The sequence below is a fragment of the Sebastes fasciatus genome, chromosome 15, assembly GCF_043250625.1.
Source record: "Sebastes fasciatus isolate fSebFas1 chromosome 15, fSebFas1.pri, whole genome shotgun sequence".
Lineage (NCBI taxonomy): Eukaryota > Metazoa > Chordata > Actinopteri > Perciformes > Sebastidae > Sebastes > Sebastes fasciatus.
In genome coordinates, this window is record NC_133809.1 from 15,976,431 (window position 1) to 16,229,100 (window position 252,670).

Consider the following 252,670-nt stretch of genomic DNA (forward strand, 5'->3'; position numbering starts at 1 on the left):
CAGATGATCGTTTTGAGACACAAACAGTCCTCGCCCTCTTGGAGAAGTACCCACTGGCGTTGCTTTTGTATCTTGAGTTCTTAATCCATGATCTAAACAGCGAGGTGGGTACAGCAGCAGCTACCTAATCTAATATCCCTGACTCCTTTATTAAATACACCGAGACATGATTGGTGTAATCTGCCCCCAGGAGGAGAGACATCACAACCGTCTGGCCCTGGCATATGTTACTGAGACGCTGCGAGAGGAAGAGGAAGCAGATTTGAGGAAGACCAGAGTGAAGCTGCAGCAGCTGCTATGGGAATCCAAATTCTATGACGCCTCCACTGTATATGGTGTGTGGATGCCTTATGAGGAAAATAAATCATGACTGAGTTGTTACTAAATTATATTCTCATCGCAGAGAGAGTCAAGTCAGCAACCCTGCACGTAGAGAAAGCCATTCTCCTCGGTAGGACCGGTGAACACTCTCAGGCTCTGCAAGTGCTGGTTCACCAGGAGGGAGACCTCCAAGCTGCAGAGGCCTACTGCAGCAGGGCCGCCCAGGGCCGGGACCCTCAGTTCAGGCAGACCCTGTTGCTCACCTTGCTCCAAATCTACCTGAGCTCCGAAGATCTCACCAGCGCTGCCGTGGATCTGCTCAACAACAACCCTCTGGTGTTTGCAGCAGAGAATATCATCCAGCTCCTTCCTGATTCCTGGTCTGTTCAACTGGTCTCCCAGTTCTTAGTCGGCTCCCTCAGAGAGACCTTCCACCAGAGGCGGATGGCGAGGGTGCAAAAGGCTTTGGGCCAGGCAGAGCTCATGCGGCACAAAGTCATTTGGGTGAGTTTAACGACATAGTTAACATTTTTTTTCGCTCCATGAACATTGAGTGTATTGTTGTTGTTATTCTGAATCTCTCTCTTTCTCTCTGCAGATGCAGGCCTCAAAAACAAAGTTCAGACTGGACAAGGAGCAGAAGTGTAACGTTTGTCAGAGAGACCTTGCAGATCCCCAGTTTGCCTGTAACCTCCACGGTGATCTGATGCACACAAGCTGTACTGGCTTTTCCTCATCGTAAAGACACCAAATACAGCAATCTGTTGTCTGTTTATGCAAATGTGTGCATCCCTGCACTCACAGAGAATCACATTCATTTCAAACTGGATAAATGTCTACTTCCAACCCGATATTTTCCTAGATTACACTGTGTCCTCTAGACAAACTCTGCACAAGGATTTGATTCATGGGCCAGACACTTTCCCTAATTAGAAAAAAAGAAAATACATTGTGTAAATAACTGGTTTCAAAAAGCAAAAGAGCAAGCAGTGCTCTTTTTCAGGGCGGCATGTCTGAGCCATTTCCTAGAGACATTGTAGACAGCAATAGCTATAAAGTGGAGGACACTCAGGGATATACATATATTCACTGATCAGACAGTGGTGTTTAACATGGAAACCACCTGTGGTCAACCTGATGACCAGAGGGAATCTGACCATCCTCCACAGCTGTATATATGCATCCCCGCCGTCATGGTTTCCACTGACTGTGTATATTTGTCTGCTTAGAGCTGGAAATAGAAAGTCAACAACTGAGAGGCTGCACGTGAGAGACAGATTTTTTTTTTTCATTCAGCTCGTGTGCATTAATATACATTTATGACCCCCTAAAAAAAAATCACAATTACAGGCTTAAAAATGAAAAGCAAACAGGTTGAGGAAGTGCAGAGTTTGGGGTCATTTCTGTTAATTTAACAAGCAACCAAATGACATGTCTGTGCTGTGTATGGAACATGAAATCAGAATCATTTTTACCAACATCTTCCCTGTCATTAAGGGAACATGACAGACGTGTACTCCAAATAATAACACACAAACTCCAGTGTGTCCACATGTACAGTAAGGACATGTATATAAACTTAAACACATAACACACCTCTTAAGATCAAGCCCTATGGAAAAAAAAACATTTAAAAGAACAGACCCAAAACATACCTGAACTTGGTCATTTTGCTGGACTGCTTGCATGTTTTTGGTATACGTTTTTGGCCTGGGGTGAGTGACTAATTGCAGTGTACATAAATAGTGAATTATGAGCATGTTGGAAGAGATTATGTCTTTATGCCCTTGCCAATATTTCTTAATTTTTTCTCTACTAAGGAGGTTTTTTGTGGGACTTTTTCATTGTTCTCACTGAGGTCTGATAGTGGTGATTGTGGTGCAGCCCTTTGAGAGTGTGAGTATAGGATCAGTGTAACAGAGAGAAATTAACTCTTTAATTTTGAGTGTAATGTGTCTTTATCATTGATGGAGTGAGTTCATCTAATGAACTCTATAAGGGAGACTCCTGTGTCCAATCACTGTGTTGCATTTGCTGGTGTTACAACAAAATCTGTGACCGCAGAGGAGCCAGCAACATGAGGTCACCATTTCTGAAAATGTGACCCCCACTGTAGCTATCTTGTGCTTTTCTTTTGTGTGTGTGTGTGTGTGTGTGAATTCATCTTTAAAGTAAAAATATTAAAATACATGTATGTTTTCTAGATTTTGTGTGTTTTCTGTCACGTATTCTGTCACATTTTCTGACAACAGCCGTCAGAAATGCTTCTCTGCGCTCACAGATTTCGGTGTAACACCGGGAAGCAGCAAGAATCTCCCGCTGCCCTCAGTAGGTCCAGAACTATTCTCACGGACTCCTCCCACCCAGCTCATCACCTGTTTGACCTGCTGTCCTCTGGCAGGCGCTACAGGTCAATGAAAGCCTGCACCTCCAGATTCGCGAACAGTTTCTTTCCCGGGGCCATACGGACACTGAACAAACAATAAATCTGCGCAATATTAATTCACTAACTGTGAAATACATTTGACTGTGCAATATATACCTCAAGTGCAACTACCTTTGTTTACATTTTATTGATAACATCCACCCTACCTATTTTACAAGTACAATTACCTTACATCTATTTTACCTATTTTATTCCTCTAGTGTTATACCTATGTTTATATTTATTTATTACATCTACTCTACCTGTTTTATTTGCATTATATAACTGTGTGTGTTTTACCTGTTATGTGTTTTATCTGCCTCGTTTAGTCTTGTCAAGTATTTGTTTTAAAGCACATGACCAGAAGTGGCAACTGTGAATCTCGTTGTATTTAATACAATGACGATAAAGCTTTCTATTCTATTCTATTCTAATCTCGCGAGAGTGGATGGGCGAGAGAGCGCGTCTACCTGAAAGAAATCTCGCGAGAGTAGAATGAGCGAGAGAGCGGTGAAAAAGAAATAAACGGAGGAGCTCTCGTACCTGTTAAAACAGAGATCGATATTAGTGAAAGGGAGTAAATTCCAGTTACTTTTCGAGGTCAGTTTAGCTGCAAAAAATGGCGACTGTCATTGAAGACAAGAAGAGGACAATTTGTGAGTTAAACACGGACGTTAAAACGGTTAACGGGTTGTGCCGCCGCATAGTGCTAATGACAGCTAGCCTAGCAACGTTAGCCGTTGCTACGTGATGTGTGTTTCTATGGAGACAGAGGGGAGACTGAGTTGTGTGTTTCTATGGAGACAGAGGGGATACGTTCAGTCAGTGGATGGTTCAACTGGGTCGCCTGTCATCACTAGTCAAGTTATAGGGTGAGAGAAACTGCATCGAGCTGCCGAGAAAATGCGTAGAGACAGGACGTGGAGACAGCGTGGTGTGTTATCGGCGGTTCTTCCAAGGTCAGTGGTTATCTTCTCCAGCCAGTGATGCTTCTCCATCCACCCGGTCCCCTGATGGAGGTGATGCTCAAGGAATAAGGTACCAATTTCCTGTTTATGTTTGCAAAGACAGATGTTTGTCTATGTCTAGTTAAAAGGACAAATGGACATTTTATTTTAAAGTTAAATCTGCCAAAATCTCAAAGTTGAGATAAGAGTCATGGTTTTACTTTACATCAGAACTGTGGTGAGGTTAAGAGTATTAAAGAGGCACTTTAAAGGGACTGTTTATAAGAATTAGAAATGCTTGTTAACAGCTACACCTGTGGCCTTTGCGCTTGTGCTCGCTACATAGACATGAAAGAGCATCGCTCAAAACAGTGAGGCGACACACGTCAGCTAAAACCACAATATCACTATATTTCACCTGCTTGGTAGTAATGTTAGCTGACCAGACGAAGGTCTCTCCATGAATCACTGCTGATCCTAGTGTTGGCTTTTCCTGCTACAGCCTCCCGACAGCGGACGGAGGGAACTGGGGGGAAACCGGAGTTTTGGTCGGAGACGATAACGTTTCTCGTTGCGGAGCCCCGTCACTTCATAAGACACGGGAAACCTCTGTTGGTCTGGAGGAGCTGCAGCAGTTATTTCTGCACAAACGTCCACTAGATATTCTCAGAGCTAAACTAACTCTTCTGCAGTGTGTAGTGTGCGCACATGCACGTGAGAGTGGAGTGAAATAGCGAGAACGAGCGCGGTGTGTGAGTGAAGGCAAGCAGGCAGCGGAGCAGAGTACATCAGAGACTCCCCCTGGAGACCAAAGCTACGGTCTCCCCCGCGTCCTCCGACAGCAGCCAACACTGTTTAACAGACGGGCTTCACTAGATATAACTTTGCGGTTTTGGTGCTTCTGTGTAGTTTGTGTTGGAGTCTTGTCTGAACAGCGTAGCCACACGCGAGAGCACATGGCACACTGACCCGGACTGATTTATACGTGTAAGAAGTTACAAACAGTCCCTTTAAGAGTGTTAAAGAGGCACTTTAATATTTTAAACTGTTTCAAATGAAGGTAGTTTATTGTAGGGCTGCAGATTATGCCCAAAATGATAATCATGATTTTTTTATGTCAATATTGAGATCCCGATTATCTATTGATTTTAGGAACAAAATATTTTTATGGAACTTTCACATTTTATATAAACAGAGCACTGCTTTCACTTCTGTGCTACATCCCTGCTAATGTACAAATCATTGCATGAAAATCAGACTGGTCCTTATTCATAGTGCGTCCCCAGCTTCTTCTATACGCTGATCCAAGTTCTCCAGTGTGATGGAGTTCTTTGCATCCTCCTGCAGCTTCAAAATTACCTTCTCTTTTTCTTTGATGAATTCTAGCTGCTCTTGTTCTCGCTGAATGGCAGCTTCTACCCGCTCTTTTTGAAGAGAACTATTTGGGTTAAAGTCGTTTTAAAGTCAAGATTAGATACAAAACAGGCAGACAGGAAGGGAAAGAAATCATTCACTGTTACTTTAACTTGCATACTGTATCATTTTGGCATTCTAATCATGGCCAGTCATACTGTAAGCCACAGAACAGTGCATCACCCTTTGCAAATAAATAGAAACATATTCCAATGATGTAATCCACCAAATCACACTTTCTGGTATTCTCTTACAAATGATTTAATCCAGAGTGACAAAAAACAGATTTATTAAAAACAGCGTATGCAAAAGTAGCCGACTAGGCTGCTGCAGAAGTAAAGAAGATATCGGCCAATTAATCAACTTAATCAGCTTTTTCCTGATTTTTCCAAACTATCGTTTTTGTATCGGCCTTTAAAAATCCATAGTCAAGTCTCTCTAGTCAAGATGAAATTAAAAATTCCTTTTAACCCTTTTAGATCACCTCCCCGGTCATATTGTGGTTTAGATCCCTTGGATAGGAGATGTCATGAAATAATGAACAGAAGTATATTTTATTTGTGTTTGAGGAGAAGTCATTTAATAAATGATTTAAATGATTATATGGTAAACCTGATTCTCTGGTGAATAATTGTTTCTTGAGAGTTGAGGTTGAGCTAGCTTCTCTGGGGTAGGGGCGTCTCACTTACCAGAGTAAGGCTGCATAGGAAGGGTACATACAAGGTAGGTCACACCACCTCACCTGGGCGTTTAACCCTCAGGCAGTGGGCAACCCCGGGGTCTGAGAAATGAAGCCAATGTGGAAGTGCCTCAAACTTGCATTCTTTCTAATAGTCAGCAGGAGGCGATTCCTCTGGCTGCAATAAGAAGTCAATCGTTAGTTTCAAATCTTCTTCAATACAGCATGATGTTCATTAAGTAAATGATGGTCCCATTTAGAGTCAAATAGATGATAAAGCAGGGTATGCTTTAGGGTGGGGCTACCTTGTGATTGACAGGTCGCTACCACAGCGTTGTCCGGTCCGGGTGTTGTCCATGTTTTCATTTTACAACTTTAACACTTTCACAGTGTTTTCAGTTCATGAATGTTAATTATAACCTTTTTGGTCGCCTATAAATGTCAGTTATACTTGCTCCACCCTTTTGTGTCACTTCTGATTGCAAATAATAAAGATGGCGACTGCCAAAATGCCGAACTCAAGGCTTCCAAACGTCAGTCTTCAAAGCAATGGGTACTCTAAGGGCGTCGCTGTGTTTCACATAAAATCCTAGGGCCCATCTCATGCCACTCATTAACTAGTACAGTTGTGGGCCGGGACTAGGACCCTCCTGTATTCTCGGCCGTCCATAGTTGATTAGACTTGCACTGCTTGCTTTCGGTCCGCTATAGCCTAAAGCTTACAAAAATACACTTGATTCAAGCTACGACTTCAAATGTCCCACTTGGAGTGTATAAACGTAACCTATGACTCATATAGGCTAAATAAACTGACTCATATCCCAGAAAACCCAAGAAAACCACTTTCCTAACCTTGCTCTATTATGAGGTTGCAGGAGAGATTACCATGTCCACTCCTCCACATCGTCTCCTTGTAATTTTGATAATATATATGCATTTAGTTTTAATCTACTGTTAAGTCATTGTAAGCACTCCTGGATATACAGCTGAAGGGTATCAGTGCAGAGAAAATCACAAAGCATCAGCTTCTTTCTGACTTGCTCTGCGATGTGAAGGAGCCTCTCGTAGTTTATATAGGCTGACCGTGAGGGCTGCTGCTCTTTGACTGGCTGATCTTTGGGCCGTGCCTGATGACCAGTGACCACTGGGTGGACCCGAGGCCGGGACTATGTCCTCTGATTCCCTCTCACGGATGTCCTTAGGGAGTATTAATGTTGTTTTGTACACTTGCGGTTATGCTGTGCCTCAAATAAAGTTTTTCTCATCTTTGATGTTGACCGACAGCCATAATCAAATAAAAGGTAAAAATATACAGATACAAGGACAAGTACACCTTCTTCTACCTTAAGACTCCAGTAAACCTATTTGGTGCATTTACATTTTTATTTTTTTTTACTTTTCATACCTGCAGCACTTACATCCCCCTCTCATTGTATATACGAAGTTAATATCAGTAGCTTATATTGATGTGGATGTACAGCTGTTGAAATCTGGAGTTCAGTGCATGAGTAGGCGTGGGCTCTTGGTCATTGCATGGTGCTCTGGGCTGCCGGCCAGATGGACATTTTACACATGAGGGGAATGGATTGGATGCAAAAATGAACAGTTATAGAGGAAAATATGGTGGGGTACCCAGACGTTGGTCTCCCATTATAAATATCCATGCCGCCACAGAGGGAAAACAAGAACAGTTTCTTCTTGTGCTTTTCTAAATTTAAGACCAAATGTCGTCTGCCTGGACCGTAGGATGTAATTGTTTACATTTAAACATAGTTTTGTTTTATATGGACTAGGAGGAAAGTAGTTATAAGACGCATATAACTTCTTTTGCCCATAAGTTATAGAAAATGGTTTACTATAATGCTCTGTTTGTCCCCAAACAACTTTTTAAAAAAAAATCACATTAACATTGTTTTATCAGTTTTGTAGTTCATGACTTTTCCTTATTTTCAAAGATACATATTCCACACGTTGGCACCAAGTTTAAAAAAGACAAAAGTGAAATAAGTGCTGCCTCAGGGTTATGAAAATCTCAGCAGGTATCTCACTAAATAAAGCCTATGGGGGAAATAAATACACAATGCTTCTCTGTGTATCATGCATCATATTTATAGTCAAAGCCACAAATTACTGTATCATGTCCCCTATGACGCATTTTTCAGTCTCTTAGTGGTTGCAGAGAGACAAGGAGAATCTTTATTTGGTAGCAATAATGGTAAGGTAGCAGAAAACCTAAATGATTGAACTTTAATTTCCACTTTCCCAGCAAAAACTAATTCTATAGATATAGCAGAATAAGTATGGGAATAAATAGCTGAAGAGGATGATCAAAACACATCTTTTTTTAACTCCCAAGGCAACGCTCTCATTTTCATGGCTTGCTACCTTGGGGTTTGGCTGAATGCCACTGGGAGAAATGGCCCACTGGAGACACAGAGGGCAGAGACGGCGACCACAGAGACACCCACCCTGCTCTGCTGCATGGAGGCATGGTTTATATACATCATACTGCATGGTATAGAGAGCAGTTTCACCATGTCTACAGGGCTGATATTGTTCACTGCTTGTTTCTTTCAGTGCTCAAAACTGTTTGGGCATTTTGAGGAAGATATGATGTATTTTAATTTTGTACATAACTGCCTTACTTTCAGAGTAATTATCCTTACTGCAAAAATATAATTTTCAGATAATTGGTTTCCCTAAGAGGTAAATTATACTATTACAAATATGGGAAAGTGCTTGGGGACTGAACAGAAATTGTTAGGGGAAAGGGGTGGTCAGAAAAGTATTCTAATTTTTAACACAGCCTTATTAGCTTTCTTGCCAAGAGTTAGATGAGAAGGTCGATACCGCTCATGTCTGAACAGTAAACATGAAGCCACCGCCGTCAGCCGGCTAACTTAAGGCCCTGTCACATCAAACCGACAGTCGTCCATCGGCCAGTTTCGGGCTGTCGGTGAGCGTCCGTCGGCCAAGCAAGCAAACGAGTGAAGTAAAGAGGGCACACACAGAAGGCTCTTCTCATTTTTCTTCTTCATCTCGTCTGATCATTCCAATACACGGATATTTTCACAACGACATGGCTATCTGGTATGAAGCTAAACGGTGGGTGAGAGTGGTCTAAAAATGGTCGGCAAATACACTTTGTTTAACGTACGTATCATAACAACGGCTTGTATATCCGCCGTCCTCGGCCTCCCAGTTTCTGAATGACGAATATGAACTACCGCGATCTGCTGTGTTCAAGTTGTCGGCCAAGACACAGGCGATGTGAGGCAATGCAACAGATGGCCTTCGTCGCCGCTAGTCCTCTGATGCCGGTTTGGTGTGTCTGGGCCTTTAGTTTAACATAAAGTCTGGATCACAGCCAGCCTGGCTCTGTCCAAATGTAACAAAATCCACCTTCCTGCACCTCTAAAGCCAAATAAAAATATAAATATAAAGAAATGTGAAACACAAGGTTCAGCCCCATCCCACTCCCCAATCATTTACGTACAATCCCTTATGATTCCAAAAGCTTCAATTTTTGCAATGAACTTGCCAGAAATCTCACAGAAATATTGCTTCAGATGTACATGGAAAGACTTATTTGTCCAACCTGAAGTCAACCATAAATAGATATATTCCTAAACAACTTAAGTTGCATTAGTATAATTATCTCTAGGCACTGCGTACGGCTAATGACTCAATTTTGGATGAAGAAGGAGAGTTCAGTTTTGGAACATTTTTTTGGCAACCTTGTGTGTTTACACTGCCCTTTTCTAATGAGGAGTGAATTTCAGGTGGAGAGTTAAGTTCTCGGCCCAAGGGGTGTAGTTGTGGTCGTCCGCCTGGGTTTTTTTTAATCTGGAAGCTTGTCTCATTTCCAGGTCTAGCACCTTTCATCTCTGGACCATTTGGATTTCTGGGAACAGAAACAAACGGACCTGCTGACTAATTTAAAAGTTGGGGCAGAAACTGCAATCTGGCAGTGTAATTGCTTCGTTGTTCCACACCCATTCATACAAATAAACTTCATTATCAATATGAACAGTTTTTAGTAGCACAACATGCCAGAAAACAATTAAGATCATATCAACTTTCATTAAGAATTAATTTCATACCACTCAGTGAAGATACAAGTCAATAAATCTTACTTACAAGTGGGCCTAATTTAGATTTCTACTCTTGTACAACTTAATTCAGAGCATCCTGTTACTGACATTCAAAAAGGGCTATTTAGCAAGCTACATTTGATGAATATAGCACCACAAAATATGGCTTCATGGTCTGTTCCGTGTAAAACTAACATAATTAAAGCTCTGACGACAGGATGGACGTGTGTTCTGCACCGCAGGGTCCCCGATTTCTGAGCTTCGTCTGCGAGACTGTGCCTCATGTGATGTTTGACATCGCTGATTACAGAGCATGTGCCACATTACGTTACTGTTACTGTACCCTGGGAAAGTTGAGAACGTGGGATCACGCATAATTAGACATTTAGCGCCAATCCTCCCCACAGATGAACACACCCTTCACCACAACAGAGGAGGGCCAGAGAGTTAAAAATGTCCCAGCACCCCCTGATATCAACCGCACGAGTCAAAAACGCCCTCCCTCTGCTATCTCGGACTGAATTTGCTGTAATCTACACAATAAAGGCACAGCGGGGGCATGAAATCCAATACAAACCCCAAAAGGCCTCATGCAATCTTTGAACTGAAGCTACTGCAGCAGGAATCTCAAGTGATCTGTATTTTAGAGCAGAAAAAGTCCCATGAGCTATCATAAACTTATATATAGCAATCAAAGCTCCAATCGGAGCTCAGTCAAATTAGAGGTATGTCGTGTTTCAGCATAGAATTACAATTCTATTTCCACAGATCGAATATCTCTGGAACCATCGAACGAAAGGATATTTCAAGGCTTTCATTAAGTCTTTCATGAACCCTAAACTACCACGGAGGGCAGAAGAATAGAACGATTCTCAGCTGACGTGAAGCTGCACGACATCTCGGCACTTTGTGGTTTCATGCACCAACACATACCCATACTTGAGGGTATTTCAGGAGCTCCCGAGCATCACTTTGCATCCCAAAAATGCAAGCAACAATTTCAAAAGAGTTGCAAGATGTTCTCTGACCAAAAAGGTCACAAGAAAAGCAAATATTTGTTCTTAAAATTAAATGATTTTGTGTCACATTTTCCCTAATTTCTACTCATTTTAGCTGTTAACTTGGTCCCAGTTGTGGATGTTTACAGGTCTTGGAGAGTACTATGGCATATGTGAAAAAAGTTGTATAAAGCTTTTTATGGCTCCAGAGGAAGCTGCGCAAAGTTTGATTAATTGCCTCAAGTGATGTCACCTGAGTCTAGGGCTGGTATTTGAAAGAATCTGGCGATAAGATATGTATCATGATACAGGGGTTACGATTCAATATATTGCGATGCTGTAAGCAAGGCGATATTGCGATTTTAAGGATCTGCATTTATCACAGTCTCTGTAACATCCAACATCATAGCACTACGTTTTGTGCAATCTGAGCGAGTCTGCCAAGAATCATTGCATGTAAACTATTAATTAAAAATCCATAGCATTTTTGAGAATCGATACAGTATCACAAAACATAATATTGCGATACTTAAGTGTATCGATATTTTCGTACACCCTTACTTTAATAGTAACAGTTGGGGCTGAAGATTACAAATGAAAGAAATCTGAAATCACACCTGAATCTCTGAATTTGGGTGTGTTATGCGAACTGTCTGCAGTTAAGTTGCATTGTGGGTAATATAGGTGCCAGGTTTTGATAAGGAGGAAGAATGCGTTAAATAAAAGCTGATATCTCTGATTCTGATGCATCGATTTTGAACCTTTTTTTTAAAAACTGTCCATTGTGAGTTCAACAATGGGAACCAATTGACTAAACGATCTCACTGTGAATAAAGCATTTAAAACAAGCTCCACCTCAACCAGTTAAAGGAACAGTGTGTAACATTCAGGTGGATCTATTGTCAGAAATGGAATATAATATTAATAAATATATTTTCTTTAGTACATAATCGCCTGATGAAAAGAATCATTGTGTTTTCGTTGCCTTAGATTGAGCCGTTTATATCTACATACGAAGCGGGTCCTCTTCACAGAGCCAGCTGCCATGTTTCTGTTTCTACTACACGCTTGGCAACCTCACCACTAAATGCTGCAAAATCACACACACTGCACCTTTTCAAACAGTAAAATGCTGCTTAAACATTGATGCATTAATATTAACTATTTGATATAATCAGATATAACAAAATATCAGTTACAGGGGGCATTTTTCTGCAGAACAAGTACTTTTACTTTTCATACTTTAGGTACATTTTGCAAATAATACTTCTGTTCTTTTACACAAGGAGTATTTTTACGATGTACTGGTATTTTTACTATAGTAAAAGATCTGAATACTTCTTCCACCGCTGTTTAATCCTGCCTCCCACTGAGACACCAGCTCTATCTATGATGGATGATTTGCTGAGTGATGTGTTTAGTCATCTTTCAGCATATGTTCAAACCCTGTGGGTCCAGATACAGCAGTGAATCAGAGAGCAGTCATTGTGGTGACTGCACCGTGAATCACAGCGTCCTAAATAAAGCTCTCTAGCTTTCCATTGTCTAAACACCAAAACCAACTCCAAGCTCTATAACATAACACTGTGTATGCTTAACATGTTGCTTAATGAAGCAACAAAACCATGGCAACAGCCACTATTATATGTTTGAGTAAACCAGAGTAAGCATGTTCTTTAAGCCCATAAAAACTGGGGGAAGTACATCTGCAAGCTGCGTTCCAATCCTTAGGCAAAAAGTGCTTTAAATATCTTTTAAGTCTTTCTCTTTATGCATAATGAAACTTGAATGAATGTTATAGTACCAAATACATTATTGAACTGGCATAAATATCTGTATTGCTTTATATTCTGTCATCTAAAATTACCATTTATAGCATTTTGTTGCTTAAACCTTGCAGACAATATACAGGACATTAGGGCTGCAACTAACTATGTACTAATGATTATTTTCATTGTTTATTAATCTGTTGAATATTTTCTCGATTAATCGATGCGTTGTTTGGTCTATAAAATGTCAGAAAATGGTGAAAAATGTCCATCAGTGTTTTTTTCATCATTTTACATTTTATAGACCAATCAGTGTTTCCCAAAGCCCAAGATGATGTCCTCAAATGTCTTGTGTTGTCCACAACTCAAAGATATTAAATTTACTGTCATAGAGGAGTAAAGAAACCAGGAAATATTCACATTTAAGAAGCTGGAATCAGAGAATTTTGACCTTTTTTTCTTAAAAAATAACTCAAACCGATTAATCGATAATCAAAATAGTTGGCAATTAATTTAATAGATGACAACTAATTGATTAATCATTGCAGACCCTTTCACTTTTTTCACATATTATGTTGCAGTCTTATGCTAAAATCGTTTAAATGAACTTTCCCCTCATCAATCTACACTCAATACCCCATAATGACAAAGCGAAAACAGGATTTTAAATTTATTTTTTTTTACTTTTTTTTTTTACATTTTATTAAAAATAAAAAACTGTAGTTAAGTATACATACCCTTTGCTATGACACTTGAAATCTAGCTCAGGTGCCTCCAGTTTCGTTTGATCATCTTTAAGATGTTTCTACACTTTAAGGTCTCACAACTGACAATGCATATCAGTGCAAAACCAAATCCGTGACGTTGAAGGAGCTGCCTGCAGAGCTCAGAGACGGGATGATTGTGTGGCGGTATAGAGTAGATCTGGGGAAGGCTATATTGAAGGTTTCCACGAGCACAATGCCCTCCATAATTCTTAAATGGAAGAAGTGTGGAGCAACCAGACTATTCCTAGAGCTGACTGCCCGGCCAGACTGAGCAATCAGGGGAGAACGGCTTTGGTATGAGAGATGACCAAGAACCTGATGGGCACTCTGAGCTCCGGTAATTCTGTGTGGAGATGGGAGAAAGTTTCCTCAGTGAAAGACACATGAAAGCCTGCTTGGAGTTTGCAAAAAAGCACCTTAAGTCTCAATACTTTCTGAAGTTTGTGGATGGATGGAGGTTATCTACTGAGCACTTGCACATATAATTTCAGCCAAACTGTTTATATTATACAAATCAAATCATTTCAATAAAATCATGAATTAAAAAGAAAAGCTTGATTATCTTTGATGGTTGTGGTTTGAAAAGGCAGAAAAATACCTTCCATGCTTTACTAGTTTTTTTTTTCTTATCCTCAGGTGATTGCTGACATTTACAGTTTATTGCTGCATTTCATCATAGAGCAGAAAGCTTAAATTGTCTGGAGGAGCTCACCTCAGCTCTCCTCCTCTCTGTACTGACTGCAGAAGAAGGCTGATTTCCACAAGCTGAAGCTTATGCTAAGCTCTCAGTTGACGGCAAACTGGGACGGGACAGACTGACAGACTGGGCAGCTTTTTACTCCGAATAACAGCTCCCCATCTTATAATGTCAGGTTCTGGCACATATCCGACCTTTAATTTGGAGAGGGTGTTTCACAGTCACAAAACCGCCGAGAGATAATAGCGGGTGAAAGTATAGCTTACAGTGGCTGCATGTGTACAGGCGTGGAATATAATTAGCTTAATTTCAATGAAGCAAACCACTTGTCTGTGCGGTATAGATGGGATCAAACTCTGCAATCAACAGAGGGGCTTCACACTGTGTATAAAGTGAAAGTGAAGGGCTTTGAAATAAGAGTGCAAACATGAAACTAATCTCATTTAGGTTTAAAATCTCTTATTTCGCATCTGTTAGTAAATGTATGCAATTTACACTTAACAACAGAGCAACAGGAGAGGATAACACTCTGTCATTAGAAATGCAACGTAATACCTGACTACAAACATTTTGCATCTGTGTGCAATCCTCATTAACCATGACCTTAAGTTTGGGTCAACATAAAATTCTTGTTCAGGTTTTGTTCAAAATATATTTAATGTTGATTAAATCAGATTCAAAGAAAACCCCTCATAGGTGTATAATTTCAGGAAGTTTCCTTGTAAGAGTACTTGCTATGTGACTTTGGGTCTTCGTTCTAAAAGAATAGTGAAACCAAAAATGAATATGTGACATTCAGTGGAAACAGTGGGCAATCTCAGGGTCTGAAAAGTGAAGCCAATGCTGAAGTGCCTTAAAATTGTATTCTTTTCTAATAGCCAGCAGGAGGCGATTCCTCTGGTTGCAAAAAGAAATCTGATTTTATAGAAGTCTATGAGAAAATGACCCTACTTCTTACTTGATTTATTACCTCCGTAAACATTGTAAACATGAGTTTATGGTTTCTATCGCTAGTTCCAAGTCTTCTTCAATACAGCATGATGTTCATTTAGTAAATTATGGTCCCATCTAGAGTCAAATAGACCATAAAGCAGGGTATGGTTTAGGGCGTGGTTACCTTGTGATTGATAGGTCGCTACCACGACGTTGTCCGGTCTGAGAGTTGTCCACATTTTCGTTAACTTTAACCCTTTTACAGTGTGTTTTCTATTCATGAAAGTTAATTGTAACATTTTTGGTTGCCTAAAAATGTCTTATTTAGCGTTCGGTTGTACTTAGAGTAGCTCCATCCTCTTGTGTCACTTTTGGTTCTAAAAAAACTAAATGGAGACGGCCTGCTTTGCTCTTTTGGTTCGCTCTCACAGCACTCATTAGCATTGTTGCAGATGTAGATGGCAGCTCTGATAAGCCCACAGACAAAGTTAGCAACAAGCTTGTGAACATAGTGGAGCATTTAGCAGCTAGAGAGCCAGATAGTTCACTTAGGAGTTGGTGGAGACCAAAAACAGAGCTAAAAGTGACTATTACATTCATCATCGTCAGGGAACACAATTCTACATAAATGCTAATATGACAGATCTGTATCTGGTGGGTGTGTAAAAAGGCAACTGCTAACACATTCACCATATCAATTTAAGGTATGTTTATAGCTTTTTGCTCAGCCCCCAAGTAGCAAAAATGGAATCAATTAATGCAGATTAAGGCTACTATGTATACAATTTCAAAATTTCCCACTTTAGCACCCTGAAGCAATGCACACCGCTACCCTCCTACCCCCCATTAATCCGATCCGGGAACACTAAGATGAATGAGCTTAAAGCATGTAGCCTACTGTAGACTGCACTTATTTCCAGGTTTGTCTCATTTTATTAAAGGAAAAACTTATTTGAAAGATGCTATGGTCATTTAAAAAAAAAAAAAAAATACACATATTGGCCTTAAGAAAATAAAGGAATGGGTGCATCTCTGTGTTGTAAAACTAATCATTAGTGGAAATAGAAACAGATGGCTTTGGATAAAAAAATTAATTTGATTCACTCCGGCAGCCAAAGTGGTTACAGCCTCCTGGAATTGTCTGGTTTGGTTCACCAAATGAGATGCACACAGCAGCACAGTCTGTGAGTGAGGCCTTATTTCCATCTTGGAAAACATGTTTGATCAAATGTTCAGTCCCTTTAGTAGACGGCCACTTGAAAAAGCTGCTGCCATTTAAATGCTACTGCAGGAGTTTCCAGACACAGTCTCAGTCCACCTGTTTGTCTGTCATAAGATGGGATTCAAGCAGCGGCTACAACCACAGTTTTATTCAACCACAAGCTGTTGCAATCTGACCAGAATATGACTAGACCAATGTAAACACAGAGGCAGAAAAAGTCCACCACTATTAGGACTGTAATGCTCTCTTCTTTTACCGCAGGACCTCAAACTTCCACATTTGGAGATTTTGTTTGAAATACAGAACTGTAAATAGCTGAGAAAAATACCAATTGGAAACTCTTCAAAGTCTCATATGAACCATTCGGCAGAACTAGCAGTTCACCTTGTGCCATCCAGACTTGACTGTCCACTTCCAATTCTGTCACCGGAGAGAGAGAGACATATACTTACAGGTTTTAGATGTGCCTTAAAAGCAAATCCCATACCCTTGGAAAATGGTATTTACAGTAGCTGCATTATCCAGGGGAAAAAGGAGATTTGGTACAGGAATTATGGAAGAGATTAACAGAAGCTCTTTGTCGGGAAAGAAGGTCAGAGACCCAAAATAGTCATCAGGCCTGTCCTAGAAAGATCTTCCAGCAAGCTGTCATTGCAGTTAAACCTATACATGCTGCAATTTAGGGAGAGAGCTCTGGGAAGTGACATTATAATTATTATGTTAAGAGGAAAGGAAAATGTTACATGTGGATCAGTTTGGTTAACAGGTCTACAGCCGCGGTCTCTTAAGACAGCTGCAGTGTGCCGAAATTACAGAGCACAATGACTCGCACTTTTTCTGTGTTTAAGACCACTTGGCTCTGCTTTGGACGGGACAGTAAAAAAAGGCTCTCCACAGAGAAACTGTTGGCTCATCAAAATAACAAACTCTTTGTTCTGCTGTGCAACATTGGCCCCACAGACCACCTGGAAGCATTTATTATTTTTGTCGTTAGATGTTGATCAACTCTAAGAAGTATGTAACCCCTGAATTTTGCAGACAGAAAGAAACAGGCCAGGCTGGTATATTTATGAAGTTGTGAAAAAAAAAAATTCACTCAGACCCCCCAAGAAGATTTTCATTTATACAATTACATTTCGATAGCTTTCATCTATGTAATGCAGCCGAGTCGCATACATCGTTTAACAAAACCCAGCCAGGATACAGCCCATTAGACGCCTCAACCTTATTAACAAGTGCATGTAAATGTTACAAGCTAGAGGATTACAAATGTGCACGCGTCCTGTACATCATCCTGAACACTGGAGTTACCTGCTAAAAAAAGACGGGGTTTAACAGCTCATTTCATATAAATGCAGGTCTAATAGGTCCTTTAAAGATGTGCTCAATCATGACTTTCCTTTGTGAAAAAGGTTTAAATCGCTTGTAATTTCACAGCATCCTGCAGACCTGCGAACACTAAAGTTCATTCACTGTGTTTCTGTAACATTTCTGAGTAAATGCCCATCAAACGCGACATAGCCAAACTTAGACTGTGAGCTTTTTTGCACTTTGTCTTCAGATTTGTTTTGTCTAAATGTCAGGGACAGTCTCAGATGACCTGTGGTTAGCCATGTGTAATGCTCTATGGTTTCCTTTATGGTGGGTGTTCAAAAGATACACTGAAGGCAAGAAATACCCAGGACACATACTGTGTCAGACAGCTGTCTGGGTCCACAATCACCGGCCACGTGAGGCTCTGGACAAACTCACAGTGTGAGTGTTCTTACATTCAGGATCCACCTTTGGCGTGTCTCTTCAAAATATCCTGCAAATAAGTCTGGTCCCCTCAACCCTTTAAACAAACATAACAAGAAGCCAGCCAGCCAACATGCAAACCATATGGAATGAAACTTCACTTTGTGCGTTCTCATCCCAATTTATTCTGGGATGTTCTTGTGTCTGTGGATTACCAATAACAAACTCCAAAACATCTGCAGCGAGCCACTCGTCTGAATGATTGTGGGAATTTTTTTTTCCTATAAGATAGAATACTTTGGTTTTTGGCAAAACACATGCAGATTTTGTTACATTCTTGGTCACATCTGAATTCAATTGACAAACCAACTGCATATTTGCCATATACTTTAATTTTGAAGACATTAGTGTGTTAAACAGGTGTTTTAATAAGCATTTGTTTTCACGAGGTAGTTAAGGTGCTGTTCAGTGCAACTGACTTGAAACCTAAAGGGCAAAAATAAGGGATGTATATATTAAAGGGACCCTGTGGAGTTTATGACCACTAGAAATGCTATAGAGCAATGTTTTTCCATGTTGGTCCCAGTTTTCTTTTTTCTTGTACGTGCACAAGGATGCACATTCCTGCCAATGGTCTCACTCTATTCGACTGATGAACAGGTGGCAGTAAAGTGCCAAGAAACGCAGCAATTCGCCAGCAAAGGCAGAGAACTGCTGGCGAGGAAATGGATGTAAACAATGCCGGTTTCAAACTTTTAAGAAAATGTAAGACTTTCTGCGTGTTCCAATACCCATACTACCATACTATTTAGTATGCCAGAAAAAGATTTAGTATGTCCCAATACATAGTTTATCAAATGCAGTATGCCAAAAATACCATCTGGTCGCATTTTGCAGTATACAATCTAGCATGCTTTTCTGGCTATTCTGACCCACAATCATCTGCGCAGTGGATATATGAGCAAGGGAGTCAAAGTTCAAGGCAAAATGTTGTGACGAAGTATTATGCCCCAATTGCATGCATACTGCATGCAACAGTACATACTTTTAGGCTATACAAATAAAATTGACTACTTTTATAAGGGCAGCTGCAGTATGTCCTTAAAGACTTTAAACCTGCAAAACAGATACAAGCTGTAAACACAACATTGACATACTTTAAAGGAACTTTATTTAACATTTAGGGGGATCTTTTGGCAGAAATTGGACATAATAAATAATAACATAATTAATAAGTATGTTTTCTTTAGTGTATTTTCACTTGCAAATAAGAATCGTTGTGTTTTCCTTAGCTTACAATGAGCCATTTATATCTATATACAGAGCAGGTCCTCTTCACGAAGCCGGCAACCATGTTTCTACAGTAGCCCAGAACGGACAAACCAAACACTGGCTCTAGATAGGGCCATTTGCGTCGGCCACCGTAGCTCTCCACGCTTGACAAAACGGGAGAAGTTTCCGTTGGTTGCAATCTGCAACCTCACCGCTAGATGCTGCCAAATCCTACATTGCACCTTTAAGTTGATATGGTGAACTTGGGGCTTTTTCGCTGAAAACAGCTGCGACTGAAAATGACATTATGAGAGGGGTGAGAGTGAACCAGAACAGTAAAGTTTCTGCACCAGACAGCTAAACAATGAACTGAAACTTACTAAAAAGCTCTGTAAAGCCGAGGGCAACTCCACAGAATACCTGAAGCTCACTTTTCACTGATTTGTCTTTCACTGTACAAAAAAACTGCTGAACTACCCACAGTAAGTTGTCAATTTCAAACTTAAAAAAACATGAACAAGAACTCTTTATGCATTATTACTTTTACTGTCAGCCTGGATCGGCTCCAACCCTCCGCAACCCTCCGAAAGCTAGTATAGCTAATGGATGTACTGTATGTTGTTATAGAGAGTAGACAGGATGATGTTGTTTGTGTATATTATATAATGTGGAACGATTCCCATTTAGACTCAGTAATGACCACTGTTTCTGGCTCCGGCCAGAGTATCAGCCCACACAGCGTCCATCAGCCAGCAAAACAAACCGCCAAACCAAACCGGATCGAGACTCGACCTCGGCATTGTTTTGGTTGTACTGTACGTTAAACTCCAGCTAACGTCTCGTGGTCATGTCTTTATATACAAACATCATGAGCATAGATATGTGAATTCTGTGGGCACTAACTAACGTTTCAGCTCCAACACTTATTTTGAGACAGACATGGCTGGAACCAAATATAGTATACAGAAACAACACTTGTGTTGTCTCTCCACAAGTCGTTATAGCGCAGTGCTAACTATACAGAAGGTGAGGTGACATTGTGTTGTATAAACATTGTTTCTTGGTTGTCACTCTGCATTTCAGGCACAGAACGGGACATTTCCGCCCACACATTCTGACTGCAGTATGTGCTTAAGTCAAATGTAATTATGAACTGACAAGTTGAATATAAATCCACCTCTGCTCTGATGCGGTTTACTCTGCATTAAGAGAGCTGGGCGTTTTCATTCTCCTGTCTCTCACAAAGACTTTTTCACACACCCTGACAGTTTTTTTTTTGGGGCATTTGTTGTGAAATGGCTGACGCTGCCTGATACAGACAGTGAAACCTGACATTTACGCAGGCTTGATGTAGCGGATTAGTCATTATCCTTAAATACAGGACTCCGCCACCTACACTTAAGCGCCAAAAATCCCATTATGGTGGTTTTATTTAACTTTGATATCTTTCAATGATCCCACAATAAGCAGATACTTCTAGCAGTCTGCCTTCTGTTTGACTGGGATTTTTTTCAAGGCAAGATAATGCAGAGAATAAGGGCAAGTTATAATGTCATGAATAGCAAGCAAAGATTATTTCCTCGCTGGAAAACAAAACAAGAATAAAAAGAATATCAATATATGTTGTTCTGACCTTTTTACCTTTGTCGTACATTGTATGCACAAGTGCTGTTTTGCATCGCCTCATAAACTGTCTGGCCGAGTACTTTTAGTTAAATTACTTTTTGGCTGCTGCAACTCCGAAACCCTGATTTCCTCGGCTAAAGAAAGACTACGAACGCTGCTTCAAGCCAGCAGCTGAGTCAGACCTTTCCAGAAATAAACTTACAGCAAATGATCTATGGAAACCGAAACAATCAAATCACACAGTTGAGATAAAACAGCACTTGACTTGGTTGACTGGCAATAAGCAAGTTCTCGCTTTCTGAAGAAGTGTGTGACAAATATCTCCAAGTCATCAACTTAATTACAAAGTCAATTTCAAGTGTTTACACAGTAAAACACCCTGAAGTCAGATTTTGAACATTTTAGTGGTTTGTTGAACCTCAGGAAAGTGTGCATGGCAACACACTACTTCACATTCGTACAGCTACATGTATTCACACCTGGGAGTTGTTGAAGGACATCCAACCATTGCTTTCTCATCCATCCCCCCTCCCCATTTTCCTGCCATTCTGGGGGTTCAAACTGATGACCTCCCAGACGTCAGCTCTCATCTCTAAGGCTACCACCACCGCCATTTTTCAGTTACTTTTACACTTCCGGCTCCTTTTGGATCCATGTTTGTTTTCAGGACCCTGTAATTTCTCCACCAATCACTCACAAGGGCCCCCGTCAAGTCTGCCATTCATAAAGTTTAAAGTAGCTCTTAGTGGTCCGTGGAGTTTATTGAAACATTAAATTTGTATCCCAGCCGTGATGGTGTATCTTTAGCCGTTGCTTGACTCACGTGCTCGGCCCGAGTCCCCTTACATCAACCGCCAATTATGTTCTCCTCTTGGGTGTGGGTTGAGCCTCGGTCAGCATGGCGAAGAAACCAGAAACATCAATTCCTGGGCAGTGGCGCGAACAAAAACAGACAAAATACGAAAACCCTTCTTTCAAACACTGTTATCATTGTAGAGTACAAGCGCAAACATCACAAACATTGCCAGTAACACTGGCCAGCGGTACTCTCTGGGGAATTTAATGAAATCTACAGGCTTTTAGTAAATGCGGATGAAGGCCTGAACAACAAGCAGGACCTCGTAATGCCAGATTATGTCCTCTGCAGACGGCTCAGACAAAGAAAATTTGCCCTGTCACAACTTCCCATGCCTGTTTTTCATTTTTCAATCTATTTTTGTAGAGGATGATAAAAATGTGTTATCCTTCTAAACAGGTGACAGTAGTACTATTTTACAAGAAATACTACAGTGCAGAAATACTGTATCACAAGAAAAAATACTTACAGTATGTATTAGAGATGCAAAACCAAACCGTAAAAAAAACAATAGTGGACTTGTTGAACCGTTGAGCCATTATTAAATACAGGGCTTTCTAATTATTAAATGAGGTGCCGGAGACATAGAAGAGGCAACTATCTGATTCTGAGCATAGGCCTACTTGACCATTAAGTCTGCATATTTCATGTATAAAATCAGTGTTATGGCTTCATATAATACAGACATATCATTCATTACTATCTGTTGGAGATCAAACACATTGGAAATGGCTGTATTTCTTCTCCCTAATGTGCAAAACAAACCGGACCGTAACCAAAACCATGACCCAAAATCTGCAATACAAAGCAAACTAATATGTATTAGCATAAAAATATGTTGAAAGTACCAAAAGTAAGTCATTATGCAGAATGACCCATTTCAGAATAAAACATATTATTGGATTATAATTCTGATGGACCAGCATGTAAGCATCACTTTTATGTTGCAGCTAGTATACTGCTGGGTAGCTTAATCTATAATAATACATCAGAATTTGTCAGTTGAGTATATTTTGTATTAATTTGAATCTGCAAATGAACTAGTAACTAAAGCTGTTAGATAAATGCAGTGGAATAGAAGCATAAACACTCAAAAACTCAATACTGTACTTACTTCACTACTTAGTTGTTTTCCACCACCACAAAAAAAGCACACACAACAAAATCTGAAAATCAATGTGATCCTAAAACAAGAGGCTGTGCAGCTTCCATGTGCCCTCAGTGACTTTGGGCGTGTCATGTTCATAATTAACAATTTTCTTATTCTTCTAAATGCAGTAAAATAGTTTTATGCCATATATCAAGTGTATGAAGTGACATGAAACTGAAAGCGTATTTTACAGTGAGGGTCTCTCCACAATATTAGGGCAAAGCGACGTCACCGCCTTCAGCTTGAAGGCTGTTAACCTAATTCCTAATGGTTATTACAATGAAGCCTGCCGACCACATCAAGCTGCTGCGGTGCTGTAATGAGCTGAGCAGAGAGAGAGGGCTCCACCATGCTCTTTCACAGCCTTCAATTTCGCCACTATAAGCACAAGGACACGGAGTCTTTCGCAAATGATTGCAGTTGCGTGTTTAGAAAATAAAAAAGATGCTGTAAGGTTATAAACAACATCTAAATTACACTGTTAATTCAAGTCTTCCTCGAGCCAGAGTATACTCGGGTTCCAAAGCTCAGCATGGGTTTGTCTGCCTCTCCGTAGGCTCACATGCAGACACAGGTTGTTGTTACATTTTCATGCATGAAGAGATGAATCATTGTCTCTTGTCTGACTAAAAACGGAGAACCTCTTCTGCAGCGGTTTAGCCATGTTTGAAAAACATAAATAAACTGAAATTATCTGAACCTATAAACATATGAAATCCTAACTCCACCCTCTCTTGCTCTGTCATTTCATCTAAATTTGACTACAACTGGCATAGCTGGGCAGAGGCATAAAGAGATCCTAAATAATATAGTCTAACTAAAAGATATCAAAAGGATGAACATGATTTTTCTCAGCTGGTGAAGCAACATGTGCAATCAAAATGAAAAATATGACTTGCTTTTATGATATTGTCACGAAAGTGATGTTGCCTTTGCTTGAGTTGCACGCATCTGTTGTACATGTAATTTGACATTCCTCTATCATCTCACAGCCTCAGGTAGTCAGTCTGCACCTCTGCTGTGAGCCGTCGCTCCTGTCTCGGTTATGAACAGAATTTCAAACATTTGGAAATGAAGATCACAAATTGCAATATATTTTATTTGACAGGAAGGGAAAACTTAAACAATACTTGCCAGACATGATTAAGTGCCATAAGCCAGCGAAGGTAGCACTTTAGAAAATTGCAGATAATTTGGTCTAATTTACAGGGAAAAAAAGGGTTCAAATAAGCTCCACGTGTTAAAATATTTGATTATACCCCCAGTGGAAGACGCCTGTCACATGTTGTATAGACGCCTCAAATAGAAACTTGGTGAAGGCCTCAATCAGGCAATGCATCATCATCATTTCTGCAAATGTACACATGTTGTCAGCAATATGTACATTATGAGAACACAGGAAGAGCATGTGCCATAAATGGTCCTATGTTCTGGGATGGGATATAGTGTACCCTACACATCATTTATGGCTACTTGTGTGTTTGAGAACATGTGATTATTTGGGTGTATGCATTTCCTATGTGGCCAGGCTTAAATTGAGAAATTACAGTTGGAGGATCTCAAAGTAAGCCAGGCCAGGTGGAGGGTGAGGGAGGGTAATACTGGAGGATGGCGCTGATTGAGGAAATACAACATCATGACAGAAACTAGCTGTAATTGTAGGAATCAGCCTGAAACCTCTGATGATGTATATGCACTGAGGGGACCAAAAATAACAATTGACCACAGCGGCATGGCCCCTTCCCTGCTGCAGCAGCAGCAGTAGCAGCACCACCACCACCACTTCACTCCATGGAGTACTGTACAACAGTAAAACCTGCCCTCTGGTGTCCAAACATCCGTACTGCAAATGAGGGCTGTTGCACACTGGGTTGCATTCACAAGACTGCACAGAAAACAAGCCCAAATGTATTTTCCAGTGGCTCCTTATATAGTTTTATTAGCTGTTTTGAGTGTGACACACTTACAAAAATACACAACTTAAGAAAAAGTGTTCATCCCGAAATAGAGATTGAAATCAAGGCGACTTTGTCCTCTATTAGCCACAATGACAAGCTGACCAAATAATACCCAGGAAATGCACAAAGCTAAATATATGAAAAGCTAAATTCATCAGGAATAAACATAATTAGTTGCTTTCAATCTAAGGCAACTAAAATCTCCAGTACCCCTCATGGCACTCTAGACAACCTTTCCCCACCATTTCCCTTGTTTACCTTATCATGGCAAGCGTGGAGGTGCCCAGACTGTCCAGCCGGCTGGACAAGATGTAAATTTGCAGATGTGGCTGGTACTGTACATCCTCAATGCAAGCTTTGTGAAGCAACACAGGTGCCACTGCAAATCTGGTGTTGTTTTTTATGGATGTTTTGACTATTTTCAGACGTTGTCATACCTTAATAGGAGATCTTATAAGCATTCAAAAATATAAACATGTCGTGATCATAAAAAAAGTAAATTGTTGCTTGATAAAAATGACAATGTAAAGGTGTTACTAGATTCTGTTTATTCCTCCTACAGAGCTTGTTTGTGGTTTTTGTTTATGTTTTTGTTTATTCTTGCTTTGTACATGATTATTTTCTAGTTCAGAAGAAGACTGAAATAAGTGATAATCATGTGTCTGGATATTCAAGACATGGAGGCACCCTGATGTGACATGCCCGCTTTGGGCAGATCTGTCTGCTAATTACAGCCTAGCTCTGAGGAGGGAGGTACTTGCACGGTGGGGGCTTTTTTTTTTTTTTTAATGATGCGAGGGGTAGATATGGTATAAATACCCACATCATTGTACTGGAAAGCAGCATATCCTCAGTTGTGCTCCTACCCTAAGGATATACAGCAGTACCAGGAGCTCTCTGGTGCTAAAGAAATTGTTTTTACCCCCTTTGGAAGCAGGTATGTGTGTTTTCTCTTCCTCTCTAAACAGCTCTCTCTCTGGGGGGAGTGTAGTCAATATCTAGGCTTAGTCTAGGCCTTGAGTCTGTTTCTATGGCAGGCTGGGGACAGGAGGCAAATTTTGGCTGGCTTGGAGCATCCTGACAGATATTCAGAGTCCTGAAGGATGCTCTGGCTGAATCAAAAATTTAAATTTACACTCTAACTTATCCTATATTATTTGTTGTCCATTGAGTTTCTGTAAAGATGTTCAGCCTGTACACTTAGCTGAGAAAGTTTTAAGCTCTGTAAAATAACTCAAGAATTGAAAGCTTGCTGACACTTTGTACCTTGAGAGTGGTTGTGCTGACCGTCTCCTCTTTTCCCCTTGCAGATTTTACATTGCAACATGGACGTACGAGTAGCAAGCATCCTCCTCCTCGTGGTGGCCTTGACAGCTGCCCATGGGGACCGGTATGTGGTGAAGAAGGTGATGACAAAGGCCGCCCCTCAGTACCAGCCCTACTCTGTGAAGAGCCATGGTAAGAAAACACAGCCTCTCTATACATCTGTTTTTGACAATAATACATGCTAGCATTTCCCCTGTTTTTCTTTAGTTTCTCCTCACAAAATGTCCCTCTAAAGTCAGATTGTCTTCTCTAAAGACGATCTTTACTCGAGCAACATTTCGTGACAGTCTCGCCTTACCTTTGATTCTTCGGCTAGCGAATTAGCATCTTTGTTGTGGCAAATCAGAGCAGCATAAGCAGCCAGGCAGATGCTGGCCACAGCCAGCTGCACTTTACTTTGAAAACTGAACAAGACCTTGCTCTGGAACTGCCTCGAGCTCTGATTGGCTGAAACAGTTTGCCTGCTTCTCCAATCACATGGTCTAGATCTAGGAATTGAGAAACAGGGCTTATTTACTCAGTGCAGAGCTTTGCAGTTTACACGCACCTGAAGTGTTGTTTTCACAATTTTTTGTAGTTTACTTTATTTGTTCTTTTATTCAGCCAATGCAATCACATTAACAACATATTTTAAATTAAATGATTTTGGGACTTTTGGGGCATTTTGTTATCATGATGATTAACAGGATAGACACAATTTAAATACTTTTTTGAGACTGCCCTTTTTTAACTATCTTGTACAAAATGTTCATTGCATGATCAGCAATTCAGAGGAATCACTCATGTTTTCCTGAGTATAATGTTTTAAGAGTACTGTTGTTTTCAGTACATTTAGTGTGTTAGATTTGACATGTATGTTTCTCATTTTAGTTATTTTAGCTGTAAATGTTGGCTGTTCATTTGCTCTCAGACATGCTCATGCTAGTCAATGCAGCTCAAAGCTCATTTCAAACATAATTTAACTTTGCTTTTTGTAAATATTCCCCATGCAAAACAAGAAAAAGATCCATATTTCTAGTATATTCAGAGATTTACTGCACTTAAAAAATGTTAATTATGGCATGGTCTTCAGTGTTGGCTAAAATGCAATATAAAATATGAAATGTTGCTTTTGTGTGAATCAGCATACTATTTTTATTTTTAGAAAGCAGCTGTTAGGGAATTATTTTTAGTTTGACACTGACAATTACAGTCCAGTCACCCAGCAGTGTGGTTTGTCTGGGTGTGCCTGCTTCACACAGAAGTAGAAACATCTGTTTGGCTTCATCCAAACTCAACTACAGTTAGCCAAGGAGCGGGCCTTTTATACTCAAACACATGTGACCACATTAAGGCAACACATAAAAAAAAAAAAAAAAAACACTCCTTCTCATTTAGACCTACTGTTTGACAAACAAGTCTCTTAAAACTCTTTGACCTGCACAGTAGGAAAAATAGCTATTAAACATCTTATTTATAACAAATTCTTAAAAAATTCCAAAAGACAAATTTCTACATTTATTTTGAAGGATTTGCAAGTTTAAGTTTTGAAGGAGGATTTTATAAAACTGTGCCAGTGAATCAGCTGTAGTCAAACCTCAGAACAACAAGATTGGTTCCTGGGAATAAAACTTGCCCCGCCTCCAGGAATCAAGTATCATTGAATTTGGACTAAATTATTTTATAATGCATTCATCATTTTTAACTTTATGATGAAATACACAACAGCAATGAATGAGAGCAATGTTCATTAGAGCATTTTTCTTAAAATGTGTTATTCATCTCACATTTGATTGTTGAACAACCATGTCAACAAGATACGACCAAAGCTCAGTCATACTCACACTCTCACAGACCTGAGAGCTGGCCAGTACAGCCATGTTCTTGTACTCTTTGTCACATGAATGGGATATAATTAGAGGTACTAGATATACCAGACACTGTATTCCAAGATATCATTGTATAGATATGCACAGACTATAGGTAGGCCAACACATTTCCATCACAGTCACACACAAAAAAAGATGTACTCTTAATGCATTTGGTTCAAGCTGTATCTCTAAGTAGTTGTTTTCATTTGAGTACTTTTTAGTTCTTGTTTTTGGTGGTACTGATGATGGACTCTGTTTGACTCTTCACAGTGGTGTCAGTGGCAGGTGAGCCTGGAGCTCCAGGTGAGCCTGGCCCTGAGGGACCTGAGGGTCCCCCTGGCCCCCCCGGTGAGAGTGCTGAAGGTATCACTGGACCCCAAGGACCTGCTGGAGCTCCCGGAGCTCCTGGCCGCTCCATTGCTGGCAAGCCTGGATCCCCAGGTGGACATGGCAAACCTGGCAGCAATGGCGCACCTGGCGAGAAGGGAGACACCGGATCCGCTGGCCCTCAGGGACCAAGGGGATCTCCTGGATCCTCTGGAAGCCCTGGACCCGCTGGCCTCTCTGCCACTGGCAAGCCTGGACCTTCAGGTCTTCCTGGAGCAATGGGACCTAGAGGAGAGTCTGGTCTGAAGGGACATCCAGGTGTACCTGGTCTCCCAGGTTCTAAGGGTGATAGAGGGGTGGGAGTTCAAGGACCTCAGGGTGAGACAGGACCCGAGGGAGCCATGGGCGCAACTGGAAAGCCAGGTGACTCTGGAGTTGGAAAGCCAGGAAGGTCAGGTATGGCCGGTGAGCCAGGAAAGTCAGGTATGCCAGGTAGAGATGGTGCCTCAGGTCCCATGGGACCACAGGGACCCAAGGGACACACTGGTGCCCCAGGTGTAGGTATGTCAGGTAAACCAGGTGAGAATGGCGCCCCAGGTCTGCCTGGTTCAGCTGGCCCTAAAGGCCACCAGGGACCTGCTGGAGCCACTGGTGCCCCCGGAGTCCCCGGATATGGAAAGCCAGGTACAAATGGAGAGAAGGGAGAGAGGGGAGCTACAGGAACCACAGGTTCCACAGGTGCAAAGGGTGATGGGGGTCCCACAGGATATACTGGTGCTACTGGTGCTACTGGCCCCACTGGGCCTGCTGGACCTCAGGGCCCAATTGGATTCCCAGGTGAGTCCGGCCCTTCTGGCTCTAAAGGTGACACAGGTTTAACCGGAGCTCAGGGATCTAAGGGAAACAAAGGAGATCAGGGAGCACAGGGTTTCGCTGGCAAGCAGGGTTATCCAGGTGCAGCTGGTCCTCCTGGACCCAGGGGATCCTCTGGACCCAGTGGTGACAAAGGAAATGTAGGCGCCCCAGGTACCCCAGGTTCCCCAGGTATCCCAGGCCCCGCTGGACCCAAAGGTCATCCCGGCCGTGCAGGTGAGACAGGTGCCTCTGGTTCCGATGGTGCTCCAGGTTCCAGAGGACCCTCTGGGCCTCAAGGTCCTGCCGGTGCTAACGGCCTTAAGGGACACCCAGGTCTCCCTGGTCCCTCTGGCCCTGCTGGTTTGGCCGCTAAGGGTGTCCCCGGACCTCAGGGTGAGCCTGGTCAGCCCGGTGAGAACGGTGCCAATGGAGAGGCTGGCCCAGCCGGCACTCCTGGTGCTCCTGGTCCTCCTGGTGAGGTTGTGTTTGAGAAGGGCATGGGAATGGGAGTCAGCGAGATCATGGTCAAGTCCCCCATGTCTGCTTTCACCGCATCTCTGATCACCCCCTACCCTGCTGATGGCACCCCCATTAAGTTTGACCAGATCGTGTACAATGCCGAGAATCACTATGACCCCGAGTCCGGCATCTTCACTTGCCAGATTCCTGGAGTCTACTATTTCTCCTACAGCATCCATGTTAATGGAGCTCATGCCCTGGTGGCTCTGTACAAGAATGGCCAGCCCGTTATGTTCACTTATGATGAGTACAGCAAGGGCTTCCTGGACCAGATGTCCGGTAGCGCCGTCCTCTTGCTGGACGTGCAGGACACAGTCTACGTCCAGATCCCCGACGAAGAGGCCAACGGTGTCTTCGCCGCAGAGAATGTCCACTGCTCTTTCTCTGGCTTCCTCATTGCCTCAACGTGATACGTTGATACAGTAGTTCCCAAAAAGCCAACCAACTAAATTTGCCATCTATTTCTCAAACTAAAGTAAACTCCCTGTTCATCTTTTCCTCAAGCAAACAGACAGGCAGTTCACCCTTCTTTGAGGAATAGTAGCATCTCGACTTGAAAACTACAAGAAATAGGTGCTTAGAAAGAAGGAAAACTAATTTATGAAAACAGGTGATCAGGGATGGGGGAAGCAATCCACAAAGTTACCAGTGAGCTTTTGCAATGGAGACAGCATGTGAAATTGAGGTGTTATAACTGTGTTGTGTCCTGACTTTTTCTTTTTCCACTCTGTTCCTTTAATAATGACTTCAACTGGTGATTCTTAATTTAGTGTTTGTCTGTTTCTTTTTGTTTTTTTGTTTTTTTTGTACCTGCTTGTTTTTGTTTGGGTGAGCAATAATCTTATTAAAAAGTACACAAAACCTTTCTGTGTAACATGTTGTAACTGTTATCCTTGTATGTGACTTGAAGATTGTGAAATGGTAATGGTCAAATTGACCGTTCTAATGAAACAAGTCACCAGAATACTGTCATACAAACACAAACTACCAGCAACATCGTTATATCCCTGAATATGCATTATGTCATGTAAAGCATAATGACCAAAATAAAAGATGTCTAAACAAATGTTTTGTCTCAGAAGCACTTTTTTAAATAATGAAACTCAAAACATTATGACCATTTTACTAAATATCTTATAGACAAATTACTTGGAGGTGCATATGAAATAATACAAAAAGTCTTTATTGGATCTTAATTAATCAATTACACACTGAATATCCTGTCAGAAAAGTCAGTCCACTTTCAACTCGTTTAACTGTATTTTCAAGTATTGCACATGAAACCTCATCAATCCTCTAAAGAAAATTTCACTTGCCTCCTAATGCATTGGGGTCAGAGGTCAACTATACAGAGTAATGCTCCTTTGGCCTGTAGGAATCCAGTGTCTAGATCAAGAACACTAGCAGAGTAGTGTCTAGAAGGTAACCTGCAAATTGCAAAACTCTCGCGAGATGGTTACAGTTAGGCATTGACCTTGGAAAGTTAAAGTCAGGATAGGTCGTCGGGCAGCGTCAGCGAGTCTCGTGAGAGTTTTTTGCAAGTTTTCACAATTTGGGGGTTACCTTCTACACACCAGCCTTTAGCAGAGGGATGCTTTCCAGTATGGGAGCCTGATGATGAATCCAATTTAAGTATGGCTTGTGTGCTAACTTTTCCACCTGACTATTGCTCATGCTTGCAATATGGTACAAACTAAGATTAAAACCTTTCTACTAGCCTTCCTGTGCAGCTCTGAATTAAAGATCCACTAAGACACCAGGAATTTACCTGGTTTCCAAGCTCATTTGTCACAAGTCCTGCAAAACATTACATCACTGACAAAATATAAAAAGTAAATAAGATTGTCAAAAACAGTTAATAATGGATGCTAGCATATTAGCTACACATAGCCACATGGACTTAGCAGATATAAGATATACTAACATGACGTATTTATTGTCATGAGTCAGATGAAGAATTCAGACCCTTTTTATGGGAGTAAAAGTAGAAATACCCCAACATAATCTACTTGGAGTATCAAAAGTAAAAGTACACCTAATGCAGAATCCCCCCTTACTATTACTGATGTAAGCAGAAATATAAACTGTTGGGTATTTTAGTTGTTTTAGGTCAGCCAGGTTAGCATGTAGCCAAGGTTAACAGTCCCTTATCATATAGACACAAAATTAAACTGTAGCAAGGCATCATAGTTCATAACCTGATATGTACTGTATGTAGAATCAAAGTAAGCCGTTACTTTGCCTGTCAAATGGAGTAAAGAGTACAATATCTACCTCTGAAATGTAGTACTGAAGAAGTATAAAGTAACATAAAATGGAAATACTTAATTACTTCACACCACTGGTCCGTGTATAGAAGCTGAGATGGATGAGGATCATAATGTTTAAATTTCTCCCCACATGTTGGCCACTGGTGGAGCCAAAGTTTACAAAAGCTACTCTACCGTGCAAGTCTGAATATGGGTGTGCTGAAAATAGCTAGCATGTGGGATGAGGGACAGGGATGGTCCTTTTGGTAGGGCAGCGGACGTTTGATCTTTCCTGGGAGAGAGAGCGAGACGGTGGTGAGGTGAGGGGCCCTCAAGGGACAGAAGAGAGAGGAAGCTGGTTGAAGGAAACCGCCGGGGACTGCCATGTGAGGGGACGGCCGTTCAGAGACGGTCTGCGGTCGGTGCACGAGGTGGAACAGACAGGAACACAGACGGGAGCGCTGCCTCTGGTTGAATCCACAAGCCACACTCCAAAATTATCTGTTGCACTCAAAGGAATATTTTTCACTTTGATATATTTTAGTTTTTTAGCAGGCTCACCTGTCTGTATTTAGTCGTATACTGTATCCATTTGTCTAGAAAGAAGCTAACAAAGGAAGAATTGGAAGAACTTGGAGTAGGATGGAGAGTGGTGTCATTATGGGATATTGTGAGGCACACTGGGGGACAAAATGGGCAGCAAATCCCTCAACAACCTGACCAAGATGGACATGCAGACCAGGCAGCAAAAATAGAAATATTATGTGTAAAACACACCCTTCTTGCGGTGGCCAAAGCTGCAGTGCACTGGGTTAAACTGGGTGCAAAGGAAATAAGAGGGTTTGAAAATGGGCGCAGATGTGGGTGTCTAAAAACACCCTGGAGGAGTTTGCAGCAAACTCTTCTACTCTTAAAATTATTCTGGTGTTTTTATGGGGTTTGAAGGAATCCCAACACGTCAACGGTTAGGTGTGTGCTGCAGCCGCTAAAAAACTCTAGACGCCATAAAAATGTTTGTTTCACACACTATCATTTATGGTGCAAAACCAGCAGCTAACACAACTTAAACCCGAATATTATCACATAATTATGCTGTGGCTGTTCCTCGAGTCAGTCAGTTGTTTCCTAAAAATACTGCAGGGCAACAAGCACGTCTCAATTTGTCTCTTTGCAAATTAAGCTGGTTTAAAGAAAGAAAAAAGCTGGTGATGATTGGATACTTTTTAGGATGTGTTGACTGAGGCCTCAAGGTGTACTTCAGCTATTTTGTCATCTCCAATTTGATTAGAAATTGATTTTTTATGTGTGGAAATGTATTTATTCTAGAAAAAGTTGCATTCTTCCCTTCCAGAGGCTGTGCAGTATTTTATCTTCTTACTAATATTAATGTAATTGCTCCAATTGATTAGATTTCCTCCACATGGGAGATGTTATGCCATCTTATGATTCCAAATAGATTGTTTTTTAAATGCTTCTCTATACAGCAATTGTTCACCTCAGACTTTTCCCATAATGCACCACACGAGGGTGCTGTAAAGCAAAGAACCAATGTGTTCATTTCTTCCTCCAGAAGCTGATCTCAGTCTCACAACACAATCTCACACCTACTCAGTTAACAGATTAATAAGGGGGGGACATTTGAAGCTAAACATTATGAATAAATGAGCTCAGTGTGCCACTTCATTCCTTTATTCTTCATCAGTGCTCACAGGAACAGAAACTGAACACCTATAACCAGTTTGTGGGCAATGTTACATTCCATATTGAATAAGCCTTATTATATACAAAAAAGATGCGGTTCAAATATTGCACCCAAAACCCTGAATTTGTGTGCTTTCTAGTGTCGATTTTAAGTGGCGTTGTAGTCATCACAGCTTGATGCAAAATTTGCTTAAAACATCTCCCAATTTTATTCAATCTTACAAATGGTGAAAAACAAGAAAAACTTCATTTACAATGGGTAATCTGTTAAAAACTTCAGTCATTTAGGTACATCTCAGTCATAAAACCAGTAATATCAAAGTCTATACAACGTGCATTACTACAGAGTCTTGAAATGGTGGAATCTAAATGGGAAGTGATGAGCACCTACTGTTCTGACAGTTAACTAAATCTACTTCATTCAGGAATGGTTGTGTCCACAGGAGCATTTGAGTTTAAAGAGTTGTAAACAACTGCACTGCAAAGACAACATTTAAGACTTGGTTCCCTTTAAATATCACAATGTGTCAAATCTTGCAGACACAGCTTTAGCTGCTACATCCAATTGCCCAGCACCAAATACTTTGATAAAATATGTCAAATTCAGCAACGTGTCAACACAGTCATGGTTTCATGTAGAAAAAAACACATTCACGCTCGCATTCGCACTTTCACACTCGCCCCGACGTCACGCATGCAAAGCACCAATGAGCAGTGAGGGAGCAGCACACTCTCCAGTACACCTCCTGTCCGTCACTGCCAAGGACCTTGCAGTCATTATGGATGAGATGGTTGCAGAATAGTAAACAAACACCAACAAAAAAAAGAAACAAAAAAAATCCCTGGTTTTAGACAAGTCCTCGCATTCCTTCAGACGGGCGCCGTCGCCTCCTTCATTCCGGTGTCTGGTTCAGCAGGGTTACTCAGCGGCGGCCTTGGCCTCTGGACTGGCTGCCGTCTCTGGTTCAGTAGGTGAAGCCTCAGCTGGTTTCTCCTCGCCTCCTTCTGCTGCTGGTTCTTCTGCTTTCACCTCCTCCGCAACCTTTGGCTCCTCAGCTTCAGCCGCCTTTGCTCCCTCCTCAGCAGCCTCAGCCGGTTTGGCCTCCTCGGCGGCTGCCTCCTCTGATGCCGCCTTCTCTCCTTCGGCTGGTTCTGCTGCTCCTTCCTCCACCGCTGCCTCCTCGGACTCTTTCTTGGTTTTCTTAAATGAGAAGCCGCTGAGCTTGAAGGAGGGTTTCTTGAAGGAGAAACGCTTCTTCTTCTGCTTGCCGTCCTCGCTGGTGGACGGAGTGCCCTCCTCCGGCTTGGCAGAAGCCTCTCCGTTTGTGGCGGCGGGCTCCTTCTCGCCGTTGGCCTCAGCAACCTCTACTTTCTCGCCTTCTCCTTCTTTTGGCGCCTCCTCAGTAGGAGTGCTGCCGTTGGCCTGAACATCAGCTTTGTTGGCCTCCTCTGCAGCGGGAGAGGTATCCCCGTTGGTCTTGGCGTGGCCATTCTCCTGGAAGGGAAACAGAATTGTATTGAACATGATGCACATCACCGTGCTATTTAAGAAAAAAAGGATTTTGTAATCATGCATCTGTAGCCTACATGTGTGTGCAAGACTACCCCCCCCCCCCCCTGCAAAATCTGTCATGCTGTGTAATTTAATCAATGCAACTGGTAACCAATAGGAAAATTGTGCTAAAAACTGCAGCAACATCTGTTACTAGGAGAGTGACGACAGATCTGTGGCTTTCAGCAGTAGGCTAGTCGTTAGACTGCAGTACCACCAAGATCCGCCAGGTGGCGTTCAGTGTGCAGCCATAGTGGATACAACATAGGAATTTGTGTTTTTTAACCCTTCTTTTAATGACCTGTGTACTCAACCAATGTGTGTTATTTTAATTTTGATATACTTCTAACATCCAATTTGGTGCTTGTTTTATAATTAGTTGGTTTTGGGGGTTTTGGGGTGTCCAAAAAAAGTGGCTTGCTTTCTTGAATCTGGCAACAAAGGCGTGGTATGGTTTTTTAAAATGGCCATGATGCCACAGTGAGAGCGGCCACAAACCCCCCTGCTGCACACATTACAACCAAAACGAATAAAAAAAACAATGTGTTAGGAAGCTGAAGCACCCAAATAATGTTCATAAAAAAAAAAAATTAAAAATCTGAATTAACAATTCTGCAATAAAATAACATTAGTTGTGCAGCCTAATATCCATATTCAAATGATAAATGAAAAAAAGATGAATGTAATTTAAAGCAAAATAAAATTAATTTGAAACAATATTGCAAAATAGATACATTTGTAACAAAGCAATTCCAGTGAACATGGATGGATACATGTGGCCACTTTCTCCTGGATGCCGGTGTGCTATACAGAGAACATGGAGCACGCCATTGACGCAACACATTGCTACAAACGAGACACAAAATTCCGCTCGAAGCAATTAACACTAAATGCACTAATTTACCTGTCCGTTTGTCTTCGCTGCTGCAACAGCTGCACCTTCTGCTGCCTTTTCCACCACAGCTTCCTCTTTTCCAGCGGTTTTGGTGATTTGTGATCCCATGCTCTTTTTTGGTGCAACAAAGGAAAACCCAACCGATCAAATGAATGAACAAAGACCGCAAAGCTTTCCTCCCCAAAAAATACAAGTCGAATCAAACCGACACCTTCTTTCCTTCTCCAAACCGAAGCCGAAGAAGTGACCGCAAAAAGGAGGACGTGGTGTGGAGAGCGTGCAAAAAAAATGTGGCTAAAGATGCAAAAAGAAACGCGAATTCTTTCAATTTTTTTCCTCGAGCCGTGAGTTTGTAAATGGAGAAATTGGCCCAGCCGCAAATGAGATGCGGAGTACAACGCCCAAGTCCACTGATGAATGGGCACTGAGGCTATGACGACACAGCCAGCCCGGCTCCACCAATCACAAGTGAGGAATCTCAACGAGGAGTAGGGGGGTCATGGACAATAGGAGAGACACAACAACATGGCCAACAACTTGTCTTTATGTCCACTTTAGAGTGCAAAAAACTTGATTTTATTTGACTGAAATAAAGACTGAGATTTCATAGAGCTTTACTACTGATATCAAGAAGAGGACTATCCCAGAAATATTAAAATAAACAATATGTTTCACAAAAAAAACTACAAAAATGGCTAACATGCCTTTAGATGAGGTTCAGTTATATATATATTTAGAAATATTCATTCTCCCCACTGATGAATATTTTGGCTGCTTTTTATTTCTTAATACAACGAGAGCAATTAATTGTTTTATAATTGTATGGACAATATAATATGCAATGATATATAGCCTTCAACAATAGGAGAGAGACAACAACATGGCCAACAACTTGTCTTTATGTCCACTTCAGAGTGCACAAACTTGATTTTATTTGACTGAAATAACGACTGAGATTTCATAGAGCTTTACTACTGATTTCAAGAAGAGGAATATCCCAGAAATATGTAATAATCCCATACTAAAATAAACACATAAATCACAAAAAGAACTACAAAAATGGCTAACATTTGTTTTTTTTACCTTTAGATGACGTTCAGTTTATATATTTAGAAATATTCATTCTCCCCACTGCTTTGGCTGCTCTTTCATTTCTTAATTTCAAGATTTCAAGCCCTTTATTGTCATTGTGTAGTACAACGAAATTAGATTGTGACAATCCCATAGGTGATAATGAAAAGATAATACAATAATAATAAAAAAGAGATAGTTCAATACAAATATTAAAAATATAAAAGATAATACAATCTAAAATTTTAAAATACAATATCTATATTGATGAGATGACAGTTTTGTCAGATTACAGTTTTGCCAGATTATTGCACAAAGTGTCCGTCAGATAATTATATAATTATTGCACAACATCAGATAATAATTGCACAGAGTGATCAGCATGTGTTATTACACATATCCATAACAGTAGATTTACAGTAATAATAATAATAATACAGTGAGTGCCATCTACAAGAGCAATTCATTGTTTTATAATTGTATGTACATATACAATATAATATGCAATGATATAGCCTTCAATGTTATTAGAGCTGCAACGATTAATCGATTAGGTGTCAACTTTTAAATTAATCGCCAACTACTTTGATAATCGATTAATTAGTTTGAGTAATTTTTTAAGAAAAAAGTATTTTTCTAAGTAAAAAACTCTGATTCCAGCTTCTTAAATGTGAATATTTTCTGGTTTCTTTACTCCTCAATGACTGTAAACTGAATATCTTTGAGTTGTGGACAAAACGAGACATTTGAGGACGTCATCTTGGGCTTTGGGAAACACTGATTGACATTTTACAGACCAAACAACTAATCGATTAATCGAGAAAAGAATCAACAATGAAAATAATCGTAAACGTTATTTCAATAGCTCATATTTTCAACTCATACATTTAAATGTACCTCTTGATATACAAAGCTGCAACAAATGGAGCTTAAAAAGTTGTTTATCATAACGTTTAAATTGATATGCAAGGGCCAAAACAACAGCATGTTTTGGACAGCTGAGCTGAGAAAGCACTGCTCAGCTGGTCTTGTGTTATATCATCCTGACATATGCCTCGCTCAGTGCACAGACGTCCCCTGTAACTATAAGCCCCTGTGCCCACAACTTCCCTCATCCCTCTTCTTGCATAATAGCGTCTTGTCTGCTTGTTGCAGCTGGAGCATCCCAGTGACCCAGATATAATGAGAGTTTATGGCCCTCTGCTCCGACAGCCTGCAGTGCTCTGACTCCACCACCAGCCACAAGTCTCCTCTCTCTCTGCCATCACTGCATGACCCACATCTCCATGGTTACCAGTCCAAAATGGCTCCAAGGAAGAGGCTGCATGTCGAGGGCTTCAGCGATCGTGACTCCTGGTTATGAAGGGAGAAGTAGGGTGAGAGTGAGGGCAGACAACAGTTTGAGGATTAGGGTGACTTCTTTCACCCACCCACCCACCCACCCTCCCTTCATCAGGCTAACTAGGCCACACTCATTGTTGTGATATTCTGATTACATGCAAAGCTGTAATTGTTGTGGTGAGCTGCCATGAATATGTAAACCAGGGGACAAAGCCAGTTTTCAACAAGCACCATGCAGCCCAGACATTCAGACATAAAGACTTCACCTGTCAAGAAGATGAAGATACTGTATCACGTCAGGATCCCAGATGGAGTGTGTTTGTGTGTGTGTGTGTGTGTGTGTGTGTGTGTGTGTGTGTGTGTGTGTGTGTGTGTGTGTGTGTGTGTGTGCGCGCGCGCGTGTGCGTGCGTGCATGTGTCAGCAAGATGACATAAAAAGGCACAAATCAACACAAAATCTTAAATATGCCAAAGGTTTCCATTAATCTTTTCACTGTAAATCATGTCAAATTTAACCCTTTAATGGTCCCATCCAGAAAAATACACAACAGAAAATGTATTTATCTGAATTCTTTAGTTTCTTTGGGTGCTAACAACAAAAATCAATTATTGTTTTTTAAATTCACCATTTCACCATAGTTGTTTTTTTTTAATTATGAGCCTCTACCAAACAGTTGAGATGTCCATTTATACAGTATATATATTATATATATACTATATATATAATATATATATAGTATATATATAAAAATATGAAGCATCACCCAAAATTCAGGTTAATACGATTCCCCTCATGTATTTAAAAAAAAGAAAAGCCCAAACTGTGTTTAAAAAGCTGAATGGTCTGATATAGAGCTGAAGCAGTGAAATATTTGATTAGTCGTTTGACAGAAAATGAATCAGCCACAATTTTGATAATCAATTAATAGTTTAATTGGCAAGTAATTTTGTCTTGTTCCAGCTTTTTCCTGTTTAATATCATTATAAATTGAATATTTTTTTGTTTTGGATGAACTGACATCCCCTCGTACTTTTACTTTTTTTTTCATTTTCTGACATTTTTTAAACAAAAAGATAAATTGATCAACCAAACAATTCATTCAATAATTAAAGTAATTGTTTACTGCAGCCTGAATCTGATATGGTACAAGTCATTGAATTGGAATGGCTTTCTTTGGCGAGAGTTGGGTTGCTAGTTTGATTCTTCCTGTCCACACGTCAAACTGTTCTCGAGCCACTGAATGCTTTTTCAGTCAACTAAATAAACCTGGAGTACATGTTGGTTTCTTGAAGCCTGACCAGAGTTCAAACAGCTGCAAAACTGCAAGACTGTTAAGTGAATGGAGGTCAGAGGTCAGCATCGTGATTCATAATTACATTACAGAGCAGGTTTGCTGTAAATCCTTGTAAAGAATTAAAAAGTGATATAGTCTAATCTGAGTGGGGATTGTTTGCCTTAATTGTTGCAATACATGTTGTTGCATTTTCCACCCAAAATCCCCCTTTAGTGTCTGTATGTTGCTGATGTTTTCATTTATTCAGGAGGAGACACTGTTTTCCTGTTTTAGTTGCTTGGGAAGCTTCAAATGAGAGAAGTTCATCACCTGAATATTACCTGAAATAATAAGCTACCAAGTGATTTTCTTTTTGCCTATGTTGATTGTGACTCTTTTGCTATTATTTATGTGCAATGGAGGACCAGTTGTGTATTCAGTTTTAATTCCAATATATATATATATAAACTCTTAGCAGGTGATTTCACTTATCAGCTGCCCTTCATGCAGAGAGGAAAATCCCGTGCTGTTGATTTTAGTAAGAATAAAACTAATCCACTTAAAGCTGAAGTAGGCAAGATTGCAGCAAATATGATTAAAAGTTATTTTTATAAAATCGTGACAGTAGTACATGAAACAGGTAACCTGACAAAAATCATGTGCCTCTGTGTCCTCCGGTGCTCCTCACGGCATCTGCAAGATTTCACAGACCAGAGAAAAACAAGCTCATCTGAGATCCGCTGTCCAGCTGCCGTCTATGAGAGCCGGCTGTCAATCACTCGTGAACTCTGATCAAACGGTCAAACTAGGCAGCGCTGATCAAATATGAATCAATATTATGTTATGTCTCTCTGAATTGACCTGTGATTGGTCAAAGTCTCCCGTCACGGGCTAGATTTTCTAAAGCCTGAAACAGAGCCATGAGGAGGTGCAGAAGTCTAGTTTTCTCTCAGAACACTTGAATTGCAATATGCTGAAAGGTTATTATGGAATTTTTGCCCAATGATGTCAAAAATATACTGCCTACTGCCACTTTAAACTTGTTGAATACAATGGGATACATCAAAAAATAGACCCAAAGATTAATTTATTTTGTCTCTAATTAAAATTAGTAAGCCTAATTAATATGTTTTTCTCTGTGTGAGGATCTGTGTTTCTTATCCACATTTAAATACTTAAATTGAGAGTGTAAAGAGAAGCTCTAATCAGAACAAAAACTAACAATTTTCCATCATCATGCTCTGTTTTTCAGTGTTCCCAAAAACGGGGCGGTGTCCCACTACGCTTTGCTGAACTCCTATTGGACGAAGACGATGTCAATCACAGCTATTTGACGCAAATCACAGCTGCGTCATGACGTCAAGAGGTAAACCGGAAAATAAAAACAGTATCTGCAAGTCAAAATAAGAGCACAAAGGTTAGTCGTTTAGGATTCATGTACTCGGCGTGCTTATTTATTTATTTTAATTTTAATTTTTTGTATTTATTTGCACATATATAAAACTGCACAAAATCCAGTCAATGAAAAAAAAAAAAATCACAGAAAAGGAAGGAAGATCTAAACTAACATAATTTTAAAAATACAACAAAAGTTAAACAACAACAAGAAGTACACAAAATGTGCAGAAAAACCTAACCAAACAGTGGAAAAGAAACAATCCAATAAAAACAATGAAATACACACAAAGAACAGTACAGAAAAAAAGAAAATATATCTAAAACATATCAAAAGATAATTAGACATCATGAATTAAATGTGATGATAATTTCTTTTTAAGATGTTCTAAGGATAACGAGCTCTTGATAATAATATAAATATAATATAAATCACTTTAAAAGAGCTATACAAAAAATATATTTCTGGGAGGTATATGGTTGAGTTGTGATAAGGGTTGCGTTAAGGGTTGGTTTTTATCTACTTTTTAACTCCGGATGGATATGTGGGTTGTAAATAAACTTGGGATGCTGTTCATATATTTAATTTGGGATGTAAATAAATCTGGGATAGTTTATATATTATATTATATTATCATTCTTTGATATTTAAGTTATTAGAGGAGAAGTGAGAAAGGGGTAGGGAAATATAAGTTTGACTTCTACCTACTCCTTTTCAGACACTATTACTCTTTGTTTTGTTTGTTATTATTTTGTATCTGTTTTTTATTTATTTTTATGTTTGAAATAAAGTCTTTCATTCATTCATTCATTCATTCATAACATGTATCTGGCGCTTAAATACTGCTGATATGTATGCATGTGTGCCCATGTAAATGATATAACTATATATTTGAGCATTTGTATGATGATTGTATTTTTTTTTTTGTTATGTGTGTTTTTTTTTGTTTTTTTTCCTTTGTTGTTGTTTTTTTTTTTAACTCTACTCTTCTTTTTGTCATTATTATTATTGTTATTTCTTTTTCTTGGTTTTGTTTTGGCTCTGAATGTTGAGGTTGTTGTACTTGACTTAAATACTTGTTGGGTTTGTCTGTAAGCTCATCTACTTAAAAGTTGGTTTATAGACTGTTGTAATTACAAACAGAGGATTGCATATATGAAAACAGCCTTGAAAAAAAGGAAGAAAAAAAAGTATAAAAAAAACAAAAAACTGCTGATACAGTATTAGAGAAATGACTTTATTATAAATTATAAAAAAAAAAAAAAACATTTTTATTTTGACAGCATTAACCGGAAGCTGGGTGTTTGTTATTGTTTGTGAACTTGACATGTGGTCGCCATCGTCATCATCTGTACGCACGGCGGCGACAGCAGCTCCTGGATCGGCCTGGACGGGTATATCCCATCGCTATTCTCTCTCTCTCAATGCGAAGAGAGAGAAAAACACTCACAGAGAGCAGCAGAATATCGGCCATCTCCTGCAAGAAAGTCCCTCTGGAAACCCCGATGGATTAATCTGATTTATCTGCGGTAAGCACGCTGTTTTTCCTCCCTTTCCTGTGTTGAATTTCAATTTGGTGCACCCTCCGCCTCGTCTCCTATTTTTGCACTGTGGAGATAAATAACACATTGTGGGGTCGCTGAGATGAAGCTATAGTGTTTCCCTCCAGTCATCCTGCAGATGTAGGTGCGTGTATTTGACACTTTGGGTAAAAACAGAGTATTGGTGGTGATTGTGTGGATGATGTTTTTGCAGTGCTGTGATTGTGGAGAGAGGAGCTCTTGTGTTGCAGCAGCAGCAGCAGAGGATGGATGGATGCGCTGCAGAGCAGAGCAGAGCTGACCACTGAGGCCATCCACACACACATGATGATAAACGCCACAATGGCCTGCAGACAGCCTCCTATTGATTCACCCCCAAAATAATTGTGCAGCCATGCTGTTAAATATCCAATTAAAGCTGTCCCTAATCGGGTTATCTGATGTGTCTGGAGGTGCAAGCCATCCATCTTTGCTGGCAAAAACACCAATGATGATGAATATAATAGAATAGAAAGCTTTATTGTCATTGTATTAAATACGACTAGATTCACAGTTGCCACTTCTAGTCAGTGCTTTAAAACAAATACTTGACAAGACTAAACGAGTCAGATAAAACATGTAACAGGTAAAACACACACACAGTTATAAAGCAAATAAAACAGGTAAAGTAGATGTGATGAATAAATGTAAACAGAAGTGTTACACTAGAAGTATAAAATATAAAAATAGATGTAATGTAAACAGAGGTAATTGCACTTGTAAAATAGGTAGAGTAGATGTAATAAATAAAATGTAAACAAAGTATATATTGCATAGATAAATGTATTCACATTCAGTGTATTAATATTGCACAGATTTATTGTTATAAATCTAATGATATCTATGAATCTAAATGATACATAGAGTGTGTGTGTGTGTGTAGCTGGGAGCCTCTGTTTTTTTATCCATGTGCAATAAGTTAGCCAGTATAGTTGTGTGTTGGTTTTGCAGCCTGAAGCTCTGAGTATTCAAGCCTGTCATTGGGCCATGAATAGCTATACACAACTGGCGTGCGTGATGTGTATGAATTTTGAATGAAAAGGAGTTTCATATTATGGTTCATGGACCATATATATACATCCCCCCCTCAGGCCCTCTGTCCTTACAGTTTATAGCCTACTTATCACACACATAAGCTGCTACTTGTGACTTTTAAGTATCACAAAGGTGAAACATTTAGCCCAATAAGGGGTTAATTGATTACTTTGGTTAAAGCAAAAAATGTGTTCATTTGCAAGATGTCTAGTAATTGTTTGACTGTTTTTGTGTCAGTCAACAAATATCACAGGAGGGCTACAACTTACTGATTGTATTCATTTACAGTGACAACAGTTGATTAATCCATTTGTTGATCAACAGAGAGTTAACAAGCAACTGTTTTTTTTTTTAATAATTGATGTATCATTTAAGTCAGTGTAGTGGAGGGTATACATAGGTATACAAGCTCTACTCACCTCTTTTTCTGTCAGTTTCCAGACCCACCTATCAGCCAAAAAGCCATTGGAATATACAGGAGAGTATACCCAATTCCTCTTCGGTAACCTACCTATCTACCTGGTAGTACACCCACCTCATCAACGACCTCTACATTAGTGATTTGAGTCATTTTTGAAGCAAAATTGCCCAACTTTTCATTGTTTCACCTTCTCAAATATGACTGTTTGCTGATTTTCCCCGTCTTTTCATGATTGTAAACTGAATATCTTTAGGTTTTGGACTGTTCATGGGCTTCGATGGGCATGTTTCATATGTGTTCTGATATATTGCAGACTTAGTTGATTAATTGGATACTCGTTTGGTACAACATATCCATCCTGGTGTCGCAGAGAGTCCTAGCTGACATATTCAAATGTCTTGTTTTATGCGGCCAACAATCTAGGGCTGCAACGATTATTTTCTCGATTAATCGATTAGTTGTTTGGTCTTAAAAAATGGTGAAAAATGTTAATCAGTGTTTCCCAAAGTCCAAGATGACGTCCTCAAATGTCTTGTTTTGTCCACAACTCAAAGATATTCAGTTTACTGTCATAGAGGAGTTTAGGAACCAGAAAATATTCACATTTAAGAAGCTGGATTCAAAGAACTTAGATTTTTTTTTTTTTAAACGATTACTCAAACCGATTAATCGATTATCAAAATAGTAAATAGTTGTAATTTAACAGTTGACAACAATCAATGTTGGACTGTTGATCAGACAAAACAACTCATTTGAAGACACCACTTTGGGCTCTAGGAAATTGTGATAGACCTGTTTCATTGTCTAATCGTTTAATCGGATATTTGTTTGGTTCAAAATATCCATCCTAGTGTCGCAGAGTCTTAAATGACATATTCAAATGTCTTGTTTTATGCGGCCAACAATCCAAAACTTCAAAGATATTCTATTTATAATGCTATAAAACTGAGAAAAGCAGCAAATCCTCACATTGGAGAAACTGACATTAGATCTTTTTTGGGCAATTTTGCTTAAAAAAGTAACTTCTCAAAATAGTTGCCAGTGAACTTTTTGTCGATTGGATCTACTAATCGATTTAATCAACTAATCGTTGCAGGTCTACATACTGTATTGCACTCTAGGGCTGCAACTAATGGTTATTTTCATTGTTGATGAATCTGTCGTTTATTTTCTTCATTAATCGATTAGTTGTTTGGTCTAAAATGTCAGACAACCAATCGATTAATCGTTGCAACTCTTTGTTGGACTGTTGATCAGACAAAACAACTCATTTGAAGACACCATCATGGGCTCTAGGAAATGGTGATGGGCATGTTTCATGTGTTTTCTGATATTTTACAGACTAATTGATTAATCAGATAATCGTTTGGTTAAAAAAATATCCATCCTGGTGTCCCAGAGTCTTAGCTCACATATTCAAGTGTCTTGTTTTGTGCAACCAACAATCCAAAATCAAAGAGATTCTGTTTATAATGCTATAAAACAGAAAAAAAGTGACAAATTGGCACATTTTTGGCCTTTTTGCTTTAAAAATAACTTCTCCAAATAGTTTCCAGTTGACTCTTTGTTGATCTGCTTATTGAGTTAATCAACTAATCGTGCAGCTCTACATACAACTCACTCAAGTGTTATTCAGCTCTACCAGAAAGCTTCCAACCTCCGTTGCCGGAGACCCACCACATCATTATTTCCAGTGGATTCTTACATCGACCATTGCCCTCCACTGGCACGAGATCTGGAAAGAACAGTTTAAAACCCCCAGTACAGAGTGACAAGCAGAAGAATCTGCTCCTGTTTGTGGGGAAAAAAAGAGAAAAAGTTCACGTTTTTCTAATTTTCTCCCATTTGGAAAATCTTCATCTACTAACTAGGCCCAACTCTCGCTGACTGAATGGGCATTTACAATGGGCTCAGTGATTTAACAACATGACTCAACACACTTAACTGTGAACATTGTGACACCAAAACACAGCCACGTACGTACTGTATGAAGCTCAGCTGTGGGTTTTATAACCAGCTCTGTTCAGTCAGTACATTCAGTAGAATGCTTTGAAAGCCTCCACACTGCGTCGCATTGTGCTGATAATCTTGTAGCAGGGTGAAATGTGGCCATTGTCTTGTTGTTGATACACTGAATGAACTCAGTTGTCTGACACAAGCAAATATTGTAACTATTCAGAGAATGGCAGCCATAAGGAGGAGATTGTCAAGAGTTGTACCAAGTCCAGCGAACACAGGAGCGAGTTTCATACGCACTCAACAGAAAATGATCCTCTTTTACGTCATTCCTTTGTTGAATGAAACAGAAAGTTGTATTTCGGAGTTCAATAAGGTCGTTGCGAGTGTGGCAGCAGTGGGAGGGGTGTGGGAGGTCTGACCTTGTTTTGTGCCATGTCAATGATCTGAGTGTAAAGGGACCCCACACACTTCAAATTGAACAGAGCTGTCCTGTTAAAGGCCGTGTTGAATTGCAAAATGATTGTATTCTGGAGCGATTTGCAAGTTCATCAGGGTTGAATAATGAAGGCTTTCTTAGATGGAGTGATGTTCAGCACAATTTGTAAGTCAGATTTCAGATTGAATAGTGTGTTCTCATTGGAGCTGAGACCAATAGACTTATTTTAATCTTTTCAGTCATTTTTCAAGCAAACATTTCTTCTAAAATGTCAGAATTTGCTGCTTTTCTTTATCATACATGATGGGGTTTGGGCTGATGGTCAGATAAAACAAAGCATTTTTCTGGAAAATTTTAATGGCCATTAAAAAAAAAAAAAATTCAGATATTTTATAGACCAAAAGATTCATTGATTAATCTTGAAAACAAAGCGATTTTTTAAAGACTTTATTTTAGACAGAATAAGCGTGGACCGTGAAAACAACAGGAAATACAAAAGTAGTTCCACATTTTAACAATTTGATAATTTGAGACCAGTGCATGCGAGACAATAAAATGATAAAGTAAAAACTACATTAATAAAAATAACAAAAATAGAATAAAATTATACAAATTAAATACAATAAAATAAGTAATTAATAAAACAACAATAACATGGAATAAAATGATACAAATTTAAATACAATAAAATAAGTGATCAATAAAATAACAATAAAATAAAATATACAAATGAAATACAATAAAATAAGTGATTAATAAAACAACAATAACATAGAATAAAATGATACAAATATAAATACAATAAAATAAGTGATTCATAAAATAAAATACAATTTTACAACTTAAATACCATAAAATAAGTAAATAAAATAATAACCATTCTTCATCAAAGGCCTGGCTAAATAGGTAGGTTTTAAGTTTATTGATCACCAGAGGGGAAAATTCACATTTTATAGCAGTACAAGAAACAGTACAGTCTATTTCAAATAATGAATCAGTTATCAAAAGTGTTGTTGATGAATTGTCTGTTGAATGAATGACTATTTCAGCTCTATAATGAATCAACACCAGTGTTATTTATTATTATCTCAGTTCACATGTACCGTTTTTTCAGGCCGCACATCTGTCTGTTTCTCAGGCCTGACAGGCTGACTCCTGTGTAATCCATCAGTCACGCTGCGTGACCCTGACATGTCTGTCCTTTCTAATTTACTATATTGATCTCGAAGCTTCTCTATAAATGGCCGAGTATCTCATTATGGCTCCCAGCTCTCTGTGCTACTGTAGATGATTAACACTCGTGCCCGTACAGCATCAAAATAAAGGAGGAAATTAATTTCCAGTTGATCCCCTCAGCTGTGATTGATGTAGTAGCACTAACCCTGTCCTGTTAGTTTGTGCTCAGATAATATTGGCGTCTTCATTTCTTTTCATTCTTCACTTCCTGCTGTGAAGGAATCTCGCGACACATTTGACAAAATACTATTCAACAGATCTTGGCCAGACATCAAAGTCACATTTCAGACTGCATCTTGAGCCGATCAAGATGAGGAGATTTAATGTGATAGCTCTGTCTGTCTGTCTGTCTGTCTGTCCTCCCGTCCTCCCACTCCTCCACGTCTCTGCCTTTTGATATTAACTGTTACAACACACCACGTCGCTACGATCCTGTCCCCATTGAACCTTCCCCATCACGCCAGCGTGGTCCTCTCCTCTTGGAGGCAAGCTGTTCATTTGGGTCTGAAAATAGCGTGATGAGTGTTCTCGCAGGCTGAGGTGGTCATGCGATACCCAGGCCGTGCCACAGAAAGGAACAAGCCCCACGGCTGCGATGCCATCATCTGCAAGTTGTGCTAAAAGTACATCCAGTAACTTCAGTCACATCACATAGTGCACACAGATATGATTCATATGCAAATGTTTACTAGGAGAGTAAAAAAAACAAAAAACAATACCACAAAGGGAACATATGTATATAAACAATACAAGATGGCCTAGTTTCTGTGCAGCAGAATGGCACAGATATGTTAAAGCTATGGTAGTCCCTGGTCTTTTCACTTCAAGAGCAGGAAACCTTTCATAATCCCCACAGGCGGCACGACGACGTGAGACCTCCCCTCATTTACTCTGATCCCTCCAGGAGTGGATCCAGTGCTATTTTCATTTCAATCACTGCAGTTAAAGAGAAAATCCACCAGAAAACCAACTGTTTTGTACCTGTGTTGTCCCCGTCATTTCCATGATTCTGCACCAAAGCTGTCAAGTATTTTAATATGTTACTAACCCTGTTTTCATGGAACAAGAAGCTGGTCTGGACTGGATATCTGTGGGTTATTTTTTGTTTAATTTTCTTGACCAATCGATAAATTATTTGACATTATAATAGTAAATAGGCCTGCAACTAATGATTATTTTCATTGTCGATTAATCTGTTGATTATTTTCTCGATTAGTTGTTTGCTCTATAAAATGTCAGAAAATTATGAATTGAATGTCGATCAGTGTTTCCCAAAGCCCAAGATGATGTCCTCAAATGTCTTGTTTTGTCCACATCTCAAAGATATTTAGTTTACTGTCATAGAGGAGTAAAGAAACCAGAAAATATTCACATTTAAGAAGCTGGAATCAGAGATTTTTTGACTTTTTTCTTAAAAAAATTACTCAAACCGATTAATCGATTATCAAAATAGTTTGCAATTAATTTAATAGTTGACAATTAATTGATTAATCGTTGCAGCTCTAATAGTAAACAGTCTCATTTCTACTCTTCTGGAGTGCCTTTCCCCCTAAATGGAAATTGTAGGTTTAACATGTGTTTTAAGTTAGACTTTTAATATACCCGCTGCTATAGAAGTGCTGTAAACACCAGAAGATAGGAGATGTAAATGTCTTTATGAAGATTATTATTTGCTATTTTAAGGATTACCAGAGAGTCAGAATCAGTCCTCCTCCTCCTCCTCCTCCTCCTCCTCCTTGTATTTCAGTTTGTGGTCTTTGGGCTTATACTGTAATGCTACCGCTGGGTTTGTTTCTTCTTCTGGGTATTTTATGGGGGTTTTATTGGCAGTAATGAATCACAATGATTCTCCCTCTCACTGCAGTGGCTCCGGTCTTCTGTTAATGGAGCAAATATAGGACTGGAGAATCTGAGAGTGCTGTGCAGTGTGCTCTTTTATTTGGTGGGCATGTGTCTTATACTTCCATGTACCTGTGGGCAGCAGGTAACACAGTAGAGATATACTGTATACATGTGCATCACTAAGTAGTTATTTCTTATTGCTGTAGCCGCAAGCACCTAGTCCACAGATAACAACAAAAGCATCATGGACTTTCACATAACAAATGCGAGCACTCCCTTATTTATTTTCCATTTGTCTTAAATATTAGGTGCTTTCGAAGAAGTGAAATACTGATGCAAGATTTTTTCTTTGCCTGTACCCTGTTGCAGTGCTCACAGTGTGCAGCGAGTGACACATCTGTTTGCACTTTTTCTGATGTAGGCATTCGGGTTTCTGGCTAGTAAATGTAAAACAGGCCTGAAGGAATTCGGTCATATACTCTTTAGCTTTCCTTGTAACCATTAAGCTCCGGTGTCCTTCAGGTTTACCTCTGATTCCAGCTCATGTGGGGCTGCAAACTATACTTTCCTAAGAAAAGATACGTTTATAGACATTCACTGTCACCTTTTGGTCTATAAAATGTCAAAAGTTCCCAGATCCCACGGTGACATCTTTAAATGTATTCTTTTGTCTGACCAATAGTCCAAAACCGAAATCAGAGAAGTAGACATGGGACGATATGAAAATTTTATGTCACAATTATCTTGGCCAAAATAATTCACAATATTATCCTGATAATCATTAAAATGTGCTTAAAACTCTTAAAATGACATTAAAACATACTGGAATCACTTTACCTTTTAAGAAACAATAATTTTTTTTATTGCATCACAGGTAGGACACACACCTTTTTTTGAGAAAAACAAACCATCTTAAATAAGGTAATCATAAATCATAAGGTCCCCTGCATAAAGAAAGAATAAATAAATAAAGAATAGCAACATTGTGTGAGTCTGTTCTTTCTTACACGATAATTCCTGTATTTTTTTAATCAGCCTCTTATTTTTCACTTCTCTACCATGATAGCGAGCTGGACAGCTTTTTCAAGTCACTCATATGGCGATATTCACCAGATAAAATCCTATATCGTCCCATCCCTACATAGAAAACCAGGACATTTAAGAAGCTGCAACCAGTAAAACGATTAATTGATGATCAAAATAGTTGTCTTATTATTAATTTTCTATCAATTGACTAATTGTTTCAGCTCTAAATCCAAAGTAATGACACGGTTACCTCCAAAATCATCTGTATTACCTCCGCCAATGCTCCACCGGCGTTGGTTTGTTGGTTTTGTCCGTTTGGGGGATAACTCCAAAAGTCTGAGATGGATTTGAATGAAATTTTTTGGAGGGGTCGGGTGTGGCACAATGAACAATCCATTCAATTTCTAGTTCTCTGTTTGATGCTGCTGGTTATTTTTATACTACATATTGGTTATTTTCACTTAACCTGAACTAATGTTTTGTCTATCATTGGCAAAAACATTTTTCATGAGATGATCATTTTTCTTGTTATGTAAATGACTCTTGACAGAAAAAGAGGCACCAACTGTGTGAGTCGACCAACTTTACGGTTAATGTGAACCTGAATCTTTTAGCTGAGGTCAAGAGCGTTGCGATAGTTTCCCCTCCTTCTCCTCCGTCTCCTGCCGCACTGGCGTTTGCCCCTAGCACCCCCCTTCTCCGTCCACAGCGACTGTAAACAAGTGTGTTTCCAATTAGCCGCATCCGAAGTCAGCTGGCCGCCAGTGCTGATGAAAGACAACAGAGCTGTCAGCTGTCTCCTCCTCGCTGTGGCTTCATGAGCTCGCAGGGCTTAAAGGGGGGCACGGTGAGCCGAAATGTGTATTAGTTTAACAACTGGGTCTTTTAAAAGACGGTAAGGCTCTCTTTTTAATTGGCAAAGCAGATTGCCTCACTCTCTACAGAAACTGGTTTAGCTCTGGGTTAGTGAGGCCAGTCCCCCTCATGAGACTCCGTGTAGAGCCGGGGAGCGGTTTGCTGTTCAGGGTGCATTTTAACTGAATCTGTAGATGGGTGTGTGTGTGGCTCCTTGTAAAGAAAACAAAAATAAAGTGCATGCCAGCTTGTAAACGCAATGGCTGGGTGTAAATTCTTCTCACCATTGTGGTCGTGCAATAAGACGGAACAGTAAACCGTGATAAGTAGTGCTGTTAAATTCTTTTATAGTGTATGTTAAGCTGGATATTCTCTGCATAAAGAATCTTTATCTGTACACATATTTTGCAACAGTGATCACATTATTCATACACTGCAGCTCTGTCACATAACGTTCCTAAGTATAATTAGTAATGGAGTTTAAAGTATCGTGTTTAATTTCAGCCTAATTGAAAGATTTTTCACAAGACTCCCTGTAACTCTCAGAGGAAGCTCTGAAATAATGGAATATTGAATCATAATTTCCCCAACGGAGACGGCTTTTGTGCTATTATTTCACCCACGTACTAATTTCATCTCTGTCTCTTTCTCTTTCTCTCTCTCTCTCCGCCCACAGAAAGTAGAGAATGGGCTGTGTCCAATGTAAGGATAAAGAAGCAGCAAAACTCACTGATGACCGGGAGACCAGCGTCTCACACAACTCGGGGTACCGCTATGGGTCCGACCCGACGCCGCAGCACTACCCCAGCTTCGGGGTCACCACCATCCCCAACTACAACAACTTCCACAGCGGCGCCACACAGGGGGTGACCGTGTTCGGAGGAGTCCACTCGTCCTCGCAGTCTGGGACGCTTCGGTCTCGGGGAGGAACAGGTGAGATTGAAGGAGCTCTTCTGTGAATTCATGTAAAGATGGTTTCAAATGCACGGCAGCTGTTTAGTAACGAATAGGGTTTGACTGGTCCAGGTTTTTAAAGGCTGGAGCTGTGATATATTTTTCCATGTCAAACTATACTTAGACTTGTTCAGCATTATTGCCACTATGGAAAATCCTCTGTCAATGTGTTTAGACCACCAATGTAACACTAAAACTCTCCACTTAGAATAATACAAATTAAGTTATTTGGGTGAAATACCTTTGGGCAGAGCCAGGCTATCTATTACCCCGGTTTCCAGTCTTAATGCTAAGCTAAGCTAACCGGCTGCAGCTTCATATTTACTTCTCCTCTAACTCTCTGCAAATAAGCATATTTCCATAGACTGTATATAAGAAGTGGACGTAGTCACCATGATGTCCCGCTGGTTTGTGGACTGCTGTTTTGAAGCCTTGAGTTTGGCATTTTTGCAGTCGCCATCTTGGTTTTTTGCAACCAGAAGCAACACGAGAGGGTGGGGCTAAGTACAACTAAACCCTGAATAAGACATTTTCGGGTGACCAAAAAAGTTACACTCTGTGAAAGGGTAAAAGCTGTATGAGGAAAACACAGACAACTCCCAGACCGGACAACGCCGTGGTAGCGATCTGTCAATCAAAACGTAGCCATGCCCTAAAGTAACCCCGGCTTTAGGGTCTATTTGACTCGAAATGAGACCATAATTTACTAAATGAACATCATGCTGTATTGAAGAAGACTTGAAACTATCGATTGAGACCATAAACTCATGTTTACAATGTTTGCTGAGGGAATAAATCAAGTGAGAAGTAGGGTCATCTTCTGAAAGACTTCTATACAATCAGACTACTTTTTGCAACCAGAGGAGTCGCCCCCTGCTGGCTGTTAGAAAGAATGCAAGTTTAAGGCACTCCCGCATTGGCTTCACTTCTCACACCTGGAGGTAGCCCATTGAATATTTCCCAAAATGTCGAACTGTTCCTTTAAGACAGGGTGACATTGTAATTCTGAATTATGTTGCTGTCATTAAATGGGGGTCAAATTTCAAACAGATTAATCAAAAGGGAAATAAAACGTCAGTCTAAGTTGTAAAGCTGTAAACTTCTCTGAAGACCACTCACTGTCTGGCCCTCGGCCAATATTCAGTAAAAAGGCTAATGTCTGCTTTGTTAACTGAGCAGCATATGTTATTTGTCTCCACTCTTAAATGAACTCCATCAAGGTTGGAATTTCAGATTATTTTCTCCTTTTTTTCCTCCTGCATTCCTAGTAAATACGCGATTCTTCTCATGTGTGCTGATAAATTCATGTTTCTGCAGAAGATGAATGTCCACGGCCGGAAAGTTAATAGAAAACAGAGCGACCTAAATTATCTCCGCTGCTCTGTGAGGCACATTTCACACGGCCAGAGACATCAGACTTTGTGCTGAATAGTGGAGAAATGGACTTTACAGCCTCTCTAATCTTAAGGTTTTAAAGATACATCTGATGTGTGATGCATAAATCAACAGCATCTCTCGCTTTGATGTAAACTACGTTAGGATTTTATTTTCCCTAGCACAGATAAACACTCTGTGGAGTCAGCACCACCAGCTTGTATGAATAAGAAATTACTCCAGGAGGGCAGCACTAAACAACACATTGTAAAGAGAAGGAAAAACCCCTCCAAACAACAGTTGACTAGGACGGAGTAGTGCAGAAACCTCATCTGCCCTCCCCTGTGAAGACAGTTTGAGGCAGTTTTGGTCATTGTAAGGTGTGTTTCGGAGGTCACTGCATGGACGGTGAAACGCGCACTGCAGCACTGTAGCTCTGACTGTCCAGGACCGATTCAGATCAAATCAGAAAATGAAATCCTTTTACAGTTTCAGGCTTATTAAGAGATACAGGGACTCCAGGGCCGTTCCAAATCACATCAGATAAATTTGATTGGCCTCCCTAATCTAGACCTTGGCAGCATTAACTGTTCCTAGAGGATGCTCTAAATCAGGGCCTCTGTCTTTTTATGTGCCAAACAAGGAGTTCTATTTAGTTGCAGGTTAAACCTGTAATAAGTGATTTTTTTTGTTTTGTTTTACTGATAAAAGCCACCTGACAAATGTATGTTCAATATTTTCTATCCTTTTATCTCCAGTATGTTCACCAGCTAGTCGGCTAGTCGCTAACTGTGTCCGTTTGCAAATTTGGTGTTGAGCAGGTTGCTTATCAAAGCTTTTTTTTTGTTGAAAAGAGCTGCCTGCTGCAACCGAAAACAATATTTGTAGTGAGAGTGATGAAATACACAAGTTGCAGGCTGTAAAACTAAAACAGTGAGCTGAAAGTTGCTAAAATTATTATTATTTATTTTATTATTCCTTTATAACAGACCATTGCTATGTATAACAGACCGTTGCTATGGACGCAGTTCTGATCTCGGACTCTGGAGGACCCTTTTTGTGTCAAATTATTGATTTCTTAAGTTAGTTCCCGTGTAATAAGCGGGATAATGTACAGCGAGCGGGTCATTGTTGTGAAATACACCTCTGTTGGGGTGTATTTCACAACAATGACCGGCTCGCTGTACATTATCCCTTACGTGGATTTGTTATTGCGAGCATCTACTTTCACATTACATCTAGTCATTTGATGCATCGTTGATATAATAATATTGAGTGCAGCTTTAAAAAATTGAATAAAAATAAAACGAATAACCTAAAAATAACTATTTTTAATACACAGGAGGGGAATAAAACAACTACCACCAACTAAATAATGTAGAACAAATTATTCACAATGTCACAGACGTAAGTTATGTAATAACATGCATTTAATAATGTAATATTTACATGTTATAAATTATAAAACAAGTCTTTTTTAGGCATGTTCTGTTGTATGTTATGTGAATTAGTCTGAAAGTAAGACATAGAGTGATCTAAATTGTATCTTGTATACATGTATGGAAAATAAAACAAATTGTGAGAATTTGGAGTTAAAATAAAAGCAGCAGATGGGACGCACGACATAAATGAAGAGGGAAGTGATTCATATTGCCATTACATAACAAGCAGCCCATGTGTGAGACAGATGAACAAACCCAACATTAAAACCACAGTGAGAATCACTCCATAATACTTCATCCATACCATTCACCTCTAACCGCCGCCATGTCGCTCTTTGTTTCCCTGCAGGGGTGACTCTGTTTGTGGCTCTTTACGACTACGAAGCCAGGACCGAGGATGACCTCAGCTTCAGAAAGGGGGAGAGATTCCAGATCCTCAACAGCACGTAAGCGTGGAAACATCTGCATGACAGCATTAAGGGTGGCGGTCGGTCGTGTTTTCCCCCTTTTCTGCTCTTTGTCTGTCGTGAATGTCTGAATGCTGAAATGTTGTTTCACAGACACAGTGGAAACAAGTCTCTCTGTTATAGACCTGACCCTGCTTATGAGCGATATGTTGCATGTAAAGCCTGACAGATTTAATGATAGCTTTCTGACAGTTTGCATCTTAGAAATAAATTATTGTGGTGGAGAAATAGTGACAGGATTGCTCTGCTTTTACACGATGTGTTGTATCATGAAATGACTTGTTTTTAGACGGTGTAAATTGGCATTGATCTTATCCTTGTAACTGAAATTTGAATTAACCTCACTATTTGTGTCAGTAAATATAAACTACAATGATTCTGCAGCTATTGTGTATATTTTCCCCAATTTATCAAAAGAGGATTAAACCGTTTTTGAGGCATATTTGTGGAAACTGCTTCTATCTTCAGGGCATTTCCCATGGCAGCTATTGACTGGCATCTGAGAGCCGGTGTTGTGTTGAAGACCGTTTCCATGCCGATATGTGTTTCCCCTTACATAAATCTGAACCAAACCATGTCCCATTCTTAACCTGACCAACCGCAAAGACATTTTTTCTCCCTTTTTTAATTAAAAAAACAAACATTTTTGACAAACATAAGGGATGACTACATGCAATTTCAGTTGGATTTTAAAGAGATGATTCACTGGAGCTTCAGGGGCCCACGCACTAGAAAAACAACTTGTTTTGTAGTTTGTTTTTGTGTGCTCTCTACTCAGCTCTCAGAGACCAGACAGCCAATACATCTGATCCACTACTGAGTGTGCCTGTCTGCATAATGTTTAAATGGTTGATGTGTTTATTTCAACCTGCCTCCAATTATCTATCTTTCCTTCTCTCCTCAGTGAGGGCGACTGGTGGGAGGCTCGCTCTCTCACTACAGGTGGAACTGGTTACATTCCCAGCAATTACGTCGCTCCGGTGGACTCAATCCAAGCTGAGGAGTGAGTAAAAAATTTTTTATATGAGCACACACGGCAGCTTCATCAGCATATCATAAATATTTGAGCGCTCATCTCACCGCCTACTGTTAACTGTGGCATAGAGGCACGTACAGCCCAGCACAGTACAGTAAGAATAAAAGACAGAACATTTAAAAAAAAAAATGTTTAAACCGGATATTACCCTCCATAGTTTGATTATTTCTTTTTTTCCCTGCAGCTGGTATTTTGGTAAATTAGGCCGAAAGGATGCAGAGAGACAGCTGCTCTCCAACGGCAACGCCAGAGGCACTTTCCTCATCCGTGAGAGTGAAACAACCAAAGGTACTCTCACCGAGCTGCGTCTAACATGCTGACATAAGAAGCAGTTTATTTATAGACAAACTTACAATAAAATCATCACACCAACATATTTAATATCTATGCCGTTGCTCCATATTCACTGACCCAAATCTTTTGCACAATGTGCTTTATTAAAACTTTTTTGCTCCAGTCTACTTGAATCCATCAGTGTCTGTCTTAAGCTTCGGTCATGCTTTCCGCAAGAATGCTACGAGCTGACGTGGAATTGTGTCGAGGAAACGTTGCATCTTTTAAAGTAAAACAAAACGTTGCAGGTTTCTCCTCGCGGCAAACTGAGATTCTCAAATCTCCTCAAAGTTCTCCATTTTCTTCGCCCATCCTCGTCTGCGTAGTTAGAAAAATTTGGATGTACACAGACAGGCGAAAACCTGCCACACGGAATTCCCGTTAAGGGTCTTGTCTGATGGTGTGACGTCACTTTGGCCGTGCGGACACTTGCGACCCTCGCGGATGCTGCAAGCATAAATCACGCTTTAAAAAGTGCAGAGTGTAGGAGGCGCAGAGTGCAAAAAATCCTTACCATAATAACACTACTTTAGGAGCAACAGAAGTCAACGGCGGCTGGCGGTACCACAGTTTTGCACTCTGCGGCTCACGTTATCGCAGTTTTACAAGCGTGTCGGAGAACTTCGGTGGCCTTCAGGTGACGTAAAAACATTAAAAGACTCTCTAGAGCCAGTGTTTGGTTTGTCCGTTCTGAGCTACTGTAGAAAGATAGCAGAGCAACATGGCGGACTCCGTGAAAAGGACCAGCTCCCTCTGTAGATATGAAGGGCTCATTCTAAGCTAACAAAAACACAGCGGTTCTTAGTTTCAGGTGATTAAACACTAATGAAAACATAGTTCTGAATATTATATTCCACTCCTGCTAATAGATCCCCCGAAATGTTACACACTGTTCCTTTAATCGTGTTGTGTCTGTTCCAGGGGCCTACTCTCTCTCCATCCAGGACTGGGATGACGTCAAGGGAGACCACGTCAAACACTATAAGATTCGCAAGCTGGACAGCGGAGGCTACTACATCACCACCAGGGCCCAGTTTGAGACCCTCCAGCAGCTAGTGCAACACTACTCTGGTGAGACGCTGCCACAGTTATGATGGATGTATAAAATGTCCCTGTCATGATAGATCTGCTGTCCCTCCTTCAAAATTACAATGTCATGGTGTTATACTACTTTAACTTCATTTAAAATTCCAACTGCATGTTTGGTCCAGCCAGGGCTGCGGGGCTGTGCTGCCGGCTGATCGTGCCGTGCCACAAAGGCATGCCTCGTCTGACTGACCTGTCCGTCAAAACCAAAGACGTGTGGGAGATCCCGCGGGAGTCGCTGCAGCTCATCAAACGTCTCGGCAACGGCCAGTTTGGGGAGGTCTGGATGGGTGCGTATATCGTTTTGGCACAAAGTGAAGATTTGGACAGCTGTGAACAGAGTTGCAAAACATACTGCATGTGTTGGATCATTCAAAACTAACACCCAGCTAATGTTACCCACAGGGAGGAGCGTTTGCTTTCAGTGATTTCATATAGGAATTTACATCTCTAGTGATTCTCAGTGTCCATTTGGATTGGATTAAGGGTTTTCAACTTCCCATGGGCAGTTAGAACTTGGTGTTTATGGTATTTGTTATGTCTAATTATGTTTCTGTGACATGGCTTTTTTTTAACTCAGTTCAGACATGTGCTGTTTTTGTTCAGATGGGTTCAGTAAAACTTAATTTGTCCCACATGTGTGTTTGAACATGTTGGTACCGCAAACATGGATTAAGTAAAATCCTGGAATAGATTCTTTTTTTAACAAATTTTTCAACTGGAAGCAACTTTTAGTCTCGCTCAGAGCTAAATTTAAGTCCAGAAAACTCAAGCATTATGTTACTCAATGTTAAATGTACATATTTTTTTGTTATCTATTTGCTTTTATTTTTCACTGATACTCATGTAAATGTTTTTTTAGACTATCCTATCAAATTTTATTAAGATAGTTTTGAAAAGTTGGATAAACTGGTTTCATTTATTTTTCTATATTATTGATACTTTTATTTTTATAGATTTTAATTGTATTTTTATGACCGTTACCTTGTGTTTGTACAACCTCCAGCCTCTATTTGTTGCCAGTTATCTGCTCTACACTTTATTTAAACTAACTCAGGCGATAGAAAAGCGCAAGGTAACTGATAGGTAACTTCAGTAGATTTCAGTCACACATTACTTTCATGTGCTTTTATGTCCTTCTATTCTTCTAACATTTCATTTTGTCAGACTATGCATCATATTTTTCAAATGGTTAATATCTCACATAGAAAATAAAATACCAGTCGCTATCCTCGGGAGAATTACTCTTGAACAACCTCTTTTTTTTTTTTCCTGTCAGGCACGTGGAACGGCACCACCAAGGTGGCGGTGAAGACTCTGAAGCCCGGCACCATGTCGCCCGAGTCCTTCCTGGAGGAGGCTCAGATCATGAAGAAGCTCCGACATGACAAGCTGGTGCAGCTCTACGCCGTGGTGTCCGAAGAACCCATCTATATCGTCACCGAATACATGTGCAAAGGTAGATGCTATTTTAAACTGACACTTTAAAAAAGACACTATGAATATTACATGCATGCATTCGTGCATACACCTACACAGTATGTACATAATTTATGTATCTGCATGGACAGTGCAGTATGTGTCCTACTTCATAGCATATCCTTGTCACTATACTGTATCAAACACAATTTATTATCAGTGATACAAACACAACTTGTGGTTGTAAAAAGAAAACAAATAGATCCTCAGTTACCTCAGCAATATCTGACAAATAAAAGTGTGAGCCAAGTGTAACACATGGCAGGTATCCCAGAGTTGATGTCACATTAGCTGCAATGTTTTACTTCAGTTTTGAGTTCAGATCTGTTTGCTGAAGATAATACGAGACAACAGATGCTAACTCAGTTTCTTCTGTTTGTTTTTTTAAGGGAGTTTGCTCGACTTTCTTAAAGATGGAGAAGGGCGAAGCCTCAAACTGCCAAATCTGGTGGACATGGCAGCTCAGGTACGCTGCTGTGAATAGTCTGAAATGTCTATGCTGAACACTGTGGTTTCTTTACCAGAGCACTCTGAAAGAGATTGTTTTTTTCCTAAGAGCTTTATTTACTTTAATCATCTCCAGCTGTTACCAATTTATTTATTAGAGCTCAGTGTTACAACCATTTCCATCTTGATCTTAAGCCAGTGTTTACAGTTTCATTAGGCAGTCTGTTATTTTAGCAGGCCAAGATGGCAGTATTTCAAAAGATTGAACTTGTGATTTTTAGTTAGTGATTTAGGATTACTGTTGGTGGGACACCGCAGTTATTCTATTCTGAAGCTGTAATTCATCACTTCCTGCGAGTCGATAAGTAATCATACCTGACACTGGAGTTTATTTTCCAAATCTATGAACTTTCAGTTAAGAGATTATCCCCTCTATTGCAGCCCCTTTTTTAAAGCTCATATAATGTCTGTAAATCTATGTACAAATCTTGTTCAGCACAGATTTAATCGCCTTGAAACTGTTTTAGTGATATGATGTTCACTGAAAAAAAATAACTCCATTTCCCAGGTGGCAGCAGGCATGGCATATATTGAGAGGATGAACTACATCCACAGAGACCTGCGCTCTGCCAACATCCTAGTCGGAGAAAGTCTGGTGTGTAAGATCGCTGACTTTGGTCTGGCCAGGCTCATCGAGGACAATGAATACACAGCAAGACAAGGTAGGATGGCTGGGTTGGGTTGCACCATAGGCGGTATATAAGAAGTGGACGTAGTCACTGTGACGTCACCCATTGGTTTGTGGACAGCTGTTTTGAAGCCTCGAGTTCGGCATTTTGGCCGTCGCCATCTTTGTATTTGGCAATCAGAGGTGACACGAGAGGGTGGAGCTAAGTACAACCAAACACTGCATAATAATACTGCGACCAAAAGGTTTATAATTAACTTTCATGAACTGAAAACACACTGTGAACGCCCTAAAGCATACCCTGCTTTATGGTCTATTTGACTCTGAATGGGACCATAATTTACTAAATGAACATCATGCTGTATTGAAGAAGACTTGAAACTAGTGATTGAGACCATAAAGTCATGTTTACAATGTTTACTGAGGTAATAAATCAAGCGAGAAGTAGGCTCATTTTCTCATAGACTTCTATATAATCAGACTTCTTTTTGCAACCAGAGGAGTCGCCCCCTGCTGGCTATTAGAAAGAATGCAAGTTTAAGGCACATCTGCATTGGCTTCACTTTTCAGACCCCGGAGTTTCCCACCGGGTTGCACCAGCTTTTACTAAATCCATCATTAAGTTTTTGTGTAAAATCCTTCCAGAGTTCTTCCTAAACAACTAATGGCCAGTTTCAAACTAGTGATTTGCTAAATGGGGTTGCACCATTAAACCTTAAGGACGGTCCAATCAAAAGCATTCAACTATGTAAACAGGAAGTCACTGTAGCATCACCAGCTGTAGCACAACTTCTTAAATACCAGTTACAGAAGAAATAGTAAATAAAATAGTAAACATAAGTATGAGTTTGTTTTATTTATATATGCATATATGGAGGAATGTGCGTATCAAGAGGTTAGCAGCTAGCATGGTGGCAATTAAGGTACTTACCCATAGCACCCGATTGCTGCAATTTGCATCAAAAACCAGAGTCATAACTCATAACCAAATCTGAAAACACAGACCTAATACACATATTTTTAGATTCAGTATGACTTGCGCTTCTCGAGGATATCATTATCTCCATTGCGAGTAAACATCCATAAATCAGTTTAACTCTCTATCTTTATAAGTCCAGAACTTGCCTGAGAATCATCACATTTTTAAGTTTTCTTCAGTATTAAAATAATCCAGTGATAGTTGTAAGTACATCCATGCGTACTTTGCAAACAAGAACTGCTAATAGCTAATTCGGCATACATTTAATTTGCAAAAATATAAATAAATGTAGGTTAATACCAGTGCACATGACTGACACTATTTGGTCTGATGCTGTTAAACAGCATTCTAATCACGTGTCCAGTCAAATGTGACCATATTTACTCATATATGAGCAAGCTGACAGCTAACGTTGCCAGCACATGGTGCAACATTAAATATTTAGTCACAGCTAATATATACTTCACAACTACTTGTGTAGCCTTTTACATTATAAAACATTACATTTACATTTAAAACATTGTTTTAAATTAGTGATGTGTACATTTCCACTTAATAAGCACTTATGTTATAACTAGGCTAACAGCTGCAGCCACCGTTTAAAAGGGAACTTGTTTAATCTATTGGTCGCAGTCTGGAAATGCATGTTTATTTTGCAGGACTTTATTGGAATAGAGATTAAATTGTGACTTGTGTATCTGTTCTTTAGTATTCTCTTAGTCCCCCAACCACAGGATCTTCTGAAAACCTCAACGTCAGAGGAAAAAGTTGGCGGGCTGGCAGGCGACTTATTCCATTTAGTTCATTCCAAGATACATTTTAGAATAAGTGCAGTAAATGAGCAGGAATTCGTCTCGGTGACACCAGTGGAAAAGAGAAGCACATGTGGTTGTAGCATGGCACAAAGACAACAGAATATCACACTGTGTACAAGGGCACAGTGCAGGATTTAGGACAGAGCACATGTTATGCCCACATATCCATCTGTTACTGTGTATCTCATTGGAAGGACGAGGAATAAGTGGCCCTACCCTGAAACACTCAAACGCTGTTTTCCCCCTGATTGTTTTGGCAGACGTGAACTACAGCAGGAGGACTCTCAGACTCCGTTAGTCACTATGTCAACATGTTCAGTCACTCATTTGTTACTGATTTAAATATTTACTTGTTCAACTTGGGCCAAGTGCAAACCGAGACGGAGCGAGATAATGGAATTGTTCCGTTTTTTCCCTGGTGGGATGTTATCACGTCCTCATGTCTCTGCACTAATGAAATCACAGATGAAGGAAGACATTCACACAGAGGACACTGACCTACTTTCTCCTTAGGTTTCGGTAAAGTTTGTTGCTTTATTTCTCTACGTGTTTGACAATTAAAAATCACAAAATTTCTTTTAGGTGCAAAGTTTCCAATAAAGTGGACTGCTCCTGAGGCGGCTCTCTACGGGAAATTCACCATCAAGTCGGACGTGTGGTCGTTTGGCATCCTGCTGACGGAGCTGGTGACCAAGGGCAGAGTGCCCTATCCAGGTGAGAGTGTGCAGCTTCGTGGATTATATAATCACTTCTCAACTCCAGGAGATTGCTTATAATGATTAATGCAGAGTGCGTGAGAGCGTTTGAGTCTGCTGAGACACCAGCCATGGTTCTGTATGCTAAAAAAAAAAAAAGAGCAGCATGTTGCATAATGTACATTATATTGTGCATTATGCAGAGCAATGTTCCCAGAAGACTGTGTGAACACGTGAAATCTATTTGTTCTTATCTGCTATTCACATTTTGACATTATATCTTTAGCATTTAAATGAGTTAAAGAAAAACAGAAAAGAAGAAAAAATATTATAAACTTAATAGGGTGGAAAATAACTGTTAATACTCTTATTTCTGTATATGAGTAGTTCTTTTCTTGTACTTCTACTGTTTTAAGCACCTTTTAAAAATCTGGCCCTGCACATCCACACGTTGGGTCAACTCTATGTACTAAAAGGAGCCCTAACAGATGAAACAAAACTAAAATTAAATCAGCATTAAATCCTGTTTATTCGTCTCATACACAGTAGGGCTGCAACTGCTGTTGTTTTCATTATTGATTAATCTGTCGATTATTTTCTCAATTAATCGATTAGTTGTTTGGTCTATAAAATGGTGAAAAAGCCCAGGATGACATCCTCAAATGTCTTGTTCTGTCCACAACTCGAACATATTCAGTTTACTGTCATATAGGAGTAAAAAAAGAAACTGAAAATATTCACATTAAAGAAACTGGAATCAGAGAATTTTTACTTTTTATTCTTAAAAATGACTCAAACCGATTATCCGATTATCAAAATATTTGGCGATTAATTTAATAGTTGACAACTAAACGATTAATTGTTGCAGCTCCAATACACAGTACAGCGTGTCCTGAAATGTACTATAGAATAAAATATTTTACAAGAGAAACAATAAAACAGTATGTTCCCAAAATAATCTAAGCTCAAAGGTCCACTTACTAGCTTTTAGAGCTTTTAACAGCACTTTTAGTCTTTATTCTGCATTCACTCTGAGCTTGAATGGTTACATGCATTCAGTTATTCTTTCTGCTGTTGAATGTATGCAGAATCCTCATGCACTTTTTTTTTAATTAAAGAGTTCATGAAGGAGGCAGTTAAAGTGAGACTGTGATGTGAGGTTTGTTGTTATTGGATTTGAGCTTTCAGCCACATTTGTCTTCATTTCTCCTCTCTTCTCTCTCCAGGCATGAACAACCGCGAGGTGCTGGAGCAGGTGGAGCGAGGCTACCGGATGCCGTGCCCGCAGGACTGCCCCTCGTCCCTGCATGAGCTCATGGTGCAGTGCTGGAAGAAAGACCCGGAGGAGAGGCCCACCTTCGAGTACCTGCAGGCCTTTTTGGAGGACTACTTCACTGCCACTGAGCCTCAGTACCAGCCAGGGGATAATCTCTGAGCGCCGCTGCCCCCTCATCTCATGTCATTTCACCGGCTCTCCACCAGAGAGAGCCAGACTTCACCTCTTCTCTCTCATCCTGTGGCCGTAACAATTCAAAGCTCATTGACTGACTTCTTGACTTCCAAGCTTCAGACAAAACAGGGACGGCTGCTGCTCTGACAGCATACTGACTATCAAATCAAAGGATGTTTCGGAGGCGGGCGCTGAGATGAGGATTTGAGGAGTTAAAAATGACTGCCATGGATGAACGAGATGAGTTGTGTTGTGTAACTTGTATGTAGTGTAAATATGAATTGCTTGTTTACTTATCTCTTTTTTGTTTCATTTTATATTACTTTTGATATTTTGGAAATGTGTGGATTTTTTCTTTTTAACCCAAGGTCAAAGTTATTTCAGATTTACGGCTCGTAGAAAAACCGTGTGAGGCTCACAGTTGGTAACAAAATCGTGACATAATAATTGTAGGAATGGTAATAGTTAGATATCGTGGACCGAAGCATCTCAGAAATTTTTCTGGGAGTCCACTGACCTTTTTTACGAGGTGAATATAAGGATACTGCTCTCCTCTTCTCAAGGAACTTAGATGTACTATAACACCTGTTCTTGCCTTTTCATGTTTAGTAATACTCTTATAATGTAAGGGAATGCCTTCATGCTTTCTACACACTAACTTAGTGCATCATGGACTCTTCCACTCAAACTTGTATGGCATCTGCACTAATATTAAGTGCATTCATCGCATTTCAGCTTCAGCCAATGATTTCTAGATCGGCTTAAAGTGACTTTTAGTTCAGCTTCTTGTAGTTGAAAAGGAGGCTGACGTTCTCTCCAACTGCAACCATTGTTCGGCTGACTGCTTATTATACTGGCAATATTTTAAAATGTATGTTGCATAATTGTATGGCAGCAGGCTGTGTAAGAACTCTTGTCTTTTTCGCTTCAACAGCCAAACAAACAAACAAACTGCCACTTACACGACGGGAATGAAGGAAGTGACCTGTGTTTGTCCCTCCATAATGTGTATCTGGGAATAACATGTTGTTTACGAGACCAAACATGTTTATTTCACTGTATTATTTTGCTAAGCATTTCAGCCACAGTCTTACGTGTTGTTAAGATTACATAATTCTGTGATTTTTTTATTTAATTTTTTTTCCCCAGGGAAATCTGCAGCTCTGGATAACATGTTATCACCTTTCTCTCTGTGTGCATTCCAGGACAAAACACCATTTCTGTGCGTATTTAAGTTGCTTTTCACGGGGTGGAAAAGTGAGCAAATACTCGTTTTTGCATCACTTAGTTTGCCCTAATTCAGTAGATATACAGAACATGTTTTGGGTCTCTGCATTATTTATTGTCTCTGTCTGTTACTTGTACACATCTGGTTTTGAAATAAACAAATCTTGCCACCACCGTACTGTGGACTCACCACTTTGAAACAATTGAGCACTTCATCATCAACTGGTTTTAACTTTCTCCAGAGAACATGCAGCACTTGGTAAAACTGACAGCATCTGTACATATGTATATATGTACTTTCAGCTGAAATGACCTAAGTTTGTGAGAGTGATTGAGTCGTTGTGGTTTTCCCCTCAGGCTGAACTTGACACAAGTACAACATGACTGAACACAGTATATGCAAATCATTTTCACCTGGCAATTGCAGAGCAGTCAAAAAGATAGTGGGGCGATCTTTGACGTAAAACCTGTTTAATTGGCGTTCATTGTACATTGTTCTCATCATGATTTAGCTTTTGAATTGTTTGGAATTTCTGTTCTGACTAAAACTGACTGTTTTTGTGGTATTTTGTTTGATTATAGCCTCATTAGTCATTTGAGAATATAGCTTTAATGTATCATAGCTCCTGTTTCATTGTTACTGCTATAACTGAACAATATTTCACAGTAAATAATTTTAACAAAACTTTTTTTTTAGCAGTAAATTCACTTTTGAATGTGATCCTCAGCTAATCTACCCCGGCCAATCTGGCTGAGCAACACAAGCACTGCATTCTCGTCTCTGATTGGATGCCACTGAAGCATGAAGAATTTGCATATAGCAGACTGGAGCACACACACGCCTCTGCACCCACAGGAGTGTAAATAATCCAGCAGAGAACAGGTGTGTCATTGTTGCTCTTTCCTTCAGACTGAGTCCTTGTGGCCTGGTACGTACAGAAGACATTGTATGCATGTTTTAAAGTGTACTTTAATATGTTAATAACTGCATGTGAAATAATTTCAAAGTCTTAGTTCAACTATGTTTTAATTGTACTGCAAACTTCCCTGTAATTCTGTGTTTTCTCTTCAAAGGTTTGAGTATAACTAACTGTTTCTTCTGCTTCTGTCTGTTATTTTCAGGACTACAGGCTCTGCTCTTAAGTAATGAGATGGAGAAATCTGAAAAAGTACCAGAACTAAAAGTGTTTTCCACCACAAATAAGACTGAAAATACCCCTAGACTTTTAAACCCTGGTATCACAGTAAACCAAATTTTTCATGCTGATCCACATCATGCTAGATTCATACCGACCTGTTGCATGGATGCAGATTATTTCTGCCAAAATAGATCATGTAGAGTTGGAAATGTGAGCAAAGAGTTTAGGAGTCAGCCAGCTCGTGATGCACAGCATGTAGAGCTGATGCAGCAAGGAGACAGAGGAGCAACTCCTGCCAGGATAAATCTCCATCATCGCCCTCGTCCTGCAGAAACCAGGGAGGGTGATACAAGAGCAGAGTGCTGCTGTAAGGACTGTGGACCTAACTGGTGTGGAACTACAGATCATGCAAGCAGAGACACAACTAGGTGACGATTAAGAAATCAGTCAAAGAAAGGGGATAATTTTAATATTATTTTATTTATTTATTTATTATTATTATTTTAAATTACTTATTCTTCTGTTTTTTTCTGGTCCTTTCCTCTTTTTTTTTTATTCTTTTTTCTTTTTTTTTTGTCTTTGTTTGGTATATGTTTCATTTATGTTGCTATCGGATTTATTTATATGTATAAATGTAATTCTTTATGAAATTAACTCTGCTTATTTAATGGTGCAGTAATATTGTTATAGGGATGGGAGGGTATAATTTGTTTATACAATTAATTATTAGATTTTGTACAGAATACCAATAAAAGACTTTGAGCAAAAAAAAGAAAGGGGATAATTTGTAGTCGTCTCAAGGTATATTTGGGATATTATAATTCTATCTTTTTTATTTTCAGGGGTGAGGATGAATACAATTCTCAGACTCGGAGTGATGAAGAGGATCTTGAGCCTCCCTTACCGCTAAGATCTGATGATGAGTGGCAACATTACAGACCCCTTCTACCTCCTCACCACTACATGGACAACTATGGTAAGAAAAATTCTATTTAAGTATATTTCATTAATTTTTCACTGAAAGGGGCAAAAATGGTAAATATGCAGTCCACTTGAAGAAGAAGACAAAAAGAAGATGATGCCCTTAGAAAGTATTTTGATCTTTTACTTAAGTAAAAGTAGCAATACAACAGTGTACAAATACTCGATTACAAGTAAAAGTCCAGAATTGAAAATCCAACAAAAGTACAGATTATCTGCTAAATGTACTTACAGTATTAAAAGTATGCATCATGCATCAGAATGTCCCCTTTCAGAATTGCATTATTATTGGATTATTATTACCGATGTAAAAACGTGTAAGCAACACTTCAGTGTTGTAGTTAATCGAGGTAAAGCAGATATTTCAATCATGTATTTCAATCTACAATAATGCTGTGATATTGTGTGTTTTTTTTTTCATATAAATGGGAAAAGCATAATGTTTCACTCCAAACTATTGTAGTACCAGAAAGTGCTGGGAGTGCTCACGTAAAATACAAGTACCTCAAATTGTTTAGTACTTGAGTGAATGCTTAGTTACTTTCCACCACTGTCATTAGCAGCAGTTGTTTTGTTATTATTATCTAAATAAAAACGTAATTCTAATTTTGCTGACAAGTCTATATGTATTTGAGCTGACAACCTCCTTCTTTCTAGCCCGACTTATTTAGGCATTTTCTGCCTTCATCATGTGCTTAATCTATATCCACAGATCTTCATCATACTATGGATGTCAGGTATTATCCCTCTGCAGGAGAAGCCCAGTACAACCTCAGTCCAGTGAACAGATACCCTCCTCAGCCACGTCACCACTCTGCTCCCTGCCACCACAGAAGACCCTGGGATGACTCCCAAAACTGGTACAAACATAAAGATGTTTGAGCAACTAGGTGCACTCTTTTTGTAACCTTACCCAGTATTGCACAAAGCTCCTCCAAGCTCACTGTTTATGTTTGTGAAAAATGCAGTAAACCAGGTGCTGCAACTACTTTGCATATTACCCAGACCCATCACATGTCAGCACGAGTCAATTGATGAGTCTTTTGTTTATTTTTCTTTCTCACTGCTTCAGGCTCCGACGTAATGGTAACTTCATGAATGACAGCGTGGCTCAGGGAAGTGTCTCGGTAAACGTGCCTCACTTCTCCGTCCCTCCCCTGGAGGGTGTGTCACAGGTCAGCGTGATGAACCTGAGCTCAGCAGGAGCAGAGGCGTCTGTCTCACATCCACAGGAGAAAAGAAGAACCATCAGTCTGCCTGATGAGTGCAGTGAGTCACTTTTATTTATGTCAATAAAATCATAGTATGTCATTAAAAAAGTCATAGTATAGCATGTCGAAAAAAAGGTCATAGTATAGTATGCCATAAAAAAGTCATAATATAGTATGCCATAAATAAGTCATAGTATAGTGCGTCATAAAAAATGTCATTAAAATGTCATAATATGGTATGCAATTAAAAAAATCTGAAAAACGTCACAGTATAGTATGCCATAAAACTGTAATAAAAAGTCATTGTATAGTATGTCAGAAAAGTCATAATATTTCATTAAAAAAGTCATGTCGAAAAAAAGGTCATAGTATAATAGGCCATAAAAAAGTTATAGTATAGTGCATCATAAAAAATGTTATTAAAGTCATAATATGGTATGCATTTTAAAAAATCATAAAAACGTCATAGTATAGAATGCCATAAAAAAGTCATAATATAGTATGCCATAAATAAGTCATAGTATAGTATGCCATAAATAAGTCATAATATAGTGCGTCATAAAAAATCTCATTAAAATGTCATAATATGGTATGCAATTAAAAAAATCAGAAAAACGTCACAGTATAGTATGCCATAAAACTGTAATAAAAAGTCATTGTATAGTATGTCAGAAAAGTCATATTTCATTAAAAAAGTCATGTCGAAAAAAAGGTCATAGTATAATAGGCCATAAAAAAGTTAGAGTATAGTGCATCATAAAAAATGTTATTAAAGTCATAATATGGTATGCAATTAAAAAAATCATAAAAACGTCATAGTATAGAATGCCATAAAAAAGTCATAATATAGTGAGTCATAACATTTTTTATTAGAAAGTCATAGTATAGTATGCCATAAAAAAGTCATGGTGTAATGGGTTTAGGTTTAGGTTTATTTTCTCAAATTTGATTATGTGCTTTACATAGCAGTCAAATGTTTATAGTAGTCAGATGTTTATGTTTACCTTTGTTCATTTTTGTTGTCCTTGTTTTAGCCGTATGTTTATTTCTGTGTATGTACACTTAGAGCAACAAAATACCAGAGTCAGATTCCTTCTATATGTATACACACTTAACTTGGCAATTGAAGCTGATTCTGATTCTGATTCTTCACTTGTCATGAAGAAATACATTTTGCATGATCTTACTAAAGTTTAGATTTTGAATTGTTGTTGACAGTTTCAGAGTTGTTTGTGAGGCGGTAGTTTGCTGTGTTATATTAGATTGCATAAATTGTAAGGTGTTTCTTGTACAGTAAATCAGTAGGCTATATGGAAAAAATGACAAAGGACACCTTCAAAACGTACCAGTATGGTCTCAACCAAAAATTTATAAATTTTAACTCAAATTCATATTCAGTTTAGCTAAGATAGTATGTATGCAGCGCTCTTCTGTTGCAAGGCATTACAGCATATAGGTGTTTATATTTTTCAGCATACAGGTGTTTCTATTTAACTAATAAGAATTAATTCTGTGATTAATTTGGGTTTTATGATCTCTTCTCTTCTCAGGAAACGTTTTCATAACTTATTCTTCGGACCTTTCTTCAGAGATAGTCCCCTTTGTAGACTTCCTTACAAAGAAAGGTTTTCGACCAGCTGTAAGCAACTATTTCTTAATTTAAAAGTCAGATTAAAAAAGAAAACAACAACAGTTCACTTACAGTCCTGGATTTAAATTCACAGATTGACATATTTGACAACCCCATCAGACGCATGGATATTAACGAGTGGAAGGACAGTTACCTGAAAGATGTAAGTTTTAACCATATTTAAAACCTGATTTTATCAGAATTTATGTACATTTTTGTATCGCTCTTGTTATATTGTCACATAAACTCTTTGTAAGTAGTATTACCAGATAATCACTAATGACTTAGAAGACAAAATCTGACTAAATGTGACTTTGTACTTGAATATTCCATGTTTTGTGTCTTTGAAACTTTTGTGTTAAAGTTGTGTTTTCAGGCAGTGAATGTGTCTTAAAGGTGTGTTTTTTTCGAAACAGCCATCGACCCTGATTATCATCGCCATCAGTCCAAAGTATAAGGCAGACATTGAAGGATCTGTAGTGGATAACCATGGTCTACACACTAAATATATTCACTCCATGGTGAGAATGTATTTTTTAGAATGAGACATAATTCTGAGAAGAATTTATAATAAATAAGTAAATAATAATAATAATAATGATTCTAATTTTGCCAGATGCAGAATGAATTCATCCAGCAAGGCAGCTTGAATTTCAGATTCATACCACTTCTCTTCTTCAATGCGTCCCAGGTCAGAAAGCATTTTTGTTTAATAATAAATAGCTGTTACTCACCCATAAGCCCTTCTCTACTACACAAAAAACATGTATATGCACACTCCTTGCAGAAGGACATCCCATGTTGGCTTCAGAACACTCATGTTTACCGCTGGCCACGAGACACTAAGGATTTGTTACTGAGGCTGCTCAGGGAGGAAAGATACGTTCCTCCTCCTGTTCCTCTGGAGCTCACCCTCATCATCAGGCCTGTCACCCTCAGTGCTGCAGCTACACTGTAAAGACACACCTGTACCCTGGTTCATGCGTGTGTATAATAATTTGTTTCTAGCTGATTTTATTTTGAGTTTGTGCAGCTTGTGTATTTTACAATCTCAGAATGAATCCACTCTAAGTAAATAACAGTTGATGTTGTATCGAATGTACAGTTGTTTTCCAGATGTTTCAATAAAGTTTTTTGTCTATATAGTATTGTGTAGTATGTGGAAAAATGTCATGAAAAAAGTCATAGTATTGCATAGAGTGGCTGTGGCTCAGAGGATAGAGCAGGTCATCCGCCAATCGGAAGGTCGGTGGTTTGATCCCCGGCTGCTCCGGTCACATGTCGATGTGTCCTTGAGCAAGACACTTAACCCCAAAGTGCTCCCGAAGGCACAGCCATCGGTGTGTAAATGAGTATTCAGATTAGATCCTGATGGGCAAACTTGGCACCATGCTTGGCAGCCTCTACCATCAGCGTATGAATGTATGGGTGAATTCTGACATGTAGTGAAAAAGCCCTATATACTGTAAATGTAAGTCCATTTAAAATCCATTTTCAATGCCGAAAGGTTTCACCAAAAAAGTGATAGTGTATATAAATATCTTTTAAAAAATTCATAGTATAGCAAAACATTTCATGAAAAAATTCATAGTATAGCCTGTCGAAAAATTTCTTGAAATTTTTCGACAGGCTATATTATGACTTTTTTCATGAAAATTTTCAACATGCTATACTATGAATTTTTTTCATGAAATTTTTCGACAGGCTATACTATGACTTTTTTTCATGAAATTTTTCGCCATACTATACTATGACTTTTTTTTAGGAAATTTTGACATGTTATACCAAGACTTTTTTCGTCAACATTTTTCGCCATACTAAACTGACTGAATTCATGACATTTGCAAACTTGCTCCGCTATGGAGCTATGAAATGACATTTACATACTAGTATGTCTAAAAAAATTAAAAAAATCCTTAATGGAAAAAATTCATATTATAGCATGTCGAAGATTTTGATGATAAAAGTCACAGTATAGTTTGTTAAAAACTTTCATGAAAAAGGTCATTGTATAGTATGTCGATAATTTTTAGCAAAATTGTATAACATGTCGAAAAACTTCATGAAAACGGTCATAGTCGAAATTTTTTTATTAAAGTATGTAATTTCATAGTTTCAAAGCATAGTCAGTTTACAAATGTCTTGAAAAAGTCCTAGTATAGCATGTTGAAAAATGTCTTGAAAAAAAGTCATACTATAGCATGCCGAAAAATTTATGAAAAAAGTCATAATATAGCATGTTGAAAATTTTCATAAAAAAGTCATAGTATAGCATGGCGAAATGTTTTTTGAAAAAAAGTAATAGTATAGCATGTCCAAAAATTTCATTAAAAAAGTAATTGTATAGTATGTCTAAAAACTTCATGAAAAACGTCATACTGCAGCATATTGAAAATTTCGATCAAAAAAAGTCAAAGTAAAGCATGTCGGAAAATTTCATGAAGAAAGTCATAGTATTGCATTTTGAAAAATGTTGATGAAAAAAGTCATATAGCATGTCGAAAATTTCATGGAAAAAGTCATAGTCTAATATGTCAAACACTTTCATGAAGAAAAGTCATATTAAAGTATGTTGAAAAATGTCATTAAAAAAAAGTCATAGTGTAGTAAGTCGAAAAATTTAATGAGAAAAAGTCAAAGTATAGTATGTCAAAAAATCCATAAAAAAGTCATAGTATAGTATGTTGAAAAGTTTCATGAAAAAAAGTCATATTATGGTATGTTGAAAAATTTCATTAAAAAAGTCATAGTATAGCATGTCGAAAAATTGCATGAAAAAAAAGTCATAGTGTAGTAAGTCGAAAAATTTCATTAAAAAGTCATAGAATAGTATGTCAAAAACAATTATAGTATGTCATAAAGAAATCTAAGTATAGTATGCCATACAAAATATCATAAAAAATTCATAGTATAGTCTGTCATAAAAAGGAAGGTGCTCATGTTTTAAGGAGTGTGAAGAAATAATTGTATCAAGGTTTTTGCAGGCAGTATTGTCAATAGTGAATAGTCAGTATAATGAATAGTGAATAGTCAGTATAATGAATCCTAATGACTTTGAGGATCCTCTGACTTTTCCTCTAGCGCCACCAGGAGGTTGACATTTGTGGTTTTAACCAACTGACACTGAGACATTTACTGTATGTCCTCTTCAGGATGAATTGTAATAACTTTAGTTGTCCTTTAACTTTCCATTTAGCTCCATCATCAGGTAAAAAATATGCATTTGTCCAATAAACTGGCTACTTTGATTTCTGCAAAACTAATGTCATTGCCATCAGCCTCACCTGTACTTGTTTTTTTAGTGCTAATTAGCAAATGTTAGCATGCTAACACGCTAAACTAAGATGGTGAACAATGTAAACATTATACCTGCTTAGCATCAGAAAGTTAACATCGTCATTGTGAACATGTGAGCATGCTGATGGCAGCATTTAGCTCAAAGCACCACTGTGACAACTTCACAGAGAAGCCAGCTCGTCTGTATTTGTTTGTTTTTTTAATGTTTTCAAGGGAAAATATGATTATTTCTTTCCTTTTGTTTACTTTTTACTTATTTGCCTTGTAAATAGTTTCTATATTGTACATATAGTTAACAAATCACTAATAAATGTGTCAGCTCTTGCAGTTTGTTAAAAGGATCCCAATATAAATGCACAAGCTAGACCTTTCTTTTTAGTTCATTAGTGATGTAGTTTATAATTTTAGAAATATGTTTATTTTGAAGCTGCCACATACTGTATGTATAACCAAAGTCACCCACATTAATGGCAGCAGGAGGAAGAGACCACAAATGTTTGAGCATAATGTTTGCTGTTCCTGGACAGTGAAACTTTTTAAGCACAGTTTTCACCGGTGTTGTTCTTGATCTTGTGCACCTGGTTTTGGTCCAGTTTAGTGGGTAGATTAAGGTTCTCCGCCAGTAGGGGTGCCCAATTCAGCTAACTGATCTCACACAAACACACACCCCTTCAACTGCCAAAAAAGGCCTGCCAGAGCAGCTGGTGTACAGAGCTCCAGCTAAGAATAACCCGGACCTTCTGGGGGATAAAGTTACCTTGAAGCCCCCCTGTGCTGTGCTCTGACCTATACCCATGTGAGGCACCAATAACACTGGGTGGGATATTCTGTCTGTTCCACCTCAGCCTACCCAGCCCTTTGCTTAGCTTGGCTCTTTCCTTCCCCTGCTTTGCTTTCCTTTGCCCCACCATCCCCAGAGATCCTCCTCTGCAATGCTGCTGCACTGGCAGCTCCAAATTCTCCAAACACCTGAAAATCGTAAAATTTATGCTTGATTTTTCCATTTTCTTCATTTCTTTTTAAATCTTGGAGAAGTTCAGCCTGTGGATTACGCAAGTCAGGAGACAAGACTGTGATCGCCAAGTGGAAATGGAATAATTTACTAACACTTTTTACAGATAAGTGGATGCTGATTGGAATCGTACTGAAGCTGTGATTTTCCATTCACTTCTGCATGAGGAGGCTTTGCCCCCAACTCAAAGGATTATAGCTGAAATTGTCTCCATATCACCATGGCTGAAGGTAGGACTGTTACACCTGCATCAGCACTGAAATAAAGAACATTTACTGTTTGCTACAGCACAGAAAGCCAAAGTGATATATGCTATGTAATAAATAAATGGCAGTGTTTTGATAGGGTACGTCCTCTTAGGAAAATGTGTTGAAAGTCAGTTGCTATAAATACAGGATATCATGTAGCCGGAGTATTAGTGTTGCTCTCCTGTGACAGACACGACTGCTGCTGGGGCTGACCTCTGGTTTTCAACCCTCTTTGTGACATTTAAAAAATAACCTTATATTTCTTATGTAATCTGCTCAAACAAGTGGTATTTTCCAACCAAAACTTTTGTTTGATGAAGCTTCAGGGCTTGAATGAATTGAGCAATAACAGGCAGTTTTCCTTTAGAATACATTTGTGATGAAATACTGACACCAACTGTCCATCCTGAATAACTCTGAAGGGACTGGTATTAGTTTTTTTTCATAACTCAGCATTTGTATTTGAGGAAGTGAATCATTCGTCAGGCATGCTTAGAGTTCATTCACAGTTAGAAGGTGTCTCTAACACCTTGGCACCATGGTCCAAATTGGAAAGTACAGCAGTGTTGATGATGGCGATGGTGACGGTGTCAATAAATGCCATCACAAGAATTTTCCATTTTGCTAAACAGGTGGGACTCATGTGCATATGTGTTTGGATAACCTGATGAAACCCCAATAACAGAAGATTTCCATCTTTTCTGATCTTTAATCTGACAAGATGTTGCCAAACAGTTTCATCTAATTCACATAATCCCTCAGCATCCGGAAATGAGTTTACTTGTTTTGATGCAACACACTGTCTCCATCGTGTAAAGTTTTAATCCTTTCACAAGGGAAATATCCTTCACCTGTCATGGTTTAGATGTAGTGTGTTGATGATGAGACTGGAAAGGTGGCTATGGAAGGACATTATTATCCCAAAACATGCCAAAAGAACGTCAGAGTCAGAGATTTGACTAAACCATGCTACTGTGTTGAAGTTAAAAGTTGTTGCTAGCATTAGATTAATGGGAACACTGGTTTTTAAAGCTAGTGGATATTCTTAGTTTGATTTAATATCTTAATAGTAGTAGTAAGTAATATTAAGTAAGTAATATTCAAGGTAGAAATATATCAGGAACTTCCACTACTATGTTTTTATCATTGTTTATCAATTACTGAACCACATCCTCAATTAAAGGCCTTAAAAAAACTTTTCTGAATCAACTTTTTACTATGAGCAATGTGGTTCTATACATGAACATGCAATTTTCTGTTAAAGTTGGAACAATTTAGTTTTTTTGATTTTTCACACGAGAAATTTCTGTATTTGTGTTTTGTTTTTGTATTTTTGTTCTTGCTTTTTCACTTGCCTGAAGTGGGTTGGACTGAAAATGGTGATGTCATTTATTTCCGTGCACCAATCAGAGTTCAGAAACATTTGAATAAGAACCTAATGACACTTGTGTGGCTAGTTTACTGATGTTGCCAGCATTGTCAATCAAATGTGATCAAATCACACCCACACAATCCTGATGAAGCAGTTTAGCTGAGATTTGAGTGTTAAACTCCTAATAAATAATAACTAAGGATGTTTTTCAGAACTTTAACTATGATATTTGCTTATTCCGTCATAAATATTTAATGTTAGAAAAAAAGACCTACATAAAAGTGAAGTGAAGTTTTTGACAGAGCATATTTTCAGGAGCCTGACCAATAATTAGAGTAGACTAAATCAGATTTTTTATATTCTGATATCGATATTTAAGAGTTTTTAAATAATCTCTTAACAATATATTGGCCATTGTTTCGTAAATATGATTATTAATAGATATGTCCTGAGTGGCACATTTTACAGTCAAAAAATAACATCTCAGCGCCCTCTGGCAGAAAAACAATGTAATTTTGACACATATTTTGGGCATTTCAGTGCCATCATACAAGCAGATGCTGATATATTTGCAATTTGGCCGATATACCGGCCCTATTGACTTATTGGTCTGCATGGCTCCAGTATTTTCAAAAAGGTAGGCTACACATCCATACATGCTTATGACGGTGTAGGTTAGAAAAGAACACTATACATACTGTACATGCGTACAACACTTTCCCAATCATAGTTAACCAGCTGTATGCCACTGTATGTTTGTTATATACAGTGAGAATTGGGTCTGACTGTAAAAGGACAAACCAAATATGTAAGAATACATCGCAAAGTAAAAAATAGCACTTGTTCCTACTTGTTCCAGTGTAATAGGAAACCAAGCAGCAAAAGTTGACCCCAACAGGACCGTCTTGATAATGTTGAGAGTTCTTGTTGTTGTTTTTTTTCACGTAAAGGAGCCCCATCCGCAGCCGGTGGGTCCAATGGAGCAGCTGCACCACAGACGAGCTCTCTCAAGTCCAAAGGTCTGGGTATCCTCGGGAAGCTGAAAATGTCTGCAGAGTTGCTGATTGCCCTGGCTGCTCTCCTGTCCTGGGTGGTGGTGGGAGTGGTGATGTTTGACTTTGTGGAGTACAAGGCAGTCCCTGGTTAGTCACCTCAAAATGGAAAAAAAATCTTTTTAGAATTTCAATCATCAGTCATGCATATTATCACATCATCTGTTATTATTCTCAGACATTCAGCAAATCGTTTCGGACCCTGTGAAAGCTGTAAACGACGCTGTTGATGAAGTATCCAGTCTGCTCAATAAGTTTCAAGGTACATAAGAGAGACAGCATGCATAACACACCTTTTTAGTAGTGCTGAAGCAAGTATTGTATAATACATGACTCTTATTTCTGGGCCCCAAGAATGTGCACCTGATTTAAGTGACCCCAGGTCCGTTGCCACTTACGCAGCTGGGGAAATATCGGAAGCAAAAGATGGATTTGTTCGCCATTTTTCAGATGAGGAAGGTATGTGAAAACACACTCAACCAGAACAAAAAGACAACATTTTAACATACATGTGATGTAACAATGACTCAAACAATCTACTTTGAAACCCACAGGGAACTTCTACCTCAGCTATGTTGACCCCGTGGTCGTCGGTAGACGAGCTTTCCATTCAACTAATGATTTCATTCACGGAGTTGCAGGCACCTTCAGGGACACAATGTGTGCTATTGTAGACACTGTATTGGATACTATATTGGATATAAATAAAGGTATGTATTCTATATTTGTGACTAAGGAATTTGTCTGCCTTCCTTTTTTTCTTCACATGCAAATAACATGATAATTACCCTAATTACCTGAATAAAAAAGACTGATTCAAGTACTTCAATAATTCTTGCCGTTTATGTTTGCCTATATTATTAATACTTTTTTTATTCCTCAGGAAAAGTTGACCTAAGCTACATTGACCCGGTGGTCACAGGCAGAGGTTCCTTCAGTGTTATTAATGACTTTGTGTGCGGAGTGGGGGGCTACATCCGGGATGTGCTCTGTGGCATTTTGGACACAATTCTGGGTGTAGTGAAAGGTATTTACGCTCCTCATTTAACATCTCTCTAATCTGTAACCTCTTCAGATATTAAAATGACAATTTAACACAGCATACAGTATTGATTTTACATTTTTTTTTTCTATTTATTCTTCTCAGGAACCATGGATATTAGCTTCATGGACCCTGTGGTAGTTGGCAGAAATGTCTTTAGTTTTGCTAATGACACCGCAAATGAAATCGTGGACTACATCCGGGGGGTGTTCTGTGTCATCATAGACAGCATACTGGATATTACAAAAGGTACCTGCGTCATATTTTAACCTCTGTATTGATTGCGGTGCAATACTTACACAAAACATTATTATGTCTGCATTGTTGAATCCTTATTTGTTGCCCAAATTCATTACTAAATCAAGATTATAACTGTTAGCTTGTGTTTGTCATGTGTGTAAAATGATTAATTATTGGCCAATATCTTTTCCCATTGGGGTTTAACTGTTTTTTCAAATGTCTGTATAGTAAAAAACGATTGAATTTGCTGCATGAAATAACTCCCTGGAGCTTTGGACTAAATGCGTGTTTGTTCGACTCAGGAATCACTGACATTAGCTTCATTGACCCTGTGGAGGTTGGCAGAAATGCCTTCAGTGTTGCTAACGACTTTGTGAGTGGAATATCAGGATACATCCAGGATGTGCTCTCTGCCATCTTTGATGTGATACTGGACACATTAAAAGGTACAGTATTTAAGATTTTACCTAATCTACTAGTGTGTGTACCACTACGATGTATACTCTGCTGTCGCCTGCTAACTGCAGTTTTCATTTTGACTTTTCTGTTGATCAGATATCCAGAATGCTCTGGGATTCAGCCCCATGTCAGCTCTGAAGAGAACAGCAGAAATCACCACCGAACAGATGAACATGCTTGTGAGCTACGTCTCCACATCGCTGACTGGTGAACAAGGTCTGTTTTAACACATGACGACATATTTACAAATCAGCCGCATTACAATACTATTGCTGGTATATCCAGCCTGTTCTCTTTCATTGGGCGTCAAATACCGAGGCTTTGTCAAGGCCATCGCCATTTGATATCGCCGCACAAGGCACCCTTTAGCGCTGGTATAAGACGCACTGGGCGTTCGATTAACTACAATGTACATCCATCCGCGGTAACATTAAACGCTCCGAGATGGTGCACCGGGAGTGTGGTGACGTAGTTTAAAGTGGATTTAAGGTGGATAGGTCCAACAAACACAAGGCTTTCATCCAGGAGACTGCTGTTTGTGTCCCGTGTGTTAAGTTTTACTTTCCCATGTAGTTTTTTCCTAAACCTAAGTGGTTATTTGCCTAAACTGAAAGTGACGGCAAGGGGTGTGACAAAACGGCCAGTATGTGACAAGTTGGGATGAGAACGTGTTGGTATATCACTGTGTTTGCATTTGATGTATATACTCATACTAAGATGTGAATGAGTATGGAAGAAATAGTAAACAATCGGAAGTTGTATTTTTTTATGAACAGCAGCTTTAACTGACTCTGTGCTGTGCTGATATTTCAGGGATTGTGCCCGAAGTGTCCATTGACCCCATGAAAGTTGTTGAAGATGCCCTGTTGGAGTTCTCAGACAAGAAAGATGTGTTCGTGGCTTACATGTCGAGCATGCTGGTTGGTGATCAAGGTATGCTTGTTTGCATTAGTTATATAATAACTTAACTAAAGATAAAAATACTATTAAAACTATACTGACACCTGTGTCATATTTTCTTCTCTTGTTTTAGGTGAACCTGTCGCCACACCGGTTGTAAATATTGTAACTGAAAAAGGTTTCATTTTTTATTAAAGTTTTAATACACCTAAAAGTATCTTACAGTATGACTAGAAATTACACCCCATTTGCACATGTCTGTTTTTTCTCTTTGTTTAGATGAAATTGTAGCTTCCTCAGCTGATATAAATCTGCTGCACAGGAAAGGTAAGTAATGACTTTTCTCCATTTTCTTTGCCGTAAAACTAAAATCATTTATTAAAAATGAAGCTAATTGTCTTTCATTACCATATTTCCTTTGAAATGTAGGTGAATTTCTGCCACCTTTTGAAAAAGGTAAGAAAACGCCACCATATACGTACGAATGTTTATTTTGGACATGAGCAATGTGTGTTGCCAGCAAGTAGTTGCCTTTCATGCATGTTCGCATTGAATTTTGTTTTTCTTACCACTATGTATGAACTGGTCTCAAGTCTGCCTCTTGTCATGTTCAGTATAATACAGCAAGCCTGAAGTACGATGAAATTGTATGTCATTGTTGTTTGAATAAACTCCATTGTTTACTTTAACAAATATGCATCATAATCACTGTATACTTTCATTGTATTAAATGTCTATATAACGATTTGGTGACTGCATCTCTCCCTGACCGTTTGTGGGTTATAACATTTCATGGAACTGCAGTCATGTGTTTTACCATTAAGTTGTTTTTGTTACAGTCATCAAAAAAAAATATTTCTTTGTTATAATGAGCATGAAAATTTGTCTTTAATATGTGTCCTTTGGAGTTGCATTCCTCTGACTGACTTAAAACATTTGTGATATACTGTATGTGTGTATTTATCTGGATTGTTTGCACTGGATGATTTTCGTGTGGAATATTTGATTTTATCTTTGCATGGAATCACACAAGTCTACACCACATGTTTCAAAAGTGAGCCTTCAGAATATCATTAACTACAGTTATTTTGGGCGGTAATATTTGGGGGTGGTGACAGGAGGAAAAAGAATAAGTCTGGTAATATCTCTATATTTTTCTTTTTGCCAACAAATCCCATGAAAAAGACTAAAACCAAAAATGAATCCATCAAACTAACAAGTCATGTCTGTGTCCTGATATATCTCATTTCTCTGTGCCATATGGATATTGATTCTCACGTTTTAGTTTGAGACTTAGATAAACTTAATAGCCTAGCAACATTAAGGTTACAAACAACCCATCTAAGTAAGAGACACTCTTTCTATCCCAAAAAAATATCTGCTGTTCAGCATATAGTATTTACAGTATTTGTTAGAAAATGTATCAGGTACGTGTGCGATTAGATTAATCTATTATTCGGACCCATTCCTTCGGTAGACCTCTGCTTTTGTCCAAAAATAAATAAAAATTCCATCAGTGAGCCACATTATTTCACTGGCTGACATTTACCTTCACTATGATGAACATTATAACACTAGTTTATTTAGAATCAATCTCACATACACACTTCTGCTGCCATAAACACTCACTAGAGCAAGAAATGTGCATTAATACGCCGCTGAAAATAGTCCCCGTTTGAGTAAAGTTTGCTAAAAAGGTACAGTGCTCAGCTGTAACTTGTTTACCTGCCTATACTTTTTTTTTAAATTATCATTTTATAAAGATTTACATCTTCAGTCCAAATGTCAGAAAAAAATTTAAAGATGAACTACTGCATTTTTGGTTTTGGTCATTTCCTAAGATTTGTTGGCAGTAAGCTAATTTTAATTATAGAAACAAATGGAGAAAGTCATTAATTGCAGCATGTGGTGTGTACTGTATAACGTTATAAATGGTCATTGTTCCCATTTCACCCCATCAAATTTTTCTGTACCTGGAAATAAGTTTGGAGCTGCGTTTTCATTTAAAGATGTGAAGGTCAGATAAGACAGGTCACGTGGGTTAATGATACAGTTACAGAGATCATGCAAGCTGCCAAAGATGAAGCCGCTGCTGCAGAGTTAAGTGAAGCCTCAAAGATTGAGGAGGAGGAGGAGGAAGAGGAGGAGGAGGAGGTTGAAGCTCCCACTGAAGCCGCCAGTGAAGCAGATGAGGAGGAGGATGGTATTCATACGTTTTTTTCTCAAATAGTCACATTCATTAGTCAAATACAAGATCAATAACAGGCACTAAATTTGTTGCTATCACATCACTAGTGAAACATGTCGACCTTGAAGAGACTGAACATGAACCATCACGGGAAGAAGAGGGAGAAGAGGTTGATACTGAGGAAGAGGAGATTAAAACAGAGGAGGAGGCAGCACAAGAGGAGGAGGAAAAAGAAGATGAGGAAGATGTTGGTACAGAAGAGGAGGAGGAATTGAAAACAGAGGATGATGAAGAAGAACAAGAAGAGGAACCAAACACTGAAGCAGAGGTGATAGAAGCTGAGGAAGAGGAGATCAAAGTTGAAGATGTTTCGGTAGAGAGGGAGAAAGAGGAAGAAACAAAAACAGAAGATGCAGTAAAAGAAGAGAAGGAGGAAGAGGAGACCAAAATGGAAGATTTGGTAGAGGAGGAGGAGGAGGAGACCAAAATGGAAGATTTGGTAGAGGAGGAGGAGGAGGAGACCAAAATGGAAGATTTGGTAGAAGGAGAGGAGGAGGAGGAGGAGGAGGAGGAGACCAAAATGGAAGATTTGGTAGGGGAGGAGACCAAAGCTGTAGAAGTTTTGGTAGAAGGAGAGGAGGAGGAGGAGGAGGAGGACGAGGAAACAAAAACTGAAGAAATTTTGGTAGAAGATGGGGAGGAAGAGGAGGAGGAGACAAAAACTAAGGATGCATTAGAAGATGAGATGGAGGACGAAGAGGAGGCGGAGGAGGAGGAGACCAAAACGGAAGATTTTGTAGAAGATGAAAAGGAGAAGGAGACAAAAATTGAAGAAGATGCAGTCGAAGATGAGGAGGAGGAACAGGAGACCAAAACTGAGGATGCATTAGAAGATGAGGTGGAGGAGACCAAAACTGAAGAAGATGCAGTCGAAGATGAAGAGGAGGAAGAGGAGACCAAAACAGAAGATTTTGTAGAAGATGAAAAGGAGAAGGAGACAAAAATTGAAGAAGATGCAGTCGAAGATGAGGAGGAGACAAAAACTGAATTTCTGGTAAAAGATGAGGAACTGACAAAAACAGAAGGAGATGCTGATGAGGAGGAGATTGAAGATGAAGATCTTCATGTTGATGAAGAAAGAGACGAAAAAAACATTGAAATAACCGACACTGATGTCAAAGATCAGTTTGTAAAAACTGACCAGGACGATCGAGCTTTAGATCTAGACGATGACGAGGATTTAAAGGAGGACGAAGGAGAAAAACTGGACAAAGTGGAGATGATGGAGGATGAGGATGAAAAAAATGTCCAACAACTTGATATTAAAATTCTAGCAGCTGAAAAGCTCGATAATGCCAGTGTAGTGCCTGAATCGGATAATGAGGACGAAGAAGAAACAACTGTTCACGATGACCAAGACGAATACTCTGACATCATCGACGAACTTGATGAAAACAACAACAACAGTGAAAGTAGGAAAACTGGACTCAAACGAAGGAGGAAGATTCATTTTCCCTTTAAGAGGCTCAGAAGAGTCGGATCCAGAGCGGCTCACAAAGAAGAACATCTTCACAAACATGAGAAAGGTACAACACTCTCATCATTATCATCACATATTTTTCATCCTTTTTTTATTATCAGGTAATGAAAATGTTTCTGAATCTTGAGTGTGTTAATAATGATAAATGTAACGTGTGGATATTTATCATCTTAACACTTTCTTAACATGTTTTCAAAGGACCACTCGGTTGTGACGTGACTAATGTTATTAGGGCCTAACAGATATTTGTTCGATGACTGATTTACTGACATGTTTCATATTTTCATTGTGTTGTACTGTTTTAATCATCAAGGTTTTAAACCAACAAAATGATTTTCATCACAAAAGGTTTTTCATTATAGATTAGCGAAACATTTCAACATTTTAGGAAATACTTTTTTTGTCTGCTCTTTTACCCCAAATCAGAGGAGAAGGTAAATAGGATAAATAGCTAAACTAGCTTGCAGCAACAACAAGTCACCTCCATAACTTGTTGTCAGTATAACCTCTGGTATTGCAAACAGGAACTGCTAATAGGTAATTCAGCATACTTTTAATGGTGCCAAATTGCCAAATTGTAAACAAATATAGGCTAAAAAATACCAGGGCTCAAGTTGTAGCCCACAATTGAGTTAGTAAACTCGCCCAGACACGTCTGCACCTCAATTTGTGTTGCCCAAGGGGGATGTTGGTCAAGTCAACTCATGTCTTTGCATTGACTGTACTATAGCGTAGCCTCTAAATTTAGGTTTGAGTTCAGTCTGAACACTCTTAGGTTAGGCTTATGTGGCTCTGGGATCATAATACTCCACTTCCTTGTGAGAAACAAGGTCACCTTTGCCATTTATATATCCATGGATGGCTACTAGTCCCATTCTAGAAAAAAAAAGTTTTGTGTGCCTGACCAACATCTGTACTGGACACACAGGGATTAAACTGATATTGATCTTTTCATCTGACTACAGGAAAAATAAGCACATTTCCCAATATGTTGGGGGGTTTCTTTAAGAGACCAATTATAGTCATTGTTTTAATTGGAAAGCAATTAAAGATGGACATAACCAGATCAAATCTAACTAAAGTTTTATTTAGATCAGATCAGAAACTCATCCTGACTTAGGTGTTAATAGCTGCAGGGAAAGAGGATCTTGGGACTAATACAGCACAGCGCTCTTTTCACTGTGCTCTTTTCTTTTTGATGACTCAGTAAAGCAAAATCTATTTCCCCAAGGTGCTAATTATGTACTTAAGTGTTCCTGCTTCAGACCAAACAGTCTTTGCCTTAGGCAGCTAATAGTACAGAGGGCAGCTAGATGGAGCTAACGGACAGAGAAAAACCTTGATAGGTTTCTGGATGAGGGCATGATACAAAAATACATGTATACCTAGTTATTATGACTTTATTGTAGATCTCTACAGTCTAGCTCTAAAACGTAGGTGTGATTGTTCTAACAATATAATATTTAGTCGTGGTGTGGTTTTGATCAGTGTTTTCAACGCTGTAGTGCTTATAGTTCTTATGCAAGCATGATTATTTGTCATGATGACTGGGCTTTTCACACTGCACTTAGCCTGGGGCTAAGGATAGCCGTTGGCTAAGAATATGCAGTGTGAAAAGCCTAATATTACTCTCTGATTACTGGTCAGAACTGCACTGTATGTTGTATTGTATATTTTTTTTAATATGTCTGCATGATATACTTTAGTTCTCAAAGAGGCAAAGGAAAGACATGCAATAAAAGAAGTTAAAGATGCCATTATTAAAGGTAATACTCTTGAAATTGTACACCTTCTTCACTTTGCTTACTCCCAATATTATATTATATTTCTTCATGTTTTGATTAAATGCCTGGATTTAGTATAATTTACTGTAAACAAGAAGGTACTCTACGCACATAAGCATCTGATAGTTTTGCCTATGAGGATTTATTGCTGCTTACAGACCTCAAAATCACAGAAACTGAAAAGGAGAAAAAAGTGGATGCCAAACTTGAGGAAACCATACAGATAAAACTAAAGGAGGATAAGCTAAAGGAGGAGGTCAAACCCCTGGAGAAGAAACAACCGAAGCCCAAAGGTAATCACACTCAACGGTGAAAGTACAAAATATTGTTCAAATGTGTATATGTGTAAAAATAAAAACAAGGCTGTTACCTTTTGTAGAGTAAATATACAAAATATGAAGTATGTACACAACAGAATGCTGCAACAGTGCTCAACATGTAAAGCAGGTGTATACCACTAGTACATGCTTCTCTTAACAAATTATCAGTATCAGTAACCTTCCCACTTGTACACGAAGGGCACCAGGTACTTTGTCCAGCTTCAAAAGTGCTACAATATCAAGTCTGTTACTGACATCTAAGAGTACATGAAAAACTAACACTTTGATGATTGCTTGCAGAAGAAGAGCCGAAAAAGAAGGAAGAACCTAAGAAACCATCCAAAGAAGAGAAAGAAGTCAAGAAACCTCTCAAAGAAAAGGAAGAAGTCAAGAAACCATCTAAAGAAGAGAAAGAAGTCAAGAAACCTCTCAAAGCAGAGAAAGAAGTCAAGAAACCTCTCAAAGAAGAGAAAGAAGACAAGAAACCTCTCAAAGAAGAGAAAGAAGTCAAGAAACCTCTCAAAGAGGAGAAAGAAGTCAAGAAACCTCTCAAAGAAAAGGAAGAGGCCAAGAAACCACTCAAAGAAGACAAAGAAGTCAAGAAACCATCTAAAGAAGAGAAAGAAGTCAAGAAACCTCTCAAAGAAAAGAAAGAAGTCAGGAAACCATCTAAAGAAGAGATAGATGTAAAGAAACCATCTAAAGAAGCGAAGGAAGTCAAGAAACCTCTCAAAGAAAAGAAAGAAGTCAAGAAACCTCTCAAAGAAGAGAAAGAAGTCAAGAAACCTCTCAGAGAAAGGAAAGAAGTCAAGAAACCATCTAAAGAAGAGATAGATGTAAAGAAACCATCTAAAGAAGAGAAGGAAGTCAAGAAACCTCTCAGAGAAAAGAAAGAAGTCAGGAAACCATCTAAAGAGGAAGAAGTCAAGAAACCTCTCAAAGAAGAGAAAGAAGTCAAGAAACCTCTCAAAGAAAAGAAAGAAGTCAAGAAACCTCTCAAAGAAGAGAAAGAAGTCAAGAAACCATCCAAAGAAGACAAAGAAGTCAAGAAACCAGCTAAAGAGGAAGAAGTCAAGAAACCTCTCAAAGAAGAGAAAGAAGTCAAGAAACCATCCAAAGAAGACAAAGAAGTCAAGAAACCATCCAAAGAAGACAAAGAAGTCAAGAAACCAGCTAAAGAAGACAAAGAAGTCAAGAAACCATCTAAAGAAGAGAAGGAAGTCAAGAAGCTTCTCAAAGAAAAGAAAGAAGTCAAGAAACCTCTCAAAGAAGAGAAAGAAGTCAAGAAACCATCCAAAGAAGACAAAGAAGTCAAGAAACCATCCAAAGAAGACAAAGAAGTCAAGAAACCAGCTAAAGAAGACAAAGAAGTCAAGAAACCATCTAAAGAAGAGAAGGAAGTCAAGAAGCTTCTCAAAGAAAAGAAAGAAGTCAAGAAACCAGCTAAAGAAGAGAAAGAAGTCAAGAAACTTCTCAAAGAAAAGAAAGAAGTCAAGAAACCTCTCAAAGAAAAGAAAGAAATGAAGAAACCACCTAAAGAAGAAACAAAAGAAATTAAGTCTCTCAAAGAGAAGAAGTCACCCAAAAAAGGAGTAGACTTGAAACCTTCAAAGGAAGAGAAACTGAAAAAGCCTCAAGAGGAGAAAGTAGAGAAAGTGATGAAAGAAGTAAAGGAAGACAAGAGGCCTTCTAAGGAACGGAAAGAAGTGAAAAGGCCTTCTGTGGAGGCAAAACAGCACAAAAAAGAACTGGCAAAAGAAGAGAAAGAACCAGCAAAGCCTAAAGAGGCCAAAGAAGTTAAAAAGCCTCCCAAAGAAGAGAAAGGTGTAACAAAGCCTCCAAAAGAAGAACCAGAAAAGCTCTCCAAAGAGAAGAAACAACCAGCTAAGCCTTCTAAAGAAAGGGCAGTACCAAAGAAGCCCTCTAAAGAAAAACAAGAACCAGAGAAACCTTCTAAAGGCGAAAAAGAACCAACAAAACTGTCTAGAAAGGGAGAGACAGTACTGAAGAAGCTCTCCAAAGAACAAGACCAAGAGAAACCTTCCAAAGACAAGAAAGAGGTCAAGATGATTCCCAAGGAAGAAAAGGAACCAAAGAAGATCTCTAAGGAAGAAACAAAACCACCAAAGCATGCTAAAGAAGAGAAAGAAATCAAGAAGACTCACAAAGACAAAGAACCTGTTAAGAAGAAAGATACTAAGACAGGTATGCATAGGCCAGCAATGCAGTGTTTTTGCAATTACACAATATAAGGATCCATATTCCCAACTAATCCATTAACAATAGTAAGAGTCTACAGCCATGCTAGCTGCTCAGTGAGGCTATACTACACAGTGGTGCTTTGAGTGCTCACATCATAATGCTTACATGCTCACATATGACAATGCTAGTATGTTGATGTTTAGCAGGTATAATATTCACATGAGCGTATCTATGTCCCAGGGTCCTATGTTCCCGACATTGTTGGGATGTTCTCAACATGCTTGTAAAACTGAGGTTTCGCACAGAGACCAAAACCGTGGTACCGCCATCTGACTTCTGTTGCTCCTAAAATAGTGTTATTATGGTAAGGATGGCCTCTGAGAGAGGGAAATTAGGTTACCATTGTTTTTCATGCTGCGGCTCACGCTACCACAGTCTTGGAAAGGGAGGGGTGAGCGGAGGGGTACTCGTTTCAATCTGCAACCACACCACTAGATGCTGCCTAATCCTACACACTGTCCCTTTAAGGAGACTTATTCTGTTTTATGTTCTAAGCTATATTTTTTCCCTACATCAAATGTTCAATGTATGTTTCCCTAGATCAATATGTTGAAATCACCTACCTACAGCTTATATCCTACTGATGTTACACTCCTTGAAACTAATGCCCTCAAATTAGTGGGCAAGACACTTTTTCCTGACTTTAGACATTGATAGCTCAACAGTGGCTGCAATGGATTTCTACCATTCAAACAGCATTTGAAACGTCTATCTCCCTTTGTTGCAACTCTAACTGCGAAGATAGCCCTTGCCATTCTCTTACAATGTTAGTTTATATCGAGAACATAGGGCCCTGGGAACATAGGGAGGACCCCCATGTTGAATATTCACTAGTTTAGCATGTTAACATGCTAATATTTGCTAATTTGCACTAAATGTAAAGTACAGCTAAGGCTGATGGGAATTAAATTAGTATTACAGGTATTTGTAGAGGTATTTAAAGAAGGCTAAATAGATTGGTAGGTTTCTTTTGTTCAATGAAGGGTATATTTATTTATTCTGTATAATTTATGTGAAACTGTTCAATTCGTTTTGCCTTTTTATTTCAGACGCTGGACCCAAAAAAGCTGCAAGGAAGATTAAAATAGTCAAGAAGAAGGTTGCGTCTGTCCTGAAGAAGGAACATCTTAATGTTACAAAAGCAGGTGAGATAATGCAGTATATAGAAGAACAAGTCACGGTGACATTTTATCCTTGTCGTTGATATTTTATCAATTTTGCAGTGACAGCTTAAACCAGTAGTTTAAATGGAACAAAAAGAGAGACTGTCCTCACCTGAAAATGACATTATTGGTCACTTGTGTCACTTTCTGCTGTTTATTTCAGCTGATGTACCCATGAAGGCAGTAAAGATGGTGAAAGCTGCCAAAAAGCAGATAGTTCCTGTCCTGAAAAAGGAGCAAATGAATGTTACAAAAACAGGTAAGTAACAGGCCAGAGTCAATATAATGATATGTTAACTTAAAGCTATAAACTAAACAACTTGACAAGTATAAATCTGGCATATCTAGTGACAGATTGGGTTCCACCATCTTTTAACACAGCACTGTCCTTGTCTCATAGGAGAAGAATTATAGTTTCCATAAAGTGCAACCATTACATGTCTAATGGGAAGCTAAGATGAGATATTGAATTTTTTTTTTTTAAATATTCTCCAATAATAGAGGTTCCTAAAGTTCCTAAGGTGAAAGCTAAACCAGAACCTGCAAAGAAAGGTAAAAGCATGCTTTTAATCTTTTGTGTTAATTGTCAATTAATTTGTCGTAAATTGAATCTGATGTTTTTTAGCTGGTTAGATTCTCCATAACCTATATCTTGCCAATCTTTAATCAGACCATTTAATAATGAAAATATATTTAGATATTATCCACAGTTTTGGTGTGCTGACATTAACTTTTCATTTGTAGAACATGTAAAAAGTTATATACAGTATTCAAAGAAATTGTCACATAATAAACACTTATCTTTATATAAACCTAAAACTTAAGGGCTTTTCGATGTCATAATTTTCCACCAGTGGCAGCTCCCAAGGAGTCCAAGAAGGAACCAAAGGAAAAAATCAAATCTAAACCTGTAAAACCAGGTAATGCAAAGCCATCCATTGAGCCATACTGTGAGCATTGCTAAAGAAAATGTTATGATACATGTACAGTTTGTCATGACAACATAATATCTGTAAGCATTAGTTGTACTTATGTACTTAATCATAGAAGAACCCAAAGAGAGGCCCGACTGGAGCCTAAAAGAGGCTAAATAGATTAATAGGTTTATTTTGACCAATGAAGGGTATACTTTATTTATTTATTCTGTATAATTTATGTGAAACTGTTCAATCAGCTTTTCCTTTTTATTACAGATGCTGGACCCAAAAAGGCTGCAAGGAGGATTAAAGTAGTCAAGAAGGAGATTGCGTCTGTCCTGAAGAAGGAACATCTTAATGTTACAAAAGCAGGTGAGATAATACAGTATGTAGAAGAACAAGTCACAATGACATTTTATCCTTGTGGTTGATATGTGATTCATTTTGCACTGACAGCTTAACCCAGTAGTTTAAATGGAACAAAAAGAGAGACTGTCCTCACCTGAAAATTACATTATTGGTCACTTTCTGCTTTTCATTTCAGCTGATGAACCCAAGAAGGCAGTAACGGTGATGAAAGCTAACAGAAAGCAGATAGTTCCTGTCCTGAAAAAGGAGCAAATTAATATTACAAAAATAGGTAAGTAAGAGGCCAGAGTCATTGTAATCATATGTGAACTAAAAGCCATGAACAAAACAACTTGACAAGTATAAATCTGACATATCTAGTGACGGATTGGGTTCCACCATCTTTTAACACAGCACTGTCCTTGTCTCATAGGAGAAGAATTATAGTTTCCATAAAGTGCAACCATTACATGTTTAATGTGAAGCTAAGATGAGATATTGAATTATATTTTTGAATATTCTCCAATAATAGAGGTTCCTGAAGTTCCTAAGGTGAAAGCTAAACCAGAACCTGCAAAGAAAGGTAAGAGCATGCTTTTAATCTTTTGTGTTAATTGTCAATTCATTTGTAGTAAATTGAATCCGATGTTTTTTTAGCTGGTTAGATGCTCCATAACCTATATCTTGCCAATCTTTAATCAGACCATTTAATAATGAAAACATATTTAGATATTATGCGTAGTTTTGGTGTGCGGACATTAACTTTTTATTTATTGAACGCGTAAAAAGTTATATACACTACAGTATTCAAAGAAATTGTCACACTTATCTTTATATAAACCTAAACCATAAGGACTTTTTGATGTTATAATTTTCCACCAGTGGCAGCTCCCAAGGAGCCCAAGAAGGAGCCAAAGGAAAAAATCCAAACTAAACCTGTAAAACAAGGTAATGCAAAGCAATCCATAGAGCCATACTGCGAGCATGGCTAAAGATACTGTTATGATACATGTAAGGTTTGTCATGACAACACAATATTTGTAAGCATTAGTTGAAATTATTTACTTACTCATAGAAGAACCCAAAGAGAGGCCCGACTGGAGCCTAAAGGAGGTTAAACAGATTAATACGTTTATTTTGTTCAATGAAGGGTATACTCTATTTATTCCCTCTGTATAATTTATGTGAAACTGTTCAATCAGCTTTTCCTTTTTATTTCAGACGCTGGATCCAAAAAGGCTGCAAGGAGGATTAAAGTAGTCAAGAAGGAGGTTGCGTCTCTCCTGAAGAAGGAACATCTTAATGTTACAAAAGCAGGTGAGATAATACAGTATGTAGAAGAACAGGTCACAATGACATTTTATCCTTGTGGTTGATATTTGATTCATTTTGCACTGACAGCTTAACCCAGTTGTTTAAATGGAACAAAAAGAGAGACTGACCTCACCTGAAAATTACATTATTGGTCACTTGTGTCGCTTTCTGCTTTTCATTTCAGCTGATGAACCCAAGAAGGCAGTAACGGTGCTGAAAGCTAACAAAAAGCAGATAGTTCCTGTCCTGAAAAAGGAGCAAATGAATGTTACAAAAACAGGTAAGTAACAGGCCAGAGTAGATATAATGATATGTTAACTTTATGCTACAGTGTGTGAGATTAGGCGATATTTATCGTAAATCAAGAGGAGTAGAGCAGTATTTAAAACTGCTGTTCTAATAATTGTACATTTATATTATATTTGAAATATAAATCTCATTAGGCATTCTTTTATCTTGGATTGGGACTTAAGTAATGTAATTAAGAGGTTCAAGGCAAAACAATATGATAGGTATTAATCTAACATGTCAAGTGACAGATTGAATTCCACCATCTTGTAACATAGCGCTGTCCTTGTCTCATAGAAAAATAATTATAGTTTTTATAAAGAGACACCAGTACATGTCTAATGTGAAGCTAAGATTAACTAATGAATTTTTTTTTTTTTTATATTCTCCAATAATAGTGGTTCCTGAAGTTCCTAAGGTGAAAGCCAAACCAGAACCTGCAAACAAAGGTAAGAGCATGCTTTTAATTTTTTGGTGTTAATTGTCAATGCATTTGTAGTAACTTGAATCTGATGGGTTTTTTTTTTAAATGTTTAGATGCTCCATAACCTATATCTTGCCAATCTTTAATCAGACCATTCAATAATGAAAATATATTTAGATATTATACATAGTTTTGGTTTGCTGATACTAATTTTGATTTGTAGAACACATAAAAAGTTATATATTCAAAGAAAGTGTCACATCATAAACACTTATCTTTATATAAACCTAAAACTTAAGGCTTTTTGATGTCATCATTTCCACCAGTGGCAACTCCCAAGGAGCCCAAGAAGGAACCAAAGGAAAAAATCAAATCTAAACCTGTAAAACCAGGTAATGCAAAGCCATCCATAGAGCCATACTGATAATAATAATACATTTATATTACATTTAAAAGGCACAGGCACTGTTTTATTTTGGATTGGGACCTACATATTGTAATTAAGATGTTCAAGTGGTAGACTGAATTCCACCATCTTTAACTGAGTGTTGTTGTTGTCTCATAGGAGAAGACTTATAGTTTGGATATAAAGTGCCATGTACCATTACATGTTGAATGTGAAGCTAAGATGAGCTAATGAATTATATTTTTGAATATTCCCCAATAATAGAGGATCCTGAAGTTCCTAAAGTGAAAGCCAAACCAGAACCTGCAAAGAAAGGTAAGAGCATGCTTTTATTCTTTCATGTCAATTCATTTGTAAAAGTAACTTGAATCTGATTTGGTTTTAGCGGTTTAGTTGCTCCATAGCCTAATGTCTCATCTATCTTTAATTCATTAAAGAATTCAACCGATTCAAGAACTAAACTTAACCATATATTCTAGTTTGGTATCATGCATATTTTTTGTATACTGACACTAACTTTAGTTATATATTCAAAGAAAGTGTCAGATAATAAACACTTATCTTTATATAAACCTAAAACTTAAGGGCTTTTCGATGTCATCATTTTCCACCAGTGGCAGCTCCCAAGGAGCCCAAGAAGGAACCAAAGGAACAAATCAAAACTAAACCTGTAGAGTCAGGTAATGCAAAGCCATCCATTGAGCCATACTGTGAGCATGGCTAAAGATACTGTTGCGATACATGCAGTTTTCATAACAACACAATACTTGTAAGCATTAGTTGTACATAGTAGATGGGCTTACAAGGTCCCAAAGAGAGGCCCGACTGGAGCCTAAAGGGGGCTAAATAGATTAATAGGTTTATTTTGTTCAATGGCGGGTATATTTATTTTCTTTGTATAATTTATGTGAAACTGTTCAATCAGCTTTGTCTTTTTATTTCAGACGCTGAACCCAAAAAGGCTGCAAGGAGGATTAAAGTAGTCAAGAAGGAGGTTGCGTCTGTCCTGAAGGAGGAACATCTTAATGTTACAAAAGCAGGTGAGATAATACAGTATGTAGAAGAATAGTTTAACTCAGTAGTTTAAAAGGAACAAAGAGAGAGACTGTCCTCACCTGAAAATGACATTATTGGTCACTTGTGTCGCTTTCTGCTTTTCATTTCAGCTGATGAACCCAAGAAGGCAGTAACGGTGCTGAAAGCGAACAAAAAGCAGATAGTTCCTGTCCTGAAAAAGGAGCAAATGAATGTTACAAAAACAGGTAAGTAACAGGCCAGAGTCAATATAATGATATATTAACTGTATGCTACATTGTGTGAGATCATAAACAATAGACAATCTTTAAAATATCATGATTTATATTACATTTAAAAGGCACAGTCACTGTTTTATTTTGGATTGGGACTTACATATTGTAATTAAGATGTTCAAGTGACAGATTGAATTCCACCATCTTTTAACTGAGTGTTGTCCTTGTCTCATAGGAGAAGAATTATAGTTTGGATGTAAAGTGCCATGTACCATTACATGTTTAATGTGAAGCTAAGATGAGCTAATGAATTATATTTTTGAATATTCCCCAATAATAGAGGTTCCTGAAGTTCTTAAGGTGAAAGCCAAACCAGAACCTGCAAAGAAAGGTATGTGAGGAATTAATTTGTAAAAGTAACTTGAATCTGATGTGGTTTTAGCGGTTTAGTTGCTCCATAACCTAATATCTCATCTATCTTTAATTCAATTGATAATTCAACCTATTCAAGAATTAAACTTAACAATATATTCTAGTTTGGTATCATGCATATTTTTTGTATGCTGACACTAACTTTAGTTATATATTCAAAGAAAGTGTCAGATAATAAACACTTATCTTTATATAGACCTAAAACTTAAGGGCTTTTCGATGTCATAATTTTCCACCAGTGGCAGCTCCCAAGGAGCCCAAGAAGGAACCAAAGGAACAAATCCAAACTAAACCTGTAAAACCAGGTAATGCAAAGCCAGCCATAGAAGCTTACTGCAAGCACGGTTAAAAATACTGTTATGATATATGTACAGTCTTCATGACAATACAATACTTGTAAGCATTAGTTGTACATAGTAGATGTGCTTACATGGTCCCAAAGAGAGGTCCGACTGGAGCCTAAAGGAGGCTAAATAGATTAATAGGTTTCTTTTGTTCAATGAAGAGTATATTTATTTCTTCTGTATAATTTATGTGAAACTGTTCAATCGGGTTTGCCTTTTTATTTCAGACACTGAACTCAAAAAGGCTGCAAGGAGAATTAAAGTAGTCAAGAAGGAGGTTGCGTCTGTCCTGAAGAAGGAACATCTTAATGTTACAAAAGCAGGTGAGATAATACAGTATGTAGAAGAACAGGTCACAGTGACATTTTATCCTTGTGGTTAGTATTTGATTCATTTTGCTGTCCTCACCTGAAAATTACATTATTGGTCACTTGTGTCGCTTTCTGCTGTTCGTTTCAGCTGATGAACCCAAGAAGGCAGTAAAGGTGCTGAAAGCTAACAAAAAGCAGATAGTTCCTGTCCTGAAAAAGGAGCAAATGAATGTTACAAAAACAGGTAAGTAACAGGACAGAGTCAGTATAATCATATGTGAACTTAAAGCTATAAACAAAACAACTTGACAAGTATAAATCTGACATATCTAGTGACAGATTGGGTTCCATCATCTTTTAACACAGCACTGTCCTTGTCTCATAGAAAAATAATTATAGTTTCGATAGAGAGCAACCATTACATGTTTATTGTGAAGCTAAGATTAGCTAATGAATTATCTTTTTTAAATATTATCCAACAATAGAGGTTCCTGAAGTTCCTAAGGTGAAAGCCAAACCAGAACCTGCAAAGAAAGGTAAGAGCATGCTTTTAATTTGTTGGTGTTAATTGTCATTTAATTTGTAGTAACTTGAATCTAATGGGTTTTTTAGCCATTTAGATGCTCCATAACCTATATCTTGAAAATCTTTAATCAGACCATTCAATAATGAAAATATATTTAGATATTATGCATAGTTTTGGTTTGCTGATACTAACTTTTATTTGTAAACACATAAAAGTTATATATTCAAAGAAAGTGTCACATCATAAACACTTATCTTTATTTAAACCTAAAACTTAAGGGCTTTTTGATGTCATCAATTTTCAGCAGTGGCAACTCCCAAGGAGCCCAAGAAGGAGCCAAAGGAAAAAATCCAAACTAAACCTGTAAAACCAGGTAATGCAAAGCCATCCATAGAGCCATACTGATAATAATAATACATGCATATTACATTTAAAAGGCACAGTCACTGTTTTATCTTGGATGGGACTAAAATATTGTAATTAAGATGTTCAAGTGACAGATTGAATTCTACCATTTTTAACTGTGTTGTCGTTGTCTCATAGAAGAAGAATCAAGTTTCAATGAAGTGCCATGTACCATTACATGTTTAATGTGAAGCTAAGATTAGCTAATTCATTATTTTTTTTTATATTCTCCAATATTAGAAGTTCCTGAAGTTCCTAAGGTGAAAGCCAAACCAGAACCTGCAAAGAAAGGTAAGAGCATGCTTTTATTGTTTTGTGTCAATTCATTTATAGAAGTAACTTGAATGTGATGGTTTTCTTTAATTGTTTAGATGATCCATAACCTATAATATCTCACCAATCTTTAATCAGACCATTCAAGAATGAAACTCCTAGTTAAATATTGTGCATATGTTTTGTATGCTGACACTAACTGGTTATGTGTAGAACACATAAATGGTTATACATTCAAAGACAGTGTACAATAATAAACACTTATACGCACTTTATATAAACCTAAACCTTAAGGGTTTTTTGGTGTTATAATTTTCCACCAGTGGCAGCTCCCAAGGAGCCCAAGAAGGAACCAAAGGAAAAAATCAAACCTAAACCTGTAAAACAAGGTAATGCAAAGCCATCCATAGAAGCATAGAGCATGGCTAAAGATACTGTTATGATACATGTACAGTGTTCATGACAACACAATATCTGTTAGCAGTTGTACTCACTAGATGTGCTTACTTATAGAAGAACCCAAAGAGAGGCCTAAATAGATTGATAGGTTTATTTTGTTCAATGAAGGGTATACTGTATTTATTCCCTCTGTATAATTTATGTGAAACTGTTGAATCAGGTTTGCCTTTTATTTCAGACGCTGGACTCAAAAAGGCTGCAAGGAAGATTAAAATAGTCAAGAAGAAGGTTGCGTCTGTCCTGAAGAAGGAACATCTTAATATTACCAAAGCAGGTGAGATAATACAGTATGTAGAAGAACAGGTCACAGTGACATTTTATCCTGACTATCCTCACCTGAAAAGGACATTATTGGTCATTTGTGTCGCTTTCTGCTTTTCATTTCAGCTGATGTACCCATGAAGGCAGTAAAGGTGCTGAAAGCTAACAAAAAGCAGATAGTTCCTGTCCTGAAAAAGGAGCAAATGAATGTTACAAAAACAGGTAAGTAACAGGCCAGAATCAATATAATGATATGTGAACTTTATGCTACAGTGTGTGAGATTAGGCGATCTTTAAAGAGAAACAAGAGGAGTAGAATAGTATTTAAAACTACTGTTCTAATAATTATACATTTATTTATTAAGAGGTTCAAGGCTAAACAACATGATAGGTATCAATCTGACATGTCAAGTGACGGCCTGAATTCCACCATCTTGTAACATAGTGCTGTCCTTGTCACATAGAAAAAAAATATATAGTTTCCATAAAGTGCAACCATTACATGTCTAATGTGAAGAAAAGATTAGCTAATGAATTATTATTTTTTTTAATATTCTCCAATAATAGAGGTTCCTAAAGTTCCTAAGGTGGAAGCCAAACTAGAACCTGCAAAGAAAGGTAAGAGCATGCTTTTAATTTTTTTGTGTTAATTGTCAATTCATTTGTAGTAAATTGAATCTGATAGTTTTTTTTAGCCGTTGAGATGCTCCATAACCTATATCTTGCCAATCTTTAATCAGACCATTCAATAATGAAAATATATTTAGATATTATGCATAGTTTTGGTTTGCTGATACTAACTTTTATTTGTAAACACATAAAAGTTATATATTCAAAGAAAGTGTCACATCATAAACACTTATCTTTATTTAAACCTAAAACTTAAGGGCTTTTTGATGTCATCAATTTTCAGCAGTGGCAACTCCCAAGGAGCCCAAGAAGGAGCCAAAGGAAAAAATCCAAACTAAACCTGTAAAACCAGGTAATGCAAAGCCATCCATAGAGCCATACTGATAATAATAATACATGCATATTACATTTAAAAGGCACAGTCACTGTTTTATCTTGGATGGGACTAAAATATTGTAATTAAGATGTTCAAGTGACGGATTGAATTCTACCATTTTTAACTGTGTTGTCGTTGTCTCATAGAAGAAGAATCAAGTTTCAATGAAGTGCCATGTACCATTACATGTTTAATGTGAAGCTAAGATTAGCTAATTCATTATTTTTTTTTATATTCTCCAATATTAGAAGTTCCTGAAGTTCCTAAGGTGAAAGCCAAACCAGAACCTGCAAAGAAAGGTAAGAGCATGCTTTTATTGTTTTGTGTCAATTCATTTATAGAAGTAACTTGAATGTGATGGTTTTCTTTAGCTGTTTAGATGCTCCATAACCTATAATATCTCACCAATCTTTAATCAGACCATTCAAGAATGAAACTCCTAGTTAAATATTGTGCATATGTTTTGTATGCTGACACTAACTGATTATGTGTAGAACACATAAATGGTTATACATTCAAAGACAGTGTACAATAATAAACACTTATACGCACTTTATATAAACCTAAACCTTAAGGGTTTTTTGGTGTTATAATTTTCCACCAGTGGCAGCTCCCAAGGAGCCCAAGAAGGAACCAAAGGAAAAAATCAAACCTAAACCTGTAAAACAAGGTAATGCAAAGCCATCCATAGAAGCATAGAGCATGGCTAAAGATACTGTTATGATACATGTACAGTGTTCATGACAACACAATATCTGTTAGCAGTTGTACTCACTAGATGTGCTTACTTATAGAAGAACCCAAAGAGAGGCCTAAATAGATTGATAGGTTTATTTTGTTCAATGAAGGGTATACTGTATTTATTCCCTCTGTATAATTTATGTGAAACTGTTGAATCAGGTTTGCCTTTTATTTCAGACGCTGGACTCAAAAAGGCTGCAAGGAAGATTAAAATAGTCAAGAAGAAGGTTGCGTCTGTCCTGAAGAAGGAACATCTTAATATTACCAAAGCAGGTGAGATAATACAGTATGTAGAAGAACAGGTCACAGTGACATTTTATCCTGACTATCCTCACCTGAAAAGGACATTATTGGTCATTTGTGTCGCTTTCTGCTTTTCATTTCAGCTGATGTACCCATGAAGGCAGTAAAGGTGCTGAAAGCTAACAAAAAGCAGATAGTTCCTGTCCTGAAAAAGGAGCAAATGAATGTTACAAAAACAGGTAAGTAACAGGCCAGAATCAATATAATGATATGTGAACTTTATGCTACAGTGTGTGAGATTAGGCGATCTTTAAAGAGAAACAAGAGGAGTAGAATAGTATTTAAAACTACTGTTCTAATAATTATACATTTATTTATTAAGAGGTTCAAGGCTAAACAACATGATAGGTATCAATCTGACATGTCAAGTGACGGCCTGAATTCCACCATCTTGTAACATAGTGCTGTCCTTGTCACATAGAAAAAAAATATATAGTTTCCATAAAGTGCAACCATTACATGTCTAATGTGAAGAAAAGATTAGCTAATGAATTATTATTTTTTTTAATATTCTCCAATAATAGAGGTTCCTAAAGTTCCTAAGGTGGAAGCCAAACTAGAACCTGCAAAGAAAGGTAAGAGCATGCTTTTAATTTTTTTGTGTTAATTGTCAATTCATTTGTAGTAAATTGAATCTGATAGTTTTTTTTAGCCGTTGAGATGCTCCATAACCTATATCTTGCCAATCTTTAATCAGACCATTCAATAATGTAAATATGTTTAGATATTATTCATAGTTTTGGTTTTCTGATACTAACTTTTATTTGTAGAACACATAAAAAGTTATATATTCAAAGAAAGTGTCACATTATAAACACTTATCTTTATATAAACCTAAAACTTAAGGGCTTTTTGATGTCATCATTTTCCACCAGTGGCAACTCCCAAGGAGCCCAAGAAGGAACCAAATGAAAAAATCCAAACTAAACCTGTAAAACCAGGTAATGCAAAGCCATCCATAGAGCCATACTGATAATAATAATACATTTATATTACATTTAAAAGACACAGTCACTGTTTTATCTTTGATGGGACTAACATATTGTAATTAAGATGTTCAAGTGACAGATTGAATTCTACCATTTTTAACTGTGTTGTCGTTGTCTCATAGAAGAAGAATCAAGTTTCAATGAAGTGCCATGTACCATTACATGTTTAATGTGAAGCTAAGATTAGCTAATTCATTATTTTTTTTTATATTCTCCAATATTAGAAGTTCCTGAAGTTCCTAAGGTGAAAGCCAAACCAGAACCTGCAAAGAAAGGTAAGAGCATGCTTTTATTGTTTTGTGTCAATTCATTTGTAGAAGTAACTTGAATGTGATGGTTTTCTTTAATTGTTAAGATGCTCCATAACCTATAATATCTCACCAATCTTTAATCAGACCATTCAAGAATGAAACTCCTAGTTAGATATTGTGCATATGTTTTGTATGCTGACACTTACTGTTTATGTGTAGAACACATAAAAAGTTATACATTCAAAGACAGTGTCACATAATAAACACTTATACGCACTTTATATAAACCTAAACTGTAAGGGTTTTTTGGTGTTATAATTTTCCACCAGTGGCAGCTCCCAAGGAGCCCAAGAAGGAACCAAAGGAAAAAATCAAACCTAAACCTGTAAAACAAGGTAATGCAAAGCCATTCATAGAAGCATAGAGCATGGCTAAAGATACTGTTATGTTACATGTACAGTGTTCATGACAACACAATATCTGTTAGCAGTTGTACTCACTAGATGTGCTTACTTATAGAAGAACCCAAAGAGAGGCCTAAATAGATTGATAGGTTTATTTTGTTCAATGAAGGGTATACTGTATTTATTCCCTCTGTATAATTTATGTGAAACTGTTGAATCAGGTTTGCCTTTTATTTCAGACGCCGGACTCAAAGAGGCTGCAAGGAAGATTAAAATAGTCAAGAAGAAGGTTGCGTCTGTCCTGAAGAAGGAACATCTTAATATTACCAAAGCAGGTGAGATAATACAGTATGTAGAAGAACAGGTCACAGTGACATTTTATCCTGACTGTCCTCACCTGAAAAGGACATTATTGGTCATTTGTGTCGCTTTCTGCTTTTCATTTCAGCTGATGTACCCATGAAGGCAGTAACGGTGCTGAAAGCTAACAAAAAGCAGATAGTTCCTGTCCTGAAAAAGGAGCAAATGAATGTTACAAAAACAGGTAAGTAACAGGCCAGAATCAGTATAATGATATGTGAACTTTATGCTACAGTGTGTGAGATTAGGCGATCTTTAAAGTGAAACAAGAGGAGTAGAATAGTATTTAAAACTACTGTTCTAATAATTATACATTTATTTATTAAGAGGTTCAAGGCTAAACAACATGATAGGTATCAATCTGACATGTCAAGTGACGGACTGAATTCCACCATCTTGTAACATAGTGCTGTCCTTGTCACATAAAAAAATATATATAGTTTCCATAAAGTGCAACCATTACATGTCTAATGTGAAGATAAGATTAGCTAATGAATTATTATTTTTTTTAATATTCTCCAATAATAGAGGTTCCTAAAGTTCCTAAGGTGGAAGCCAAACTAGAACCTGCAAAGAAAGGTAAGAGCATGCTTTTAATTTTTTTGTGTTAATTGTCAATTCATTTGTAGTAAATTGAATCTGATAGTTTTTTTTATCTGTTGAGATGCTCCATAACCTATATCTTGCCAATCTTTAATCAGACCATTCAATAATGTAACTATGTTTAGATATTATTCATAGTTTTGGTTTGCTGATACTAATTTTGTATTTGTAGAACACATAAAAAGTTATATATTCAAAGAAAGTGTCACATCATAAACATTTATCTTTATATAAACCTAAAACTTAAGGGCTTTTTGATGTCATCATTTTCCACCAGTGGCAGCTCCCAAGGAGCCCAAGAAGGAACCAAAGGAAAAAATCCAAACTAAACCTGTAAAACCAGGTAATGCAAAGCCATCCATAGAGCCATACTGATAATAATAATACATTTATATTAAATTTAAAAGGCACAGCCACTGTTTTATCTTGGATTGGGACTTAAATTTGTAATTAAGATGTTCAAGTGACAGATTGTGTTGTCCTTGTCTCATAGGAGAAGAATTATAGTTTGGATGTAAAGTGCCATGTACCATTACATGTTTAATGTGAAGCTAAGATGAGCTAATGAATTATATTTCTGAATATTCCCCAATAATAGAGGTTCCTGAGGTTCCTAAGGTGAAAGCCAAACCAGAACCTGCAAAGAAAGGTAAGAGCATGTTTTTAAATTGTTGGTGTTAATTGTCATTTCATTTGTAGTAACTTGAATCTGATGGGTTTTTTAGCCATTTAGATGCTCCATAACCTATATCTTGAAAATCTTTAATGAGACCATTCAATAATGAAAATATATTTAGATATTATGCATAGTTTTGGTTTGCTGATACTAACTTTTATTTGTAAACACATAAAAGTTATATATTCAAAGAAAGTGTCACATCATAAACACTTATCTTTATATAAACCTAAAACTTAAGGGCTTTTTGATGTCATCATTTTCCACCAGTGGCAGCTCCCAAGGAGCCCAAGAAGGAGCCAAAGGAAAAAATCCAAACTAAACCTGTAAAACCAGGTAATGCAAAGCCATCCATAGAGCCATACTGATAATAATAATAGATTTATATTAAATTTAAAAGGCACAGTCACTGTTTTATCTTGGATTGGGACTTACATATTGAAATTAACATGTTCAAGTGACAGACTGAATTCCACCATTTTTAACTGAGTGTTGTTGTTGTCTCATAGAAGAAGAATCAAGTTTCAATGAAGTGCAACCATTACATGTTTAATGTGAAACTAAGATGAGCTAATGAATTATATTTCTGAATATTCCCCAATAATAGAGGTTCCTGAAGTTCCTAAGGTGAAAGCCAAACCAGAACCTGCAAAGAAAGGTAAGAGCAAGCTTTTATTCTTTCATGTCAATTCATTTGTAAAAGTAACTTGAATGTGATGGTTTTCTTTAGCTGTTTAGATGCTCCATAACCTATAATGTCTCACCAATCTTTAATCAGACCATTCAAGAATGAAACTCCTAGTTAGATATTGTGCATATGTTTTGTATGCTGACACTTACTGTTTATGTGTAGAACACATAAAAGGTTATACATTCAAAGACAGTGTCACATAGTAAACACTTATATAAACTTTATATAAACCTAAAACTTAAGGGCTTTTTGAAGTTATAATTTTCCCCCAGTGGCAGCTCCCAAAGAACCTAAGAAGGAACCAAAGGAAAAAGTTAAACCTAAACCTGTAAAACAAGGTAATGCAAAGCCATCCATAGAAGCATAGAGCATGGCTAAAGATACTGTTATGATACATGTACAGTGTTCATGACAATACAATAACTGTTAGCAGTTGTACTTATTCATAGAAGAACCCAAAGAGAGACCTGACTGGAGCTTACAAAAGGCACAATAGATTGATAGGTTTATTTTGTTCAATGAAGGGTATATTTATTTTCTCTGTATAATTTATGTGAAACTGTTCAATCAGCTTTTCCTTTTTATTTCAGACGCTGGACTCAAAAAGGCTGCAAGTAGGATTAAAATAGTCAAGAAGAAGGTTGTGTCTGTCCTGAAGAAGGAACATCTTAATATTACCAAAGCAGGTGAGATAATACAGTATGTAGAAGAACAAGTCACAGTGACTTTTTATCCTGACTGTCCTCACCCGAAAAGGATATTATTGGTCACTTGTGTCGCTTTCTGCTTTTCATTTCAGCTGATGTACCCATGAAGGCAGTAACGGTGCTGAAAGCTAACAAAAAGCAGATAGTTCCTGTCCTGAAAAAGGAGCAAATGAATACTACAAAAACAGGTAAGTAACAGGCCAGAATCAATATAATGATATGTGAACTTTATGCTACAGTGTGTGAGATTAGGCGATCTTTATCGTGAATTAAGAGGAGTAGGGCAGTAATTAAAACTACTGTTCTAATAATTATGCGTTTATATTATATTTGAAATATAAATCTCATCATTTTGGATTGGGACTTAAATAATGTAATTAAGAGGTTCAAGGCAAAACAACATAATAGGTATCAATCTGACATGTCAAGTGACAGATTGAATTCCACCATCATATAACATAGCGCTGTCATGGTCTCATAGAAAAAGAATTATAGTCTCCATAAAGTGCAACCACTACATGTCTAATGTGAAGCTAAGATGAGCTAATGAATTATTTTGTTTAAATATTCTCCAATAATAGAGGTTCCTGAAGTTCCTAAGGGGAAAGCCAAACTAGAACCTGCAAAGAAAGGTAAGAGCATGCTTTTAAATTTTTGGTGTTAATTGTCAATTAATTTTTAGTAAATTGAATCTGATGGGGTTTTTTTTAGATCTTTAGATGCTCCATAACCTATATCTTGCAAATCTTTAATCAGACCATTCAATAATGAAAATATGTTTAGATATTATTCATAGTTTTGGTTTGCTGATACTAACTTTTATTTGTAAACACATAAAAAGTTATATATTCAAAGAAAGTGTCACATCATAAACACTTATCTTTATATAAACCTAAAACTTAAGGGCTTTTTGATGTCATCATTTTCCACCTGTGGCAGCTCCCAAGGAGCCCAAGAAGGAGCCAAAGGAAAAAATCCAAACTAAACCTTTTAAACAAGGTAATGCAAAGCCATCTATAGAGCCATACTGATAATAATAATACATTTATATTACATTTAAAAGGCACAGTCACTGTTTTATCTTGGATTGGGACTTACATATTGTAATTAAGATTTTCAAGTGACAGACTGAATTCCACCATCTTTAACTGAGTGTTGTCGTTGTCTCATAGAAGAAGAATCAAGTTTCAATGAAGGGCAACCATTACATGTTTAATGTGAAACTAAGATGAGCTAATGAATTATTTCTTTTTAATATTCCCCAATAATAGAGGTTCCTGAAGTTCCTAAGGTGAAAGCCAAACCAGAACCTGCAAAGAAAGGTAAGAGCATGCTTTTATTCTTTTGTGTCAATTCATTTGTAAAAGTAACTTGAATGTGATGGTTTTCTTTAGCTGTTTAGATGCTCCATAACCTATAATATCTCACCAATCTTTAATCAGACCATTCAAGAATGAATCTCCTAGTTAGATATTGTGCATATGTTTTGTATGCTGACACTTACTGTTTATGTGTAGAACACATAAAAAGGTATACAATCAAAGACAGTGTCACATAGTAAACACTTATATAAACTTTATATAAACCTAAAACTTAAGGGCTTTTTGAAGTTATAATTTTCCCCCAGTGGCAGCTCCCACGGAGCCCAAGAAGGAACCAAAGGAAAAAGTCAAACCTAAACCTGTAAAACAAGGTAATGCAAAGCCATCCATAGAAGCATAGAGCATGGCTAAAGATACTGTTATGATACATGTACAGTGTTCATGACAACACAATGTCTGTAAGCAGTTGTACTTATTCATAGAAGAACCCAAAGAGAGACCTGACTGGAGCTTACAAAAGGCAAAATAGATTAATAGGTTTATTTTGTTCAATGAAGGGTATATTTATTCCCTCTGTATAATTTATGTGAAACCGTTCAATCAGCTTTTCCTTTTTATTTCAGATGCTGGACTCAAAAAGGCTGCAAGTAGGATTAAAATAGTCAAGAAGAAGGTTGCGTCTGTCCTGAAGAAGGAACATCTTAATATTACCAAAGCAGGTGAGATAATACAGTATGTAGAAGAACAGGTCACAGTGACATTTTACCCTGACTGTCCTCACCTGAAAAGGACATTATTGGTCACTTGTGTCGCTTTCTGCTTTTCATTTCAGCTGATGTACCCATGAAGGCAGTAACGGTGCTGAAAGCGAACAAAAAGCAGATAGTTCCTGTCCTGAAAAAGGAGCAAATGAATGTTACAAAAACAGGTAAGTAACAGGCCAGAATCAATATAATGATATGTGAACTTTATGCTACAGTGTGTGAGATTAGGCGATCTTTATCGTCAATCAAGAGGAGTAGAATAGTATTTAAAACTACTGTTCTAATAATTATACATTTATTTATGAAGAGGTTCAAGGCTAAACAACAATTCCACCATATTGTAACATAGTGCTGTCCTTGTCACATCGAAAAAACTATATAGTTTCCATAAAGTGTAACCATTACATGTCTAATGTGAAGAAAAGATTAGCTAATGAATTATTATTTTTTTTAATATTCTCCAATAAAAGAGGTTCCTAAAGTTCCTAAGGTGAAAGCCAAACTAGAACCTGCAAAGAAAGGTAAGAGCATGCTTTTAATTTTTTTGTGTTAATTGTCAATTCATTTGTAGTAAATTGAATCTGATAGTTTTTTTTAGCCGTTGAGATGCTCCATAACCTATATCTTGCCAATCTTTAATCAGACCATTCAATAATGTAAATATGTTTAGATATTATTCATAGTTTTGGTTTTCTGATACTAACTTTTATTTGTAGAACACATAAAAAGTTATATATTCAAAGAAAGTGTCACATTATAAACACTTATCTTTATATAAACCTAAAACTTAAGGGCTTTTTGATGTCATCATTTTCCACCAGTGGCAACTCCCAAGGAGCCCAAGAAGGAACCAAAGGAACAAATCCAAACTAAACCTGTAAAACCAGGTAATGCAAAGCCATTCATAGAGCCATACTGATAATAATAATACATTTATATTACATTTAAAAGACACAGTCACTGTTTTATCTTGGATGGGACTAACATATTGTAATTAAGATGTTCAAGTGACAGATTGAATTCTACCATTTTTAACTGTGTTGTCATTGTCTCATAGAAGAAGAATCAAGTTTCAATGAAGTGCCATGTACCATTACATGTTTAATGTGAAGCTAAGATTAGCTAATTCATTATTTTTTTTTATATTCTCCAATATTAGAAGTTCCTGAAGTTCCTAAGGTGAAAGCCAAACCAGAACCTGCAAAGAAAGGTAAGAGCATGCTTTTATTGTTTTGTGTCAATTCATTTGTAGAAGTAACTTGAATGTGATGGTTTTCTTTAATTGTTAAGATGCTCCATAACCTATAATATCTCACCAATCTTTAATCAGACCATTCAAGAATGAAACTCCTAGTTAGATATTGTGCATATGTTTTGTATGCTGACACTTACTGTTTATGTGTAGACCACATAAAAAGTTATACATTCAAAGACAGTGTCACATAATAAACACTTATACGCACTTTATATAAACCTAAACTGTAAGGGTTTTTTGGTGTTATAATTTTCCACCAGTGGCAGCTCCCAAGGAGCCCAAGAAGGAACCAAAGGAAAAAATCAAACCTAAACCTGTAAAACAAGGTAATGCAAAGCCATCCATAGAAGCATAGAGCATGGCTAAAGATACTGTTATGATACATGTACAGTGTTCATAACAACACAATATCTGTTAGCAGTTGTACTCACTAGATGTGCTTACTTATAGAAGAAACCAAAGAGAGGCCTAAATAGATTGATAGATTTATTTTGTTCAATGAAGGGTATACTGTATTTATTCCCTCTGTATAATTTATGTGAAACTGTTGAAACAGGTTTGCCTTTTATTTCAGACGCCGGACTCAAAAAGGCTGCAAGGAAGATTAAAATAGTCAAGAAGAAGGTTGCGTCTGTCCTGAAGAAGGAACATCTTAATATTACCAAAGCAGGTGAGATAATACAGTATGTAGAAGAACAGGTCACAGTGACATTTTATCCTGACTGTCCTCACCTGAAAAGGACATTATTGGTCACTTGTGTCGCTTTCTGCTTTTCATTTCAGCTGATGTACCCATGAAGGCAGTAACGGTGCTGAAAGCTAACAAAAAGCAGATAGTTCCTGTCTTGAAAAAGGAGCAAATGAATGTTACAAAAACAGGTAAGTAACAGGCCAGAATCAATATAATAATATGTTAACTTTATGCTACAGTGTGTGAGATCATAAACAATAGACAATCTTTAAAATATCATGATTTATATTACATTCAACCCTTGTGTGGTGTTCATGTTTTTGTTACTCAGCCAATGTCCGCGGGTCTGGTGGACCCACCCCAGTATTGGGTTTTTAAATCAATAAAGCCAAAACAATTTATGTAAAAATACTTAACAGATGTTTACTTTATCGTAATTACAAGCAATATAGACAGCATATGGTTAATATTTGCCTCTGTGGGATAATATTGATGAACAAAAGTGCTATTTGTTTTTTGTGATAAAATGTAATTAAAATGAAAAATCAATTATAATGAAGATATGGGTTGAAAAAAACATTTATCTTGAACAAATATAAATGAAACAAGGTTTTTATTGATGTTTATTTCTTTGAACTTAATTAGAAATTCATGTCAGTCTACACAACAGGAACCCCATTGAACACATAGCCTATTCATGCCAGCTTATACAACACATGAGGGGCAGAGTTTCACTGTGTGTGTGTTGTATTTTTTGACATCCATATTTCTGCACTTGCTGGCTGCTGAGGGGCTTGTTTTTGAGCTGCCTGATTGTCAGTCTCATCCTCTTCTTCATACTCACTGTCAGACTCTGAATTGACAGAAATGTGATCCTCATATTCTGAAAACTCTTCATCTTCATCTTCCAAAGGTTCTCTCTCTTCTAAAATCATTTCTAAAGCCCTCTAAGCAGAGAACCTTTTCGCCATCTTGATCGATTGCGATAAGGAGCCACACAGCCAATTTGCAGCTGGGATATAGTGTGAGGAAAATATAGACTAGTTCCCGCAAGACAGAGGGTAAAAAGTGCGGGAATGTGGGAGCAGACAGGTGTCGGTGCTTAAAATGTAACAACCTTGGCGGGAACAGCAGGAGCAGAAAGACAAAACTCACACACATAGAAACAAACACAAACAAACAAACAAACACACGCACACACACACACGCACACGCCACACACACACACATACACACAAACACAGATCAATCAAACACACAAACACACACACACATACTCGTGTTTCCCGTTTGTGGGGCCCGGTTTATTTTACCCAATAGTGGGGCCCACCCTTTCCCGTGGTTCTACACTTCTGTAAAAAATTAGGCAAGATAAAATAAAAATCCTAAACACAAAAAGCACTTCAATTTAACGGAATTCAAAACTTTTTTTTCCACACTCACACACACACACACACACACACACACACACACACACACACACACACTTACAGCAGGCCCAGGTCAGAGGAGGACAGACTGAAGGAACTGTACACAGCACCTGCAATTTCCACACATTTATCTCCCTCGGGTCCAGAGGACCAGAACACCACATATGTAATATAATTGTGTAGGGGGTTGTACAGTGAGCAGTCATTGAAAAATGTGTTCTTTTATATGTTCGACACAGAAAATGAGCCAAGGCCAATGAGTCTGAGGTTGAAAAAATAATTAATCGCATCATTTTTTCTTATACTAAACATTGAAAACGGGTTCCACAGACTCTGAATACCACACAAGGGTTAAAAGGCCAAGTCACTGTTTTATTTTGGATTGGGACTTACATATTGTAATTAAGATGTTCATGTGACAGATTGAATTCCACCATCTTTTAACTGAGTGTTGTCGTTGTCTCATAGGAGAAGAATTATAGTTTGGATGTAAAGTGCCATGTACCATTACATGTTTAATGTGAAGCTAAGATGAGCTAATGAATTATATTTTTGAATATTGTTCAATAATAGAGGTTCCTGAAGTTCCTGAGGTGAAAGCTAAACCAGAACCTGCAAAGAAAGGTAAGAGCATGCTTTTATTTTTTTGTGTCAATTAATTTGTAAAAGTAACTTGAATCTGATCTTATGCTCCATAACCTAATATCTCAGCAATCTTTTATTAGACCATTCAATAATTAAAATATATTGAGATATTATGCATAGTTTTTGTATGCTGACACTACAATAAATAACTTTTCTATGTGTTCTACACATAGAAGTTATATATTCAAAGAAAGTGTCACATCATAAACACTTATCTTTCTATAAACTTAAAACTTAAGGACTTTTTGGTGTTTAATTAATAACTAATTTTCCACCAGTGGCAGCTCCCAAGGAGCCCAAGAAGGAGCCAAAGGAAAAAATCAAATCTAAACCTGTAAAACAAGGTAATGCAAAGCCATCCATAGAGCCATACTGATAATAATAATACATTTATATTACATTTAAAAGGCAGAGGCACTGTTTTATTTTGGATTGGGACTTACATATTGTAATCAAGATGTTCATGTGGTAGACTGAATTCCACCATCTTTAACTGAGTGTTGTCCTTGTCTCATAGAGAAGACTTATAGTTTGGATGTAAAGTGCCATGTACCATTACATGTTTAATGTGAAGCTAAGATGAGCTAATTAATTATATTTTTGAATATTCCCCAATAATAGAGGTTCCTGAAGTTCCTAAGGTGAAAGCCAAACCAGAACCTACAAAGAAAGGTATGTGAGGAATTCATTTGTAAAAGTAACTTGAATCTGATTTGGTTTTAGCGGTTTAGTTGCTCCATAACCTAATGTCTCATCTATCTTTAATTCATTAAAGAATTCAACCAATTCAAGAACTAAATTTAACCATATATTCTAGTTTGGTATCATGCATATTTTTTGTATGCTGACACTAAATTTAGTTATATATTCAAAGAAAGTGTCAGATAATAAACACTTATCTTTATATAAACCTAAAACTTAAGGGCTTTTCGATGTCATAATTTTCCACCAGTGGCAGCTCCCAAGGAGCCCAAGAAGGAACCAAAGGAACAAATCAAAACTAAACCTGTAAAATCAGGTAATGCAAAGCCATCCATTGAGCCATACTGTGAGCATGGCTAAAGATACTGTTGCGATACATGCAGTTTTCATGACAACACAATACTTGTAAGCATTAGTTGTACATAGTAGATGGGCTTACAAGGTCCCAAAGAGAGGCCCGACTGGAGCCTAAAGGGGGCTAAATAGATTAATAGGTTTGTTTTGTTCAATGAAGGGTATATTTATTTTCTTTGTATAATTTATGTGAAACTGTTCAATCAGCTTTGTCTTTTTATTTCAGACGCTGAACCCAAAAAGGCTGCAAGGAGGATTAAAGTAGTCAAGAAGGAGGTTGCGTCTGTCCTGAAGGAGGAACATCTTAATGTTACAAAAGCAGGTGAGATAATACAGTATTTAGAAGAATAGCTTAACTCAGTAGTTTAAAAGGAACAAAGAGAGAGACTGTCCTCACCTGAAAATGACATTATTGGTCACTTGTGTCGCTTTCTGCTTTTCATTTCAGCTGATGAACCCAAGAAGGCAGTAACGGTGCTGAAAGCGAACAAAAAGCAGATAGTTCCTGTCCTGAAAAAGGAGCAAATGAATGTTACAAAAACAGGTAAGTAACAGGCCAGAGTCAATATAATGATATATTAACTGTATGCTACATTGTGTGAGATCATAAACAATAGACAATCTTTAAAATATCATGATTTATATTACATTTAAAAGGCACAGTCACTGTTTTATTTTGGATTGAGACTTACATATTGTAATTAAGATGTTCAAGTGACAGATTGAATTCCACCATCTTTTAACTGAGTGTTGTCGTTGTCTCATAGGAGAAGAATTATAGTTTGGATGTAAAGTGCCATGTACCATTACATGTTTAATGTGAAGCTAAGATGAGCTAATGAATTATATTTTTGAATATTCCCCAATAATAGAGGTTCCGGAAGTTCCTAAGGTGAAAGCCAAACCAGAACCTGCAAAGAAAGGTATGTAAGGAATTCATTTGTAAAAGTAACTTGAATCTGATGTGGTTTTAGCGGTTTAGTTGCTCCATAACCTAATATCTCATCTATCTTTAATTCAATAGATAATTCAACCTATTAGAGAACTAAACTTAACCATATATTCTAGTTTGGTATCATGCATATTTTTTGTATGCTGACACTAACTTTAGTTATATATTCAAAGAAAGTGTCAGATAATAAACACTTATCTTTATATAGACCTAAAACTTAAGGGCTTTTCGATGTCATAATTTTCCACCAGTGGCAGCTCCCAAGGAGCCCAAGAAGGAACCAAAGGAAGAAATCAAAACTAAACCTGTAAAACCAGGTAATGCAAAGCCAGCCATAGAAGCATACTGCAAGCACGGTTAAAAATACTGTTATGATACATGTACAGTCTTCATGACAATACAATACTTGTAAGCATTAGTTGTACATACTAGATGTGCTTACAAGGTCCCAAAGAGAGGCCCGACTGGAGCCTAAAGGAGGCTAAATAGATTGATAGGTTTCTTTTGTTCAATGAAGGGTATATTTATTCCCTCTGTATAATTTATGTGAAACTGTTCAATCAGCTTTGTCTTTTTATTTCAGACGCTGAACCCAAAAAGGCTGCAAGGAGGATTAAAATAGTCAAGAAGGAGGTTGCGTCTCTCCTGAAGAAGGAACATCTTAATGTTACAAAAGCAGGTGAGATAATACAGTATGTAGAAGGACAGGTCGCAGTGATATTTTATCATTGTGGTAAGTATTTGATTAATTTTTTAGTTTACAGAGCTAATGAATTATATATTTTTTGAATATTCCCCAATAATAGAGATTCCTGAAGTTCCTAAGGTGAAAGCCAAACCAGAACTTGCAAAGAAAGGTAAGAGAAAGCTTTTATTCTTTTGTAAAAGTAACTTGAATCTGATGTTTGTTTGTTTTTTTACTGTTTAGATGCTCCATATCCTAATATCTCGCCAATCTTTAATGAGACCATTCAAAAATTAAACTCTAGTTAGATATAATTCATATTTTTTGTTTGCTGACACTAACTTTTTATGTGTCTAACATTACATATTCAAAAAAAAGTGTCACATTATAAACACTTATCTTTATATAAACCTAAACCTTAAGGGCTTTTTGATGTCATAATTTTCCACTAGTTGCAACTCCCAAGGAGCCCAAGAAGGAACCAAAGGAAAAAATAAAACCTAAACCTGTAAAACAAGGTAATGCAAAGCCTTCAACAGAGCCATAATGCAAGCATGACTAAATATATTGTTATGATACAGTTTTCATTATAATACAATATTTGTAAGAATTAGTTTTACTTACTAGATGTGCTTACTCGTGCTGCACCCGATTCAACTGTTATGAGACCATTAAATATTTGTTATTGGTCGCTATAAGCCTCATAAATGTGGGTCAGTAAGGGCATACTATGTTATAAAAGGGAAACCAAAACTAAAAAGCAACGCCATCTTCTAACACGTTTTTCAGACACAGTATGTAAGACAAGTCACAGTGACATTTTATCTTTGTGGATAGTATTTGATTAATTTTGCAGTTTGCAGTGTTAATGAATTGATGAACAGATTGGATCCTGCCAATGTCCTTGTCTCATACAGTCTACTACAATTATAGTTTGTATAGAGAGCTACTATTACATGTTTAATGTGAAGCTAAGATGAGCTAATGAATTCAATTTTTGAATATTCCCAAAATATAGAGGTTCCTGAAGTTCCTAAAGTGAAAGCCAAACCAGAACCTGCAAAGAAAGGTATGAAAGGAATTGATATGTAAAAGTAACTTAAATGTGATGTTTTTTTTTTTTAGCTATTTAGATGCTCCATAACCTAATATCTCATCAATCTTTAATTAGACCATACAAGAATGAAACTCCAGATATAATGCATATGTTTTGTTTGCTGACACAATTGTTTTATGTGTTGTAGAACACATAAAGAATTATATATTAATATAAAGTATCATAATTTTCCACTAGTGGCAGCTCCAAAGGAGGTCAAGAAGGAACCGAAGGAAAAAATCAAAACTAAACCTGTAAAACCAGGTAATGCAAAGACTCACTGATGCTGCAGCCCCATTTGGGGACTGTCTCACTAACTGGAAAACTGGAAATAGTTACATCTACAACTTTATACCCCATTTATATCAATGAGGACAGGCTAAATAACAGAGACAGCTCCCTGCATAATGCAATACAGTTCAACAGCACCACAAAATGCATCCTCAACACCTATTTTAAGAGTTTAAACAAAAAACTGAACATTATCATGAAGGTCGCATTTATTGCAGGACTGTTGTATTAGACTACATCAGTTTTAGCTATAGGTGTACCTGATACACTGAAAACTGAGAGTATACTGTATACACACAGTTCAAATAATGTTCTTCAACACCATCAAAAATAGCTTTTATGAATAAAATACTCTGCTAGAATGTGATATAAAGATTATCAGTTTACAATGCAGATGTTTTTGATGTAAACTCTAAAAGTAACTAATTAAAAGGCAAATCTCCACTAACTCTGTGTCCTATTTTGTGACACAGAAGTCCGAAAGGAAAAGGCCAAAGCTGCTCCTGCTAAGAAAGGTAACACACACATTATGAGTTTATAAGTTCTTGGTAATATTTTCAATCACCAAAGAGCGAAATGATTGTCACAATGGAAATAAAACTATCCTGTTATAATAAATATTGTGCTTTTGACACACAGAAGCTGTTGCTCCCAAAGAAAAGGCCAAACCAGTCATCTTGAAAAAAGGTAAGAATAAAAAAGATAAAGAATGAAAATAATAAACTAACTACATCTTGAACTGTAATGACATACTGTGTATTTTATTTTCAAATGTCTGCTGCTGACAGAACAAGAGAGCGCTGTCAGAAATGCCTCTCTGGTGAAACATAGAGTCAAAATAGTGCCTATGAAAAAAGGTAAATTATTTTGCTTTATTTGTTTTATTATGTTCAGATTTTGAATTGAGTCAATGATCCTCAGCATGTTTTTTGTTCACTTTTTCTTTTCAGAAGTCAAGGCGCCCAAAGAGAAAGCCAAAGCGGTCTCTGCAAAGCCAGGTATTGTACATTTAAATATTTCAAAAACCAAAATGTTCATGACATCAAGGTTTGGTATTGCATTCTGATCATCATGTTTTATGTTTTTTTTCTTTAGTAGTTAAGGTTTCAAAGCAGGAGCCCAAACCAGTTCTGACAAAGAGAGGTAAGAGACGTAGGTTTGTATTTAGCTTCATCGTTCCAATGTGCCATCTTATTTTCAGGAATGACAAATCTAAAATCTCTTTACACAGAACCTGCTCCACTCAAGACAAAACCAGCCCCAGTAGTCAAAGGTAAGAAATCAACATTTATGTTTAAATAAAGGAGCAACCGATTTTTCGACTCATTCAATTTATCTTACAGAGGCAGGAGTACCGCGCAAAAATGTCTCAATAACAGAGGAGAAGATGAAAGTTGTGCCACTGAAGAAAGGTACATCTTTTTGTTTCCACACTAACTTTAATATTTTTCATATGCTCACCACTACAGTGTGCTTTTTATTATAGAAAATGCTGATTGCTTAACATACATTTATGACTTTTGAATTTCAAACAATTAGCAATACCGGTGCTTTGCATTTTCATTCTTTGTTCAACACAAATATTGTCCCTTTTAGTGCCTGTAACTCCAAAAGAGAAAGTCAAACAAGCACCAACAAAAAAAGGTAGTTATATGGATGAAAACTAGTTTTACCAATCAAATATTATTCATATTCATTTCATACCCATATGATATGTGAATTACTTACAATATTATTAACTTATTCTTTTTTATTTTGATGCTTTTATTTCAGAAGCTGAGGTTCTCAAGGAGAAGAAGGCCAAGCCAGTGACTCCCACAAAAGGTTTGTTTTTCTTCATTTGTTTTACAATGTATTGGTCTCTCTTTTATTCCATCCATCCAGATTGTAGTTTTGCAACAGTAGTTTTTTTGTGGTTTCTCACTTGACTGGATACATTAGAATTAATGGAGCCGTGTATTTCTCTAGCACCTGTTATCAAAGCAAAACCTAGATCTGCTGAAAAGAAGAAAGGTACGCCGCAGAAGTGTGTTTCTGTGCTTTTGTAGCTAATAACATGTGGCTGCTGATGAAATGCTCACACAGACTTCGTGCTTTATTGCCATATTGAAAATATATATTATAATTAGGGCTGTCCTCGACCAAAGAAATTCTTAGTCGACAAACACTCAAACTATTCGGTTGACTAATCGATTAGTTGATTTAATCTAAGTTAAGTTTCTCCACAAAGAATCACACAAAAGCACTACATTCAAATCTTGTGTTTACCAGAGATGTGCTCATAAGTTTCTTAGAAATAACATAAACATAAAAAACGGCTAATCGACTAAAGACATCTTAGTTGACTAAACCAAAACGACCGATTACTCGACTAAGAGGGGGCAGCCCTAAATATAATAATTTCAAAGATACAGACGTAGGCAAAATCGTTGGTACCCTTCCGTTAAAGAAAGAAAAACCAACAATGGTCACTGAAATAACTTGAAACTGACAAAAGTAATAATAAATAAAAATGTATTGAAAATTAACTAATGAAAATCAGATATTGTTTTTGAATTATGGTTCAGCAGAATCATTTAAAAAAACAAACTAATGAAACTGGCCTAGACAAAATGATGGTACCCTTAACTTAATATTTTGTTGCACAACCTTTTGAGGCAATCACTGCAATCAAGTGATTTCTGTAACTCTCAATGAGACTTCTGCACCTGTTGACAGGTATGTTGGCCCACTCCTCGTGAGCAAACTGCTCCAGCTGTCTCAGGTTTGAAGGGTGCCTTCTCCAGACTGCATGTTTCAGCTCCTTCCACAGATGTTCAATAGGATTTAGATCAGGGCTCATAGAAGGCCACTTCATAACAGTCCAATGTTTAGTTCTTAGCCATTCTTGGGTGTTTTTAGCTGTGTTTTGGGTCATTATCCTGTTTGAGGACCCATGACCTGCAACTGAGACCAAACTTTCTGACACTGGGCAGCACATTTCGCTCCAGAATGCCTTGATAGTCTTGAGATTTCATTGTACCCTGCACAGATTCAAGACACCCTGTGCCAGATGCAACAAAGCAGCCCCATAACATAACCTAGCCTCCTCCATGTTTCACATTAGGTACAGTGTTCTTTTCTTTGGATGCTTCATCTCTTCGTCTGTGAACATAGAGCTGATGTGACTTGCCAAAAAGCTCCAGTTTTGTCTCATCTGTCCAAAGGACATTCTTCCAGAAGCTTTGTGGCTTGTCAATATGCATTTTGGCAAATTCCAGTCTCGCTTTTTTATGATTTGGTGTCCTCCTGGGTCGTCTTCCATTAAGTCCACTTTGGCTCAAACAGTGACGGATGGTGCGATCTGACACTGATGTACCTTGACCTTGGAGTTCACCTCTAATCTCTTTGGAAGTTGTTCTGGGCTCTTTGGTTACCATTCGTATTATCCGTCTCTTCAATATGTCATCAATTTTCCGCTTGCGGCCACGTCCAGGGAGGTTGGCTACAGTCCCATGGACCTTAAACTTCTGAATAATATGTGCAGCTGTAGTCACAGGAACATCAAGCTGCTTGGAGATGGTCTTATAGCCTTTACCTTTAACATGAAGGTCTATAATGTTCTTTCTGATCTCCTGAGACAACTCTCTCCTTAGCTTTCTGTGGTCCATGTTCAGTGTGGTACACATCATGATACCAAACAGCACAGTGACTACTTTTCACCCTTTAAATAGGCAGACTGACTGATTACAAGTTTGAAGATACCTGTGATGCTAATTACAGGACACACCTTAGTTTAATATGTCCCTATGGTCACATTATTTTACATCTTTTCTAGGGGTACCATAATTTTTTGTCCAGGTCAGTTTCATTAGTTTGTTTTTTAAAATGATTTTGTTGAACCACAATTCAAAAACAATGTCTGATTTTCATTAGTTCATTTTCAGTAAATTTTTATTTATTATTACTTTTGTCAGTTTCAAGTTATTTCAGTGACCATTGTGGGTTTTTCTTTCTTTAACGGAAGGGTACCAACAACTTTGCCTACGTCTGTATGTTGAGGAAACGACCCAAATTTTCCTGTGAAAACTATCATTTTCAGTTTGGTCATTTTCATGCTTAAACGTTTAATAAATTATAATTCCCTAAAAAAGACTTATCTAAGCTGCATTGCGTAGGTGTGAAACGTGGCTTGAAAAAGGCATGTAGCTTTTCAAACAGTTATTGTGACATTTTCCCTCGTTTCTTTTAATCTAGAAGCTGTTGTGAAAGAAAAGGCAAAAACCTCACAGAAAAGTGCGTCCACAGGACATAGTGTGGACGCATTTTCCACTTTCCAGATTAAAAACTGTAACAAAAACTGTAACATACAAGCCAGATTTCCAGGAAATGTTCTCATGCTTAATAGCAGAAATCTCAAATCACATCTTAAAGAAATGTGATATTGTTTCAGTACATTTGTCACTCATCAAAAAGCAAGAATCATCACGCCACTTATTTTTTCTTCTTTCTCTTCAGAACCTGAGGCCAAGCCAGTTCTTGCCAAAAAAGGTAATGCAGATACAATACATCATTATTTGGCATGAAGTTAATTATCTAACTTTCCTTAACACAAATCATTCTCATTACACTCAGCCACTGAGGTTACAAAGGAGAAGCCTAAGCCAGCCCATGAAAAGAAAGGTTAATATCTAATTAAAGCAACAACAAAGTCACATTTTATGTGACATTTTTAAATTGTGAAAAATCACAATTTAAAAATAATTAGTTTTTTCATTTCAATTAGCTCCTTCTAAAAAAGAGGCTGATACAAAGAGGGAAAAGGTCAAATCACTCCAAAAGAAGAAAGGTAGCCTGGCACTGCCATTTGCCTGCAGATGATTCGCTTACAAAAATGACTGGTATCATCTATAATTAGATGCTAATTATGTTTTATCGTAAGCAACAAAGCTACTTTCTGAGTATAAACAATTGCTTACATTTTTATTTACTCAGAGCCCAAAAAGCCAGAGGAGAAAGTTAAACCAGCTGTTAAAAAAGGTACAAAAACAACAACATTTACTTCTCATATTGTCATGTTTGGTGACAAATACATGCACTGAATACTTAAAAATCAGCTCTTTGTGTCAGTATGGCATTTTCCATTAATGTGCTATAATTATACCCAACCATATAAAACATGCAGAGAATCACACAGCCAGAAGCATCAAATGTGGACAAACCAACACTAGTCAAGCGGTTTTCTCAGAGCACAATTCAGATCATTGTGTTTTGCAGAAAAGCCCCCAAAAAGGTTCAAATCAATAATATTTCTCTGCTCAACAAAGATGAACTTTCTAACACTAACACTTTCTTACAGCTTTCTAGTTGTTGATCCCTCATGCACTGCAAGCTGCTTTTCGACATTCATTTTGTTGTGCCAATGCTGTGGCTCCAGCTGCAATACGCATTGTTGAAAAATGAGCTAATTGTGGCTTCCGCTCTCAATTTATGTGTCCCAATTGTCCGAGTCTAACCTTAGATTCCCTTTTTCAGAACTGGAGGCTGCTAAAGAAAAGGACAAATTTGCTGCAGTGAAGAAAGGTACAGTGTTTAGTACAATGACAACTATTATTTAGATCAAGTTATTATGGAACTGGAGTCAATTTGGTGATGCATTTGAGACTTAAGGTTTTATATATGCTGCAACGCTATACCGCCAGAAATACTTCCACACATAAAAAGAATGTATATCAATTGCATTTTCTTCCCGATGACGCAGCCATTTCTAGGGAAAAGACCAAACTGGCCCGTGTGATGAAAGGTATATTTGTGGTGCTCCAGTAGAGGCAGCACTTCATGTAACCATGTAACCTTCATGGTAATCTGATTACATGTAACCTGAAGGCGAATAGAAGATTTTCCTGCTGAATGTCAAAGTGTCTATGAATCCTTTATAGAAAATACCAAAAATGAAGATTATTTATTCAGCAAGAAACTATTCGGTTATAGATTTATAGACAATAATTTAGAGAATATACAATATAGATTATTGTCTGTAAATCTTAGGCTTATAGACAATAACTGTAGAGCGTAACAATTTTCCAGTATCTTACTGAACATGCATGCTAGTCGATTTAACAACCCTAAGAAGTCTCTTTGCTATGAGGTTTTCAGTTTTCAGGCTTTTCATATACATAAACAAACAACATATACTGTAAGTTAAAGTATAAGTTTGAAGTAAATGAGCCACAGCCAACATCAATGTCCTGAAACTAATGAAACATGCATATATGCTACACTTGCTTACACAAGCAAGAAAGAAAAACCCTTTTACTTTCACGAAGGGGTAAAATGAAACAAAACATTACTTCAAATATGTTGTAATTGTTAATTTCTTGCCTGCTTGTGTTTGTTTCATATTTGTGAAACAGAGCTTGACGTTTTAAAAGAAAAGGTCAAATCCACTTCAACAAAGAAAGGTACTGCGTACGACCAGCTTTGAGTAGATCAATAAATCTACAATATGCTGTAAATTTATGGAACATTTGTGATTTATTGCAGAGGACAGAGTTCGTAGAGAAAAAACAGAGCCTGTAAAGAAAGGTATCTTGATTGTTAAGAAACTGACTCTGTGACCAGACAAACAGTGTACAGTACACCTGCTACTGTACACTGTTTTATGAATTATTCATTCATTATTTTTCTTTTCAGAAAAAACAGTTGAGAAGAAGGCAACTAAAGAAGTGAAAGCTAAAGGTACAGTGAACATTTACATCATCAAATCCGCAAAATGTCTGTGTGAAATATATATAACAAATACAATCTGCGGTTTTAGTCTACTCTGCAGAAAGCGGTTTGGATCTCTGACTAATAGTTATTAATCTTGTTGGTATTTACAGAGGACAGAGTTCTTAAGGAGATACAGGAGCCAGCTAAGAAAGGTATAATTCTTATAATAATCGCAACAAAAAAATGAGTGTTCGAACCTTATTTGCACACAGTAAATGCTCTTTTGTTGTAGAAAGATCTCCAGAGAAGAAAGTTGCCAAAGAAGAGAAAGTAAAAGGTACTGTATTGTACAGCAAAGCTGTAATTCAGGATTATATTGTATTGTTTTATGGTTAACACCGTGTTCTTATTTTAATAGAAGAGCCTTCTGTATCAGACAGCTTTCAGATGGAAGGTAAGTACAAATTCCTCTCTCATAACCGAAATATCACATAAGTATGCAAATTGCGCGCTCAGCGAGGGACAAAATACTGAACTGTATTGTTCTCCACAGAGGACCTGCCCTACTTCCAGTGTTTCTTTGTGGACGAGGACGAGGCCCAGTTTCCTTTCTACGCCTTCTCACCGCTGCAGATTTGAAGCTTCAGTCTGAATCCAGTCTGAGGTTTACAATTTAGTCAATTTTACTGATAACGACAAGGTCACGTCACGCCCTGCACTGCTGAAACGCAGTTCACTGTTGGTTTTCAGGAGAAAACCCTGGACTGCAGAGGATGATGGGAGATTTTATGTGATGGACCGGTTTTATTTTATTTCCAGATTTGGTTGAGCTCTCATACCAAATACATGCAGCCAGTGTCATTCCTTTAATTTTTGTTATTTATTTTATTGTGTTTTGAAAGGTGGATATCATGAGAATGTTGGAACAATATAGTATATTACCTCCGTGGATCTTTCATTTAGATCTTCACAGCAACACATGCAAATAAATACGATGGTGCATTTCTTTTTAAAGAAGGAACATAGTGTAGATTAATATGTTCAACTACGCTGTAAACAGGGTACAAAAATGGCCACAATTGCGGATTCAAGGCGGACAGGGGTTCAATTCCCAAATTTACTTGAAAAGTGGTTTGTACAGTAATCGTACACACATGTTTATGCACCGTCATCTGTGTAATTGTAGCTTTTTCCTTCATTGCATTGTAGATGGCAATTTTTTTTTAATGCTCAACTTATCCTAAAGCCTTTGAATCAACAAGTGGGCATTTATAGTGTTTGTGCATAATTCTTGATATTATTTCACTTTGTTTCTCACACATATTCCTCTATCTAATGAAAGGAAAGTTTTTTTTCTGTTTTTGTCTACTATGTCTCTTATGTGTCAAAAGGAATGACCACGCACTGTATATGAGAGCTCCCAAACGTACAGAAGAGACACCACCTTTAAAGTCTTATTAAACTGCCGACATGTGCACCAGCTCCTCATTTTGACATTGGCGCTAAAAACAAGCATTGCCCGCACCGTCAGAATGAAGTTTGAGTTCATATCGAAGTATCAGATTCAGTCTATAGATGGACGACGTGTTCTTTTACTTAAGATATTTTGATAATATTTGTTTTAGTCAATGAGAGGACGAGAATAAGTCTTTTCTTGCACTGTTATCAAAGATGTTTTACAAGTTGGAACATTAAAAGTAGGGCACATGTGATGGGTTTTTTTGTCAGTCAAAAGGGATGTGGCTAACAGCGATTCCTTGATAGACCAAAAACACACGGTCGCTAACTTTGGTCAGTGGCTGTTTGTCTGAGACATAGACACACGATATATTTCAGCAACCTTTTGAATAGGTTCTTATACATGATATTAATGCATATCTTATATTATTACATCCCATTAACTGTGCTAAAACAAGGTAACAGGATTCATATTACAGACTATGAATATCCTGTGCATGTGATGTACAGTATGGGATACATGATTTCAGATTGATTTCGAATACTAGATTGAAAAATCGTATTAGAAATCTCTGAAGAGTGATAGTATTAATAGAGCTGCAAGATTCAGCTCTTCTACAGGTTAATTTAACAACCAGAATGTGGTTGTTAACGTGTTTATGTTTAAGTGTAATATTTGAAATGAAACATTTACATCTTTGATTATATCTGCACAGCGTGTGATTGCAATCTAAATTGTTGCAGATGGCGTAACGCGTTTGGGCAGCAGATGATCTCAGATGTAAACTGGTACATTATTGCTCAGCTTGTACCAGCTGTTGTTTACATATGGCTCTTTACATTTAGCTCCATATGCCGCATAGAAGACAGTTATTACAGCTTGTGGCACTAATCCCAAGTTTAATCAAATGTAAATCCACTAATAATAGAAAAAATCTCTTTATTAGTCCATACAGGACTCATAAGACCCTCTGCAGCTCAAAGTGAGCTCAGCCTCCAGTAACTGTACCATAACAGCTGGAGTTTTATGGTGACTATCACTGGTGTTGTAGGTTTTGTTCCTAAAATGACAGTGAGAGTCTTTGGGTATTTATTTTGGAGGTATTGGATTTTAGTAAAGAAGACATTGCTGCTTAGTATAACAGAATGTTATACTATGTTTTGATTTATGGTGACAAAAGATGACTGATTTGTTTCAACCATTTTAACTGGATTGTATCTAAAGACTCACTTTAACCAGTGAACATGTGCAATACATACATTTTTTTTTTAAATATATCAGTGATCAAATCACTGTATGATTGTTTAATAGCCACTGAATTAAATGTGCATGATGTGTGTGTTTTTTTTGTTTTGTTTTATGTTCACAAATGTTTTTTGTGATATTTTTTTCCCAACTTTGAGAATGGCAACACTAAATACTTGAACTTTTGAATCATTTGATACCAATAACTCACATTTGGTGTTGCTAACAACTACCTAACCATTATTATTTTAAATGATGTCATTGTAAATAGTTAAATAAATGATAAAATAGACAGTTTTAACCCCACGAAACCATTACAACTGAAACTGCTCTTTAACTGCAGTTAAAGTCACATTATGTATTATTTGTCAATAACATCTTCCTTGTGAGTAGTAGCGATTTGACATTAAAACAAAGCAATGCACGTGTTTCTTTTGTAAGTCATGTCTTTCTCTAAAAGGTGCCAAACACAACCTCTCTAACACAAAGAGTAAGTCCCGCCTTTTTCTCAGGTGATGGAAAAGTTGGGGGTCAATGTGTTAGTCTCAACTGTCACTAAGTGGATGAGCAAAACAAAAAAAAATTATGTAATAGCTTGAGTATGAAGCGTATAACGTAATTATTGACATATGATTTATGCTTTCATTTCCAGTTGTATCAATTTTGTACAGTTTTGAGTGCATGTGGGAGTGGCTTTCTCAGTCCAGATATTTTGATTATCTATATCATCTTTATCATCTGTAATGAAGTTTGCCTGACGACGTTATGATAAATTCAAAATATTATTCTCCATGAATAGCTGATATTAACACATTTTCTTGCCCTTTTTCTTGTTGTTTTATTGTTACACATAATACAGTATATTCGCAGGAGTGTCAGGGCTATATACAGAATTTTGGAAATACTGAGATCATGAGTCCAAATTCTCCCAAAACAACAACACCCACCTAAGAAATTGATGAACTAGCCACCAACCGAACTCTGTATAAAATTTTGACTTTTTAAAAATATCAACAAAAAAAAAATTGTTTTATTTATCTATTCGGTTATATTTTCTGTGAATTTATCATCCAAAATGTTATTTCAAAGCCATCTCTTCATTGCTAGGTATGTAATTGTGGTGGAGAATACTAAATCCCTTTTATTTTAATTTAACATATTTAATTGTTTTGCCTAAAAACAGACACATTTTAAGATAATACGCCTGAAAAAAATCTGAATCAGCCTTAAAAGGCATGACGTGTAATATGTATGTCATCGTTGAATATAATGTAATTTAACCCCCAAAATTTCCAGAAATTCAGATTTTTAAATGACCACATTGTATTTCCCTAATGAGGCCAGAGATGGGTTACTACTGACAGATTCCACATGAGGAGGAAACTCCCTCTACTCTCCTGGGAAGTGTACGGAGAACAGAAGAAGCTACACTAAACTATTATCTCTCACTACAACATGGAATGTGATTTAATCTCCTTTTTCTGTTTTCTCAGTGGGATTGTGCTGCTGTGAATATTGTAACATAAACTCGCCTGAACTGGCCATCTAACTGTTTTCACCCCAAATACTTATGCAAATGACTTTGCCTGGTTTTGTGAGAAAAGAGGCAATTCTTGGCATGCTACAAACTGGAGCATAAAGACGGATTTTGATTGAAATTAATTCAGTGAGCAACGGCCGAATGAGTTCCACTCCAGTTACCAGGGTTTCTTTGTGTTGCCGGCTATTCAGAGGGGGCCAAAAAACCTGGCAGCCTGTGGGGTGAGATGAGAAGAATGGCCACTTGTAGTCACAGTGTTCAGTAGGCTAGGCACAGCTCACAGGGCAGGACGGGGAGCCTTTAGCTGGGCTTCTTAAAATGTGGGAAAGATGGAGGAACTTTAAAATGAACACAAGTCCCTCTTGTTTATTTAAAAGATGTAAAGACTAACTGTTGGAGATCACAAAGGTTTACTGACAGACTCTAATTTTAGATTTTGAACTACTAACTGTGGGATATTGGATAGACACAAACTGTCCACATCCAGCACAGTGTCCTCTCTTAACTGCCTGTCATTTGTCACGCCAGCAGCAGCATTCAATCACGGTTGGTCCACACACCATCGAATGATGCCTCTACGTAATGACACCACGACTAAAACCGGATTATCCCGAGGAGAGTGACATCACCACCCCCACCTCCAGCTCCTAGTTGTCTCTGACCATCTGGGGGTTACTGGAGGACATTCATTCCCACGAGTTCAATGGTCACACTGGCTGCTGGTGCTGCACGGCCGGCTCTGGCCCGCACAGTCACCCTGCAGCTGTCACCTGGAGCTGACCCGTCACAGGGAAAGCCCTGTTCCCACAACTTAGGTTGACATGTTTGAAAAGAAATGTAGGACTGCATTCAAAGTTGCATGAAAAAAAAGTCAGCTCTGTTGTTGAGATAAAGTGGTACCACTACTTTTAAATACCAACTGAAAAGTCTGAGACATTGAGGTTTAGTCGAGCAGTTTATTTTTTCATTTTTATTTTATAACAGTTTTAGGCCCTTCACAGTCTGAATTTCTTACAAAAGATCTTACAAAAGATTTCCCAAAATATTTATCTCATGTTACAAGTGCAAATCACTGCATTACACTGTGAAAACAAACAAAAACATTTTTGTTAAAAAAAAAAAGAAAACAGAAAAAGGAGAACACTTTGTTGATCCTTTGCAGTGCAGGGGGTGATTTGCTCATTCAAGTAGGATGGTAAAGTTAGGCTTTCTCATATGTGCGGGTTGCCTCAACTCCCTCAAAAGTCAAAGTCTGTGAGGCAGAGAAAAGAAAAAGCAAAGGACATCCTTTATTACATGATAATTAACATTTAGCTGTGATTTTAATGCAAAATCAGTCACACTGGATGTAAAGCATGTCATCTGCAGTGCATTAGGGTCATATAACATCGGTTATTACACCATTGCAAAGGCGAGGCAAGTGTATTTGAATATCTTAAAAACAGGGTAATATTTGCATCATAAAGTGCTTCACATAAGCACTTTATGATGCAAATGGCTCCATAAACTATCAAGTTACGTGTGTTATTTAATTCTTACCGCCACCATCTTCCCATCCTTGATTTCTCTGACAAATTTGGTCTCCTTGCCGTCCCACTTCTGCACTTGCACAAGTTTGGCTCCTTCCATGGTGAAGGTAGACTGCAAGCACAAGCACAGTATAAATTTAAACCATGTCTGGGTCAACCTGCAGCCAGAGGAGCACATGTTACACAGTTGAAGATTACACCCTGACTTTTTAAAACTCAGCTTACTTTGACATTCCGGTCATCGACTGTGGTCTCATCAAACTCTTCTCCAAGTTTGGCTGAGATCTCAGTGTTCTTGAAGGTGCTCTGGGTTTTCACCACCACTTTGTCCCCATCCTGGCTGATCACTACTGTTGGTTTGGTGACATTGCCCACTTGTCTTGTGGCAAAACCAACACCTGTCAAACAAAATAAATGCCTTTAGTAATGCATTACTGCACACAAATTAAAATAACAACTAATCACTTCTTTTTTGTACTTAAAAGTACAAATAAAAAGCAAATGTTATCCCAGAAACATTGTTCACACTACAGTTATCTCTTATTTTTAAGGAGAAAAATAAATGATCTTACCAATTGCCTTCATGTATTCATCAAAGTTCTGGCTGTCGACCAGTTTCCATGTTGCGCAGAAAGCATCAACCATTTTTGCAGATGTTACTGGTCAGTTCAGTGTGAAACTATCAGAAGGACTCTTGTCTCTGTGCAGTAAATCCTGCAGCGTGTCTGCCTGCAACAATTAATACTGGGTGGGAGGGCGGGATTAGAGCGGCAGCGAGACAGCTGATTGGTTGTTCCAGACGCGTCGTGGGCTGTGATTGGCTGTTGCAAAATGATCCGTTATGTAGTATTTGAATGATGACTGACAATAGTATTGTGTTGTCTGGGTGATAAATGGAAATATAGATCAAATGTATACAACAATTACTATAAAGACACACTACAAACATCTATTTTTTTTTCTCCATATATCTCATTATGACACTACAGCCATATTGCAGCAATGCTAGCAGCTTTGTGAGGCACTAAACCAGGGGTCAGCAACCTTTATTATCAAAAGAGACATTTTAGGCAAAAAAAAAAAAAATCTGAAAAAACATTTGATCATTGTGATGAAGGTAACACAGTTTATAGTCTAAGTTTATAGTATATAAGTCTAATGCAGTGAGGGCCAAAGAGCAAATGTACTACGGAGTAGTAGGGCCACATTGAGGGAAAAAACACCGGAGATTCCCAGAATAAAGTCGTAATATTACGAGAAAAAAGTCGTAATGTTACGAGAATAAAGTCATAACTTTACGAGAAAAAAGTCGTAATATTACGAGGATAAAGTCAACATTACGAGAGAAAAGGTGTAATATTACGAGAATAAAGTCATAACTTTACGAGAAAAAAAGAAAATATGACTTTTTTCTCGTAATATTAGGACTTTATTCTAGAAATCTCCGATTTTTTTTTTTTTCAATGTGGCCCTAATACTCCGTCATACCATAAACCTACAACGATAATAAATAAAAATGTAAACAAAAAAACAGTTATTCATTTCCATTTTTTAAAATCCTCAGGGAGCCACTGGAGAGGAGGTTGCTGACCCCTGCACTAAACACTAAATGCTAACGCTAGCATGCTTAGCAGGTGCAAGCTAATGTTTACCATGTTCATCTTAGTTTAGCGTGTTAGCTTGCTATTATTTGCTACTTAGTGCTAAACACAAAGTAAAGAAATAAATAAAGCCGAGACCGATAAGAACTTCGTAACTTGGACAAATTATTATTGGACATGTCAGAAGTATGACATGATGATGGTATTGGAGAAAAGTATGATTCCCTAGTTAAAGGGACTGTTTGTAAGAATCAGAAATGCTTGTTAACAGCGACACCTGTGGCCGTTAAGTCAACAGAAGTCAGCGTCGGGCTCTACATAGACATGAACGAGCATCGCCCAAAACAGTGAGGCGACACATGTCAGCTAAAACCACAATATCACTCTATATTTCACCTGCTTGGCAGTAATGTTAGCTGACCAGACGAAGGTCTCTCCATGAATCACTGCTGATCCTAGTGTTGGCTTTTCCTGCTTCAGCCTCCCGACCGCGGTCGGAGGGAAAAGGGGGGAGGTGAAGGCACCCGGTCGGAGACGATAACGTTTCTCGCTGCGGAGCACCTTCACTTCACAAGACACGGAAAACCTCTGTTGGTCTGGAGGAGCTGCAGCAGTTATTTCTGCACAAACGTCCACTGTACATTCACTAGATATTCTCAGAGCTGAACTTACTCTTCTGCAGTGTGTTGTGTTCATGCATGCACGTGAGAGTGGAGCGAGCTGAGTGAAGGCAGGCTGGCAGAGGAGCAGAGTACAGCAGAGACTCCGGCCCTGGAGATCAAAGCTACTGTCTCCTCCGCGTCCTCCGACCGCGGCCAACACTGTTTTGCAAGACGGGTTTCACTAGATATAACTTTGGTGCTTCTGTATAGTTTGTGTTGGAGTCTTGTGTGAACAGCGTAGCCACACGCGAGCGCGCATTGGACACCGACCCGGATTGATTTATATGTGTAAGAAGTTACAAACAGTCCCTTTAAAAAGTCATGTCATCTGCAGTGCATTAGGGTCATATAACATCGGTTATTACACCATTGCAAAGGCGAGGCAAGTGTATTTGAATATCTTAACAACAGGGCAATATTTGCATTATAAAGTGCTTCACATAAGCACTTTATGATGCAAATGGATCCATAAACTATCAGGTTATGTGTGTTATTTAATTCTTACCGCCACCATCTTCCCATCCTTGATTTCTCTGACAAAGTCCTATGTTCACCTTTTCCAATAGGATAATTTAGTATTCCTATAAATTTCTAAATCCTATAAGACTTTCTCTTTAGCAAAATTACTCTCATTCTTTATCTGGAATCTAACTTTGCTATGATGGATTCTTTAAAATAAATTTATATAGTTGCTAAGACAGACATTTCAATTAAAACCACAAATGTCAGCCATGGTGGCGCTTCAGGAAAAGTCAGGGGATAGCCAAAGTCATTAGGATTCATGATATGTGAACTACACTTGTCTGTACCAAACCAACATTGCCATTCAGCCATGCCGCTGGAACGGCCAAGAAGCTGTCGGAATCTGTATAAATGCAACGGTTATTCAGCAGGGCTGTCCCGTATACCAGTTTTTCAGGCTTCAGAGCTTCGATGAGAAATACTTTAAGGTATTTCGAATCTTCGAGGAGCAGCACAGTGCAGAAGACTGAAATGTTTTTCTGTCTGTCTGTCTGTCTGTCTGTCTCCATCCCCCCATTTCACTGTTCGGGACAGCGCCGCTGCCACACACCATCTGAGAAGAACTAATATGTTGAATATTAATAGTAAGTCGAATACTAGGGCAACGCTCGAAGCTTCGAAGCATTCAGGTCAGCCCTATTATTCAGCCTAATTAACATGACATGACTGACAGTTACTACTGTATACCTTTATTGTTGATAAAATATTTCCTGCAGATACAATCTGACACGATACAAACAGATGTCCACTGTCATACAGTAGAGCATCAATAACACCAAAGATGTAATCAATAACACTATTAAATGATAAGTGAAATTTCACTATTGCTGAGTATATTGTAAAAAAAAAAGAAAAAAAGCTACTTGCAAATTCTTGGCACTGATCAAGGCCAGATTAATACATGAAACAAAACCTGCAAGCAGCGTAAAAAATATTGTATAACAAAATCAGATTTCCACCCAAAAAAAACATATCACAACTCAAACAGTAACAAAATTATTTTGTCACTTTTTTTTTTCAAATAAATGATCTATAAGAATTATTTTTATTTTTTTTACTTCCCTGAAGTTCACATATTATATAATGCATGCAAATGAAACATTAAATGTTCCACGATGAAAACTCATGGAGCAACTCAGGGATCTTTACTTTGAAATAATTAAGGAAAATAGTGGCAGCGAGGATTTTTGAATGTTTTACAGTATATTTCTTGAGCAGCAGTGAGCAGCAAATTCATCCGGCATCATAGATGGTTAATAACCCAATGATGTTTGGCTCCATACGGTTATTCCTTTGAATGTGTATATGATAGATTGAGGTGAAAGTGAAGACAGTCTGTTTGATTTGTCAGCTCTAAAGAGGATGTCCAATAAAGGAACCATTCATCAACTATGAATACAAGTAAACAAAGGCTGACAATCTACACTTTAACAGTTAACGTGTCATGTCACACCTTCAGTGGGAGATGCACAGAGCCAAATGATCAAAGTATGCGTTACTGAAATACTGTTTTAACCGTAGTTGACTCTAACAGATGTGGGGGCGTGAAAACAGATGTGGCAGCAGAGGTAGAATGAGAGAGGTAGAGAGTGAGGTAGGGAGGACAGAGCTGCACCGAGGCTTCTCCACATTAAGGCCTATCTCTCCTCTCTTTTATCAACCCAAAACAAGCCCATGATCCAGATAAACGCTTTTGTTCTCGGTGCACAGTGACCGGTTTGCAAACACCTTATGAGCAACAACAAGACCTGATGGTGGTCCTACTATATCCTACTATAATGGCTTGATGTGCTGACAATTTACAGCCACTGGCGGGTGGCTACAAGTATGTTTTCACCCTGATTGCTATAGTTTATACAAAACGGTATATGAGATAGAAACTCCAGTTTGCACAAGAGTCAGTTTATAACTGCCAGCCTGCAATAGCAAAAAAAAAACACTTGAAGTAGAAACTGTTTTCTCTGGTTCTCTTAAATACCGATTCATGCAGGAAATCTGTTTTCCTGAAGGTCAAACTGTCTTCAAATATGCCTCAGAAAATAAAATAAAACGGCAATTTAATCAAATAGAGGGCATGTGTGGTGGTTGTAATTCAGAAAGCTTGTAGAGAGAGGAAGCAAGACCAGCATCTAATAAGGAATCCAGTAATATTGTATAAAAATAACGCAAATTACGGTCAGTTGTTACAAAACAGCAAATCAAATTTCCAAAAGGAAATTCCTTCTATTCCCGTCAACAAAAGAGTTCCATTTCAGGCAGTTTTAAAAGATTTGCGGAGAAATACAGTAAAGAAAAAAATGGCACAAGACGGACGTCAAGTGGATTGTCCTAATTGCATCATGGCATCTGTGTGTGTGTGTGTTTTATAGGTAGTTCTGATTTGTCCATGCACCCATGGGAGCAGGGTGCTATCTGAATACCCCAACGTTGATTGACAGCGCTACCTCTGGTTTCCTGGATTTGGTCAGTCCAGTCTTCTTCTGTGGTCCGACACCATCAGAGCCTGCAGCCTGCCCTCTGAAAAGAAGCAAGGGTAAAAAACAAATTACAAAAGGATGTTGAATAACATGAAGCATAATCAGAAATAATTGACGGTGTCATAGTATTACAGCTATAGTACTAATCACTGCAGTTACATTGCCAAATAATAATAATATATACTGTATAGTCAGTTCCAGCTATAACATCTGTAAAGCCTTGATCACAATTGTTACACCAAGGAACAAGCATATTTTCCTGCAGCTGCATGTGTCAAAGTAAAGGAGTCCCACCCTTTCCTGCGTTGCTCTGCCTGCTCTCTGAGCCTCTGCTGGCCCCATTCGTCCTCCAGGGTGAGGAAATCCCTGTTGTTATCAATCAAAAGATTCTGGGAAAAATATCAAGAAGGGTTTCAGTGTTTCTCAAACAAATCAAACCAAAATGGACTAAATTTTTTAAAACAAACAGGGTTTTATCAATACCTTGATGCCGATTGTGTCGCCATCTTTGAGGTGAAATGGTGCTCCCAGTAGTGATTCCGCCTTTCGCTTCTTTTTCTTTTTGGAAAACTGCTGGCTCTGTACGTAAAAGTCCTATAACATTTTATTCACTGACAATGTGACGATTAATTAGCAACACATACATGAATACTGAGATTTTGGGATCTTTTCTTTGCTTATGAAATAAAAATGCCACAAGTTTCTGATAAAATGATGAACTGAGTGATCAAGGTCGACTGACTATGTCAGCCACTCTTTGCTACATTACATGCAGTCAACATTTCTTCCAAAATGCTTTGAAGCTTTACTACGTCCTCTACCAACTTTTCTATTGAGTAAGAGACTGGAACTATACATATGGATTGCCCCAAACACCTAAAACAGATTCCTTCTCAAGAAATTACTTTTTTTCTAATCTCACCCAGTTTGAGATTTCCTCCCAGGTCTGTTTGTCCGGCTGGTGTTTGGCCAACAGCAGAGAGTCAGGGGAGAGGCCGTAGTGTGCAGCCAGACAAGTGCGTAGAGAGCGAGGAGAAGAGTCACGGGCTGCATCCCAAACCAGTTCCTCTGGAGGGTAGTAACCCCTCTCCCCTGGTACTCCCATTTTAACATTCAGCATCACATCTTTAGGACTTGGGAACAGAAGGACATGAAGAATTTAACTAACCTTAAAATAAGGGAAATGCACGTATTGGAAATGGAGGGATGCCACATAAAGCAGAAAACTGGTGAGAGCCCAAACTTTACCCAAGATCTTCTTCTTTTAGTAGCTGTTGCACACAAAGGTCTATACCACTGGACAGCTTCAGTTTCCTGATCAGGAGGAAGCCAAACAGAAAATGTGGTTCATGTGTATAATAATAATAATAGAGATAATAAATAGAAACTGGTGGTCATCACATTTCAAACCAGAAGTGTACTCGGAGAGAGCAGACCTCCGCCAAGGCAGGTTTCATGTACGTCGCTGCCCCTCTGTGGTTAATGGTGTAAATGCACAGGCTGAGCGGAATTATTAAAACAAATTCCCGAAGCCGGATCATGATCTGGATTGCCACCAAAATCTAATGGATTGTTCATTGTGCCACACCCCACCCCTCCAAAAAATTTATTCAAATCCATCGCAGACTTTTTGAGTAATCCTCCAAACGGACAAACCAACAAACCAACGCCGGTGAAAACATAACCTCCTTTCTAGGACTTCGGCCTTGGCGGAGGTAATAAACGCTGTGACAGGAAAGTGTCCATACTTGAGTGTGAGCTGTTGTCCTCTGAGGACACGCGCCAGCCTCCGTCCCTCAAGCTGCCACACACGCATGAACGCAGTGGTCGGCACACACACTTCCTGAAGGGCAGGCAGTGTCAACACCTGATACAGAAGTAGATAATAAAGCAGAGCAAGAGGTTTGCATTTGGTTAGAAAAAAAGGCATCAAAATCACACACAGTACACTTGCACTTTGCATGGCCTGATTTATAAGTCTTCTATAAATGGTAGGACTGGAAAAAGACAGTTCTCTGGGTCGTAAGTAATGAAAACCACTAAAATCCATGAGGATTACCTCACTAGTACAAACAGCTATCAACTCCTGCTTTGTGATATACTCATAACCTTCATGCGCTACCTGAGTCTTGAGATCCTCCAGGGTGGCCTCGTCTGATATCTCCACCTGTCCTGCACTTATCAGATCTATGTTGCCGGCACACAGAGGAGGTGAGTAGGTTTCACTTGCAGTCGCAACCTCCAGCATTTGCTCCTCAGTGTGGCCGTTGTTAGCGTGGTTAAAATCCATGGAAACCGCTGCTGAGTTGTTTTGGGGAGCCAGATACAGCCACATGGATAACTTGAGAAACCCCTGACAAAAAAAAAGACAGCAAAGGCTAAAGAGAGAGGTAAAGTTATAGTATATAATGAATCTCCCGACAACATCAAAATATTTAAGTACCTTCGGAGGAAGTTGTCCTTCTGTGACGACTAATGTCTCTCCATTGTTAATCTTCAGCTCTGACAGAGAAGCATCCTGAGGATATAAGGTTGTTGTTGTTTTTAAATGGGACAGTAGACATATATTTCTGTCAAATATATGGCAGAAGTTGGTCAAATTATTTCAAACACTACTAAAAGTTTTGGTGTCATGTGAGTGGGTTTTATCCTCTCGTACATATCTGCTTTTGGTTATATACAAGTTTTCATTCACAGTTTGCTTTCAGACAATGTTCTCACGATGACTTTTGCCTGGTGCTAAATATCATACGTGAAAATGTACACCCAATATGAAATGTAAAAAGCGCAAACAAGAAAACATCCATCTGACATCTGCAAACACTGTTTGAGTTAGGTGCGACATATTGTCAGCCACTCACCTCATCCATAATTGGCTCTCCAACCTCCTCACACCAATCGAGCCTCCTTAAGTGCCAACAGGTGCCTGCAAACACACATTTAAACGACATTAACAACCTGATATTGCATCAAAGGTCTACAAAAAATGTTTAATTACAGTCTTACAAAAGCAGAGATAATCTTAAAAAGCAACACTCAATGTACAATAGCTGAGTCTACATGCAGCACAAACAAGTTGCATACAGTACAATAGGAAAACAACTGGAAAAAAAACTGTAGTTTTACCATCAAGTCCAACAGCATCCAGCATTGCTTTTAGACACTGCAATAAAACAATCAAAAGATCATCATTTTTAAAAGTAAACATAAATGTAACATAAGCGCATAATGAATGTTTTGCAAAATAAGTTTCCTCACCTCTTTGACAGTACAAGTTTTCTCCACAATTATGTCCATCTCCATGCCAGCAGAGGGCGCCGTGCCCACAGAGAAGGGCAGGAAAAGCTGCAAAGCAAATAGAAAATCTCACATCAACAACATCAATCAAGCATTTTAAAACGCTCCTAACTCTTCATCTCAATTTATTTTTAAATGTAGGATAGGATAGGTTTACTAGTACTTAAAGGGTCTGTAACATCCACCTGTGCAGCTGCAGGTACAAAGGATTTATTGAAGATTTCAAATAAAAGACACACCTGTGATGCCTTGGGGGCTTTTCCTGGACAGAGAGTTAGTGTGGTCATGAGTCGCACCCCTGCATCCCGAACACTCAACTCCTCACACACTGTCAGGTTAACCAGGGAAAGACAACACAAGTGCACTCAGTAAATGTGTTCCAAAACTTCAAAGACAGATGATGAGAAGAAAAATTACAAGCAGGGGGAGTACCTTTTAAACATTTTATGAGGGGCAGTGTAAAGGAATGCCTATCTTAATATTTTGTTAAAATGAGGGGAATTTCCAGCTCTAAGTTATCTGCACCATTAAAAATCACCCCCGGGTAACAAATGACACAGTACCTGGAGGAAGGAGTTTCCCTGTGCAGTCCATCTGTCTCAGACAGCACTGTGCACCTGGTCAGTGAGACAGAAAACAACAGCTGATTTAAGAATGTATACTTATGTAAGAATTTAAGAATCCAAACACAAATACACATTTTGAGATTGCCTTAACAGTTAGCCGAGATAAAAATATTACTTGAAGAAATATGGGAGGTCAGAGACAATTTTGGCAATCAAAGGCATATTGTATATTTATAATTTATCTTCTATATTAACCCTATTCAAATTCTGATCCTTTGGTCCAATAGTGAGAACACATATATGAATTATAAATTGGCAATATCCAAAACCTAAAGCAGTGTGGCCTTTAGTTTGAATTGTTCCAGTTTAAAGGGACAGTGTGTAGGATTTGGCAGCATCTACTGGTGTGGTTGCAAATTGCAACCAACTGAGTACCCCTCCGCTCACTCCTCCCTTTCCAAGACTGCGGTAACGTGAGCCGCCGAGTGCAAAACCGTGGTAACGCCGTTTGCCTCACTCAGAGGCCATCCTTAACATAATACCACAACTTTAGGAGCAACAGAAGTCAGATAGAAGCTGGCGGTACCACGGTTTTGCACTCCGCAGCTCACGTTAACACAGTTTCACAAGCGTGTCAGAGAACTACGGTGGCCTTCAGGTAATGTAAAAACATGAAAGGCTCTCTCTAGAGCCAGAGTTTGGTTTGTCCGTACTGGGCTACTGTAGAAACATGGCGGAGCAACATAACGGACTCCGTGAAGAGGACCAGCTCCCTATGTAGATATGAAGGGCTCATTCTAAGCTAACGAAAACACAACGATTCCTAGTTTCAGGTGATTATACACTAATGAAAATATAGTTATGAATATTATATTCCATTTCTGCTAATAGATCCCCCGAAATGTTACACACTGTCCCATTAATGGCCTGTGATTTTACATTTTGTAAGAGATATTTTGGATATTTTCTGTTTACTTCATTACCCTAAAATGAAAAAAAAACTCTAAAAAGGACATCTAATGCAAGCTCTTTTTTTCTTTATTAATTCAACGATGTTCACTTGTAAATTGTTAAGCATATTCTATACACATAAAATAGATTGGTTCAATTAACTTTAATGTATTGGCGGTGTGCATTGCGTTGCTGCGTTATTGAAACAAATACTAAGTGAGACTTGGTGGGAACCAGGAAATCCCTTGCAGACACAGTTATGTTTAGTACCGAGCATCTTGCCTGGGGGTTGCTCCTGTAGCTGCAGCTCCTCTGTGGCCCTCTGTTTCACCTCACACAGCAGCTGTAAGAGTGACACATTAAACAACTAAATTACTTTTAGAAAGAACAATGTGATGCTTAAATGGAGAGATAAAAGAGGACAACTACCAGAGCAGAGCAGCTCAAAAATTACTGACCATATTTCCTGTAGCCGGAACCTTGATCTTCCTCCTCTCCTCTTCTTGCTCCCCATCTCCTCCTCCTCCATGTGGTCGAAACTCCACCTGGAGCCAGCGGCAGTCAGACGGGGTAGTCACAGTGACAACATCTCCGTTTAGAGTGAACACGCTGAGCAAAGTTAAGAAGACAGTTGTAAAACACACCTAACACACACCTAAAGAAAACAACACAGACACATTGCAGAGGCTTGTACCTGCTGTCGAAGGACTGTGGCTCCAGCACCAACAGCGCGTCTCCGTCTTTCAGCGACAGCTCTTTGAGCGTCCGTTGCATGTCATCGGGGGGGAACACCCTCCATCCGCTTGCCCCTCCCCCCTCTACTGTCCCCTGCTCTCCCCTCTTTCCTCCCTTATGCTCTTGGCACAGCAGACTCTCCTCAGGCTCCCCCAGTGCTTCCCTCACCTCGCAGAGAGTCGCAGCACCTGCAAACCCTCTGGCCTCCCTTTTAAGCCCCGGCCCCCCATTTTCAAAATCTCCTCTTCCATCCTCACACTCCGCCCCACCCTCCACCTCCTGATCCCCATCTTCCCCCAAAAAGGGACGGACTACATTCAGCAGCACCGGCTCAAACTCAGCTCCAATTAGGACAGTCGCACCACACACCTGAAGAGATAAAAACCAGTGCACAAGTTGGCCTTGGGATCTTGTCAAGGGAGCATGGTTATCAAAACATATTGTGATTGTACGCACCTCTCGGCCGTTCCACACAAACAGGTCAGAGTTTGTACAAATGCCTGCACTGTACAGGGAGACACTGTCATCTGCAAAGAGAACCGCAACCAGAATGTAGTTACAAAATTTGTAAATCTTCTTCTACCTTCTTGAGGTATTTTGCATTTAAGCATCTCACCTGTGACAGTATTGTAGAGGTGAAGACCTGCAGGAAGACTCCTGGCCACAGTCAGAGCCATATCCCCTTCCCAGAGTTCCTGCATCTATATAAACAGATACACAAAAGCAGGTTATTTGTATCATTCTTTTCAGCGTTTTAAAACAGCTACTGTGTTTGGGAATGAAATTACCTGATAAATAGCTAAGCGAAGATCTCCCACAGTCTTTCTACGGTCGAAACTCAGAGTGGTGCTCCCGTTCTGCTCTTTGCTGTTTGGTTGCAGGGCTCCATTTTCTAGCCTATAAGAGGGTGCCAGGTGGAGACGCAGCTCCACGGTGTTATTAGTGGCTTCAAACTCCTCGCTGTAACAGAAACAATGTTGACTGATATTAATAATTTGTGTAAGAAAACTATTTTCACTTAACTTTCTTCTTTGTTTCTAGGTGTTGATCCTCGCTGATTTAGGAATTTTAGCTACCACTGAAATGTCACAATCATAAGTCAGAACCTATCAGAGGTGAGACCAAGTCATTATTTTGCAGGTCACAAGTAACTCTCGTCTTTGCACTCAAGCCCCAAACTTTGAGTTTCGAGTCCTAAACAAGTCATAATGCGCTCTTCACTAAATGTAATGCCATTTTAACGTCCGGTACTGAGCAGTTGATCGTCTTCGTGCACACACTTTTTAAATAACATACTTTTCAATCTTTGAACCTACTAAAAGAGTCATATGATAATAGTGTAATATGTGGGGGGTTTTCTGTACCGCATTTTCTGCACTTTGATGTTCTCCTCCTGAGCCATCTGGATGAGGTTAAGAGGAACTTTATATTGAGGATTGTTCAGAGCTGCAAATGTAGAAACACAAAACATATTTTAATATATACATATTAGTAATCTAATTTCTTCATCTTTTGTGTACTTGATGACAAAACTCAATAAATTATTAAAATTAAATCAAGGATTAACCGATTTATTGTTTCGTTGAATCAAATTACCCCAATTTCAATTTACCCCGCCTAACCTTTTCTTCTCTCTTTCTCTGATCCTCTTTTCTAATACAAATGTAAAACATGGTGTCCGTTACCTTCACTGGGCCTGTGCAGCTGTGTTTTTCTGTAGAACAGCATGTATGCGCTCTCTTTGCCCTGGAACTGCTTCTCTATGTCAGACTCCCTGATGGAGGTCACAGTGGAGTCGTTAAGGTCAAACCAGTGGCTACCCTGCTGACAGACAGGAAGAAATACCGTGAGAAACAGGCATCAAAGTAATCACGAGATGTCCACCAGGAACCTGGACGAAAACACAATTTAGTAGGTGTATTTTTCTCCTTCAAAAGTCTTCTCAGTGTCATTTCAGACCTTGAATTCTTGCTAAAAACGTGACTGTTGCTCTAATACCTTTTGTTCAGACTGTGGCTTCTCGTCTAGTCCTGGCTGTTGGTCAGCAGCTCCGGGGTCTGAAGGTGTTGAAGGATCAGAGTTAGAGGTCTGCTCTGCTGGGCCGGGGGGCTCGGTCACGGGGCTTGGCGGGTTGGCCTTCAGTGCCACTCGAGTACCACTGGTAACCAACATGAAAACATCACTGTGGGACTGCAGGAACTACACCAGAAGAGAAAAAGCAAAGAAACAACAATCATTGGTATAGATATGTATTGGTATGAGCCTCAAAGCCCACCAGCAATCATTACAGATTTAAAGAAAACATAAACTAATCATAGAAACAAAGAAACCAAAAATACCTTTCCTATGGGACCATAGTGTTTTCTGAACTTTTTGCTCCAAGATGAACCAATCTTATCCATGATTTTCTGTCCCAGCTGGTCCGACAGGACGCTCTTTGATGGCTCCTAGAGGACGGGATATGAACAGCACCTAATTAATTAACTGGCTGTACTATTGACCCAACAATGGAAAAAAATATGAATTACACAAAATTCAGACTCTTAGATTCGTGGTCACTTTACCTGGGCAATAATAACAGTGATGACAGACAAAGGATCATCTTCTTGTAGTTTTGGCTCACACATTTGCTTGACCTCCTCCTTGACTTTCTTCTGAGTCTTGGGTTTGCAATCCTCTTCCTGAAAACAAAACACAGAGGTGATGCCTTTCCTAATGCACACATTCAAAAGCTTGTGCTAAACTGTTTTTGAATTGCTGATAGTAATGCACGTCCGGATAATCTGCCAATCGGAGTATTAGTTAGCCATTTTTAACAGTAATTTTATGGGGAATGAGCAGTTGATCATTAGCCACTACTGTAATCTCATATTCTTATGAACTCTTATATTTAATAAAGCACATATTAATACATATTATTTTCCTGTTTGCTCTTCTGTTTTTCTTACCGGCGGCTCCCATTGGCCAAGCTGGTCAATGTCCCTGATATAAACATGGTAATGGCCACCATAGCAGCCGCCTTTATGGATGATCACAGAGGACAGCTCGTAGCAGTAATCAGAGTCCTCTCCATCAGTCTGTAAGGGAGGAACACATGGTAGTCAAGACATCTCAGTGTATTTAAGCCTTCCTGGATGAAGATAAGCGTACGCTTGGAAATCAAGAAAATGGAAAAAAAACAACAACGATTAAGAAAAGTCATGTTAAATGTGCCTGATCTTAAAAATCTCTCATGTACCTCTTCACAAAATGGCCGTAGGTTGATGGTTAAGGGAAAACTGTAGCGTCCCGTCTCCTTGTATCGCTCACATTTGGCAAAGTCAAAGCTGAATCTCAACAACGACATGGTCATGAACGGAGGAAGCTTCTTCAGCTTGGCAGACTGAATAATAGCAAAATAAGTAAAGGAAGGTGAGAAAGAGCGAAATAAATTATATATTGTTTATGTAAACAAGAAAAAAATGTGAATACAAAGAAGTATTTAACATGTTTAGTTTTAAGGGGGAAAAAGGGGGGGGGAAGGAGAATTTCAACATCACTGTATTATAGCCTTTGTTATTGTGTTGACAGTCTAAAAGCTGGCACTGACCTTGGCAGCAGTGACCAGCCTGTCACACTGTGCACAGCGGTACAGGTTATTGCCCTCAAACAACTCCTCCTCCACAAACATGTTCCACAAAGCCTCCTCCAGGCTAGACACGCCACAAACACACGCCGTCAGGTCCAGGAAGTCCTCCTAAAGAAGGCCCAAAAAACAGAACTGGTTAATTAGTCAGTTTAACATTTAGTAGACTTATTATCTAGAGACTTATTAAGCCACGTCACAGAGGCAGAGAAACCCTGTGCACATGGACACACCTGTCTCTGGCTGACGTTACCACACTCCTTGCAGACAATGCTGTTCACAATGGTCCCATGATACAGCTGGTGGATAAAAGTACTACCAGTGGTGCCCACAAGAGAGTGCTCCAACGCACTGAACAGAATCCTGTTCAGCTCCTGCACATCATGCTGATTGGTTCCCTGAGAGAGGAAAACACACAAAAAGGATCAAATTATAAGACATCCGCTGTGTCCCAGTTCCATCCAATGAACTAATAGTATACAGTACATAACTATATTACTCTTTTCATAGTGTATTGGTTTTGTATTATTATTGAAGAGCTCAACGTACTTCACTGTTTAATACAAACAGGAAATTAGACAAGACTTGCACCGATGAATGTCAAACTTCACTGAAAAAGCAAAACAGTTCAGTGTTTTTTTCCGGTTGTGGCTAGAAGGTAAGACGCAAATTGTGAAACTCTCATGAGATGGTTACGGTCAGGCCTTGACATTGAAGAGTTAAGGTTAGGCATTGACCTCGAATGGTTAAGATTAGACATTGACATTGAATGGTTAAGATTAGACATTGACATTGAATGGTTAAGATTAGGCATTGACATTGAATGGTTAAGATAAGGCATTGACCTCGAATGGTTAAGATTAGACATTGACATTGAATGGTTAAGATTAGGCATTGACATTGAATGGTTAAGATTAGACATTGACATTGAATGGTTAAGATTAGGCATTGACATTGAATGGTTAAGATTAGACATTGACCTCGAATGGTTAAGATTAGGCATTGACATTGAATGGTTAAGATAAGGCATTGACCTCGAATGGTTAAGATTAGACATTGACATTGAATGGTTAAGATTAGGCATTGACATTGAATGGTTAAGATTAGACATTGACCTCGAATGGTTAAGATTAGGCATTGACATTGAATGGTTAAGATAAGGCATTGACCTCGAATGGTTAAGATTAGACATTGACATTGAATGGTTAAGATTAGGCATTGACATTGAATGGTTAAGATTAGACATTGACCTCGAATGGTTAAGATTAGACATTGACATTGAATGGTTAAGATAAGGCATTGACCTCGAATGGTTAAGATTAGACATTGACATTGAATGGTTAAGATTAGGCATTGACATTGAATGGTTAAGATTAGACATTGACCTCGAATGGTTAAGATTAGACATTGACATTGAATGGTTAAGATTAGGCATTGACATTGAATGGTTAAGATTAGGCATTGACATTGAATAGTTAAGGTTAGGATAGGTCAGCGAGTCTTGTGAAGAGTTTTTGCAAGTTTCGTAATTTGCAGGTTACCATCTAGATGAGGGAATTCTCAAAGTGGGGTCCGTAGCACTCTGCCAGGGGGTCCGCAAAATAATTTTCTATAAATTATAAAATTGTACTGTATCATTAAAAAGTGCATATCTACAGATGGGGACCATTTACACCAATAAAACAAGCATATTGTGTTCTTTACTCCCACCCACATTAGCTTTGGGCCAATAGAAACTCTGATATGATTGTGACAAACGGCAACAGGTTCATTATTTTTAATTATTTAAAAGTCAAAACGTCTGGATTTATTAGGACTATGCCAGTCTTGCATTTCTGACAGATTTTGAAATGGATTACTTGAAAAGTATAAATGCTGTCAAGTTGAGTCCAAATGCAATTTTGAGTTTGAGAACCTCTGTTCTAGACACAACCTTTTCCCTCTAGCTGTTAGTAGCTTCTTTATTTCTTTTGAGCAATGCATTGTGGGACAATAGAGTCTATAAACAGAACACTCACAATACAAGTGGATTTAGAATGCCTATTGACTTTATCTAATTGCATCACGTTATCATTATGGATACACTATATATTTTTAAAACTTCTCTCTAACTGGTAGTAAGCAGCATGTCACTCTTAAGCCATCATTTACACAGAGCAACTCTTCAACATTTTTGTCTATTATGTGCATAGCCACTCCCCATGTCCCCAAGCCTAGTTACACTTTCCATTTTGATTAGCTTTAGCTCTGGCTCCTGTTTAATCACATCACTGCATGTACAGTCTTGACCTGGAAAAGGTGGTTATGCATGTCCTGTGGCAAATTCTGTGAATGTTTGTTTCTGTTTTCCCTCTCCGTGTTTTTATTTTTGCGTGACTGCAGCTGGAATGCCGCCAGATAAAATGCAAACAAGGGTTGCTGGCCTGACCTGACCACGATTTGAAATCCAGTTTTAATTCAATTTAAGCATGCATTTCCCGGTATGACTGGAAGGTAAATCAATCACTTAAATGAGAAGTGTAACCTGAGTCCCTCTTTCTCCTTTCCACTGACAAAGATAATGGACACAGACCTCGCTGCTGTTCCAGCCGAAGCTGTCGGTGAGGTCGGCGGTGGAGGCGCTCTGCTGGTCCACCAGCAGCAGGCTGGCAAACAGTCTCTGTAGCTCCAGTGGGATCACTCTGACCTGGGGAGAAGAAAGAAACACCTTATTACAATTCAGAAATACACAAAGACATTACATCTGTGGATACTTTTTTATATATAGTATGCTCCCAGTAGACCACTTACACTTACACTCCAAAAACTGACAATAACTGCACTATACTGTATAATGACTTTGCAATATCATTATCATTATTACTACTCACGTGTAATTCATACTGTGCAATATCATTTTCCATTTGTGCAAACAGTCTGTTTATTGTCAATACTGTATATATTGCTCCTATTTTTATACTTCCTTCTATTTGAATGGTTCATATTTTGTTACACTTTGTTTAGCTCTTTTTTTTTTTTTTACTGTGTTAGCTGATGCATCTTGTTTTTTGCACTATCCCCTTTGCTGCTGTACACTGCAAATTTCCCCACTGCGGGATTAATAAAGTAATATCTTATCTTATCTTATGTCATTGCACACTTTGCTATTGTATATAGTATGTTATTGTTATTCTATGTTCATATTTGATATTTTCTATGCTAGTTGTAGTAGTCTGATATATTTATAGTGTATTCTGATATATTCTTTATATTGTGTATACTATATATATTATCTCTAGTGTTGATATGTATATTCACTGTTCCTGCGCACTGTCTGGATAACCTGCTGCTGTATCACAAGAATATCCCAATTATTGGGATCAATAAAGTATATGTATCTATACAGCTACAGGCACTTTGCAACACTTACCTTGGCCCCTGGTTTCTCTTTGTCTTCCAGGCATCCTAATTCATCTGCCCCCAAATTAAACAGCTCCTCTGTAAAGACACAAACAATGAATAAGTAAATTACATGACCTCTGGTTGTTGTTGTTGTACTGCACCAGTGTGCCTCAATCTCTAAGGCAGGGGTCTGAAACCTGCGGCTCCGGAGCCACATGCGGCTCTTTAGCCCCTCCAGTGGCTCCCTGTGGATTTTTATTTAAAAATTTGTGGAAATGAATAAAAAAAATTTTGTTTACATATTCATTTTTATTTATCATTGTTGTAGGTCTATGGTACGATGGTACGATGGAGTATTAGGGCCACATTGAGGAAAATAAAATAAATCTGCGATTTCGAGAAAAAAGTCGTAATATGAGAATAAAGTCATAATTATTTTCTTAGTTATTTTCTTTTTTTCTCTTAAAGCTCTGACTTTATTCTCGTAAAGTTATGACTTTATTCTGGTAAAATCACCACTTTTTTTACTCGTAAAGTTGTGAATTTATTCTCGTAATATTACAACTTTTTTTCTCGTAAAGTTATGAGATTATTCTCGTAATATTACGAGTTTTTTCTTGTAAAGTTATGACTTTATTCTGGTAATATTCCGACTTTTTTCTCGTAATATTACGACTCTTTTCTCGTAAAGTTATGACTTTATTCTGGTAAAATCACCACTTTTTTTACTCGTAAAGTTGTGAATTTATTCTCGTAATATTACGACTTTTTTTCTCGTAAAATTATGAGATTATTCTCGTAATATTACGACTTTTTTCTTGTAAAGTTATGACTTTATTCTGGTAATATTACGACTCTTTTCTCGTAAAGTTATGAGTTTATTCTCGTAATATTATGACTTTTTTTCTCGTAAAGTTCTGAGATTATTCTGGTAATATTAAGACTTTTTTCTCGTAAAGTTATGACTTTATTCTCGTAATATTAAAACTTTTTTTCTCGTAAAGTTATGACTTTATTCTAGTAATATTACAACTTTTTTTCTCGGAAAGTTATGACTTTATTCTCGTAATATTACGACTTTTTTCTCGTAAAGTTATGACTTTATTCTAGTAATATTACAACTTTTTTTCTCGGAAAGTTATGACTTTATTCTCGTGATATTACAACTTTTTTCTCGTAAAGTTATGACTTTATTCTGGTAATATTACGACTTTTTTCTCGTAAAGTTATGACTTTATTCTGGTAATATTACGACTTTTTTCTCATAAAGTTATGACTTTATTCTAGTAATATTATGACTTATTTCTTGAAATCTCAGATTTCCCCCCCCCTCAATGTGGCCCCATACCTCACTGCAAATGTTTTATGGCTCCAGACAGATTTTTCTTCTATATTTTTTTACCTAAAATGTCTCTTTTGATAGTAAAGGTTGCTGACCCCTGCTCTAAAGGTGTTGTGATGTGTCCTTACCCCTGAACTCTGGTGTGAACAGCAGGGTCTGGAGCAGAGAGTTGAGGTAGCAGGTGCCTCCCTGGTTCTTGATGCCGCACAGATTGCTTCTTCCTCTGGGTGGAGGTGGCTCATCTCCCCCCTTTCCCTTTGCAACTCTGGAGGAAGAAGTCGAAGAGAAGCCTTCCTCCTCCTCCTCTTCCTCGAAAAGATTCCCAAACATGCTGAGTTTGAGTGATTTATTCTGTATTGTATGCTGTGGCCTCCTAGTTAAAATCACTCTGATATGCCCTCTTGCTATCTCATCTTGGTCTTGCCGAGCTCTCTGTTGACAATGGCCGGGCTGACTCTGAAATAAGAAGACTTCACGGGGCTGAACATAGCGACTATTACCGGATATATAAGCGATGGACTCAGTTGTGTTGCTTAGCAATGCTAAAAACTGCTAATGAAGCACAGCCTGATGAGCAGCTTGACAGCTACTACGACTGTAAAACTGTCTTCTTCTCCTTACAGTAAACTTTAACGACTCATTCAACTGACTCGTTACACAATGTAGCCTCTCACACCGACTCTTTCTTCCTCTGTCTGTCTTAAAACAGATAACAAACCAAACGTAAATAGAAACACCGTCGGTGAACAGTAGGCAGCCATGTTTCTTCTTGGCAGAGCAGAGAACGGAGTGGTGCATTATGGGACTTGTAGTATCAACACTTAAAGGTCCCATATTATGCTCATTTTCAGGTTCATACTTGTATTTTGTGTTTCTACTAGAACATGTTTACATGCTTTAAAGGGACTGTTTGTAACTTTTTAAGCGTATAGATGTACCGGGTAGGGACACATGCGCGCTCGCATATGCGCGCTCGTGTGTGGCCGGAGCCTCTCCTCCGCTGCCTGCTTGCCTTCACTCAGACAGCGCGTGCGCGTTCTCGCTGTCTCGCTCCCCCTCTAGTCGTGAACGCTCGCTCACTCCACACTGCAGAAGAGTTAGTAGCTCTGAGAATATCTAGTGAATGTACAGTGGACGTTTGTGCAGAAATAAATGCTGCAGCTCCTCCAGACCAACAGAGGTTTTCCGTGTCTTGTGAAGTGATGGGGCTCTGCAGAGAGAAACGTTATCAGCGGCACCCGGTCGGAGACGGTAACGTTTCTCTTCCTGCTCAGCCACGGCACCGACCCGCTTTTCCTGCTCAGGAAGGAAAAGCAGGAAAAGCCAGCATTGATTCATGGAGAGACCTTCGTCTGGTCAGCTAACATTACTGCCAAGCAGGTGAAATATAGAGTGATATTGTGGTTTTAGCTGACGTGTGTCACCTCACTGTTTTAAGCGATGCTCGTTCATGTCTATTTAGAGCGAGCAAGCGCGAGCCCGACGCTGACTTTCGTTGACTTCACGGCCACAGGTGTCGCTGTTAACAAGCATTTCTGAAAGTTACAAATAGTCCCTTTAATGTTAAAAAAAAACTTTATTTTCCTCATACTGTCGACCTGAATATACCTGTATTCACCCTCTGTCTGAAACGCTCCGTTTTAGCGCATTTTGACGGAATTGCAACAGAATTGCATTAACATTGCTAGTCAACAGCTTGGGTCCATGTGTACTTCCTGTCAGCTGATGTCGTTCACAAACACACTGCAACCAGGAATAAACTGGGACACATTTAGAATGTTTAAAATTGTGTCAAGGATCTAAATATTGTATATTCGTGACATCACGAATGGGCAGAAATTCTGACAGCTTGTTTCAAATGCAGAGTTTCTGAATACGGGCTGTGTGAATTTCCCTGTCGACTGAGTGTTTCGATACTTTCACAGTAATTTTATAGGACTTAAGCCTGCTTTATAATAAAAAAAACATGAAAATCTCCCTTTTTTATAATATGGGACCTTTAACATCAGGTAAAATCAGATGGTGGAGCTGACCAAGGCATTATGGCCATATTAGGAAAAGCAAGGACAGCATTTCTCAAGACTTGGAAACATCTGGAAGTCAACACACATATCTAGAAACACCAAGATAAAGTTATACAACAGCTGTGTACTACTAGCAGCTACAGCTACTGTACTTCTATATGGTGCTGAGTGCTGGAGAATGACTGAAAGAGACATACAGTGGAGGAAATAAGTATTTGATCCCTTGCCGATTTTGTAAGTTTGCCCACTGACAAAGAAAAGAACGGTCTATAATTTTAATGGTAGGTATATTTTAGCAGTGAGAGACAGAATATTAAAAAAAAAATCCAGAAAATCACATCATATAAAAGTTATAAATTTATTTGCATTTTATTGTGGGAAATAAGTATTTGATCCCCTAGCAACCAGCAAGAATTCTGGCCCCCACAGACCGGTTAGATTAGTCCTCTCGCTTTAAGAAAGTACTCTGAATCTCAACTCGTGACCTGTATAAAAGACAACTGTCTCAACTCATTACCTGTATAAAAGACACCTGTCCACAATCAGATTCCAACCTCTCCACCATGGGCAAGACCAAAGAGCTGTCTAATGATGTCAGGGACAAGATTGTAGACCTGCACAAGACTGGAATGGGTTACAAGACCATCAGCAAGCAGCTTGGTGAGAAGGAGACAACTGTTGGTGCCGTTATTCGGAAATGGAAGAAACACAAAATGACCATCAATCGCCCTCGGTCTGGGGCTCCACGCAAGATCTCGTCTCGTGGGGTATCGATGATCATGAGAAAGGTGAGGGATCAGCCCAGAAATACACGGGAGGAACTTCTTAGTGATCTCAAGACAGCTGGGACCACAGTCACCAAGAAAACCATTGGTAACACACTACACCGTAATGGATTAAAATCCTGCAGCGCCCGCAAGGTCCCCCTGCTCAAGAAGGCAAATGTACAGTCCCGTCTGTTTACCAATGAACACCTCAATGATTCAGAGAAGGCTTGGGAGAAGGTGATGTGGTCAGATGAGACCAAAATTAAGCTCTTTGACATCAACTCAACACGCCGTGTTTGGAGGAAGAGAAATGCTGACTATAACCCCAAGAACACCATCCCCACCGTCAAGCATGGTGGAAACATTATGTTTTGGGGTGTTTCTCTGCTACGGGGACAGGACAACTTCACCGTATCGAAGGGAGGATGGACGGGGCTATGTACCGGGAAATCTTGGGCGACAACCTCCTTCCCTCAGCCAGGACACTGAAAATGGGACGTGGATGGGTCTTCCAGCACGACAATGACCCAAAACATACGGCCAGGGCAACAAAGAAGTGGCTCAAGAAGAAGCACATTAAGGTCATGGAGTGATCTAGCCAGTCTACGGACTTTAATTCCATAGAAAATCTGTGGAGGGAGCTGAAGCTTCGAGTTGCAAAGCGACAGCCTCGAAACCTTAAGGATTTGGAGATGATCTGCAAAGAGGAGTGGACCAAAATCCCTCCTGAGATGTGCGCAAACCTGGTGACCAACTACAAGAAACGTCTGACCTCTGTGCTTGCCAACAACGTTTCTCCACCAAGTACTGAGTCATGTTTTGCTAGGGGATCAAATACTTATTTCCCACAATCAAATGCAAATCAATTTATAACTTTTATATGATGTGATTTTCTGGATTTTTTTTTTCATATTCTGTCTCTCACTGTTAAAATATACCTACCATTAAAATTATAGACCGTTCTTTTCTTTGTCGGTGGGCAAACTTACAAAATCAGCAAGGGATCAAATACTTATTTCCTCCACTGTATAGGCAAGCTTCCCAGCTTTCACAATACCCGCCTCAGAAAGGACATGAGGATATTCTGGCCTATAGGAAGATCACAAACCATGAACTACACAAAACGACAGGGTACTTGGACATGGAAACAGTATTGATAAGAAGAAGATGGAGATGGCTTGGACATGTATTAAGGAAACCATCTGCTAACATGACAAAAGTGGCATTGCGTTGGACACCAGAGGGGAAAACGCAAAAGAGGGAGGCCCAAAACAGCCTGGAGGCGAACCATCGAAGGAGAGATGAAGACGAGAGGATACAGCTGGAACAGCATTGAGAAGAAAGCAAACAACAGAGATGAGTGGAGATCCTTAGTCCTTGCCCTATGTGCCACCAGGCGCAACAAGGACTAAGTAAGTAAGTAAGTATCACACTTTGTCGAGTACATACTCAGATTTTATATAACTTGATGGTGTTTTCATTACTTAGCCATATCAACACCTTTAGGTGTGATTTTTATTGTAATATCAGTCATTTTACTGTCACTTTATGATAACAGCCATAAAATATGTTTATAGCTATATTTTCTTTTCACTTCAACAATAATTGCTATAAAAAACTTAATTTCCGACAAGTCTAGTCTTGAAGTTATGGGGCTTGTAGTCTTCTTGGCAGAGAACGGAATGGTGCATTATGGGACTTGTAGTATCACACTTAGTCGAGTACATACTCGAAATTTATATAACTGATGGTATTTTTTCATTACTTGGCCATATTAACACCTTTAGGTGTGATTAATTGTAATTTCAGTGATTTTACTGTTATGATACAGCCATAAAATATGTTTATAGCTATATTTTTCTTTTCACAGCAACAATAATTGCTATAAAAACTACATTTCCGACAAGTCCAGTCTTGAAGTTATGGGGCTTGTAGTCTTCTTGGAAAAAATCATGGAACAAACCTAATTTGTGGTTGTTAGTGTTTATAGAGGATGACAGTTGTGTGCCCGGGGCCATGCATACCAATCAAAAACATCACCAGGATTTTTGATTAGCCATGAAATTACTTGGAATAAAATACTTGTGTACTTTTGTTCCTGCAGGGTATGTTTGCCACCCTACAAGCTTTTAATGAGCATAGCTGACGGTTAGACAGTGCAACTCTTGTCTTGCATATAAACATAATAAGTCTGGTTTATTGTAATTACAATATAATTATAGTATAATTCTATATACAAGTCATGCAAAAAGTAATAACCAGTCCATTTTTATGAGAACACACATTCCAGTTCCAATAAATGTTAAATATCATTAATATTAAAAGTTTTTACAGAAAAATAGAAATCTCACTGTCTTGAGCTGTTACTCACACAAATAGACAGATATATTCTCACAAAAATCTATTTGTGATATTCATATGAGGTACATCAGTTGTTAACCTATCACTGACGGATGTTGTGGGGTAACTGTATGCTGGGCTGGCCATTATACCAAATTCCCCCAATCAAAACCTCTAGGACATTTCTCACAAAAAAACTCTGACATTTTTTAATTACTTACATATTTTCTCATTTTATTCATTTATTTAACTGTAATATTATATTTTCTGTATTTTCCCTATATGATGGTCTACTCTAAACAGTTTTAAAACCATAACATAGTCTATGTAGGATATAGTTATTGTGGAGGAATACTAAATCCTTTTAACATATGCCAATTTAATGTAATAGTTCTTGCCTAAAACTGTGATATTTAAAGATATTTACTCTAAGAAATATCAGAATCATGACCTTAATGATTGCTACGGTCCTGGCTGTATGTAAATTGAGAACAGGCACAGTATTGTAAAGGAACATTTACTTAAACACACTCATTTTCAAATATTATTGCAAACATTTTCTCACACAGGAACACACAGACACTTACAAAGAATGACAACATGTAAACACACATACCACCCAAAGCTACATGTCTAGTAGGTTTTCAGCTTAAACACTTTTGAGAGAGGTGCTTTGGCACTAGAATAGATCAGATACGATTCTCCTTTAGAGCTAAAAAACTCCCAGTCACTGCACCCAATCGTTGGGAGCCAGTGAACAGGAACAAATCCTTCATATCCCTGCCACCTGAAAACAAACAGAGAAGAAGAATCACATGAGAGGTGTATTTGCATCCGCTTAACAAAGGCTCTAGTCCCAGAAGTTCCTTATAAATCCTCACATGTCAAAAGTGCGGGTATGCTTTCACTAGTCTGGCACACAAATAAATCTACATTACATTAACACTTAGTTAAAGGGCAATCAGAATGGATGAACTATTTCACACTGGGAGGGGTGTTGTTGACAAGTTGAGTACCTGTAGAGAATGCTGTTGAGAGAGTAGGATTCTCCGTTAAAGGAGTTGGCGACGACCAGAAAATATTCCTCCCCGAGGCTGAAGAACTCCCAGTCTACCGCACTGGAGAGACAGAAATATGACGAGACGTTGAAATGGCAGCAAACACTTTATTACCACCCGATTCGACTGCTATCAGGCCATTAAATTGGCGTTATCAGGCGCTATAAGCAGCATGGGCAAGAAGGTATGACGAAAAGGAAGAGGTTATTATACATATTATTATAGATGTGGGTCAGTAGGGGCCTACTACGCTTACTATGTTGTAAAAGTGAAAGTGAAACTTAAAAGGTTTAGGCAACAACACTACAACTTCACTTCTTTAAGTTTAGGTAACAAAACTACAACTTCAATTCTTTAGGTTTAGGCAAAACAAAAACAGTTAAGTTAAGGGAAAAACATTGTGTTTTGGGTTAATCCACTTCCACTTCTGCTCCTGTCATAATTACTACAGTCGCTAGAGGTCGCTGTCATATTCTTTTATATCTTCTTTCGGTGATCTACCATATGAATTCATGATAAAACCTGCTAGTGGGTGTAGTAGGCCCCTATTGACCCACAGCTATGGGGCTTATAGCGACTGATAACGACTATTTAATAGTCTGACAACAGTCTAATCGGTTGTTATTACAGTGTTCTCATAATCTGTTTGTATATACATGCATCTGGCACATCTGTACCTGTAGGTGACAATATCCTGGAAGCGGACAAACAGCTGTCCAGTCATGTCCAGCTCATAGATGGTGGAGTTGATGGTATATTGACTTGGTCCGTTACCATGGAGTCTGTGTCCATTGGCAACGACTAAGAAGACCCTACTGCCAATCTGAAACATTTCCCAGTCTGTGGCGCAGAACGTCTACATCAACAATGAGAGAGAAACCATCCCGTGTTTTTACTTTATTGCTTCCTTGAACATAGAGACGGAAAAGCTGAAAGAGAATAGATGTAAAACAAATGCCAAAATGATATAATTTCCCTCATTTCAGGATGATTTTACATGATTAATTTCCACCTGCCCCAAGGTGTTCTCCTCACATCCAGCTGTGGAGTTCCCCTAAATCATCTCCTTATGGTTTCTCGTGTGACTATCAATGTGTCAGCACTCCTCAAATGTGGCTAGATTCAAAAATATGATTCACTATCAGTTACATGCCAAAGCGCTGCTATCGCTCAGGCAAATCATGGCCAACCGCACACTCTATTTTTGGCCCTGTGTCTTAAAAATGCATGGACACGCCTGTTCCTTGCTCCCCATCTCTCTTTCATTACCCTTTTATCTCTCGTCTATTCCCTTCCTTCTGTGTGTACAGACAAGATGGTTTTTCATACTCATCTCAAAGATACAGATCTCATCAGAGGAAATCAAAGCCCAGCTGCAGAGAAGATAAATTGTATGGAAATCATGCAGCAAAATGCAACATTAATAGTGCTATTATGTCTAATTTACACCATAACCTGTCAATGTGGTAGGGTAAAAGTCTTTTCAGGCATTTTTTTAAAGCCAACTCTGCATTTCTTTTGCCGTTTTATGTTAACCACATACCTTAATTGTCTGAAACACCTGGAAGCTTCCATTGACCCAAACATAGATGACTGAGTCCACAGAAGTGGTAACTCCATCAAAGGCATTTGCGACCACCAGGAAATGGTACGGTCCGACTGTGAAGAACTCCCAGTCATAGGCCCCTGAGGTCTGCAGCGTTTGGTAGACTTCAAAAGACTTTGCAAACCTGTTCCATCTGTATATCACACTGTCTATAGTGTGATTACTATCACCTGAAAGACAAACCAGAAAGCGAGAGAATGCAACAGTGATATTTTGTGAATGTCATGCCAGGATCGTTTGATTGATATTTACCTTGCCTGTGGTTGGCCACGGCGAGATAGGTTTGGTGGTTGATGTTAAAGGCCTCCCAGTCCCGTGCACAGTGGGTCTGCAGAGTCTGGAACCGCACAAACCGTTTTCTTCTTTTGCTCCACTTGTAAATCACAGAAGTGTCCGTCTCTGATTCTTTACGCTTGTCTGGCCCTCCTCCAGAGTTAGACACCACCAGAAACATCTAGATCAAAGCACCGGGAACATCAGCTCTCCACACTACTTTGACCGAGTTCATGTTACATAATAATCTCTTCCTTTTCGTCATACCTTCTTGCCCATGCTGAAGTGTCTCCAAGCCAGAGCTCCATGTGTGCTGATATTCTGGTAGAGCTGGAAACCTGCATGGCTCCACAGATACACAGCAGAGCCAGCGGCTGACCTATGAGCCATAGCAGCCATCAGACCCAAACCAGGTACCTGGAACACCTGAAGATTGGATGAAAAAAAGACAATGAGAAAAAAGTACTTCTAATCTCTTTGGACAGCCTTAAAGGGACAGTGTGTAGGACTTGGCAACATCTAGCAGTGTGGTTGCAGATTGCAACCAACTCAGTACCCCTCCGCTCACTCGGCCATCCTTACCATAATAATACAACTTTAGGAGCAACAGAAGTCAGACGGCGGCTGGCGGTAACATGGTTTTGAACCATGCGGCTCACGTTACCGCAGTTTAACAAGCATGTCAGAGAACTACGGTGGCCTTCAGGTAAGATAAAAATGCAAAAGGCTCTCTTTAGAGCAAGAGTTTGGTTTGTCTGTTCTGGGCTACTGTAGAAATATAGCAGCCAGCTCCGTGAAGAGGACCCGCTCCTTACGTAGATATAAACGACTCATTCTCAGCTAACAAAAACACAAAGTTTCTTATTTATTTTTCATCTTATTTTCAGATGATTATACACTAAAGAAAACATACTTAATAATATTATACTCCATTCCTGCCATAGGTCCCCCTAAATGATACACATTGTGAGTATTTAGTGGAATGATACCTCTACATCATGCGTCTCTGAGCTGGTGGTGAGGACCTGGTGTTCCAACACGTAGTCCAGTCGTTTATGATCTGAGTAGATGGAGAGGTGAGTATTGTCAATTTTAAAGGGATAGTTCGGGTGTTTTGAAGTATGAGGTCCATAGCAGGTGTATTAGATGACAGTTGGTGTGCCCCCAGCATCAGGAAACAGACAGGAGCACTGGCACCGGAGCAAAGCAATATAGTGCTGTTGATGTGGACGGCAGAAAAAACTATTTTAGCCACCTAAAAGAAAGGCTCACCTAAAAAAAAATGTATATCCGTTTAAATGTACGCTATATTTAGAATATTTTCAGACGGCGAACTGAACTTAAAGTAAAACCTATCTATACTGTTTCTGTCGTCTGAGCCTGCAGTCTGTGGCGAGAGCATACATAAAGTTTCACTTTCACTTCAGTTCCCCGTCAGAAAGGCGAAGGAAAGGGCCGTCTGATGACAAGATGAAATGGTGAAAATATTCTAAATATAGCGTACACTTAAACAGATATACATTTTTTTAGGTGAGCCTTTATTTTCGGTGGTAAAATACGTTTTTCTGCCATCCCTGTCCACAGCACTTTATTGCTTTGCTCCGGTGTCGGTGCTCCTGTCTGCTTCTCCAACTGTCATCTACTGTAATACACTGACTATGGATAAGTACCTCATACAACCCCACTTCAAAACACCCAGACTATCACTTTTAGCTGAGTAAAACCTTGCTCATGAGCGGATGGCTGGATGTTGGATTCTCACCCTCTAGCACGGTGATCCACACTGCACCGTCGCAGAGGTAGAGGCCTTTCTTGAGCGGATTGAACCACATCTGGCCTTGTAGCGGCTCCGAGCACGACTGCTCCAACCTCACTGACACTCGCTCCTCTGTTTCTGATCAAAGACAAGCAGACAGTCAAAGAGTAAAGGAATCAGGAACACATATCATGTCTTTCAACATACTGTATCAAATGTCTTGTAAAAAATGCGTCTGCAAGTTACCATAGGAAGTCACATGGTCATGATCCTCCCTCCCCGTGACAGGCAGGTCTGAGAGAAGTGGTGGTACTGACAGGACTGCTAGCTGGGGGTCGGAAGAGGGGCAGATATAATGGGTGGCATCCGAACCTGGCACCAAAACCAGCTGTCGCAACAGACCCTGCTCATGGGGCAGCAGATAAGAAGGAAAAGATTTGACTGTTTTAGAGAAAAATGTGTTTAATCATGTGGTTTAGCAGCATGAAAGTTAGAGAAGAGGAAGTCTTACTGAATACAAGCCTTTCCATCTCCCCCGACTGCCAATGTGGAATTTCGATCCCTGAATGTTGAGGTCTGAGGGGAACGGCCTGGAGGGAACGCTGTTTGCCATAAAAAGACATAATTATTCCTAATAGCTGTGATAAGTTGTTATTCTTCTATATTAAGTATCTGTAATTAAAGTAGTCTCCTCCATTTCTCTGTTTGTAGGACCGAGACAGGAATAGTATTATATACGACCCGTACGGGAGCTGATATTCCTCCCTTCTGTGCGCCAGAGGGAGTTTCCACTTAAAGCCATCTATCACATACTGTCATGCCGCTGTGATATGGCTGCAGGGTGAGAGCCAATTTGGAGCAGAGCCATTGTATTGTGGTGAAGGATCTACTATACCTCAAGGGAATTGAGAGGCAACAGGAAGAGAGGATGTTGGGAGACAGACAGTGCACCCTACTCAGTGAACTGAAAACAGACAGAAGCAAGAAGAAAAAGCTTACATTTCCAGGGGTGGGCTGCAGTCCACTGTGAGCCCGACATGACGACTACCGACGACTAAAACCAGAGTGTGCCACTGGTTGTCAGCCAGTCGGGCGGCTTGAAACACCCAGTGCTCCACGACCCCTCCGTGACCTCTAAAAAGGAAGTGCAGACGTTTCCTCGAGAACCTCAGTCCCAGGATGACCCGTCCACGTTGCCCGTTGCTCTTGACTCGCCTCTCCTTCTTCTCCCTCTCTCCATGTCGCTCTCCTCCTCCGACACCCCTCTCGTTATTCCTTTCCACAATATCCCCTTTATCGTTCTCCTCTTCCTCCTCCTCCTCCACTCCTCTTTTTTGTACTTGTTTTGGCCCCATCAAGGAAAAGATGTATTCATTTCTCTGGAAGGCAAATGGGAAAAACACTCAGACACACTGTATTTGGCAGGAAAGTATATTTACTCAAGTATTGTACTGACAGCTGCAACGATTAGTCAATTAATCAAAAGTCCACAGTAAAAAAACAACAACATTGTTAGTTGCAACCCATACTTTGCGTGCATATTTTTTATACTTCTTCAGAGGGAAATATTGTAATTTTCACATCATTACATTTATTTGACAGTTATATTTACCTGTTACCTTTCAGAGTAAGTAACTATAGTTCAAACTACCCCAAAATATACAAAATAGTTTAAATTACCTCCACTGCCACTACATGATGAGCACTTTAGATACTTAATTAGTTGATATTATTTCTGTACTTTTACTTGAAGTACCATTTTGAATACAGGACTTTTACATGTAACAGTGTTTTTTCTCACTCTAGTAGGCACCAAAGTAAAGACTCTGAGTACTTCTTTCACCGCTGGCATCCAGTACCAGATGTTTCAGATAAATGTGGATGCTCACCTTGGGCGCGATGCTCGTGACTTTCAGTGTCACAACAATGGAGAACTCTTTAGGGAAAAGGTCGCAGTTCAGCAGCAGCTGGGAGGAGGGAAAGCTCATGGAGGTATGAGGGCTGGAGAAATGCAAACCCCTCACTTCTCCGGCCTGCTTCATGTGCACTCCGGGTACCAGTTTGGAGGGGTCCTTCTCCAGGACAAAAGACAGGAGATCCAGAGGGAGCAAATCTGCAGACAATAAGCAACTAAAGAGGTCAAGGAGATTGTTTTACTGCTTAAGCCTTTTTATGCATAAATGACTATACTATACTATAAACTAGTTGTTCCTCTGTGAAGAGGTTGCAAAATAAATCTGAGGCAACTTGAGCTAATTAATGGGATACCAAAGATTGAAAAAGATTATCAGCTACCCACATTATGTTTAATTTTCAGACTTTTTTACAGGTTTCTAACAACTCTTCAAAGTTAACCACCAGAAAAGGGAAAATCATTCATAGGAATTGAAATGTAAGTACTTGAAGTACTTCTTTGAGTGTTTTCTTTTCATGTTATACATCATACTTTTACTCTTTTACATTCCTAGGGGAAATATTGTACTTCTTACTCCACTATAATTTGATAGCTTTAGTTACAAGCTACTTTACAAATTACATTTTTGCAAAAAAACATATGAAAAGATGATCAAATATGATAGTTTGTTATAAGAGAATATACCAGTAGAGCTAAAACGCTTAGTCAATTAAATATATTTTTATCATTTTTCATACAAAACCTTTTAAATAATAAGAATTGTGAAGGTTTCACATCAAAGTTTGACAAACATTTTCCACCATTTTCTGAATTTTACAAGCCCAAAAAATCAATCGATTATTTGAGAAAATAATCAGCAGATTAGTCCATATTCAAAATAATTATTTGATAGTTGCAGCCCTGTATAAAATAGGAATTTACTCCACCTCAACCAACAACAGGAATGAATAGCTGCTAAAACATGAATGCATCAGTAATAATAATCTCATGACGTGACATATAGTAGCATAAAAGTCACAGGGGACAGAGTACTGTTACATTTACGTACATTTTTCTGATTACACTTACATACTTTAACTTAAGTAAGAGTTTTTTTATAGTGTGGTATTAGTACTTTTCTTGAGTAAAGGTTCTGACTACCACTGCCCATAAGTTAATAAATACCATTTGAAGCTTTGTTTTAAGGGGACACACATTAAAAAGGTTGTGAATAACAGCTATAAACTAATAAATCAATTAATGTCATAGCATGCTGGAGTCCCTGACCCCCCTGGTGTGTGAGAAATAGCCCTGGGTGGTGATGCAGCTATAGGAGGTTTTAGGAGGGGTAGTTATTAAGAAAGACGCTCTTTGAACAGCGAGAATAATAGAATAGCATTTCTCTAAGATTGATGAGGCATCATATAAACATGCACCCTGTTCGTCCTGATATTCTCACGTGTATTGTGGAATCCTAACCACATCCAATGTCTGTACTTGTTTGTGGATGTTAATTTAAGTTAATATTGCACGCAATAGAGCTCACACAAACACTCCCACTGCGCTGTAAGCAGACACAGACAGTTGGAATTATCCAAAAGAATTTTAGCTGGAGGGGTTTCCCAAGTTTCAGATGAAACCATAAACCATTCACGAAATAATCATTAACTGAACATCAGATGTGTTAAAGTAAGCTGAGGTAATAAAGAGGTTGGTAGATGGTAAATAGGATAAAATGGTATGATACCTGTGCAGCTTCTCCATGTGTCTGCGGTGGTGTCGATGACCCTTAACCCCAGGAGAAGGAAGTGCACAAATACAAGCGGTGTCATCACAAAACGCTTGTTTGGATCAGTTGCCAGCTGGTACGAGTGTCTCCATATTGAAGGTATTTCTCTATATGCTCCTTTTGTCTCTATCTTAAGTGACAATACACACCAAACAACTGTGTGTTCTTCATATTGATCCAAGTCTTTTGTTTAGATCCCGAAGAAAAATATCCAGAACAAAAAGCTCTGTTTAAAAGCACCAAAGGCTACACCGGCTACCTACGAGTCACTAATAGTAGAAGAAGACATCAGAGCATCTGTGCTCGGAGAGGAATCCATTCATCTGTGTGGAGAATCCTGCACCTGCAGCTCCTTTTAAACACCACAGCCATGCAAATCACAGCAGCCTGTCACTCATTCCTCCCTCAACCGCCTCTGATGACACAGACCTGCCAGAGGGGAGAGCTGCTCCGCTGTGTGTGCGTGTGTGCGCGCGTGTGTGTGTGTGTGTGTGTGTGTGTGTATACTCAAACAACACACAGACAGACTGACAGACAAGCAGACTATTTTAATGTAATAGTCTAGAAAGAAAATCTGTCAAATTCCTCCAGACATTTACTACACTACAGAGGCCGCAGCACAGAAAATGTAATTGCAAGGCAACCTAAAAACAACAACAAACACATGTGACCTTTGGTCCACTATAATGGATGGATGGATATGAGCTGAGCTATTATCGTATTAACTGTTATCCCGTAGTTTATTACCGGAGACAGCGAGGTACGTGCATGAATCCAGCTGTGATATTAAATTATCACAGCTGGATTAGGATGTTTTGCTAAAAGATCTGCAAATATTACTCGTTGAAAATGTAATGAAGTCTCAGGGCAGGGAAATTAAGCAAACACTGCAATGACATAAGAGGGCCTGGGTCAAATATGCATTATTTAAACCGGTTAAATTGGCTAAATCCCACAAATTTCACTTTTAAATGCAAAGCTTTGATTATCCATTGTCACCCAAAAATGAAATGACCACAAAGTCTATTTGACGCTGGTTTGTTAAGCGCTCATGTTATGATCAAACCGTGTTTTGAGAGACGTCGGTATCTCGGCTTGCGTCAGATCTCTCTGCATCCTCTCATCCACCGACCAGCACATTTACAAGGCAAATGTCTCTCTCTTCTTTCCGCACACATTAAAACCAGAGACTGCACACAGATCAGGATACAAGATATCCATTCATTAATCTCTCTTCCTTCCAGGCATCGTTTCAAGAGGACCTGTTTGGATGCTGAAAAGTGAATGTAGATTGTCCACTCATGCGCGTGCTTTTCCTTATTCCTGGTTTGACTCATCAACTTTATCACTGTTCCAGTTGTGCTGAATGTAACCAGTCAGTGTGTCAGATGAGATCTCTAAATCAGGACATCCTGGAAGTTAATTTGAAATACTTATCAGACTTATCGACTACTTCATTCAATTTAGTCATCCTTTGTCTCTCTAAGTGAAGTCTAAAATACATTTGCTCTTCAGGGCCACTGTGCAGCCGATTAGACTGTTGTCAGGCTATTAAATAGGCATTATCAGTAGCTATAAGCCCCATAGATGTGGGTCATTAGGGGCCTACTACACCCACCAGTAGGTACTATTCACATGGCAGATCACCGGAAGAAGGTATAAAAGAAGACGACAGCGACCTCTAGCGACCGTAGTAATTATGACAGGAGCAGAAGCATAAGTCAGGTGCTGTAGTATACATAGACTGTGTGAAACTCCATACAGGGTGGAGGTTGGGGGATGATAGGTGGGACAGAACAACACAAGGGTTGCGTTCGAATAGTCCTTTTTGCTTAGGAAGGTTCCTAACTGAGTGAAATGACCCGGAAGTACCTCAGCAGCAGCCATGAAAAGAGCCGATCGAATTCACTAAAAGTTAAGGAAAGGAGCTTCAATGCTTCCTTTATTATCTCCTTTAGCATAGGATACACTGGAGCATCCTTTACCAAAGGAAACGAGAGAATAACATCCCACAATTCCTTGCGGCCGTAGCATTTAAAGCGACACACGGTTCGGCTGTTCATGATAATAAACTATATGCTTATCTTGCATATTATTTTCATACCCTCATACACTAATTGGGATTCATGTTTAATATGAGTGGACAGTGACTACCATTTCGTTTCACTTTATTTTTAATTAATTATTTATTTGTAACATGTAACAAATACCTCCAGTAAAAAACAAAACAAGAATAACTAATAAAATGAACAGTAAACAATCAATTAACAAATAATCAACATAAATAACTATTACATGTCCGAAATAGAAGTTGGAAGAAGTACAGCCTACACTTACAGTATATGGTCCTACCCCTTCTCCATAACTCCAACAACTAACTCAATATTTATCATATAATCCTGTTTATTTCAGTTCCAATCTTGGTAATGAAGTGATATTTTTCACCGGTTGTCCTCGTTAGGTCAGATCATCCTTTTTTATATGTTGATAGAGTGTTCCAGCAGCAGGAGGAGGAGCTGTGGTATCTCTCTTTCTCACACCGCAGGTGAAGGAGTCTGTCACTGAAGGAGATACTTATAAACACGGAGGGGGGTGCAGCACCTTTTGTAGTCCATCTTTGGAACATTGTAGTTTCACCACGGCAGACTGACGTCACTAACATCCACCGCCGTCGCATCATAATTACGCAGTCTAGTGAAAGAGCAGTCGGATCCTCTTAATACCGCGGTTGTCTTCACCTAACTCCTTCTGAATTCTCCTTCTCATCTTTCCTTGACCTCATGACGTTTTCCACTGAGGTCAAGGAAAAGACGTTAGGACGTAATTTTTTGACTATTCGAACGCAACCAAGGTTTTTACCAAAGGAGACCGGAGTTGACATCCTGTGTGCAACCTACAACATGTAGTTGTCTTTGTAGTTATTTTAACCCCAAAATCAGTTTTTCCCTAAACTTAACTTCTTTTTTTTTTTTGCCTAAACCTAAAGAAGTTCTAGTTTTATTGCCCCTATTAACTCACATCTATGGTGCTTATAGCAACTGCTTACGCATATTTTGGCCTGATAACAGTCGAATCAGGTGCACTGTGGAAATAAAGTATTTTAGTTTTTGTTGTTTTTATCCTGTGATATGCCATTTTATGCAGAACTCTTTAGTTGTTTTATTGCTTCTTATAGTTTCTTATTGTGCTTCTGCATGTCCATGGATTTAATCTGTGGACAAGTGTGTTATGTGGAGTTTTTTTTATTACAGAATGAAACCAAACCAGATAGAGACGAGAGACTATCACAGTTCACTGGCACCACCTAGCTGTCTGTTTTCTCCAAGACACACGTGGTGCTTCCATCTGTGGTACTTTGGCATACATTTTTAGCAGGCAGAGCCTCGGTGGGAATTGAAACCTCGTCTTGCATAATGGACCACACGCCAACTATATATAATTCAATGACAGCCATGTTCTGACAAGTGACAAAATGTACAGTATACCAGGCAGCAGTGAGATTAAATGGTTCAGCTGTGCGTCAACACATATAAGACAGGCAGGAATCTATACCTGCAACATCTGCAAAGGCTTCTTAGTAATACAATAATCATGTCATTGGGGGGACAGTCATTCTCATAAACTAGTTTAGGCTATAAATTTGGTGGCTTTGATTAGGTCTATGTCCTTGTCCTATAAAATATATAAGGAGTATTATATTAATTCACGTTTTACCTCTTTAAACATCCTTGAAATATCCCCACGGATGATTTTAAAGCATTAAAATAAACATTTCAGTTCTTTCCTGATTACAAAATAATGATAATAGCGACAGCGAATCTGAGTACCAAACTATATTTATTGTATACAGTAGTAAAAGACCACAAATAATGTACAAATCAGTAGAGAAACAAATAACATGACAAGACGTGGGCCCCGTTCTTCGTACATTACATGGCTTAGCTCAAAGATCTATATCCAGCTACCTCAGTACTTTAAACGAAAGTGGAAGGTGGCGTTTATAACTGTGCTCTTATTTCGTGAGACAGGAAAGCTAAAACCGAGATCGCTACTTGTGATTGGCTTGTGCGGAGGCATGTCCTCAAGTAGTAATCACATGAAGATTTAGTACGTCTCTGTACAATTTTGTCAAATGCTTGTTGTTAATGACTGTGGGAAGGATGAGAGTTGGGTAGTCCCTTTAAATAAAATGTAGTTCTGTATTTATTGGGGACAGTGGTGAATATTTCAGCAGGTGGCAGTACAGTGATGCTTTTTCAAACATTTCTGTAAAATATTCATTTAGAAATACTGCGTCAAACAAGTTGAATTTTTTTTTTATTAAATGTTTTGGTTTTATTTTGTTGTACGTTGTAGTATGTATGACTACTGAACTAAAACCTTATTCAGTTATGACAATACTGATCAATTAGTGCCTCTTAAGATTCAGCCTCATCTGAAGATAAACTAAAATTGGTAAACTTAAAAAAGGGGTTTCATGGTCCAACTCACTCTGAAAAAAATTACACTTTTGCAGGTTTTGAGCGCCAGGACTACTTGCTTCAACGACAGACACATTTCAAACCAGACTGAGCTGAAAAATCCAAGCTCATGTCAGGCCATCGACAAACAAATCAAGCCAACTCGGTTATCTGCGTACGAAGAACGGGGCCCTGTGGGTACAGAACACTTATCTCCCAAACTCCATTGGTTGGCCTCCCTGCCCTCCCGATATGCAACTGACTGCATGCATCATTCTCTGAACTGTACAATTTTGGAGACACTCGTCACCACTTGGGATATCTTCACTGTTTGCAACACTGCAATCGGGCTTTTGAACAACTGGCCTGCCTTTTATACAAAAAGGAAACAGCTAGACAGCAGATGTAGCAGTGAACGGTGTCTTCAAAACGTGTTAAAAACATACCGGCTTTTGTTTGATATCCTTGCTAAAAACTGGAAGCTGCTCGTCTTCAAAAACACATCTAGAATCAGTTGTCCCATCAGCCTACATTCGCAAGGACAATACAGAGATGAGACAGCTGAAACAGCATTGAAGAACGACCCTCCAGTTATTCCCACCCGCTACTTTCAAATGTAAAACCCACAAGCAGAGTAACTTGTAAGAATAGCATAGGGACTGGCCACTGGCCTGCTTCATCAGAAAATAGGGAAAGAAAACAAAATGTTATGTACTTTTCTTATAAAGCCAGACCCCAAACGATTCCAACAAAGGATAAATTAAATTTCCCTCCCCTAAACAGGCATTTGTCTGGATGAGCGAATAAACGTCTGTACCACGGATACCCACAGAGAACCTTTCTCAATTAGTAGAAGAGGAAGCAAATAACATTAATGAAATACAAACTCCCTTAAAATGTGACAGTTTTGACCTTGCAGTTCGCTTTTAGAGTGATCCAAGTACATCAAATATGAAACAGAAGTTCGGTCTTTGGAGCATTGGTCCAAGCAACCCAACTTATCTAACATCCACTCTGATACTTCTGTACAAGAAAAAAATCAACAAGCCCCCTGGGTGTTAATTCTTAAAAGAAAAAAATCAAAAAAATACAAAAACATTGCAGAACTCTTTAGCAAAAGCACCTAAAATGCTGAGAGAATTAAAATACCTTTTTGACAGAAGAGCAGGAGTCACCGTTCAGACAAAAAGCACACGAAAGCGAAGTGAAATGGAAGGCGGGTGTGTGTATTAAGTTCAGATAGTGCTTCCACTTCAAAAAAAAAAAAAAAAACTTCATGCCCACTGACTGTGACCCCGGACAAAAACTTGCAGAGCCACACATTCAACCCCGATGGATGAAACTACTGGATACTAAGCTTTCACTGGAGAGTGAATGAGAAGCACTGACAAACCAGGAACAGCTGTGACGTGCAGTTGGTCCAATCACAGCCTGCGGTGCCAGAAGGAAATGTTGTCCTGATTGGCCAGCGGAGAGACTGTTGACACGCACAAAAGTTCAGTCCTGGCTGAGACAGTACATAAACAGCTGAGGAGCCCCCTCCCCCCACACACCTGACGAAAAACCATGACAGACATCTTTAAACTGAAGAAATAATAATAATAATAATAATAATGATAATAATAATAATAATAGGCTGAGAGGAGCGATGGGGAGGGGAGGGACAGTGAAGGTGGCTGAGGGTGTGGTCTGAGGGTGGCCGTCAATCAGGTGGGGCTTAGCAGTGCCCGCCTGTCTGCTGCTGGAAAACATCTATGGTGTCTTCATCTTCCATCTCCAGCTGAGAGGAACAGAGAGAAAGAGATTCCAGTTAGTGGATATAAACAATAACTGAACAGGTAAAATTAAGCCCCCAGGAAGCACGCTGGGCTTTGATGCAAATTTCCGTAGTGGCCAAACGGTGGTACTACAACTTCTGTTTTCGTCGCATGATGCCATTGGGCCCAAAAACACTTTTTCCCCATAGACTTACATTGGGAAAGAGACATCTATAACTCAGTGGATAATTTTTTTTATAGGTAAATCAACTTCCCAGTATGAACACTCTAATAGCCCTTTTTAAATCGTTAGGTTGTGAAGTTGTGAAACGCACCAATAGCTGAATTCAGAGTTATTTCCCGTCCTCTGTTCATGTGAATGAGACCCAGACCGCGGATGGGAGGTGGAGTTGAAGGAAACACTACCGCGCCTGCTCTATGGGCCCAATGGATGCGGAAGATCACTGGAAGATCTGGGTACTTTATGCGGAAGATCGCCGGATGATCCGGGTATTTTATCACTCAGCAGTCGAGCCATTTTGGCTTCATGCGCCACTGCGCAACTCTCATAGGAATGAACAGGAGCCCGCCTACAACGCTGTGTCCATTTCTCTTTATACACCCATAGGTATGTAAATGATGCAGAGATGGAAATATAAATTTATGATTTAAGATTATTCAGAGATGCTGAATGTTTGAATTGTGCAGTCAATGTTAAATAAACATCTATCCAATAGCGACAGGCTTCTCTAATATGTTACCACCATGTAGATATATAATTTTTTGAGCATAATATCTTACCTGTGCAGGTGTATCCGTCTCATTGATGGGCTGGCCATCAAACCTGAACCTGATCTGCCTTATTGCGAGACCCTGAGGAAGCGACAACAGACAATAAGGATGAATCCACGTGTAAAAGGGCTTTTGGTACAGTAATAGCAAGGTGGAGTGGGGAGGCTGACTGAGGTGTTGCAGCAAATCCAAAATAATTGCATGTTGTTGAAGAGGTGGACATTTAAATATAGTCATTTGGGGGCTGTCAGCTCACCTGTCGGTCACAATACGCCTTCATTAGTTTGCTGAGCGGTGTGTGTCTTTTGATTTTGAACTGGACCACCGACCCATCTTGCCCTGCAACCTTGAGGTTGATGTGATCGTTCTCAGTCTTGACTCCCTCCTGCAGAGACAAACGTGTTTAGCATCAGGTAAACAAGCAGGTTTACAAGTAACAGATACCACAAACATTACAGCCTACACTTGAGTCACAGATGCACAGAAAAGCGCACTATTATTCCTAAAAAATGGATCAGACAGCTGCAGCTGATTCAGAACCTGCTGCTGCTAGAGTCCTCACTAAGACCAAGAAAGTGGATCACATCAGTCCAGTTCTGAAGTCTCTACACTGGCTCCCTGTCTCTCAGAGAATTGATTTCAAAATACTGCTGATACACTAAATGGTTTAGGGCCAAAAAACACATCTGATCTTCTGTTATGTTCTGAACCATCCAGACCTCTCAGGTCATCTGGATCAGGTCTGCTTAGTGTCCACAGAGTCACAACTAAACATGCAGAAGAAGCAGCGTTCAGTTTTTATGCACCAAATATCTGGAACAAGCTCCCAGAAACCTGCAGGACCAACTCTAACTTCATTTAAAACAAAGCTTAAAACGTTCCTGTTTGCTGCTGCCTTTTATTAAACCAGATAATGATCTTATATACTGCACTAGAGCTTTTACTCTTGTGTGTTATACTCTATTTTAGCTTGTTTTTATTTTCTAATCTTTAATGTTTTTATAACTGTTTTAATTATGTCTTAATGTTCTTTTGCACTTTGTTCTTGAATGTTTATGTAAAGCACTTTGAATTGCCCTGTTGTTGAAAAGTGCTATACAAATAAAGCTGCCTTGCCTATTATTATCATTACAGCCTACACAGGAGTCACAGATGCACAGAGAAGAGCACTATTAGAGACATTATGACACATGGTAACCTTACATATAACATGCAACTTTAAAAAGACATTTCATTAAATACCAACACCATGTGTGGTGAAGGAATATGCTTCTATTTCCTAGATATTTTAATTTATTACTTTAATCTTTTAATATATCCAAAACAAACAGAATAACATGCAGGCAGGTTCACAATGTGTTGCTTCAGTCACACATGCTAACGTTAGCATCTGTTAGCATGATTAGCTCCAGGCTAGCTGGTTTAGCATGCTAACCCTTTAAGAGCCGTTGCCGTGTTTAGCTGCCGGCTAACGATGCTAGCGGTTCTGTTCTGTGTCTCCGAGGTAAAACAACCACTGAGACAGTTAAAACAGCACCACTACTACATCTATGTTGAGGTTTTATATTGGTGCGTCAGCTGCATTGGCGCTCTTTCTCCGCTGCTGCTTTGCGGCATCTTGGTGGTCGGTTGCGGACTATAACGTGGTGCCGCTTCCACAAAGAGAAAAAATCCGCAAATGACAATCATGATTGTAAATGAACATTTGTGCTCTCAATCCTCCAGACTGTAGTTCAGTAAGGAGCAGGATATCTCCCCATGTTCATGGTTGTTGTGTGAGAGCAGGTAGATGTAAATGTGAAGCTACTCTTCATTCATTTGCGAAACAAACTGCGCCGATTCAGAGAAAAACGTGCAAACCTCAAACCCCACAGGCCATTTTACACTGCACACATCTAGACCTGTTCACTCGACTACAGACATCACTACTCGTCTACTAGCTCGTATAACGTTTATATCTTACCTTTGGCTTTTCCTCTGACATGCTGGCGGTGTGTTTAGTGAGCGGGTTTAGTCAGAATAAAGGGTTAATTGGGTCTGTGTGTTATTTGTCTTTCTGCCGCTCTTCTGTCCTCTCCTTTCCTCCGCTGACGGGTGCGCGCGTTGGACCGGAGTTAGAGTTATCTGATTGGCTCTGAGAGGACCATGTGACCTGATGAAACCGCGGGAGTGCGGACGCGGGAGCGCGCACCTATGCAAAATACTCGAGCACGCGAACTGAAGAACCCTATGATACTGTATCAACACCTCTGAATACTCCTATAATATAGCATGTATAATATATGCAATGATTTGCTATATATATATATATATATATAGCAAATCATGTATATATATATAATCATTACATATATTATATAAAGCAAATCATTGCATATATTGCAAAAATGCAAAAATATATATATGTAATTATATATATGTATATATATATATGTATATATATATATATATACATATATATATATATTTACACACCTATAAATACCGTTAAATTAAGTCAACATCTTTTTTATATTTTTTTATATTTATTTTTTACAACATATTTCTCACAAGAACAGTGTCTACCCACAGGCCATCACTCTTAATGGACACTTAATCAGTCATACACAGTCAATAAACCTTTAATGTCAGAATATCGGCAGCTGCCGTTATAGATTATAATTAATACAGTATTTAATGCACATTTTTAGATTATAATTTACAGTCTTTAATGCACATTTTTGCACATTTTTAGATAATAATTTTCAGTCTTTAATGCACATTTTTAGATTATAATTAACAGTCTTTAATGCACAATTTCTGTAATATGTACATGCCTGTCAATGTAAATATAAATCCTACTCAGTGTACATACAGTATATGGACATCTTCACATGTACAAGCTGTACTTAATCATCTAGTCCACATATATCCATCCGGTATTTATTTCTTTGCCCTATTTGTATTGTTTACAACTCCCGAACTCTTGACTCGTATATAAAAAAATATTTTAATTTTTTTATTATTGTATTCTTTTATTCCGTTATTTTTATTCTGTGTAGGTACATTGAGAGAGCTGCATAAAAACAAGAGTCAAAATTCTGTGTATGTATATTCTTGGCGAAATAAACCTGATTCTGATATTTTTCAAATTTCATATGCACACTAAAAATTCCCTTTTTTGAAAAATATAACATCAGCACCCACAGAAACTACACATCACACAGAGTATTTACTGATAAGCCGGCAAAAAAAGTTTTAAACAAGACAGCTGCTTTGAATTCCTCTCAGATGTTACTGACTGTGCATTGTGCCTTTTTAACAAGTCCTGAATTCAGAACTCAGAATAAAAACTAGATGGCAAGAGACAATTTTTTTTCTGGTTTAAAGTTTTGAAATAGAAGGGCATAAAAAAATAAAGGTAATTAGTCCATTGCCTTTCTAATTTCATACAAAAATATGCAATATGCATCAGCCAGCATTTGTTTTTCAATATCTCAATAACGTTCAGCTAATCCTTTCTGAATTTGTAGTGTTGTACTTGTGCTAATAACAAAACAAAAAAATGTATTGGACAACTTTAGAATACCTCTATCATCTAAAGCTCTAGTGCTATATGGTATTTTAAAAGAACCATTATCGCTATTATATGTTTAAATAGCTGCAGTGAAGTACTATCCATAACCAATCAAATGTGATGTTTTGCATTAAAAATTTTGTTCAACTACTGTATATTGAAATTTGTTGACTCTTCATAAACCCTGACTAGTATTTGTCTATAATCATATTAAGAAATGTCTTTAAGAAATGTAGAGATTAATGCCAACAATATAGTAATTTGTAATCACTATGATGTCACCAGTTTTCCTTCATAAAATCTGTTCATTTCCTCTGGTAAATCGACTGCTTCGTTAAAAAAAATACAATTCAGCAATGTCAAATGTTTTATAAAATTCACTAACCCATTTTTTAATATCAGATTCAAAATAAATTGACATAAAATATCCCAAATACCGACAGTATTTGGGATAAAATGGGACGAAATAAAAATTGTCTTTACCTCACACAGCAGGTGCCTCTAAGGACCTTTGGTGAGGTGTTATTTTAGCATTTAAACTTCTCCAAGTGAGGTACTGTATAGGGGAGCCACTACAGTTTTAATCAATGAAGTTTTTTACTTTTTAATAACTCAAGACACAATATATAAGGCAACAGTTGTGGTTTTAATAAAAGCACAATAGGCTACAGGCCAAACAATAAAAGTAAAGCACCACTGAAGGAATTCATTTTTAGTCCATGGTTTTTTATTTGGCTTGTGTGTCTATACAGGATATACAGGCAAATGTATAATTACGCAGACTTAAATCCAACTTGAGGATCAACACATTCAACTTAAGTTAATGATTACTTTATAAATTCTAGATGCAAGAGTGAAGATTTAATTTTGACCAAACCTGATACCTTAAAATAATTTCTGTCAGTGGAACATACAGCAATAACACAATACAAATGAGTCAATTTGAAACAAGAGAAGAAATCACACAATGTACAAAAATAGGCTTTCATTTTCTAACTCTATCTCTAAATCAGCAGCAGCTCAGAGGAGCAGAACAGATTAAATCTGAACATTTGCAAATGCAACAGATTTTCTTGAGAGAAAAAAAAAAGATTTGTTCAGCAACCAAACTGGATTCTTTTCCATTCTGTACAATTAAACGTAAGATTTAACCTAATAAATAGTATAAGTAGCCTGATGCTATAAGAGCCACAGGACATACTGTTATAGTCTTGAAGAACAGTGCTGCTACGTGTCTATTCTAGCCTTTGGTTACAGCCTCTTAGGTCATCACATTGAACACAACATTCCTGTTCATTGGCTGGAAGAAGCCAGACGAGACTGCCTATACAAAACTACTGTCACCTTTCTGAAAATGTTTTAGTTATAGTTGACATTAATTCTCACATCTACTTTCACGACTGCACGACAGGTTGTTGATGTCTGTTGCGTGAGAGGTCAGAGTTCAGGGGGAAAACAGACGGGTCGTGGTGTAAAATCTCAGTTCAGATCCTCTCATGCAAATTTGGAGTACGGATTTTGCCCACTTAGACCTGGAGAAACACAATCACAATCAGTAAAGTCATGCATTGATTTAAAAGAGTAGTGTGAGATTTCGGGTAACACTGTTTACTTGCTGAGAGTCAGAGAAGACGATCGGTACCATTCTCATGTATGTCAGTTGAATATGAAGCTACCGCCTGCAGCTGGTTAACATAGCTTAGCACAAAGACTGGAAACAAGGGGAAACAGCTAGCCTGGCTGAAGGTAAAAAATAAATAAAAAATCTGCCTACCAGCGTTTCTAAGGGCACTTTCACAAGCCAACATTTAGTCTGTTTTAATCGAACTCTGGCACGGTTCAACCCCTGGTGCGGTTCGTTTGGGCAGTTGTGAACGCAGTAATTGTACTCTGGTGCGGACCAAAACAACCGGTCCAAGACCGCTCGTGAGAGGTGGTCTCAGACCGTTTCCAAGCAAACCAAAATGCAGGCTGATGTCTGATGTTTGCTTGACATGTGGGTCAGAGTGAACATACAGAATATGCCAAATGAAGTCCACAGAAGTCATTTGAGATAAACTGGAGGACAAGGGATTAGTGGGCACGGTAGATCAGTGTCGAGTCAAAGTGAAAACACTTCGACAGCGACATATCAAAGTCATGCGATTCCCTGCATAGAAGTGGCAGCTCTCGAGACGAAAAACACTTCGCACATGCCCCTCAGCAAATAATCTAAAAGTTTAACTTTTAGTGGTGAAGTGTGACCAGAGACCCACAGCTGATCAGTAAACACATCCCGTGACATGTTGACCTATGTTACAAAGAATTTGAAACACATAAGCATGTCTCCTGGAACATGCCCCAGAAAAATGTAATTATTGCGGCGAGCTGCACTTCGCCGCTGCCCGGTGGGAATTCAACATTATATTCATTCATTATCCGTAACCGCTTATCCTATTCGGGTCGCGGGGGGGCTGGAGCCGATCCTAGCTGACATTGGGCGAAGGCGGGATACACCATGGACAGGTCACCAGACTATTACATGGCTTACGCTCACATTCACACAACTTAGAGTCGACAATTAACCTAAATCTTTGGACTGTGGGAGGAATCTGGAGAACTCAGAGAAAAGGGCCCCAAGCCGGATTTCAACCTACGACCCTCTTGCTGTGAGCACACCGACTTTATATTGCGTTTGTTTAAATCCCAAAACTAACGTGTAAAAACAACGCATTTTAGGGTCAGTGTTAGGTTGCCAGGCAACCAATGAACTCCTGGAAGTCTGGTACTTAACTCTGCGTATCACATGTCGTTTTCACACTTTGTGTTAAACAAATAAATGATATAATTCAGCTTTAGAAGTGCTGATACTTTGTCACCTTTGGACAGAGCCATTTTCCTCCTGTTTCAAGTCTTTGCGCTAAGCTAAGCTAACCGGCTGCTGTATTTACTGTACAAACATGAGATTGGTATCCTATCTTCTCATCTAACCTTTGGCAAGAAAGCAAATGAGGGTATTTCCCAATACGTCAAATCATTTCTTTAACCTTTAATTCTCTGTCTGTCAAGTGTAAACCAGAAAAAGGTGGCTTAATCTCATTTTGCCCACATTTAGGTACAGAAAAACGTATCTGCACTATGTCAGTATATATGTGCACATGTGTATGAAAAAGTGTGTCAGCAAGTGCTCACCATATTTCTTCCTGATATCGTCATGTCTCGTTTTCATTTCTGCTCTCCTGTAAGGACAAAACATTTTCTTCTGAGCAATTACATCACAATGACTTATAATATATTTCCCACCCTCATACATTCTCAGACGTCATGTGGCCACAAAACCAGTTTGGCCTGGAAATAGTTTGACGTGTGCTTTTGTGGTTTGCAATGAAGGAAACTGATTTGGATCATGACCAACAAGGAAACATGGGCAGCTTGTACGTCAGGTGTCCTGTAGATTGTAATCGATTAGACTATTAAGAGACTACCTGAAAGCAGTAATACAGGGAAATGTTTAAATGCACCCTGAGATATGAATGGAATGGGCATGTGTGCTGTAAGGACAAATACAAACAAATATTACAAATCACTGCTGAATCAAGAGGTCGGCTGGACTTCACTTGAACTTAATCTTAACAAATCTGCACACGGCACTCTCAGTCCACCTTTAGTGAGTCAGTCTTTACAGTTTACAGCTGATCAGTCTACATTGTGAAAGGGGCTGTGTACATGGAAACATTAATGTGGGACCGAAGTACAGCAGGTTATAAACATCAGCAGCGTGGATGAGGAAGTGTGAGTTTGTTGCGCATGAGGAAGAAAGCTATGTGGGAGGAAACTGTTTAGTTGTTGATAAACCTGTAAACCGTCTACGATGAGCTTGCAAAAGGTGGTGACAGTGGAGAGAGAGAGGTCGGATTGTGTTGGCCAGTTTCAGCTAAGATGCAGTCTGATAATCAGACTGAATTGAACTGCAAATTCAAGTTACTTGTAGAGACGCTGTCTCTTGAAACATCTCTTTGCACAGGGGAACTACTGGTAATCTATACATATCATATACAGTACACTCACAAAAGAAGAAACCAGGTCAGGCTTGAAACTGTGTTACACGCTCAATGTCGCGTTCACAGACAGAACATTATTTCTCACCTTTCTTCCTGCTTGGTTTGCGTCTTATTGGCCTGTCTTTGCATCTTGGCCTCGGACCTTTTGGATCTGACACACAAACACGAGACCAAAGTTAGTGTTATGACTAGATAGGTCTCCAGAAAGTACACAGTGTGTGTTTCGAGTGCAGACACCTAAAGGTAACCGCACTAAAGCTGACACAAATGTACAATAATCACATCATAACATCACCTTGTAATGAAATTAGCTCCAGACTAATATAAAGAAAGTCACATGACAAAGTGACAAAGGTAGTCATCCTACATTAAGTTATACTCTGGCCTTAAACACACAAAACCCATACTTAAACCATCTGTGACTATAAGTGTGCACCTAAACCTAACCTTTTCTAACCTAATACATAACAATAGCTATTTTTGTAGTTACACCTAAACATAACTATCTGTAACTTAGAGCCTAAATGTAACTTGGATCACTCAGAAGATACAGATCAAATTATCATCATCAAACTGACGTCTTTCCAAATACAAACCACTCTGGAGGCACTATCGTCCCCATTCTACTGACTAAAGTAGTTGCGTGCAAACTATGCTGATAAGGTGATTAGGTGAGATATAGCTGCATGGGAGAAAAATGGGATCAGGAGTTAACATGCAAAACCCAGGAAGCAGATTAACATCAAAGCCTGATGCATAGTACATTTAAATAGTTCAAATGTTGACAGTAGATCCATTTTTACTTCTCACGAAATGTGTAATACTAACCCGACAAGAAAAGTCAGTATTTAAAACGAACAGTTTTTCTTATTGTAAGTGTGTGTAGCGACTGCTATCAATCAAAAAGCCGCTAAATGGCTGAGTACTAGGCTCTTTAATGTGACGCGTAAAACAAATCCATACTTAAATCCATATGCGTTTGACTGTTTATTAACTGAAAAGAATGACAAACAACAACTGTTGCTGATAAATTAAAGTAGGGCTTGACGGTCAACAGAAAATGTCCACGCCTGACTCACCCTCTTTGTCTAAATGCCGAGGTCCAAGTGAACATGTAAAATAAGTGAAACCACACCCCTGTGCCAATTACCGGAAGAGATACTAACAAAAAAAAAATGTGTGCAGTCTAAAAAATAATAATAATAAACTAAATACACACTTTGGCTCCTACAGTGTGTTTTATTATTATTTGATTCATGCATCATGTCTAATGACAAAACACTAGACAATTGCAGACACTGTAACAGTCATTTAGCAACAAGACATAATGAGTAATGTCTGAGCTTTTTCCTATATCCAAAGTTCATTATATAAGTACTCTATAAATACATCATCATCATCATCCTCATCATCAGAGCAATAGGGTCATCCATAGCTCATTGCACACTTACCCAAAGTTCTCACACTTGCAGCAGCAGAACAGGCAGATCAGGAAGGCGATGATGATAATTCCACCAACTACTGCCAGGGTGATTATCAACGCCTGGAAATTCACTACAGACACAGACAGAGAAACACGATGACAAGGTTACACAGGAATCCACAGTCACAGATATACCTTCAAGATAAGAAAAAAAAGCTATATGTTCTTCCTCTTTCTTTACTTGCTTTTCTCCCAGGCCTAATCACTCCAATCATTCTAACCTTGGTATGTACAGTATATTGCAAGGTGACTATAACTGACGTTGCTTGATTGTAATGTTATTTTTAGAGTGTGACATATAGAGGTCAGTCCAGTGAAAGACACAAGTATAAGTCCTGGATTCAATGTTTACAGAAATAAAAGAAAATATTCTAAGTAAACTGTACATCAAACGTTTAAGTACGCCTCGTGAAGAAAGCCTCTTTCAGAAGGTTTAAATATGAAGGCTATGTTAATGTGTATTTTGCTGTAGTCTGACCTTGCTTGCTATGCTTAATATGTTTATGATCTAAGTTAGTTTAAATTTTTAAAAATGTTCATACCTTTCGTACTGCGGGATCTATCCCTTAAACATCCTTGATTGTATTGGACCATTGTGAGCGATGTCTCTCTATTGCCATCATTGTACTTGCACAATTTTTTTGTTCATACTGTCATTCATACGTACAGTCTATCTCAGCATATTTATATCACACTGTGCATACTGTTAATACTGTCCATACCGTATATATATATATATATATAATATAACTTATTGTTAACTACCCCTTACTGTTTATTCTATGCATTACCCCTATTACTCTGCACTTTACTCCTTTTTGTATTTCTGGTGAGATTGCTACTGTATTTCGTTGTCTCAGTATTTATAGTCTGTGCAATGACAATAAAGTTGAATCTAATCTAATCTGATCTAATATAATGTTGCAAAACAATGAGCAGCACTGCTTTGTTGTACTTTGATTCCTGTTATTGTTCCTGGTGGGGTTGGGCGATATGACGGTAGGCTATACAGTATATTGATATTGTAATATAAAATTACATTTATTATATGATAGAACATTTTAGCCATATCGCCTACTACGCATTATGTTTGCGATAGATTGTACTGATTTTGTAAAGTTGAGGATGAGGCGTTGGCCACTGAGCCTACTATTAAGCAAAAAGAGAATCACATTGTCATCCATCGTTTTTAAAAATTTGTTTGCCGTTGAACCAATGATTAGGTCAGTTTCAGCAGCGAGAGTCAGCTGCTAATATAGCACAAAGATGAAGTGATGTTGCCATGGTCACCAAACATCTGCCAGCCAATCAGAAAGCCATGGTATACATTCTATGAGCTTATCTTAAGTTTTCTGTATAAATTGCATGTGTGTAAGCATATTTTATAACCATCAGAGAAGAGTTGAAATGATTAGTCGATTAGTGGATTAGTCCATTGATGGAAAATTAAATCATCAACTATCGTTTCTAACTTGATTAATAATTTAATTCATTTATAAAGCAAAACTACAAAAAAAAAAAGTAATTGATTTCAGCTTCTCAAATGTGATTTGCTGCTTTTCTCTGTTTTATATAATCTTAGATTGATTATCTTTGTGTTTTCTGGCTGTTGGTTGAACAAAAACAGGACATCTGAAGAGATCTCCATTTCATAGACCAAACAATTGATTCATTAATTGATAATGAAAACAATCTTTACTTACAGTCCTACATCAGACGAATAACCTGCAATCTCAGAACCCATCGATCTGATGACAGATAAGCCTCTGGGGGACAACGGGCTATATTTCTGGGGTTACGGAGTAGCCGGCGAATATCTGGGCAAAGACTTCCTTTTCCGTGCTCTGCTCATTGTTTACAGTCCGTTTAGCATTTTGAGATGCGAGACTGGAGTTGGAGTTCAGAGACGACGTGTACGACCGGATTGTTTAACACATAGCAAGTTTACAAGATCATTTTAATTCATCAATCATGATCAGACGATAGCTTGTGGGTTCCCCAATTGCATTTCCGCCAATGCGTTCCACCTCTTTCGCTCTCCACATGGACTGTTTACCTGCATTCGACCAAAGCCTGCTTGAACGTGATTGGTCTATACTACTCGGACTATAGACAGAACGCTTCCGATGCCCAAATCTTGTCCTACAGTTTCTACATGTGAATGCAGAATGTATTTATAGAGATTAAGCAACCTGTGACATATGGTGGAGTGAAAGCCAAAACTATTTTAATAATAATTATTGTTTTGCACAGTAATTGACCTAAATACTTTGTTGCACAGTAATTGACCTAAATGCTTTAAATGATCAGTGTAATGTAATTCTGTTTCTTGCCTTGAGTTTTTAAGAGAGGTCTTTGTATGAGCTTTAAGCTTTCCAACTCCCCTGCACAAGCTTTTGTTTACTTTAAATTAATGTACGTCTGAGTTTATGTAGGTAAAAGTGTCATTGTATTTATGTGAATGTCTTTGTGGTCTGTGTGTGTGTGTGTGTGTGTGTGTGTGTGTACTCTTACTCCAGCAGAGGCCCCAGCGTGCATCATTCAGCGGACAGAGTGCATGAGGTGGAAGGATGGTCTTCACCGGGTATGTCACACACGACTTGGTTTTGATGCACCACAGGCACTGTATGTAAAAACACATAATGACCTCTTCGTTATTAAACAATTAATTATGAGGTATTCAGGGCAATTATAGGACACAAAAAGTAGAAAATGGTGGAGGAGGGTGAGAATGGATGACAGATCAGTTACTGCTCAAACCAGTTTAACAGGTGTGGAGGTGGAGGTGGAGTCACAGACTGTAGTTCCTCTATCTAGGACACCTCTTTTTCTATCATGCACACACAACACACACAAACACAAAGCAGCCCAGCCCAGCAGAAACAAAAGTTTTTCTCCCCCAAGGACTTACCGTCACATTTCGCAGACATTCCTCGCAGCTTGTCCCGTTCTTCTTCTCACATACTGTAGGTAGAAAAAGTCAGTTTAGTTGAAACAACCCAAAATAATCCACAGAGGTTTAAATAAAGGGCGTGAACACACAATCAACTCAACAAACATTTAGCCTCACAAGAGAAAGTCCTCTATCTGAAAACACTATAGGAAAAGCAGATTAAATGAGGCCTGTGCTCACTGGGGTTTTTGTAACTCCTGCTAATCCTCCTGGGACATTTTTCCATGGAGACACACAGCCCAGTAAACACACTAGACTTCACACCAGTCACGTTGTTATTATCAGCAGACTGCACAGGCAGGACAACGGCTTGGTTTGTCTAAATGCAACCATGATTCTGTAAAAAATTGAGGTGTAAACAAAGTGGTTTCTTTACTCTAAAACAAAAAGAAACCTGAGGGGGGTTGTGACCTGAAAAGAGCCTCCTTGTTCCTGCTGGGAGGTTTCAACAATACACAAAGATATGAAACTAACAGAGGCACAATGAAATCAGTTTATCTTGCTTTCATGTGTAGCTGAAACATTTACCTAAAACTTTATGAGAAATCATCTTAAACCAGAAAAGACAAACAATTGAAGTGTATTTCAGGGCTAACACAGCTCAAATACAGTGTTTTGGTTGCTTTATGTCCTGTTTTAGTTACATTATTCAACAGAAAACTATAAGACACAAGAGAGCTAAAACAATACTGTCTTAAAAAGAGATAAATTATTATAATTCAGGGCCAACACAGCTCAAATAAAATGTTTTTGGTTGCTTTATGTCCTGTTTTAGTCACATTATTCAACAGTAAACTATAAAACACAAGAGAGCTAAAACAATACTTTCCTAAAGAAGAGACAAATTATTGTAATTCAGGACCAATACAGCTCAAATAAAGTGTTTTTGTTGCTTTATGGCCTGTTTTAGTCACAGTTTTCATCAGAAAACTATAAAACACAAAAGAGCTAAAACAATACTGTCCTAAAAAGAGACAAATTTAAGTGTATTTCAGGGCCAACACAGCTCAAATAAAGTGTTTTGGTTGCTTTATGTCCTGTTTTGGTTACATTATTCAACAGAAACTATAAGACACAAGAGAGCTAAAACAATACTGTCTTAAAAAGAGATTGTATTTCAGGGCCAGAGAAAAGCCTCAATAAATCAGGTGAGGATTTGTATCATTCATATTTTACCTAAGGCCTCATAATAATAATGAGTAGGCAGCTAAAAACCATTAAATGAGATGGGAGAGAGATTGTGTTCAACAGCCATTAATTGCTCAGTCACCACAGAGGTCCTACCTTGACTAGGTGAGGAAGACTGAGCCAAAACTGTCGCCAAACCGAAGAGGAGCAGCAGAGCAGAGAGACAAATCCGTGAATCCATCATCACTTAGATTAATCCAGATGTTATTCCTCAGAGATGGTTGTCTGAGAAGATTGAGAAAAAACCTGTGGGCGCAAAAACAGGAAGTGTTCTGGCTGCTGGAACTCGACAAAGTGAACTCGCCGAGAAGGAACCAAACGCTGAATCTGAATCCAGACTGACGCTCGTTACGCACCGACACAAAGGAGAGGAAGGAGGAGTGTTGGTGCGCTTTTTCCTTGTTGGCACAGTAGAGAAAGAAGTACTCAGATACTGAAGTAAAAGTACCAATACAGCAATGTAAAAATACTCCATTGCAAGTAAAAGTCCTGCATTGAAAATGTAATTTAAAAGTACAGGAGTAGATTTTATTTTATTTTATTGTTTTTAATTTTTTTTTTTTACCTGTGTATATTCTTTTTACTTATTTATCTATTTTTTGTATATAATGTTTTTCCTGTATCTATACTGGCTTATTTTATATTAATATTAGGTTTGTTAAAGGGACTGTTTGTAAGAATCAGAAATGCTTGTTAACAGCGACACCTGTGGCCGTTAAATCAACGAAAGTCAGCGTCAGGCTCGCGCTTGCTCGCTCTAAATAGACATGAACGAGCATCGCTCAACACAGTGAGGCGACACACGTCAGCTAAAACCACAATATCACTCTATATTTCACCTGCTTGGCAGTAATGTTAGCTGACCAGACGAAGGTCTCTCCATGAATCAATGCTGACACTGTGTTGGGTGTGTTGGCGGGTCGGTGCCGGGGCTGAAGCAGGAAGAGAAACCTTATCGTCTCCCGACTGCGCCCGCAGGAAGACACCGGCACCCGGTCGGGAGACGATAACGTTTCTCGCTGCGGAGCCCCGTCACTTCACAAGACACGGGAAACCTCTGGTGGTCCGGAGGAGAGACTCAAAGCCACACGCGAGCGCGCATGGTATCCCAACCCGGTAGATTTATACCTGTAAAAAGTTACAAACAGTCCCTTTAAGTTTCTTTGTACCGAGAATGTTATTATTGGGGACGTTTGTGAATGTTTGTTCTGTTGTTTCAAAATGAACAAAAAAACAATAAATATAATATTGAAAAAAAAAAAAGTATCAATACAGCAATGTAAAAATACTCCATTGCAAGTAAAAGTCCTGCATTTAAAATGTCATTTAAAAGTACAGGAGTAGTTATCAACAATACTTAAAAATTAAAAAGTCTGCAGAAAAATGTCTCCTCTCACTTATATATTATATAGGCCTTTATACACGACATTATTGGATTGACAATGGTGCTGCATTTTATATAGTCATGTAGTGGTGGGTTCACAAGATAAATCTGAACGTTTGCGAGATGATTAATGGGAGAGGATTGAAATAAATAAATAGTTTACATACATTGGCTTTCATCTTTTATTCCTTTCTCTAATCTTTGCTATTTTTTGTGAAATATTGGATAATTTAAAATTGAATAATTAATAATTCAAATCTCAGGTTCCATCTGAGAAGTTTAGAGGTGAAATCCCTCTTTAGTGGAAATGCTAACAACTCAGAGATATCTGAAATATGACAAGGTGCCTCAGCCAGATAAGAAGATTGATACCAGTGGACGGTATCAATCTATTGCAATTCTATTGCAATTCCGTTGCAATTCCGCCAAAATGCGCTAAAATGGAGCGTTTTTTTAACACTACAGTATGTAAACATGAGCTAGTAGAAACACAAAATACAAGTATGAACCTGAAAATGAGCATAATATGGGACCTTTAAAGCATGTAACATGTTCTAGTAGAAACCCCAAATACAAGTATGCACCTGAAACCTCTTTAAGTAGCTGCAGTGCTTAAATAAATGTCCTTAGTTACTCTCCAACACTGTTTGTGTGTCAAAATAAATTCACAAAGACAACATAAAATAGAGGACAATAACTCCAATAATTTATTAAAGCATAATTTTGTAAAGCCAGTTACAAATAAAAAAAGAACAACACACACATATCTCTCTCTTTCTCTTTTCTTTTTTGTAACAAGCACAATGTTTTTACTATGTTATTGATGATAATTAATAAGCATAACATAAGATAAGAATGGGCCCCACTCTGGCCGCCTGCGGCTGATAACAGGACCCGTTGTGATGAAGTTGCCCTTGGAAACAGATTTGCGATCAGAAATCTAACTTCAATTCATGAATTCTCTTCAGCAGACACACTGATCACATTTCAGCAACTATACGGGGCAACTTCCTCTTACTCAGTGTAATATCAGACAGACAGAACCACATAGATGTAGAATAACTAGAACAGACAGCTCCAGGTTCCTTCTAAATTATGGCTTATTATGGGTTCTCTGGTTCTCCTCTCATTTTAGCCAAAACTAAAAGAACCAAAAGTTCAAACAGGAACCTGTGAGTGAGTTCTGCTTATTCTAACTCTACAGGCCGGATCCCAGTGGGCTGTGTGTATGCAGTCAGGGCTGTAGCTACCATTGAGTACACTGAGGTCATGACCTTGGTGTTTCTTCTAGGACATTTGGGCATTTTTAGCAAAAGTGGTAAAGGGAGTTTAAATCCTACAATGGAAAAGGTCAATTTTGCTATATTTATTTAGATAAAATCTGCAAAATCCCAAATTATAATATCATTTGTGGTGTCTGATCTAATTTCCTAGAGGGTTGGGTTGGGCGCTGAAGGTGTTGGACTCATGACCTCAGTGTTTCCAAAATCCTACGGCCCTGAACGTGGCACTCCAGATAGACAATTTCACCATAAGAAGTTCAACTTCACTTAATTATCTGGCAAACCATAACTGTTTTCAGAGCAAACATTGACAAAAACTAGTTTAGAAACTTCCGCTAATCCAAATTAGATAACAAATTGGGCCGTGTTTGGATGTTAGACAGTATTTGTTCCGTGGTCATTTAAATATTCCCCCTGGATATTTGGACACGTTGTTTACAAAGATGTGTTATACATGAGGGACGCTGCCGTCTACCTGCAATGCCACAGAGTTAGATGACAGAACAGTGACTTCATTTTCAGTCCAAACACACACACACACGCACGCACACGCACGCACACAAAGCAGTGATGACTGCACAATTGAAACCATCTCGGAGCCCATATCCTCACAGTGTCTCATCTGCTCCTCTTACACTGAGATTTAAAAAAATCCAATATATTTTGTATACATTATCCTCCCAAACACACCTTGCAATACACACAGTACAATAAGAATTAAATAACCCCTAATAATCCCATGCTTTTCCCTTAAACTCACAATCACGACACCATTCTTGACAAAGCTTAGTCATATAAATACGTCTTATTTCTAAGGGATACACTCACTTCTTAATTCTCTTTTTCTCATTTCCCTTTTCTTTTCCAACGGTTACACCATAAATACAGTCTCGCACACTCTCACACATACACACACATACAGCAGCATTCCCGACACAGCACTTCAGGGTGGTTAAGATAGCAGAGGGCATACAGTACAGTAATAATAGTAGTATCAGTAATAAAAGTCATAAACAGGTTGGAAACACAGACAAACTGGAGCTCTTATGCATTATTGTTCAAGTCACTGATCTTAGTAAAGAAATAAAGTGAGAATAGCATGAGCAGACGAGGATATACAATACTTTATGGCTCCAATTGATGCTGCAGACGATAGTGAGTCCCACAGATTACAACAAAATCATCAAAACACTGTGGAACCATGACCACGTTTTCTCATTATGATCTGTGTTTTTACTATTCATTTCTCTGTGAGTCACATTAATGGCACAGCCAGTGGATGATTTACAGTGTTGGCATCATATTCGGACATACAGTGGTCATTATTAACACCATTCACTTGCATGTATTTTACACGAGAGGTGTCACATTGCATTTAGTATGGCGTCTATATACTGTACAGTGCAGCAGTGGCCACCGAAAAATTCCATAATAACTCTTATAATGTGTGATATACAGTACAAAACAATACAGTTTATGTGTACATGTATGTGAATATACAGTAGATATATGTAGACATAGATAGGGGAATGTTTTGTCTCGTACTATTCTGGTTGATATTGTTCTCCTTGTAAAGCCGAGTGAGGCTTTTAACCATGCACCATTGACTCCGTGTCAAGTTAAATGTGACCAGAGAGCCTCTGAAGCAAAAAAACTCTGCTCTTTCTTCTCGATAATATCTATTTGATATTGTTCAGAAATATTTATAGCCACTTTCTTTGGCTGTGTTTTCTTCTTGTGGCCACACGGTGGCACTGACGAGTGAGCGAGTGAATACTATGCTGTATGTCGGGCAGGGGAGCTCATTTTCCCCCCTTTAGTTTAGCCCTGAAGAAGAATCATCTTCTTTTTCTCAGTCACGAACAGATGTGATACAGGTAAACGACAGAGAGAGAACAACAGAGAGAAAGCAGAAAGCGAGAATTTAGCATAATAACTTAATACCAACAGCAAATAAAGGTGCAACAGGAGCGAGGACACGTGAAGAGAAAGAGAGAGACTCTTGAAATTGGAGGAGTGAGAGAAAGAAACAGATTAAAACTGAGAAAGAGTGGCTTTCTTCTGTCTGGCAGTGCACTGGGGGGTGGATTGGTGGGGTATGGGGGGGGCACCGCTGGGACAGACTGGGACTGGGCGGCTGAGTTGTGCTTGTTATTACTGAGTTTTGTCCGGAAAGGGAAGCGGAGAGAAGTGTGGAGTGTGCTTGAACATCTACATGCAGGGCTATAACTGGCGGGTTATGTATTTGAAAAGACCGTCCCAAAAGCTTGTTTTCTTTGTCATGCACATTATTAAATACCCCCCCCTATCCCAAGTGAGACCCAGGCCAGTAGAGTGTGCGTTTGGCTTCTGCGTCCACTTCTATCTCGCTTCCACCCCCCCCCCGTTCGATCATCCACCACTCTTCCTTGAGGAATAGCTGGTTGGTGCGACTGCCTCCGTAAAAAAACAACCAACCAATGCAGAGGCATCTGTTGCCGCTGGATGAACCGAGGGCTCTGACTGGTTGGTGGCTGATCACCTGGCCCAGGAACTGGTTATGCTGGTCACTGACATGGTGCTGCAACGTTTCTTCACCACCATGTTAATGTAGGCCCTCATGATCTTGGTGATCTCCCCGACCTAAAGAGAGAGAAGATAGTGGTTATTATGGGTCCTGGTCTGGCTGTGATAAAGTGATCATTTGTTGGCAAAATTAAAGAGGTAATACAGCGATTTGGTATCGCATTTCCATAAAGTTAGGGGACTCATAAGAGACATCTTAAAAAAAAGAAAATCAAAGCAGCAGAGGCCAAGATATCCTGACTTTTAGAAAACAAAAGAAGTGGGCCAAGCGGGTGAATAAAAAGTCCTCCCCAATATGAAATATATAAAATAATCATAAGACAAGACAAAACAACAAGAATAACAACATTGTGATGGCCTTTTTCACAATGAAAAGAGTAACGCCAACACACCAACTTTTGGATTTTATTTAAATGGCCAACAATCCCAGTCAGATCCCCAACAGGTCAAAAAAGCAATTCAGTTTTCTAACATTTTATAGACCAAACAATTAATCAATGATAAAAAAAATGGTCTGTATTTCTACCATTTAAAGGCACAGTGTGTAGGATTTGGCAACATCCAGTGGTGGTTGCAGAACCAGTACCCCTCCGCTCACTCCTCCCTTTCCAAGACTCCGGTAAGGGGAACCACCGACTGCAAAACCATGGTAATGCCGTTTGCTTCACTCAGAGGTCATCCTAACCATAATAACACGGCTTTAGGTGCAATGGACGTCAGACGGCGGTTCACGTTACCACAGTTTCACAAGTGTGACTACGGTGGCCTTCAGGTAACGTACAAATGCAAAAGGCTCTCTCTAGAGCCAGTGTTTGGTTTGTCCGTTCTGGGCTACTGTAGAAACATGGCGGAGCAACATGGCAGTCTCCGTGAAGAGGACCCGCTCCCTATGTAGATATGAAGGGCTCTTTCTAAGCTAACGAAAACACAACGATTCTTAGTTTCAGGTGATTATACACTAATGAAAACATAGTTATGAATATCATATTCCATATCTGTTAATAGATCCCTCAAAATGTTACACACTGTTCCTTTAAATGATGGATGAAGAAAAAATAAATAAATAAATAAAAGGTATATAATGAATAATGGGCTCTCACCAGTGGCGTCTCAAAGAACATCTCCCTCTCATCCACGATGACCTTGTAGGTGCAGGGCTGTGAAGCCCCAAAGAAGGTGATGTGCTCGTACTGGAAGGTCTCCAGTGGCTTCGGATCACCCCGTTTATACACCGACACGTTTTCAGCGCTCACACTCAGCCACAGGTCATGAGGGAAACCACCTTCTTTACACTACGGAGGCAGAGGAAACAAAGGAGAAGAGGAAAGAAGAGGTTACTTCAGGTATTTTGTGGGTTTTGTACAAATCTCTGTTCCTCTATAGTTTTCTCACCTCCACATCAAACAGAGTAGATCCGTATCCAGGCCACTCCTTGCTGATGCTCATGTATTTCAGCATGGCCTGATGCTGAGGCATGCCCTGCAGCCGGGTCCACTTCTCCAGAACGCTGGTCCGCGTGGCGGACGTCTCCTCCTTCACCCACATCTCCAGCATCTGCTCCTCCTCCACCTGCAACCACACAGGTCACAGGACAAATATGTCAAATGCAGAATAAATATTTCCCCGTGGACTGGTGTAAAATTATGGATTACATATTTTAAGACTGTCCAATTATTACTAATTATTTATTTTTATTAGTATTTACATTCACGTCAACAGGGAAACATTATTTTAATAATAAGATTGATTTAAAGTAAGGAGCTCACAAAATTATGTATTGTTGTTGTATAAATAAAATAAATGTAAGCAATTAAATAAAATATTGGTCATTCCTTTAACTTATTTAATTTAAAAAGTGTACTGAATGAAATAGTATTTTAATAGATCCTATGGACCACCTTTAACTAATGTTAAATCACAAAAATAAATACTAGTCATATTGTTAATGCATTCATATTTTAGATGAGGGAGTACTTTTGAAGTATTTATTTTATTTTAATATTTAAAAGTTAAATTTCTTTACTGCCTTAAAACTTGCTAAAAAAGTAAATATAAAAAATGTAATTCAGCAAGTATCTTTGTGACATGTTGACATTGCTATCTTTTTCAAAAGACCATACTGTATCTGTGTGTTTGCAAGTTTTAGCTCTTTAACTAAAAGTTATTTATACTCAACATTTTTGCAGACCGTTTTTTAACGGCATGCGACCGCAGTTTAAATTGTTTGATGTATTTGTCATGCAGCTAAGATATTAACTAGGTACCTCTCTTTTTGAATTCCACCTGAGGCTAAAGAAGTTCATTTTAAAATGAACGAGATTTACCCGTGTAATGACTTCTTACATCAAAGGTTTAACTTAAGTTTAAATATTTGTACTTTCTGTAACTCAGACGTTGAAACCATAGAACATCTTTTTTCTCTTGCAGATTAATGAGGACCTTTCGGGATGTTTTTCAGTATTGGATAACTTATAATGATCAAAGTATTCCTAGTCTATTATTTAAAAATGTAAAGTTTGGTCTCCAACTCGAGGACAAGAAAAGAGTTTGGAATACAAATTTTATTATTTTGGCAAAATATTTGATATACAGATGTTGTTCCAAAATTCCCTCTATCTTTATGAATATCTATGTACCTTAATTCCTAATTGACCGCTTGTGTTTTTATTCCACTTCATTATTTATTTTTGTCTTGTAATTTCCTTTTTGTAGTCAGTAAAAAAAAACATTCCATGCAGCTATTGGTGTTATTGGTCCATCCATCCATCCATCTTCAACCGCTTATCCGGGATCGGGTCGCGGGGGCAACAGCTCCAGCAGGGGACCCCAAACTTCCCTTTCCCGGGCCACATTAACCAGCTCTGACTGGGGGATCCCGAGGCGTTCCCAGGCCAGAGTAGAGATATAATCTCTCCACCTAGTCCTGGGTCTTCCCCGTGGTCTCCTCCCAGCTGGTCGTGCCTGGAACACCTCCCAAGGGAGGCGCCCAGGAGGCATCCGTGCTAGATGCCCGAACCACCTCAACTGGCTCCTTTCGACGCAAAGGAGCAAGGACTCTACTCCGAGTCCCTCACGGATGACTGAGCTTCTTACCCTATCTCTAAGGGAGACGCCAGCCACCCTCCTGAGGAAACCCATTTCGGCCGCTTGCACCCGCGATTGGTGTTATTGGTGTTCCCGTTCATTTCATCTCTTGAACCTTGCTTGTGTAAGTCTGCATTTTTTACTTCCAATATCACATTAAAGTCTGCACTTCATGGTTGCATTGTTAGGTTCAATATAAAGTACACATGACTTGCAGTAAATGAGCTAAAATGTTACTTCCACCACTGACCTTCTGCTTCTTTAGTGACCCGGTCTTGAAGCTTCTCCTCAGGGTGCCGTCCAGGAAACTCGGGGTCCTTCGTTTCTCCACCCCGACCCCGGGCCCTCCCGGTCCTCCTACCGCTCCCTTCCCATCTCCTGCTCCTGCTCCAGCTCCTCCGGCTCCACCTCCCGCCCCTACGCCCGGCTTGGTGGAGTGGAGGATGCGATTGCGGAGACGTCCGATTGGATAAACGCTTCCCAGGTTCCACCCGGCCCGACCTGCCCCATCGCCGTGGAGATACTGGAGGCGTAAAGCGCCAAGGTGCTGCAAAGTCTCCTCTGAGGCCGGGAAGTGACCGCTTATCAAAGACTCGTGAGCCTGAGAGAGAAAACAAGAAAGTGAGAGACAGAAACTCTATCGTACAGGCTTTCATTTGTTCATTTTGAGTGAGTGTAGAGTAACACATGTAATACACTGATTTAATGACATTAAATCTTTTCCAACTATAGGAGTAAAACCTCATTTAATTTATCGCATTTGGTGTACATACGTTACTGAATCTTTGGGTTTTTTGGGTGATTATTCCCTGAAACTTTCAAACTTCAAGACTTCTAAATTAGCTTTGATATAAATATAAGTAATGAGTGTAAGCTGTTCCCTAGCACGTGTTGATGTGAGGACAAATGTTAGAAATAATTTCAATAAATAGTTTAATAAAAATGGCAGGGGAGACTGGCTGCTGAGAGAATGTTATACATTATTTATTTGGTGTCAATCCATACTTGTTTTACTTTAATAGAAACCTGTATGGGTTTTTGAAATTAAGTATTTAAAAAATCGACCGTGCTATTAATGTTCAGAGAGAAAGAATTAATCTCATTTAAATTGGGAGAAAGTAATGAGCTATTAATAACTAATTCCTTGTTTTACAGACAGTGTTGTGCAGTTGTGCAAAGCTCACCTGCTCAAACATAAAAGCAAACTCCACTCCTTCTTTTGGCATGCTCTCTACGTCCAAGAAGCAGTAGAGCTTGAAGTAGAGCTTCCATTCTCCTTCCTCCTCCTCTTCCTCACTGCCTGCCAACCTGGAAAAATACAGTAGAAGCAGGTTAAGTTACCATTTAGATCCAAACAATCCACTAGCCAGTTGGAAATCACTCTAAATCAGTATTTAGACTAGATGACAAACAACTGACAGCGGTGCACATACCTTTCAAACTTGGCCAGAACGTCGGCCACAATCACTCTGCTCTCCAGAGCTCGGTCTGTACAGGAGTTGTGCTCAAACAGAGAAAACAGGTTCTTGCTCTCCTCCATGGCCAAACCTCTGATCAGCTTCTCCACAACCTGCAGCGGCAACATTAAAACACCGACCAGTTTGTAACAGCACGCTGCAATTCAACCATTAAAATTAGATCTTGTTTGACTAAGATGATGATGTGTGTTTTTGTTGATGTGCACCTCTCCAGCTGTGGTGTGTGAGTTGATGGAGATCTTGCAGGAGCCTCCTCCGTGGCAGTAGACGGTGGTGCTCATCTCCTGTCTCACCAGCAGGGCAGCGATCTCCTCCTGAGAGGGAACAAACTCACGAGACTTGGTGTTCTTCAGGGATTCCCAGATGAAACTGGCGTAACGCTCGATATCCGTGCCGGGATAGCGCTCTCGTACCCTGAGTCAGATCACATTTATTACACAGTTATTCCATGAATGATGTATACATATATAAAAGAGCACAATCCATAATGCAGACACACACACACACACCTCTTGAGGTGGAAGCGGAGGTATCTGAGAATGACTCGACTGGGTAGGAAGGTGCAGCTCATGCAGGTGAGCAGATGCCAGTGTGCCCGATTGGCTGGGCTGTTAGGCTGAGGCACGTGATTGGTCTGCTTGATCACCTGACAATATACCTGAAAAAAAAGAGAAAGATTCACACTTATTTCTAGTAATAAGGGTACCAATAATGAAACAAATTAAAAGGAATTGGTTTGAGTAAATAACTCCAAATGCAAGGATCTTGTAAATGAAATATATGAAATGGAAAAAATAAACATGAGAATTAGAAATCACGTTCATATCTTTGAAGAAAGATGGAAAAAAAAATGAGGTATACAACACACAACATCAGAAAATTTCGAATAATCCCCCGGTGAAAGATGTGACAACTAAGACGATTGTGTGTGTTTAGGCTACCTATGCCAGCTGGTTGTTGTTTCTTTCTTTATAGGTATAATGTATCCTCTGACATGAATTTATCAGCTATCTGTCACTTATATCCTATGAATTGTTATTTATGTAATCAGTAATTTATTTTTATTTATTTATTTATTTATTTTTCTCCTGTTTCATTGATTATTTTTTGCATTTTATCCTATTTTGTCGTTTGCTCCGTAACTACATATTTCTTAAAATGCAAAAAAAAAGAAGTAAATAGATATATGGAGGGGGGTTTGAGAAATCTAAAGTTTTAATCAACATTTGACGGCAAACAGACATGTCAGACTTCTGAAGAAACATTATGTTCTCATGTTGTGGTGGACAAAGAGACACAATTTAATAGACTAAAGAAGTGCCTGAAGGTGGCAGGTAATACTACAGTGCTTGTTACTGCGGTGTCATTTTTAGTACATGTCCTTTAATCATGGTTTCTAGCATGTGAAAGTGTTGCTGGAATCTCTATTTTGCTGTTTTTTCTATGTTTATTCTAACATTTAAGTTTCTATAAAGCTCACTCTGCACACCACTGTGTTCCTCTATTAACTCTGTTGTACCATTCTGCTGCACAAACGCCATTTTCCATTGAGATTAGAAAAGAAAGTAAATAAGTTACCTCATCCCTGAGAGGGCGCAGGTCCTGGCAGGTCTGCAGGATGCCCTGAATGATGGGCACCGTGTCTGCCAGCGTCTCCATCTCCTGCAGCGAGTTGAAAACTCGCACCGCCTCATCCTGCAGACTGGCATAGCCCTGCTGCCTTTGTACTGCACACAGACACAGATAAAAAAGATGAAAAAAGACAAGAGAAGAAGAAGAAACAGCAACATGTAGCTTATAAATAATACCCAGTGGGCAACCTGAGAAGTGAAGCCAATGTTGAAGTGCCTTAAACTTGTATTCTTTCTAATAGCCAGCAGGGGGCGACTCCTTTGGTTGCAAAAAGAAGTCTGGTTGTATAGAAGTCTATGAGAAAATGAGCCTACTTCTCACTTGATTTATTCCCTCAGTAAACATTGTAAACATGAGTTTATGGTCTCAATCACTAGTTTCAAGTCTTCTTCAATACAGCATGATGTTCATTTAGTAAATGATGGTCCCATTTAGAGTCAAATAGACCATAAAGCAGGATATGCTTTAGGGCGTGGCTACCTTGTGATTGACAGGTCGCTACCCCGGCGTTGTCTGGTCTGGGAGTTGTCCGTGTTTTCGTCTTACAACTTTAACCCTTTCACAGTGTGTTTTCAGGTCATGAAAGTTAACCTTTTTGGTCACCTAAAATGTCAAATACAGCGTTGGGTTGTACTTAGCTCCACCCTCTCGTGTCACTTCTTGTTGCAAAAAAACAACGTGATTGTGCTGGCAGGAGCAATTTCATTTTATGAGTGCATAGACTACCGTTGTAATGTTTGGTTTTGAACTGCAGAAAGCCGTATCATGTATGGAAGCTTTTAATACACAAAAATTGTGAAAGCAGAAGGAGAAGACAGAAGAAGTAAAGTTGTTTTCCAAGGTTTTAGGTTGCTGAGTGTTACTTACGGCTGGTGACCTCTCCGTAAGGCAGCGGCAGCAGAGGGGAGTGCAGAGGATGCTGAGTGTATCTGAGGATGGGGTTCCTCCTGTACATCTGCTCCACGATGTCTGGATTCACACTGTTCTCCTGAGAGGACACACAGAGGTCAAATTCAATTTAGGAGTGAGTGTGCGTTGATGCATTTTAAAATGCTTACTTAATAGGTGTGTGTGTTTTACCTTGATGTCTCTGATGAGCTGCAGAGTCGGGGTTTCTATGGGGGTCTTGCTGTCTACGACTCCCTGTATGGCAGCCGTCCACCTCATGGCCTCATTAAGCAATTTTGTGTAGAGGCGGTAGGAATGCTTCCTCCCGTACACGATGACGTTCCAGTAACCTGTAAAAACAGGAAGCAAGGGGTACATTACTACTTAAATGTAAAACCAGAATTATCTCTTTACATGTAGTCTCAAACCTCCTACGTCTAATCCTGGATTAAACCTGCCCTTTCTGCCTTTTCCCTTCACTTCTATCTCCCCCACCTGTCTCTCTGTGCACTCGCTCATCCGGCTGAATGACAGAGCAGAGGGAGTTAAGGACCAGAGTTCCCATCTTGGAGGAGTTTCGCTCTGAGCTCTTGTAGTAATCCAGGGAGTTGTGGGTCAAAACAATCCAGCGCTTCTTCAGCTTCAGGGAGGTGCTCTTAGCATTCGTCTTCATCTCCTTTTGGAGCCAGCCTGAAATGTGATGAGGCAGGAAGAGAGAGAGGGGAGGGAAAGATGTAATGAATCTGTACAGGAACAGCAGGCGCTATGCAATTATTCAGTGTCATCATTTATCCCCAGGTCTATTTGTATTGTGACTAAATCTCATATTGAGATATTTAAGACGAAATCTATCACAACAGGTTTTAAAGGAACAGTGTGTAACAGTTTGGGGGATCTATCAGCAGAAATGGAATATAATATTCATAACTATGTTTTCATTAATCTGTAATCACCTGAAACCTGAAAAAGAATCGTTGTGTTGTTGTTATCTTAAAATGAGCCCTTCATATCCTACACACTGTACCTTTAAATACTCACATGTTACATCATATTTTTGATATTACTCCTATTCAGCCTCACATTGCTGACCTTATTTTAAATGGTAAGTATGCTTTATACTTCCTATCTCTTCTAAGGTCCAGACACACAATTTAAAACACCAATTATCACCATTTATACCTATGTTACTCTCATGGCTTGTAATATATCCACATTTTTTAACAAAGTGATGAATTGAGTCCTCACCCCTGACGAGGAACTCCTGTCCGTCTATCCTGGCGTCTCCTTTGGGCTTCTGCAGCAGACTGATCCAGTGGTGCATCTCCTCCGGTGTGTCACTGTTGCAGTGGATCACACGGTTGGCCGTAATGATGACAAAAGAGTTGGGCCTGCAAAGGTCAAATTATAGACTTTTAAAATAAAAATAAAAAATCCACCTTAAGATACTTACGGGTTGTTTAAATAAGATGGATAGTGATTGCATATATCTGGGTTTTCCAGTAAGAGGAACAAAGAGACGACATCAGAAATCAGCATAATTGTTTATAAAGAGCTTTTCTGAAAACTGAAGCTTATTATCTTCTACTGTAAAATTCAAAACAATTTGAAAAACACAAACAAAGAATAAAAGGGTCCTTGACTTGCAAAGTGAATCAGCATTTCCTTCCTTTTTGGTTATTCATCCAACTTACCGATCAGGATTGTCTGAAGCACAAACAGAGTCAATCAGCCCCACGTCAAGAGTTCCCTGAAGGATGAAAAGAGGAGGAGAACTATTTAAAACATTAATTAATGGGTTATTATTATTATTATAATTATTATTATTATCACTACTATTTCTACAGTAACATGTCAACAATTATAAAGTGATCTTAACCTTAGAGAGACAGGCCAAAGATCAGGCCACATTGTGCAGTAAAAGCCACAAAATGTACTGAGTGTGACGGAGGAATCAGTTATGGGTGTGTTGTTTTTAGAGACTGACCACAGCGTTCTTCGGGTTGGCCTGTTCATGAGACATCTCCAGCAGCTGCTCAGGAGTGCAAACACGCACTTTACTGAGCACATTAAACCACCCACTGCACAGAAAGACAAGAGGCGTCATCACAAGTTCGACTACACAAATCTACTCAGTAACTTTATCTACAAAAATCACTCAAGTCTCCGCCGCACCTCGCATCCTCGGGCGACTCAGCAAACACCTGATAGGTCCTCTCATCCGTCACAAGGTTCAGAGCGTTCTCCTTTTCATGATTATTCACTATCTCCCTGTGAAAACACAAACAGTGCACGTCTGAAACATGCAGATGTTGTCTGGAAAACAGAGTAACAGTGGAGGAGTGGTTGTGTGTTTACTTGGCAGCTCGGATGTCGATGGTTCCCTTCAGCTTCTCCTCGCTGTCGTTCTCGTAGTACATCAGCTTGTTGTCCCTCAGTACGAACCAGCGCATCTTCCAGTTTCTGGCACAGAAGAGACACAATGAAAACACGCCCAAGACAATCTATTCTAGTCAGGTTTACAAGTATTGGAATCAATTTCTATCTGGAATACAGAGTGAATCAGCTTCTTCTTAATTATTTATGAACATTAAGTGTAGTGTTAAAATGATTGCTCTTTGTAATTACTCTGAGAAACAATCAATGAGATGAATTTGTATAAATGAAGTAGGATCAAGCTTTTCTTTTCTTTTTTCCTCTCTTCACAAAATGGCATTTATTTATTATTTCTTCTTTGTTTTATTATATTTGTAATGTTTGTAATTTATTTAGGCTGTTATGCCTGCTGATATAATTTGTGTTTCGTGTTTATCACGATGCATCGGTTTGATTTTGTATTCTGGTCTGTTTTAGTATGATCTGGTGTTGTGTTTAATGTTTTGTTTGTTTTTGGTGTCATGTTTTTGTTAGTAATTATTGTTAAAAAGTAAATTAGCTTCTTTGTATAGCATACCTCTGTCACACTGTACATACATGTATACAAGGGTGGAAGTAACTATACACAAAATCTATGTTAGCGCAATCTAAAAGCTTTGTAATATGTAATTTAGGTTTCTGAATAATAATTCTCAGTACCTCTAAATACTCAGTACCTCTAAATATATTTCAAATTTTCATCTTTTTACTTTTTTAGATTATGAACTAAAGATTAGGGTTATGATGTAGACTATGAAGTAAGACTTGAGAAGTAAATTCTCAAAGTAAAGACAGAGTACACCATCTTGAGAGGGACACTGACGTCTTCCAGCACTGCAGAGGGCTCAAAGTATCGGGTTAGACAGACATATGATGACACATTCATCCAACACATATTGATCATTCACATCTAAACTGTACTGGACACACACACACACACAACAGAGATTGTGGTTTAATTAGCATGCAGGCTGCACTCAGTAACAACTACAACAACCTCCGTGAGAGGGTGGAGAGTCCTCCTCCCTTCTTGTAGAGCCAGCCAGACTTGAGAGACTCTTGTTTGGACCGGAACCACATGAAGGTTTCGTCCTTCAGCACACACCAACGCCTCCTCCATGGGATCATCAGACCAGCTGAGGGAGCAGACGATACAAATGATTGTCATGAAAACAAAATTCAAAAGGTGGAGATGGTTTAACTTGAAAATGAGATCTTTAGAAGTTTAGAAACGCAGATACCCACCCTTCATATAGAGGTAGCCGTGGAAATACGGTGGTCCATTTCCATTAAGCAAGGTCACTCTGCCGTTATGCACTTCTTCATCAGTGTCCATCATGCCATCGTGTTCATCGTCACTGTCTGCATACTGCAACATCATACAAAAAAAAAAAAATATTTATCTTATATAATAACAAAAGAAAAAAGTAAATTAAATCATCAGATTTTTTTAAACAATACAGTAACTTTTTAATTTTTTTTTAATTATTCACTGCATAGCTGCTCATACATATCTGCGTGCACGCGTGTGAGGATGCGTGTAAGTATGTGTCCTCACAGAGTCGGAGCTGCCTCTGTAGGACTCGTGGCTGGTGTTGGTGCATGTCGACTTCCTCGGGTGCTCCTCGTCCGTCGGGGCGGCGCTGCCACGGTTGCTCCCGGACACAGAGCTGTCGTCTCCGGCGTTGACGGACCCGTCCTCCTCCTCCTGGTCGTAATCTGACTCGGTGTCTGCAGGCATGCTGTAGATGGGCTCCTCCCCGTCCCCCAGGCTCTCCACCATGCTCACCTTCCTCTCCGAGTCTCCATCTTTTTTCTCCCCCTCTCCTGGGTGTGGAGGAGGAGGAGGAGGAGGGATAGTGGAGCCATCTCCAGGTGGAGGGAGAGGAGGAGGTGGAGGAATTCCAACGACAGGCACACCATCTGCGGGGAGAGGAGGTGGAGGAGGTGGTGCAGGAGGCACTGTCCCCTCTGCGAAAGCAGGCGGGGGAGGAGGGAGGTGAGCAAATATGTCCTGATCAATGGGAGCGTCTGTCTCCGCGGGAGGAGGGAAGTCAGGGAGAGGGATGCACTCCTCCTCAGCATGAAACCCCTCGTCTACCTCCTCTTCTTTAGACGCACCTCTGCTGGCACTTGCAGCTTTTGGAGCTTTTGCCTCTGCGGCGGGCTTGGCTGCAACTGCTCCCAGCGAAGGGTCCACGCCGCTGAAGTTCAGGAGGTCGATGAGCTCCGTGGCCTTGCGGGACGCCTCCTTCTTCATCCGTTTGATCTCAGCGTCGCGGCGCAGTTGCAGCTCCTGTTTGGAGGACTCGCACAGTTGGGACACCTCGTCTTCTCTCTTCTTCTGCAGACGCTCGATCTCTCGCTCCAACTGCAGGATCTCCTCCATCTGCTGGGCCTCACCCTAGACGGGAAGAGGAGAAGAGAAGGAGCCGATTAAGCATCAACATTTACACTTTATTCTGTAAATGAACGGGAGGAGAAAAAGATGCAACATCAAGTGTTTTAGAGGTAAAGGGAAAACATACTGGGGTAGAACTATCATCTGATGATTTTGCCTCTGACGATTTTGTCTTTTTCTCTGCTCCTTCATTCACTCCCTCCTGCTCCCCTTCGCCCGCCGTCTTCTTCTCCTCCTCCTGTTTCTTCTTCTCTTCTTCCTCCCTCTTCTTCTTCTTCTCCTCTCTGAGTTTTCGAACTCGCGTACGCGCCACCTGACCTCGCCTGTGTCTCTGCAGCACCTGCGCAGCCTTGCGTTGCTTCACGTACCGCCTGCGTTGGATGTGCCTCCTTAGATGTTTCTGGAGGGTGACGACGCTGGCTCGTGCAAGCTTGAAGTGCTTCCTGTGGACAAAATGAAAAAAAAAACATAAACCACAGTGAATAAGAACTGGCATATATAAATGTCAGTTCCTATTATCTGTAAGAGGGTCTTACTTGGCAGAGAAAGTGAGTAGGTGGGCTCGAATTATCATGGCAGCTTGGCGTCGGACTTCATCCCTGTCTTTCTCTAAACGCTGCTCCAGAGCCTCTTTCATGAACACCTGCAGGATAAAGGTGAAAGGTTACCATGAAGATGTCTAATGCAATGTAGAAAACGTATTAAATGATGGATTAATCATGAATTGTTACAAGTGCTGGTGATTCAAAAACTGCTAAATCTCACCTTGGTCTTGCCCAACTGCCACACTTTCTTGGTCTTGTCATATTTGGTTAGAAGGTCTGTAGTTCTCTTTTTATCATCTCCTGCTGCTGCTGATGATGATGATGATGATTTCTCTTTCTGAATGATTTTATACCTTGCAGGGACAAATTGTGAGAGACAAACAAAAGAGAGATCTCAACAAAAAGGGTAAAAATTCAGAGACACTTGCACAAACACACACAGACAAATGAGATAAAAGATAAGATAAAGGTAGATTTAAAGACACTTACCGATTGTAGAAATCTTTGAAAGTTCTGCGGACGGGGAAGCCGGCCCGACGGATCTTCACAGTCTCCAACATCCCAGAATACCTCAGCTGGTTCAGGACGACCTCTGGGTCAAACACACTGGGATTCTACAAGTAAAAGAAGAAGGATTATTTAACACTGAACTTCAGTAGGTGATCGCCCATCAGGCTTTAAGAGAGCATTAAGGTGGATTTGAGAACTGAGACAGAAACTGACTGACCTTTTTCATGTTGGGCTTAATGCAGCGAATGAAGAACGGGTTGGAAACACTCAGAAGAGCCATGAGAGCATGGAGGGAGTCCTGAGGAAGCACAGAAAGGAAAATAATAAAATATTTGTGCATTGCTTTCTTATGGCAGTGAGCAAAATTACAATAGTAACTCTTTCAACGATCCTTATGTCTCAGAGGGGAATACACTTCAAAAATAGTCTTTAACTCTCATGAAATAACTGGTCTATTAATCTATTAGCTGAAAAACATAATTGTGTTTTTCAGCTAATAGATTGATATAATCGTTTATCCATTCAGGAAAAATACTCTAGTTTCTTAAAATGTGAGGATTTGCTGCTTTTCTCTGTTATATATCACTGTAGAGTGAATATCTTTGAGTTTTGGAGTGTGACAGGACATTTTAAGACATCATCTCGGGCTCTGGGAAAATATGATGGGCATTTTTACTAATTTATGAAATTTTTAAGTCAAATCACTTCATTTAATCCACAACTATTCTTTACACCAGGGGTTTTCAAAGTCTGAGACTGTGGGCCTCCCCTCAGACAAAGCTTGGAAAGAGGCGCCCCCTCAACATCCCTTAGTTTACTTGATTAGTTTCGCTCAATTCCTGGATGCCTATGGTAAAATGGTAAATGGCCTTGGACTTATATAGCGCTTTTCTAGTCTTCCGACCACTCAAAGCGCTCTACACTACATGTCAGCATTCACCCATTCATACACTGATGGCAGAGGCTACTAAGGTGCCAAATTTGCCTATCAGGATCTAATCTAAATACTCATTCACACACCGATGGCTATGCCTTCGGGAGCAATTTGGGGTTAAGTGTCTTGCTCAAGGACACATCGACATGTGACCCAGAGCAGCCGGGAATGGAACCACCGACCTTCCGATTGGTGGACAACCTGCTCTACCCTCTGAGCCACAGCCTCCCCTATGGGATCAAATTATGTTATTTGATCCCATATACATTCAAAATTTGAGCCAAGATAGCCTTATATTGACTTCAGACTGAAAAATCCCACACATTTAGGTTATTCTATGTGATCTTTTGATAACTAATGTAATATGTTTTCACTTTTATTCACTGAGCCTCCCTGAAAGTGTTTGGAGCCCCCTGAAGAGGCCCGCCTCCCAAACCTCTGCTTTAGACTGTTAGTTATGAGTTGCTCGTTACGTTGGGTATCTAATCGTCTTAAACTGCTCGCTTCACTCACCCTGAACTGGGAGCTCACGGTGGGTTTGCGTCTGGCCGTTCCCATCTTTTCCTCATTGTTCCTGCTGCCGACCTTCTCAAACAAGTCGTAGATGAAGTCCAGTCTGAGAGGCAACAGAAACATGATGGATTACACACTATGCCACACATATGATACATTATTTCAGTGGAAATACTGGTGACGATAAAAAAAAATCATGTACAGAAATCCACTATAGCTGAATTTTCATTTTCAGGAAAGTATAAACTGTTTCTCGATACTATTTGTATAACTCACATTATATCGCTTGCTGGTGAAAACTTGACATTTTAGATGATTTTTGGGGGTTTAAATGATCCTCAGACCTGTTTGCTTCTTGACATTTTTCAAAGACATGGACATTTCGATGACTTTGCAATATAGTTTTCTCCCAACAATGAACATTTTTTACTAGTCATTGTAGATGATTCATATCAGCTCAAAAACTCTTCTTTGAATGACTGAAATAAACCAATTACTTAAAACAATCCCAGGATTTATTACAGTTCCAATAAACTCTTCATTGTGATTGAATGTGTGTGAATGTCCTGCCTGCTGTCCTTGAGCATGTTGAGAATGTCGTCTCTGAAGGTGTCTCTGTTCTTCTCAAGGATCCCTCTTACATCATACAGGACCTGAACAACACAGACAGGTTCATCATGATACCCCAGACTTCACTACAATAACAAATACAGTATGTTGACGACATGAAGCGGCTCAGTTGTACGTCACTCACCTCCCCGGCATAATGTTTGATACCGAACTGATGATCGGCAAGTCTGGGCTTGACGTAGTAAGGGTTTGTCTGCAAGAAAACAGGAAAATAGCACAAAAAATTAAATATAATGCAACGTTTCATACCAGCACAGTAGCTCAACTTTTTTATTGATAATAATAACCCACAGAGTGTCTGCTGTGCAACTTCTCCAGCAGAGTGAAGTCAGTTCCTTTGGGGAATCGACTCTCTTCATTCACGAGTGCCAACAAGCCCAGTTTCTAAGAGAAAGAAGAAAAAAACATCCTGTTACTGCATCGGCTTTATGAAATCAGCAACACCTTCTAAAACATCAGTCCAATATGATTAGATCAGTTCCCAGAGAGCATCTGAGGCGTCCAACACAGCCTTTATTTCAACTCACTTCCACCCAACACTGATTTATAAAAGTCTGTCTAGCTGATGCTGAAGTAAATCATTATGTTAATGTGAACCCAATATTTAAACTTCCTGGCCAGGTGCACAAGATACACAGATTTTGAAACATTTGATGCACCAACTCAGTGGTTCCCCACCGATTTTCAAAACAAAACAAACAAACAAAATCCTCAATTTTTCTTTTTTTATTAAAATCAACTTTCTTTAATGAATAGAACTCGTCAGTTTCGTCAATATTAAACAACATTTGTGTCAGAGCCCGAATAAATATTTTGTTATTGTGGTTAAATAAAATGTAATTTATGGTGTTGTTAGATCGCTGCTAGACCGCCCCGTTAATACAGGTGCGAGCCTCCCTTTGTGTGCGGCCAGCGGGAGAGCAACAAGTTTTTGACCACAGTGAAAATGTTGTTTTTGAAAGGCTAAACGCCAACAAATATGGATTGAAACAGAATATTTTGTTAGATTTTGCTAGTAAAAAAATATCTTTTAAAGTAGTTTTATATACAGACTTTTGCATAAATTATTCAGTAAGTGTGTTACATTATTACAGCTCTAAACACCGTTCATGTTACAAGTTACGACAAATCATTTTCCTACCTTCTCTATAAGGTCGAGACACTCTGCATTGTCCATCCAGTCTATGGCGTCCCACTGGACACCTTCCCTGTGGAGAGTAACCCCAAACAGTTATACATGGAAAAATAACTTCATACCAGTGAACAACCTGTTGCATGCTCAACAAAACACTGGTGAAACAAAAGATCCTCAGACAAATCAGCAAAAATGCAGGTGTGTAGATGGATATACTGTATGTAGGAGTGCACCTGTTGTACTCTAGCTGCTCCAGGGAGAAGATATGCTTGTTGAAGTACTCCTGAAGCTTCTCGTTGGCGTAGTTGATGTTAAACTGCTCAAACCGATTCACCTGGAAGCGAAGACACATATCTCATATACAGATCTGTGTGTGTGTGTGGATGAACTACTATGGTGCTTCTTCCAGCTAAACAGTTCAAAGTTCTGACCTCAAAGTTCTCAAAGCCAAAGATGTCGAGGATGCCGATGGATTTAAAGTTTTCCTTCCCTTTGATCTTCTGATTGATCTTGAGGATGATCCAGGAGAAACACTGGGAATATAACGCCATGGCAACAGAGTCCCGGGAATCTACGGCCTGTAAGGATGAGAGCGTGAGTGTGTCGGGAAGAGCCATAGATGGATGGGGAGGGGGAGAATAAATGTGTGGATGTACACGAGTGTGTGCTGACCTGCTCTATCGTGAGTGGCGAGCAGATTTCCTCTCCTCTGAGGATTATGGAACGCTGAGTCAGCACTTCAGACAGCTGGAAGGCGTCCAGGCCCAGCAGCTCGCTGGCATTAGTGGCCACTGAAAGATGTACAAAGATGTGTTACACTTCTGCAACACAGTTTTTACTTTTCCAAACCCACTTTACACCACTGACCTTGCTTGGTGGTGATCTGGGCTCCTCCTGCAGTCATGAACTCGATGTTTCCCAGCTGTAAGACTCCAGACAGCAGCTTAAACATGTCTCTGATCTCCTCCTCTGAGAACTCCAACACCTTCAGCGCCTCCTACACGCAGACAAAAAGCACAGTAAATGAGATCAGGTCCAACGGACAGGTGCTTTCAACATTTTTTATCTCAGCGGCTAAGAAGACAAAAAGAATACACAGTAGTATAGCAGCTGATTCTGCATCGATGCGCTCACTTACAGAGGTTTGATAAATGGTGTTTCAAATTTCAACTGTACAAACATTGCTCTGAGATGGAGCTGCTCTTTGGGCAGAAATAATATTGACCTCAAGATGCAATGCATGTTTTTTCTGTTTTTTTTTATACAAGAAACAACTACAAAGAAGACTCTTCAAAATCTAGGAGGGGGTGCAGATTTTGGGGACATTTTGGGAACATAATTTTTGTCAGTTGTATTTTATTAAAGCTGCAACGATCTATCGATTAGTTGTCAACTATTAAATTAATCGCAAACTGACTAATTGCTAATCGGTTAGAGTAATTTTTTAAGAAAAAAAAGTCTAAATTCTCTGATTCCAGCTTCTTAAATGTGAATATTTTCTGGTTTCTTTACTCCTCTGTGACAGTTAACTGAATATCTTTAAGTTGTGGACAAAACAAGACATTTGAGGACGTCATCTTGGGCTTTGGGAAACACTGATCGACCTTTTTCATAATTTTCTGACATCTTATAGACCAAACAACTAATGGATTAAAGCTGCAGGCTGCAAACATCCCTTAGGGTTTGGAATTAAGTCTCTATATCTGTTAGTTTTGTAGTTATGGTTAAACAACGCCCAAATTCAGATCACAGTTTAAATTGTTGTCCTTAAAAATGCCTTTTGTGTTATGAATTTAATGGAAATCTGCTCATAACCTGCTGAAAAAAAAAGGAAAACAACCTGGCCGAGGTAAAAATGCTGTAAGGTTGGAAGGTCATCGTCTAACTACTAACATGCATAGACAGCTATTGTCTTGTAGTGTGACTAGTGTAAACCTAGAAAGACAGCTCAAATTACAAAAATAATTTCTAGTAATACGGATAACTTCTAGTTTGATGATTTCTGCCTCCAGAGCAGCTTTTGTCCCCGGGAAAATGTTTGTAAAACTCGAATCTTCTTAACAAAGAAAAGACTGACCATAACACTGATATATAGCTCTTTGTCATTCAGACTCTTGTCCTTCATACATCCTGATTGGTTGAGGTAGTGGAAAGATTCGACAGGCTCCTCCAAGAAGTACAGGTCTGATAGAGGAAATATAATATAATGTCAGCAGGGAGAGATGCACATTGAGATACTTAACTGCACTTACACTATGTGGATGTAGTCTGATTATAATGTTATCTGCTGCTATATACTGTTTCTCTTTGTAACACCAGTTGACACAACAACATTGGTGTGCGTTTCCTTACTTTTATGCTCTTTGCTAGCTCCTGCCAGCAGAGCGTAGAAGATGTGGTAGTTCCGTTCTCCAGGGTTTTGTCGCACCACTCGGTTCTACAACAAAAATCAATGCAGCAAAGCGACATTTCATCATGATTCACAAAATGCAACTATAACAATCACTCCAAATTAATTTGAATAACTTGATATGAGCAGGCTGCGGGCTTGATTACCTTTTCCAGTAAATCTGAAAGGTAGAGAGTCAAGGAAACAACAATTATACTCCTTTAGCACACCCTTTTATTCAATAATAATAAAAGCACATACAAGTTCTGGCACATTTCATACAAATAAACACATTTTTTAATATATACTGTATATATATATATATATATATATATATAAGGATACAGTCAATGACGCAGCCTCCCTGGATGTTGCCGCCCTCAGAGAAGTGAAGTTGGATGAATTTCCCAAAGCGACTGGAGTTGTTGTTGTAAACCGTCTTTGCATTACCAAACGCTTCCATGATCGGACTTCACAGAGAGGAAAAACCTGCAGTTAGTGCTTTTTATTTTGTCTGTAATTTATCTGTTCATGCAGTATAGAACATAGTACACCGGCCATGTGCTGCAGAGGCCATTCATTATCCATTCATTATGTTTTTCCAAAAGCAACATTATTTTACTGCTCTTTTTCAGCAATACTCTGCTTCATATTAACATCATCATCCATTAGTGCCCCGTAGCCGACATACACTGATTACTTATCGCTCCCACAGTATCTGGATTTACTCACTGGCTCCCTAAAGGATTGACTTGTCTTAAAACTTGACAACAAAATCCTTCAAGTCTTAGTTTTCGACTTGCTGGAACAATAAAAGACATATAAAACCGCCTTGCATGGGTGCACACCTTGAATATTTCATTATTAAAGCGATGCATTGAATGGACTTGATCTCAGAGATGTAGAAACATTAATATTACATTTCAAAGTGTAATTTCAATAGCTGCAAAAATGTGTCCATTAACTGACTTGTTGATCGACAGAAAATTAATTGCCAACTATTTTTGACAATCGATTACACGTTTTAGTCATTTTTAAAGCAAAAATACCAAACATTTGATGCTACCAACGTCAGTGTTTCTCTGTTTTATGTGAACTAAATGTCTTTGGGTTTCGGGATGTTAAACATAGATTTCTGAAGGTGTCTCCTTGGAAACCCTGACAGGCATTTTTTGTACTTTTTTACGAACCAAAAGATTGATCGAAACCAAACAGCAGATTGATCAATAATGAAAATAATCGTTAGTTGCAGCCCTTGTCAGCATTCAGAGGGCTTAAAGATTTGCTTTTGATGACTTTATTTAGACTTTAAGACTTTTGTAAAACTTATGACATGGTTGGGAATGTCTTTAAGTCCTATTTTCTATTACACGACTATTTTTACATATTTCTTTTACTTTTTACAGTGTATATTTCTTTTTACATATTTCTTATTTCTATTTCTACATATTTATTGCTATTTTTGTAATATATTGTAGTAAAATGCACACATTTTTCAATACTTTATTTCTATTTTTCTTACAACTTCTCTATGTTTATATATATTTTGATTCTAAAATGGAACAACTGTAACGTAACCCAATTTCCCCCAATGATCAAGGATCAATAAAGTATTTCTGATTCTGAAACTTGACCGGGACTCCTTTCGAATGACTCTAGACTTGAATCTGACATTTTGCGAAATGCTGAAGAACAGCTCTGGTAGTAACAGTAAAAGAAAAGTAAAGTGTGTCATCTTCATTTTGCTCATACCTGCTCTGTACGATGGCCTGCTCCACTCGTGTACTTTTCTCTGATGGAGGCGTACCGGCTGAGTTCTGGCTCATCACCGACAGGAACTGAAGCAACAGTTTAGTGCTCTCCGTTTTCCCTGCGCCTGATTCACCACTGGAGTACACGCGCACACACACACACACACACACACACACACACACACACACACACAATTTAATTAAACACACTGTGACCTTCTCTGACATTTCCATATCTTAACTTGGTCTGGTTGTTTAGTTGATACTGGGGTTTGATAGCTTCAGAGATATTGCATTAACTCCCAGTCTGTCTCAATCAGGATATCAAGAGAGACAAAGCCTGAGTGTAATTGAAAGCATGACCAGATTAGCCAAGCAGGCCAGGAGCAGTTAACCAACTTCGCCCTGTGTTTTTTTTTCTCGTCTTTTATTGGTGGAGGGATGCCGATTATTCTTTTTCATCACCAAGGCAGAAAGTTTCATCCTCTTGTCTATCTTCGTATCTCTTTGAGCTTGATCTCAGCTCAGTCTCTCTCCCCAAACAACCACTAAAATCAATATGTCTGAGACGTGGGGAATGCTAGTCTACTTCCTTCAGGCTTCACCTTGATTTTCATTGTCATTTTCTACCTCTCTCTGTATGGGCTCCAAGTACAAACGGGTGAAAAAGATCCGCCTACCAGCACTTCTGAAGCTCACTAATCAACACATTATATCTTGTTTGTTTAAAACGTACAAAACCCGAACTGTAAAAATCGTAGCCTGCATATAAAGATGGACGATGCATCTCCACTTCCTCCCACTGTAGAAAAGTGAAGCCAAAACATCTGATTGAGCTGCCGTCTTGAGATTTTGACGTCATTTGGAGCCAGAGTCTGCGCAGTAGTGATTGGGGGGTGGAGGCGGTCATGTCTAAATGGTAACACGCAAATTGCAAAACTCTGGCGAGATGGTTAAGGTTATGCATTGTCCTCTAATGGTTAAAGTTGGAATAGGTCGTTGGGCAGCGAGTCTCACGACAGTTTTTGCAAGATACAGGTTACTTTCTAGACACGGCCGGGGGTGCAGCGGTATCAAGGTCCCGCCCACACACCCGCCCAAACCAATCACACGCATGGCCACAGCTTAGTAGCTAGAGAGAATCACAGCTGTCAACCATGAGTCTCACCCCCTTTTTATAGCCTAGCGTCAATTTAAAACCAAACTTGTCTGAAAAATGAACACTTGAACATACATCAGCGTTATAAGAGCTGCCTAAAATGACAGAGACCATCTTTGGGAAATTTTATTTCACATGTACTTTGACTTTTTAGTTTGGCTCATGTTCCATCCACTAACACAGAGGGGGCGGGGTTTATGACCTATAGTGCAGCCAGCCACCAGGGGCTTCACTTTTGGTCAGTTTTTGTCATGTGTTCCATCTTTTTATACAGTCTATGTTTTCTACCTCTCTCTGTATAGGCTCCTAGTACAAATGGGTGGAAAAGATCCACCTACCAGCACTTCTAAAGCTCACTAATCAACACATTATATCTTGTTTGTTTAAAACGTACAAAACCCAAAGTGTAAATGTGTCTTTATGCCAGGATAAGCTAACTGTCTCCTGGCTGTAGCTTCATATTTAGCAACAGACATAAGGGTGGTATCGATCCTCTCTATTAACTGCTGATGAAAGCAAATAAGGCAGACATTCAGAGACATACAAAAAAATGCATGTATAACTCTGGGTAAGTGGGACAGTAGGAATTGTTGGATTTTCTAAAAACGGAATGACCCTCTCGCCTAATGCATGCCGGGATAGACTGCAGTCCCATGTGACATAGGATTTAAGAAATGGATGGATTGGGAGATAGACTGAATTTGAGGGGAAAAATCTATCAAAATAGCCTCCTTCGTGGTTGAAACTCACCTGATGAGGACACATTGACTGTCGTGGCGTTTCCAGATGCAGCGGTAGCATTCATTGGCCACGGCATAGATGTGCGGAGGTAGCTCCCCTATGTGGTGCTTGGAGTACAGGTCCACCCTCTCTTGGTCATACATATTTGGGATCTGCTTGTAGGGGTTGACGGCCGCCAGGATGCTGCCGATATTGGTCTGAAAACAGCCAAGAAGTGACATTTCAGGTTCTGTCTCTGTATGATTTTTGAGCTACTGGTATACTTTGTTTATTTCATTTTTGTGTTCTTCTCTGTTTAAAATATACAGATATAACACACTTACAGTAAAAGCACTAACACATATGCTAAAAACAAGCTGTCAGGAACACATACGGTAAAAATGTGTGAAATTGTCAAGCAGCCTTGTGATGATATTAATCTGGATTGGAGGATAAGGGAACACAGCAGGGTGGAGATCTGACAGTAGGAGGGACAAGTGACAATATTTTTTATTAGAAAGCTGAGGTCAAATCAGTGAGATGATGGAGGTTAGATTTCCATTTTGAGCTGTTTGTGCTGTATCAGTCACCTTGCTTTCTGCGCTAGAAACAAAAAAAAACTAGAGGTCAGCATGCCTCCCATCGTGTCATATTACCCTGCCTGTGCATTTTGAGTACTACATTTATATTAAACTGTGCTGAAGGACACATAATGCACATAAATGCACAAGCACACTGTGACACAGAAAACTGACCCACCCACGCAGGGTAAATTCTTCAGCTTAAGGGAAATCCACGTATGGACAATATTTCATCATCTAGATTAGGTCACACCCAGGGAGGCTGTTATTGGTCTGTTGTCTGGTAATCTTTCAGGTTTTCAGGCTTTCCAGATCCTGACTTTCAACTCACCATGATTAAAATGTTTTAATTGAATTTAATATCCATTTTATGACCACACACAGAGATTATAGTCTTCTCATGTCATCAATGGTCAGTGGGTGAGATGAAACCCCCAAGGTAAATTGGGTAATAGAGTTTTATGGTCATGAGCTAATGCTTCTATTCATTACAGACATAAACAAATTATCACAGCAATTCATTTCTATGAGTCAATTATTGGACCTGAGAAAGACAGGCAAGCAGTTTGATGCTACACTACGAAAACCAACAGGAATCATGCATGTTTTTGTTACTCTTTCTTGTCCTTTTATTGTGTTGCCATTCAGTTTCTGTCTATACTGCAAAATGTGCATTGAAAGTGTAATTGTTTGTCATCAGCGGGTGTCGCCAAATCAACCAGGATTAAAATTGTAAGGATTACAACAAAGGGCGGGTCCATATTCTGTTTTTGTTTTTTGTTTTTTTATATCAATCTGTAGCTCCACAGTGGTGTTCCTCATGTATTCAAATTTTGGTCAAAGTATGTTTTAGCGTCAAAATGCTATTTTCCCAAGCCCTTCTAAAAACTTTTTCCCACGTGACCTGACGTAGGTTTCTGCTTGATGACGCTGCTACATATACAGTATATATACATCCTTAGTCAGTGTATTAACGTAACATACAGTAAGAGTCACTAAGTCATATACTTAGATGGCGGTCGGCATGCTCCGAGTTTGGAGAAGCAGACAGGAGCATCGGCACGGAAGCTAAGCAATGTACTGCTTCGTGGACGCCACGTTAGTTCGGATCAGAAAGTCACACAATAAACAAACTAACCGATAGATGCAGCAGTAGACCAACAACTCCCGTGTTCTGCAAGGTGAAATTACTGTTTTTGTCAATAGAGTCTGGCGGCTTTGAAGACCGCGATATAACGGCTCCAGTTCACCGTCAAAAAACTTTTTTGTGCTGCTCCTGTCCACAGCCGCTTTACCTCGCCGTCAGACAGCCCTTTCCGACGGGAAACTGAACCCTTTAAATCGCTCTCTTCAAAGCCACCAGACTACATTCACAGAAACAGTAACTCTACCTCGCAGAACGTGGGAGTATACATACAACCCCACTTCAAAAAAATCCAAACTCACCCTTTTAGTTATTTTCAAACTGAGTGGGCGTTTCCATTTGAAAAAAAATGAAAAAGATCGCAGATGGACACGCCCTTTAAAGAAGTAGAGCTTAGTTTGTTCTTTTAACCGCAACACTTTCACTTTATAAGCCTCTCTCTCCGTCTCTCCACCTATTCCACTCAGAGTAGATGTGTCTAATAAGATGATTTGTGTTTCCCACTAAAAGCCTCATGCATGTAAAGATTACTGGAATACATCAAGACGTAAACATTATGTACACACACACACAGGCTTGGCCACATACATCCACCCTCTCACACATACTTACAGACACACATGCGTCCGTGTGAATGCACTTACATAGATGTTATCCTTCTGGTAGCGCTGGTACAGGTTGTGCATGATGGCGGCCTCGTGCAGCTCAGCCAGTGCCGACATGTCCTCCACCCCGTCGATGCTGGACTGGTCCATAGCGTACACCTGCTCCCTGGTAACCTCAGCCGTCTGCAGGTACAACACCTGGAGGACAACAAGACGTACAGACTGTCATTTATCATTTCTAAATGTGTTGAATTACACAAGTTATAGTCCTGTTTTTGTGCGTATCCACTTTTACCTCAGTCTATCTATTTTCACATCATTACCTATAATTCCCACCATGGCTTTCAATAATCTTGAGAAAACACACCTGATTTTGCTGCAGTCAAGGTACACTGCATCATTAAAGTAATGATTTTAAAAATAAGCCTAATGCGTATTGACCGTGCAGCGGTCTTCCTCGGGGTCAAACAGTCAATACACTGTAAACAATTGCTGTTAATTTACAGATTTCAACAGTATTAACCTGTTATTGCTAAAAACAGTGCTTTACTGTTAATACAAAAGAAAACCTGTTAAATTACGCTCATAGGCTGTTTTTTAACTGAACTATAATGCATTCTTAAAAAACAGCACTTTACTGCTGATCAACTGTTTAAAGTATCATCAGTAACAGTTTCATGCAGTATTTTTTTTAATTCTGGGACCTGATCTGCACATGTGAGGCTTGTACATTGTACATGATTGTAAAATCAGTGAATTAGCTTTATTGTTCTTCACTCACATGTTGTTCTGGTTTGCATTCTGTGCTTGTAGACAGCTATAGACACACATTTTGGGAAAAGTGTCAACAAGTCTATTATAGCCTTTTTCCTAAAAAGTGCCTTTAATTGTATTTAGTGTGACTATTCCTATGTCTGTAACCTGCTATTCATCTAGGAAAAAAATAATGTTTATTAAAATGTATGTAAAAAATACAACCTAAATAGTGCATTAAAACAAATCAGTAAGATAATGTAAAAGAAAGGTGAAAAACAGCTATATAATGTATCTTTAAACAGTAAATTAACTTGTAAAATACTGTGAAATTAATAAAAAACAACCAGTTCAAACTGTATTTTTCATTAACAGTACAAAGCTGTAAATTTCAGCGACAGTATAATAATGTTAATTTTACAGTAACATAAAGGCAACCCTGCTGCCAGTTCTTTACTGTTATTTTACTGGGACATTCTTAACAGTGTACTTTCAAATCTGTTCAGACGGTTTAAACTGTCTTGTTAGATGAGTTCATTCTTGACCTTGGAAACAGTAGTTTGACCAAAAAAGGCCAATTAGTTATAATATGAAATGAAACTGGGACTGTAAATAGCAAAGAAAAGCAATATTTTAGGTAACACCGCTACTTGTTGTTACTAAACTTTTTTTTTTTTTTAAAGTAAATAAATCAGATACAGTATGTGTTCATTAGTGAGGTGCTGGTAGACTTTTATTAGCTTTGGACAGAGCCAGGCTAGCTGTTTCCCCCTGTTTCCAGTCTTTATGCTAAGCTAAGCTAACCAGCTGCTGGCTGTAGCTTAGGGCTGCACGATTTTGAAAGAATTTTGAACATCTAATTGCGATTTATTTTGACTGATATTGCAACTGCAATATGATTTGCGATATTAGAGGGTATAATCATTTTTACATCATTCTCATTTTCATTGAAAAACATATTAAAAAATAATGATGGTGTGATTTTTGTGGGGATCTGTACCAAACAAAGATGTTTTCTTAAGTCTGTAGATTATGATGTCTGGGCCAGGACATCTACGCAGCACCACAATATTTAATTTAAAAGGGTATTTTGACAAATTTTGCCTTCAACAAATATTGTGATTTCCTTCTCATCCTGCGATTTGAAAATTGCAGTAGGTCTTATAGTGATTTCGATAAAAATGTTGATTAATTGTGCAGCCCTTCATATTTACTGTACGGACATGAGAGTGGTATCGATCTTCTCATCCCAATATATTGAACTATCCATTTAAAGTGATGTTCCCCTGTAATATATCACACACACTGAAACTGAGTAATGTGCTGTGTTGTATTGCATTAAGATGGACTGCATTGCACTGTGTATTAGGCTGGTGTTACTTGGCATTGTGTGTGCTCAAGGTCAAATAAAAATCATTAAATATGTCACAATAATTCCTCTGAAGTAGATATAACACTTGAGTTTCAGTGGTCATGCCTGTAGTGATGTGTAACAAAGGTATCTTGTTCAGAGTGAGGAGGAAGACAATGTGTTCACAAGCAGATTTAAAAAAGATGCCAACATTGCAAGGTCTTTCCATTTTTAGCATGAACAGACTAATTGTGATGCAACATGACGAAAATACACATGATGATTATTCAGAGCTTCTTCTAACCAGACCCCCATCTCATCTATGTCATCCATCGCCATGGCAACTGGAGAGCATGGGACAAGACGGGTGGGGAACCCGTTTGTGGGAGGAGAAGAAGAACAAGAAGAAGAAGAGGAAGAGGAAAAAGAAGCAGAGAAGAAGAGAGAGTAACAGATCTGATCTGGCAGGACGTGAGAGGTGACGGTGTGTATTCATGTCAGGCACACACACACACATGCTGCTACGACAATCTTTCTCTCCTGTATAGCCTACAGTCCAAACACACACACACACACAGATAATTAATCAACATAAAGGTCGTTCATTCATTCCAGCAAAATCAACTTGTCTAAGAATAGAAACCTCGGCCTTTCCAATACTGGGTTGTTAATATGTCATCTCAGTCTCACAGCCATCCTCCACCCTGTGTGTGTTTGTGTGTGTGTGTGTGTGATGCTGTAACAGATGTGTTGGGAGGCTGTTGAGGGTGGCAGAGGGGCTGCGCTGTAGGCGTTCAGACATCTTGTTCTTAAATAAATCTATTTAACTCCACTAACAGCGTCTTCCACTGCACAGAGCTGTTGCGTGCAGACTGTTCTCTCTCAAGGCGAACAAACTCACAGCGTATCATCGTTACGCAAACATGTCTGCACGTAAAATGTTGTTTGTGGCCCACAAATAGAAACCAGTGCTCTATGTGTGTTGTTTGTGCACTCCTAATCTTCTCTCTCATGTCTTGTATAAGTATAAACGTCTTGTGGATACTGTTGGTAACTGTTGACGAGGGTCTAACGCATCAAGACACTAACCTTTCTGAGCTCACTCAGCTGTGATGAAATGACCCAATTATCCCTCGTCCTCCATTAGAGAGAGCATAACTTACGTAGCTCTCCCCTTCACTACGACCCCGTCCTCTTGACTCTGACTTCACCTTTTTACAATAAATCAAGGCACTGACGTGTTGCTAGCCGAGCACTATTACTTATATACATGAGTGTTAAAGCAGCAGGGTCAGTATCAGCAGCCAGTAGGCCTACTAGCTGCAAACGTGCAAAAATGCAGCAACAACAACTTGTTAATTCAAGTTTATTTTAAGCTATTATTTGTAATAATTCAAAGTTTAGAATTCAAAATTTACTGTTAACTAAGTTTGCTTAAAAGTTGATGATGTAGAGCTCAACAGTGACCGGTAACACTTTATAATAACCATAATTTATAAATGGCAAATTGATAGTTAATTAAACTTGGTTAATAGTTATTTTACTGTTAACAAACAATTAAATGATCATCAATAATGTTTACTAATTATTAGTAATGCTAGAATTTCTGTTATTTTATCGTTAGCTAGTCGTTTATCGTTAGTCATGGCTTGGACAGTTGTAAACACGCAGAGATATTCCTTCATACTGACTGTATTACATCTAGACCACGATGAATCTGTGAGAACAAAAGTCCCTCAAATTACATCCAAGTCCATTCGTTTTAGGCTTTTCTCTTTATTTTCTCACCCTATTAAATCTCTCTCTGCCCCTCTCGCTCCCTGCATGCCTTCATGTCTCAAACATCACTTCTCCGTCTCTCTCATCTCGCTTTCCCTTTGTATGTCACTCCTCTTTTATCCCTTCCCCCTCTTTGTCATTTCTCTCTCTGTTCTCTCAGTCTCCCTCACATCATCCCACTCTTCATTAATTTACCCCTCTCTCTTCTGCCTGGCCACATTTCAACCTCCTACAACTTCCTCTTTCTTCCCGCGATTCTCCTTTTTTACTCCATATGGCTGGTTCCTGTAACCTCCATGCTTATTTCTGATGGGCCCCTTCAGCTTGTTTATTCTTTATTACTGCAAGTCTTTCTGATCTGCCTGTCTAATGTACATGGATCCCTGTGTGTTCACTCACACAGACTGTAATGCCTAAATGGCTCAATCTGAGACGCCTGCCTGTAATTGAAGGTTTACCGAGAGCCTTGTCAATCAGACAGTCAAGCATGCCATTGTAATCAAGGGTAAATTATAGTGCAACAGAAGATAAGGCAATGACAATTGACTCTCTTCAATGTGTTTAAGGGAGGAAGGATACTAGGACAACTGAAATGGAGGCCTGGTTGGTCAAAATTCACCTCCACTTGTGTCATTTCCTTCCATTTACTGTCATAATGCTCAGTGCCAGGGGGACAATCATCATCAAGGTTATTTTCTCTGACTTAAGAGAGCTCCCTCCAGAGTCACAGATGACATTAACCAACTGTTTTCACATGCTGAGTGCTCCTCATGACCATAGACTGTATATAAATAGTGGACGTAGTCACCGTGACGTCACCCATTGGTTTGTGAACTGCTGTTTTGAAGCCTCAATTTCGACATTCTGGCCATCGCCATCTTTGTTTTTGGCCATCGCCATCTTGGTTTTTTGCAACCAGAAGTGATACAAGAGGGTGGAGCTAAGTACAACCAAATGCTGAATAAGACATTTTAGGCGACCAAAAAGGTTATAATTAACTTTCATGAACTGAAAACACACTGTGAAAGGGTTAAAGTTTTAAGACGAAAACGCAGACAACTCCCAGACCGGACAACGCCGTGGTAGCGACCTGTCAATCACAAGGAAGTCGTGCCCTAAAGCATACCCTGCTTTATGGTCTATTTGACTCTAAATGGGACCATAAGTTACTAAATGAACATCATGCTGTATTGAAAAAGACTTGAAACTAAGATAAGATAAGATAAGATAAGATAAGATAAGATAATCCTTTATTGGTCGCACTGCAATTTACTGAGGTAATAAATCAAGTGAGAAGTAGGGTCATTTTCTCATAGACTTCTATACAATCAGACTTCTTTTTGCAACCAGAGGAGTCGCCCCCTGCTGGCTGTTAGAAAGAATGCTGGTTTAAGTCACTTCCACATTGGCTTCACTTCTCAGACCCGGAGGTTGCCCACTGCTCATGATGCGTGTGCCCCTTTAAGAAGGATCTATCTCCAATGGTGGTCTCTCTGGGAAAAAGAAACTTGGGACATTAAACTGTCAGATTAAATCAAATAAATGCCTAGGCTACAATTCTGGCTTTTACAATTGCGTCTAATGCCAAAGCTGCTTTCAAATATAAAGGCCTTTAACAGCAGATAAAGCCGACATGCTCCATGAAAACCATTTGGGACAACCCAGATGCAGATGATTCAGAGAGAGGAGGGATGCCATGAAGTGAGAAAGTATGTCAGTGACAGAAATAAAATGCAGCTGAAGTGGAAGAGAAAAAAAAGCTTTTTGTAGACGTCTCCGTCTTCTTCTTGCCCTCTGGTGGGTTTTAACACACATTCTGTGCTTCTTGGCTCACATTATCACACACACAAAAGATACAGGCACATACAAACTGTACTGTATATGTGAAGCACACACTCAAGTTTAACTACCCAGAGAGTCTAAAATGGGATACCTCATATTCAATAATTCATTATTGGAGAGAGAAACAGAGGAAAGACATGGAATTAGTGAGAGAAAAACATTGAGAAACACTTACATAGACTGAAAGGGAGAGAGAAAGTAATGTAGAAGTAGAGCATGGTTAACCAACTCTGATTTCTCTTCAGTGTTACATCTCTCACTGATATGAAGTATGGGAGAGGAAGCTTCTCGATAACGCTGGTGTTAAAGCCGGAAATGGTGGAGTGAAAAGGTGCAGTTGACAAATATGCACATCCGGTCCGGTGCGAATTATATGCGTTGCCTTGTTCCACTTTTCTTCAATGAGGCCTAATGAGTTTCCTCCTTAAGAGTGCCTGTGTCCACTCCACACAACAAGAACCTATCCAGACAGAAGATGTCTGGGGCTAATGCCCACATATCTTTGCAAATTAAATAAAGTGTGTTAATCATGTACACTAATAATTAAAAATCGAGTGTTTTTGAGAATCGATGCAGTATTACATAACTTAATATCGCAATATTTTTTTATAAACTACAGTGCCCATGTTCAGCGTAAAGAAGGTTTATAGGGATGTCAGTCGGTTGATCGGTTGGTCGGTCCAGACTGAAATAAACCACGGATTGTTTGCCGTGAAATTTGTTAAAGACAATCACTGTCCCCTGACTTTTCCTTCGATGTGTGGTTTTGAATGAAATGTCTCTACAACTACTGGACAGATTGCCGTGAAATTTGGTCCAGATATTCATGTCCCCCTCATGATGAATTGTAATAGCTTTGGTTATGAACACACTTTTACACACACTCATATATCCAGTGCATGGAATGGCCTTCCTGTAAAGCCCTCTGATGTCTGAAGCTGCTTTGCATGATTCAGGAGGAGAGCCAGGGGAGACAAGCCTCTTCATCTGACTTCACATATTAGCAGCAGCCAGAGTGAGGAGGAGAGGGGACGAGAGGGATAAAGATAGAGCGTAGAGAGAGAAGGAGCTGTGGGCACAGTGACCTATATATTCTGCAGACCTCTATTCAGTGCAAGATACAGTATCACACGTTAGCCTACTGTGCACACCTGCAGCTCTCCTCACTGACCTTGGATCAGATCTGGCAGACCTCCATGGGTCAGTTTAGGATTGGGGAACACTGAGGAGGTATTTTGTATGATCTGACCCCTCAGATCAGAGTATATTAGAAGCAAAAGGAGCAGCTGCAGCTAGAAGTGCTGGGCAAGTCACTTTATCTTCAAACCAAAGTATTATAGTGAGCTCTTCAGGACTTGCTACAGGAGCCAGGTTATTGAACTGAAACAGATTCCTGCATCGGACCCTTTGCAACGGCAAATATTGCAATGGGTCAAACAAAGCAAATTTCTTTACGTGAAAGTTATGTTAAAGGTGCTCTATATATGATATCCAGAATGAAGTCACTCTTCCTCTGTGTGTGTTGTTCCAAGCTTCTCTGTGCTTTGTTTACGTAGCCGGTCCGGCCGCACGTGCTTCTAACGCTACATGTCCACCAGATCCGGCGAGGACACCAGGGGACACGCTGCAACACTCAACTGGCCGTTCAAGCGGTGACATACCTTATAGTGGAATGCAACTGATTGGTCCCTGGTTTTCTGCTTGCTGCTTCAAACAGGAAACAACATGGCGGCCTGCTCGTAAACTTTGTTATTTCGTCTATGCAATCCACCAAAACCTACTTCTGAAAACATTTTAGATCGCCTAGTTTGAGCTTGGTCCAAGTTTCGTGAGCCAGACGCATTACTGGACAGGCTCATTTGCATAGAGATTTTATGCAAATACAGACCCCGTCCAACTCGCCGCAAAACTCCCACCATGCAATGGGCGACTTCTTCTCCTGCTTTCCATAGGAAATGAATGGAAAGTGTTGAGACGCCCTCCATTACCGGATCTGGTGGTAATGTGCTTTTAGTCCCAGTGTGTGTGCCCCACTGGCTACCTAATCACCGCCGCGCTGCACTGCACTCATACGGTGGTTACCGCTGATCACATCCTCCCGACCGACGGCATCGTCGCGGGAGCGTAACACCCACCCTCCGGTCCCCCCCCCCCCCATATTAACACTGTTAGCTCTGTCAGCATCTGCTGTCGCCATGTTGAGAGCCGTGTGGAGGCAATCACACAATCATAGATATGCTCTGAATTTGAAATTTAGCACCTTTAAGTTAAGTTATCTGAAATCATTCACTTATTGATTTACATTTGTCAACAACACCAGCCTGGCTTTTCACACCAGCAGCCCTGGCATCACTGAGAAGAACTTCCAAACTTGTGTTGTACACCTCTAAAAGTGTATCCTATTGCTGTTTCCTTTACCAGAAGAGGATGTTAACAACGAGCTTAAGCCCCGTTAATGCCTTCTCTGCCCGACAGCACCCATTCAGCACCGGGGTGTATAACACCTTCCGTATGTCATCATCCTTTAAGATTTGGCAAACCCACAGTCATCCCACCCCAAGGGGGATCTCTGCTTCATTTTCCACAGATAAGGGACGTTGCAGAGAGACATGGTGGTGGGAGACAGACAGAAGGCAAGATATTGCATATTAAGTTAATCTCATTATATGATACTAAGCGAGTGAGTAACTACGGGGTCCTCAGTGGGTTAGAAATATGAAACTGTGAAGAGGAATGTGGGTCAGGAGATCACACAGCAACATCAGCTTGTTTATGTGCCAAATCAGACCAAACAAGTCGTTTCTGCACTTTTCATTAGGCGCATTTCACAGAGTGGTTTCTGCATGTGTGTTTTTTTGTGTGTGCGCACAAGGAGTAAGACATCCCTGCAGCATGTTCTGTGCTCGCGTGAGCTTTCGCTGCGGCTTTCACGCTAGCTACTGAAATCCAGGTCACGTAACACACACTGTCTATAACTCATCGCTAACGTAACCTGTGTGTGTATACATGCATGTTCGTGTGTGTGTGTGTGTACAGATTAAGTGTAGGGATGCGGGTGTGTGTTAGTCTTGTGTTGACTTCTGTCTGTATCTATATATTTTCCCATATGCAAGACATTCCTGTGTGGGTGTAAATGTGTCCTATAAAGATACATCGGGACATCCCCATTACAGCATATGTAAAGGACGAGCCTTATGCTAACGAACTCTGTGACCGTATCCATGGCAACCAGGCCAGGAAGATCTCTGTCATGAACAGAAATGCCTCAACATGTTAAATACGAGGTTAGAAATATAAACTTTAATCTAGGGTTGCAACTAATGTTTAATTTCATCAATGATTAATCTGGTGATTAATTATTGTGTCTATAAAATAGTAAAAAAAAAATAGCCATTATAATATCCTGCAGCCCAAGGTGATTAGAGCTGCAACCATTAATCGATTAGTTGTCAACTATTAAATGAATCACCAACTATTTTGAGAATGGATTAATCTGTTTGAGTAATTTTTATTAAGAATTTTTTTTTTAAATTCTCTGATTCCAGCTTCTTAAATGTGAATATTTGCTGGTTTCTTTACTCCTCTATGACAGTAAACTGAATATATTTGAGTTGTGGACAAAACAAGACATTTGAGGACGTCATCTTGGGCTTTGGGAAACACTGATTGACATTTTTCACCATTTTCGGACATTTTATAGACCAAACAACCAATCGATTAATCAAGAAAATAATTAACAGATTAATCAACAATGAAATGAATCGTTAGTTGCAGCCCTCAAGGTGATGTATCAATCAACTAACTGATTAATTGACTACTTGTTTCAGCTCTACTTTCATCATAGGCACATTTTATAAGCCAGTAGGAGCTCTGTTTTATCGTGACTACAACAGTCTAGTTTTTATCTTTTTATCAGTATGTTCATTCATTATATTCTGTATCTTAATACCATCTATTTGTTACTATACTTTTTTGTTACTATATGCTATATTTATCTATATCCAGTTCTTTGCTGACCCAGTTTCACTACAGGTTCATTAAAGTTTCATCTAATCTGATATAATCTAATCGTATCTACTCAGTACAGACTTAAAAGGGAAAGCTAAAACCTTGGATCATGGATGAGATAGTTGTGCGTGATCCAAGGTTTTACCGATCAGTTTTTAGCTCATTTTACCTTCTTTTAGATTTACCTTCCAAACCTCATTTGAAAGTTCGATGCAAATACAAGCAAATGAATTGAGTTTCCTGCACAGGAGGAAGATTGAAATGATGGAGATTAAAGTAGAAATGCAGCTCCTTCACATTGAAAGGGAGAAAGTTTAAGTAGTTCAGGCATCTGTTAAGGAAGGATTACCTTCTTGTATTGCCTGACCAATAAATCAGCCAGAATATTGGCTTATTGCAGATATATATTTATCTGTATATGTCAGCTGATAAGTAACTGCAGTATGAAAATGCAGTATGAAAATGTCAAATATTGTTTTTAAGTTGGAAACAGTGTCACCGTTACAAAGTTTGTCCACCAGAAAGCACTGACAAATAAAAAAATGTTTGGATCTGTACATATAATGGTCACATTACTTTAATAGCCAGATTGAATGAATATTGGCTGCTATATCAGAATCAGATTTCTTTTAAAGGGACTATTTGTAACTTTCAGAAATGCTTCTTAACAGCGACACCTGTGGCCGTGAAATCAACGAAAGTCAGCGTCGAGCTTGCGCTTGCTCGCTCTAAATATACCTGAACGAGCATCGCGCAAAACAGTGAGGCGACACACGTCAGTTAAAAGCACAATATCACTCTATATTTCACCTGCTTGGCAGTAATGTTAGCTGACCAGACGAAGGTCTCTCCATGAGCATGATTTAAATCTGATCTTAGTGTTGGCTTTTCCTGCCTCAGCGCAGGCTGATGCCGCGGGGCTCTGCAGCGTGTCTCCCTGCTCTCTCCGCCCGCAGCCGGGGAGAGCAGGGAGACACCGGCATCCGGTCGGTAACGAGACGATAACGTTACTAGCTGAGGAGCTCCGTCACTTCACAAGACACGGGAAACCTCTGTTGGTCTGGAGGAGCTGCAGCATTTTTTTTCTGCACAAACATCCCCTGTGCATTCACTAGATATTCTCAGAGCTACTAACTCTTCTGCAGTGTGGAGTGAGCGCGCGTTCACGTCTAGAGGTGGAGCGAGCTGAGAACGCGCGCGCTCTCTGAGCGAAGGAAGGCAGGCAGAGTTGGAGAGGCAGCGGCCACACGCGAACGCGCATATGTGAGCGCGCATGTGTGGCGACCCGCTACATTTATTTATAAATATAGTCCCTTTAAAGGTACAGTGTGTAAGATCTGGCGGTATCTAGCGGTGAGGTTTCAGATTATAACTTCTCTCATGTGCCAAGCGTGTAGGATTGCTACAGTGGTGACGCAAAAAATGGCCCTCTCTAGCCAGTTGTTATGAAGTGTAGAGTGCTTAGAGAGTGTGTGTATACGAAGTGAGTAGTGAAGCAAGAGAAAGAGAGAGCAGCGGCGACGGGAGCGAATAACGTTATTGACTGCAGCCCAAGCGGGAAAAGTTAACAGAGTTTGGTTTGTCTGTTCTGGGCTGCTGTTGAAACATGGCGGTGCAACACGGCGGACTCCGTGGAGAGAGGATGACTCATAAACGGCTCATTCTAAGGTAACAAAAACACAACGATTCTTAGTTTCAGGTGATTATACACTAAAGAAAACATACTTAATTAATATTCCATTTCTGCCAATAGATCCCCCGAAATGTTACACACTGGGCCGTTAATAATCAGATATCACTATCAGTATTGGTTGGGCTGGGAACACCTTGAACACCAAGAGGAGCTAGAAGATGTGGCTGGGGGAGGATGTCCTGCACCCCCGGTTATGGAAAATGGATGAATCAATGGATGGATGGATCACATACAGAAAGGTTAAAAAAAGTTTGCACTAGAGTTGAGACTTCAAACTTGGACTTGAGTGCCATGCTGCTGTGCTTTGATGCATTGAATTGGACGTCCAGTGCATCAATGTTTCCATTAAAAAATAAGTGTTTTTGTGATTTTGGCCATTGTGCTGTTGTCCATCCATCCATCTTCAACCGCATTGTGCTGTTGTATTTAGCATAAATAGAAAAAGACCACAAAGACTTGCTTTTTGACTTGCAAGTCAAGTGTCAAAGATTTGAGACTTGACATGATTTATATCCCATCAAATAAGCAACACACATCTAACCTTTCTGAAATGGCAATGGCAGAGGCTGACATTTTGCAGCTTGGCACTTTGCAATGTAGTGTTGTCAAAAATATCTCAGAGTCTATCTAACAGTTCCAATTCTCATTTTCTGCAGTATCAGTACACGGGTACCAGCTGCGCTTTCAGCTCTCTCTTCTCTCCGACAGCGCGTTAGCACACACTCACACATCGCTCTTTATCTTTTAATAAAAATAAAAAAAATGATGCCATAAAAGTTGTGAGTATATTTCCCGGTGTTATCGAAAATGGTATAGAATAACAATATTACTGTATAAATAAGTACTGTATCGAAGATAGAAATTCCAGTATCGTGACAACACTATTACGATCTAAGAAAGGTGCTCACATCTTTATATGCTAGACAAGAGGTGCTAAACTGTCTTCTATCACTGTTGTAGCAAAAGATCAGTCAGCATGTAGTCACAAATGACTGACGTAAGAAGACAGAAGAAATAAGCCTGCCACTCCAAACATCTACAGTAAACTTAAATAAGTGGTGTTGTAGGATATTGTTTGTTTCATGAAAACTCCCTCAGAGTAAAGATGAATGATGTAAAGGCTTGCACATATACCCCCTGGTAGTTGGGAGTTGTGCTGATTTGACATGAAGGCTTGTAGTTTTGCAGTCGCAGCATTTGTAACCCAGAATTGGTAATGTGGGTCAGGGCCTGTTATAGATTACAGAACCACGGTGACATGGCACATGGCAGCTGGGAGCAGAGTACAGAAAGGAAAGTAAAAGTAAAACAAACACCAAAAAAAAGCTGTTAAATGATGCATATTTCTTGCTCTACCAGCCACCATTGCAGCCACTATTAAAATGCCTCGAGGGTTCACTCGCTCTTTAGACATCGGATTCAGACATGTATTTATGATTATGGGAACCAGCTAGGGCAAAGCAACAGGGAGTGATGGGGATCCTGGGACGGTTTGCATGGGTCAGATCCTGTCGTAACAGGGTAAAGCCCCCCATCCTGCTGATTCTCTATCAAATATTCACCACCTCCTGCAGAGCTAACATTTAAACACCAACAGCTAGCAGAGAGGGAGGGCAGAGGGAGGTGGGGAGAGATGGATGGGGGTTGGGGAGTTTAAGGACATTCATAATCCAGAGCAAAGAGAATGCCTGCTCCAATAACCAATCCTCTATTTTGGGAAATGCCCGTCTGTTCCCACGCTGTGTGCCCGAACAAGAACAGCGAAGCAGCTACATCAAAAGACGATGCTTTTAGAGCAGCGTTTGGCCATTTTTACGTCTTAAAGGCCAAACATGAATTCATTGTACATCTATGAAAGAGAGCCGAGATGTGGATGCTCTTTGGGGGTATAAAGGGAGGATTGAAACTCCTGAATTCGGGCCAAAGTCTATTATTAGCTCCATCTAAATGCTGCCAACTGGAGCGCATGTGTGTGTTTATGTGTGTGTGTGTGTGTGTGAGCCATCAAACATTAAATCCAACGTGTGCATGTCCTTGCTCTGATACAGATTAGATGAGTGCAGCATGCACACACTCACATTAACATTCAATTACATTATTTTGGCAGGAAGTTTGGTGTCAAAGGGCTAGGGCTTGGCTTTGCCATTTAGAACAACTTCAGGCTCCTGACATCTGACATCCTGAAATGTGCATTTGTGCTCCCATAATGCTCTCCATCTATTCTAGATCTCCTCTGGAGGCTGAATGTGTGTCAGAGATGAATTTTGCATATGTATGAGGAGGAAGAGGAGGAGGAGGAGGAGGAAGGAACTGGGGCAGGAAAGTGGAGCATCATGACCAGGAGTTTCTATTGATCCACACAGGAGAGGATGAACCTGCACAGCTGCTTCACCTTCACTCTGACCTTTATCTGATGATGAGATAACACATTACAAGCAACTGCAGCTTTCGCTCAGCAGTAATCTAATGCTGACGCTGTTTCCTTCTCCTGTCTGGTTTAAACTAATTATTTTCAGTCTGTAGAGTGTTTGCAATTTTCCTCCATTTATACAGTCTGCTAAATAAATGGTCCCCTTCACATGAAACAAAATCAAACATTTCTTCCAGATCATCAGTTTTAAAGGAAAAGCTTGTGTAACTGAGGCAACGTGGTGGCCTCTCCAAGGCGACAACCATGAACAGCAACACCCCCGGTAAACTTTTACAGAGTCCTGTTTCTGAAACAGAGAGGGGTTACGCTGAATTCACATCAGAGCAGTGGCGAGCTGCAACGGCCCCTCCAGAGCTAGAAGAGTGGTTAAACAATAGTTGGGAAAAGTTTAACTTTAAGCGGCGAAGTGCGGCCACAAAGAACCTGCAGTCAATCAGTAAACAGATCCTTTGAATCCTGTTACATGTTGACCTATTGACTTAGCCACTGCCTGGTGTCAATTCAGCGTTATAAAATCTGTTCGCTGCTCCGACGCTCTCAACTCCGGTGCCGAATTTTAGCGGAGTTGGCTAAATTACTTTTGAACCAGGAGCTGGTAAAACCTCCTCTACTGTTGAGTGTGTGACAGCACTGTCAGCAGCCACGCAGGAAAGGCGCTCTTTGGTGTGCTAGGATAATAAAACTCAACTATAACCAGGACGCTCACTTTATAATTCTTTGACTTTGTGCAAATCTGATATTTTCACATCACAGATGACAAACAAAGGCATTACAATGTCTTGCAGGTAAACCATAAAACTCATGTAGGCAGTTATAGGAGGTGAGTGTGGTGCAGCTTCTCTATGTGTGTGTGTGTGTACATTTCTTACCCCTCCATAGTCGGTCGAGACGACAAGCGTTCCATCTCCGCAGGAGTTGACTGTGGCGGGAACCAGCTGCTCCTTCTCTCTGACCCAAACACGGGCCCCCTGGATCACAGACACAAACACAACGACTGAAGTTAAGCAACCAGTACGAAAAAAGGAGTATTTGGTTACGTGAGGTTATGAACCACCCGGTGACCAGAGTCTTCAGCTCTTAGCCAATGAGGTCAGCTAGATTAGAACTTATCTTTCTAGCTCTCTATTTTTAACTACTAAACTCTTAGTGCAACACTATGATGAGACTGTCTGAAAATGTGCACTATCCCCATATTTAAACAATATCACGTCTCCCTCCTCTCTATCACTGCCGGCATTTGGAACAACTATAAACACTTTAGATTTCCGACGTGGTCGTACAACACACCGTACGAACTAGTTCTGTTCAAGCATAACCCGACCTTTGACCCTGACATGTATGTATGTATGTATGTTGAGTGTGCATGGGTGCACAGACAGATGTGTTTAATGAGAGACAAAGACTGTAACATCTGGACTTTCCACCAAGGTAAAGCAACAATGCTTGACATGGTGTGTGTGTGTGTGTGTGTGTGTGTGTGTGTGTGTGTGTGTGTGTGTGTGTGTGTGTCTGCGTGTGTGTGTGTGTGTGTGTGTGTGTGTGTGTGTGTGCGTGCGTGCGTGCGTGCGTGCGTGCGTGTGTGTGTGTGCGTGCGTGCGGTTGACTCAGGGTCAGAGGAAGTGTGCTCCTCAAAGACCTTTCCACACAGACAAAGCCGTCTTTCACGAAGTCCCTGACCTTTGACTTCCAACCCCTAAAAAGGGGCACAGCATAACAGAGAGGAGGGGACAGAAAAGGAAACAAGAAGAAAGAAGAACAGTCAACAGAGCTACTGAAGTACTGTAAAGACAGGAAATGGACAATATGTTCTCCCATAAACTTGTACAATTTAGTGAATTGCACCGATACTAAATTGTTCTGAAATGTACAATAGCATGAGCTCTAGAGGATATCAACAAATGGTGTAAATTACATAAAAATTAGCAAAATAAACCAATTATTCAGAGCTGAAATTTATCAAATCATCTGGTGCTAGAAGGGGTTGTAAACGATGTGACAGATATTACTTCCTTTTTATAAAAAATACAAAATAACTCAATAACTTACTTTTCTTTTGCTGTGGAGCATTCTAATCACATTAAACATTATTTGGTAGGGAATGGTAAATATAAATATAGAAATAGAAATGGTAAATATAGAAAAGTGTGAAAGGACTTTCTAATGCTGTATGTATGTATATACCGTATTTATGAATGTCAACAGGGAATATAACAATATTACAATTTGTTAAGGAACACTTCTAATTATCTGGAAACAATTCTAGAAAAAATCTGAAGCTAAATTGTAACATTTGCAGCTTTTCTCTGTTTTATATCCTGCTAAATTGAATTTTGGGGGTATTAGTCTGAAAAAACAAGATATTTGAAGACGTCAAATCAAATAAAAAAAACGTCTTGGGTTATAGGAAAATGTAATTAGCATTTTTCACAGTTTTCTGACGTTTTATAGTCCAAATGATAAATTAAAGCCTTAAAGCTTTATTCTACTTATATTCTCGTTGTTTAAAGTCGTGCGCAGAGAGAGTGTATCCATGTGTTTTAAAGACAAATGTGATCATTTTTGGAAGGTCTCGTTGTCGTAACGTTTCCAGACATAATTACTCAGGTCTAAAGCCTGAGACGATGTTTGAGCCCTGAAAAGTCTCCAGATGTGTGCATGTGAATGAACTGAGCAGCGGAGGAGGGCTGGAAATGAATTGTTTTAGCAACAGATGGTCCCTCACCCCAAAGCATTCCCTGACAACTTTTATCTCTTTCATCACCCCCTTCTCGCTCTTGTTTGGTCTCTCTATTGTCTTTTTCTTGCACTCTATATCAATCTGACACACACACACACACACACACACACACACACACACACACACACACACACACACACACACACACTAATGATAATAGAAAACCAGTCTGTGCCCCAGGCTGTGGAGTTAACCAGGCAGAAATCATCCACACATATACAGTACAGTACACTATATATAAATATATATATATATATATATATACACTGTTGGGTAGCTCCAGGTTTAGGGGGAAGAATGTCTGAATGCTTTTGGATTCAGAGTTTTAACACTGCTGATCTTTGAGAAAAAATGAACTCTACTTTTGGCTATGTCAGCATGCATGAGTTCAAAATTGCATATTAACGTACTGCAGACTACATACTCGATCTATATATGTACTGCCTGCTGCCTACTAAATTAAAGATTAAGTATGCCACTACCAGCAGATTGTTCACACTAAAGTAAACTCAAGCACTACATCTTTTCAGCCCGTTCTCATTCCCAGGGCGACACTCTGGCACTCCCCTAGGCGTCTGAAAATGATGCACAAGGTATCTGTATGAGACGCTTTCAAGTAACTACAAAGTAAACCCATCCGCGTCAATATTAAACGCACAGAAGAAGTCCTTTGGGAGAGTGGTGATGTAGTTTAAAGAGGGAATAAAACACACATAGGTCGGGTTGGAGGGGAGGGCGATGTGTCCAACAAATAAACACGAGGCTTTCATCCAGGAGACCGCTGTTTGTGTCCCGTGAGACACCAACATCGTTTTGTTTGTCTTAGTGTTCACAACGTTAAGTTTCGCTTTCACTTTACAAACGTAGTAATTGTAGGCCAAAGCATGTTGTTTTTTCCTAAACCTAACGAAGTGTTTTTGTTGGAGAGTGTTAGGGTTAGACCCCTCTCTCTGTCTCTGCAGTCAGTCAGCCCGTCTCATCCCTTTAACTCCAGCTCATCCGCCTGTCACATTCCAGCACATGGAGCCACTATAATGATGGTGATGCCGTCAATTGACCCGGTGACCCGCCCCGCCCTAAGGCTCCACGCTCACAGTTCACAAGTACTTCACTACATCCTGTGAACTGATAAAATGACCTCTGACCCCACATGAACCTCTGATACTGGACTCCTATTTCTCTCCCAAATTTCTATATTATTTTCTCTCCATGAATGAGAATATAACGCATGTTTTTCCTTTCTGTCTCGCTCTCTATCTGTCTCCTCTTTAAGTAAATTGGTCTCTCGTCCCAGATCGATGTATTTGCCTGAGCCATGCGTTATCTCTGGGGAAAATGCAGCTAAGGGGACGCAGGGGGTTATAAATGACCTGCCAGCATTACAGCTATACACCTACCAACACCCTCGTGCTCCTCCTTCCCTCCCCCCGTCTATCACCGGCCCCGACAGACAGGAATGGTCATGCATGACAACAAACTCCAGTGCTGGAAACTGCATGTATGGTAAAAAAAAACACTCCCTCTCCGTTTCTCACTATGAAATTCAAACCAAACCGGGGCCTCCAGCTTTGTCCATCACCTTTTCGTCAAGCTCCATTAAACCTCAGTTGTCACTTTACCCTCAAACATGACCCCTGACCTCGTAGTTCACACCATGCTCTCTGACCAACGGGGGTTGAAAGAGTACCAAAACATCCCGCCCAAGGAATGCTATTAGATGAATTTCTTTATGCAAGTTAGGAAAAATATATTGGTGCTTCGGTAACAGTGAGTGAAAGAAAAAAAGCTAACAATCATGTAATGTGTAGCTTAGGGGTTCTCCACCTTTTGCAACTTGAGGCCCACTTCTGATTGTTCAAAAGATTTCCAAGGACCACCTTCCCAAATAAATCACAAACTGGGCTATAAAAATGTGTCATGCCACCGTCAGGTGTACTGACCCGCATAAATATTCAGCTTGCCCTCACCCATCACTGCCTGCCATTAAGAATCCAAAGTATTCACGGTCATATTTCCTCACCACACGCTTTGGAGCTTTAATTTGTTCAGGGTTGTCTCCAACATCACTTTTTTGTTTCAAGAACCGATCCAATTTGTGTCACTGCATCCGAGACATATATGTCTGTAACGGGGAGACTCGTGGGTACCCATAGAACCCATATAAGTCAGATATCTTGAGGTCAGAGGTCAAAGGACCCCTTTGAAAATGGCCATGCCAGTTTTTCCGCCACAATTTAGCGCAACTTTAGAGTGTTATTTAGCCTCCTTCGCAACAAAGTAAGTTACTGACGTGGTTGGTATCGATGGATTTCTTAGGTTTTCTAGTTTCATATGATACCCGGGCCGTATCTTCACTCTAGCTTTAAAACTGAGCCTGCTGCAACCTCCTGCACCTGATTGGATGAATGCACCATTTATTCAACCTGCAGCTGTTCTGAAAACATCAATTTCAACATCATTTCAAGCATGAAGCAGATCAAGCCTCGTATAGCAGGCCTAACCGATATTTTAAACCGTTGTTTGAAATAATCTACGGATTCTTATCGGATCATTATCAAACTAAAATCTCAGCTGAGCTTGTGAGATGTAGTCTAAATGGAATAAATAACCCAATTCACATGTTTGCTTATTGTTTGTCTTCTTCGTTTGATTTTCTGAGAACATAAGATTATGATTGCAATGCCTGTTGTCTCTCAGATCTTGGTTGTTAGGACAACAAATCCACACAGTTTGAAGCTGCATTACCATCCTTTTACAAAGCAATGAAGGCAAGAGCTTATTCAGTGTGAATGATCTCAGCAATTTTGTACTCATACTGTAAAATCATTAACAGAACACCCTGGAGAAATAGGAAATCTACACCTTAAGTCAAAGGTAATGTACAGAATATTGTAATTGATGGGTTAAAACATGCAAAACCTCTACTGTTCCTCACACTGTTTCCTCCATGTGTCAAAGCCTCTATGCAGAGCGAAGGTTGTCATGGTTGATTATATTATCATATAATGATTATACCAAGAAGAAAAACTATTAAGAAAATCCTGACCATCTAATAATCTTTCATTACTGAGCATACAAAAGAGAGCATCCCCAGAGCATTCGGCCCAGACGCCTCAACAGCTGTATGCGTGTGCGTCTGATAAAGGCTTTGTTTCTGCTCCGGCGACCACATGGACGCCCGTGCCATTTGATTGAGGCATCGCCCCGGAGACAACCTCTGATGAAGGACCCCCTCTCCCTCTGAGAAACACTCACGCCCCAACAAACCCAGACATACGGTTGATGTCTGCAGGCATACACACATTTTTAACTTCAAACTGCACATTCAACAGTCACTCGACTGAGCATCAATACACCTTGTTACAGACAAACACAAGCAGCACATACAGATGCAGGTCACTCTGGGTCAAGACGTGATCTACACAGTGATTAATACTATCTCAAATATTCACATAGGTGTTTCGGTTGATATGGGAAAAAAATGATAAATTAAGGTAAAAGAAAAGAGGAGAAGGGCACCACCCTCTCGTGTCACTTCTGGTTTTGAAACAAGGTGGCGACGGCCAAAATGCCGAACTCAAAGCTTCAAAACGTCAGTCCACAAACCAATCAGTGACGTCAAGGTGACTACGTCCACTTCTTATATACAGTCTATGTGGCTGATGCGACATTTCGCCTTTTTGGAATAAAGTTTAGGGGGAAAAAACACATACAAACAAAATAAATGGGGGCAAATCAAAAAACGTTCACGTACATTTCATGGAAAATTTATTCAAAAACTGCCAAGTAATTTTATTAAAAAACACAAATGTGAACCTCATGGTGACGCTAGAGGAAAAGTCAGGGGATTGTCAAAGTCAGAAGGATACATCCTCTGGGGACCACGAATGTCTGCACAAAATGCCATGTCAATCCATCTTATAAACCATCACTAGAGCCACATGGCACAAGTAATTAGAAATAAAGGTAAAAGAAGAAAGGGACATAAATGAATGACAGAGACAGAAAGAGAGAAAAAAGAGTAACCCCAGGAACAGAAGCAAGGCTGACAACCTGGCTGTCATCGACTGAAAGGAGAACAGAGGACGACAGAGAAACGGGGGACAAGAGGGACAATGGTGATGATAGTAGAAGAAAATACACAAATACTAGAAAATGGGACCACAGGTTAAAAGTAGAGGAGGCTCTGGAAGATACAGAATGACAGACGGATGAATAAATGATGACAGAAACAGCTGACTGGTCACCCGCTAATGGAAGCAAACTAAAGATCAGCGTGGAGGTGGCAGGACACTGTGGGATCTCTGGAGACCAAAGGTCATGGGGGCATTTAGAGGATGACTTTGAATGTCTGTCTCTGTCTGGCTGAGCTCATTAACTACAGTTACTTCTAAGACCACAATGTTAAAACAGCACCGGAGACACATCCCAGGCTCACAAACACATCCAGCATCAATAATTCATAAATGATAACATCTTCAGTGCAGTTCAGCTGCCTTTCTTCTCTGGGTTTTGGCACTTTATAACAACAAGCATACATTGTTTTTAACGTTTTAAACAAAAGGCAGAGACAGCCGCCAAGCTCTACTCTTGCTACAATGACGGATGTCTTATATTAGAGGGGATGTGGGTGTGGTTTTAAGTGCTAATGTGAGTTAATCGGGCGAGGAGGGGAGGATCCTCTGGCCAATATGGATCTTGTCAATCCTGGATGGAGGCCTGGTTTCTGTAATTGATCTTATATGGTGCCTTCAAGTGTTACTGTGATCACAAGATAAGTCCAATTGATGTGAAAGCTTAAAGTTAATGAGTTAAACTGTGATGTTTGTTGACGTCTTTGGAAAAGAAACCGATAAACGCTACTTTTAAAAAAAAAAAATTCTATCTTTACTGGCTTTTAGTCTTCTTGTTCATAAAGATAACAAAAAGAAGGGCTGTACTCGACCAAAGAAATTCTTAGTCGACTAACACTCATACGATTTTGTTGACTAATCGTTTCGTTGATTTAATCGACAGATCTGTAAAACTGAGTTTCTCCACAAAGAATCACAGAAAAACACCACTTTTGTTTACCAGAGATGTGCTCATATGTTTCTTTTAAATAAGTCATTCAAAATGAAAAAGCATAAAACATGACTAATCGACTAAAGAAATCTTAGTCGGCTAAGACCAAAATGACCGATTAGTCGACTAATCGACTAAGAGGTGGCAGTCCTAACAAAAAAAGACAGAATGAATCACTTATTTTTTAAAAGGAATTCAGGCAACATCTATCTTTCACTGTTAAGTCGCATAGCAACTGTTCTCAAAACATAAACCAGTTGAATGTCAAGCATGTTGTGTACTTTACTTCATAATAATATACAACCTCACAAGAGAAAACAATTTGCGTGAGGTAAAGTGCAAAACGAAGAGGACCACATCCTATAAAGCAGCTCACTAGGATGCTACATATGGACTACTATCTCTAACTAAGATTTAGTTGTATTCAGATTTTAAAATTCTGTAAAATTCAGAGATGCACAAAAATAGGGCTGCAATCAACAATTATTTTTATTGTCAATTAATCTGCCGATTATTTCCTCGATTAATCAAATAGTTGATTGGTCTATAAAATGTCAGGAAATGGTGAAAAATGTCGATCAGTGTTTCCCAAAGCCCAAGATGACGTCCTCAAATGTCTGATTTTGTTCACAACTCAAAGATATTCAGTTTACTGTCATAGAGGAGTAAAGAAACCAGAAAATATTCACATTTAAGAAGCTGAAATCAGAGAATTTTTACTTTTTTTTTCTTTAATTACTCAAACTAGTTAATTGATTATTAAAATAGTTGGAGATTAATTTAGTAGTTGACAACTAATCGATTTATTGTTGCACTTCTACACAATTGGTTTTTTTTTTAAATTGTTGTCGTCATAACTTCCGTCTCCCGTCATGTTGTGAAAATAATGGCCCTTCTGTGCAATTGTGATGTGAAAGCCTTGTTAGAAGCATTGGCTGTCAAGAAGCAGGTGTTTTTTTTTGTGTGTGTGCGTTAAAGGTACGTTTTTATACAACATCTCTGAGCTAAAGCTCTCTGATCTGTCTCCTCTAGTGCAGCCCGGCCGTGTCAGGGACCTAAACTGTGTCAGTAATATTCCATTAAAGGTGATAATACAATCAGGACAGCGAGGCTTTCAGCAGATTATGGCGGCTGGAAGGAGAGCAACAACATGTGTTTATGTGCGCACGGCGGGTGAGTGCGGTTGTCACCTGTTCTTTATGAGTCACATCTGTCAGTTAAAGAGATTACAGTTGAAATTGAAGGTATAAACAAACATGTGGGGGAATGAAGAATCATGCAGTCAAAAATGAAATGTTTCTATTTATATTCTGGACAAAATACTTCTATTTATCAAGTAAGGGATAATGTACAGCGAGCCGGTCATTGTTGTGAAATAAACCCCGACAGAGGAGGGGTCTTGCATCGCCCTGAAAGGGTTTATTTCACAATGACCCGCTAGCTGTACATTATCCCACTTATTACACAAATACTTACTTAAGAATTTGACACAAAAATGGTCCTCCAGAGTCCAAGATCAGAACTGCGTCCATAGCAACGGTCTGTTATACATAGCAACAGTCCGCTATAAAGAAATAACAGACCGTAGAACGCCGTGATTGACCAATCAGAATCGAGGATTCAACAAAGCCGTGTAATAAAAACAATTAATTGTGTCCTCAAGCACCTAATTCTCTATTAATCAAAGGTCTTATAGGATGGCTAACTATGATTTTGAGGTGAAAATATATCAGTGGATTAATCGATAATGAAATGATCCTTGGCTGTATATGTGGAATATTTTAACATAATTTAATATCTTTATTTTACCCTTAATAATTCCATGATCTAAACTATTAACTCTAAAGTGGCTCCGTTGCAAACAAAGCTTTTCAAAACAACAACCAAAAGCTCTTTCACACAGCTACTCTTGAAGTACCACAGAGTTTAAAGTGCATCGTGTTCCCGGTTTGGCCACTTTACTGTTAATATCTGAAGCTTTAGATAGACGACCTTTTGACCCGTCCTGAATTCCAAAACAAACACATGAATGATTCATCCAACGTAAACCAGATCAGAGTATACTGCTAAATTACAAACAGGGATAAAGGCAGCGGATAGAAGCAGCTGTTAACGTGTGTGTGTGTGTGTGTGTGTGTGTGTGTGTGTGTGTTTGTACAGTGCAAATCCTCTTTGCTAGGCCAGTTTTGAGCAGTCTGCTAATTATCACATTCTCTCTGATCTTGGATTAAACTACAGCCACACACCCCCACCCCCACCGACACCCTGGCAACAAGACTCCACGGCAACAGTGTGGAAGCAGGGCACCATGGAAACAGCCTCTCTCCTCTAAGCATTGGTGGATGCTGGGAGATGGTGTTCAGGTGGAGAGGATTGTGGGATATGTTGTCCTGTATCATTTAATTCAATTTCAATTCATCATCATTATTTTATTTTATTTTATCTCAAATTTGATATGTGATTTAGGGTCAAAAACATAAAATTTACTTGACTTTACTGTATACAAAGTGGAAAAAGGTGTATGTTTTTAGAGGTAGTTTTTAAAGCTGAGGCAATCTGGGGGAAAAAACATGAATATTCCATGATTATTAATCTCTTACCAATCCAAGATTACTCATATTGCAATTTAATTTTCAATAAATAACTAATTAATCTCAGAATACCTACACTAAAGCTGAAACAAAATTAATCATTTAAGTTTGTTTTTTTTCTAACAAAAAAGCCCAAACTTCATAGCTTTGCAATTGTCAGGATCTTCCGATTTTTTCTTTTCTTTTTTATATTATTCACCATTCATAAACTGAATATTTTGAGTTTTTTGACTGTTGGTTAGACTAAAAAACACATTTGAAGTCGTAATCTTGGGCTTTAGGAAATTGTATTTGGCATTTTTTTACAATTTTCTAACATTCTATAGACCAAACGATTAACTGATTAATGGAGAAAATAATCAACAGATTGATCAATAATCAAAATAACCATTAGTTTAACCAATCAAACAGGCCACAGTCCAGTGCATAAGTCTAAAAATGATAAGAAATCATCCTTTAACTCAGAAGTGTGAGCCTATACAAGAAATTTAACATAATGCAATGTGCTAAAAAACAAATACTCATTGTTACTCGGGATGAAAGAAAATATTGAAAATATCGAGTATCGCGATATTATGTTTTGTGATACTGTATCGATTCTCAAAAACACTGTATTGATTCTTAATTAATCGTTTACATGCAAAGATTAACTCATTCAATACTTTATTACATCAGCAAAGAGATGCGCCCTCTCAGTGTATGTGCCCTCTCAAAGTAGTGCTATAATCTTGGATGGGTTAGGGTCTGTGATAAATGCAAATGCAGATCCCACTGTTTGGATTGCATTAAAAAAAATTATTTAAGCATTTTAAGCATATGGTGGTGTGTTCTTTATACTATGACAGTTTTTCTAAAATTAGATCTAAAAAATTGCAATATCACCTAGCTTACAGTATCGCAATAAATCACAATATATTGAACCGTAACCCCAGTATCATGACACGTATCGTATCGCCAGATTCTTGCCAATAAACAGCCCTAACTGTTAGATTTGTTGTTATCAAACTAATTGTGTCCATTTATTGTGATATAAATTTTCTGTCATATTGCCCAGTTCCATGAAAGCCCTTTCAAAGAAGAGTAGGATTCTAGGAGATGTTGTTTTATCCACATATAGCCTTAATGCAGTTTGACTGAAGCGGCGCTGTAGTCTCACACCTACACGTGCAGAGCAAGCAGGAGAGTTAGACGGGGGGGAAAGAGGAAGGAGAGGAGCTGGAAAAAAGCCAGAAGTAGGAGGGAGACTGGCAGAGTAGCACTGAAAGTGGTTGGTTGACTGAGATGGAGAAGCACCAAGTGAGTGGCCGCAGGGATAGAGCGAGCATCAGAGGGAAGGAAAAAGAAGAGAGAGAGAGAGAAGCAAAGCTGATGCAGCTCCTGAGCAGAACAAATGTGTTTGGAGCTGCTGAATATAGGTCACACATCTCCAGTGACTGTTCCCTTCCCTCCACTGAACCAGCTTCCTACAGCATGCACTTCATACCAAATCCTGCATAATGTTGTACCACAATCTATGGATTGCTTAATTTACCCCTACACGTTTTCTTACATCAAATGCATCAAATGCTGCAATTAGAAGAAACACCGTCCGTAGTTTAAGCTTCAAACGTGGCTTTGAGAGTCGTTAGTTTGTGTTACACAGCCTATATGTAAGAAGCAGCCATATAGAATGCATGCAGATGATTAATATTTTACTGTTCTTTGCATGAAAAATCAGCCTCGGTGTGAGAAAGCTTTTATTGCTCTCTCAGTGGGGTATGCAATGGCCACTCAGCAAATTGCAATTGAGTAGTAAATGATTATTTACAGCCTGTTCGGATATACAGCGTGAGGGAAACGACAGAGCACAGAGGAGGAAGAGGAGAGGACACTGGGCAAAGACAGGACAGAAAGCGAGGCTATAAACAGATAGATATGATACAGCAACAGTGACAGCAGGCTTGAGATAATGTGTCAAAGCTGTTCTTCCCACATTCACACCTGTCTATCTCCTGGTTATCGGTCCGTGGTGGCTGTGCACCTGTAACACAGACCTATCACACCAACACTAACACAGAATGTCACCCATCTTACTCAGACACACACATACCGACATCCATGCCCTCCTGTTAATGAGACATAACATTACACTGTACTGCTGTTATTCAGTATAAAAGCAGCTTCAGGATCACATTCAAACAATCTATACTATGTTTTACCATCACCCGATTCAACTTTATACCTTCTTTCGGTGATCTATCATGTGAATAGATGTTAAGACCTACTAGTAGGTGTAGTAGGCCCCTATTGACCAACATCTATGGGACGTATAGCCCCTGATAACGCCTAGACTGACAACAGTCATCGGCTGCCCCAGTAGTATCCTGTAACTTTCACATGTAAAAACGCTAAATCTTACCAAGTATATTTGTCTAATTACTAGTCAAAATATCTCATAACACTTAATATAAAACACAAGTAACATTTCAGTGAGATATATGGACTTGTTTTTAGACAATGCATCTTGAATATCTTGTTAAAAAATGCTACTTTTGAACTACTTATTCATAATACTAGTGAAATAAAGCTCAAAATTAGTTTTCTCTGCTGATTTCAAGATCTCTTATTATCTTGAAAGACCTAAATATTACTTCTTATTTCAAGAGATCTTACCAAGCGGATTTTCACTTGATTTCTTTTAGTAATTACAAGCAAAAATACCTTGTATTCATTGTTTTTCTTAACTTATTTTGCCTTTTTCTTTTTTTTTCAGCTAACCTAACCCAAAAAAAGACTTATTTTTGTTTGTATTTAGAGCACATGATGTCCCTGCAACCACCATATTCCACTTATAACCCATCCAGTTTGAATATGAGGGGATTATACAGTAGACTACTGCCACCTGACATTTCATGCTTGGCTGGTCGGCCAGCTATCATGTTTTCTGCCTGGGTTGAGAGAGAGAGAGAGAGGGAGGTCAGCTGTTCACTCTCTGGTTTTAAGGGATACAGAGAAGTGGAGGAACGCATGCAAGGATATACAGTAAGATTGAGGGATGGAGAGGAATGAAACTAAGTGGGCAGACACCTCCCGAGAGGATTGATTACTCAGCGCCCTACGAATGCATGAAGTCATGTTTCTGAGTATCAGATACATGCAGTTTATGCAGGACTGCACGCCTGAACATCATAACTCAATAAGTTACTCCATTTTCAGGCTTTCAGAGTCAGTGCTGCGTGGGGGTGCAGGGTTGGTGATGGGGTGGTCTGTGAATCAATGCTATGATGATCAATATATTACAAACAGACTGATGGGAAATGGAGCAGGAGTGATGGTTATAGCTGTTGCTGTATGATCAAGTTAATATGACACATTATTATCAGGATTCAATAGCTCATATACATCTGTTTTTCCCAGCAACAGCAAGACAATGAAGGACACCAGTGGCCCACATATATACCCACACCACCACTCACACACACACCACTAAATGGCATGACATCACCGCCAATGTGGGAGACATTTAAACCCATATCAGATTAACTTAAGAGGGGGGGACGATAAGTAGCTTGGAGAGGACAGACATTGGCATCAAAGTCAGCAGACGAGACGGCGTTTCGTGACATTGTGTGGACGTGGATGCCATTGAACGGTGTGTGTGTGTGTGGACCAAAACACAAATGAAATGAAGGGAGGGGGGATTGCATCTCATGATGAGGGTGACAGTGTACAACAAATTGAGGGAAGATGGAATGGAAATATATAGAAACACAAGAGGTAAATTGCTTGGACACCACTCTTGATCTGAATGGAAAACACATGGAGGCTTGGTTTTACAAGCTTGAGGATGGTTTGTCAGATAAATCCCAGGATGCTGGAGGTGGAAGCATCAGCAGGCGGTAGAGGAATGAATGAATGAATGAATAACCATTGGTTTTTGTTTGGTGATTTAAGGGATCATGGAAAAGGGAAAGACCTGAACAACATCATCATTATGATGGGGAAAGCATTTATATTTAAAGCCATAAAAAGACAGCAGTTAAACACTGAACGTTTCAAAATGTTTTTGAAACATCAGTGGGTTCTTGAGAGGGATGTTAATAGAAATAAAGAACAGAATATCATTTTTGAGCGTGGGTGGGATACTTTGAGTCAGGGTGAGGATTGGAGTTAAACAAAATTAATAAATAAATAATGTTGATAAAGGTCAACTAAAGGGATGTAAATATGTCCTTTTTTTTTGTCTGTAAAATAGAATAGATAATTGTGTAAGCGAATGTGTCTAAGTGGATATGTATATGAATGCGCGTGTGGATATAGACATATGTATATACTGTATGTATATATATCTATATACGAGGTTGGTTGTATGTATATGTATATGAATATGTATGTATATGAATATGATCTCTTGATACTGCATTATTACAACGGGTAATACTCTTTTTTTTCTTTTCTTTTTCTTATGTTTCTTTTTTTTGTTTTATATATGTTGTTGCTGCTGTCTGTATGTCCCTTTACAAGTATGTGTATGTATTCCTTTAACCTTAAATAATAAAATAACAAAATAAAAAAACTGGTTTATATTCAATACCAGTTGTTATTACCATTTGTCTCACCTTGCCTGTTCCATCCACACACACAAATATCCCTCCTTTTTCTTCAGCCCCTTCTCAATCCCCACCGTGTACCGACCCATATACCCACCCATGGATGGACCCTGCTCCATCCCATCCACAGCCCACTGAACAGCCCACTACATGGTGTGGGAGGGCTGTTGCTGTGGGTCAACACGGTGTATACCCTCCCGTTAACAGATAAGGATACAGATAACAGATAAGGATAAGTAGCTTGGAGAGGATATATATTGGCATCAAAGTCAGCGGACGAGACGGCGTTTCATGAGATTGTGTGGACGTGGATGCCATTGAACGGTGTGTGTGTGTGGACCAAAACACAAATGAAATGAAGGGAGGTGGGGGGAAGAGGTAAGCGAGGCTTGCATCTCCTGAGGAGGGTGACAGTGTACAACAAATGGAGGGAAGATATAATGGAAATGTATAGAAACATGAGAGGTAAATCGGCTTGATCTGAATGGAAAATACATGCAGGCTTGGTTTTACAAGCATGAGGATGGTTTGTCAGATCAATCCCAGGATGCTGGAGGTGAAAGCATCAGCAGGCGGTAGAGGAATGAATGAATTGATGAATAACCACTGGTTTATATGAAATACCAGTTGTTATAACCATTTGTCTCACCTTCCACACACAAATATCCCTCCTTTTTCTTCGCCCTCCTTCTCAATCCCCACCATGCACCGACCCATATACCCACCCATGGATCCATCCCTGCTCCATCCCATCCACATTGCACTGAACAGCACTACTACATGGTGTGGGAGGGCTGTTGCTGTGGGTCAACACGGTGTACCCTCCGTTAACAGATTGGCTTTAATCCGAGAGGAAGCCTTATGGATGCAAAAGCCCATGTCAGCTCTCAGTTTGGCCAATTTATCTGCAGCTCTGCTCTGAATGAATGAATCCACCGAGCAGCAGCAGCAGCCAGGCCCTATGCATGATGCTCTAATGCAGTGATAATAAAACATGTTTAGTTTATTTTAATCGACATGCATTGCAGTTAATGCACAGGCCTATTATTCCCTTTGGGTTTAGTCGACGGAAAGCAAACACCTGCAAAAACCATCTCCCACCACAGGCCGGTGCATCCTGTGCAAAAGGAGTCTGTAATCACACCGTGCAAGGCTTAATATGACACCAATGTTTAGCTCGATAACAGTGACACACATTCTCCCATTTGCTTACCTCTCTGAAAAACGCCTCCATCCTCCACTACACCTCCACTACTCCTCCCAGACGACGCGCTACCGGCAGACACCGGCTCCGGTCTCCGGTCTCCGGTCTCCTCTCCTCGGCTGCTGCTGCTGCTGCGCAAATGTGTCCAACAGAAGGGTGAGCTTGTGTGTGTCGGGATGGGGGAAAGGTAGCAGTGCCTCCTCCGTGTTGGTGTTTCCCATTCACCGAGCGGTTGTCTTCATCTCCGAAAATGAAGCTCAATTTGGTTCAAACACACCTCAGCAGCGTCCCGGTGCTCTATGCGCAAAATGAGCTACATGAGAGAGAATCCAATGGAACAGTAGAAATGTCCACACCGGGGATCCGTCGCAGGAGCGCTAATTGAAGCGGCCTGCCTCGTTTCTGTGTTCAGTGCATGCGTGTGTGTGTGGATGAATGTGTGTGCGTGTGTGTGTGTATGAGGTTGTGAGTATAGTGCGTGGGGTTGAGAGAGAGAGCACCAGTCCGGGATCAGAGTGAGCTTGACGCTGCCCACCTCACACACCGACGGGGCGGTGCAGACACAGCCTCCTCCAATACAAACACACACACACGCACGCACACACACACACACACACACACGTACACGCACACGCACACATGCACACAGGGCAGATATAGAGTGGTAGGTTTGAAGTTTTGTTGTTGTGGTCAACATCTGGATTTTTTCCTTCTCCTATCAGAAAAAGGGTTTTTCAGTTGTTGTGTTGTCTCTGAGAGCCTCTGCTGTCCCACTTGGCCCAATTACAGGTGTTGATCCTGAAATGAACCAGATTGTCCATCAACAGCACCAGCATGTTGGATTACAGCAGTAATTCTTTCCGGATAAAAAGGGGGGGGGGGAAGATTGATGGAAAAAGAAAATTAGGAATGTAGACCTATATCTCTCAACTTTCTTAAAAGTTCTTTTCATTATTATAATAAACTGGGGGGGGAAAGTTCAGATACTTGTGTTTGGTCGATTATTTCTCTGTTGTTACAATGCTAATTGGCATTGTATTTTACATGGTTGGAAAGCCTGTTTATTTACCTTCACAATGATGTCCCACTTGTAAGGATCATGCATTTGTGGGATGAGCAGCACAGCTGATTATGTGGGTAGCACCCAAGGAAAATTTGCCAAAATGCTCTGCCAATGGTAAACAGTGTATTCTCATAAGGCTACCAGGAAGCCTGCAATGACTGCCCTTCAACGTCAGGCCCGTCTGCGCTGGTGTCGACAACACAGACAATGGAACCTGAACATGTGGGGGAATGTCATGTTCAGTGATGAGTCCAGGTTCTGTCTGCGAAAGTTGGATTGTTTGACCTCCGACCTTCTGTAAAAGAGCAGCAGAGCACCTGGATCAAATTACATTTACAAATTATTAACTCTTACAACTGCAGACCTGCATTATTATGAACCATTCCTTGACAGTAAAGTCATTACAACTTATAAACCAGTAGGGGTGACTTATCATAAAGTGGTACAGCAATTATGTCCCATATGTGCCTATACTTTTACATGTAGACATTTTTGTTGAAGGATAAAATAATGAATTTTGACAAGCTGGCTTGAGTGGATATGAATACGTAACAACACAGAAGAAGAATTCCTCCTATAACTGACTGAAATGATGTCTAAATTAGCCGTGAGGCAAGAGCTGTCAGAAGTATTCACTCTAATGTGTATCAAAAATCACACAAAGAGAGAAAGAGTTAATATTTCTGTATGATCTTTCCTGAAAAGCCTTCGTTGCATAGGAGGAGGAGGAGGAGGAAGAGGAGGCTTGATTACAGGGTTAGTCAGAGCCCCTGCAGGGTGAAAAATGATATCTCACACACACACATATATGCACACAGGACCAGAACAGCGGGGGGAAACCACCCCAAAATCTAGTATGATAACACACAATGTCCCCAAAGACACCAGTGTGTATGAATGAGGTAGAAATGGATAGACAGCTGGTTTATGGGATGTGGACCGTGTGTGGTTTTATTCTCCTCTTCAGAAGGCCGAGCTGCGGGGGCCAGGTGCAGCCATCAGGAGCCCAGCGGGCGGAGGCCTCTTTGGGGTAAAGTATTGTGAGGCTCAGCCTGTTCCCTCTGGAGCCCTGGAGGTATAGAGAGGGGGGCCTCCTGTATGCATGCCTGGAAGTATTATTTAACTGTGCCCTCCATCTTCATCAGGGAAACGGTTCAAAAGCTATAGCCCCAACAACAGGGCCCCCCTTTATGTTAGAAGTGTGTGTGTCTTTTGGGGTACACACACATATGCAAACACACACAAACACTCAGGAAATGAGACCTGAGCTTTATAATCTTTAATGTAAATTGGCTTTAAGGGGGAACATAGTGAACCTGTAAGAAAGACTGTTAAAGTGGAGGACTAGTGTATAAACATAAACCAGTAAATTGCTCCATTAAAAGAACCAAACCCACCACGAGATCTCCAAATAATTTAGTCATCATTGTCACAGTGACACAATAAACTAACTAGTTTGGGTCATACAGCCCTTTATGGATGCAGACACACAAAAAATGTAAATATTCATCACACATGCACTAAAAACTATTGCCAATGTTATATTGTAGTTGTGGATTCAGGTACCAGAAGCCGTTTGTTGACACAGGACTAACAGAGGTTACAGCATCGTCAGCCCGATTAGTCGGCCTGTAGCGGTGCTTACGAATCATAATGGACTCTCTGATCATCTCTATGTTTTCTCAGAAGTGTTTCTTTTAAAATTTAATGAAGCCCCGCTCTGAAGGTCACTGACATCATTGGCCATTTTGTGAGAAAAGTGGAGATTCATATTCTGCCTGTATTGGGACATTTTGAATAGACTGGGCATTTACTTTTTATATTAAACTACAACAAGGACCACGATAGAAATAAATCCTGGGACTATTTGTATTATCCTTGATTTTCTTTTAACTGTCTTTTCACCATTTTCAAAGGTGTAAGCAAGTGTCTTTTCAAAATGAATTGTCAAATAAAAACTACTGTATAAACCATTCATGATATATAACAACAAAATCCCAAATGCACCAAAATCTGGAAGCAGATGCAAGGTTGGCTGTGTTTATTTTAAGCATTTGTTTTAAAGTAATGAGCGCGGTTTATCATACCGGAAAAATACAGACAGTGTTAAGTAGAGCTGAAACGATTACTTGAATCATCAATTAGTTGATTATTTTAATAATCGTTTAATCAATTAAGTAATTTACCAAGCGAAAACTATCTGGTTCCAGCTTCTGAAATACAGAATGAGGATTTGTTTCTTAGTTTTATATAGTAAATTGATAATAATATTGGTTGTATTTGGACAAAACAAGACATTTCAAGATGTTCCCTTGAGGTCTGGCAACCTGTGATAGACATTTTTACAATTTTCTGACATTTTGTGGACAAAAGGATTTAATCTATTTATCAAAAAAATAATCAGAAGATTAAAGGATAATGAAAGTAATTATTAGTTGTAGCCTCTAGTGTTAAATACCACTACCAATAACATAAAGACATGCTTTATTGATTTTACAAAAACCAAATATTTTCTGTGTCTCAGAGACATGTTTCAGTGAGATGTTTATTTCATATTTTCTGTCATAAACGGGTAATTATTTGAGTTCATACAGTCAATAAAAATGATTAAAAATGTAATAAATAAGATGTTAAAAGGGAAACATTGGTTGAAAATGTGTCCAAAATGTATCACCTTGAAATAATGTTTGGTTAAAATGTAGTGTTCTTTATGTACGGTTTATTTGATGTAAGAGTGTAACTGGTCACATGACCAGAGTTAAGGGTACAACTGTGGCATTATGGGTAAGAACCAACATGGATGCAGAGGAAAGACGTGCAGCCCCAAAATTATTCTGCATAATTGCCTTTCATTTAGTTTTATATTTGTGTATAATGTTTTATAAAAAAGAAAGCGATAAAAGAAAACTTCAAATGACATCTGTATGATGCGTGGTCATTATTTCATCGGACCAGTGTAGCTACATTGGCTAAACCTTCTATTACACTCCATATTGTCTGCACTAAACCCCTCCTGACTGTCCTCCAGGATGTATGAAACAAACGCTCTAAACATCTGAATCTAAATGGAAGTCAATAACTTCCAAATGCAACAGACACAAATCTGCACAGAAAAATCCCCAGAGTGCAGAGGGGGGTGTTGCTGCTGCCTGTGATTACATGCCTAAAAGCCATCGACCCAACTCATCTGACATTCACATGTAGGAAAACACACTCGCACATGCATTGAAACACACACTGAAAAACACAGACATCAGAAAGTCTGGGCTATTAAATTCTCATTACCATGACAACACCAGGACTGAGTGACCCTCAGCGGTGAATTGTGGGATAGATTTTGTTCCCTGCGAGTCAGGAGCAGAACTCTGCTTACTCATCTGACCACAGCTCTCTGTCTTTCTCCTTGATGTCTCCTTCTCCTCTTACTGTTACACTGAATAGGTGTGTGTGTGTGTGTGGGGGGGGTGGGAGGGTAAATCAGAGAGAAGTGTGTGTTGTGGACAGATCATCAATAGGTCCTCCGGTTCTCTGAGTGAAAACGCAGACAGATTACTGAAGAGCTCAAAGCTGACGCTCCCATCGCACAGTGCTGAGTTGTCATCTGTATATAGGAACTGACAAACAACACTTACACACAGTTAAACACAAGCATATCATTTATGTGTATGCTAACTGATGTGTGCATGTCATATGTTGCATGCATCGCTCACAATGTCACAGCCAATCAGCTTTATGACCGCAGCATCCATAAATCTCTCGTCATTTATTAACCTCTTTCTCTTTCAGCCGCCCCTCCTCCATGACCCGACGCTCTCCCTGCAGACACATCTGTTTATGGCCGTCTGAGAGGACACGCGGAGTCAAAGGGATGCACAGATACTCAGTGGGAAATGGCCTGATTGATCACCAACCTTACTTTGTACTGGTTAACTGGTAAAATGGGACAATCCGAAACAAGGCCTGGAGGCTGAATTTGATCCTCAACAAGCTCTCTTTTGTTTTTTTCAATGGTCCTAGAGAGACAAAGATGCATTGTTTGGTCTAATTTAATGCAATTTCTGCAGTGAAATTCATAAAAACCTTTCATAAATCAATATATAAATAAACCCCATCAAAATACATTAAACGATCCCCCTTTGTTATATGTTTTAAATAATCAAAGATTGAATGCCCTTCTTCCTTCTTATATTTCAATCTGCAATACATCAACAAAGTCACTCTTTTGGCAGTGCAAGACATAAGATGTTATTACAATAACTGCAGCAGCTTTATTAAACCTTGTTTTCATCAATCTACATTATGTGGTTCACAATGACAAACAAACACATGAACTCTCACACACACTCTCCAGGAAATGTAATATCGAGCAGATGAGGTTACTTAGTCTCTCTAATTTCATTTACTTTGAATTACTCAATATTAAACTTCTGCCGACAGAGGGCAAACACTCCACTGTCCACACCAGTAATGTTTCCACATTAGTCACTCAGATACTCATCAAAACACACTAAATTAAAACAAAACATTAAAACACTTTTATATCACCTTTAAAGAGAGCTTTTCCAATAGTATCCTACCAGCTGAATGCTTCAGGTGGTTGTCAGAGAACTGAAATTATGTTTGATCAAATAAAGTTATTACTTAAAGTCATAGTTTGTCAGTTTGGGAAATACGCTTATTTGCTTTCTTGCCGAGAGTTAGACGAGAAGGTTGATACCACTCTCGTGTTTGTGCAGCAAATATGAAGCTACCGCCAGAAGCCGGTTATCTTAGCATAGCATAAAGACTGGAAATAGCTAGTCTGACTCTGTCCAAAGACAAGATCTACCTACCTGGCCGGACGCGATATTACGAATCCTACTATAGCGAAGGCATGATCTGCCCTACTGACGCCTCTGAGTGGTTTACCATGATAATCTTACCCTAATCCTAACCAATCTCACTTCTCATGCCTAAACCTAACCAACCCAACTAACGAAGGCAGCGCGTACTAGCCAATCAGAGGAAGAGTAAGGCGGGTCATGCCTTCGCTATAGCAGGATTCGTAGTTTAGCTGTCTGGACACAGTCACTTCCTGGGAAGTGCTCCTGTCTTTGTGCTAAGCTAAGCAAACCGGCTGCTAGCGGTAGCTTCATATTTACGGTAAAGACAAGAAAGTCAATCTTCTCATCTATCTCTCTGCAAGAAAGCAAATAAGCATATTTCCCAAAATGTCAAACTATTCCTTTAAAGGGAGCTACTCTATGTTAAAGGGACTGTTTGTAACTTTTTAAGCGTATAAATGTACCGGGTCGGGACACATGCGCGCTCGCGTGTGGCTGGAGTCTCTCCTCCTCTGTCTGCTTGCCTTCACTGACACAGCGCGCGTTCTCGCTGTCTTGCTCCACCTCTAGACGTGAACACGCTCTCACTCCACACTGCACAAGAGTTAGTTTAGCTCTGAGAATACCTAGTGAATGTACAGTGGGCGTTTGTGCAGAAATAAATGCTGCAGCTCCTCCAGACCAACAGAGGTTTCCCGTGTTTTGTGAAGTGACGGGGCTCCGCAGCGAGAAACGTTATCAGCGGCACCTGGTTGGAGACGGTAACGTTTCTCTTCCTGCTCAGCCCCGGCACCGACCCGCTTTTCCTGCCTCGACCTGAGGCAGGAAAAGCCAGCAGTGATACATGGAGAGACCTTCATCTGGTCAGCTAACATTACTGCCAAGCAGGTGAAATATAGAGTGTTATTGTGGTTTTAGCTGACGTGTGTCGCCTCACTGTTTTGAGCGATGCTCGTTCATGCCTATTTAGAGCGAGCAAGCACGAGCCCGACGCTGACTTTCGTTGACTTCACGGCCACAGGTGTCGCTGTTAACAAGCATTTCTGAAAGTCACAAATAGTCCCTTTAAGTATTTTTATTATTTATACCGCCAGACAGTTTCTATCTGTCCTCCCGTGCCATCATCTTTCCATATCTCTTTACCTCAGTATTAATTAATAACTACACTGCTGATCTTGACCTTTGACCTTTCTGTCTGAAGGACATTTGCATGTCTGGACGCCCAACATTAATTCACTTACAATACATGGACAACAGGGATAAGTAAAGAGAGTAAGGACAAAGAGAACAAAGAGAAAGTGGAGAGACAACGGCTGTACAAAGACGCGATCTGAATTGCTGATTTTTTTGGTTTAAAGTAGTAAATCATATCAATATATATTTTACTACTAGAGGTCAAATTGCCTTTCCATATCACAAAGGTGGAAAAAAATTAATACTAAAATGCTGAGCTACTGTAGTGCTTGTGAGGGACAATCCATGCAGTTCACTCCCTGGAGACGAGTATACTGAACGATACAATGATTCATGCATTCATGTCTAATGCACAACTCCCCTGACCCACACACACAAACACACACTCTCAGAGAGTGACATACATGATGTCACCCGATCTGTATGACTCATGCGATACACACGTTTGTGGCTCTGGGTTAAAACTGAAATCACATTTCTGAGAATACAGGAGGACTAAAGAAGGTCATTTTGGAAGAAAGTTCCTGACCACATCTCTTTTTGTATGGAACAAAATGTTGGTGTCCCAAGTTATAATTGCTATCAGCAGACCGTGGAGTGTGTTATCGCTCCTATCCAGAGACAGCTGTGGACTATTTTTAAAAACTCATCAGGCCAACAGTGCCATATCAGCGAATTATGAATGAAAGCTTGACCTCCTCTCCTTTTCTCTCCTTCACACAGGTTTATTCAACATGTTAGGAAGATTTTGGGTGTGATTACTCTTTTCATCTCTCTTGGTGTCATGTACCAGATGAAACACACAGTGATTTAGATCCCTTGCTCATCTCCTACATGGCAAAATGTTTGTTCAGGTTGCCTTCTATTTCCTTCACACACATTACACACAAAAACAATCTAACCTTGTCAACATCTCCACTTAAATCAAACACGGACAGGAAATTGATATCAAACTGATCCATTCTGTGCTTGAGTGTTATTGTCCACAAGTGTTCTTCTGTCAGGGGAAATAAGAGACCACAAAGGTTGTGCAATATGGGGACAAATATATATTGCAATAAACAGAAGACCTTCTTCCACATGTATTGATGTTGGTTGCAGGTTAAGCATAGCTGATAATCACACAGGATTGAATGACAACATATTTTAGAGATCGTTCAGGGATCACCATTGAGGACATCGGGGGATTTGACAGTTTAACACTTACAAATGGTCTGTATTTTACAGGCTGGTTGATATTAGTGCCTATCCAATATTTTGCTTTGGGAGATATAAATAGGTTTTGACTCTTGTCTTTCATTTAAAGAGGACCTATTATGCTTTTGTGCTTTTCCCTTTCCTTTAGTGTGTTATATAATGTTTTGTGCAAAATTACAAAGCCCAAAGTCCACACCAAAGGGAGTTACTCTCCCCCACAGAAACACTGCTCCTGAACCGCCTGAAACGCCTTGCTTGAAGTCCTGCCTTTTCTTCTGTAATGTGATGATGTCACCAAGTAACACACTTTGCCTAGCGGCTAGTTTGGTATGCCCTCAAACAAAGCTAGTTAGAGCAGAGAGAGAGCCGCACAGCCGGTATGAGAAAAGTAAAGCGTTTTTTGAACATTAAATCATGTAAACATGTTTTAATGGAAACCCAAAATACAAGTATGCCCCTGAAAATGAGCATAATAGGTCATTTGTAATTAAAAAAAAAATACCAAACCTCAAGGTATGAGTGTTAAATAAATGGTTTATTGAGGTTTACAGTAATTCCCTGCCAGCCCTTTTAAAGGACTCAGTCTTTCTCCACCACAATTTCTTTCCTGGCAATTTAGAGAAGGCTTTGAAACAGTGTTTAAACTGTCATGCTGAGAAATATAATTGAGAGTTAATATAACAGTTAATTGAATAAATGGCATGAAAAAATGAAAAGATTTCATGAAAAAATTAGGTGTTGGGGAGACTCAGTTGGACTCGGTATTCCTAAAATTCTGGCTACAGTAACTATAAATTGTCATAATTTAGACAACAACTGAAACATGATTCACAATATTAAAAAAAAATTCCTCAATATGACAACAGCGATAGATGAAAACAGTAATCCATCGTATACTTGCCAAGCCCTACAGGAAGTGGGCCAATTAGGACTGTTGGAAAACTGCCCCGGGGGTACCGGCAGGGAGAGGAAGACAAGCAACGATTACATTTTATTTGAAGGAGTCTAATATTGCATCCTGTGTTAATCGTATGTGTGTGTGTATATATTTCATACCTGCTGTGTTGGGTTCACATGGGTGCACGTACAGGAAGGAGCTCAATCTGATTAAGTTGCTCCAGCGAGATGACTTCATTCTGATTCCCCTTTTCTCTGCCCCCCTTCCCAGCACCCCCACCTGCCACACCCCACCCCCAACCCTGCTATCCCGGCACCACCCATGGCAGCATGACAGCACGTCTTTGGACCAAATTAGCCGTCAATGCAACCCCCTAATTCCCAACAGACAGTGGGGTAATTTAATCAGCCAGCTATAGCCTGCAGCAGAGCGCTATCATGCTCACACACACACACACATACATACAGGCACAATAGTCCAGAATCATATCATACAACACAAGGAATATTAATTATTCACAATGAGTGTGTCATTGAAGAATTTTAACAGTAAATTGTGATTTAACATATAAAAACTAATTTATCTTAAGCATTTCGGGGGATCTACTGGCAGAAATGGGATAAAATATTAATAACTATGTTTTCATTAGTGTATAATCACCTAGTAATAAGAATCGTTGTGTTTTCGTTAGTTTAGAATGAGCCCTTCATATCTTCACAGGGAGCAGGTCCTCTTCACAGAGTCTGCCATGTTGCTCTACCATCTTTCTACAGTAGCCCAGAACGGACAAACCAAACATTGAATCTAGAGAGAGCCTTTCACAGTTTTACGTTACCTGAAGGCTACTGTAGTTCTCCGACATGCTTGAGAAACTGTTGTAACGTGAGCCGCAGAGGACAAAACCGTGGTACCACCAGCAGCCGTCTGACTTCCGTTGCTCCTAAAGTTGTGGTATTATGGTAAGGATGGCCTCTGAGCGAGGCGACTGCCGTTACCAGTCTTGGAAAAGGGAGGAGTGAGCAAAGGATCGTGTCTAAAAGGTAACCCTCAAATTGCAAAACTTGCAAAAACTTGCAAAAACTGTTGCAAGACTCACCGCCCGATGACATATCCTAACCTTAACCAGTCAAGGTCATTGCCTAACCTTAACCATTTTAAGAGAGTTTTGCAATTATTTGCATGTTACCTTCTAACCACAACCTGAGCAGAGGGGTACTCAGTTGGTTGCAATCTGCAACCTCACCACTAGATGCCGCCAAATCCTACACACTGATCTTTCAACTATAGCTGTAGCTTTCATTTTAGTTTTTGAAAAACTCAGATTATCCTCTTTTTCATTTATCTTAAATACTCTATGTCAATGCTTGATACTCTTTGTTGTATTTCGTCTATTGTGACCAAGAAAAAGGGCAAAAATCTTTTACTCAGTCAAACCAGAAAAATTATCTTCTTTAGATCATCTGTAACATCGGCAATTTCACCCGAAACTTTTCCTGCACAAACGTCAATAAATAAGTAAAATAACATAAAATGAAGCAGTTCAAACACAGTCAGGTGGAGATTCATCAGAGACACTGGTTTATGGTGAGAAACTTTGAATTATACATTACATTACTTTTATATCTCAGTTACTGTTTGGTGTTTATCAGCTCTAGTGAGCTTCGTATGTGACAGACTTTTTCAACTGGATTAAACTGAATGAAGCCTAATCCTGATCAGAACAGATTAAATTAGCCAGATCACTATAATAACTGGATTACACAGACTCCCCCCTGACTCAAGACACCCCTGCCCTTTTTTTAAAAATGTGTGCCCACACACACACACACAGACACACTGTCAGAAATGGTTACATAACAGGAAAAAGGAAAATGAGGGGGGAGGAGAGAAAGAAACCGAAAGCTTTATTGTGGAGGTGTATGAGAAAGAGAGAGAGAGAGAGAGAACACAGATAACTGCTGACCTGTCAGATTGCTAACATTAATGACTTTGTGTTTGTGCATATTTGTGTGTGTGTGTGTGTGTGTGTGTGTGTGTGTGTGTGTGTGCGTCTGTCTTTCTGTTGTGTGTCCATGTGGTCCGATTATACAGGTGTATGTGTGTGAAAACCTCACTTATTAATTCACTTCTGTCTGGGGAGACTGGTTAATGAAATCGTCATTACTAAATTCAATACACAAAGGTACACTCACACACACACACACACACACACACACACACACACACAAACACACACGCACACACACACACGCACACACACACACACACACAGTGATTGGTGTTAACAGTGTAACTAACACAGTGACACAGTGAACAAAAGCCCAGCTGTCACTCCAGAGTCTTATATACAGTCATATATGAATATTCATCACAGCAGAGAGCGACAGAAGGTGAACTTGGCTTTGCAAAGCATCATCTTGATGCTGCGGAGTCAGCTCCTGCACCCCATCTACTGCATACTCATCGAAATACGATAGCTTTAGGAGACTATTACTATTCATTTAGCATTATATAGTTTTATTAACAAAACATATAGAGGACATGCTGCCCTTTTTAGTCTCCATATCTGTCCTAACTTCTAAGTCTGAGTCAGAATCTTAATGTTTGGCCAAGACAGTTATACGGATCTTGCCTGTGCTCAGCATTTTGACACAGAAACAATAATAGTATTTTTATATAAAAAATAATGAAGCAGGGAACTGGAAACTCAGACACATTATCCATGCCTGAATGGCTGCTTTCATTTTGGACATCTTTTGAGGCCTCTACAGCAAAAAAATACATGCTAATCACCAACTTCAGTTCCTTGTGCATTGGAGGTTTTAAGGCATTGAGGGTGAATGTTTAATAATATTTTCTCCAGTACTTATGTACGTACTTCACAGAATTTCACTTTTTTATTTGTCTTACCTATTTTGGTAGGCCTAATTCTTTTTTTTATGGATCCATAGTTTCCATGTAATTTTTACATTTCCTTGGAATTCAGCAGTAATTATAGGGAAAATAAGTATTTTCTGCACAATTTAAGCTCAAGTCAATATTGTTTTATTATTCATTTATAATTAGAAATAAATTCTAGGCAATTGCCTTTATATGTTGAATGGTGTTCTTGTCTGTAAAGAAATTTAGCATTTTTGCATTTTAAGTTGACCTACTGACTAAAACACTCTCTAAGTTAAGCTGGTAATTAATTGAAATTAATTAATTGGAAATGTATCAATTGACCACTGTCTCTATTTTCCTAGTTTGCACCATTACGTAGCTCTTTCCGGGAAATAAATAATTCTAATAATTTAAAGAGTTACCCTTATTTTGATTTATTTTCCTGTATACTGATCAAAAGTAATAATCTAACGATTCAGGTACCAATATAATTGAAGATATATAACAACAAATAATTGATGACAAAAATCTAATTAAAAGCTTTGTATTACCAGGAATTATTACACTTAAGATAAGATAAGACAAGATATTCCTTTATTAATCCTGCAGTGGGGAAATTTGCAGTGTACAGCAGCAAAGTGGATAGTGCAAAAAACAAGAATCATCAGCTA

The 252,670-nt window shown here is 39.0% G+C and overlaps 14 protein-coding genes across 17 annotated transcripts in view; 7 read left to right on the forward strand and 7 right to left on the reverse strand.

Annotated features, from left to right (window-relative positions):
• Positions 1–2,435, forward strand: part of LOC141783281 (transforming growth factor-beta receptor-associated protein 1) — an 8,063-nt gene extending 5,628 nt beyond the window's left edge. Inside the window, exons 8-11 of the mRNA XM_074660482.1 lie at positions 1–104; positions 191–335; positions 404–825; positions 920–2,435. The exon at positions 1–104 is cut by the window's left edge and continues 31 nt beyond it. Of these exons, the coding sequence (XP_074516583.1) occupies positions 1–104; positions 191–335; positions 404–825; positions 920–1,063 (815 nt within the window). The 3' untranslated portion in view covers positions 1,064–2,435. The remainder of the gene's footprint in view (positions 105–190; positions 336–403; positions 826–919) is intronic.
• A 23,243-nt stretch (positions 2,436–25,678) lies between these two features.
• col10a1a (collagen, type X, alpha 1a) lies at positions 25,679–30,807 on the forward strand. Its single transcript, XM_074660631.1, has 3 exons — positions 25,679–25,801; positions 26,175–26,322; positions 28,311–30,807. Exons 2-3 carry the CDS (start codon positions 26,190–26,192, stop codon positions 30,149–30,151), a joined length of 1,974 nt encoding a protein of 657 aa, XP_074516732.1. The 5' UTR covers positions 25,679–25,801; positions 26,175–26,189; the 3' UTR covers positions 30,152–30,807.
• Positions 30,808–33,876: 3,069 nt separating this feature from the next.
• On the reverse strand, positions 33,877–36,441 carry marcksb (myristoylated alanine-rich protein kinase C substrate b). The gene is made up of 2 exons (XM_074660785.1): positions 36,148–36,441; positions 33,877–35,186 (listed from the first exon to the last, which is right to left on the reverse strand). Exons 1-2 carry the CDS (start codon positions 36,244–36,246, stop codon positions 34,611–34,613), a joined length of 675 nt encoding a protein of 224 aa, XP_074516886.1. The 5' UTR covers positions 36,247–36,441; the 3' UTR covers positions 33,877–34,610.
• A 6,132-nt stretch (positions 36,442–42,573) lies between these two features.
• On the forward strand, positions 42,574–66,257 carry fyna (FYN proto-oncogene, Src family tyrosine kinase a). The gene is made up of 12 exons (XM_074660525.1): positions 42,574–42,749; positions 52,287–52,543; positions 55,730–55,826; positions 56,752–56,850; positions 57,068–57,171; positions 58,138–58,287; positions 58,428–58,592; positions 59,582–59,761; positions 60,171–60,247; positions 60,797–60,950; positions 63,293–63,424; positions 64,632–66,257. The coding sequence occupies exons 2-12, from the start codon at positions 52,297–52,299 to the stop codon at positions 64,838–64,840; spliced, it is 1,614 nt and encodes a 537-aa protein (XP_074516626.1). The 5' UTR covers positions 42,574–42,749; positions 52,287–52,296; the 3' UTR covers positions 64,841–66,257.
• Positions 66,258–66,829: 572 nt separating this feature from the next.
• Positions 66,830–72,660, forward strand: LOC141783415 (uncharacterized). Its single transcript, XM_074660703.1, has 10 exons — positions 66,830–66,965; positions 67,205–67,649; positions 68,064–68,197; positions 68,915–69,062; positions 69,275–69,471; positions 70,964–71,052; positions 71,138–71,206; positions 71,460–71,564; positions 71,660–71,734; positions 71,831–72,660. Exons 2-10 carry the CDS (start codon positions 67,234–67,236, stop codon positions 71,999–72,001), a joined length of 1,404 nt encoding a protein of 467 aa, XP_074516804.1. The 5' UTR covers positions 66,830–66,965; positions 67,205–67,233; the 3' UTR covers positions 72,002–72,660.
• A 2,490-nt stretch (positions 72,661–75,150) lies between these two features.
• On the forward strand, positions 75,151–101,594 carry LOC141784054 (uncharacterized). The gene is made up of 48 exons (XM_074661734.1): positions 75,151–75,582; positions 77,923–78,114; positions 78,203–78,286; positions 78,379–78,483; positions 78,579–78,734; positions 78,908–79,051; positions 79,172–79,315; positions 79,609–79,752; positions 79,862–79,981; positions 80,579–80,698; positions 80,799–80,843; positions 80,945–80,992; positions 81,095–81,121; positions 86,100–86,159; positions 86,336–86,470; positions 86,798–88,702; positions 89,809–89,904; positions 90,086–90,181; positions 90,424–90,474; positions 90,777–90,842; positions 91,116–91,211; positions 91,384–91,479; positions 91,720–91,770; positions 92,070–92,135; positions 92,409–92,504; positions 92,686–92,781; positions 93,540–93,605; positions 94,564–94,659; positions 94,786–94,881; positions 95,210–95,260; positions 95,873–95,968; positions 96,105–96,200; positions 96,442–96,492; positions 96,787–96,855; positions 97,128–97,178; positions 97,484–97,549; positions 97,798–97,893; positions 98,007–98,102; positions 98,448–98,498; positions 98,797–98,862; positions 99,135–99,185; positions 99,491–99,556; positions 99,805–99,900; positions 100,014–100,109; positions 100,455–100,505; positions 100,806–100,871; positions 101,144–101,194; positions 101,500–101,594. Exons 1-48 carry the CDS (start codon positions 75,573–75,575, stop codon positions 101,592–101,594), a joined length of 5,868 nt encoding a protein of 1,955 aa, XP_074517835.1. The 5' UTR covers positions 75,151–75,572.
• Positions 101,595–101,606: 12 nt separating this feature from the next.
• On the forward strand, positions 101,607–106,333 carry LOC141784055 (uncharacterized). Its single transcript, XM_074661735.1, has 9 exons — positions 101,607–101,909; positions 102,023–102,118; positions 102,463–102,513; positions 103,484–103,549; positions 103,821–103,871; positions 104,495–104,590; positions 104,704–104,799; positions 105,883–105,933; positions 106,239–106,333. Exons 1-9 carry the CDS (start codon positions 101,738–101,740, stop codon positions 106,331–106,333), a joined length of 774 nt encoding a protein of 257 aa, XP_074517836.1. The 5' UTR covers positions 101,607–101,737.
• On the forward strand, positions 105,857–126,859 carry LOC141783280 (uncharacterized). The gene is made up of 47 exons (XM_074660481.1): positions 105,857–105,933; positions 106,239–106,304; positions 106,557–106,652; positions 106,766–106,861; positions 107,168–107,218; positions 107,519–107,584; positions 107,857–107,907; positions 108,213–108,278; positions 108,527–108,622; positions 108,736–108,831; positions 110,647–110,697; positions 110,997–111,062; positions 111,340–111,390; positions 111,671–111,736; positions 112,001–112,096; positions 112,223–112,318; positions 112,647–112,697; positions 112,978–113,043; positions 113,310–113,405; positions 113,533–113,583; positions 113,864–113,929; positions 114,430–114,480; positions 114,706–114,771; positions 115,272–115,313; positions 115,438–115,485; positions 115,587–115,655; positions 115,749–115,796; positions 115,894–115,941; positions 116,030–116,071; positions 116,142–116,210; positions 116,395–116,442; positions 116,572–116,622; positions 116,767–116,811; positions 119,035–119,073; positions 119,296–119,328; positions 119,413–119,460; positions 119,564–119,626; positions 119,773–119,817; positions 120,313–120,360; positions 120,539–120,580; positions 121,191–121,238; positions 121,321–121,362; positions 121,471–121,515; positions 121,659–121,700; positions 121,781–121,825; positions 121,907–121,942; positions 122,042–126,859. The coding sequence occupies exons 4-47, from the start codon at positions 106,777–106,779 to the stop codon at positions 122,125–122,127; spliced, it is 2,556 nt and encodes an 851-aa protein (XP_074516582.1). The 5' UTR covers positions 105,857–105,933; positions 106,239–106,304; positions 106,557–106,652; positions 106,766–106,776; the 3' UTR covers positions 122,128–126,859.
• fabp7a (fatty acid binding protein 7, brain, a) lies at positions 126,675–127,993 on the reverse strand. The gene is made up of 4 exons (XM_074660487.1): positions 127,834–127,993; positions 127,487–127,659; positions 127,272–127,373; positions 126,675–126,984 (listed from the first exon to the last, which is right to left on the reverse strand). The coding sequence occupies exons 1-4, from the start codon at positions 127,904–127,906 to the stop codon at positions 126,934–126,936; spliced, it is 399 nt and encodes a 132-aa protein (XP_074516588.1). The 5' UTR covers positions 127,907–127,993; the 3' UTR covers positions 126,675–126,933.
• Positions 127,994–130,719: 2,726 nt separating this feature from the next.
• usp40 (ubiquitin specific peptidase 40) lies at positions 130,720–147,209 on the reverse strand. Of its 3 annotated transcripts, none has more exons than XM_074660478.1 (31): positions 146,549–147,209; positions 145,107–145,174; positions 144,270–144,383; positions 141,931–142,095; positions 141,662–141,808; positions 141,311–141,454; positions 141,021–141,149; positions 140,637–140,753; positions 140,412–140,519; positions 140,071–140,271; positions 139,758–139,893; positions 139,437–139,518; positions 138,861–139,032; positions 138,689–138,773; positions 138,529–138,599; positions 138,032–138,441; positions 137,796–137,946; positions 137,620–137,680; positions 136,384–136,437; positions 136,060–136,148; positions 135,782–135,868; positions 135,650–135,686; positions 135,385–135,449; positions 134,967–135,041; positions 134,646–134,876; positions 134,272–134,390; positions 133,772–133,837; positions 133,446–133,656; positions 133,007–133,117; positions 132,818–132,912; positions 130,720–132,563 (listed from the first exon to the last, which is right to left on the reverse strand). In XM_074660478.1, the coding sequence occupies exons 1-31, from the start codon at positions 146,748–146,750 to the stop codon at positions 132,455–132,457; spliced, it is 3,912 nt and encodes a 1,303-aa protein (XP_074516579.1). In that variant the 5' UTR covers positions 146,751–147,209; the 3' UTR covers positions 130,720–132,454. The 3 variants fall into 3 exon arrangements, with proteins under 3 accessions (XP_074516579.1, XP_074516581.1, XP_074516578.1); XM_074660480.1 differs by having other exon boundaries at positions 133,007–133,102; positions 139,758–139,896; XM_074660477.1 differs by having other exon boundaries at positions 139,758–139,896.
• Positions 147,210–151,353: 4,144 nt separating this feature from the next.
• On the reverse strand, positions 151,354–158,340 carry tspeara (thrombospondin-type laminin G domain and EAR repeats a). The gene is made up of 12 exons (XM_074660611.1): positions 158,134–158,340; positions 157,244–157,623; positions 156,756–156,846; positions 156,491–156,647; positions 156,251–156,382; positions 155,478–155,548; positions 154,756–154,914; positions 154,468–154,669; positions 154,153–154,385; positions 153,287–153,465; positions 152,568–152,669; positions 151,354–152,338 (listed from the first exon to the last, which is right to left on the reverse strand). Exons 1-12 carry the CDS (start codon positions 158,284–158,286, stop codon positions 152,185–152,187), a joined length of 2,013 nt encoding a protein of 670 aa, XP_074516712.1. The 5' UTR covers positions 158,287–158,340; the 3' UTR covers positions 151,354–152,184.
• Positions 158,341–163,745: 5,405 nt separating this feature from the next.
• sumo3a (small ubiquitin like modifier 3a) lies at positions 163,746–169,088 on the reverse strand. The gene is made up of 4 exons (XM_074659817.1): positions 168,900–169,088; positions 167,193–167,321; positions 166,946–167,017; positions 163,746–166,167 (listed from the first exon to the last, which is right to left on the reverse strand). Exons 1-4 carry the CDS (start codon positions 168,918–168,920, stop codon positions 166,105–166,107), a joined length of 285 nt encoding a protein of 94 aa, XP_074515918.1. The 5' UTR covers positions 168,921–169,088; the 3' UTR covers positions 163,746–166,104.
• A 2,031-nt stretch (positions 169,089–171,119) lies between these two features.
• pttg1ipa (PTTG1 interacting protein a) lies at positions 171,120–180,486 on the reverse strand. Its single transcript, XM_074660829.1, has 7 exons — positions 180,253–180,486; positions 178,927–178,979; positions 178,530–178,638; positions 175,984–176,086; positions 174,618–174,683; positions 173,664–173,710; positions 171,120–172,024 (listed from the first exon to the last, which is right to left on the reverse strand). Exons 1-7 carry the CDS (start codon positions 180,338–180,340, stop codon positions 171,987–171,989), a joined length of 504 nt encoding a protein of 167 aa, XP_074516930.1. The 5' UTR covers positions 180,341–180,486; the 3' UTR covers positions 171,120–171,986.
• A 1,744-nt stretch (positions 180,487–182,230) lies between these two features.
• Positions 182,231–240,431, reverse strand: myo10l1 (myosin X, like 1). 2 transcript variants are annotated; one of them, XM_074660764.1, is made up of 43 exons: positions 239,951–240,431; positions 224,626–224,724; positions 209,939–210,097; positions 207,600–207,787; positions 205,692–205,826; positions 204,285–204,409; positions 204,107–204,120; positions 203,903–203,987; positions 203,628–203,734; positions 202,418–202,547; positions 202,223–202,341; positions 201,982–202,128; positions 201,784–201,884; positions 201,557–201,623; positions 200,707–200,799; positions 200,540–200,608; positions 200,356–200,438; positions 199,786–199,888; positions 198,556–198,636; positions 198,318–198,442; positions 198,049–198,181; positions 197,820–197,926; positions 197,411–197,726; positions 196,441–197,286; positions 196,128–196,251; positions 195,880–196,018; positions 194,826–194,930; positions 194,643–194,738; positions 194,455–194,548; positions 194,162–194,217; positions 193,716–193,858; positions 192,966–193,160; positions 192,663–192,820; positions 192,450–192,570; positions 191,529–191,677; positions 190,460–190,608; positions 190,157–190,364; positions 189,906–190,042; positions 189,657–189,780; positions 188,723–189,073; positions 186,781–186,957; positions 186,489–186,680; positions 182,231–185,445 (listed from the first exon to the last, which is right to left on the reverse strand). In XM_074660764.1, the coding sequence occupies exons 1-43, from the start codon at positions 239,969–239,971 to the stop codon at positions 185,341–185,343; spliced, it is 6,276 nt and encodes a 2,091-aa protein (XP_074516865.1). In that variant the 5' UTR covers positions 239,972–240,431; the 3' UTR covers positions 182,231–185,340. The 2 variants fall into 2 exon arrangements, with proteins under 2 accessions (XP_074516865.1, XP_074516864.1); XM_074660763.1 differs by lacking the exons at positions 204,107–204,120; positions 204,285–204,409; positions 205,692–205,826; ... (2 more) ...; positions 224,626–224,724; positions 239,951–240,431 and having other exon boundaries at positions 195,877–196,018; positions 203,903–204,017.
• Positions 240,432–252,670: the final 12,239 nt, after the last annotated feature.

What these genes read in the sequence shown, in the direction of transcription:
- col10a1a (XM_074660631.1), top strand. Translation starts at nt 26,190, where the DNA reads ATGGACGTACGAGTAGCAAGCATCCTCCTCCTCGTGGTGGCCTTGACA. An exon ending in CTACTCTGTGAAGAGCCATG is followed by an intron (nt 26,323 to 28,310) that starts GTAAGAAAACAC and finishes GACTCTTCACAG; the next exon opens with TGGTGTCAGTGGCAGGTGAG.
- marcksb (XM_074660785.1), bottom strand. Translation starts at nt 36,246, where the DNA reads ATGGGATCACAAATCACCAAAACCGCTGGAAAAGAGGAAGCTGTGGTG. An exon ending in CAGCGAAGACAAACGGACAG is followed by an intron (nt 35,187 to 36,147) that starts GTAAATTAGTGC and finishes TTTCCCTTCCAG; the next exon opens with GAGAATGGCCACGCCAAGAC.
- fyna (XM_074660525.1), top strand. Translation starts at nt 52,297, where the DNA reads ATGGGCTGTGTCCAATGTAAGGATAAAGAAGCAGCAAAACTCACTGAT. An exon ending in TTCCAGATCCTCAACAGCAC is followed by an intron (nt 55,827 to 56,751) that starts GTAAGCGTGGAA and finishes TTCTCTCCTCAG; the next exon opens with TGAGGGCGACTGGTGGGAGG. An exon ending in GACTCAATCCAAGCTGAGGA is followed by an intron (nt 56,851 to 57,067) that starts GTGAGTAAAAAA and finishes TTTTCCCTGCAG; the next exon opens with CTGGTATTTTGGTAAATTAG.
- LOC141783415 (XM_074660703.1), top strand. Translation starts at nt 67,234, where the DNA reads ATGGAGAAATCTGAAAAAGTACCAGAACTAAAAGTGTTTTCCACCACA. An exon ending in CAGTCTGCCTGATGAGTGCA is followed by an intron (nt 69,472 to 70,963) that starts GTGAGTCACTTT and finishes TTCTCTTCTCAG; the next exon opens with GAAACGTTTTCATAACTTAT. An exon ending in CTAAATATATTCACTCCATG is followed by an intron (nt 71,565 to 71,659) that starts GTGAGAATGTAT and finishes TAATTTTGCCAG; the next exon opens with ATGCAGAATGAATTCATCCA.
- LOC141784054 (XM_074661734.1), top strand. An exon ending in AAATATTGTAACTGAAAAAG is followed by an intron (nt 80,844 to 80,944) that starts GTTTCATTTTTT and finishes CTCTTTGTTTAG; the next exon opens with ATGAAATTGTAGCTTCCTCA. An exon ending in ACTAGAACCTGCAAAGAAAG is followed by an intron (nt 98,499 to 98,796) that starts GTAAGAGCATGC and finishes AATTTTCAGCAG; the next exon opens with TGGCAACTCCCAAGGAGCCC.
- LOC141784055 (XM_074661735.1), top strand. Translation starts at nt 101,738, where the DNA reads ATGAAGGGTATACTGTATTTATTCCCTCTGTATAATTTATGTGAAACT. An exon ending in AATGAATGTTACAAAAACAG is followed by an intron (nt 102,119 to 102,462) that starts GTAAGTAACAGG and finishes CTCCAATAATAG; the next exon opens with AGGTTCCTAAAGTTCCTAAG. An exon ending in AATGAATACTACAAAAACAG is followed by an intron (nt 104,800 to 105,882) that starts GTAAGTAACAGG and finishes CCCCAATAATAG; the next exon opens with AGGTTCCTGAAGTTCCTAAG.
- LOC141783280 (XM_074660481.1), top strand. Translation starts at nt 106,777, where the DNA reads ATGAAGGCAGTAACGGTGCTGAAAGCGAACAAAAAGCAGATAGTTCCT. An exon ending in ACCTAAACCTGTAAAACAAG is followed by an intron (nt 108,279 to 108,526) that starts GTAATGCAAAGC and finishes CTTTTATTTCAG; the next exon opens with ACGCCGGACTCAAAAAGGCT. An exon ending in GCCAGTTCTTGCCAAAAAAG is followed by an intron (nt 119,329 to 119,412) that starts GTAATGCAGATA and finishes CATTACACTCAG; the next exon opens with CCACTGAGGTTACAAAGGAG.
- fabp7a (XM_074660487.1), bottom strand. Translation starts at nt 127,906, where the DNA reads ATGGTTGATGCTTTCTGCGCAACATGGAAACTGGTCGACAGCCAGAAC. An exon ending in TGAATACATGAAGGCAATTG is followed by an intron (nt 127,660 to 127,833) that starts GTAAGATCATTT and finishes TTTGTTTGACAG; the next exon opens with GTGTTGGTTTTGCCACAAGA. An exon ending in AGGATGGGAAGATGGTGGCG is followed by an intron (nt 126,985 to 127,271) that starts GTAAGAATTAAA and finishes TCTGCCTCACAG; the next exon opens with ACTTTGACTTTTGAGGGAGT.
- usp40 (XM_074660477.1), bottom strand. Translation starts at nt 146,750, where the DNA reads ATGTTTGGGAATCTTTTCGAGGAAGAGGAGGAGGAGGAAGGCTTCTCT. An exon ending in TCGGCTGGAACAGCAGCGAG is followed by an intron (nt 142,096 to 144,269) that starts GTCTGTGTCCAT and finishes TTCCTCTCTCAG; the next exon opens with GGAACCAATCAGCATGATGT. An exon ending in GCTACAGGAGCAACCCCCAG is followed by an intron (nt 136,438 to 137,619) that starts GCAAGATGCTCG and finishes CTCACTGACCAG; the next exon opens with GTGCACAGTGCTGTCTGAGA.
- tspeara (XM_074660611.1), bottom strand. Translation starts at nt 158,286, where the DNA reads ATGAAGCAGGCCGGAGAAGTGAGGGGTTTGCATTTCTCCAGCCCTCAT. An exon ending in TGACCATGTGACTTCCTATG is followed by an intron (nt 156,383 to 156,490) that starts GTAACTTGCAGA and finishes GTCTTTGATCAG; the next exon opens with AAACAGAGGAGCGAGTGTCA. An exon ending in CAGAGACGCATGATGTAGAG is followed by an intron (nt 154,915 to 155,477) that starts GTATCATTCCAC and finishes TCCAATCTTCAG; the next exon opens with GTGTTCCAGGTACCTGGTTT.
- sumo3a (XM_074659817.1), bottom strand. Translation starts at nt 168,920, where the DNA reads ATGTCAGAGGAAAAGCCAAAG. An exon ending in AGGCGTATTGTGACCGACAG is followed by an intron (nt 167,018 to 167,192) that starts GTGAGCTGACAG and finishes TCGCTTCCTCAG; the next exon opens with GGTCTCGCAATAAGGCAGAT. An exon ending in AGACGGATACACCTGCACAG is followed by an intron (nt 166,168 to 166,945) that starts GTAAGATATTAT and finishes TGTTCCTCTCAG; the next exon opens with CTGGAGATGGAAGATGAAGA.
- pttg1ipa (XM_074660829.1), bottom strand. Translation starts at nt 180,340, where the DNA reads ATGATGGATTCACGGATTTGTCTCTCTGCTCTGCTGCTCCTCTTCGGT. An exon ending in ACGCTGGGGCCTCTGCTGGA is followed by an intron (nt 176,087 to 178,529) that starts GTAAGAGTACAC and finishes CTGTGTCTGTAG; the next exon opens with TGAATTTCCAGGCGTTGATA. An exon ending in CGATATCAGGAAGAAATATG is followed by an intron (nt 172,025 to 173,663) that starts GTGAGCACTTGC and finishes GTGTTTCTCCAG; the next exon opens with GTCTAAGTGGGCAAAATCCG.
- myo10l1 (XM_074660764.1), bottom strand. Translation starts at nt 239,971, where the DNA reads ATGGAGGCGTTTTTCAGAGAG. An exon ending in TGGAGGCGTTTTTCAGAGAG is followed by an intron (nt 224,725 to 239,950) that starts GTAAGCAAATGG and finishes TCTGTGATCCAG; the next exon opens with GGGGCCCGTGTTTGGGTCAG. An exon ending in CACACACCACAGCTGGAGAG is followed by an intron (nt 190,043 to 190,156) that starts GTGCACATCAAC and finishes TTGCCGCTGCAG; the next exon opens with GTTGTGGAGAAGCTGATCAG.